This window comes from Cydia strobilella, chromosome 25 (genome assembly GCF_947568885.1).
Source record: "Cydia strobilella chromosome 25, ilCydStro3.1, whole genome shotgun sequence".
Lineage (NCBI taxonomy): Eukaryota > Metazoa > Arthropoda > Insecta > Lepidoptera > Tortricidae > Cydia > Cydia strobilella.
This window is the reverse complement of record NC_086065.1, coordinates 7,417,388-7,666,589: the sequence shown is the minus strand read 5'-3', so window position 1 is coordinate 7,666,589 and position 249,202 is coordinate 7,417,388. Positions and strand designations below refer to the sequence as shown.

General features: G+C 35.9%; 1 protein-coding gene across 2 annotated transcripts; it reads left to right on the top strand.

The window, feature by feature from the left end:
- The first annotated feature begins 37,715 nt into the window (after window positions 1-37,715).
- LOC134752850 (homeotic protein distal-less) lies at window positions 37,716-186,559 on the top strand. 2 transcript variants are annotated; one of them, XM_063688615.1, is made up of 9 exons: window positions 37,716-38,253; window positions 63,518-63,982; window positions 86,471-86,658; window positions 176,698-176,827; window positions 177,495-177,670; window positions 178,356-178,439; window positions 180,963-181,099; window positions 183,524-183,609; window positions 184,989-186,559. In XM_063688615.1, exons 2-8 carry the CDS (start codon window positions 63,661-63,663, stop codon window positions 183,558-183,560), a joined length of 1,074 nt encoding a protein of 357 aa, XP_063544685.1. In that variant the 5' UTR covers window positions 37,716-38,253; window positions 63,518-63,660; the 3' UTR covers window positions 183,561-183,609; window positions 184,989-186,559. The 2 variants fall into 2 exon arrangements, with proteins under 2 accessions (XP_063544685.1, XP_063544686.1); XM_063688616.1 differs by lacking the exon at window positions 183,524-183,609.
- The last annotated feature ends 62,643 nt before the right edge of the window (window positions 186,560-249,202 follow it).

The window sequence follows — 249,202 nt, the reverse complement described above, 5'->3', positions numbered from 1 at the left end:
CTATTCTAAGTATTCTATATTATGCACGCGTTGATGTCTTTTGTACTACTGAGATAATTACCAAATTTTCTTTAATTGTTTGGGTTTTATAGTAGAAAAAGTATTAGTATTAGATGACTTGGCCGAAACACGGTACTCGACTGAAAAGCTCTTTATTAATCGAGTATATATATCGCGATTGTATACAATACTTTTTTTGTCGTTTCGTGTTATATTTTGGAAAATAATTAGTATTCCTGGCACCATAAAAGCAAATAATTTACGCAATCACCAATTTTATTATATCTGAATTCAACTTCCTATAACACTTGACATCATTTCGATTTTGATCGCACTAAACTTTTGAGTAATGATAGGCAATCTTGTAGGTAAATAGTAAGTAAATTGTAGATCTTTTGACCAACAGACCCACCACATACAATTTCCCCGCAGACATCGCAAAAGATCTACAATCTGCACTATATCATTACTTACCTGCTCGCATGTCAAACCACTTTCTATCCTGACATTTTCTAATGCCTGTTTCCTCAATTAAATTATTAAAATTTAATTCTACTTTGTCTTTAGCCGCGTCACAGGTAAAAGTCTATGGTTTTAGTTTTTTCTAAAAGCCCGCGCCGGCGCGCACGCGAGCCGGCGCCATATTTTGTTTATTTTTTTTAAAGTTGGGAGTTCGGGATAGGCTACGGCCCCGGGCAAAACAGTCAGTCAAAAGTCACGCGTTCGAAAAAGAAAAAAAGTTAAAAAAAGGTCTGAATGATACAGTTTTTTGGCAAATTAAAGATTTGGGAGATTTTTTAGGAGAAATTGCGTGCCGTTGTATAATAATACGTCTGCGGGTTTGAGAATGGGCCTGTATTTTTTATTGTTGGTTGGAGAGCTATTATAAAATAATTTTGAGCGAATTTCGGAAACGAAAATAGGGAAGAGATTTACATAAATGTATACACATGTTTTAAACAAAAACGAACACAAAGGATCTTCTGTTTTATCTAAGCATGTGTCAGATGTTAACAATTAGTACCTACATAAATAGGAAGTACCTATTTAGCAGTAGGTTAATTATGTAGGTATTCTTTGCGATGTTTAATGTGCAGTAAAAATAAAGAATAAACTTATTTTTAATTAATACTACATTAGGTATCACTCGAATTAGTGTGATAAAGAGGCAGATAAAGAATTTTCGATTTTCGCGGTACAACCTCAGACAGACAGACGGACAGCGGAGTCTTAGTAATAGGGTCCCGTTTTTACCCTTTGGATACGGAACCCTAAAAAACTATACTCATCCTTTTCTTTTGGGTGCTAGTACTCTAGTGTAAGACAAAGATAGTATGATTCTCTCTGTCTATGTTTGAAATGAGACAGTCCTTTGACAAACTATATAAATAACTCTATGCTTTACGTAATCCTAGAATATCTGAACTTTTAGTGCCATAAACAAGAACCGTATAGCAATAAACACGCTTTGGCATGCCGGCTTATTATTTATGTATGTCATGACACTAATATACAATGTAAACTATACTTTATACAGTACAGCCAACAAAATTAGTAGCGGACGGCCTAAGCCAAGATGCAAAGGGCCTGACACTCTTTGATAGAGAAAGATAGTCTTATTGCGATTCCTATAAGAGGAAAGAGAAAATAGTGCCACACTTTGTCCTTATCATCGACCGGGTGGCATCATAGGTGATGGCGAAATACCGAAATTTATAAGAGTGAAAGAGAAAAAATCCTGTGCTGCCCAAATTTTATATGAATATTCTTTCTCTTACCCCCGGTCGCTCGGTGGCGCGTCTATAACTACTTGTATATTACTATGTCTATGCCAAGATGTCAATCGTTTGCGCTACAACAAACGAAACGCTGTCTCTATCGCTCTTACAAATTAGTGCGATCCATACCTACTAAGACTGGAAGGACCCCTGAACGCATTTGCCAGTGACCTCAAACCGCGGAAAATGGCAAGAAATCGTACGGCAAGCAACATCTGTGCCTGATGTCAGCAGTTGACCACGACACTGCAAAGAGTATAACGACAAACCCTACCTACCTACAGTACCTAGGTACCTACCTACCTACTAATAGTAAGTACTATTATTATAAACTAGCTTTTGCCCGCGACTTCGTCTGCGTGGACTCAGTAACCGCAGCTAGAGTAACAATAACGCCTGGAAAAAATCTCATAGCAATCTAAATTTACGCATATTATGCACACAAATTAGCAGGCACTTCGTTATTTATCTCAATTCCACCCCACTTTTTACTTTCTTAAGGGATGATTTTCGGGATAAAAACTATCCTATGTCCTTCTCAGGGACTCAACCTATCTCTATGCCAAATTTCATCTAAATCGATTCAGCGGTTTAAGCGTGAAGAGGGAACACACAGACAGACAGACAGACAGACAGACAGACAGACTTTCGCATTTATAATATTAGTATGGATTAGTATGGATGCGAAAGTGTGTCTTATGTCTGTTACTTCTTCACGCGTATGCCGCTTAACCGATTTGGTATGGATATAGTTTGAGTCCCGGAAAAGGACATAGGATAGTTTTTATTCCGGAAATTAAAAACTAAGAGGGTGGTAGACTGGTAGAGTTCGACCAAGAAAAGTCTGCAACGATTTTGATAGCATACGCATTGCGTTATTTATACGTCATATAATTTCATGGAAGTTTGACGTTTAAAATAACACTTGCACGGCGTGTGCTATCAAAATCGTTGCACACTTTTCTTGGTCTAACTCTAGACTGTTGCGGCGCGTTATTTTATCCACTTCTATTGGTGCTGAGTTGCTGACTGTACTACTGAGAATGTCATAAGCGTGTATCAACAGCAATGCGTTAAATTGTCCATCTGTAGACTTTATTTCCTATGTAATAAGATCCAAAACAAGTCAGTTGAATGTGTCATATAGTATTCACACTGTTGGTGAATCGGTATCTGTGGCCTTGAAACAAGCATGGAACTATTATGAAATTAAATATCGTCGCTATACTTTCTCAACCTCATATCTGCAACAATCATTTGATGGAAATAACGCTTTTCTTTTATTCGGAATACGGGTGTTTTTGTCATCAAATGAGTGTTGCAGATACGAGGTTGAGTAAGTATAGCGGCGATTTTTTATAGTGAGTACGACATTGCAACGCCTCCGTCCGTGCAGAAGGGCCTACCGCGAACACAGAAGTTCGCAAATTTCGAACACCTTTTACTCCAATTAAGGCGTAATTTGTGACAGATATAGTTGCTCGAAATATAAATACGAGCAACTATAAATACGAGCTTCGATTTTCGCGCTTATAGCCCAGGTTTATGTACGTCTACGCACTCGCATCCGGTGTGCACATGCATTTATGGTCACGAAAATCTGACGTAATTAGAATTGTCATCTCTTTAAACTCAGTTTTTTCCTTAGATTTTCATTTCTTCTCTGAAAACTGCGGACTTGGACCCGGGTATGTCCCTAAACTACGTCCATGGACCCGGGTATGTCCTTAAACTACGTCCAAAAGATAGGTATGGGCACTGTGAATGTCATCTCGCTTTGTGTGGTAGGGCACAGCACAGCGGATGTCATTAAAGATCTAGAGCAGAGCCAAACTTACAGAAAACCGCAGCCAAATAACACTAGACCCTACTCATAGTGTTGTGTTCCTGCCTGTGAGTAAGGTTGCCAGAGCTCAACGAGGGTGCGGTTTGCGGTATTAGGGTCGGCAACGCGCATGTAATTCTTCTGGAGTTGCAGGCGTACGTAGGCTACGGAGACTGCTTAACATCAGGCGGGCCGTAGGTATGCTTGTTTGCCACTGACGTAGTAAAAAAACTCCGTTAATGTACAGTCGAAGGCAAAAATATCGATCCAGACAAATGGGTCAAAAATATGTGAACGCAGCATTCAGATCCGGCCTTCACCACTGGAGGGCTTCGTCACTTTTTCTTTAATATATGACATCTATTACAGTTTTTTACAATAAAGATGTTAAATGTTTAGATAGATATTTATTAAATAACACTTTCATCAAAAAATCAGCAATAATTATAAACACATCCAAAAATGTGCTCACGAAAACTGCTAAAACTTAGACCAGTGGTCGTTACCCGCGGCAAAGCGGTGCCTTTGACGTTATGTTCCATTTTTAAACTTTTAAAAACTGTAATCAACGTTTTACGTATCCCAGAGGGCGCTTTAATTACTGGCCAGTAAGAATAAGCATAGTGAAATCATTGAAGTCAAGGCTTTATGCCAGTTTCGAAACTTAATTAAAAAACTATTGAAGGAGTATGTTTTAACTCTTATTATTAAAATTGTTAAATTAGATGAATAAAAAAATAAATCTAATAAATTAGTGTCAACTTCCAAAAAATGCCTACAAAAATATTACGTGACAGCTATTCCATACAAAAAATTAACTGTCATATGGAACCGTCATTCAACGCGTGTAGTTATTGCTATATCGAATCTCAATTTCGCGCCTTTTTCTACCGACAGTCAGTTTGCCAGAGTATATTTGTGTCATTATCGTTTTTCGACGCCTGTTGCAGAAGCGCTCTCGCGAAAAAGGCCTTAATAAAACACCTTAAGTTTAACTTATAATAACATACCGAAAAAATGTAAACCGTATCCATAAAATCATTATCCTAACATAATAAAGACCGTGTTGATTTAACATTAGCAATTAGCATCATAAAACTTCCTAAATAAATTATAAAATCATTAACTTAAACGAGGTTATAATTGCCGAAAAGCTTCAATGACTTCAAAATGGCGACGCGCCAAAATCCATGTCACAATCTATTAATTAAATTATCCGGCCGAATGGCTCTAACGCCTTGGCCCCGGGGCGTCGTTTTTAAAAAAAATAAACGTCAGAGAGAGGCGCCACTGACATCGGGTTTTATAGTGCCACGCCTACGGCGCCGGCGGTTATATTATTGTTTTAAGGATAGTTTAAGTACTAAAACACCTTTTTACTGGTTGTACTTTTGTTTTGCTCATTTAATATGGGTGATTGGTAAAATCAAAGGCTAGTAGCACTTGCTTATTTTAGTTATTTTAAGTGGGATAAAAATCAGCTTATTGTTAGGCCAGGATTATGCCAGGATTACACTTGTAAGTTTTACTTACGTAAGTAGGGACAAAGCTATTTGCTAGAATGAGATAACGATATTAATAACTCATTCTGTAGTATAGCTGTGTCCCTACGTAAGTAAAACTTACAAGTGTAATCCTGGCCTACGAGCCATAATATTACACACTGCGAAAAATGAAAATCGAAATTTAATTATCTGCCTCTCCATCGTACGAATACGGAAGAGCGATAGAGATGTAGATAACGAAATTTCGATTTTCGTCTTTGCCTCTGATTACTTACTGATAGATACCCTTGACCATCCCTTGACCATAATATTTAGACCGTATCTGAAACATAGCTTGTCAAAATTTTGAGTCACTCAAACCACTTTATCAGTAGAAAAATGCGCGAATTCAAATTTTCTATGGGAGATGGACGATAACCATTCACGACTCAATGCTTTTTTATTTTGCCGCTTTTTTCTACTGGCGGAACTGGCTTGACAGACTATAAGCAAAAATCACAGCCCATAGACAATAATTAGAGACCATCGACAATAATAACTAGATATTATAAGCGACTGTAGTCGGTCAAGCCATTTCCGTCAGTAGAAAAAAGGCGGATTTATAAACTGTAGGCGCGAACGAATGCGTAAATTTGAATTGCGCGCTTTTTTCTACTGACAAAGTTGTTTGACCGGCTATAGGTAGGTATATTGTAATATATATGAAAAGAATCTCTCTGAACATAATGTACATCGGTTCCCTAACATAAGTATCCAATTTTCTACACAATTTGTATGGCAACTTGGTTACTTAAGTTGGGGCACCGACCGTACTACGGTGGAGTCACGGGACTAACCTGATGTAAATATTTAACTGATTTATTATAAAATCTTTTTAACGCCTGACCAGAAATATATGATCATTGTCAACAGGGCGCTGTTATTCTCATGTATGGAGTGACAGTTCAGTATTGTATGAAAAAAATAGTTCTAGTGAAATTCCGCAACATGGCGCGTGATCGGCGTGATCATATATTCCTGGTCATTCTTTACCTTAATTAAACATCCGTCTGGGACAGTTTTAAACCTACGGCATATTGCACGTAATGAGGGCTAACGCGTATGAATTCGCCGCTAGGGGCGCTAGTATAGATGGTCTTTTCCATAGTTCGAAATGTCAAATGTCACTTGTCACTTCAATGACTGACAGCTGTTCTTTAGTCCTTTGGACCACCATCAACAGAGGCACCAACTGGTGAGCAAAAAAAACGATAGCCCTCATTAGTTAATTACTTATGTGACATCTGGAGTTCTAATTGCCAGTAGACAATAATAGATATCGATGTCCGCTTCCTAACAGACGGACTGTGCTTTTGTTAGCAACTATTGCTATTAAAAAAATTTACAAGTTGACATCGACACGCCATAAAATCCGTAAAACAATAATTACATTTGACTACAGCATTGTCAAAGACAAGTAAATAATAATGATAGTTCATTTCTAAATACAAGGACAAGTACTCATTTCGCAACTATTTTGTCTCTCACATCAAGTCTATGGGTAGTATGAAAGAGCGACAGAAACAAAAAGCTGCGGAGACAAAAGTTGCTCGTGCGTGCCTAGCCTTAGACATAAAGGAAATGTGGAAAAAGTCACTGTTTCGGGCGAAAGCGATAATATGAGGGAGGAGATACTAAAATAACATTTGGATTGCTTAATTTAATATCAGGGGGCTTAGCCAAGAGGATAATCGTTTGCACCGTAGCGACGCAACATTATCGATCTTTCTGTCACTCTTTATTTATTTATTGTGTATTAGAGCGATAGAGAGACAGATAGCGTTTCGTTCGCTACGGTGCAAATGATAGTCATTTTGGCTACGCCCCGAGATACAGATGTGTCCAATCAAACTGTCATTTTAGTATACTAGGTATTTTATATACCTTTATAACATTGATAAAGCATGGGATTTTGTTTAAATATACCTGTCCTTATTTGGTACTTGTCTCTGAGAATTAGAATAACTTGTGTTGTGTACTACATTATCATACAATTGGTTCATGTAGGTATCATTAAGAATATCTTTAAAGTCATAAGAGGTAAGAAATGTTATTAAAATGTAGACCATAAACCGTGAGGCCTAAGGTTTATTATATATATATAACTTATATTTTGCAAAAGACATTAATCATTTTCATAACTTTATAGAGATCCTCAGGAAGTTAATGTAAGGAACACATTCTTTTCAGTCATCGGCGTCATCGCGTCCCTTTTGATACTTTGTCAGATGATAGTTTAGATGCTATTGTTAATAAAACAAATCGTCAGCCGGTTGTATCGCGGTGGAAAGACCGTGTAACGCGTTTCGGTGGTTGCCATTCCTCAACCCACCAACGGAGCGGCAGCTGACGTTCACGAGGGTTCATCACTTAGCCGTTAATCACTATACGAGTTTTCGCTTGGGAGGCGATTGGTCATGGAAATCTGTTCCTGGCCCGCCGTGACGAACCGGGTTGCTGCGATGATGCTCCGTAGCGATAGGGTTTCCTGACACCTCATCTTCTTGTTGGACCTGGAACAGAAGATAATTTGATCACTCACAAAGGGCGTTTTTCATGTCGGCTCTACACACTCGTCAAGAGCCTCTCGCCAAGAGTCTCGGCACCGCTCCGATCTAATCGGAGAAGCGCTAGACAAGTCTAAACAGCGGTCTACAGAACCCAAGCACCGCGCCGCCTCACACTTGACCAATTTTTTCTCGCAAAGAAGAAGCTTGCGATTGTCCATTGTGTTATAATTTTCCTTCAATTAACATTGCAATAAACAATAGGAAATGTTTCTGTCCGATTATTGAATCATCTGCCCTTTGACAGCTCGTCAAAAAATGGCGGCTTGCGTTTTCTTCCTGGGGATCTATCCAAGATACAACAATCTTTGATAGAAAACGCCAAACGAAGCTAAAATGTATGGAAATATTTACGTGACTAGTTTTTTTTTTATTTATTTTTTTTATTTTTTTTTGTTTTTTTTTTTAGTTAGTTTTTATTGTATATAAGAATCAGGTTACATCGCAGGTCGAATATACAATTACACGTTCAGTTACACTGAGACTTTACCTTTTCAGGTGTACATACATTTGCAACACATATATTTACATATTTATCTAAATACTGAACATACTTATGACTAACTTAAATAATCATTAACACAGTAAAAACATTTTTCTGTAAGCCACATTTTTGTGTTTGACTTGAATAGTTTAAGATCCATGTCTTGAAAACGATCCGGTAACTTGTTATAAATTGTGATACACATAATATAGGCGTTTTTTGCAGTGAGTGACAAGTTTTCGTAGCATCTGCCATAGGATAGTTTTTATTCCAGAACTCACCCCTTAAAGGGGTGTAAAGGGGATGGAATTTTGTATGGGTCAATAGAAATAACCGGCCAAGTGCGAGTCGGACTCGCGCACCAAGGGCTCCGTACTTTTTAGTATTTGTTGTTATAGCGGCAACAGAAATACGTCATCTGTGAAAATTTCATCTGTCTAGCTATCGGTTCATGAGATGCAGCCTGGTGACAGACAGACAGACGGACAGCGGAGTCTTAGTAATAGGGTCCCGTTTTTACCCTTTGGGTACGGAACCCTAAAAAGCAGATTGGATAAAAAATAAGCTACCCGAATTACTAACTCCACGTAGACGAAGTCGCGGGCAAAAGCTAGTATGAAATAATTTTCATGTCTCGGTCCTTTCGATTTGTATTTTTTTTAACTTTATTGCAAAATAAAATGAACAGTTACCCACCTACACTATCCACTATAAACATATAAAAGCATCTTGTACGACGTGCTCTTTGTATTGTTTAAATACTAAATAAATTCTCGTAGAAATGTTAATATTCGAAATATTCTCGGCGGCACAGCAAAGGCCGAATGCCGCGCGGTCAACGGCAGATCTCACTCGCCTTGTAGAAAAAAAGTTGACCGGTGTTGCCAGTATATGCTGTTTCTTGGTTTAACTGTTTGTTGCAGTAATATCCCCTATTTCATGATGAACTTTATAAAGTGCGACATGAAATAGGGGATATTACTGAAATGTTCTTCTACCAAATTGTAGCACTAGCCTTTTTAGTAAACCATATAGTAACTTATACATACTGTACCTTTAACAGGTTTTTGACAAGTTTTCAGAGATAATAAAATATGACATTGATGCATCAAGGCGGTTTGTTTACAGAGGATCTACCGTGAAACGTGAATCCGAAATTTCGCTGTCTGCTACTTTATCGCTCGAATATGCAAGAGACAGAGATGTTAGATAACGAAATTTGGATTTTGTTGTTTCGCGATAGACCCTCAGATTGTGGTAACATTAGGGAATCTAACCAAAATCTGAGTAGGATCTCGCGAACCAAATTGTACCAGCAGAGTTGAGAAATGCGACCTGCAGAAGAGACCATCCGGAGACACGAAAGCATTTTCGCCCAAGCTGAAACGGAGACCTTCGCTAACACTCGGTCAATCAAAATACATAGGAAATACGAATGAGCCAGATCAACAGATTCGGAGGTCTGTTTGAACCTTGAAAATGTTCATAATCAAAGGAAAAGTTATCAATTATCAATATGTTATTTATATCCTGAGATTAATATTACACAAGACTAACTACTATCATATCAGCCTTTTATCGCCCACTGCTGAGCATAGGCCTCTCTAGTCTCTTCAAGTACGCCACTTATCCCGGTCCTGAGTCAATCTTATCCAGAAGTGACCCGCAATCTTCCGAATGTCGTCCAGTCGTCCACCCAACGAGCCAACGGACGGACGCCAGGCACTCATTTCGTCTGAAAGCGGCCACCATTCCGTTTCCATTCTGGTCCATCTGCCATCACTCTGCCTGACAACATGTCTCATCCAGCCCCATTTAAGTTTGGTTTAAGGATGGATGAAATGGCGACAGGTTACGGGAACCATTTGTGACGCCCGTATGCCCCTTCGGTTGAAGGGTAAAATTTATAAAACGATCATAAGACCTGTCGTCATGTATGGATCAGAGTGTTGGGCCCTAAAGGTGAGGGATGAAAAAAGATTGCATGTAGCGGAGATGAGAATGTTACGGTGGATGTGTGGCGTGACGAGAATGGATAGGATAAGGAATGAGTATATAAGAGGAAGCCCGAAAGTTGCACCCATAACAGAAAAAGTAAGGGCAAATCGCCTAGCATGGTACTGGCATGTGATGCGGAGGGATGAAAGTCATGTGACAAGAAAGGTATTAAGAATGAATGTGGAGGGAAGTACGAGGAGAGGAAAACCGAGGAAAAGGTGGATGGACTGTGTGAAAGATGATATGAAACTAACGCAAGTGAATGATGAGATGACGGGTGACAGAGATGTATGGAAGAAAAAGACATGCTGCGCCGACCCCAAGTGAATGGGACAAGGGCAAGCGAATGATGATGAATGACGTATCCGACATCTTGCACCTTGGTGTGGTGTCGGATCTCGACATTCCTCACTCGGTCTTTGAGTTTGATGCCGAGCATGGTGCGTTCCATGGCTGTTTGTGCCATTCGTCGGATATCAAGTTGGAATTAGGCATAACGACGCTTTGCTACTACTGAAAAAAAAATTGACAGAAAATCTTATTTCGAACCTGGCAACACAGCGCATTGCAGCGCTAACGTCACTCACGGCGCAACCGAAATGGCGAATTAAAAAGTAATTAATCGTCCAAGCTTTTGTTTTATTGCGTGTGAAAGCTTAATATTTAATAAATCATTTACATGACTTCCGTTTGATAAATGATTGTGTGCGGGAAAGTTATGCATTGTTTATTTTTGTTATGGTTAGATTCTACGATTACGATCTTATGATCCCTACATGAACTTCTTCGTAATGTAATCGCTACGATCTGGGCTATAACCGTGAAAATCAAAGTGCGTAAATTTCGAGCAACTATCTCTGTTCTCTGTCACTCTAATTACGCCTTAATTGGAGTAAAAGAATAAGATGCCCGTTCGCGAACTTTGGTGTTCGCGGTAGACCCTCTGATAAATAAAACATGTAAATGAAATTTGGTATGGTGGTATCATAGAAGTTTGGCGTTTAAAATAAAACTTGCACTGCGTGTGCTATCAAAATCGTTGCAGACTTATCTTGGTCCGAGTCTAGTTTCAGGGCCGGGGGGCGGGGAAGGACATATAGGATAGTTTTATCCTGGGAAGCTGGGGTAAAATGGAGTGGTGAAATTTAAACTTTCACGATTTTTACTCATTATTATTCACAACGACGGGACTTAACCGGACACCCCTAGTGCTATCCCGGTGACATCCCTAGTGCGCAAAACGTCCAAGTTAATAAACAAGACCAAGTTGTTGATATCAGTCTTCGCCGAGACCACGGGGACAATAGAAACGTCGCAGAAATTTAAAACTTATTTTACGCGATTAAGTCCCGCCGTTGTAAATAATAATAGAACATGCAATATTCGTAACGTCTTCGTTACGACTGTTTCTTACAAGTCGCACAGATTATGCACAATAAATCATTGCTTGCAACAACGGTAATAAATCTAGATCTAGACACATCATGATTGTTAACGATGAACAAAAAATCGACATGATTCTTAGTCTACAAGAATGCCATTCACAGGGAATAGATAATTTGTCAAATAGGTTTGTTCTCTTTATTATGACTGTTTGAACAAAATGTAGTTTGGCAAGCCATTTCCGTTAGTAGAGAAAGGCGGCAAATTTAAAAAAAATGTATGTAAATTTATTTAGAAAATAAATGAATAGTTACTGCATAGAATGTTTTACACAGTTAATGATTTTTTAATGGTGCTTATTACATACTACGAGTATATAAAAATAATAATTTGTCTACTTTAAATTGATTGTCAATTAGTCTTAGTTATAATTTATTATGCTTAGCCTAATGTAATTATGTTATAATAGGTACTAATTATGTTATCTTTTGACATTAAATATTATTTTTAGCTTTAAGTAACAAACATTGTACCTTGTACCTACGCCATTAAGGTAGGCTATGGTTTTAGTACCTATGAAATATAACACTTTTGTTGTATACCTACCTATAGTCACAAGTGGTCACAATAAACACTATAAAAAATAAATAAAAAATTAAATAAAAATTATGATTTTGATTAGACGACGCGGACGGTTGTCCTCACCATTCAATATTTGAATTTCGTGCCCTTTTTCTACTGAAAAAATGGGTTTGCCAGAGTATAGTTTATGACAAGATTAGCCTACATCTTTTAAATTTAAAAGTAGGATCCACACAGACAATTTTTTGTACAATCTCATTAAAATGTCAAATTGAATGTGTCGTATGGACATAAAAATTAAATTTAAGGACAGCTCGCCGATCCCACTTGATTAGATTATGACCAAAGAATATATAGTCATGATTATGACCGATCAAATATGACAACACGATCTACAACTGAGCTACCTGGATCCTAGAAATATTATAATCCTAGCTTTTGCCCGCGACTTCGTCTGCGTGGAGTTAGTAATAAGGGTAGCTTATTTTTTATCCAACCTGCTTTTTATCGATTTTCCATACAAACTTCCGCCCCTCTTTTCACCCCCTTAAAGGATGACTTCTGGAATAAAAACTACCCTATGTCCTTCCCCGGGACTCAAATTATCTCTATACCAAATTCCAACTAAATCGGTTCAGCGGTTTAAGTGTGAAGAGGTAACAGACAGACAGACAAACACACTTTCGCATTAAGTATGATTTTATTAAAATGTAATCGCTATATTTTCAAGTATATATATATATATATATATACACTAAACTTTTAATTTGTTCATCTGTCTGTCCGTTTACATTTATATCCTAAACTAAACACATTAACCCGCTTAGCAGTAAAGCGGTTTATGACTAAGTCCAAGGTTCGATTCCGGGAACGGCGTATCAAACAGTAATGGCTTGATGGAGTTGTAATAATGCTAACTTTGTAACAGGCGTATTCGAGTTTAGTTATTCGATATGTTTCCTATATGATACTGATCTGTCAGTGTCAAAAGTGACGTTTTTGGTTGAAGAAATGTCACTTTTGACATTGACATATCGGAATCAAATCGAATAACTAAAATTCGAATACGCCTGTATGTTTATGTCTGTGGTTAACTTATGAGAATATTTATTTGATGAGCATTTTGTTTAAGGGTCCCTGGCAAGCTCAGTTCTCCATACAAAAGTAGTTACGCTCTCATTTTAAATTAGCCAGATTGCTCTGAAACTTTGTACTTACAAAGGTACCTACAGGTTTTAAGGGGTTGGAAACGCCTACCACCTCTGGATTTGCAGGCATCCATAGGCTACGGTGACTGCTTACCAACAGACGGGCCGTATGCTTATTTGCCACCGACGAGGTATTAAAAAAAAGTGTGTGCGTGTAATCTTTTCGCGCGATTGAAGTATAACTTCTTTGACGATGACGTTTATCGTGATGTTGGCACTTTGACGTGTGTCCTATTGTGCGTGTGTCACTACTGAGCGTTACTTCCGTCAGAAAAAAATCTGAGTTATTATTGACAACGACGGGACTTAATCGCGTAAATACAAATAATAATAATATATGCCTTAGTAGCCTAGAAGATGTTGATGTCAACTTTAGCCAGTCTTCTCCGAGACCACGGGGACAGCGACGTCCTCGAAACGTCGGAGGTAAATTTAAAACTTATTTTACGCGATTAAGTCCCGTCGTTGTGAATAATAATGAGTAAAAATCGTGAAAGTTTAAATCAGTGTTTTGAAAATCTGAGTTACCCTCTAGTCGCGCCTAAAGAAGTTTTACTTCAAAAAGGAATGAATCCAAGGGCCTTCTACCGTAGGAAGTATAAAGTGTAGTATGGTTAATGAATTGCATTAAGAGGATCCAGTCATGATGACTAGCTACTTTAAGTAGGCGCCGGCGCAACGGCTCATGCAATGGCGGACACTTAAAACACAGGCACAGAATAAATAATAGTATTATCATACAGAACGTCCACGCACCGCCCCGCCCCGACTCGAATTACCTCGCCCCGCGACAGCAGATTGAATTGACGGCCGTTTGCCGGCCGCTCAGTACTATTTTTAAGCAACTTACTTACACTATGACGCATGCCGCGTGTACAGACGTGCCGTTCACACGTAGAAACGCAAGTGAGTTTTGATATATATAGAATGAATTGATACATTTTTGATGTATAGAATGGTTCCGTACCATTACGCAAAAAACGGCAAAAAAATCACGTTTATTGTACGCAGTCCATCTCGCTCACACTGATGAATTGGTGAGGTAGAGAGGGAATGCGATCGAGTTTACTCCAACTCAGTCGCTAACGTAAAACGTCAAATGCCAACTCGTGGTACAGCTACAACTTAACAAACTTGACGTTGCATGTTCTTACCTGCCGGCCTAGACAAGGTGACAATCGCTATCGCTTCGCCATCGAATCGCTTTGTGTTTCTCTATCACTCTTCCATATTAGTGTGACAGTGACAGTTGCGTTTCGTTCGCTACGTAGCGTTAGCGATTGGCTTGTTGTCTACGGGGCCTGTTAAATATGTGTATAGTTTCGCACTCCGCAGAAGTTGACCAGGTCCAAACACTTATTTAGTTTACCGCTTACGCGTTCTAACGCAGGCAAACGGGCTCCTTTACATAGAATTTGCGACCACCACAACCAGCTATTTTGTAATGTAGATTTATTCTCATGCTCCCGTGCCTCATTCAAGGCTGCTGTCACAAAATTATATAAAAAATAGATAAGTAGTTTTAGATCATTAACATTCATAAATCATAAATATGAATTTAATGTAGTTGTTGTAGTTAAAATAGTTAAGTGTTGCATGTTGCTAGGTTTACATTCTAATACCACTTATGTTCTCGGTGAGATATGCTTAAGGAAACAACATAATCTGTAATAGTTATGTATATTCTGTCTATATTGTTCTTCACTTGTATGCTTCTGTTTTATCTCCTTGTAATAAAATAAAATAAATAATAATGTTTTCTTTTCTTTTATTCTTTTTATAAATGTCAGGAATGTTCAAAAAATTCTGTACTGTTTTTTTTTATTCTGCTTTTGATATTGTAATATGATTGTGTTTGGACCTATGTTGTCTTGAATAAATGGATTTAATAAACAAATTGTGTTCATTTTATTTGCTCGCCACTGTACATTATACTGCTGACTCACGTCACAACTCTAAAGAAAACGTCATAACTCTTTTTCTATTACAAAGTCGCATACGCTCTTTTTACAATATTAGACTTACCTTTTATTATATGTGGTGGATCATAAAATATAATATAATCCTTATAGCTCTGTTAATCAGGTTGATATTTATCTAGCAAGGTAATATAATATTTCCACAGTCAAGATATTAATTAGTGATTTTAGTATCTTCATCCTACTACCTGTTTTTTACATTTGAATGGGTTTAAATGGAAGTGATGACAGGTCAAAGTATAAAGGTCCAGCTTAATTGTGATACATTCTCATGGATTTGTTTAGTTTAAAATGGTCTTAAGGTGCCGTAGGTTCAGAGACCAGTTTTTTGCAAAATCGTACCGCTTTTTAAGATCAAAAATCACAATATAAAAACTGAAATAGATAAAGAAAAAGTGACCAAGTTCTATTTCAGCGGGGCTAAGATGGACGGCTGTCTATCATTGGTCACCATATCTATTCTGTCACGCTCTAACAAGAACGTAAGTGCGAAAGTATATCATGACAAGTGACAAAAAGACGACCAGATACCGCTGCAGTTTGTAATATATATATAGTACTTAAAAAACCAATCAAAAATATTTCAAAAAATAATTTGATTTGTTCCCTAGTTGGTCACAATACGGTTGTTAAAAATTTCATTAACAATCTTGAGGCCTTTCTCTAAAGACTTCAGCGACTCGAATCCTGATTTTTTGACTTTCGCTCGATAGAAAACAAGTGCGAGTCGGACTCGCCCACCGAGGGTTCCGTACTTTTTAGCATTTGTTGTTATAGCGGCAACAGAAATACATCATCTGTGAAAATTTCAACTGTCTATAGCTATCACGGTTCATGAGATACAGCCTGGTGACAGACAGACGGACAGCGGGGAGTCTTAGTAATGGGGTCCCGTTTTTACCCTTTGGGTACGGAACCCTAAAAATCACGAACGTAGGTCACACTAAAAATTTGTAACAATTTATGCACAAAAAATATGAAAATTTTGAGGGAACTCATCGATTACTTTTTTTTGTTAAAACATTATTAATAAAATAATATTAATTAAAATTCAAAAACACGATGTCCGCGGTCCCGAGCACGCACATCCGTCTCGCTCAAGCTTACGCCCAGTGAGAGTGAGAGAAGAACACGAACCTACTGGGCCTTAAGGTAACGAAATGGTAAAGTATTTATAGAAATAAAGGAAAAATTATTAAAAAACCGGACAAGTGCGAGTCGGACTCGCCCACCGAGGGTTCCGTACTTTTTAGTATTTGATGTTATAGCGGCAACAGAAATACATCATCTGTGAAATTTTCAACTGTCTAGCTGTCACGATTCATGAGATACAGCCAGGTGACAGACGGACAGACAGATTGACGAACAGACGGACAGAGGAGTCTTAATAATGGAGTCCCGTTTTTACTCTAAATCAACTTGAAGGCCTATTCGAACGTACACTGTTATCAGAATGATGTCTAACTTATGTCATTCAGATTTCGCTCGTACTTGTCCATACATGTACCATTGGCGCGGGCGATACGGACAATAACATGATTCAAATATCATTCTGAAGTCAGTGTACGTTCGGGTTGGCTTGTTAGTCAAAAAAAAACCAGAGGTATGTATAATTATGACAGGCATCCATTTTATGACAAGCTTTTGTAATAAAAAAAAATCATAGCACCTTTCTTTTTTCCTAAAAATATTTAAATCTTACACGCAACCTCAAAAATCCGTGAGACCGAAGAAATTCTAAATTACCTACATCGAAAGTGAAAGCCTATGTCACTGCGCATGGAGGGAGACGGAGAGAGTTCGGTAGGAGAGGGAGTGAGAAGGGAGATGCGGCGCGCGCTGAAAGCTGCGGCGCCACTGTAGTAAGTATAGTCAGCAACATTCATTCAATAATAGCTTAACGGGGCCCCTTTGTTTCCCATAAAGTTTTAAGTCATAATGTATTGTTTTTGTTTGTCATATTATCATTAGTCCTAAAACTGAAACCGCGAACTCACAAATGGGGCATTTTCTATGAAAAGGGAACTTATTGTCGATGACGCTTACGCCGCACAGCGTCGCGCGGTATTTTATTTATATCGGAGCATAATGGATGGCGTAAGCGCCATCGACAATAAGGTCCCTTTTTATAGAAAATACCACAAATTGTCTTAAGTACTATGTGGTACTATTGACCCTATCACAGCCACTTAAGTCTTTTATGAAAAAGAAACGACAAAAAAATCTTAAAATCTTAAAGGGATAAGTTCGCCTTTGTACTGCCTATTTCTGTGCCATATTTGTGTTCTATGTCTTTGTACAATAAAGAGTTTATACATACATACATACATACATACATCTAGCTATCAAACCAGCTCACAAAATTTCACGAGAATCTATTGAGAAATGCGATCTGCAGTGAACATTTGGATATACGAAAGCATTTTTGCCGAAGCTGAAACGGAGACCTTCGCTAATGCTCGTCCAATAAACAAATCAGGTTGAGTCGAGATGTAGCTGACTGTACCGCAATAGACGGCTTCAATCACGTCTGCGGGAGGAAACGCGATTGTTTTTACGTCTCCGAACGTTGCGCGTGCACACTAGGTGATTTTTACGGGGGTTTACCATTTGTTTGACATAATTATTGAAAGTCATAATGTAATGATTGTCATATTATCATTAGTCATAATTCTGAAACCGTTAACTTTTCAGGATTTTCCTCAGGTTATCCTATAGATAGGTTAGGTTAGGTTTGTTTTATGGCAATACTGAAAAGTTACGCGTTTCTGAGAAAAACCAAATTATGACTAACGAAAATGTGGACAAACAATACATTATGACTTAAAACTATATGGGAAACAATAGAGACCCGATTTTTATGTTCGTGTAAGCAAAACATTAAGTAAGTCATGTTTTTATTTCTCTTCTTTCACTGTATTAAAGTCTAAGCATTATTATTTAGACTAAACTACCTTTTGTAAAGTTCTCTAATATTACTTTCTGTAATAATATTTCATTCAAACTTGTTAATCGTTTTTAGCATTATTGAATTACTAGATATTCAAGATTCTCAATCTCTCCTTCACGGGACAGGCATTACCTCCTAGTGCCCAGGTAACAAAGTGACGTCAGCGACGTCATAATGACGTAATAATGACGTCGCTGACGTCATAATGACGTATAAATGCTGTTAGGGTGTGAAGGTCAGTAAAAACTCTATCCAAGTGATAAACGACTTTTATTTATTTAAGATCAACGAGAATTACGTAGACATAGAATGCTTACTCCATACATCAGTTTAGTTACCAAAAATACCATTATTTTCGTAGTCTACATCTAGCATCAAGTAGCGGAACTATCAGTAGGGTAAACTCGCATTATTTAGTGAAACGCCTAATTCGGTGATACAAGTTTTGAAGCATGACACCCAGGAAAGCTAGTGAATGTGCCTTGTACTTAATTACTTAAGGGATTACAATAAAATTAAATGAAATAAAAATGCCTGCTAAAATGCGGGCTATAATAAAATTCTGATTATAAAACCACCTAGTGTGTATCGTCGACGCATGCGTGCTACGCTCCCTGTTATTACCCGCGGCGTGGACGCAAATTATATTATATCCTTCGGTACATAAGGATTATATACAATTATACCGCGCTTATGTACGCACGCGAGTTTTTGTTGTTTAGCTTTTGCTTTCGAGGTACATAGGTTTTTGTATTTTTTATCTTTGCTTGGAAGAATCTGATTTTTAAGGTTTGACGAAGAATATCAGCGATAATAAGTAGGGTCCTTATTGTTTCCCAAAAAGATTTAAGTCATAATGTATTGTTTGTCCGCATTTTTGTTAGTCATAATTCATAATTTATTTGATTCTGAAACGCGTAACGTTTCAGGATTGCCATAAAACAAACCTAACCTAATCTATAGGATAACCTTAAGAAAATCCTGAAAAGTTAACGGTTTCAGTTTTAGGACTAATGATAATATGACAAATAAATTATGACTTTAAACTTTATGTGAAACAAAAGGACTCCTAATAAGTGTTGTGCTAGAGTAATGTTCTTCTATGTCCTCAAAAATTAAAGACACACTCAAATCGGCTGTCGTGCTGAGATCTAAATTCATTATGACCTAGGAGGCAAACTTCAAGACCGAGTGAGGTATGTCGAGATCCGAAGCCTTACCAAGGTGCGAGATGTTAGTGACTGCATTACGAAGCTTAAATGGAGTTGGGCGGGACATGTTGCCAGCCAGAGTGATGGCAGGTGGACCAACATGTTGACGGATTGGTGGCCGCTTTCGGATGAAAGAAGCGCCTGGCGTCTGTTGGCTCGTAGGGTGGATGACGTTCGAAAAATCGCAGGAATAGACAGACAGAGATGAGTTACTTTCGCATTTAATTTTATAATATTACTAGTATGGAAGGTAGAGGTAAGGAAATGAATCTTCATGTATCAAAAAGTGACCGTAAAAAACAGTAAATAGGCGGCGCCACCATACACTGAAGTACCTAGACCATACACCTAGTATTTTATATAGATGTGCACCCGTGCGACCGTGAGGGACAGAACATACGCAATGTGACAAAATTAAAAACACGTTTTAACATTCCTGATAACATACCAGAAACAACCTACGTAATTTGGTCAGGTTATTTGCTGCCCCTCCCCCATTTCATCTCTACATTATTATACCTCTATGGTTCATGTCATAGAGTCTCCTATATATTACAATACTCTTTGGTGTCAGAGCCTACCTAGCGCCACCGGAGAGATTAGGAACTATTATTTAAAGCTGAAAGCGGTCACTTTTGCAACAATTCTGCCATAAGAGATTGGCATCCTTTCTATACCATCCATAAATACTAGATTCAGTTTTTCTTTTTATTTCTTCAAATTGGCGGAGCCATGGGCTCTTCAGCTCATAGAACCATTAGTTCATTCCTAACCCATCCCTAAATTCTTAACATTATACTTATTCAAATTTAAGCATCTTTGCACAATACCGTATCAAAGACGGTAACAGACTAATCCCAAATACAGTAGCATAGGCGCATTGTTTTTTTTTCATAGAACATTTGTTTTTTTACCATAGACCATTCAAGAGCAATGGCGTCGCTCGGGCGTGAGATACGATTAAAAGTATTAGTTTTGTGAGGGATAGGATACCGTTAAGTTTTGTAATAGTTGTTGGAGATATTTAACTACAGAAAAATACCATATCTACTAGAGCCAAGGGCCTGACACTCTTTTATAGAGGAAGATAGTCTTATTGCGATTCCTATAAGAGGAAAGAGAAAATAGTGCCACGCTTTGTCTTTATCACCGACCGGGTGGCATCATAGATAGGCAATGGCGAAATACCGAAATGTATAAGAGTGAAAGGGACAAAATCCTATGCTGCCCAAATTTTATATGAATATTCTTTCTCTTTCCCCCGGTCGCTCGGTGGCGCGTCTATAACTACTTGTATATAGCTGTTTAGAGCTTTTTTTTTTGTTTTGTCTAGAGCTGTTTTATTCAAGTTTGTAGCAAATATGGGGCATTTTATATGAAAAGGGACCTTATTGTCGATGGCGCTTACGCGGCACAGCGTCGCGCGGCATTGTATTTATATTGGAGCATCGTTAATAATGGCGTAAGCGCCATCGACAATAAGGTCCCTTTTTATAGAAAATACCACATATAGTTTTCTCAGCATGAATTTGAAACAACTTGAACACTTCCTGCATCGCACACTTAAACTGCGGATTGAACTGAAGGTCTACCGAAAACCGAAATTAGCAAATTGAGGGGATCTTTGTCTTAATTTACTCCAATGAAGGCGTAATTAGAGTGACAGAGAAAGATACCCGCAATTTGCGAATTTCGGTTTTCGCGGTATTTCCGGACCGATACGACCTTCAAAACCCACAGCTTCTGCCCACAGCTTCGTCTGTATCTAGATTCTAGAATGACTATGATGAATAAAAACTACCCTATTTCCTTTGCCGGGCCTTAAACTATGTCCATACCTTTTATCTAAATCGGTTGAGCGTGAAGGGGTAACAGAAACAGACAAATAAAGTAACTTTCGCATTTATAATATACTAGCGACCCGCCCCGGCTTCGCACGGGTGCAATACTGATGTATAATACATATAAACCTATTAAATCCTAATAAATCTATTTAAAAAAAACCGCATCAATATCCGTTGCGTAGGTTTAAAGATCTAAGCATACATAGGGACAGACATACATCCAGACAGCAGGAAGCGACTGTGTTTTCTATATTATTATGTATTTAAGTACGGATAGTCAAATATTCATTAGGCACCAATCATCGACATCTTTATGAGAAGGCACATATGAACTATTAGATTTTCGTAAATTTTGGACAATATTCGTTACAGGACAGGTATTAATAATTTTAGAATAATATCGAGACTAAACTGCAAATTTCTCGGTCCTTGAGACCTCACACTCAAAATGCGACCCACTTTTTTCGCCCACACCTTTCTAAAGAAAGCCGGTACCACCATAACTTTGCCATCCAAAAAAATTTGCTCTATACATTTTTTTTAACTAAGCTAGGTTTTAACTGTATTATTAAGTTTGTATAAGCACAAAAGAATACCGAAATCATAAGTTGTCACTGTCATTATTACTTTATGATGGATGGGTGGCATATACCGTTTCGGTTTTGCCCAATGCTGTATCGAATCGATTTTTGTCAGGTAAAGTTTATTATAGAGTATTTTAGCACCAGTTTGGGCAAATATTATATTGAAAATTATTGCAAATGTTATACCCATGATTATAAAGGGGTGTGAGATATTGCGTCACTTTTATGTATAATTTAAAATACTAGGTACCAACCGTTTTTACCGTTTGGGTACGAAACCCTTAAAACACTTTCCGCACTGATTGTCAAACCATTTATAATGACCGTTTCCTTTTGCTAATTTCCTCCTATATTTGAAGAGGCAAAGGAAACATCCCATACAGCCATAGATTGCAGCTATCCATCATATCGTTAAAGAACTGGGTGGCATTCTAATTTAAATCCGCACCGGAACCATTCGAATATCAATAATAATTTAAAAAGACCTCAAACACGGCGCTAACATGCCATTTTACAAATTGTACAAACTAAAAAAACAAAGCCGAAAGCCAAAGACGCCGCGGCCGCTCCGTCGAAAAAAAAACTAAATTAACACCGACTTTAAAATAATTAAAAACCACCTTGTTAGTAGGAGCTTGGACGTTTTTATTTCTTAACCAATTTATCGTTATGCGTTTTTAGAGCGCGTGGCTGTTTGGCTGCGCGCTTAAGCTTTAAAAGTTAAGGTTCGTGTTTGTGGTGCGTGAGTTTGGCGGGAGAAAATGGCGGCGTTGTCAGCTTGCGAAATGTGGCAAAGTAAATTGCATTTCACATTTTATTGTTTATTTGATTGTCTCTTGAGAAATATAAAAGGATAGTTAACGAAATCTTTGGACTACCTGTTTTTGAGATCGTCAAGGGATCATTGCCTTTTATCGACTTTACTTAATTATTGGAGTACATTGATATCTTTTATTTACTTTAAGGACCCGTATGTTTACGTCCGAATAGGTTTAATTGTTTCCTCTACTTAAAATAAAATATTTCACACCGTGCACGAAATAAAGCACCAGATAATTTAGAAAAACATAGAGAGCACTAGCAGTGTTTTTTAAATACAATTTCTATTTAATTAATCATATAAAAATATAAAATACAGTCAATGAGGGCTATCGTTTTTTTGCTCACCAGTTGGCGCCTCTGTTGATGGTGGTCCAAAAGACTAAAGAACAGCTGTCAGTCATTGAAGTGACAAGTGACATTTGACATTTCGAACTATGGAAAAGACCACCATCTACACTAGCGCCCCTAGCGGCGAATTAAATGAAAGATATGTTTACAAAGGAGTATGGACAAAAGTCTTGAAACGGTTGCAGCCCAGCCTTTGAGAAACGGATTTCAGTTATTATTTTTTAATGCAAAGAAAATTATTTTACTTACTACTTTCAGACAGTTTGATGCTTTAAGTTTTCTGTTGATTAGTTTTCATTAATAATTAAAATTGTAATAATTTTATCTACCTATTGTACAATTTCAACGGATTTAATAACTTTCTTCGTAGCTACCTCTTTAAAGGGGCCCACTGACTATCAGTTCGCCGGACGATATCGGCCTGTCAGTTGTTCGGAACTGTCAAATTTTTGTTCTAACTGACAGGCCGATATCGTCCGGCGGACTGATAGTCAGTGGCCCCCTTAAGAACTTAACTTGATTGTACAAAAACTATTGATACTTTCCTTACAAACGATTCATCAAGTTTTGACGTTTGCAGCAAAACTGTTACTTACAAAAACTGCATTATTTGACAAATGAGCAAAGGATTGTGTGAAATTTCAATCTTGAGTCGTAAAATAAATATTTCAACATATTTTGACAGGAGTTAATACAGCCATGAGTGTTACCAGCTCCATTTGTTAGAGTGATGACGCGACGAAACGCTTTTTTTTCTAAAAATGCATTAAGGAATGACATTGCGTTTTTGGTGACAACCCTGAGTGCTACTTTATTTTGGCAAGTTTAGTTTTAAATTTGAAAAAGGTACTGCCTACCTTGACTGTGGACTTAAATCTGAACGATTTTTATTTTCTTTTTTTTTACTGACACAGACGAGAGGTAAAGATGTGTGGTTCTTAGCGCCATTTGCACCATCCGGCATCCCACGAACCCGGAGTTAACTGGTTAAACCGTTAATGGCCAACTGCACCATTCCACTAACCCGGGATTAACCGGTTAAACCTGGACCATGGAGTTACCATGGTTACCAGTACAATTTGACACTGGGTTAACGGTTTAACCGGTTAACCCTGTGTTAGTGGGATGATGCAAGTGGCCCTTAGTGTTTTAAAAATATAGTAAAACAAAGATTTGGCTTTAAGGACTCGTATCCGGGCGATAATTGTAAAAAAAAAAACGTGGTAATATTTTATGAAATATATATACGCCCAAACATTTTCCTTTTTCTAATTCTGGTGTAAACTGGATGCGAGTTTAGTTCATATCCACATGCCATAAGCACAGATTATATAATAGCCATAACTTTCTTAATTTAGGTACTTAATTCACGTTTTCATCATTATTAGTAATTAGATACATAGCTATATTATAATTAAATTTAATTGGGTGTTGAATAATTTACGATAATATCAGCATTCTTAACACTAAGGAGTTTAGGCGTTCAGTTTTTTTTTTTTTAGTTGGAAGACTTTTGGAAGTTGACTTACTAATGTCAAAGATAGATATAACTCCGTAATAGATAGATACAGTCTAAGGAAAAAGCGTGCCTCGAAAATCAAGAAAATTTGATTTTCATTTAGAGGGCGCTACTAGTTTTGGCCTACAGTCGAATAGATGGCGTTGACGGTTTCGTTTGTTATTTAACAATTTTAACGCATATCAGTGAAAGAACATGAGTCAAAATCATAAAAATAATTAATGCAAATAAAAAATAATAATTTATCTATATTTAAATACATTCTATCGTATTTTTATAAATCTTCATTTTTAGTTTTAAAGTGTGTCGACAGATGGCAGTGAATTTACTGGGGTTACAAAATTTACTATGACAGTTACCGCTCTAGTATAAGTTACTCTATGCTAATGTGAACTGCAGCTACCAGCTACATTACTGTTACGGCGTACTACTAATTACTGTTAATTTTCTTGACAAAATAAGTGAAATTACTGCCGCGATTGTGACGTTAATTCCGTCACTCATTGAACTCACTGAAAAAAGTAGGTGAGTTGACCGTGACGTCATTGTGCAATATTTCATATAAATTCCATATTAGCACATCCTTTTTACAGTTCTAAAAAAGAAACTGATTTAACTAGTAGGAGAATACCCTATTGTCCTATACTATATAAAAAAAAAAAAAAAAGTTTATTGTGCAAATTTGAGTATACAATAAATCACGGCCCTGTGTCCTGAGCTAGGAAACCCTGTGTTACAAGACCCAGTTTCGTTGTACTAGCTATATGCCAGTTTAGTTATTTGTGCCATTTTCAACCAAAAGGGTACTTATTGTCGCTTGTCAGTAAGGCGCTATTTCCATATAGCTTCAATTAGATATCAACCTTATCGACAAGCGACAATGTGGTACCTTTTGGTTGAAAACGTCACATGTTTATTTATTGTTTATGTTTCAAGTGTAAGAGCCCAACTGGGGAAGTACCTTACAGAAAACTGCAGCCAAAAAACACTAGACCCTACTCATAGTGTTGTGTTCCTGCCGATGAGTAAGGTTGCCAGAGCTCAACGAGGGAGAGGAGTGTTAGGGTCGCCAACGCGCATGTAATTCCTCTGGAGGTGCAGGCGTACATAGGCTACGGAGCGGGCCGTATGCTTGTTTGCCACCGACGTAGTATAAAAAAAATAGTTATAATTGAAACACGAGAAGTAAAATACATTTGCACCCGTGTATAACACAAAACTTTTCACCTCACTATAGCGAGGAAAGTGCAACATCCACAGGCGTTAGATCATCATCACTGAAATCACTCATTTTTTACGATATTATAACAAATACTCTGGAAATTCTGTGTTTTTACGTGAGAAGTTTTTAAGTAAAAAAAATTTGTCAATGTTGACATTTCTGACGTATGAAATGTCAATGATGCGTTTTGATATTGCATCGACTCAACTTGTGCGATCAGGATTATATTTAACATCATTATTAAAAAACAAACGTTTCTTATGGAACTTTAAGGTTTATGACATAAAATCATTAAATAAAGCTAAATTTGGTATTTTTTATTAGATTCTCAAACCATTTATTTAATGATAATTAATATCGAACGAACCATTATTATGAGCGTTTTACGTTTTGTTATCTGTCAAGCTACTTAAAACACGCTCCATTCAAGGTCAAATTACTTTCCCCACTAGTGGATAAAATGCGTTTTTCCCGCTTGTTTTAAAGGATAAAAGACAACTTTCCGAGCTAGTGAGGGTATGGATGGTATAGAAAGGATCGCAATCTCTTATGGCAGAATTGTTGTAAAACTGACCGCGTTAAGCTTTAAATAATAGTTCCTAATCTCTCCGGTGGCGCTAGTTAGGCTCTGGGACATGAGTATAACATGAACCATATAAGGCAACAAATAACCCGACCAAATTACGTAGGTTGTTTTTGGTAGTATTTCGGTGTATGGTGGCGCCGCCTAATTACTGTTTTTTGATGGACACTTTTCATACATAGAGATTTGGCTCCTTTATTCAGTCTCCATGAGTGAGGGGAAAATGTATTTCCATTTTCCATCGTTGTACCATCGACCACACTGTTAACTGTAATCGGTGGACCTTATGTAATAAGCCTTTTGTAATAAGATTCACCGATGTAACAGTTAGAGGAGTACTTAGGACTATTGCTGTTTGTGCAATGAAAAGCATAACCTCAAAAGCCTACCTTGACATGCAATTGCATCTAATGGCGAACGCTCTGTCAATTTGTTCGCATTTGTCGAATCAACGTCATTATATATTGTCATTATATACCGTCATTATACGCACGAGATAGTAATGAGGATGATTTGTCTCAGTCATGTGAACAGGGCGCTTTCGACTGTTTCGCGATATGACCTTTAGGTAAAACGTCAAATAAGGTTTGTTTTATAGTAATCCTGAAAAGTTACGCGTTTCTGAGAAAAACCAAATTATGACTAACGGAAATGTGGACAAACAATACATTATGACTTAAAACTATATGAAAAACAATAGAGACCCCAATCCTGTGGTTTGGTCCCGACTGTAGCAAATGTTCGGCTACCACAGACTTAAGGATGACTCACGTTAGACCGGGCCGTGTCCGGGCCGGCGCTTCGCCGACTCGCACTTGGCCGGTTTTTTTCTTTATTATACAACATACAGAATGAAATTTTAACCACCGGCCATAGTCCTCGTAGTGACTTTATAGGTCATACTGAACAACTTTTATTATGGGACCAATGCCGAAATCGCGAAAAAAAAATTTGGCTGTTTCATACATTCCGGCTGATGAGATGCCGCTGTTTTCTATGTGACAGCCAAATCTTTTGGCGCGATTTCCGCATTGGTCCCATAATAAAAGTTGTTCAGTGTGACCTATAAAGTCACTACGTAGAGTACCTATGGCTGGTAGTTAAAATTTCAGCCTGTATATTTCAGTTTATTATTCAACCTGTATAATTATAACATGGGTAGTAGATGCATATTATACTTTCGTGTTGATTTATCATTTTGTTTTAAATAAATAAATAATAATAAATAAATATTATAGGACATTCTTACACAGATTGACTAAAGTCCCACGGTAAGCCCAAGGAGGCTTGTGTTATGGGCCCTCAGACAACGATATATATAATATATAAAAACTTAAATACATAGAAAACATCAATGACTCAGGAACAAATATCTGTGCTCATCACACAAATAAATGCCCTTACCAGGATTCGAACCCAGGACCATCGTCTTCACAGGCAGGGTCACTACCCACTAGGCCAGACCGGTCGTCAAATTTCGTCGTTTATAATTAAACTCAAAATAACTAGTGGCTCTGTGTTGTATAGCTTAAAACTGAATTATTGTATGGCTCTGCCATTTTGAAAATTTCCAAAAACTAGGTTGACAAAAAAAAGAGAACAGCGACCTGAAGAGGAGAACATCCGGATCCGGACATACGAAAGTATTTTTTGCTCAAGCTGAAACGGAGACCTTCGCTAACGCTCGGTCAATTGCCTTTGTATATACGAATTTGGAATTGGATAGGTAATTAGGTATAGCAATAAAAAAAGCAATGCTTTGGCTCATATTTTATTATTATTTATTTCATTGTAGGTTCATTAAGAAAGAAAGAAAGAAAGAAAAGACATTTATTGTAAAGACCTTCTACAAACAGCGCCACCTCAGTTACAAAAAAGAACTTACTCACTAAACACTTAAAGCTAGGTACAATGGTAGTTATAGAAAAAGGAGTAAGGTAAGGGTTAATGATTTACACTAAGTTGTTACAAGCATAAAGGATTAATCACGTTAGACCGGGCCGTGTCCGGGCCGGAGCTTCCGGCGCTTACTTTTCTATGACATGACAGGTGATCACGTGATGCTTTCCATAGAAAACGAAGCGCCGGAAGCTCCGGCCCGGACACGGCCCGGTCTAACGTGAGTCATCCTTAAAGTAGGTTAAATGACACCCTGTAAAGGCACACAATATTATTGACCTTAAAGGGGCCCACTGACTATCAGTCCGCCGGACGATATCGGCCTGTCAGTTGTTCGGAACTGTCAAATTTTTGTTCTAACTGACAGGCCAATATCGTCCGGCGAACTGATAGTCAGTGGGCCCCTTAAGACAAAACATATATAAACATTAACTTATTTTAATTATATGTATATTATGTATATTGGGAATGTATCCCGTACCATACCAGTGCGAGTTAAATTAATTAATCCATACTAATATTATAAATGCGAAAGTCTGTCTGTCTGTCTGTCTGTGTGTTCCCTCTTCACGCTTAAACCGCTGAATCGATTTAGCATAGAGATAAGTTGAGTCCCTGAGAAGGACATAGGATAGTTTTTATCCCGAAAATCATCCCTTAAGAAAGTAAAAAGCGGGGTGGAATTGAGATAATTAATAAAGTGTCTGCTAATTTGTGTGCATAATATGCTCAAATTTAATAATTGCTATAAAACTCTCTCCAGGCGCTATTCTTACTCTAGCTGGGGTTACTAAGTCCACGCAGACGAAGTCGCGGGCAAAAGCTAGTTTATTATAATGGCAAATAAATTTTATTTATTGTTTATTATTGTATACAAGTACAGTGATGCATCAAAATACATGATGTTACTGTTAAATATAATTAATTAATATATTTAATTATAACATTGTATCATAATATAATAAACATGAATATGTAGAAAATTTGGAATCTCCTAATTACATATATTAAGTCAATGTCAGATTGTCAGCATATGAAATTAATAAGATTATAATTTCGCAGTACAAATTATAGGCTTGAGTATTAGGTAGCGTAAATCAAATACATACATACATACATATAATCACGCCTATTTCCCGGAGGGGTAGGCAGAGACCACGGATTTCCACTTGCTACGATCCTGACATACCTCTTTCGCTTCCTTCACTTTCATAACATTCCTCATACACGCTCGCCGGTTTAGGGTGCTCTTGACCTGGCCTTTCTTCAGAATTTCCCCGATCTGATCAGGGAAAGTCCGCCGAGGTCTGCCCCTTCCAACTCCCGTTTCTACCTCTCCCTTATACACTCTTTGTTAGCCTTCTTTCACTCATTCTTTCCACGTGTCCAAACCATCTCAACATATCTTTCTCAATTTTTGTCACTACATCTTCGCTCAGTCCACACTTTTCCCTTATCACACTGTTCCTAATTTAAATCAAATATTTTACACAATAGGCCAGTTGCACCAACCACACTTGACAGACTGATCAACATCACTCAGCAGAGGACTATGAAAATTCCCATACAATAAAATTTAGCGAACCCTTTAACGGTGACCGACGGTTTGGTGCAACCGACCCTAAGTCCCCCTAAGACCCTAAATAATATCGACTTGCCGTCAATTAGGGATGGTGGGGTTAATAAGCACTGGAAATAAAAATTACCTGATAATTTCTTAAAAACTACTCGCACAAATTGTATTTAAATTATGCAAAATCTACTGTTTTCAATCGCATGGCATCGCATTTATTTCACTTACATTAACTTTGATATACTCTGGCAAACCTACTTTTTCAGTAGAAAAAGTCGCGAAAGTCAAATTTTCCATGGGAGGTCAACCCTTCGCGCCTACTACATTTTTTATGCTATACTATAGTTGGTCAAGCAAATCTTGTCAGTAGAAAAAGGCGGTAAATTTAAAAAATGTAGGCGCCAAAGGTTATCGTCCCATAGAAAATTTGAATTTCACGCCGTTTTCTACTGACAAGATGTGCTTGACCAACTATGGTATTATAATCCAAAAGAGAGGGATGAGTATAGTTTTATTTATTCTACTGTTACTGAAAACTTGTTTGAACGAGTATAATGGGGTTGGCAACTGTCAAAGGTTTGCAGAGATGGCGCCATCATAGCTTGCCCCTTTTTCTATGAGATTTGGCTTAAAGGGCATTAAAAAACAAAAATTTGACACAATTCTAGGGATTGACAGGGCAAGCTATGCTGGCGCCATCTGCTAATTATTTCGACCGGCCAACTCCATTCAGTAGCAATGTAACAAACAACAATAAAATAACTATGGTTCAATAAAAAATATGATCTTATACGCTGTACTTCATGTGTTTCGTGCAAAGCGCGGCAAAATAAGGTTCTTTATCATCCAATATACATTTTGAAAAAATCAGAACGCAACCATAACATAAGCACTACCAAGTTAACGCATCGGTGGCAAAAAATGTAACTAAGATTACTTCATACTTAATGTTAGGGATTTGTGCGATACTAGCGCCACCGCTGGCAGCAAAGTTAATTTGGCGATGCCATAATAATCGTAATAATGCTTGAACCGCTTTATAGCACTATAAAGAACTTTGCGCGAACCGGCTTCCTTTTCGAAATTTAAATTTGAAATTAGAATCGTTCCTAGAAGCGTTAATAGGGTAAAAAGGAGTAAGAGCTTTTTATAATGTTATTGTTTATTTATTTTACTTGGAAACGTGGTTTTTGATGTTTTATTACATTTATTTTGTGCAATCAAAGTGGTTTAATGCTGTGTTAGTGTTAATAACCAATTTAGAGCCATTTTAACGATTAAATTACTAAACGGTGCTTAAAATCTGCTTAGCGCTATTAAATAAAGATATTTAAAACCTGATTATGTTTATTTACATAGCGTCTTGTGATATAAAAATATATGATAATGTTTAAAATAAAATGAGTCGGATGAGATTTAAATACGTGATACCGGCCTGCCAATGCCAACTACCGATACTTACCCAATTTCTTTTCTTTTCAAACATTATGTACGTCTCAAATGAATAAGTAAATATAATACATGATATTTACTCGCAAATACTTTATTCATCATAATCTTAACTTAGTGCAGTCTGCACTAATGTGCAATCTGCACTGTGCAGATAATAACAATATATAAAAATAACATTTTTCATCTAGTACATTTTATAACTTTATTAAAACGTAAAATTATTCTTAGATTACTACTGTCAAAAATTATAAAACTATAAGGTAGATAAAAATGGCAAAAATACGAAAACCCTTCTTGCATGTAGTTGTTTACCTACACCAAAGAGGATATAATAAGATAGAGCGGTACTGTCATTTTAAATTTTGTAACCACTATAAATTCACTGCCATCTATCGACATACTTTAAAACTAAAAATAAAGATTTATAAAAATACGTTAAAATGTATTTAAATATGGATAAATGATTTTTTTATTTGCATTAATTATTTTTATATGATTTTGACCCATGTTCTTTCACTGATATGCGTTAAAATTATAAATAACAAATGAAACCGTCAACGCCCTCTATACGAGAGTAGGCCAAAGCTAGTGGCGCCATCTGATCGAGAATCAAATTTTCGTGATTTTCGAGGCACGTTTTTTCCTTAGACTGTATCCATCTATTACGGAGTTATATCTATCTTTGCCTACACCTACAGTTTACAAAGATGCATTAAATACATTATATTTACATTTACAACTATTCCTGTCAAATCATGTAAAATATAATATATGCAGATAGGAATAATCAAATTTCTTTGGTAAATAAAGAGTCTATAAACCGTACGTAATATTACAAATTGTATACCTACTATTGCAACAAGGGAAATATTTTATTGACAGCTACTTTTATTTAATACTTTAGATACAAACAAAAGAAGGAATGGAATTATTTTACTAACCAATGCCAACACAACTTTGTCATTATCACCTTAACACCTAATAAACTAACCTACATTTCCAAACACACTATAAAATACCTTAAATACGATAACAAACTATAAATGTCACAAAACACAATAATACAACCTATAACTGCCACCAAATACAATAAATACAAACGATAACTGCCACTAAATACAATAAAATGTGAAACGCGTGAAATGTGAATTAGTTTTGGATCGATGGGGCAGGTATGCGAATTGTGTAAAAAATGTATGGGTGGCGATGGCGCTTGCACGGTACCTACTTTCGAGTAATTTTTTTTGCACAGATCAAGGGACTATACATTGGCATTTAGAAGCTGTTTTGTAGCAAGTGTCGTAGGTAGTGCTAAAGGAAAATAGAGTCCGCATCGCGTTGGTAGCGACGAAATATAGCAGAACTATATTTTTATTTATTTGTTTATTGAATAATAAGAAGCTTTGACCACAATCTTAAACTAAGAAAAGTTTGCAGAGATTTTGACAGCACACGCAGTGCAGGTGTTATTTTAAACGTCAGCGTTCTATGAAATTATGACGTATAAATAACACTGGCACTGCGTTTGCTGTCAAAATCTCTGCAGACTTTTCTTGGTCTAACTCTAGTAAGTTCCGATGCGGTCTAGGATGAAGCATGCTTACCTAAGAGATGTCTATGCACTTGATTTGAAAAGATCAAGGTTATAATTATATTTTAATAGGAATTTGACATTCGATGGCCTTTCAATACTCTGTTCCTTAAATCCTTACTAAGTCAGTGCAGAGACTGACATAACAGAACTAACTAGTATGGAAAGCTTTTAGCTGATTTTCAATGACATGAAATGAAACATAATGATTAAAATTCCTAATAAATAGAAACTCGTACAAAAGCAATCATTATCACAGAATCAAGACAAAGCTCAAGAAGAGTCCGGCGTCTAATAAAATGTGTACATAATTTATTAAGCGCTTACGCCAAAATTCTAATATGAATCGGAAACTATACACATGGATATAAAATACAAATTATTTATTATCATAAATGTTGTAAACATGTGCAGATACATATCCATCATACTAAACTAGGCTGAGCCTGTAGTACCTTGGACGTCTGCGAGACCGACTGACCAACTAATTTCACATTAGACTTATTTATAGTTATCTTATTCTTAACGTAATCACGGTCCATATCCCGGTCGAGTCTAAAACTGTAATTTCACATTAGTAAATAGGTACAGTTCTTAATACTATAAGTAGGTATAGGTACTACAATACAAGTTATAAAATACATCATAGACTAAACTAATCAGGTATGCTCTTTTCAGTAAGTAATAGTTATAATACTGATCATCTATATTCCTTAACAACACTTACCAACTACCACATACACTGTCGGGCCTTTATAATGTCATCTAACATTTATTCCTTCATAATACAATACAATACAATAATTAAACTAACTAGCTAAACATCGGCACCCCTTTTAACTAGTCAACTCACCTGTGTTGCCAGCACAAAAAATTCGCAACAAAACCGACCCCCCATAACAATAGAAGAATACCCTATTATAGAGTAAAAAAAAATGGCAAAGAGGCCGTCTTTTGTGTGGAAAAAATGTACAATGGCATAATGCGATCACTTGTTTAGTTTGTCAAATGATGGCGCTATGTTGCAGAAAGTCTTTCGGGTTGTAAACTAAGATTAATTAATGTTAGAGTTACGGGGTTTCGGCTTTTGGTGTCTTGTGTTTGTACTTATAATGTGCAAAGTAGCTTATGCAAAGTCGTATTCTAAAAACAGAGAAATGAGAGAAAACTTGCATTACCTAGTTTGAAATGAAGTATTTTCTGATATTTGAGGCAGTTTTACTGTAAAAACCTATATGAAAGTAACTTTATTTCATAATAAAAAGATCTGTAATTATATCATGAATCGTTACAGTAGGTAACTACCAACTGTATAAATATATTGACTTTGTAGGGTCATTGCGCTAGTTTCCGTTTCCGTGCATGCTCTAGTTTTCATCCACTTGACGGATTTGCAAATAAAACATTTCATTTTTAATTTGCTACTTGCAAAATATACATTTTATGTAAATAGATATATTGTTTAGACATTAATAAGATCCTCAAACCAAAGACGATATATTAGGATAGAGCGGTACTGTCATAGTAAATTTTGTAGACACAGTAAATTCACTGCCGTCTATCGACACACGATTAAAACTAAAAAAAAATTCAAAAAATGTATTTATTATATCAATGAGGATATAATAAGATAGAGCGGTACTGTCAAAGTAAATTTTGTAACCACTGTAAATTCACTGCCATCTATCGACATACTTTAAAACTAAAAATGAAGATTTATAAAAATAAGTTAAAATGTATTTAAATATGGATAAATCATTTTTTTACTTGCATTAATTATTTTTATATGATTTTGACCCATGTTCTTTCACTGGTATGCGTTAATATTATAAATAACAAACGAAACCGTCAACGCCCTCTATACGAGAATTGGCCAAAACTAGTGGCGCCATCTGATCGAGAATCAAATTTTCGTGATTTTCGAGGCACGTTTTTTCCTTAGACTGTATCCATCTATTACGGAGTTATATCTATCTTTGATTATATGGATAAAAGTTTTTTTCATTTGCAATATTTGCATTAATTATTTTTATGTGATTTAGACCCATGTTCTTTCACTGATATGTGTCAAAATTGTTAAATAACAAACGAAACCGTCAACGGCATATATACGAGAATAGGCCAAAGGTTGGTATTAGTAGCGCTATCTGTGCGAGAATCAAATCTTGATTTCCGAGGCACGTTTTTTTTTACACTTTATTCATCTTATACGGAGTAAGCACTAGTAAGCTCACTAAAGTGTTATTTCTCTACTTATATCAATTTAAATTATCTAACTAGTAAAATAAAACCGAATATAAAACAATACCTTTTCAAGAAATAAAACTATGAAAAAGGATTATATCGCGTATATTGAATTTATAATACATCCAGCCGTTTCGAACCCTTTACAGCGTTCGTGGTCAACGGGTGACTGAGGAAAAGCTAAAAAGTGCAAAAATACCCACATACAAAAAAAAGAACCATCATAGAACTGAGGTTGGTTGTACAGTCGCCATCAGATATATCGGAGCGCCCGAGGTGCTCACAAATATCTGAACACGCCTCTATTGTCAGGGCGTTAGAGTGCGTGTTCAGATATTTTGAGCACCTCGGGCGCTCCGATATATCTGATGGCGACTGTACATGCAAAATCGGTTCATAAGGCTAGTTATACAATAGAACTATTTACGCGATATACGCGATATAATCCGTTTTCATAGTTTTATTTCATGAGTAACTATCGCGGTAACCGATAACAATATTAAATACCTTTTCAAACCAATTTTTACAGCAATCTAACGGCAATATTTCGTAATAAACTAATCGGGTAGGGTTGGAAATTACCCCGCTTGACCTTTTACCCCCTGCTATTGAACCCTGGGGTAAGAATAAAGATTGTGATATTCATACATACTTTAGTCATTCTTTATTAGTTTTCATTTCTCATGCTGTGAAAGTGGGTCGTTGTTGTTCTAAAAAGTGTGCAGAAAATATTACGTTTCTGCTCTAGAGCACTGTACTTTCTAAGTTTTTTCATTTTTTAGGGTTCCGTACCCAAAGGATAAAAACGGGACCCTATTACTAAGACTCCGCTGTCCGTCTGTCCGTCCGTCTGTCCGTCTGTCTGTCACCAGGCTGTATCTCATGAACCGTGATAGCTAGAGAGTTGAAATTTTCACAGATGATGTATTTCTGTTGCCGCTATAACAACAAATACTAAAAAGTACGGAACCCTCGGTGCGCGAGTCCGACTCGCACTTCGCCGGTTTTTTTTTTGCCTGGTAGAATTGACTTTTAAGTGATGATTTTGAATGATAAATATTGAATAACATTTATTCTGAATCGATTTCCTTTGATTTTGTTTGATATTTTACAGTTAGTATTTTCCTTGTGTTGGCGTAGCGAAAAATGTGTGTTTCACTCGGTGGCAAAATTTGTTTAACCCTCGCAACGCTAAAGATTCCATTTTTCAAACTACTCGCTACGCTCGTGGTTGCTCGGGTATCAATATCATTGTTTATTGCCGGTTTAGGGGACAACCTGTATGAATAAACTTCTATTGCTCAGGGTAAGACCGGGGTAGTTGCCTATAAGGGAGAAATAGTCAACTGAAAAAGAAAACATTACAATGACCAAAGATAGATATAACTTCGTAATAGATGGATACAGTCTAAGGAAAAAACGTGCCTCGAAAATCACGAAAATTTGATTCTCGATCAGAGGGCGCCACTAGTTTTGGCCTACACTCGTATAGAGGGCGTTGACGGTTTCGTTTGTTATTTATAATTTTAACGCATATCAGTGAAAGAACATGGGTCAAAATCATAAAAATAATTAATGCAAATAAAAAAAATCATTTATCCATATTTAAATACATTTTATCGTATTTTTATAAATATTTATTTTTAGTTTTAAAGTGTGTCGACAGATGGCAGTGAATTTACTGGGGTTACAAAATTTACTATGACAGTACCGCTCTAGTATAAGTTACTCTATGCAATGACTCAACTTCAAGCACCTATAGATAATGAATGAATGAATGAATATTCTTTTTATATTTTTTTTGTTAAGTTGACTTTTCCCGTGTTATGAAAAATCACTCTAAAATTGTTTATAGAAATACCTATTGGTAAAATACAGTCAATGAAAGACAAGGACCAAGATATGAGAAGTTATACAACAAACAAAGACAAACTTTATCCCGTCTTTCTGGTAGGTAGGTACCTATTATTTATCACACTGCAAATTATATTAGGATCCTAAAATAAATCTTAATATAAAAAAAAATGTTGATGCACTTGACTTCACACTCCCAAAGGACATTAAAATCACAATCCAAAGTTCATCGACTCAAGCACTAAAATCAAAGAAACCGCCACTAAAAAAACACACTTAAAAAAATAAAGCCTACAGCTTCGAGGTTTCTTACTTTCTGGCTCACGTACGGACTAAAACTGGGCGTGGCCAAGAGAACAGGTTAGTAAAGCTGAACACCGCCAAAAAATACCATAAAAAACATATAATGGCAACCCTAGGAGACGATCGATGGGATAGTACCAACCGGCTCGCGTCTCACGTACTAACGAAAAAAATCTCGTTACTACCCTCCACCAATCAAGAGCAAGCCGCGCCCCTTGATCATTCCACCTTTAAATAGGCCACGCCTGTAACGCGACACTAGCGCCAGCGCCGCCATACAAGTGGCGTAGATCGGTACTAAATAGAGCGAGACAGAGCTACGCTGGGCGCGTCGCCTCTCGCACAATTTGAGCCAACCGATCATTAAGTGTTTAAATTCAACGGGAGTTGGTTGTGTCGGGTTTCCACGGAGGGGAACGCTATTAAAATATCTACAAACATTATCTTTAATTGGGCTGAATTTTGCGCCTGTGTGCGCGGGTTTTTTTTCAGTGTCGCTTTTTACCGAGTTGATCACTGTTATCAGTATTGTTTAGTGCGGTTAGTGTTGTGAACGAAAATGACATCAGTGACGTGACAGTTCGAGAAAATCGCCAATTTGCGATCCGCGCTTCAAGAATCGGTAAAAATGACACGTGCCACATAATAGTGATGCGATTAAAAGTAATTATCGCAGTCCCGTTCTTGATTGCCGACGATTAACCAATAACCAATTCTGAACCGTGACCCCTTCGATTTCCAAACGTATTTTTCGACGTTTCACTTTTTCCGAATCGGATTTTTAACGGTTTTTCTGTGTTCACAAACAGTGCGTGCGGTATTTAGAGAACATAATTCTGTGTGACTGTGCTCTATAATTATTGTGGAAAAGTGATGCTGTGTGTCGTTTGATTTTTCGATTTTTCCGTGAGTACATCGACAATACCTAGTTTGTTATTAGTATTATTACGTACATCTATACTGCTTTAAGTCTTTTAGCCAATTATACATTTTTAACCAACGATCTACCTACCTTCGCTTTAACAAAAAAATCTGAAAATTACTCTACAATTTCGAAAAAATGCAAAACATAATTTTCAGAACTGAATTTTAAATTAAACTTGTAATTTAAAAGTTCATAATACGTTCTACAGTTTATGTGAATCTAAAATACTACTAAATAAAATCTATTAAAATACATATAATACTACCTAGGTATAGGTTATAGGAAAAACTAGATACCTACAGGAAAAACCTAGTCTCACCAACCTTTGTACATATTGCATTCATCATAAAGCAAAATCAAGTTACAATGTATATTTTTACTACGTCTTAGTTATTCACCATAGATTAATCTCTACTAATATTATAAATGCGAAAGAAACTCTGTTTGTCTGTTAGCTCTTCACGGTTAAACCGCTTAAGATGAAATTTGGTAGAGTTAGACCAAGGCAAGTCTGTAACAATTTTGATAGAACACGCAGTGCGTTATTTTAAATGTCAAACTTCTATAAAATTATGCGTGTGCTAACAAAATCGTTGCAGACTTATTTTGGTCTAACTCTATGGAGGTTTGAGGCTCGGGATAGTTTTTAAGGTTCCGTGCCGAAAGGGTAAAAACGGGACCCTATTACTAAGACTCCGCTGTCCGTCTGTCTGTCACCAGGCTGTATCTCATGAACCGTGATAGCTAGACAGTTGAAATTTTCACAGATGATGTATTTCTGTTGCTGCTATAACAACAAATACTTAAAAGTACGGAACCCTCGGTGCGCGAGTCCGACTCGCACTTGGCCGGTTTTTTTATTATTTATCATCATTCCACGGAGACTAAGACGGAGACGAAAAGATACTGTAGATATATAAATAAAAATGAGAAATTATCAATCATGATTCATTCATTAAAGGTGAAAAACGATCATTATAAATTATTGCATGATTAACAAGAGGCCATTAATGATAATTTTTATGATGATCCCAGACGCAATGTGAATAAAAGTAGAAAAAAAACTAATAAGATACCAATAAGATTTAAAATTCAGTTGGCCATTTTTTCCTCCTGGCCAATTTTCCCCATTTTACCCTAATATTAATGTCTCATTAATACTTAACGATATCTAATGTTAATTGATAAATTAAGAATTAAGCACTGAATATAGGTACCGGTAAAACTAAAACCATCATATAAAATAAGGCAGTATCAATACTATAGTTGGTCAAACCAAATTGGCAGTAAATAAGAACAAAAAAAAAATATACTCATCCTTTTCTTTTGGGTGCTAGTACTAGTGTAAGACAAAGATAGTATGGTTGTCTCTGTCTATTATTGAAATGAGACAGTCCTTTGTCAAACTATATCAATGCTCTACCTATTACTATTTCACGATTTGACTAGAAGAATAAACACATATTATAGATTAGTAATATTGAAAATGAAAATGAAAGTTTATTAATAACAATAATTAATAACAATTCATAGTTTAATGTCTTCGGTTACCGCGATAGTTACTCATGAAACCCACAAAATACCCACCCGTTGACCACGAACGCTGTAAAGGATTCGAAACGTCGGGATGTATTATAAATTCAATATACGCGACATAATCCGTTTTCATAGTTTTATTTCATATAGATTAGTCGGTTTACTAATGTATTGCCAAACATCGTTTCCCAAAGTATTACTTCCCAAACTATTTTACGCAAATTATCATTTGGCAAAATTTCATTTCGCAAATTTTCATAATCCAACCAACCTAACCCAACCTAGTACGTCATTTTCATTTCGCAAGTATGGGGTTGAGAAATGAAATGGGTGCGAAGTAAAAAACTTGCTAAAATTTCATTTGGGAAATGAAACTGATGCCATAAGTTTGTTGGGAAGTGAAATTTGGCGAAAAATATTTTGGCTAAACGGCGGTATCCCAGATTAATCTTATATAGACCGTGATTACCTTTTGTATTGTTTTCGAGCATTTTTATATTTGTTATATAAATCTAGTGAAACTAACCGTGAATCATTCAAAACTGTTATATAAATCAATATTTATTGTCCAATTGCAATCAGTATTTTTCCGAATCCTCAAAAATATAAATTAAATTCTACATATCAAATGAAACCACTGTAATCCGGCACGACTGAGTAAACTGTCGGATTATAGAGCAGGTCACCTGAGCCGCTAATTACCGGATTACAGAAATTACGGAATACCGAAGGCCTTACATAATATTTTAGTTACCTAATTTACCTATAGGCCAAGCAATAAGAAGGTATAGAGGGAAATGCTAGGAACACAATTTTTGACTTCGTAGCTTCGTTTGGACTAGTTAAAAGATGAACATTTTGACCCCGGTCCCCGGTCGTAGCCCTGGTGCTGGGGGGGAAAGAGGTTGAAGGTTCAATTTTTCGGTTTTTCGATTATATCTCGAAAACTATGCGTCTAAGCGACATGGCCACTTATACAAAATGAAAAGTGATTTAATTTGTTACAAGTTGCTGATTGCCTATGGTTCCTCTACAAAATTATAAAGTAATAAGTAAACTTAGTGATCACTTCATACATGGATAAAGTCCATTTATAATAAGTTTTAAGCTGAATAAGTATTAATTTTTAAGTGAGTATTAAACATCAATATACCTACGTTTTACTATACCTCCCATACAACTTATTACCTATTTATTTAGTAAGAAAAGTGATGATGTATGGAGTGAGCACTCAAAGCTTGCTATAAGGTACGATGGGATATAATTGAACGGGTTTCTCATGCGGGGTAAAATGAAAATACGGACGATTTTTTGTCTTACCCCTCATGAAAAACCCGTTCAATCTTATCCCAACGCACCTTACTTGTTTCTCTATGACAAAATTGACTATAAAATACATTAAATACATAATAATCCAAGAATACCTTTCCCATAGGTATTCAAAATTACGTTCAAACATCAATACTTCCATGAAAGAATTGTCTTATAACAGAATTTAACAAACTTTCATTATGTGTGTGGTGTCAAAAATTGTGAAACCTCGGTTGTGCTACTTGTGCTGTTTACAGCAGAAAACATCGTTCTCGAAAAAAATGCCAAAAACCGGCCAAGTGCGAGTCGGACTCGCGATTATCTATACAACATTAGACACTATCAAAAAAATCACGTTTGTTGTATGGGAATAATATTTAAATATTTATTTTATTCTGTTTTAAGTATTTGTTGTTATAGCAGCAATAGAAATACATCATCTGTGAAAATTTCAACTGTCTAGTTATCACGGTTCATGAGATACAGCCTAGTGACAGACGGGCAGTGGAGTCTTAGTAATAGGGTCCCGTTTTTACCCTAAAAATGACTAATAATGCGGTCAGGATCCTTATCATACACAGATAAGGACAACCTCCTGAGACCCAGGCAGTTGCTTTGTTTTTAAATATGGTACTTTAAGTTTCTTACTAAAAGATTAGAATAGAATGTGGAATATGTACAAAAAATTGGAGGGGGGGGGAGGAGGCGAGTTCGTACTACAAATATTGTGAGTTCGTATCATGATTTCCAAAGACTACTATTTGTAAATTCGTGCCTAAATAATATATCATTAAAGTGAAAAAAATTAAAACTCGTGTAGCGAAACGAACCAGTAGCCGTGGAAAAAGCCCTAGGCTGCCTAGGCACTAGAAATAAAACCTAGACCGTAACACGGTAGCAAATTACGTGTTTGACTTAGGACTCGCCTAGTATTGTGTCTTTCTTTTGCTGTCGAAACGAGAGAGATAGTCAACTTTAAATTACATACGTGAAACGGATGTTACCATTTGAAAAAGGTACTTTAGTTGTTAGAAAAAAAAAACTTTTAACTGTTTTCTTTGACTTTGAGGTAAGGTTTGACACTAATTTTTAAGTAGCAAGTAGTACCTGCCTAGCAAATAAACGTATCATGAAGACAATTTAAGAAAATGGGTACTTAGTTATTTTACCTTCGGTACTTTACTTTAGTAGGTACCTTTTCCGATAAATTTGTGACGTTTCCAACCAAAAGGTACCACATTGTCGGTTGTCGATAAGGTTGATTTCTAATTGAAGCTATATGGAAATTGCGCCTTACTGACAAGCGAAAATAAGTACACTTTTGGTTGAATATCTCTATATAAAAGCCTATTGCACTTTAAAAACCCTAAACTAAAAGCGAACCCAGGAAGGTTCGCTAACCCGCGTAATCTTAAGAATTGGGCTAGAGCCCTGGATTTTGTAATTCTTAGGTAATTTTCTAAAATTTTTTATTGCACAAAATATTTAAAAGCACCTATTAACAACAGGTACCGTAAAACGTCCTATTTTGATTTACAATTGCTAATTTTCTTGTCCATGTTTAAGACACAACAACACATTTTTTTATTCTGTCGCTTTCTCTAATGTCAACGTCATTCTTTTATACAACCAACGGCAACTAACGGCCCGATTCGAACTTTATGATACATCAAAAATTTGCTAAAGATACGACATGGATCGGATATGTCAGTCAAAAGCACGTCAAAAGTGACGTTTCTTCAAAAACGTCAGTTGACACCGATTTTACCAATCCATATCGCATCTTTAGCAAATTTTTGACATATCTTAAAGTTTAAACGGGGCCGTGAGTGATAGTTCGAAAAATCTTTAACCTCCAAAATTATTTAGAGAGGTTACTCAAAGAAAAGCTGATACATACTCATTTCTGTACAATGCACTTCAAATATTCTTGACCTTTAACCATAATAAGTAGTTATAAGTTATATTTGTTAATCAGACTACCGTGCAGGCTTTCATTTCTTATTGTTATCTTACAATTTTGCTTAACAATGCAATACAATACAATACGGTCAATCATATCTGATTAATAACCATAAACCATAATGTAATAATAATGTTAATTTTACTATGCCTCGCTGTATTTATATGTGTTAAATGAATAAATAATAGTGTGAAGTAGGTATTTTTTTTACCGGTTTAGTAACAGTGGGACAAAAAAAACTATTAAAATGACATACTTAGGTACAAATTTTTTTTTGTTAATTTAATTTAGTACTTAAGTTTTGTTCTGACTGCAATGTACCTACTTATACTTTACACTAAAATTGTGTGTTTTGCAGCATCCAAATAAACGTTTTATCTATCTATATATCTATCTACAAGTGTTAGTCCTGCCCTAAATATTACGGCATAAAACGGAGTCTATTTGGTAGGCAAAAAGCAGTTAATTGAGAGTTAGAGACTCAGACTAAGAAGCAGGTGAATTTCTCAATTTAACAAACTAAACACTATAAATATTAGCAGCAGTCAGTACAGACTTTTTAGTACCTAAATAATCGTGTCAAAGAACACTCAGTATCAAAAGTAGCGAATCAGACTGGGCGTCAAAATATGTACCATTTTCTAATACTTAGCTTATCAAAAAGTTATGTCTATCTATATGTACTTAGAAGTTTGTAAAATATAATTTTGAATAATTTAATAAACACTACCTTTTCAGCCGGACACATAAAAGTGAAACCGATATTTGATCACCCATTAAAAACTAATCTAACCTCCCTTATGACTTCCTTTTTTCATACTTTCCTGGGACCCATTTCACGAACGGTATTAGTCTAATATTATTAGTGTGTTGCCATGGCAACCCATATACGACTTGACAGTTTGTGGACTAATAATATTAGTCTAATACCGTTCGAGAAATGGGCCCCTGGAATCGTCATACTCTTGTAAATACCAGTAGTTAAATTTAAATAAAAATACCTAGTATACTCGTTTACCAATAAATACTATGGCCTCGTAAAGATAAACATTTAGCGTCATTCATTTTTTGCTTGACTAATTAGAAACGCCGCGCCATTTTTCTTGGGATTAAAAAATATATGGCCAATTTTAGAATGTCGTCTTGTGTAGTGCGACATAAACTAGTAGAAATTAAATAAAATGATACTAAAATATTTCCATACTAAATTGTTGCCATGTTTAAGCATGGTGACAGTTACGTAGGAAGTGGCGCCCTCAATAATTTTCTATAATTTCTTGTTGGACTATAAAGGATATTATAAAAGGAGGTAGCTGGAAGGATAGACGTGTAAATTGGATCATAAATGACTTTCGGAACGTGTATTTGCGGAATATTATTTGATATAAATACAAGAAAAATAGAGCGAGCATAAATTTTGTATTAGGTTTGTAAAATGTCTACTTGCACGAGATTTTTACTAGTCAGAGGATTCAGAGGGCCTACCGCGAACCACGTTCGACGTGTTGCCTCTATCGCACTTATAAATCCGTACGTAAGTGTGACAGTAAGACAACACGCCGAACGTTGAAGTTGCAAAACAATTTCCAAATTTCCGAAAATTTCTAATTCAATCACTTAGAAAGTTCCCGTTCAGATTACGGATTATTACTCAATGTTATTAACTGTTGACGATTGTTTCATTTAACATTTGCGTCACGCATTGGCGTATATTTTAAGTATCTTATAAATGGAAACGAATAACTGTATGGGCAATAAACGCGCAAAAAAAATATCGAGAGCATTTCATGGGTACCAGCTAACTAGTACTGTCACTCCTTCAATCGATAGGCACCTAAGCGTGGAAGTAAAATGGGTGATTGCTCATAATATTCCTTTAAATAAAAGGCAAACAAACAAAGAACAAAACCACTTAAATAAAAGCTCTTTTTTAAAATGCAAACCCATTCGATTTCATAACCGCTACAATTATTCTAAAACACAGCTTTCCAAGCAAAAGTTCACATACAAATCGATAATAGTTACTAATGTATACGTTAACCCTACCTTTTGATATTAAACGCCTTTAAATATTAACGTTAGGTTATGGCGGCTACTGATGAACGACAAACATGTCCGATTTGTCTTTTAATTAACTATTGTCGTGACAAATATTATTGTCTGTCAGGTCATAGGCAGGCTCTTGTTGTGTCTGTATTATTTATTGAATGAATGAATGAATGAATAATATTGGTAATTAAATTCTTGGGAAATATGAACGGTACACGGAAAGAACATGTCTAGTCACTTTAGTAACATTTTGAGTAATCGCGGTTTTAAAATTTGGAACCATGTCTAAATGTATGGTAATTCCGTGACCAGGGCCCATTTCACGAACGGTATTAGTCTAATATTATAAGTGTGTTGCAATGGTAACTCATACGAGTTGACAGTTTGTGGACTAATAATATTAGTCTAATACCGTTCGAGAAATGGGCCCCAGGTTGTTTGTAACTTATAAAAAAGTTGTGTTACGTATATTATACAATGGTAGCAAAAGATATAACTAATAGTTCATTAAGAGCTCTACATTTTGAAATGAAATCTCATTTTCTGAAAAAAGTGACTAGACATGTTCTTTCCGTGTACCCTTCATATAATAGAGGCAAACCTAGAAACACCTGGAGTAGAAATATTTAGAAAAATTGTAGTGAGACCAAGATAAGTTTACAGCGATTTTGATAGCCCAGACTGAGAAAGTGTTATTTAAGTACCTAAACCACGGTAAACCTATGCTATGCTATGCTTAGTTATTTTCTGTATTCCACTACCTAATCTCAGCTTTAGTTTGATTTATGTTTAGTACTTAGGATTTAAAAAAATAAGCAACATTTCTGTTACATGCATGCCGTGTTTGCCTGTAATTGGGTGAATACTCAAGCAATCTTATTTTATAACTCGTCATTTATAAGTATTTTTTGTATTGCACCTGGCGCACATTTCTCGAATGGTATTAGTCTAATATTATTAGTGTGTCGCCATGGTAACCCATATGACTTGACAGTTCGTGGACTAATAATATTAGTCTAATACCGTTCGAGAAATAGGCCCCTGTTGGCAAACCTAAATTGATAAACGTTATAATAGGGTATTTTACTAGTCAAATCAGTTTCTTGTGTCGAACTGTCAAAACGATTTGCTACTATGGAATTTATATGAAACACTAGCATGTGACGTCACAATCAAATTACGTACTCTTTATAGTTTTATACGGGTTTTAAAATAGAAATTGTGTCTAAAAATAACTGCTGTCTACGTTTCTCTATTAATCTTCTGGTGCTTTATTTCTTGTTTGCATTTCATAAACGTTTGACGTTTAAAATAATACTTGGACAGTTTGGGCTATCAAAATCGCTGCCAATTTAGCTTGGTCTAACTCTATACACATCTCACTTGCACTAATATGCCAGTACGAGCGAGATGGATAGAAAGTAAGTTATGCTCACGCTAGCGAATATGTCAGTCAAATTTGTGGTAAGGCCTAGCCCAAACATCACAATTAAACTCAATAGTCAATTCATCAACTCGATACTGACATATAGATGAATATCGTAACTAATGATAACACTTGACGTCTTCTTCTATTGGGGTTTCCAAATAATTGGTTCGTATTTGGGCTATTTTTATTTTGTTGACATTTTTACATTTTTTTTTTAATTTGGTGGATAGATAGTTACCTATTCTGTACAACATTAAACGCAATTTTACCGTATGTCCTAGGAAACGTATGGAATTTTCAAGGACATGTAATTTTTTTTGTCCCAAATTCGGATTTCGTGCTTATTATGCTCATAAAATACACATCCTTCTAACAAGTGCCGTTATTGGCATTATGCTAATCAAAACACAATAATTACTCTTCTCAACACATTTAACCGAATGAAAATACCTCGCAAACATTAGTTATTGCGGGATTACGAAGACAACTCAATCGAACAGCCGTCAATAATTAAAATAATTACCTATTCCTTATACGGCTAATAAGAGTAAAACGGCAAAATGGCGGCGCTTTGACGGACGGCGATGCGAAATGTCATAATTCCCGCCATTTTCGCGACATTTTCAGACCAGTTTTTTTTGGACCAATGCATTGAATGTTTTATGCCGATCTGCAATTTAATGGTTTTTACGTTTTTAGACTTATGTGGCACGGGTTCTATGGTAAAAGTAACATCATTTTTTGAAATGAAACGTCGGACTAAGATAACTGCATGGCATTTGCAATGAGAGTTTGGCAATGTCATCATTAATGATTAGTATCTATGATAATATGACGTTTTTAATAACACTACCTCACTTTGTTCTATTCAAATCTTTGCAATGCAAAGTTAGCTTAGACTGGATATGATGCTTTTGAAATTAACCTTCTCGACGCCGTGTCAAACACAAAAGCTGTCACTCGGACGCCACGCCACCGAAGTGTCAAAACTAAAATTGAACTTTATGAGAATGCAAGTAGGTCTATGTTGCTCTGTGGTCTGTGATGGATTAATCGGTCTTTGGCGTTGGACCTACGCTGTCGATAGTCGGTCATTGGCTTCCAAAAGGTTAAAAAAGTTTGCTTCACATTTTACAATAGATAACAAAAATCAGTATTATATTTTTTTAGATATTAGGTTTTTTTTAAATATTAGTGCTGGCTCTAAATACGCCCATGTTTACTTTAGATAATGATCGTAATGATTTATTTATTTTTTATTGTTTAAGTAGATCTAACGTGGATATAAAAACCAAATTATCTGAATCAACTTGTAGGTTCCTGAATAAGTTCCTTGCCATAAAAATTAAGGACAACCGTGCCTACTTAGGCCGTTGACAGTTTGTCATTTTACAGTTAAAAACAAAGGACAGGCAAAGGTTTTACCAAGTACAGCCAATAACGATAATTGCAATGAAGAAACAGTTTTTTATCTACGTCTAGGATAACTTATCTCACGCAATCACGTCGAATCACGCCAGTCCGTGTTGCTAGTACTAAAAAGTGATTGTAATCTTTTTTCTTTGTCCAAGTTACGGTGGTAACACTATCGGGGTTTTTACGAAAGTGGTGTTGAAAATGACAAACTCTTTTGTGAAAAATATACCTAAACTAATGGTTCTGAAATGGGAATTTGATTTTTTTCTTGTTTTGTATCAAATTGAGTAAAATGCTCTCAGATATTGCAATACTTAGTAAAGTAGTTTCATTCTAATAAACATCACCGCTTGTCATAGACGTACTTTACAGTTTTGTTAGTGCCAACTGTGCCAAGTTGCATGACATAATAATTTATAAAGCAATGTAATATTATGAAATAAATAAATATCATATATCATCATATCATGTAATTTGACAATTACTGTCATATTTTAGATATTTAATTTTACCAAAGAGCGCAGCTAAATAGTCATTTTATTTAATTTATAAATTAGTATTGCGAATATAGGGCTCATATTTTGAACAGGGGTCCATTTTTAGAACGTACGAAACGAACCCATACGATTTGACAGTTTGTTGACTAATAATATTAGTCTTAGAAATGGGCCCCTGTATTTGACCAATAATAAATATTTTCAATTTGTTAAATCGTATGAGTTTCCATGACAACACACTAATAATATTAGTCTAATGGCGTTCATGAATTATAGTCCCTAGTGGTAATAGTAATTTCTTGTCGTAATTACATCGATACGCTAGGTATATAAAAATATGCTAAAAACTACTTACTATGATCAAAGATATATAACTCCGTAATAGATGGATACAGTCTAAGGAAAAAACGTGCCTCGAAAATCACGAAAATTTGATTCTCGATCAGATGGCGCCACTAGCTTTGGCCTACTCTCGTATAGAGGGCGTTGACGGTTTCGTTTGTTATTTATAATTTTAACGCATATCCGTTAAAGAACATGGGTCAAAATCATATAAAAATAATTAATGCAAATAAAAAAATCATTTATCCATATTTAAATAAATTTTAACGTATTTTTATAAATCTTCATTTTTAGTTTTAAAGTGTGTCGATAGATGGCAGTGAATTTACAGTGGTTACAAAATTTACTATGACAGTACCGCTCTATATTATTATATCCGTTTGGACAGCTACATTAAACACAATACATATTAAAGTATGTAAAACCAGAAAAACCGTAACCGTGAACCTAAAAACACTGAAGGTGTCTCTCTATCATTAATCAATGGGGTTTTTCGAATTCCCCCGTTTTTGCCACATTTGCAAACAATTGGTAGTAAGAATTAAAACGTATCTTGGAGCATTCTTGCATATTTCGGTTTTAGCAGCTGACTCTTTCGTTGCATGTAGAAGATAAGGATAGGCATTTTTATACAGGCTTTTATACATGCAATGTAATTTTAGTAGTGTAAGATTTAATTAAACGCCGGTTTTGAGGAACACTTGTTTTATTTAAAATATTAGGTAATTCTTACATACAGTTCTTATCGTTGCGGCAGCTTCTAAGAAAGAGGGCGGGGCATGGAGACTATATAAAGGAGCCAAATCTCTATGTATGAAAAGTGTCCATCAAAAAACAGTAATTAGGCGGCGCCACCATACACCAAAATACTAACAAAAACAACCTACGTAATTTGGTCGGGTTATTTGTTGCCTTATATGCTTCATGTTATACTCATGTCCCAGAGCCTAACTAGCGCCACCGGAGAGATTAGGAACTATTATTTAAAGCTGAAAGCGGTCACTTTTGCAACAATTCTGCCATAAGAGATTGGCATCCATTCTATACCATCCATAGGGCGGGGTCACCCATTTGACATTACATATCAATTTTTAAAAGATGCGTTCGGAAACGTTCTATACTGATACATTTCTTTCGGATACTATTACCACTGATATTACATCTTCCCCTTTCTTTTTTTTAAATTTCATACAATCTCTTCCCCCTTTTCTTTTTAACTAACGCTGCATTATAAATGAAAATACAAAATTAAAGTTTCAACTACCACTACAAATATTCTTAAGTTTACTAAGTTGTCTTAAAAAAATAACCAGAGCCTGACTTTTCTTAAATACTACCTTATGCCTAATAATGTAAGTATACTAATATACACAACATAAGGGTCTATGTAGCCACACACTCTATACACACACACACACTCTATCTATAGTTGGTCAAGAAAATCTTGCCCGTGGAAAAAGGCGGCAAATTTAAAAAAAATGTAGGCGCGTAGGGATATTCGCCCATAGAAAATTTAAATTTCGCGCCTTTTTCTACTGACAGAATTTGCTTGACCAACAAAGTTAGACCAAGATAAATCTGCAACGATTTTGATTTTTGAGTTATTTTAAACGTCGAACTTCTATGAACTTATGACATATAAATAACACTTGCACTGCGTGTGCTATCAAAATCGTTGCACTTATCTTGATCTAACTCTATGTATGTTCGGGTCAAATCTTACAAACTACATTAGATCCACTTCCCGTTATTCGATTGAGCTGAAATTTCACGTTTGAACTCGCCAAAACGTAGGCACACATTTTGTGGTATTTTCTATAAAACCTTATTGTCAATGGCGCTTAGGCCATTATAAACGATGCTCCGATATAAATATAATGCCGCGCGACGCTGTGCGGCGTAAGCACTATCGACAATAAGGTCCCTTTTCATAGAAAATGCCCCATTTTTGCTTATAATTTTTATCACGGGTGGTTATTTATGTTTGCTTAAATTAAAATCGCTATAGCATGTTTTTTATTTATTTGTAATTTTATGTGCCCAAATTTTGGCGAGTTCAAGCTTTAATGTAAGTCGTGTGGCAATTTAATCATATATTATTATGTAATTCGTTTTAAATGTTTTAACCTTATATGGAAATATTTTCTGGATTAAATAATTTCATTCATTCATTCATTCATTCAATGCAATTAATTAGGTATAAGGTAAGTCAGTATTGTTTATAAGGTTTGTAAGGTATGTATCTATATGTGCCGTTTTCAATCAAAAGGTACCACATTGTCGCTTGCCATAGGGACGCTCTGACAGGTTATTCGTATAAAGATACAATCCAATTTCGCCCTTATGGTAAGCGACAATGTGGTACCTTTTGATTGAAAACGTCACATGTGGGCCTTAGTCGCCTTAAAATAAATTATGGACATAGGAGCTTGGTACCAAAAATGAAATTTTTAACAAAACTTTTTACAGAACAAGTTTGGGAACAAATCAAATTATTTTATTAAATATTTTGATAAATTAAAAACTGTAATAGTCTGTAAACTGTCAAATCCGGCCTTCACCACTGGAGGGCTTCGTCACTTTTTCTTTAATATATGACATCTATTACAGTTTTTAAAACTTTTTTAAGTTAAACAGCGGGATACCAAATATCCCAACACAGTAATTCCAAAACATTATACACTTTAACGTTCCAATTAATTGTAATTTGTCTCCGATACATATGTATAGGTAATTACCGTTTTTATCTTGCGTGCAAGTCACATGCAATAATGGCGATTCCTCGTACAGCCGTTTGTGATGCCGATGTTTGTTTCGGCTTTTTTTCATATGGTTGCAAACAAGCATATGGTCTGCTTGACGACGGTTACCGCTTAACTCGTTGCCGAACAAGGGCCTGACACTCTTTGATAGAGAAAGATAGTCTTATTGCGATTCGTATAAGAGGAAAGAGAATAGTGCCATGCTTAGTCCTTATCACCGACCGGGTGGCATCATAACCCTATTGCCATTTAAATGCACATTGTAAACCAAATAAATTATTTTTCATTTTTTTTTTCATCTTCATTTTTTTCAATTTCAAGGACATTGGGTGTTGACAGCGCGTTAAACGGAAGACCTAAGACTGACACACACTTTTGGTTGCTTTATTCCATAGACATAGTATATACAAGTAGTTATAGACGCGCCACCGAGCGACCGGGGGTAAGAGAAAGAATATTCATATAAAATTTGAGCAGCATGGGATCTTTTCTCTTTCACTCTTATAAATTTCGGTATTTCGCCATCGCCTCCTACCTATGATGCCACCCGGTCGGTGATAAGGACAAAGCATGGCACTATTTTCTCCTTCCTCTTATAGGAATCGCAATAAGACTATCTTTCTCTATTAAACAGTTCAGTGCAGGCCCTTGCCCGTATCTGCTTGATAAAAATGACTTCGGGTTTTTACCTATATCCACTTTGCATAGCCTCCTAAGGCCCAAGGTCCTACCTATAGTCTTCAGTTCGATGAAATTTAAATCCTATTCAATAGGAAAAGAGTCGCTATTGCTTTGTTTCGTTAAATTTTCCACGCAAAATCAACTCTATTTCCCACACTATAGGTTCAAACTTCAGTGGCAAATTTAGGATTTTTCATTTGTATGGCTAGGAGGATAGGGCTATTGTCTTAAGCTAATCACTTTTTGCGACCAGTTTCGCCGTAACTATGATAGTTCAAGGCAGGCACGCGCCATCCACGTCATAAAATACCTAGTAATTTCAAAGTGGTTATCTATTAAAAAATGTTAAACGTTTTGCATAAATCGAACTGAGTGTGAGTCTATAATAACGCAATATCGCGTGACATCTCTTTTTTTTTATTGTATTCAATTATTTTACACCAAACACTGGCTCATTGTGACGCACTTTATGTATACAATACTTATAATTTCTAATAGAGTTAGACCAAGAAAAGTCTGCAACGAGTTTGATGACTTGATGGCATAGTTGGCATACGCAGTGCAAGTGTTATATTTATACGTCATAATTTGTGTCGTTTTCAAGCAAAAGACACCACATTGTCGCTTGCCATAAGGACGAAACTTCGTCCTTATAGTAAGCGACAATGTGGTACCTTTTTCTTGAAAACGTCACATTTGATAGAATTTTGACGTTTAAAATAACACTTGCATTGCATGTGCTATCACAATCGTTGCACACTTTTCTTGGTCTAACTCTACTCACTTTTGTATAATAAATTAAGACACACGTATAATGGTGATTTTAAAACCAATCTTTGCAATTATTTTTTCGTTCAATCATGTTTTGGTTGTACCCCTTCAAATTATGGAAGAGCGGGGCCTTCTGCCATAAGTATATTTTATACTTAAAAGAAGGTTCCAACCCTATTGCCATTTAAATGCACATTGTAAACCAAATAAATTATTTTTCATTTTTTTTTTCATTTTCATTTTTTTCAATTTCAAGGACATTGGGTGTTGACAGCGCGTTAAACGGAAGACCTAAGACTGACACACACTTTTGGTTGCTTTATTCCATAGACATAGTATATACAAGTAGTTATAGACGCGCCACCGAGCGACCGGGGGTAAGAGAAAGAATATTCATATAAAATTTGAGCAGCATGGGATCTTTTCTTTTTCACTCTTATAAATTTCGGTATTTCGCCATCGCCTCCTACCTATGATGCCACCCGGTAGGTGATAAGAACAAAGCATGGCACTATTTTCTCCTTCCTCTTATAGGAATCGCAATAAGACTATCTTTCTCTATTAAACAGTGCAGGCCCTTGCCCGTATCTGCTTGATAAAAATGACTTCGGGTTTTTACCTATATCCACTTTGCATAGCCTCCTAAGGCCCAAGGTCCTACCTATAGTCTTCAGTTCGATGAAATTTAAATCCTATTCAATAGGAAAAGAGTCGCTATTGCTTTGTTTCGTTAAATTTTCCACGCAAAGTCAACTCTATTTCCCACACTATAGGTTCAAACTTCAGTGGCAAATTTAGGATTTTTCATTTGTATGGCTGGCTAGGAGGATAGGGCTATTGTCTTAAGCTAATCACTTTTTGCGACCAGTTTCGTCGTAACTATGATAGTTCAAGGCAGGCACGCGCCATCCACGTCATAAAATACCTAGTAATTTCAAAGTGGTTATCTATAAAAAAATGTTAAACGTTTTGCATAAATCGAACTATGAGTGTGAGTCTATAATAACGCAATATCGCGTGACATCTCTTTTTTTATTGTATTGAATTTTAGTTTGAATTATTTTACGCCATACACTGGCTGATTGTGACGCACTTTATTTATGCAATGCTGACTCTTTAATAGAGAAAGATAGTCTTATTCTTATTGCGATTCCTATAAGAGGAAAGAGAATAGTGCCATGCTTAGTCCTTATCACCGACCGGGTGGCATCATAGGTAGGAGGCGATGGCGAAATACCGAAATTTATAAGAGTTAAACAGAAAAAATCCTATGCTGCCCAAATTTTATATGAATATTCTTTCTCTTACCCCCGATCGCTCGGTGGCGCGTCTATAACTACTTGTATATACTATGTCTATACTACAATATAATTTCTAATAGAGTGAGACCAAGAAAATTCTGCAACGAGTTTGATGGCATACGCAGTGCAAGTGTTATTTATACGTCATAATTTGATAGAAGTTTGACGTTTAAAATAACACTTGCATTGCATGTGCTATCACAATCGTTGCACACTTTTCTTGGTCTAACTCTACTCACTTTTGTATAATAAATTAAGACACACGTATAATGGTGATTTTAAAACCAATCTTTGCAATTATTTTTTCTTTCAATCATGTTTTGGTTGTACCCCTTCAAATTATGGAAGAGCGGGGCCTTCTGCCATAAGTATATTTTATACTTAAAAGAAGGTTCCAACCCTATTGCCATTTAAATGCACATTGTAAACCAAATAAATTATTTTTCATTTTTTTTTCATTTTCATTTTTTTCAATTTCAAGGACATTGGGTGTTGACAGCGCGTTAAACGGAAGACCTAAGACTGACACACACTTTTGGTTGCTTTATTCCATAGACATAGTATATACAAGTAGTTATAGACGCGCCACCGAGCGACCGGGGGTAAGAGAAAGAATATTCATATAAAATTTGAGCAGCATGGGATCTTTTCTCTTTCACTCTTATAAATTTCGGTATTTCGCCATCGCCTCCTTCCTATGATGCCACCCGGTCGGTGATAAGGACAAAGCATGGCACTATTTTCTCTTTCCACTTATAGGAATCGTAATAAGACTATCTTTCTCTATCAAAGGGTGTCAGGCCCTTGCTTTATTCACTGTCGTCACTGACGTCACAGATTACATAGTAGTCCAAGGCCGTAAAGGTCCATTTTCCAGTCGCGTGCGAAACGCAGCAAAAACTCAAATCGAACGGACAAACGTCGTGTTTTAATGTTGCCAGTTGCATGCCAGAAAAAAGGCATATCAATTAAGAAAGACAATAAAATGTTAGGAAATGATCGCGTGCTGGAGTTTTATGATCAAAAATAGTGGATTGGACATGGTACCGCTAGGTTAGCTGGTTTTACTTGTTTTTTTCATGTATTAGCGTTGAGCAATACGGGGTAATTGATAGATTTTATCTTATAAAGAGGCGGTTACATATAATAGTGTTTTGATCGAACGGAGCGTTTCAGTTTGGACAAAATGCTTTCATATGTCGTTATGATCTGTAAAGGTCGCAATTCTCAACCGATTCTCGTGAATTTTTTATAACACGTAAGATTGTTGTTTTTTTTTTCGGAAAAGTTTTTGAGAAGTTTTCAAAGGTTTATAGCATCCTATTTGGAAAATGCTGGTGTCCAGTAATACTGAAAATATATGTGACGTTTTCAATCAAAAGGTACCACATTGTCGCTTAACATAAGGACGAAAATTGCTTGTATCTTTATACGAAAAACCTGCCAGAGCGTCCTTATGGCGAGCGACAATGTGGTACCTTTTGCTTGAAAACGACTCGTATTAGAAGAATCCTGTGTCTCTGAGGTAGATTTTAATGGAATTATAAAACATAAAAGCTATAATTTTACAGTCTAAACTAGTAATTCAATTTGACACGGGTTTGACCAATGGCGTGAGTTGATTGATTTGTGAAATTATTGTAGTTTTACAAAGTGAGGTTTGAATAAACAGGCGTGTTCAGATTTTATTAACGGGTTGTGAATTAGATCTGGATTAGTTATGGATCTGATCTGCAAGTATGAAAAGCGACATTCCTTCAGCCAAAAACGTCACTTTTGACACTGACAGATCAGATCCATAACTAATCCAGATCTTATTCAAAACCTCTTATCAAAAAATTAGAATACGCCAGGTAAATTTACCTATAGTCACCTCGACCCCTATAAGGTCCAAGGAAGCAAAATAAACGCCCAAGCCGTCACGCAAGGTGCTTGGATCCAGATCTAGAGTTGTGCCTTGTGCCGTTCTCCGTTTACTATGAGAAATATTCTCAAACGAGAACGTTTCCCATAGAAACCGGAGAAAGTTCTCGTGAACGGCACAACTTCACCCTGATCCCAACCTCTTCCCAAAATCCACGGAACTTGTGCGCAATGTTAAATTTCTCCGCGCTATGATTAAAAGTAGAACTAAATTCCTCAATACAATGTAGCGATACATAATTTCATATTATGTAATGAACACGAACATAGTGTTTACATGCATAATTGTATCGAATAATTAACGCGTAATCGATAAAGTGGCCGATTTTATTGCTTTATTGTTCGTAGCTTGCTTATTAATGTTAGTTATTTCACGGTTTGTCCTCGTAAGATCCACGGCAATTTGCGCTTTTGAATTTGGAACTTTCTTTTATTTCTATATGAGTTCAAAACTCGAATTTAATTTGTACTTGTACAAGTACATACATACATACGTACATATAATCACGCCTATTTCCCGGAGGGGTAGGTTGCATACCGCTGACATACCTCTTTCGCTTCCTTCACTTTCATAACATTCCTCATATACGCTCGCCGGTTTAGGGTGCTCTTGACCTGGCCTTTCTTCAGGATTTCCCCGATCTGATCAGAGAAAGTCCGCCGAGGTCTGCCCCTTCCAACTCCCGTTTCTACCTCTCCCTTATACACTCTCTTTGTTAGCCTTCTTTCACTCATTCTTTCCACGTGTCCAAACCATTTCAACATACCTTTCTCAATTTTTGTCACTACATCTTCGCTCAGTCCACACTTTTCCCTTATCACACTGTTCCTAATTCTAGTACACGGGGACTTAAGAGGTTAGGAAAATGTGAAATATCATTAACATTTTATTTATACGTATTTGCAATGACAAAGTGTGACAATGTCATACATAGATAGATAGATTACTCTTTATTGGCACACCTGTCCTGAGTAAAAGATACATCTTACAGAAAACTATTGATGAAGGATAGAGGTAGACAACAGGGCCGTGTTGCATAATAAACTACAACTAAAATTACAAGCGGAACTCCTTTTCTAATAAGTAGAATTAGAGAATGAGTGCTACACGTCTTTCTAGCTGTAGATTATAATTCTCTTGAGAAAAATTAAAAACTAAATTTCACCCCATACAAAAAACTCCACTCCGTCACATTTTTTTTGGGACAAAAACAACGAAAATAATTTTGACCCAACACTTGCAGAAGACTAAATAATAGATACGCTTTTGAATTCTAGATAATTTAGATTTTAGAACATTATAAATCTAACTTGAACTTAACTGTAACTCCAAGCTCACTCAAGCGGGCCCTGCTGTCTTTAATGAATACTTAATTCTAGTTTATAGGGTTCCAATTATTTATTGGTCCGAACCCGTTCCCATGGACCCCTCGTTCTGGATCAATGAGTTCCGTAGCTTGTTAGTAAAAAGTTTGTATGTTTTAATTACGTCTGATAAAAAGTTAGATGAGGACATGTAAGGTCATTTAGGGCAGTAGGTACATATATTAGTAGGTTTTTAGTCGGATAAGAAGAAGGAGAAAAAATGTACCTCTTATTTTCTATCGCATGTATAAGGGAGAGTCAAGTGCTCCGATGTTTTGTTAGGAATATATAGTTTGTCAAACGACTCTCATTTCAAACATAGACAGAGAGCATCATACTATCTTTGTCTTAAACTAGTACTAGCACCCAAAAGAAAAGGATGAGTATAGTTTTCTCTGTTCTTATTATTATTATTATAGCCTTTGCTTCCATATTCTTTCTTAAATTTTGTTTTTTGTATTTTTTGAGCAAGTTGTTTTATTTATTTTTCTGTTCTTATTTACTGTCAAATTGGTTTTACCAACTATAGTTAGGATTAATTCCTGCCGCGTCTTTCCGCCATCACTTTACGCGACATTTCCAACTTCACCACATAATGATAATCTAATGTATTTAATTAATTAATTTAATAGATATCGAACTGTAGAGATTTAAATTATAACAACTTACTGGGCATTTCTTTACATCTGTCATTTTATACGCTAAAAACCAAACGCGAATAGACTACTAATTACTTTTTTCTATCTTTTAATTGGCAACACTGGCGTCGTTAGAAAAACGCGCTCCCGTATTCCATAGATAAAACGGTTTATTTCTAGACCACAGAGGGTCTACCGTGAACCACGTTTGACGTGTTGCCTCCCTGTCACACTTATGTACGAATTTAAAAGTGCGACAGAGAGGCAACACGTTGAACGTGGTTCGCGGTATGCCCACAGAGCGTGGGCATAGACTATTTATTTCTCTTTTTAATTGACGTTGAAATATTAAACGCAAGTACTGCGGGCATTGAGAAATTGCTTGTTGTAGGTAAAACGTTATATTGATGAAAAAATGACATTACAGCTTTTTAATATGCATTTTTAATCTAAAGATGTTGATGTATTTGAGAACAGGTGATTCACAATTACTGTTTTTACACATACATGTACCCATAGTGTAAGTTTCATTCTATGGATGGTATATAAAGGATGCCAATCTCTTATGGCAGAATTGTTGCAAAAGTACCCACGTTCAGCTTTAAATAATAGTTCCTAATCTCTCCGGTGGCGCTAGTTAGGCTCTGGGACATGAGTATAACATGAACCAACAAATAACCCGACCAAATTACGTAGGTTGTTTTTGGTAGTATTTCGGTGTATGGTGGCGCCGCCTAATTACTGTTTTTTGATGGACACTTTTCATACATAAGAGATTTGGCTCCTTTATATAGTCTCCATGTTTCATTCGATAACGTGACGTGACGTACGTGTTTGCGATATGTCTCTTTATGTATGGGATTTTGAGTTTCCAAAAAGTCCCGCTTGGCGCGCTGTTCAAAATCCCATACAAAATGAGACTTAACACAAACGCGGACATCTGTCACGCTATCGAATTAAATTTTTCAAGGTTCAGACCTAGAAATTATTACTCTTATCTTATAGTTTCGGGAGTCCTTTCGGGAACCCATAGGGACCTTTTGTGCAATTGCTTCCTTAAGAAAGACCCTTCATCTACTCAAGAGATCCTTCAATTATATACGAATTCAATAATGCTTGACATGTAATATTTAAAAATATTATTAATAATATCTATGTCTATGTCAAGAGCTTTTTCGACCACCATGTGCGGGATAATGGAGCTGGGTAGTGTTTTGAATTCATTTGGTTCCAGATACTAGATAGCGTGTTCCAAGTCCAAAGTCCTTCATTCTTTGTCGGGCGAGGGCGTGACATTCACACATTAGGTGTCTTACTGTCTCGTCCTCTTCGCCCATAGACATAGTATAGTAGTTATAGACATGAAACCGAGCGACCAGGGGTAAGAGAAAGACATATTCATGTATCGACAGTTTCATGTATGGCAGCATAATCCTTTTTCTCTTTCACTCTGGTAAATTTCGGTATTTCGCCATCACCTCCTTGCTATGATGCCATAACCCGACCATGAAAAAGCCCGGTCGGTGATAAAGACAAAGCATGCCACTATTTTCTCTTTCCTCTTATAGGAATCGCAATAAGACTATCTTTCTCTATCAAAGAGTGTCAGGATCTTGGCCAAAACTCCTTTGACTCCACAAACTGACACACTCCAAAGATTACTCTTACGCTTTCCTTTAAAATTAATTTCAAATTTCCCGTTTTAGTCCTTTTTGTTGCTTACCCTGTCTGTATGTGGCATGTGGTTCGGTGAGTTGGAACCTTGAAGATAACCAAAAACCAGGGTTTCGGTGTTTCTTAATACCTAATCTACAATTTCTCATTTCAAACATAGACAAAGAGAATCATAGGTATTATCTTTGTCTTACACTAGTACTATAGCACCCAAAAGAAAAGGATGAGTATAGTTTATTTTGTTCTTATTTATTGAAAATTTGGTTTGACCAACTATATGTCACAAACCAAATCTATAGTTTGTCAAATCACTGTCTCATTTTAAACATAGACAGAGAGAATCATACTATCTGTGTCTTACACTAGTACTAGCAGTAGCACCCAAAAGAAAAGGATGAGTATAGTTTTTTTGGTCTTATTTACTGACAATTTGGTTTGACCAACTATAACTAAGGCATCGTTGATTACGTTTAAGTCAAACAACCAATTAAAATTATTAGAAAAGTTGACACATTTATGACACCAATACCAAACTCTTGTCAAAATAGACCAATAAAATAAAATACCCCGAAATCGGTTTTACACCCCTTTTCACCGAAAACCAAAATTGGATTCCCAATCTGTGGTCCATATTCCGTTTAATATATTAAAAAAAGCGTTCAGCCTCAAAAACAAATGACCCAGAGAATTTGTGATAAAAAAATACCCTTTCGGCAAGCTCTTTGAGTTAATTACTACATAGCTGCCCTGTTCACACTCGCGTTAATCTGTGTGTTTTTATCTCGTTCTGTCATGAGGTTCTTTATTGGACTCTCGCCGGCGCCTCAGAGGTCGGGTCAAAGCGTTTTGTTTTTTTATTTATTTTGTTTGCTTGTGTTGATTACTTGCGTCTTTAATAATAATGGTTAGAACTAACTAATTGGTGTAAATTTTTATTGAAAAATATTACTCGTTTGTATTAAATGGTTGAAGACTTAATACTTTTGAATAATAGGTTATAATTATAAGACCAAATAGTAGGTTAATGATACTTTGATTGAGTTCTTATAAAATATATTTTATGTACTGGCAACACTTCACACCCTAATATATTAGCATCTACCTGCTAAAATGTTTTATTTTTTTAATATAATTATAATAAAATGTGTACAAATACTGTACATAATACTGTACACAAGCAACTATAGTAGTATTTTTCAAACAAGGTGTCATCTCCATACAATTTATAACCTAAAAATGCCAAATATCGCAAAAATTGTATTGGATTGACATCTATCAGCGTACCCTTCTATATGGATGGTATAGAAAGGATGCCAATCTCTTATGGTAGAATTGTTTCAAAAGTGACCGTTTTCAGCTTTAAATAATAGTTCCTAATCTCTCCGGTGGCGCTAGTTAGGCTCTGGGACATGAGTATAACATGAACCATATAAGGCAACCAATAACCCGACCAAATGAGGGCTATCGTTTTTTTGCTCACCAGTTGGCGCCTCTGTTGATGGTGGTCCAAAAGACTAAAGAACAGCTGTCAGTCATTGAAGTGACAAGTGACATTTGTCATTTCGAACTATGGAAAAGACCACCATCTACACTAGCGCCCCTAGCGGCGAATTCATACGCGTTAGCCCTCATTACGTAGGTTGTTTTTGGTAGTATTTCGGTGTATGGTGGCGCCGCCTAATTACTGTTTTTTGATGGACACTTTTCATACATAGAGATTTGACTCCTTTATATAGTCTCCATGCCTTCTAGTTTAAAAAATATTATAAATCGATAATTATATCCTACACTATAGAATACGAGAAACACGAAAATCGAAATTTCGTTTCTGTATTTCTATAGCTCTTGCATATTTGAGTGACAGAAAGGCGAAAAAAGAAATTTCGTTTTTCGTTATTCGCGTTCGGGCCTCTGTTCTTAATGATAATTCGAAAGACTGAAATATTTTAAAACTCTTATGAGTCCAAGAATTGGAATTAGGATATAGATTGGACTCAATAACTAGGAATTTTATCCATTTTTTATTAGAATCGTGCGGTTAAGCTATGATTCACCGGTATTTCCTCAAGTCAGGCTTGATTTGCACTGTAAATCCGTCGGTAATCGAATTTTAGTTCATATTGCATCATAGTTTTTACGATTTATTTCATATATCCTGGTTAACTAACGAATTTTGACATACATCGTAAATAGTTAGCGCCTGTCACGCAATCACAACGGTATTCACACTTCAACCTTCAACACGTGAAAAAATAAAACGGAAACATATTTTTTTTTCAGGATTAAAATCAGTATTAAGATTCACACGAACCCGCCTCTAAAAAGCGGCTCTCATAGAATGGAAGTTAAGCTCTCGTTTTAAAACGACAAGCTGAAATAACAGAAAACTTGACGTCAACATTTAAGTAACATTCGCTCTATTTTTTCTTTGTATTACAATTTCTAGCAACAATAGTACCAGACATATATAGATATAATATGTTATGCCTGTCAGTTCGCGTAAATATATAGCGAACTGGCTCTTAGAAAAGCGGACAGACTATATTTGTATGCTCATGCCACATTTCATGTCGTTTCAGTAAGTCGTTTTAAAATGAGTGTAACTTTGATTGTATAGATAGATTTTGTGACTGTTAAGACGCCAATGGCGTCTATTTACTTCTTTTAAAAGCAAATTAATATTTAAACAGATTCAAATTCAGATATTTATTAATAAAATTTAGTATTTACATGTCATATTACAATATAATAAATAATTAAATTAAATTATTACTAATTAATTTATATTTTTAATACATTTTACAAATATAGGTAAATAATATAGGTATAGGTACACTGGCAACCCATAACTTTTAAACTGGGAACCCATCCCAAGCATTATACGCAAAACAAAAATTCACATTCGCGTTTCAAGTTCTTTTATGTTTATAACAGTAGAAAATAAAATTATAAACTGGAAACCCACGCATTCGAATTTCTAATTCGTATTTCGAGCTCCCACGGGGTCATCGGAGGTCGGACATTTCTGGAAACAATTTAACGTCGTCACGGTCAATTGAGTTGGCTCGGAGACAATCGAAACGTAGTCCCTTAGTTGAAATGGATACGATCGTACGCAGTTATTCTTAAAAAAAGTTATATTTCTTTTAATTTTCCCTTTTAAAGTGCCATGGAATGAAATGGCAGCTTAACACTTTTAAGAAGTTACTTGATACAGGGTAAAGTCAATTATTAAAGTGCCCCTCTGCTAAGTTTTTTAATTTGGGTCTGCAGTCTAACACGTTCACCGAATCTTCGTCCATAGATGCAACTGGACAAAGTGACTAAAAAGTATAAAAAATTTGTGTCTTTATCAGTATATAGTAGCCATATTTTTTGTATAAGGTGTAGGGTGTAGGTACATTCGTAGATGGAGAAACATGTTACCTATTTGGCTTTTACCAGTGTCTAATGCAATTTCGGGAATAACGCAGTGTCCATGAACGAATTTTATTATTTGCTGGTAAAGTCGCAGGCACAGAGGCTTTACACAAAACATAATTAAGATCTGTTTACGAAAATTCTAATAAGGTTTTCTCTTGTTCCAGGCTAAACCAGCGGCTACCCCGGGCCCCCACAAACCCTCAAAATTACCCGAATCCAGTCCCCAAAACCCACCCTGAGTTTCTCAGATCCTTTCGGGCCTCCCACGTCGTCGGACGCGGGGGGCCCTTCCACCCCGCAGCCCGCTATGACGACCCAGGAGGCCTTAGACCACCACCACCATTTGGGGTCTCAGACCCCTCATGACCAGAATTCGGCGAACTCAACACCGACGAATGTGTCTTCTAAATCTGCTTTTATTGAGCTCCAGCAGCATGGATACGGGTTTAAGGGGGGTTATCAGCATCCCCACCATTTCGGGAGTCCTGGGGGTCAGCAGAACCCGCATGAGGCCTCAGGGTTCCCTAGTCCGCGGTCGCTGGGGTATCCTTTCCCTCCTATGCATCAGAACACGTACGGGTATCATTTGGGGTCGTATGCGCCGCAGTGTTCGAGTCCGCCTAAAGATGGTGAGTTAAAAAAAAATGTTAATTATTTTTTAAAGAGATGGACTAATCCATTAAGCTAACTCTGCACATACTTACTTCAAAATAAATAAATAATTTTCTTACTTAAAAGCTAGGTTATTTAGATTAAGAAAAAAACATTTTACACTTGATTTCCTAATTTAAAAACATGTCCTATTCATGTCCATTCGGAGGTTTATTAGTGCAGGCTATCTGGCCTGTCCGCTAGGTAACATATGGGGCATTTTCTATGAAAAGGGACCTTATTGTCGATTGCGCTTACGCCGCACAGCGTCGCGCGGCATTGTATTTATATTGGAGCATCGTTTATAATGGCGTAAGCGCCATCGACAATAAGGTCCCTTATTATAGAAAATACCACATATTTAGTATGCTGTTGGCACTACCGTGTATTCTGTTTCTGATGGACATGATATTTTGCGCATAATGGCGTGGATTGTCGATATTACTACCGTAATGAGCTAACGAGGGCCAATATATCGTCAAGTAGCATAGTAGTTTTAGCTTTATTCCTTGTGTTTACATGAATTAGTATATTATTATGTGTTACACATTTAGAGTTAGCCCAATCTTGGTCTATATAGCACAGAATATAGCGAATTTGATAGCACAGAGCGTGGAAGTGTTATCAAAAAAGTCAAATGTGACATTTTCAACCAAAAGGTACCACATTGTCGCTTGTCAATAAGGTTGATTTCAAATTGAAGCTGTATAGAAATAGCGCCTTATTGACAACCGACAATAAGTACCCTTTTGATTGAAAATGGCACAAATGTCTATAAAATTATGACGTTTTAAATAACACTTCCACATTTTATGCTATCAAACGCGCTGCAGAGTTATCTTGGTCTAACTCTAGTCAGTTTTGGTTGTCAACTGATTATGAGATTTGTATAATGGATTATTAGAAAAAAAAAACCGTTTGCAATACACCAATAAAAAGACATAACAAAGAAAATACCACACGATCTTACCAAAACACAAAACCATTTCATTTCAAGTTTCTTCATAAAAAATACCTAATAATGTCACCAACATTTTAAGTGACAAAATTATAAGTACAAAGAAGAAATTACGGTCAAAATACCAAAGAAAAGTCGAATTACGGAATAATAAAATTATGACACCTAACTGTCACCCTGTAATTTTCTTACGAAATAACAGTTAACTTTTTTCAACCTGTCATTATTGGAAATAAAATAGATACAGGCGTCAAGTTAAGTGGTAGAAAATGTGTTTTTTAATGTGGCAACTTTTCTCTTTTGAAAGTTTTTAATAAATGATGTAAAACTTGGAAGGTCATTGTAGGTAAACGTAGTAACGGCATAAAATGTACATTAATAATATTTTTGACTATTTTCCTGCATGCGTCTGTAGGCTGATATCAGCTTACTATCAGGGGCCCATTTCTCGAACGGTATTAGACTAATATTATTAGTGTGTTGCCATGGAGACTATTACGATTTGACAGTTCTGGAACATTATTAGTGTGTTGCCATGGAGACTATTACGATTTGACAGTTCTGGAACTAATAATATTAGTCTAATACTGTTCGAGAAATGGGCCCGCCGTACACTCGTATGTAATAAAATAAAAATAGTTTTAGGTAGTACGGACAATTCTTCTGACATGTAACATGTAAGTCGTTGTCGGTCACAGATGGGTCAAATATTAACACTAAAAAAATACTTGTAACTGTTCTCCTATTTCTGTACTAAATACATAAACGTGATGGGCACCTTTGCATCGGGAGCGATGCGGGTGGGTTGTTCGAATAGTTCTTATGGGTTAGTTTAGGTTTAGTTTCATTTATAGTTAAGTTTATGGCTAAATTATATCTTAGTTGTTAAGTAGTTTTAACGATTGTATTTTTTATTGTGATTAAATAAATGTATTCATGTATTTCCAAATACATAAATTATGTATAATCATAATACTCATACGTACAATTACGTCAAGTAAGTAACAGCTACTTATATAAATTAGGTTTTGAACATGTAATCTAAATCAATACTTCAAACACTATTCACACTACAAATCCCTAAAGCATACTAAAAATACATCTACGTCAAAACACTGCCAGTTATACTTACCAGCCTTAAATATTTAAGCGCGTTCGCGGCACTACAATTTAGCCTCAAGTGATTTTTTTGGCGCGGCAACCCAGTATTTCAAACGCTCACAGAACAACTGCCAGTCAAACATCCAACGTAAATCTGACCGGTCGCCTCATACCAACTAATAGAGAGTAGTTATACTGGTTATTCGAATCTTAGGTTCGCTCGTGCACGGTAAGCATTTTGGAATAACACGACGACGCATCAAACTTTACACGCAGGATCGAAACAGTTTTCAAACGTGCATTTTGAATTTGGAATGAGTTTTGTAGATTTTGAAGTTCGAATTTGCGTCATTTCAATCTTGTTTTAGTAAAAGACTATAAATTTTGATACAATTAGAGTTTTATGGTGTTTTTCACTTTGCTTATACTTATACATTAGGTCACAGAATAAGTATAGTATTCTCCTTGGATACATTTCTATAGGCGGTTCGTAGCTAAGTTGAGCGCATATATATAGTATTTTTCAAACAGTATAACCAAAGATAGATATAACTCCGTAATAGATGGATACAGTCTAAGGAAAAAACGTGCCTCGAAAATCAAGAAAATTTGATTCTCGTTCAGAGGGCGCTACTAGTTTTGGCCTACAGTCGTATAGATGGCGTTGACGGTTTCGTTTGTTATTTAACAATTTTAACGCATATCAGTGAAAGAACATGGGTCAAAATCATAAAAATAATTAATGCAAATAAAAAAAATCATTTATCTATATTTAAATACATTCTATCGTATTTTTATAAATCTTCATTTTTAGTTTTAAAGTGTGTCGACAGATGGCAGTGAATTTACTGGGGTTACAAAATTTACTATGACAGTACCGCTCTAGTATAAGTTACTCTATGGTATAACGGACGGTGACACATGTCATCTCCATATAATAAATAAATAAATAATAATACAACCTTAAAAAGAAAAAAATCGCAAAATTACTGACACATCAGCCTAGATCTAGGACTAAAACTAATTTATATGTATAGTTGGTCAAACCAAATTATCAGTAGGTAAATAAGAACAAAAAAAACTATACTCATCCTTTTTTCTTGGGTTCTAGTACTAGTGTAAGACTTCTCTCTACTAGTGTAAGAATTCTCTCTGTCTATGTTTTTAAATGAGACAGTCCTTTGACAAACTATACATAGGTATGGTATATCTCACATTTTTGAATTTCACCTCATACAAACCGAGTTCCGTTCTCATTTTAAAACTAAGTTATTGTAGTGAAACTTTCCACATACAATGAGGTATATCTAGGTCTTAAATTAGTTTATATAGCACCAGTTTATAAAACAAACGAAATAGAGCAAAAACAAGTTTTGTATGAAAAACGTAAATTCACTTTTTTTTACTATGGTATCTGAAGCTACATAAACTAATTTCAGACATAGATATACCAATTCAATTCAATGGTTTATTAATAAAATACACATTTTACACGTCAAATTTACAAAGGTACATATACAGTTTTATATTATTCACACATTAATACACATTTTGCTATCAATTAGCTATACATATTAGAAAATTCGAGCAATGTGCCCCGCCCACTGCCACTTAAGGTTTGCAATTCTGCGAGCTATGTCGGTGACCCTAGTTCTACTGCGGATATCATCATTTCTGACTCTATCACGCAGAGAAACCCCGAGCATAGCTCTCTCCATTGCCCTTTGCGTGACCTTGAGCCTTCTTATGAGGCCCATCGTTAGCGCCCACGTCTCAGATCTGTATGTCATCACTGGCAACACACACTGGTCAAAGACTTTTGACTTAAGAAGTTTTGAAGTGGGCGGGGCACATTGCTCGCAGAACTGATGGCCGGTGGGGCCGGAAGGTTCTGGAGTGGCATCCGCGTACCGGAAGACGAACTGCCGGTAGGCCTCCAACGAGATGGAGCGACGACCTGGTGAAGGTCGCGGGAATTCGGTGGTTGCGAGACTTGCGAGCGGCACAGGATCGGTCGGAGTGGCGAGCCTTGGGGGAGGCCTATGTCCAGCAGTGGACGTCTATCGGCTGACATGATGATGATGATGATGATTAGAAAATTAGATATTTTATATATTATATATTACATGTCCATTTATTATTTAATCATTGAATACTAGGTACTAAAAAACTCATCAATCGAGTACAAAGCGTCTATTTCAAGTTTTGCTTTTATTTGTCGTACAAATGAATTATAGCTAGAAGTCTGCGCCGGTCCGTCACCGTCGACGCAAGCTCCTGATGACGCTCCTCGGTACGGAGTGAAACATGTCGAGCGTTTTCGACTTAAAACACGTGAGTGACCCGTTATTAATATATTTAATAAGCTAGAAGCCTGTTTAATTTCCGGAGAGATTGTATTGTGAACCTTAGTACCAATGTAACTAGGATTTTTTTAGCCTTATCTTACCTTATCTTATTGTAAGTTTCAGAGCTACTCGTTTTAAAATGAGAGCGGAACTACGTTTGTATGGAAATACGAGCTTGCTGGAGATAATACAGTATAGTTGACCATACTTACCAGCTGTCTCAGTTAAACGTTAGACCTATACAGTTTTAACCTCAAGGGATACTCACAACCTTGATATTACGAAAGTTAGAAATCAATTTGGGAAGCCATTGTAAAATCGACCTTGACGCATTGACCGCTGCAAAGGAAAACGTACGTCGGAAGATATTAATTTACGGCATAGTTTCCTTCGCACGATAGGAAGACCGTTTTTTCCGTTGCGTGTTATCGAACGCGCATTCGATATTTGAAATTTGTTATTTTTGAACTTGTGTGTGTAGGGTGTTTTTACATGTCTGCCTCACGTAAGCTAGTATGTAGGTTATTAATACTGATACTACGAAATAATTAAAAACTACAGCTGACTATAGTAATTTTCAAACAGCATGGGTACGGTGACAGATGTCATCTCCATACAATTTATAACCTTAAAAAGTAAAATCTTGCAAAATTATACTGGGATGACATAGGTCACCGTACCCATGCTGTTTGAAAAATACTATAAACCCCAATTTTCTAAATACCAGCATTCTATGTCATTAAAAAACCCGTTTTTAGCCAAAATGCGTTTTCCCTAGTCAAAACTAGTTTTCCGTATCGCCTTAGTGAAAATTAGTTTTAGTTGGAATTTTTCAGTCAAAACTAGTTTTTACAAAGTCCCTTTCAAAACTAGCTTTCACTAAAAACTGTTTTTTTAGGGTTCCGTACCCAAAGGGTAGAAACGGGACCCTATTACTAAGACTCCGGTGTCTGTTTGTCTGTTCGTCTGTCACCAGGCTGTATCTCATGAACCGTGATAGCTAGACAGTTGAAATATTCACAGATGATGTATTTCTATTGCCGCTATAACAACAAATAACGTGATTTTTTTGCCGTTTTCGCGTAATGGTACGGAACCCTTCGTGCGTGACGTGAGTCCGACTCGCACTTGGCCGGTTTTTTTTGTAACATTATAAACCTACCTATATGAGGTTGGTTAGTAGAGAATGCCTCTTGGCATTAAGTCTGCCTTTTGTAGGTTAAGGTTTTCTTTTGAGCAGAAGATTGACACATAGGTACTAAAATATATTTTTGATTTTGTTTCCATTTACAAACAACTTGTATAAAAAAAGTACCTACAGGCAAAACAGACAAATCATGTTGTTAACCAAACTTAAATAAATAATGTTTGTTTTTGGGCCGGTTGCACCAAACCATCTGTTACCGTTAAATTTTATTGCATGGGAAATTTCATATTTTACTGTTGTTTGACATTAATCGGTCTGTTAAATGTGGTTGGTGCAACTAGGCCTAACTATCAACCAATCATTATACTTCTAAGCATCGACAAATTACGAGCAATTGACAAAATCTCCAGTAACTAAATTTTCATCTTCAATAACCACTTAATCTTGGTCTCTCGGTGAAACTTATTAAAAACAAACAATATGAAGACGCCTAGCTCATTATACACTGGACATTCAAACATCGTAGTCACTAGGTAACTCTAGTGCCATTGCAATTAAAACCTTACGCTATTTACTTACAGTTCAAAATAGTTATAATATCAAGAATGAAATAGGCAATTGTTAAATTTTTGGATGCTCAAAATTATATTCGAAATTTGAATTTTACTAATTAAAAAGAGACGCTTGTGACGTTCTTTTGCCGTTTATATAAGGTGCAAATTGGTTTATTGTAACTGTAAATAATAAAATGGTTTTATTATGAACATTCTCTTTAGTTTTCACATAATTGGACTTTATTACACTGAGTTAAGGTTTAATATCGTTTGCGATGCCACAGACTAATAAATCTTAGTGAAAGAGTCGGGTCAAACTAACAGTTGGTAAATAAAGTTAATAGAATAATAAGTTGATATGCTGGACTGTTAATAGCAATTAGGTTAGGAATTTATGTTTTCAAACGTGGCCCGCTAATCTTAATTAAATGGCTTGAATTGTATAATTATTATGACTTTCATAATCATAACTTTACTTGCTTCAATAAGGTAAATGTCCCAATGATAGACACATTGTTTTTTACCCTTTTTCAGGAATAAAATTAAAGGTAATAAGCTGTCATATGCAAAAAATTACCTCTCGTGTTGCAGAATAGATGTCCGTCAGTTACGCTCAGCGTTTACCATTAGGCAGACGGTATGCTTGTTTGCTAGTTTGCCACCAATGTTGGCAATTGGCACCGAGGAACTTAAATTTGTCCCTTAACTTATCAACACAATGCATTTTAAAACGACTGGAAACGCACATGTGACACTTGTTAAGTTCCAGGCGTCTATATATTATATTAGCACAATGTCAAAACTTCAGCGTAGGAAAATGTTAATTAAAAATTGGAATTGTCTCAACTGACTCCACAAGACAGGCCTAGCCTAGTGTGGAGATCATAGGTTAATAAATAAATGTATAATTTTTTGGTAAATAAACTATTTTTATTTTATTTATTTTTATTTTATTTTATAGGCGTCAGTGTTCGCTTACGATCAGGTTTGATACTTGATACAAGAAATTCGTAGGTTTTTCTATTTCATTAAATCATGAAATGTATTTTAAACTGAAATGAAACATATAGTAAGAAAAAGTGACCAAGACCTCTTCCAGGCTACCTTAGGGATGGCCAGGGGGCCACATTGTCGCATACCATAAGGACGCTCTGACAGGTTATTCGTATAAAGATACAATCCAATTTCGTCCTTATGGTAAGCGACAATGTGGTACCTTTTGATTGAAGACGTCAAATATATTTGGAAAAATTCGACCTATGCCGCCGTGATCTCGAATGGCACCTGCAGAGGACGCTGATTCGATTACAGCCTGGGGCACTGGAGGCTTTGGTCACGTTTTCTTAGTATATGACATTTATTTAATATAGAATAGAATATAATTTATTTAGATACAAGATATATACAGGGGTACTACGTAAACGAAATTAATGGCTAGCTTAAATCTAAAATAGGCCCTTGAGGCATACCAAGGATGCTGGCGGCATCTCGCTGTATCGCAATGCTGATACGTTGTGCGAGGAAGCCGCCAGCTCTTCGGTCACCATTCACATCAACCAGACGCTTCGCGATTTCTGCAAACAACTTGTGCGCGCTGGGACCCCATGGATCTAGATATTCAACTCCAAATGGAATAGAATTGGGGCATTTTCTATAAAAAGGGACCTTATTAGATTATTTTAAATCGGGTCACTCACGTATTATTAAGTCGAATAGCTCGTTAATTGGACCGAAACATGTCGAGCTATTCGACTTAATAATACGTGAGTGACCCGGTTTAAAATAATCTAATATGTTTGAGTCTCACGGGAGTTTTATAGTTAAAAAGGGACCTTGTTGTCGATGGCGCTTACGCCGCACAGCGTCGCGCGGCATTGTATTTATATCGGAGCATCGTTAAAAATGGCGTAAGCGCCATCGACAACCAAGGTCCCTTTTTATAGAAAATACCACAATTATACTCTCTACCGAGGCTCTTATATTTATTACGTTTTAAAATAAATTAAAATATTTTCTGAAAATAATTCGATTTGTTCTAGTAACCTCGTAAGACCCACCATATAAAGTTTTTAATTAGGGTTCCGTACCCAAAGGGTAAAAACGGGACCCTATTGCTAAGACTCCGCTGTCCGTCTGTCCGTCCGTCTGTCCGTCTGTCTGTCACCAGGCTGTATCTCATGAAGACAGCTGACATTTTCACAGATGATGTATTTCTGTTGCCGCTATAACAACAAATACTAAAAACAGAATAATATAAATATTTAAATGGGGCATCCATACAACAAACGTGATTTTTTTGCTGTTTTTTCCGTAATGGTACGGAACCCTTCGTGCGCAAGTCCGACTCGCACTTGGCCGGTTTTTTTAATTGGAACCTTATTCTATAAGTAAATTGGGACGAATTTCGTTTGTTTTACAACGCAGTGAAACAAAAGAAATGCTACACTATTTGTTTCATCACAAGGTTCAAATTAGATTACAATGAATATGTACATTTTAACTCAGGTAGCAAAATGACGTAAAATGACGTCAGCGACGTCATAATGACGGCATTATTACGTCATTGTGACGTCGCTTACGTCATTTGACATCATTTTGCTACCTGGGAATGTACATTTAGACTCACGAGGATAGAATAAAATGTATTTTATAGTAAAATGCCTATTCTGTATAAACCCATTCAGTGTTTACGTAACAAGTCGAGTTTCATATTTTAACCCATATGTCTTAATACCAAAGGTTGCTCGAACCAGTTCTGCAGGTTCGAATCCAGGTCATTCAGTTTTAACGTTTTGATATGATTTAATAATTCTCGATATAAGCTGAAGTTATTAAGGTTCATTGATGGTATACAATACAATGTAAGATAATCGTGTTCCTGAGTTTGACAGCTGAAGGAGGTGGCGTCGTCATATCTTTTGCGGTATTTTCGTAATTTTCGTATTCCTGTTATTTTAGCAATTTTGGACTGAAATGACAGAACTGTTTTAAGAACTTAGTAGATAAAAAAACATTTGTTTCACTGTTAAGAGGCCCACTACTATCTTGGCCGGTTTTTTAAATTTTACTTCTAAACTAAGTATCCGTTTGCAACATACACCTACTTTCCAAATTTTATTAAAATATACCCTACAGTGTCCGAGACATACGGACAGACAGACGAATTGATGGACGGACGGACAGACGGACATGACGAAACTATAAGGGTTCCTAAACACTGCGATATAATAGCATGTGTTACAAAGGATATAAATAGTATTCAGTATTCAGTCATTTATTGCCTTCATAATAAGGTGTTACATAATAATTTTGATCAGCTATGAACCCTGTAGGGCACTGCAACTTAATACTCACTAATTACCTACATTCTTACCTACGTAACTTACTAACTAATTAATTACATTTAATCTCTGACACCTAGAGACTTTTAGATCTCTAAACAATTTTAGTACTTCTGTTATTTGTATAGTTTTTATTAGTTTTTTTTTCTTGTGTAATTTAACATTTATATTTATGTAATTATTTTTTGTAATTTTGTTTTAATTTTATTGTTTGTAAAAATTGACACGTAAAAGTGCCCCTGTGGCCTATTTGCTAAATAAATGTTTGATATTTTGATTAGTAATAAGTAGCTAAGGATCACGATTAAAGGTTACATTAGATTAGTTAATTTCTCAATAAACTACTTAATCAAATAAAAATCATCATTGTGATATAATAATTGTGGTATATTTTAAAGATTTTCGAAATAAAACACTCATTTGTTGATTGTACTAACGGTTGACGGGTAGGTACTGTCGGCAAAAAGAAAACGGCCACAATCGGACAGCCGAGTGTACCGCCCAGTCCGTCGGAGTGTATGCTCTACCACAGAATAAGTAATAGTATTATCATACAGAACGACCACGCACCGCCCCGCCCCGACTCGAGTTACCTCGCCCCGCGACACCAGATTGACGGCCGTTTGCCGGCCGCTCAGTACTATTTTTATGCAACTTACTCACACAATGACGCATGCCGCGTGTACAGACGTGCCGTTCATACATAGAAACGCAAGTGATTTTTGATGTATAGCGTGTCCGCCCTGTGGTACTACGTACAGAAGATTCACTCTCTAACAAAACGCGTCTATTACGACAGATATGACCGCTAGGTGGCGCAAGCGCTAGCAGGCGTCCGTTCCGTAGCGGTGCGCGGCAACTACTATGGCAGACACCAAAATTGGTGTGGGCCGCATGTACTTGTGGCGACGCGCCGAAATCTCGGAGTGAGCCACGCCTAGCTCTACATACATTTTTTTGACATTGATTTGATCAAGAATATCAACAGTAATGTAGCGGCAGTTTCACGTTCGCGAATGATAAGTGACAACATGTGTCATAGGCCAACGGAAACAAAAAACTACGCGAATGCTATAGCATTCGTGTCCGCGAATGTGTTAAAAACCGGCCAAGTGCGAGTCAGACTCGCGCACGAAGGGTTCCGTACCATTACGCGAAAAACGGCAAAAAAATCACGTTTGATTGTATGGGAGCCCCACTTAAATATTAATTTTATTCTGTTTTTAGTATTTGTTGTTACAGCGGCAACAGAAATAGTCTAGCACTCTTTCTCAGTCTAGCTCAGAACATCAGAAACCCTACCAACCCTACTCATAAACCGTAATCGGTTCATTAATCATGACATCCAGCCTGGTGGCAGACAGACAGACGAACAGTTGAGTCTTAGTAATAGGTTCCCATTTTTACCCTTCGGGTACGGGACCCTAGGAACCCTAAAAAAGTAAAAGGGGTATTTAGCCCGCGGCGTGACAGTGGGCGGGGTTCCAAAAATACGAACACTTATACACTAGTATTGTAGGAGTGTCAAATGAATTTTATCTTATTTTTTAATAAAAAGTAAAAGGGGATCCGTAGCCGGCGGCGTCACGCAGGGGGCGGGGTTCCAAAAATCGTAGAGCAGGGGAGTGTCCTTAGCCTAAGGTACCCGGGTCCAACGTGCGACTTTGTAACGTCGGGCACACAAGTGATATTAAGGCGGTTCCCTGAGCCAGAAGGCGAAAAATCTTCTTATATGATCATGTTTTTCTAAGAGGCGTTGATATTCGTAGACGTAGAAAAAATATATGCAGTTCTTGACTATATTATCTTTAATAACATAGCTTTCGATACACGAATTGTGACACTTCGGTCGATACAATTAATTCCCAAAGTAACCTCTAACTCGGACTTTTAATCAAACTTTACTCGGTTATTTATTATGTGACACTATAAGCAAAAAAAAAGAAGAAAAAACAATATTAACTTAAATAGTAATTTCATAGCTTTCGAATTTCGATATTGTAAGGTAACTTTTTTAAAATTAATAAAAATCGGCAAAATTCGATCAAAATTGACACTTGGCGCGCATGATCTTTCCCGTTCTTTCTTGCGAAATGTGACAGTGACAGCGGCAAACCGATGGAACGGCCTTAAGGGAAAACAGTGACAGTCCAGTTTACGACAAAGTAACTGACAATGACAATAGTACAATGTGCAACATAAGTAGTTAAATATTGCAAACGAGAGTATAGTTAAATCGCGACGGCTTGCAATATTATTACGCCCCGAGTTACACACAATGTTTTTCATCACACTTGCGAAACAAAAATGAAGTATAGACAAAACAATTTTTTGTCTTTATATTATAATACTAGAAACTTCATAACTCCCTAGGGAAAACGCGTTTTCTATAGTTCCCGCTAAGCCTGCGTGCAATTCCACATTTACTGAGCGAGTGTGATGAAAAGTGAATTTTTACATTCATAGAGTTAGACCAAGAAAAGTGCAACGATTTAGATAGCATATTTATTTTATTTTATTTTATTTTATTTTGGTACATGGAAAACCAACAGCGCTAGACATATCAACAAACTACAATAGAATTAGAGAGCCAATTATAGGTTTTCACTTATAGAAGCGGAATAAAATATAACAAGCTTATTGCCCAACTTAATTACACATGTACAAGTTCATACAGCACAAGAACAGAGGATCGATATCAATATGATCGATTATTACAAAAAATAAGTAGAAAAGAAGGTAAAACCTGTTAGGTAGTACATTTAGCCACAGTACATTAGCCCTGACCTGCGCCAGAATCATTGTCACCCATAAAGTAACTAATTAATTTATTTTTTATTATTGATATGCTATCACTAAATATGTCGATATTACAATTTATAAAAGCTTTATTTAAGCTCATGCTTGCCCTGCATAAGAAACTGTTTTTTCTACATTACCTTTAATAATATTTAGCAAGTACACTATGTCTGCAATTTCCCGGCGCTTAACAAGTGGGATCAAATGATGTTTCTTACACAGCTTGAGGTAGTTGATAGAACTATAGTTGACTCGCATTTTGTAACACAGAAATTTGACAAATTTTAACTGTAATCTCTCAATCCTGTCAACATAAATTTGATACTGAGGATTCCATATCTGCGAAGCGTATTCAAGTTTGCTTCTCACGTAAGCACAATACAAGATTTTAAGAGTTTTGGGACGGGTAAAACAAACTGAATTACGCATTATAAAACCAAGTGACCTGAGTGATATGCAGTGCAAGTGTTATTTATATGTCATAATTTCATAGAAGTTCGACGTTTAAAATGGATCTCACGTCACCAGACTCCACATCTTAAGGATAATTGGAACTTTCGTTCCAGTCACTCGCTTAAGCCAACTTTAACTTACAATTTCATCTTGCCCTCAGCCAAAAGTAGCTCCTACTCAAAAACTTCTTATACTAATTAATAATTCCCCTAACACTTGTCTCCTCGAGAATATTTTTCCTAACACTTATGCCCTCGCCTGTACACGTGCGCCTCCAGCAACCTCGAAAACGTAAAAAAAGTAACCGGCAATTAAAAGTTTGACGACTGTTATTAACATTAACATTAACAGCTGTGCCTGTAGGGAATACCGTCCTGTAAAAACTAATATGTCATATTCTTATCATAGAAAGGTACGGACTTTATTACACAACATTAGATTACAGTATAAATTAACAGATGCTCTTCATTTTAGTTTAAAACAGAAGTGGAATTGGGCAGGGCACTTGGCAACATATGAAGATAGGAGATGGACGCGTCAAACAACTATATGGCTAGGCCCAAAAGGCAAAAGAAAGTAGGGAAGACCAAAGAAAAGATGGGCCGATGACATAATAAACACAGCAGGAAAAAGCTGGATGTATACGGCAAGGGACAGGGAAAGGTGGAAAAGAATGGAGGAGGCTTTTACCCTCAGAGGGGCCACATAACAAAGACATAGTTATAGATAAAGTATAAATTGAAAAATACATTGTTAAGTGGCCGCTCCGCTTCCGCTTATACTGATCAACGGCTTACTGTGACGTAATTACTGAACGAAGTTTGGTTTTCGTATAAAATTCTTTGTAACAGTCGTATAAGATGACTTCAGTGACAATGACAAGTCGCTTACATTACCTATAAAGGCTGGCGTCCACTAGACTCGCCGAGGCGAATCGAATCGAATCGCAATAATTCGCCTTCTATACATTTAAGGCTGGCGTCCACTAGGCTCGCCGAGGCTAATCGCAATAATTCACCTTCTATACATTTAAGGCTGGCGTCCACTAGGCTCGCCGAGGCTAATCGCAATAATTCACCTTCTATACATTTAAGGCTGGCGTCCACTAGGCTCGCCGAGGCTAATCGCAATAATTCGCCTTCTATACATTTACTATGAAACTGCGTCTATTGACGAAGAGCCGCGGCGCGTCGAATCGAATTTACCATTCATAGTAAATGTATAGAAGGCGAATTATTGCGATTCGATTCGATTCACCTCGGCGAGTCTAGTGGACGCCAGCCTTTAATCCTATTTTCATGAAATTATGTCCGGTTATACTGACACATTAGCTGGTCTTTGTGGCCGTCCCCACGTCTTTCCTTGCGAGGGCGTTTTTTGCGTGCGGTGTTTTATTTTGTATTATTTATTTTATTTTATTTATTTGGAGATCCAACAGCTGTAACATTAACATAAAAAAGTTTTAGTTTTAGTTTTGAATATCCGTGACAAGTTGATAATTGTAACAAGGTTAATAAAATTCATCTCTGACAGAGGAATTTGAGATTAATTTGAAAAAAATATTAAAAATAAGAAGTAAATCAACTATGCTTTATATGACATACTCTTAGTATGACGTGTTTTTCATTTCCCTTCGATGTCAATATGGGGCATTTTCTATAAAATGGGACCTTATTGTCGATGGCGCTTACGCCGCACAGCGTCGCGCGGCATTGTATTTATTTCGGAGCATCGTTTATAATAAGCGCCATCGACAATAAGGTCCCTTTTTATAGAAAATACCACATATAACTATGCGGTTTCTACCTTTCAAATAAAATACGAGTATTAGTAGGGATTCCAAGGATAGTTTTATTACTTTTATTATCAACAGAGAACACTAGCGGCATAATATCTATAAGAGAATTTAACTGCCTGATATTCTATCTGCTAGGCTTTTTAATTTTATTACATATTAGCTAATTAAACCCGTACTAAAACTTATATAAACAAATGTGCTGCTTAAAGCAGACATTTTACATTTTGAACTTAAATACAAAATACACGGCGATCACTAGTATTTGGGTGTAAATCCTTAAATCATCACTCATCACCATCATCATTTTATCATTTTCAACACATTCAATCACTATCATCACCATATCATCATTTCATCATTTTTCCATCATCATTTGGGGCATTTTCTATGAAAAGGGACCTTATTGTCGATGGCGCTTACGCCGCACAGCGTCGCGCGGCATTGTATTTATATCGGAGCATCGTTTATAATGGCGTAAGCGCCATCGACAATAAGGTCCCTTTTTATAGAAAATACCACATTTTGTGGCGACTGGCGGGAGCATGCACAAAGCCGTGACGAATGGCGGAAGAGAGGGAGGTCTTTGCCCAGAGTGGGACATAATATAGGATATTTAAAAAAATCCTTAAAACGTTTAGCATAGCCAGAAAATGATTCCTAATTTGCGAATGATATTAGTATCACATACTGAAGTAAGACTATTAGTTTAATAATTGGGGCATTTTCTATAAAAAGGGACCTTATTGTCGATGGCGCTTACGCCGCACAGCGTCGCGCGGCATTGTATTTATATCGGAGCATGGTTTATAATGGCGTAAGCGCCATCGACAATAAGGTCCCTTTTTATAGAAAATACCACAATTAGTCAACTCTTGCATTGAAAATGGCTTTATAAAATAATATAATTAATTTATGAAGTGGGTAAGTTAGGTATGCACTTTTGCAGCTGGTATTGTAAACTTATTTTTATCTTTTATCAAAAACATAGCATTTGAGATTTTTTTGTAGTTATAAACTGAATATTTTTTTTGTAGTTGTTAGTTTACATTTTTTTCTAATATTTTATACAGATAAAACCTTAATAGTTAGACCAAGAAACTGCAACAATTTTGATAGCACACGCGGTGCAAGTGTTATTTTAAACGTCAAACTTCTATGAAATTATGACGTATAAATAACACTTGCACTGCGTGTGCTATCGAAATCGTTGCAGACATATCTTGGTCTTACTCTACCAAGTTTCGATTTCTAAATTAATAAGTTATTAAAATAGCAAAAATTTAATTTATTCCTTAACGTAATTAAAAATAATAATTTGATTCCCAGGGATTAATACATGCTTGAGGTATGCTCCTTATGTTTTTTTTATTATTATTTTACTTAACAAAACGGCGTGGCTTTACTTTCTTACTGGCAATACAGACGGGCGTTTATAAGTAAATTTAAACAGTTGTGAAATTAGAATTATAGTTTGTCAAAGAAATTTCTCATCCCAGGGCTCGGAACCGGTATTTTTTAAAAACCCCGAAATAGCCCAATATTTTGAATTTTCTTATGCTCATTACGTAGGACTGAATCATGTATTTAGGAAATAATTTTGCATTATTAAAACGTCCCATTAAAAATGAAATTATAAACAAAAGAACAAAGAAGAACGTAATAATACCGGTATTTTTGTATGGAGCAAATACCGGTTTCCGACCCCTGTTTCAAACATAGAGAGAGAGAGTCATACTATCTTTGTCTTACACTAGTACTAGCACCCTAAACAAAAGGATGAGTATAGTTTTTTTGTTCTCATTTACTTTGGTTTTTGACAATTTGGTTTGACCAACTATAGGTGTTACTTTGCGTAAATTATTTAATAAAACAAAATAAAATATATGCCTTTGCGTGCCTTTGCTATAGTTCTTTTTTTTAACATTAGAAAAAAGGTAAACAATCTTGACGTGTCTTTTTGCCCGTCCACAATTCCCGGTGATTAAAAAAAAAGGAGAAAGATTTTAGCGAAGATAGATAACTCCGTAATAGATGGATACAGTCTAAGAAAAAAACGTGCCTCGAAAATCAAGAAAATTTGATTCTCGATCAGAGGGCGCCACTAGCTTTGGCCTACTGTCGTATAGATGGCGTTGACGGTTTCGTTTGTTATTTAACAATTTAAACGCATATCAAAATCATAAAAAATTTTAATGCAAATAAAAAAAATTATTTATCCATATTTAAATACACTTTATCGTGAAATAAAACTATGAAAACGGATTATATCGCGTATATTGAATTTATAATACATCCCGACGTTTCGAACTCTTTACAGCGTTCGTGGTCAACGGGTGACGGGGGATGTATTATAAATTCAATATACGCGATATAATCCGTTTTCATAGTTTTATTTCATGAGTAACTATCGCGGTAACCGAAGACAATATTATACACTTTATCGTATTTTTATAAATCTTCATTTTTAGTTTTAAGGGGTGTCGATAGATGGCAGTGAATTTGCTGTGGTTACAAAATCTACTATGACAGTACCGCTCTATCTTATTATATCCTCTTTGATTTTAGTAATCATGTCAAATAACTGTTTCAGTTTCACCTATTTTCACGTTTCCAACGCCAGCGTTTCAACCGCCCGTCTACACCGCCGGTTTTTTTTAAAACGCTCTTTGTTGTAGGAAAAAGATTTTATTGTTTTTTGCCGGCCGCTCTTTTGGGGTTCGGTAGGCGGCCTTGTGGGCGGGACTCTGACGTAAGGAAAGTGGCTCTACGTGTAGATATGAATAATACTTGGAAGTGATAAAAAAGGTTTAGCTTTTTACTATTCGGCTGCGTAAGGAAGTTCTCGTGGTGGCCAAAAATTTTTTTTAAGTTTGACACATCTACAATTTTGCAGCTTATCGTATCAACAAGGAAAGTGGCTAGATTTTAATACTTGGAAGTGATTAAATACGATGCTTTTTTACTATTCGGCTCCGTAAGGAAACCGTTTTTTTTATACTACGTCGGTGACAAACAAGCATACGGCCTGCCTGATGTTAAGCAGTCTCCGTAGCCTATGTACGCCTGTAACTCCAGAGGAGCTACATGCGCGTTGCCGACCCTAACACCTCACCCTCGTTGAGCTCTGGCCTTACTCACCGGCAGGAACACAACACTATGAGTAGGGTCTAGTGTTATTTGGCTGCGGTTTTCTGTAAGGCGGAGGTTTCGATCAGTGACCACATTCTTTTAAAGGTTTGACACAAATCTCGATACGATCGAAAAAGCTTACTCCAGAGAGCGTAGAGCGTTATCTTAAATGCCGGCAACGCACTTGTAACTCCTCTGGTGTTGCAGCTACTCGTTTGTATACAATATCATAAAAAGGTCAATCTTTCGTACCTAAATAAAATGACTTCGTTTTGTAGGTACTTTTATAATTTTACGCTTTACCTGATGGACTTTTAGTAAGACGCGAGTAAGTAAAACCTAATATAGTTACAACAAAAAAATTAAGGTCCCTAAAGACACAAAGAAACAAGTATCGACACATTTATCGACACAATCCCATCCTTATCATCAGTCACATCACTACGGGGGAGTGCCCGCCTCACGGCACGCCATTGTTTTCCGTCCGTCCGTCTATCTGTATGTATGTATGTAATTTGTATGGGAGCCATGGGAGCCTTTGTGACTGAAGTGACAGTCATCCTTTATATGTAACGAGTTATTAAGTTGTATGAGTCAGAAGTCTCAGTGTATGAATGTATGGTTCTCAAGGATTTCTTTAAATAGGTAATATTACGTGAAACTCTGCATAGGGGGCGCCACTACCACAATCTGAGGGTCTACCGCGAGACAAGAAAATCGAAATTTCGTTATCTAACCTTGCATATTCGAGCGATGAAACTATACCGCTGTGACCCGGTGGCCGAATGGCACAGGCACCTGCCGCGGTCGCAGAGGACGCTGGTTCGATTCCAGCCTGGGGCACTGCAGGCCTTGGTCACTTTTTCTTAGTATATTATATTTATGTCAGTTTAAAAACACCTTTACCTACCTAAGTCTACAAGGCTTAAGTTTTTTTAAAAACACCTTCCTTCAAATAACGTAAACCTAATTTAATTAAAAAAAAACGCGGTATAAATGTCTCCACCATAAATCCAAAATATTCAAGGCAATCCATTTTCTAAAATATATGAAAGGCACTCTACGACACACTTAAATATTTTAAAAATAGCGAGTAAAGTGTAACAGAAAAACTTTTTAACTAAAAATGTCAATCACATTTGGACCAAAACACCTTCTTTAAAATGACCTAAGCCCTTCTATTGCCTTCTAACTTAAAAAAACCTATAAATCTTTCCACCATAAATCCACAATATAAATATTCAAGACGCTCTGAAGGCCATCCATTTTGTAAAATATATGAAAGGCAGCTACTTGATAATATAGGTACGAGGTATGTAATTACATCGTATCGGGCATCGCATCGCCTCGAGTGGATATTTCGGTAACCGTTTGTGCGTTCGAAATTCGAAATTCTGTGAACTTTTTTAATTTGTTAGCGAGACTTTTTATCTGTGATTTTTTTAAATTGGTCGGTGTTGTTGGTTGACAGAATTTTTTGAAGTTTGTTTTTAATTTCGCCGCATTTTGTATTATATTTGAATTAATTATTCAGTAGCCAAATGGTTTGTACCCCTCTTTTTAGTGCATATGACAGTTATTATTATATTCAACTCTACTACACAGCTATTAAAGTTCAAATTAAAACAAATAATTGCATATGGTAAGTTTTACGCATTGGTTTAGAATCCGTTTACGCTAACTCTGCACCGACTTTGACAGATCAAAATGAGGGAATGTCGTTCCATCACAATTTCATGTAATTTTGACATTTATCACATTTTTCCATTGCAAATGCCAAGTAAATGCTTACAAATAAATTCAAAGTGATTTAAAGCCTGATATATGATCATTGTCAAGAGGGTGCGCTGTTGTGCATGTTTAAGGTGACAGTTTAGTATAATATGTAAAAATTAGTTCCAGTGAAATTCCGCAACATGGCGCGTGATCATATATTCCTGGTCAGGCTTTAAAAGTAACAATAACTGTTTGCCAATGTTAAATTTATCAAGATAGTTTCATTTGTAAGAAATGAGTGTAAAATGCAACGGTACCGTAGATAATAAATATCATAGCGTCACTATCTGCGCCGGCCGCTTTGCATATCGCCCATCAAAACGAAACACACACCGGAATAAGCGTGTAAACGTTTCGAACGTTTGCTTTATGCAAAATATTATGTGTAGGGAAGAAAAATGAATCAATGCCGCATTAAAAAACCGGCCAAGTGCGAGTCGGACTCGCGCACGAAGGGTTCCGTACCATTACGGAAAGAAACAGCAAAAAAATCACGTTTGTTGTATGGCTCCCATTTAAATATTTATATTATTCTGTTTTTAGTATTTGTTGTTATAGCGGCAACAGAAATACATCATCTGTGAAAATTTCAACTGTCTAGCTATCACGGTTCATGAGATACAGCCTGGTGACAAACAGACGGACAGCGGAGTCTTAGTAATAGGGTCCCGTTTTTACCCTTTGGGTACGGAACCCAATAAAAACTACATTAAAAAAACACACTAAGTACTAAGCGGTTTTTGAAAGATCGCTTATTATTTACGTCAATTCTTGTAGTCTTTATCGTTTTTTGTGAACGAAATTTACACTAGGAGTCTAGTGTAAATTTTGTTCACAAAAAACGATAAAGACTACAGTGATGTACAGGTACCATTGTTATAGATTTTATTTTAATCTTACGAGTGTAGGTTAGTTTAATTTTTCGTTTTGCATGTCGACCGTCAAAACACACACCGGAATAAACGTGTTTAAACGTTTCCAACAGTTTTATAAATATGCAAAATGTGGATACCTACATACGTAGTGAAAAACCAGAAAAATTGATGTCTCTCACAGACTCTCAAGCGGATATGCTTTTGTTACTTCACGGTGGTTAAAAAATAAGTGCATTCCCATTGCCAGGGAGGTTTTGAGATTATACGTAATTATACTGAGCAACTTTTACTATGGGACCAACCCTGATATCGCGAAAAAAATTTTGGCTGTTTTATACATTTTGACTAGTCCATTTTCTATGGGAGAGTAATTTTTTCTCGCGATCGTGGTTGGTCTCATAGTAAAAGTTGCTCAGTATAATCCCAAAACCGCCCTGGCAACGGGAATTCACTTATTTTTTAGCCAACCTGTATAAATATATAAATTGGGACTCCGGTGCCGCTAAGTTAGATTCTTACGGTAGATGTTAACATGAGCTTCCCTGAGGCGTAAACATAAGTAAGGAATGGAAAAATTCGCACGCTTCTAGCAAGCTTCGGTAACTCAGTTGGTTAAGAGCATAGAGTAACTTATACTAGAGCGGCACTGTCATAGTAAATTTTGTAACCCCAGTAAATTCACTGCCATCTGTCGACAGACTTTAAAACTAAAAATGAAGATTTATCAAAATACGATAAAATGTATTTAAATATGGATAAATGATTTTTTTTATTTGCATTAATTATTTTTATGATTTTGACCCATGTTCTTACACTGATATGCGTTAAAATAACAAACGAAACCGTCAACGCCATCTATACGACAGTAGGCCAAAGCTAGTAGCGCCCTCTGGACGAGAATCAAATTTTCTTGATTTTCGAGGCACGTTTTTTCCTTAGACTGTACATATTACGGAGTTATAGTTAAGACTTAAGAGCGATTGGACAGGTCGCAAGTTCGAAGTATCCCTATTGTGTTGCAGAAAGTCTTTTGACATATTTTTGTATTGCATAATGTTACTTGGTAGAAAATATCGTTTGGCAGAAATACTTTTGGCAAACTGCTTTTCGCAATAATATTACTTTGCACAATTTCTTTTCGCGTAATATTATTAGGCAATAAACCCTAACATTACTCACTTAGAAAATTCTGCCAAATGAATATTATGCGTAATGACTTATGGCAAGTATATATCTATGCGAACGTATCATTCGACTAAAAATTTTCTGCGATACGTGTTATGCGAATATGCGAAGTGTATTTCTGACAAACACTATTATGCCAAATGAGGGGAACTCAAGTTAGAATTTTGCCTTGCCTTGTAAAAAAACCGGCCAAGTGCAAGTCGGACTCTCGCATGAAGGGTTCCGTACCATCACGGAAAAAACAGCAAAAAAAATCACGTTTGTTGTATGGGAGCCCCATTTAAATTTTTTATTTTATTTTTATTAGCCTATTTTGGTGTCCCACTGCTGGGCAAAGGCCTCCCCTCGTTTTCTCCACTCGACCCTGTCATCGCCATTTTCCCACCATTTGGGGTAGAATGCGTCCAAGTCGTCCCGCCATCTCCTTTTTGGTCTGCCTGAACCCCGGCCTGCACCGTCTATGGTGCTCCGTGGGTCCCACTCAGTAACCATTTTGGCCCATCTTTCCGGGTGCATGCGACAGACATGTCCCGCCCAGTCCCACTTAAGCTTAGCGGTCTTGACGCCTACATCTGCAACTCTAGTTCTGGAGCGTAGTTCCGTGTTTCTGATTCGATCAGTTCTACGAACACCTAATATACTACGCTCCATAGCTCGCTGGCAAACCTTGAGTTTCGATTTTAGGGCCTCAGTTAATGACCAAGTTTGTGCACCGTAAGTTAGGATGGGCAGGATGCACATGTCAATATTTAAATATTTATATTATTCTGTTTTTAGTATTTGTTGTTATAGCGGCAACAGAAATACATCATCTGTGAAAATTTCAATTGTCTAGCTATCACGGTTCATGAGATACAGCCTGGTGACAGACAGACAGAAGGAGGACGGACAGACTGACGGACAGACGGACAGCGGAGTCTTAGTAATAGGGTCCCGTTTTTACCCTTTGGGTACGGAACCCTAAAAAATAAGTATTTTTCCTTACAATGTGTCTCTTTCCAGAAAAATGCGGTCTCAGCGACGACCCCGGCCTCCGGGTGAACGGCAAGGGAAAGAAGATGAGGAAACCACGCACGATATACAGCAGTCTCCAACTCCAGCAGTTGAACAGACGGTTCCAGAGGACGCAATACCTCGCGTTACCGGAGCGGGCCGAGCTGGCCGCTAGCTTAGGCCTCACGCAGACCCAGGTAAGTTTAAGTCCTAGAATACACCCTAGACCCTAGGTCCTAGACTAGAGTAGAAGTACTGGAAGAGATCCCTGATAGGGATAAGTTCGCCTTTGTACAAATGATGCGTTTTTCTGTTGTTTCATATTTCTTTTTGTATAATAAAGAGTTTTACTACTACTACTACTTAGGTCAGGAAAAGAACTAACAAATGTTGCCAACAATATTAGAGTGAGGTCAAGGAAACTGCACGAATTTTGCAATGACAATTGCACCAAAAAATCGAACACTTAAGGACCAATCCGTATGGAATTTCTTAACAGTGATATTTTTCTATCGTTCTCAAGTGTAATTAGGTAGGTACCTGTATACATAGAGTAACTTATACTAGAGCGGTACTGTCATAGTAAATTTTGTAACCCCAGTAAATTCACTGCCATCTCATCGACACACTTTAAAACTAAAAATGAACATTTATAAAAATACGATAAAATGTATTTAAATATGGATAAATGATTTTTTTTTATTTGCATTAATTATTTTTATGATTTTGACCCTTGTTCTTTATCTGATATGCGTTAAAATTGTTAAATAACAAATGAAACCGTCAACGTCATCTATACGACAGTAGGCCAAAGCTAGTAGCGCCCTCTGAACGAGAATCAAATTTTCTTGATTTTCGAGGCACGTTTTTTCCTTAGACTGTATCCATCTATTACGGAGTTATATCTATCTTTGCTGTATATATGGCAAGCAGATGACATTTAATACGTGGCTATGTCGCTATATTTTAATACTTACCGGCAGTGTTGGCCGAAACGTTAATGCAATTAACCATTAACCAGTACAAATTGAACCGTAAACTGTAACCATCCGTTACGGTTTACGGTTCAATTTGTACTGGTTAATTGTTAATTGCAATTAACCTTCGGCCAACACTGCTTACCGGCCGATTGCGTTGAGAATAAAATTATGGCTTTATAGCATTAACCACAGCTGTTATTAAATTCGACACATTTTTGACTAATTTGACTAAATATACTAAAAAAAAACAACAAGGATGCATTGATTAATTTGATTTCGAAATAGTTTAGAGCCTGTATTTATTTACTCTTACTATATTTTAGAATCGAATTAATATCTAACCAAATATCTTTTAACCCTTAAATGCATAATGATGTATATATGCATCGTATATTTGATGGTCCGTGGCTCAATATGCAGCTATCCAAAATATTATTCCCTCAATCTATACAACATGACACATCTATTTCAATTTATTAAAAAGTTATACAAAAAATCATGCATTTAAGGGTTAAGAGACGCACGCAAATACTTTCTACACACAGTAAAAAAAAAACATTATAAACAAATTAAATACACCATATGCTACTTTCTATTGTTACCAAGCATGAATATTTCCATCTTCTCCCTTAAAAAAAATGGACAATTTTAACTTTTATTCACTTAGTAATTATGTCGCAAAGCTATAATTAAAGAAGTGTAGCCGTTGGCCCATTTTTTATTTTAAAAAAAATAAGCTGCAATATATAATCAACTCTAATAACTGCTTTTTAAAGTTTAAATCCCTTTGGAAATACAGTTATCTGGAGCGATAGTGAACGTGTAATTAAAACAGTTCGTTTTTAAATTCTGTCACAATATTTTTTTTTATCGTCCTTTAAATTGTCTTTGGTTTTGTTTTTTAAAGCGACAGGAAGTGAGCTTTATCTATGTATTTAGTTATTTTTCTTTAGTTTTGTTAAATGACCTAGAAAAAATAGTTTTTGTGTAAAGTGTACTGGTGATTGCAGGTGCTCATTTAAAAGGATATCTTTGACCTAAAATAAACTTATATATTACTAGACAATTCACATAAACTAGTGAATTATTTAAGTACAAATAAAATTATTTTTCGTCTTATTTTTAATAGGTATTATACTGATATATTTTTTACAGTACATATGGTGCTACTTTCTCGCACTAGTGCGTAAAGTGCACTTTTTGTGCATATGTCGAAAGTTTAAAGGGCCATATGTACTGTAAAACGTTGTACGATACATGTGCGAATAGGTAATTCGCAACTCGTGTCGATTTAAAACACTCCCCGCGGTCGTGTTTTAATTTATCGCCACTCGTTTCGAATTTCCTCTTTTCCGCACTTGTATCGAAAATAACTATATTATTCTCAATTTAAAACAGTACTACATATCAAATTGATCGTGCATACCAGAAATCGTCGACAACACAATCATGTTTTTTCTTAATTTCATTAAGTTTTGACGTTTCAACTTAACTAGGATAACCCAATAACGTTTTTTTCTAAATTCAAATTTCGAACAACAAAACGTCTCAAGCACCGCACTATTTCTATAGAAGTACTCCTTATTTTTTTTTTCTAATCGGCCAGTACGTGTATGTATTTTCATTGCTTACTTATTTTAAATTTCGAATTTAACCAAACCAGTATCTGATTACGTATAGTTTTAAGGATCTCTAGGTCAAGTTATGCTGGTTCTCGCTTACTTTGTAAGGGATTGGAACGGGACAGCTACATTCGTTTCGATTCGACTCGGAGCGATTGATTCGTCATGTGACCGGTGAGAATGAATAATCGTTATCGAATGATGTGTGTAGAGATTAAAGGGTGTAGAGGTGACATGACATGTATTTATGTTCTACTCAGATTTAATTCGTGATTTAAAACCAGTTATTTTTTTATTTCAAGTTGATCATCGTAGAAATAAGTAAGGACATTGCATTGGGATTCAAATCATATTGGTATTATTGGTATCATAATTGATACATCAGAATAGGCATATCTCTTAGTTTTTTATGTGTAGTCCTTAAATTCAAGTTACGACAATATATATAATAACATGATTTATTTGAGGATAAAATATTTCGTCTCAAATAACAGGTACCTAGTTTTAAAAATCATATTAATATTATAAAATTTAATGTAAATGGACTAAAATCAAAACAGACCCTAAAAACTTTTAATCTAATATGTAGTTGTTATCAAATTTTGTTCATAGTCGGTTTTTATGACAACATAATAAGTATATAAAAGGCTACAGCCAAAAAGCTGTATAAGTATTATTTAAATCCAACACCATACAAACATATCTGCTACCATGAAACCATAAAAATAAAATAACTTTGCATACATGTTACAAATAAAGTAATAAAAATTACTTAATGCAAAATACATATAAGTTACATAACAATAAAATGTGTTTCAACCATAAAAGGCAGATTGCAATGCCATTTAATTACTGTATTAGTATGCATTAATTAATAAAATAACCACATATTTACTCGTACATGCGGTAGGTAAGTTTTTTACGCGCTGTAGTAAAAAGACGTAATAAAAATAATTGAAACCGCGTAACATTACTTCAGATTTTTATCAATAAATAAAGGCATATTAAAGAGTCAGATTAAGATAACTCCACATGTTATTTGCAATGATAAAGTGTGGCAACGTCATCATTGAAAATGAAAAAGAAAATATTTTATTACATTAATAAAATGTTACATTACGAGGTATAATATGCGGTCTATCTACTGAGCTCGTTCACTTACCTATACTGACAATGGCACTCTGTTAAACAAAAGCCATTATTTCTTTTGTGCCTGAGCGCGTGGCCTTTGTGCCTGATCGCGTGGCTATTGTGTGGGAGCCTCAGGCACAAAGGCCACGCGCTCAGGCACAAAAGACATAATGGCTTTTGTTTAACATAATGCCATTGTTAGTACGTAAGTGAACGAGCTCAGTAGAGATAGCGTTAACTATAGCAGGTTGGGAATTCCTATTAAGTATATTATACCTGTATCAGAAAGCTCCTCAAATCATAAATGTCAAATTTCTATGGAAATATAAAGTTTCTAATGACATTCCCTCACTTCTTTATATTCAAATCGGTGCAAAGTTAGCTTAGACGGTCTAGATACTCAGGGTCTACCGCGAACCACGTTCGAAGTGTTGCCTCTCTGTCGCACTTGTAAATTAGTACGTAAGTGTGACGGGGAGGCAACACGTCGAACGACCCTCTGTAACTACCTAACTACATACGCGTGTAGGATAAACTCAATGTAATTTGTGTACTTTTTACAAGCATTTTTATTAACTTGTTATGTATGTATATGTACGGGTCAAATCTTACAAGGTAAATTTGACCCACTTCCCGACTTTCAATGAAGCTGAAAATTTGCATACACATGTAAGTCGGGTGACAATACAATATTATGGTACCATCGAGCTGATCTGATGATGGAGACAGGAGGTGGCCATAGGAATTCTGTTATAACCCAGACAAAGTAGACCGTTTTGTGGAAATCCCCTTTTACCCACACATAAAAAAACAACATTAATCCTCAATAACTTCATTAAAACTTCATAAAAAGAACTAGCGTTAATCCGTAACGCTAGTTCTTTTTTTGAACTAAGTTTTAATTCAGTAGAATAAATTAGTTCTTACGCCTCTGTCCGTTCTCTGCTCTGTGGTAGCAAGAAAAAGTAAGAGCAGGTTAATTTTATTATAATTTAATATTTCTCGATTATTGTGCACCGCACTTTGATGAGCCGGTGGTAGTGATGGGAGTTATCGATGTTTTTCTTGTGTTGACGTTAGGGATCGCAACAGGTATTTTGCAAAAACTTCGAAATAGCCATATTTTTCGAACTATTTTATACTCGAAATGTAGAACTCAGTTGTGTTTTTAGGTAACGACTTCGTATTATTAGAACTCAGTTGTGTTTAAATGTAGAACTCAGTTGTGTTTTTAGGTAACAACTTCGTATTATTAGATTGTCCAATTAGAAATGAAGTAATTAACAAAGAACGAAAAAATACTGTTTTTATTCCCATACAAAAATACCGGAATCCGATCCCTGGTTGACGTACAGTCAGCTGCAGAGATGACTGACCCCCCTGAAAACAAGTCTCTATGCATTGGGTCAGTTACCTCTGCAGCTTGCTGTACAGTCAAGGGCATAAATATATATACATTCCCAAAGTTTCAAATACATGTATACGCTCTTACACCTTTAGACAATAAAGTCGTGTTCACATATTTTTGAGCCATTTGTCTGGATCGATATTTTTGCCTTCGACTGGTACATACTTACATAGTAAACGCGTTAGTTGCCTAGCGGTTAGAGCACTTAGAGCGTGCGACTTTCAATCCGGAGGTCGCTGGTTCAAACCCGGATCGTACTAATGAGTTTTTTTAAACTTATGTACGATATATCTGATAATATTTTACCAGTCGCTTTTCAGTGAAGGAAAACATCGTGAGGAAACCGGACTAATGCCAATAAGGCCTAGTTTACCCTCTGGGTTGGAAGGTCAGATGGCAGTCGCTTTCGTAAAAACTAGTGCCTACGCCAATTCTTGGGATCTTGAGCTACCATGAGTCGTGGCAAAAGGCCGAGATACCAAGGATGATGATGATAACTATACATAGTGATGAAGCAAAGTTTTACATACTTGTATATCGCGCCATCCACAATAAGGTCCCTTTTTATAGAAAATACCACATATCTTTAATTTCCACAAACGCTAGGATAATGATGATAAGCGAATAAAAAAACGTCAAACATCGATACCAATCCCAACCCTATTCATTCAATCCAATTCCGCATTAAACCACAAAAAACTATCCCCGTCCCGCTCTCACACGCAATCTACAATCAAAAACCACCCTTCTTTCAAAGATATTAAGATCTAACTTTTTTTTGCCATAGGTAATAAATTACACATTTGTTTTAAGGTGCTGTTTACGATGTATTGTAGTTATAACAATCGATTCGAATGTATTTTTTTCTATTCTGGTAACATTGGATTGTGTAGATAATTGTGTTTAATAGACCACGCAAGCGCACTCTGTGTCAAGCCAACGATTGTACTCTGCACATTGTGACCTAAAAAGGGGACGTAAAGCCAGGAAATTAGAAGAAACGAAAGATATGGCCCGCCGCGATATTCTTACAACAGAAGATATGGCGATCCCGCGGGTTTTTATCTTTTTTTTTTTTTTTTATTTGGGGCATCAACAGCAATACAAAAAGTAATACAAATCATAGTGAACAGAAAACAAAGCCAATAACAGATGTCCACAAAAGTACAATTAACATGCAATAACTAAGTGGAAACACAAAAAAAAGGGAGTAAAAAAGATAAAGGTAGTTTACAATGCGCTTATTAACGTCAAATAAAGTTACGCCGGCTCTAACCCTACACCTCTGCCTCGAGAAAATTTAAATCCCTTCTAAATTGGAGGAGGGTATCCCAATATGGGACCGGCAAGAAACTAGGCGGGACACATCTTTTCAAAACATTGCATTGAATAAAAATTAAAAATATTCTGGAAATATACCTAATTCTGTTTAAAGTTTATTATTACCTATCTACACTGTTATCTTATGCTACGGGTATTTACATAATAGAACTGTCTGTAAGGTCTTTATATCTGTTGGACATAGAAATCTGCTAATGTACGGCGGGAACTAGGCCAAAGATTTGTCTGCCAGAAATCTGTCCGCAGAATCTATCAGACATAACTGATTGACATAATCTGTACGTATATCCTCGTAAATTAGGACGCTTCATGGCACATGCGAGATCTACCTAAACAGACATATCTGTGCTAGATTCCTATTAACAAGACATTAAAATTCTCATGTTATTGATAAAAGTGAAAAAGAAAGATAATATTAGATTGTTCTTGATTGAATGATTGACTTTTACATGAAATACATTATTGCGTTCATTCATCCTCATATTTATTTAATAAAAAAGGCATGGTATTTAGCTAAAATAACCTAAAAAATCGTTAACTTACAAACCAATATGATATCTACGCTCAAATAGATAACAAAACGTTTGTAACTTAACCTCGCTACCGGCTAGAAACTATATACAACCAACCTCAGAAATATCTAAACATATTTAAACCTTAACACGTTGTAATAAGACTAAAAGCGACTACATATTTTAGACGCACGACAACCAATGATGCCATCTCCAAAACCGCCGCGTCATTATTTCAAATAAAGAACATGACTTTCAAATTTCGAAATCACATCTCATTGGCTGTCAAACGGCGCTCGGCAACCAATGGTCGCTCGTCAAATGTCATGACGCTGTGGTTTTTGAACAATTGTCTTTGGATGGAGGTGAAAAAATGGGCTTCCGTTAGCTTCTGGCTTTGTTGAGGTCAGTTTTTTCTGTGGCGGTTAGGTTCTCTTGATATAATATGCATATATTTAAATGTTAATTCTTCCATTAAGTCGGAAAAATCATTTCAAAGATTCATTTATTTCATCATCATGGGTTATAAGGTGTCAGTTTAGGTAGGTTTCGGCGTACGATATAAAAATATAGAGTTAGACGTGGTTAGACCAAAATAAGTCTGCAAAGAGTTTGATAGCACACGCAGTGCAAGTTTTATTTATAGGTAGGTACGTCATAATTTCATAAAAGTTACACGTATAAAATAACACTCGCATCAAAATCGTTGCTGACTTTTCTTGGTCTAACTCTAACTAAGTACCTATACTAAAATCAAAATACCTAAGAGGTCATCCTCACATAAAATCAAACGAGATAATAATATAAAACTGACGTCAGACATGTTTTAAAAAGAAACATGTCAAACAGTTAATAAATTAAAATATTATACATCATTCAATACGTTCATTGACCGAGTTTTTCTATTAAATACATTTTAAGGCTTGTTTAAACTCTTTTAACTCCATTTTTGAAGTAAAACTTCTTTAGGCGCGACTAGAGGGTACGAGTAACTCAGATTTTTTCTGACGGAAGTAACGCTCAGTAGTGACACACGCACAATTAGGACACACGTCAAAGTGCCAACATAGCGATAAACGTCATCGTCAAAGAAGTTTTAATTCAATCACGCGCAAAGATTACACGCACACACTTTTTTTCCCATTGAATTCCGAAAAAATATTTCCGATAAAATGTAATTTTGATTACATGGAAGCGGGTTTTTGAGGAGTGGTCGCCTGACTTTAAAAATCATTAAATATCTAGTGCACACTCTCAAATATTAGGAACCTAATTACACATTCGCGGCCACCAGCCGGTGGGGCCGGAAGGTTCTGGAGTGGCGTCCTCGTACCGGAAGACGAACTGCCGGTAGGCCTCCAACGAGATGGAGCGACGACCTGGTGAAGGTCGCGGGAATTCGTTGGTTGCGAGCGGCACAGGATCGGTCGGAGTGGCGAGCCTTGGGGGAGGCCTATGTCCAGCAGTGGACGTCTATCGGCTGACATGATGATGATGATGATGATGAATTACAAATTTAACAAAGATTACTAAACATAGTCTAAACTATGTGTTAACTAAAGTGAAGCTTATTATTTACAAGACAAGACAAGACAAGAGACGCCACACCCAGCCAGGAACATGCCTGCTCCGGACTAGCCGGCATACCAGGGGACGTAATTTTATGGGGAGTGACACGCTCTGCGATGGGAAAGGGATAGTTATAATCAGCCGGCTATGCAGCCTTAAGCCAATATTGGAAAGTAGGTGGGGTAGGTTATGTCGTCGAGGGAGAGCGTTGGTGATATGCTTCTCGTTGTTTCCGTTTCGGTCTTCATAATATCTTGTGTCAAGCAGGGCAGATGTCATCTTGAGATGCCGTTTGTTCGTCGGTTCGGAGTGCTGGTTCTTCTTCTTCTTCTGAATCGCTGTCGGTTTCATCTTGTTGATATATTTCTCTTGCTGCTTTGATGAATTCGCCTTTGTCGTCTGCCATGTTGGGCCAATCAGAGGGGTGCCTGGTGTAATACTCCATGTCTTGTGTCAGCGAGTTTTCCCACGTGTAGATTGGTCTGCCAACTTTAAGTTTACTAGCTCTATAGTTATATGCAGCTTCTAAGAGGTGCGGTTTTGGGCGTCTTAGGATGTGTCCTAGGTAGAACATTCGGAGGCATTTTATCCTTTTTGTTATTGTTTTGCCGTTTAATATATCGCAGACCTTACCAGGTTTCGGCGCTGTTCCTGATTTATTTATCATGTCTCTTAGGATTATTCGTTCGTATCGTCTAAGTTTCGATCTATTAGCTTTGGTTAAGGCCGCACATTTGAGCCCGTATGTGATGGTGGGTTCGATAACCATTTTATATAGCAGACGTGTAATCTGCCATTGCATACGAGACTCCTTGATGAAGTTTGTGAGGACCTTGGCGTTCCGGACAGCCTGCTTGCATCGTGTGTGAACTGTGCTATTTCTACAGAGGGTAGACGTGATGTAAGTTCCTAGATATTTGATTTCTTTCACTGGGGGTATTGGTGCGTTACTGAGTGTGACAAAGTTTCTTAGACCATGATCCGTATTTAGTGGGTCTCGTACTAACAATTTAGTTTTGGTTTCATTAACTCTGAGGCCTACCGTTTCGAAAAGGGATTTGGCCTTGGTGTAAATGGTGTCCAGTTGTTGTATACAGTTGGAGACTATGATTACGTCATCTGCAAATGCTAGTATGACCGGTAATTGTATTTCTTTGTCCTGATTAAGTTTCAGAAAGGTAAGTTCCTCTTCTAGGGTTATAAATACGTCATCCATTAGTATAGTAAACAGCCTGGGAGAGAGAGGGCACCCCTGTTTGACGCCTTTACCTTTATTAATCCACCTGGTTTGTTGACCGAACCATTTTATGCAGGTTGATTCGTTCATAGCCGCTTTGACTATTCTATTAGTCATAGCTCTGTTGGTTCTGCTCAGTAAGATATCTCTGAGGGCGTTTAGGTCCACTGTGTCGAAAGCTTTTTCTAAATCAATCGAGAGGACGTAGGTTTTATTACCAGCTCTCCACTCCAACTAAAGTGAAGCTTATTATTTGTAGAAAATTCAATAAAATCTATTAAAAATCGAAATCATTTGACAAATCAAGCATAAACAACAAATACCTATTGATAAGTCTATACACATAATTATATTAGTAGGTATGTATGTAAACAACAAAACATTCACACCTTTTTATATCAAACTATCAATCTTTTTTCTTAAATAAATCATTCTTTATCCACAAGCTCCCGTGTGGCCATGATTAATGTATGACAAATGCTATAGAAATCCATCAGTATACTGACATTACGTCATTACAGATTAGCCACGGACCTAGTCATTATTGTGACGTAACTAGACCATTGAAAATTGAGTTTTCTCAATTTGAACGAATATAAAAAAAAAATGTTTTAACCCTAATAAATTGAAATATTTATTTACATACAAGATATATACAGTGGTACTACGTAAACGAAATTAATAACTAGTTTAAATCTAAGGTAGTCCCTTGAGGCATTGTACCTTCATTTGCAGAAATCACGAAGCGTCTGGTTGACGTAACTGGTGACCGAAGAGCTGGCGGCTTCCTCGCACAACGTATCAGCATTGCGATACAGCGAGGAAATGCCGCCAGCATCCTTGGTACAATGCCTCAAGGGCCTATTACTTCATTATAGATTAGCCACGGGCTTAAATCATTATTGTGACGTAACTAGACCGTGTAGAAAATTGAGTTTTCTTTTGAATTAAAAAAGCACGACCCGCTTTTTCGATCGAAGCCAGCCACCAAATTTTCCGCTTTTTCCTACTAACATTCATTTGCCTGACTAAAATCCAACCATTTAGGGTGTCCGCTTGCTGGCGCGGGTGCACGGAGCGGGCGCACGCATACGAGTGCAAAATCCCGAAAATCTACTATTTTAAACCAGTGTTAGGCATTCAAGAATAAAATCATTATTTGAATAAGAATTCGTAGGAATAAAATCGAGTTGATTTTATTCCCGTCAAATTTATTCTAATAATTTTGGCCGGGACTAATTCTTATGTGACAGATTTGAATGGGAATAACTTATTCTTATTCAAATAAATGTAATCATGATTTTTTATTCCAAATAATATTCCTGGAATAAAAATGTAGTCTGGGTCTGGGTACCGTATAGGCGTTACGTATAGATAGAGGTAAATAATTGTAGTTTCTTGTCTAATTTATACCAATTTTTATGCAATATAATCTCACAAATTGACTGTCACATAGTCTTGGTACCCGTATTGCTTTTAGACTGTCACATAGTACCAGTATTGCTACACTACACCCGCTAAGCTCCGTGCACCCGCGCCAGCAAGTGGACGCCCTTAAACTAGTATTGCTACACTACACCCGCTAAGCTCCGTGCACCCGCGCCAGCAAGCGGACGCCCTTAAACCAGTATTGCTACACTACACCCGCTAAGCTCCGTGCACCCGCACCAGCAAGCGGACGCCCTTAAACCGAAAGCCGTTCCAAAACACGACAGCTACCGTCCAGTAAAAAAGTATCGATTAACAACAATACTTGTACCGACGTCGAGTACTTTTGTTGTTCGTCACACTTCGTATTATGGCTGCCGGCTTTAATTACAAAAAGTCGTATCTTTCATATGGACTGTTATTTCTGAACAATCATATCTTGAGCTTGCGGTACGTCAGTTTTATACGTAGTGAGAGCTCATTATATATGCGGGTTACTTAACGACCATTATATTATGAGCTTGCGGTTCTTTACAACTATACGTAGTGAGAGCTCAATATTTATGCTGGTTATTCACATGTTACGTTTTGAAATGAAAGAGTGAAGTCATCCATCACAATTTAGTGGCGGCAATACCAAATGAGTTGTTTTTTGTAACACTTCAGCATTCGATTGTGCCTTTTGAGTTTTAGTTGCGTCCATGGGAGTATATGGAAAATATGTGAGGATGAAATTGTCAGCCATTTTTGTAGCGGGGGCCCACTGACTATCAATCCGCCGGACGATATCGGCCTGTCAGTTGTTCGGAGCTGTCAAATTTTTGTTCTAACTGACAGGCAGATATCGTCCGGCGGATTGATAGTCAGTGGGCCCCTTTTCATTACCCTTTAGAGTATTATAAAAAGTACCTACATAAATTGTATGGTTATTTCAACACAAGTTTTTATTTTCCTTTTAGCAGTATTTTACGTTGAAAACAAAATGGTTTCTTAAAAAACGACATCTTTTTTTACATTTTCAATGATATTTGCGATAAACTATTACTTTTTAACATTACTCTAAATACTTCGTTCGAAATATTGAATTGATAACTTAGAACAAAATAAAAATCTTATTCGGATAATTTTGTTGTTAATTTAAAGTACTCAAGAAAATTATGATATGATTAATAAAATAGTTTTTATTATACGAAAAAAACAAATGGGTTTCTAACTATATTATACTAAATTTGCTTTACTTTTTCATTTGTTTTCAGTTAAAATATCATTAAATATAATGCACAAAACAATTTCACAATGGGTATTGTTTAAGTGATTAGCAAAAAAATACTAACCTATTCAAAGTAAAACAGCATTCGGCTGTGTAAAACGGAATTTAAAAAAAAAAAGATGTTTTCTTTATAAGTATCAGAAATAAAATAAAAAATTCAAAAAGATCAAAAATTATCATCCCAGCACCTCCACCAAGTCCCATATAAGTAAAATTTCGTAACTGTCAAAACCAGCTTTTTGACCACAGGCAAGTTTCTATAATTTTATAATTACTAGAGGCGTATCCGATGATTCTAGGAATTTTGTGGGAGTATTCGATACGGTCACCATCGGTTATAATCGATTTTGTCGTTGGGACATTGACATTCGATTCGAATTGATGTGTAAAATATTTAAGTTTTAAGACGATGAATTATATAGAGTCGAACCAAGCTAACTCTGCATGGCATTTGTAACGAGAAAGTGTGGATAAAATACAAATACTCATTGCACACCTCATTACAGAAAACAATACAAAGAATACAGAAAAGAAAAGGTTAAACAACAGGCAGTCTTAAGTCAGTTTTAAGTCAGATCCCCCCCCCCCCTCCACTGAAAGCCAGCACCGCGGATTACCGCGGCATTATGCTGAGTGGGGTCCTATTTTAGCGTCCAATGTTTTTTGTCTGTATGTTTCCTTTTTTCATATATGTAATCGTTCGTGGCGTTAAATTAATGTATTTTCTTTCTTCTTTCTTTCAGTCTTATCGCTAAAAAGCGATCTCTTCCAGACAACCTTTAGGTAGCGGAAATTAATAAATGTATGTCAAAGTTCTTAGATATATTTCATCAAAATCGGTTCATCCGTTTCATTGCGTTGGGGGATTAAAAAAAATATTTTTTGTGTTTTATACAGGCAAGAAATAAGTAGCGATTTTTTTAAATACTTTTTCAAAATTGTTAAAAATCTCATTATTATTTACAACGACGGGACTTAATCGCGTAAAATAAGTTTTAAATTTACCTCCGACGTTTCGAGGACGGCGTTGTCCCCGTGGTCTCTGAGAAGACTAAAGTTGACATCAACATCTTATAGGCGCGCGAGTTTTTCGAACTACCCGCACTTGGTCTAATAATGAGTAAAAATCGTGAAAGTTTAAATCAGTGTTAAAATCTCATCTAACTTTTTTCACAACACTGGATTGCTTCATAAAGTATACAATTATTATAACATAGCGTGTTTCTTGTTATTATAATAACTTCAATATAGTTCAGTACATTAAAGGTGACCTTATTTTGACCTTACTCTGATGACCTAACTCTCAATTACAATGACGCCTCATTTTCGAATCCGGGTGGTTTTAATACACTTTCAAAAATGAGGTTCTCATTCCATTATATGTCCTCTATTTTTAGGGTTCCGTAACCAAAGGGACCGTTTGTACCCTTTGGGTACGGAACTCTAAAAAGAGCAAACTTAAAAATATCGTTGATTTATAGAAAACCTAGTATTTATACTTTGATTGATAAATGTAATAAACCAACGGTATAATTCGATTCATCCATTCACGCTATCCACTTTATCGAATACGTTTACAAGTTTTATGTATGAAATACAAGTTATTAAATTAGATTAATCATTTTTATGACATTTTGAACCATTAAAATCCGTCAGGACATAGAGTAACTTATACTAGAGCGGTACTGTCATAGTAAATTTATAAACCTCAGTAAATTCACTGCTATCTGTCGACACACTTAAAAACTAAAAATGAAGATTTATAAAAATATGATAAAATGTATTTCAATATGGCTAAATGTTTTTTTTATTTGCTTTAATTATTTTTATGATTTTGACCCATGTTCTTTTACTGATATGCGTTAAAATTGTTAAATAACAAACGAAACCGTCAACGCTATCTATACGACAGTAGGCCAAAGCTAGTAGCGCCCTCTGATCGAGAATCAAATTTTCTTGATTTTCGAGGCACGTTTTTTCCTTAGACTGTATCCATCTATTACGGAGTTATATCTATCTTTGGTCAGGATAAAGAGGAGAGGGGACGATCTTTTCTCCATACAAACGTAATCCTCCCTGGATATTGACATTATGGAAAATATTTTTACAGTTTTTTCATCTATTTTAGTCATATCTATGCCCATCCGCTAATTTTTTTTAGATTTTTTAATTTATTACAAAAGTTAGGTGCGAAAAAACAGAAAAACAACTTATAATAATGGATAAATCCAAAAAATCAAACAGTCGGGCATAGCTTTAATTGTGTACAAATATTTTCAATAATGTTAATATTCACAGAGGAAAATGGGAACTACGTTTGTATGGAAAGACGGTTTCAGGGCGGTCATCCACTTTCGTCTCAAAAGGGAATGGCTAACGAAATGGGACAATTTATAGGTTTCCATTAAGAAATAGCTATTTCTAGTTGACTCAACAGTTAATTGAAAAATACAGTTCGATTCCAATTGTAAACCATTAAAGCTAATCAAACGAACGCTGTTCTAATTCTTGTAAATACTCAATTGAACTTTAAACTCGAAAAAAACTAGTTGCGCACCCCTGACACGTGACGCAGTCGCAGTTTTTGCGCCAATCGGGAGCTCAAATGTCAAATCGCACACTAACAAGCCGTGTACGGATGCGGAAAAATGTGTATGTGTGAGTGAATAATTATGGCTAGGGTTGTCGATTGTGTCTTGTTTTTGCGCGAAGTGGAACAATAGCTGTCATGTTTTCGATAAACGAAGTCGTCAATTAAAGAAGTTCTGTTGCGTTTGGTTGTTAAAGTACCTTTACTTTATATGTTGTAAGTACCACCGTTTACCTACTATCAAAGATAGATATAACTCCGTAATAGATGGATAGTCTAAGGAAAAAACGTGCCTCGTTAATCACGAAAATTCGATTCTCGATCAGATGGCGCCACTAGTTTTGGCCTACTCTCGTATAGAGGGCGTTGGCGGTTTCGTTTGTTATTTATAATTTTAACGCATATCCGTTAAAGAACATGGGTCAAAATCATATAAAAATAATTAATGAAAATAAAAAAATCATGTATCCATATTTAAATACATTTTAACGTATTATTATACATCTTCATTTTTAGTTTTATAGTATGTCGATAGATGGCAGATAATTTACAGTGGTTACAAAATGTACTATGACAGTACCGCTCTATCTTATTATATCCTCTTTGCTACTATAAAATATTTATAGAAAGTCGGACTCGCCAACCGAAGGGTTGCGTACGTACATACGTAATTTCAGATAAAATGGTCCTTATTGCACTGGAAGCATAAGGACCTTTCTGTGATGGAAAGCCACAAATATCCTCGTAAATATTACGAGAAAAAACATTAAAAAAATTTAATCATACAAAAGATTTTTTTTAATTCTTTTTTTAATCGTGGTATGTTGTAATACAGGTAGCTGATCTAGTAATTTGTATATTACTTATACTAGAAGTAGTTTGTGTAAACAAGAAAAGCGTGTAATATTATGAAGAAAAGTGAATTTATGGTATTAATAGAAAAAAAGACTGGTCATGTCACAATCAACAAATAACTTTAACAATTTTTAAACGTTTCTATACAATAGTTGTTACGCTTTTTTTGTTTAGTAAAATTATACCTATCTATCTATTATATGTTAAAAAAAATATTCTAAATAGCTTCAGTCATACCAAAGATGCAATGTGATGGCGCAAAACGTAGGTATTTTTGAACGTTTATTCTAGTACCATGAGTCATTGACAGTGTCAAAACTGACATATACTCTAACGTCTAAGTAATTTACTTTCTATACATCTCGCTCGCACTAATAGGTCAGTACGAGCGAGATGCATAGAAAGTAAGTTACGTTTACCCTCGCGTTTATGTCAGTGCCGAACTGATGGTAGCCGTATAGATTTAAAATAAGAAATAAGCGGTTTTGACTTATTTACAATATTAGTGGTGATAAATGCTATAACTGTTTCAAATTTTAGGTATCTTTGTCGAACGGTCTCTGAGAAAAACGCATTTAACTGATTTGCAAGACCTAAGTGATCCCATAAGTGTTCCGTTTGTCAAAACAAAGTTTTGCACGGAACACTAAAAACAAATAGGTGGTAAAATATTAGGTATATTAAGCTAGATATATACGTAAAAATATCCCTGGCTATCATTCTTTTAATATACTAATTTCAATCTTTATTCTAATTTTAATCTTAAAAATACTGAATAATCTTAACACTTGTGTGTTTGATTTCCCCTGATCCAGTTTGAACAGCCCTTATTTTATAAAAGGGCTTAAATCATTACAGTGTTGGCCGAACGATAATTGCAATTAACCATTAACCAGTACAAATTGAACCGTAAGCCGTAACGGACGGTTACAGTTTACGGTTCAATTTGTACTGGTTGATTACATTACCGTTTCGGCGAACACTGCTAGCAGGTGTCGCTGTCGCAGGCGCATGTACTACCTATAGCAATAGCTAAATGGGATATTGAGTTTCCAAAACGTCCCGCTTGGCGCGCTGTTCAAAATTCCCTACAAAAATAGATATAACGCAAACGCGAACGCTCGCCACGCTAACTAATAAAAGTAATAAAATTTACACTGTGTTCTGGAATTACATGCCTTGATCGAAACACAGAAATAAAACTTTGTATTAAATGAATAATTGAACGCAAACTTGTTTCCTGCAACCGTTAGTAGATTTAATTATTAGTAATAACGGAGTAGCTGGGTTCAACTAAGCTGTCTTAATTAATATGGGATTAAACTTTTAATTACTTTACTTAGTTTTACTACATTCGGTTAGGGCATGAATAATGAATGTTGTTACACGAATATTTCCTGCATAGTTTACAATCCATATTACATTTTACATTCAAACCAAAACTTAAATATAGCTGGGCGGGACATGTTGCCAGACAGAGTGATGGCAGGTGGGACAAAATGTTAACGGAAGGCCACCATTCCATGGTGTGGAACGGAATGGTGGCCGCTTTTAGACGAAAGGAGTGCCTGGCGTCCGTTGGCTAGTTGGGTGGACGACATTCGGAAGACTGCGGGTCACTTCTGGATGAGATTAGCTCGGGATAAGTGGCGTACTGAAAGAGAGGCCTATGCTCAGCAGTGGGCGATAAAAGGCTGATATGATGATGATGATTACATATTAAATCATTGAGATATCTTAATAGCTTTTCCGGGAATAGAAACGATTTTTTTAAGCACCATACTTATATACCTCGGACGAAAGAAGAATCGCCGGCCTCGTTTTACTAAACCACCTCGCTTTACTCGGCTACTAATCCAATTTCTTAGTCTTTGTAGTAAAGTCTATGCGCACTAAAATGGGTCACATTATGTATAATCCCATACAAATTAACCCGTTTTAATGGCTTTGCAGTTTATGTATTTGTTTGGTATTTTCATAATCATACCGACACTTCGCCAACTTTCATGAGATATGATCTAAACAAACTAGTCGATTTCCTACAGAAGGACCGGGTCTGGATTGAACCCCAACCTGTTCAGTAGGTTGGGATATAGTATCGATAGTTTATCTGACGTGTTCTACTTAGGACTATTGGTAATTACTAGGAATAAAGTGTATTCGGGGAACTTCAAAAGGAAAACTACCAAAAAAAGTACCGGTTAATTCCGAAAAGGGACTTACAACGGAATATGAGTAATTTTTAATATTATTCGGGATTCGGGATTGACCAATTGCCGAAACTACCCGAATACACTTCCCCGCACATGCAAATATATATTTATGTATATTATATGATAAATCTGTATATGTATTTATATTGTTTATTTATGTAGTTTATAAAGGTATTATGGTATATAAATATTACTAGTTTGTATATTGGCTTTAGTATTAGAATTTATATTTAGAAATTTTTTTTTCGCATCGCACTGCACCCACCTTAACAATTTCTGTTTGGCCCAGTGGTTGACTGGTAGAGAATGCCTCAAGGCATTAAGTCCGCCTTTTGTACTTGTTCTTGTGCAATAAAGTTTAAAATAAATAAATAAATAAATACCGTAAACTGGGGCTACTTTCATTCGCAGGGTAATATTTATCATCAATTTTTATGCTGTGGTTGGCAACCTTAAATATATACCTAGGTACATGATGAAAACGAATTATTTTTAGTTAAAAACGATGATCAATGTTATCGACGACGACGCTTTGTATGGTAGGGCACAGGACAGCGGATGTCATTCCAGATCTAGACCCTACTCATAGTGTTGTGTTCCTGCCGGCGAGTAAGGTTGCCAGAGCTCAACGAGCGTGCGGTGTTAGGGTCGTCAACGCGCATGTAACTCTGGAGTTGCAGTCCTACATAGGCTACGGAGACTGCTTAACATCAGGCGGGCCGTATGCTTGTTTGCCACCGACGTAGTATTAAAAAAAAAAACCTCTATAAGTGGAATTTTGGGACCTCTATAAGCGGAATCCAGTGTGTAGTTGGTGAAGCAAATCTTGTTAGTAAAAAAGTAGGTTATATGCTAGGAAAAAATCCAACGAATAAAATAGACCACAGTGGAACAGACCGTTAGAACTAGATCAACATCCTGCGAGACTTGTTCCATGACTCACTGACGCCGCTCATTATTCGCATGCATATTTAATTAAATTGATTTATATAACTTGCCGCAAAGATAAATAGGTCATACCTAGAATACACTACAGATTGCTAAAACTAGAATTTTAAACACTTTCAACTCGCGTTTTGTACACATGTGACGTTTTCAAGCAAAAGGTACCACATTGTCACTTGCTTTAAGGACGAAATTTGCTTGTATCCTTCCAAAACGACACACATATTTAATCTTCTTCTTCTTCTTCTTCCTGCCCTTATCCCACGTTATGTGGGGTCGGCACAACATGTTTTTCTCTTCCATTCTCCTCTATCTTTCGTCACCTCAGCACTCACTCCTTTCTTTCTCATATCCTCTTACACACAATCCATCCATCGCTTTTTGGGTCTACCATACGCTCTCCGTCCATCAACATTCATCCCTAACATTCTTTTGCCTATATGGCATTCATCCCTCCTCATCACATGCCCATACCACGCTAACCTACTACTGCTTATCTTCACACACACACACACACACACACATATTTAATATTCCCCCCTTTATCTCCGAAACTACTGGGTCTAAAGTTTTGAAAAAAATACACAAAATAGTTCTTTACCTATAGAAGACAGAAAAACCTATTAGAAATGTGCAGTCAAGCGTGAGTCGAACTTAATTACTTAGTTTTGATCCGACCCCTACGGGTTTTTTAAAGACATTTAAAAATTGTGTAATATACGGAACCCTTGGAACGCGAGTCCGACTCGCACTTGGTCGGTTTTTAATTTAAATCTTGCTGTATAGTAAATTGGGATAAATTCATTTGTTTGACAAACCAATAGACCAACAGAAAATTTGGTTTATAAAAAGTTTTAATTAGATTTACTAGATTATATTGTACATTGTATTACATAGGTTAATATTGTTTTCTCAATTTGACTTCCGATTTATTTCATTATCTAAAAAATAACAATACATTTCTTAAAAACGAACTTATCTATAAAATAAAACTAAAAACTAAAACTAAATAAAACTAAAATACATCTAGAAAATGTGGCCTCTTTGGCATGGTGCCGAGGATGCTGGCAGCATTTCCCCGCTGTATTGCTATGCTAATACGTTGCGCGAGGAAGCTGCCAGCTCTTCGGTCGCCAGTGAAGTCGACTAATCTTTTTGATAGTTCTGTATTGTTATTTTTTAGATAATAAAATACATCGGGATTTAAAAAAAATGACTGTTTGTTAATTCGAGAAATAACATTTTGTTTTCGTTACAGGTATGTCCTAATACTACGGCTCTACCATTAAAAGGCAGAATAAATAGGTAAGTTTATCTGTACCGCATAGAAAACTTAAAAATATTTCCTTGGTAAATGAAAAAACTTTTACGCAGTCGCCCACGTTTGTTGTGTTTAGATATTAACGCACAAAACGTCCTAGAAACGTATACATTGGCAACCTTTGGCACGGCAGGTTTTTATTGCTTACTGCCTAGTAAACCAAGCAGCGAGACGTAGGGTGACTATGGTTTAGGAGTTTTAGAAAGGATTTTTTTCTCACAGTAAAATATTACAACAAGTAAACAATAAATTAAACCCTTACAATATCAAGCTTAGAATAAATTTAAAAGTTGAAAAATACTGAGAGGCTTGAACTCCCGACCACGGGATCACTAGCCCAGAGCTCTCCCATCTGAGCTACCTAGACCTCATCCATGGACTGCAAATATTTCCACCATATGGGCCTTTTACCAACCACCAATTGAACCGTATGCCGTAACGGTTACAGTTTATGGTTCAATTTGTACTGATTATGGGTTAATTGCATTAACGTGGCGGCCAACACTGCCTATGAGGTCCCTGACGCTGGTCTTCCATGGAAACCCGTCCGAAAGAGCGCAACAAATATAAATACAACTTAAATATAATACCAACAGCTATACATATCAAATATAATAACATATACATATAACAGCTATACAAATTAAATATAATTTTAGTTAAATTATTTAAACTATTGATCCACATTAAAACTTTCAAAACTATTGACCAGTACAGTAACAGTAATATACTAGTTTTATTTGTAAAATTAGTTCCACAAAGAAGCAAGAAACACATACACCAAAAAGAATTAGCACAGACAGAACTAACTACGATTTTTCTGTACACTTAAAATGTATTTTTTGTAATTATTTTTAAACGAGTTCACTGACACTTTAGTATTCATCGAAATACAAATGGGGCATTTTCTATGAAAAGGGACCTTATTAAACATATTAGTAACGGGTCACTCACGGCATTAGTAACATGTCGAGCGTTTTCGACTTAAAATACGTGAGTGACCCGTTACTAATATGTTTAATATGTCTGTGTCTCACGGAAGTTTTGTTATTAAAAAGGGACCTTATTGTCGATGGCGCTTACGCCGCACAGCGTCGCGCGGCATTGTATTTATTTCGGAGCATCGTTTATAATGGCGTAAGCGCCGTCGAAAATAAGGTCCCTTTTTATAGAAAATACCACAAATAATCGTGCGTCAGCTATGCTTGTTGAAAGAACGTGTCTCAATTTTCTCTCCTCAACGTACACCATGGTCACCTTACTCTGACACGCGGTATTACCATACAATAGACACCTCCCATGTCCTTGACTGCTCTGATAACGAATCTGCTTATATAACAGCAGCCTCTACGTGTCGGCTTTGACCCGAGACCCTAAACTGCACGCTATTGTGCATCATAACTCGGTTGCTCCGGCTTACCTTCTAGCCTGCAGGTAAAAAGTACGCTAACTTCTACTTGCCCAACGGACGGCCATTGCTATTATACAATGACTTTGGCGTGTGCGTGATAATTTTGGATACGAAAATTGACGGTTATGTTAAGTACTTTGAGTAATTACCATTTATTTGTACTTATTCTGTACCTAGATTGTATATATGAGTGCAGGTATGACTTTCAACCAAAAAAAAAATTTAGAGGAAAGCTATAAATTAATTTCAAAAAATGATTAACAGTACGTAACTGTTTTAGTGATTATTTCTACTGTGTAGGCTTGTATTAGGTATCATTACATGCTATAGGTGTCATATGTGGTATTTTCTATAAAAAGGGACCTTATTGTCGATGGCGCTTACGCCATTACAAACGATGCTCAGATATAAATACAATGCCGCGCGACGCTGTGCGGCGTAAGCGCCATCGACAATAAGGTCCCTTTTCATAGAACATGCCCCATATAGACTAAAAGTACTATGTTTAAGTACCAATTTTATCTAAATTCCAAACCTTATTTGTATGTAAACATAAACATTACTATCAAAATACCTCATTCGCAGTAATTATTACAAAAACATACAATCTACATTTTTATTGGTAATAAAAGCTCATTGCAGAATTTAGTATGTTAATGGATATAGCGCCACGCTGCGCGATTATTTACATTTTAAGAGTATTGTACAAAAACAATTAATTTAAATAAATGCGAATGCAGAAGATTCTAGTTCTATCCCAATCCGGCACTGATTGAGACCTAGATCATTTTACAAGGTTTTATTTCACTTGCAATGTATGTGTAATCTTCACGACAAACGGCACTCCGGCATCGCTTCATGGTAGGAATTCCAAAAATACGCACGAAGCGTTTTGCTTCCACATTTCTTATGCGAACTGCCAAGGAGTGGAACGCCCTGCCCGAGTCTGTAAACACAGAAACCCGCATGAGTACAATTTGGAGCTCTTCAAGGCAAGAGTTAATAGGTATCTCATAGGTAAGCGTGCTCCACCGTAGACCACATCATCACTTACCATCAGGTGGGATCGTGGTCAAACGCCTGCCTATTCATCATAAAAAAAAAAAATGTATGTGGGTCAAATCTACTTGCAAGCCCAAAAGTCCCACGATTTTTTTGCAAGACAAAAGGGTCACGGCTCAGTGATACGCCTCGCTCTTTGGAGCAAAGCACTGATTTTCTGCCGGAAGCCAGCTCACAACAGATAATCTTACGTAAGCGGAATTAAATGTACTGTGTAAAGGATGACTCACGTTAGACCGGGCCGTGTCCGGGCCGGAGCTTCCGGCGCTTCGTTTTCTATGGAAGGCATCACGTGATCACCTGTCATGTCATAGAAAAGTAAGCGCCGGAAGCTCCGGCCCGGACACGGCCCGGTCTAACGTGAGTCATCCTTAAAGTGTGATCATACGTGCATTTTATTGAGCCGAAACGGTCTACCGAGATTTAATTTCAATAAATCCCGTAGACCCGTTCGTATAATTAAATATGTGTTGAAAACGCGAGAGTTTAATGTGTTAATTAGATAGATAGATAAACCATTATTTCACATACATACTTAAGTTGGGTGACAATGCAATATTATGATACCATCGAGCTGATCTGATGATGGAGACAGGAGGTGGCCATAGGAACTCTGTGAGTAACCAAGGCTTTCTTTAAGGGGCCCACTGACTATCAGTCCGCCGGACGATATCGGCCTGTCAGTTGTTCGGAACTGTCAAATTTTTGTTCTAACTGAGAGGGCGATATCGTCCGGCGGACTGATAGTCAGTGGGCCCCTTAATTGTGTTTTGATTTGTTGGAATTTGGGTCTGTTGAAGGTAAATTACAGTCAGCAATAAGTAATCGCATATTATATATGTCTGTCCGTCTGTCATTTCCGTCAGTTTCTAACTGCAAATTTAAATAATGTTGGCGCGAAGCGTTATCGTCCCATAAAACGTTTAAATTTCGTTTTCTACTCACAAAGTTGTTTGACAGACTATATTTAAATAATGTCATCGGAATTAAGAAAGTACTTCACCTGAATCGGATACCAAAATGTGGGGCATAATTAATTATAAGATTTGAAATAAATATTCTCAACCAAAAGGGTACTTATTGTCGGTCGTCAATAAGGTGCTATTTCCATATAGCTTCAATTTATCAGCCTTATCGACAAGCGACAATGTGGTACCTTTTGGTTAAAAACACGTTAAAAACGTCACATATATACAAACAAGTATACGCGATGAACCTAAATAAAAGTGTGTAAAAAGCGAACAAAAGCAAAATTGTACTTTTTAACTAAAAACGATATTTACCGGTAAACGTAACGTATAATGTCGGAAAAGTTAAAAACGGCAACTTTTATCAGATCTGTCAGTCAAACTTAACCAACATACTTAGGTCTCAATCAAGTGTTGTATTACAAGGAGGTAGGGAGTAATTTGGCGTAAATAATGACCAAGGTAATTTTGTGTTAAGAGAGTTGCTTGCATGATGTAGGTTTTGGAAATGTGTCTTGCGATTTCATTTTTGTTTTGTGTTATTGGAACAACAGCTAGGAATATATGTACAGGCTGGCAAAAAAATAAGTGGATTCCCGTTGTCAGCGAGGTTAAGGGATTATACTGAACAACTTTTACTATGGGACCAACCACGAAATCGAGTAAAAAAAATTACCCTCCCATAGAAAATGGACCAGCCAAAATGTATGAAACAGGCCAATTTTTTCTCGTTTGCAATATTTAACATACGCCCCATGTTGCATACTATTAAATTCAATGAGTCTATTCTTCTTCTTCTTCTTCTTTGACACGAAAAGAAGAAGAATGAGTCTATTAGATGACAAAGTGTACTCCTTGTTTTTTCCTTGAACGTTACTAAAGCTATAATGTATGCTTATCTTCGGACATATCTTACGTTTGAAAGCATTGTCATAATACGCCCGGAAACGTCGCGCAAAAAGTGACGCGGCTCGGTGCGCCCGCGCAGGGCTAAACGCGCCAATCGGACTTTGCTCTACATAAAGGTCTTAAAGGTTAAATATGTGAGTGCAGTAATATGAGGACATGAATGTAGCTTAAAATCTAAAAATAAAACCAATGAAACAGGTTGAATATGAATTTCTACATAATTACGATCCCTTGCGATTTTCATTCCGTTACCATTTTTCATATACTTTCATTTAATTTCATTTCATTTCATTTCATTTCATTTTATTTCATTTTATTTTATTTCATTTCATTTCATTTACAAAAAGAAACATAACGCAAACGCGAACGCTCGTCACGCTATTGAATGAAATTTACACTAGGGGTTTGGTAAGTAGGTACTATTTGTGCCATTTTCAACCAAAAGGGTACTTATTGTCGCTTGTCAGTAAGGCGCTATTTCCATATAGCTTCAATTACAAATCAACCTTATCGACAACCGACAATGTGGTACCTTTTGGTTGAAAACGTCACATTTGGTACTATGCTTATACATAAAATTGTAAACACGTAAATAAGTATATTGTTATGATTTGTTTGTTTTTATTTATTTTTAATTACTTTACTGAATTATTATTTTTTACAATTTGACGATCTTTTTGTGAGTTCATGTTATTTAGATACATTGTTAAATATCATGTAATTCCCAATAAGAAATAAATTAATCTAATCTAATCTAATCTAATCTAATCTAATCTAATCTAATCTAATCTAATCGAATATAATCTAATCTAATCTATTTATAACAGTAAAGGTAAATTAATTATTAACAAGTAGAAACGTCTGCGAACGATACTCTTAACCTTAGAATAAATAAAAGGAAAAATTACTGCCTTGGGTGAGACTTGAACTCACGGCCTGGACCCATGGCAGTAATTTTTCCACTTTTAAATTTATTCTAAGCACAGTAAAGGTAGTTGATATCTTTTGCCGTTACGTAAGTCGGTGAGTCATTGCATCTTGCAACTGCATCTAGAAGCTACATAGATGCATTTCATTAACGAGGATAAACAGTAGCGTTGAAAAAATAAAATAACGTGGGTTGAGTCAGACCAACCTAACTCTGCATGCCTCTTATTTAACTGTTTGTGTGCAGTTTCTATGTAGTTGTATTACCTGTAATTACATATACATACACTATACATATTACCCTGCTAACATAAACTTACGATTTCAATATACAGGGTGGCAAAAAAATAAGTGCATGCCCGTTGCCAGGGAGATTTTGGGATTATACTGAGCAACTTTTACTATGGGACCAACCACGGAATCCCGAAAAAAAAAATTACCCTCCCATAGAAAATGGACCAGCCAAAATGTATGAAACAGCCAAATGTTTTTTCGCGATTTCGGGGTTGGTCCCATAGCAAAAGTTGCTCAGTATAATCCCAAAACCTCCCTGGCAACGGGAATGCACTTATTTTTTAGCCACCGTGTTTATGAATAAAAGAAAACACTTAAGTGACCTCATGTCAATGCATTAAAGATGTAGATAACTTTTTATGTTAGCGCCGAAGAAAAAACATAAAGGTACTGTTCGGATTCAGACGTCACCAGCATTACTGCTGCAGTATTTCAGCGCGATATTACTGTACTATAGGATAAACAGTGCTATTATTGCTGCTAGCAGTGCTGCGGTAATGCAGCAGACTACATACTTATTTATAAATTGTGAGTTTAAAATTGTTTGTTTATAATTTTACCAACGATACATATAGCTTTTTTTTACGGCGATGTAGGTATTTTATTAGGTATTACAAAGAGAAAGTGATAATAAATTGATTACACAAACTTGTTTTGTTTACTTGTATCATTTGAAGCAAGAAACTAATAATTCATAAAAAAAATACAAAACCTCACATTTTATATAAGACATGAAACAAGTTCCGTCGTTTTCTACAATCGGATTGCGTAACTAGACAAGGACGGAGATAACACTCGCCTCAAGATCGAAAGAGACGGCGATTCGCGTCGGTGTCTCAAGGCAATCAACGTTTACTTACCGTTTTCCAGCTATATTTCATGTTTCTATAAAGTACTGAATTAAATATAAAAATACGGAAAATTCTGTATAAAAAACAATAAAGGAAACACTGAAAAATAAAAATAATATCACAAATAACCTCACTTCTAACTCCCGCCATTTTGCAAGCGACGAGTTATTTTTTTTAAACACGGTGTTCGGCGAAGGCAGTTAGTGTATTCAGCCAAAAGGCGTTGTTTACTTCTCAATCGATTTTCGCTTTAATTTTATGATCGCCTGGTACTTCGATTCGTTTCCGATCCTTTAGTAATAATATGTCCATCGTAAATAATGTACATTTATTGATAATTAAATATTTATTGCTAGTGGTAAATATCAAATGATATTTCGCACAGTTATGACAAACTCATTGGTACGAGCAAGGATTTGAACCCGCGACCTCCGGATTAAAAGACGGACGTCATATCCTCTCAGCAACCACCGCTTTTCGGTGAAGGAAAACATAGTGAGGAAACCCGTACATCTGCGAAGAAATTCAAAGGTGTATATGAAGTCCCCAATCCCTATTGGGCTAGCGTGGGAACTATAGCCCAAGCCCTCTCGTCCATGAGAGGAGGCCTGTGCCCACCAGTGGGACGAATTCGTAGGCTAAATTATTATTATTATTTATTAAATATGTGCATTTTTATTATTTATTTGTATGTATGGCCATAGAGTTTCTAAGGAATCTACTTTGCTGAAAGGGTATGAATAATATCGAATTATACGCTGAAGTAGGTGGCTTATTACAATTTTCGGCTACATAAATTCGCCAGGTGCCATCAAAAGTCACTTTTACACACTTAAATTTTCGTTTTCGTAATACTACGGTTCAATATGGCTCTGCAAGTCTAATAGGGTATTTGACTGTATTCAAAATAAAATATTATACACAAGATTAATAGAGAAACGTAGACAGCAGTTATTTTTAGACACAATTTCTATTTTAAAACTCGTATAAAACTATAAAGAGCAGGTAATTTGATTGTGACGTCACATGCTAGTGTTTCATATAAATTCCATAGTAGCAAAATCGTTTTGACAGTTCGAAAAAAGAAACTGATTTGACTAGTAGTCAAATACCCTATTAGTGAGTTTTGGTTGTTATGGTTTTAAGTGCAAAATAAATAAATAAATAAATTTTATAGGACATTCTTACACAGATTGACTAAGTCCCACGGTAAGCCTAAGGAGGCTTGTGTTATGGGTACTCAGACAACGATATATATAATATATAAATACTTAAATACATAGAAAACACCCATGACTCAGGAACAAATATCTGTGCTCATCACACAAAATAAATGCCCTTACCGGGATTCGAACCCAGGACCATCGGCTTCACAGGCAGGGTCACTACCCACTAGGCCAGACCGGTCGTCAAAATATGTCAAAATATACCTTAAGTTATTGTTTTGATGACTAAGTAGGACCGAAGGACCATAATTAATTTTCCTTGCAAATGTTCCAACATAATAATCATTACGGTCAGGGTTACACTGAATTATGATTTTGCATAGCTAAGAATGTATGACAGTCATACAAGGCCACATCTATAGTCTAAACATACAAAATAGTCGTATTATACAGTAAATCCAATACGGGCGAATATTTGTGTCGTTTTCATTCAAAAGGTACCACATTGTCGCTTGCCATACGCTCTGGCAGAAAGATACAAGCAATTTTCGTCCTTATGGTAAGCGACAATGTGGTACCTTTTGATTGAAAACTTCACATTTAAACGGTGGTTAGCATAGGATTTAAGAAGTATATTGAGATAAATGCTTAGAAATACAATGTACTTAAATAATAACCATACAAAATAATTCGACCCGCAATTTAATGCACCACAGAAGACTTTAAAGTACCTAACTGTCAACGCTTGTTGATAGGAGTCCCACGTGGCCGCCATACAATCGAACAGCCCAATTCGAGTTTTATTTATTCGATATATTTCCGATATGATACCGATATGTCAGTCTTTAGTGACATTTATTTAACCAAAAACGTCACTTCTGACTGCCAGATCAGTATCATATCGGAAACAGATCGAAAAACTAAAACACGAATTGGCCTGGAAGTTACTGAACATTAAAAAGTGAACATTAAACTTAATTTCACTAAGATATATAAATAAAAATAAATTAACATTATAAGACGTTATGACACAAATTGACTAAGCCCCACAGTAAGCTCAATACGGCTTATACAACGATATATATATATGTGGCTTTCCATCAGAGAAGGGTCCTTATAATGCTTCATGTGCAATAAGGACCTTATTTTTGTTGGAATTTTAGATGGAAAAAACCTTATTGTACTTGAAGCATAATAAAGGACCCTTCTGTGATGGAAAGCCACATATATGATACATGTTTTGAATTTCAATGATATGTTATGACGTCAAGAATAAAATTAACCTAAATATAAAGTCTTACCCCATTTAAAAGTTACCTCACATTAATTTAATCTTTACCCCAGCCAAGGTCATAACGCATCAGACTTGTAAGATAAGAAAAGTTTATTTTTTCTCTTCAATGAAGAGATTTTAATAAAATACCAACCACACCCCGTGATAGTCGGGCCGCGTGTCACACCGATTCTGAATTTTAGTGTCAGACCGAAAACGAAGGTGTGTATCAGCGAGTGGCATGTGCTCACCAACAATGGCCATGCGCTCGCCAACAATGGGCACGCGAGAAATATGGGTAGAGAAATACACGTTCGTAGGTATAAGTAATATACTTATACCACGGTCATGGTGAGTTCATGATATATGAGCATATTTTCCATTGGTTGGTAAACAGTTACCAAAGACTATGCATGCTTACGAATCCAAATGTGTCATATGAGGGTTTCGAAACCCTTTTAAAACCTGTGGTTACACTTAGAAGTGATGTTTTGAAGAACTTCGTAATGTAAACTGGAAATTAGAGACAATCTTGGCAGGGAATGTATTCTTAGAAATATCCTTCTAATCAATAATATACACTGGATTTTACCAAATAGATTAGCCTAATGGCTTAGTTAAGATACTCGTAACTCGCAGAAATTTTAGACAGCCATTAATTAAATTAAATTTTAGCTAGTCACTGCTTAAACAAGTCACATCCGTTGCTCAACGTCATTTTTCATTTGTAATTTGAAAATGCGAAGCATTTCATAAGAAATAAATTACAAGAATCAGGTGCTTTTTAAATATTTTGTATTTGAAAGGAAGTTTTAAAATATTTTTTATTTTGCTAATTAAAAATTTTGTGCGTAATTTTTGAAACGTGTGTGTTCTATACACATTTTGTTTATATGTATCTACTGATTTTCTATTCTTTACGAAAATTTGCTGTAGTTTAATAATGAAATGAAATGATTTTTATTTAGTTTCAGGCAAATATAGGCCCATAGATAAATACCTTAAAGTAGCATACATATTATTATAAAATAAAAATAAAACTAGAACTAAAAACACACAATTATGGCTGCGATGCAGTTCGCAACCCCGCAGTGCCAGGGAGCCCGCTACGGAACCGCCGATAATTAATTATAATAATGTCTTGTAATCCACAATTTACGTTCGCGCCGGTGTAAAAGCGGCCAATATGGGTGTGAATCCATCTGTAAGTATGTTTCGAGACGCGAAAATTAATAAATAAAGTTTGCTCCGCCCGCTCCGTGCATTCATCTTCTGTAAACCGACATATTTGATTAAATACCGAACCATTGTTATTAAAATATCAAGTCTACGGAAACTGACTTCAGCCGATTATGACTTGACTAAGTTTTTATGTACAGATTCCTACGGGTTTCCAAAAACATGTCTCAACGGTTTAAGGTACCGTTCGGATTCGGACTGCACCAGCATTAATGCTGCAGTATTGGAGCGCGACATTACTGCCAAGTAATGCAGTCGGCAGTAATGTCGCGCTAGCGGGAATTGTCAAAAATGACATTTTGTTGAGAAAGACGCTTCCTGCAGTAAATCGATGTTGCTACCCGGATTTTTGACATTTGCGGCAATAATACAGTTCGGCAGTAATGTCGCGCTACAATACTGCAGCAGTGATGCTGGTGCGGTTTGAATCCGAACGGCACATTTATCGTCTATTTTTAGGTAATGTTTGATGCGGTGCGCCTAAAAATCATTTTAAATGCATAGATATAGTATATACAAGTAGTTATAGACGCGCCACCGAGCGACCGGGGGTAAGAGAAAAAATATTCATATAAAATTTGGGCAGCATAGGATTTTTTCTCTTTCACTCTTATAAATTTCGGTATTTCGCCATCTCCTCCTACCTATGATGCCACCCGATCGGTGATAAGGACAAAGCATGGCACTTTTTTCTCTTTCCTCTTATAGGAATCGCAATAAGACTATCTTTCTCTATCAAAGAGTGTCAGGCCCTCGTTTTAAATGCATAGGCAAATTATACATTGCAAATTGCAAGTGTTGCCACTTACGTATATGCGGTGTATGGAAAAAAAAACACTCTGGCTTATCGCGACATTTTGTTGTATAACCCGGTACCGTTTGTTTCGTATCAGAACCGTCAGTTTTTACCGGTCGGACGCGTGTCCATTGTTTCAAGATGGACGAGAAAATGCCTGTACCTCTACTCGTATTGCCGATGGTTTATACAAACGAGTCGTTTATATACTAGAATAGAAGAAACTTTATTCAAAGAACGCTTAAACTTAATTATAATATAAGACATACATAACCAACTTATTACTATAAGCGTCACTGAAAAGGTCGCCACTTAGCTTAATGTCAAGATACCACCTAACCTAAGGATCTGGACGCCGGTTTTCCATAGAAACCCTTCCGAGAGAGCGCAACTACGTACATGTTAAAATACACATTTTATACAAATGCAATAGTGTAAAAATGAGCCTATATTATAATATTATTGGACACCTTTTTGGATAGCCGATATAAAAGAAACATGTTTTACCTCACCGTAAAGGTTTGCAATAATCGAATTTAAACTGTTGTGAGACATACTAACGCAATACACGGTCATCGTGAACGCTGCTCGCACTGTTAGTGCTTGAGAAAGGAGACCTAGGCTCTCCGAAACATGTCGCGCGAGTGACTAAAACAAGTGAGTCTAAACCGTAAAATGATTTAATGTTTTACCTCATAAGGATAACCATCTATATCTCGTTGCAACGAGTGGCGCACAATAAGCATATCCGAGCGACTTCATTTCATTTACACTTATATTGACCGGGATATAGACCGTGATTACCTTTTGTTCATTTCATTTATTCATGGCAAACTACATATTCATACAAACGTATTAGTACCTATTACAAAAATATATTAAAAATATAAAGTAAATTTTACCACGAAATAGTCCCGCCTCAGCATGCTAACTTGCTAACCCTAAAGTCAGCACTGATGGCATACATCAATATAGTGAACACCTGTCCGTTCGCCAACTGAGCTACCGTGGTTTACCAAAAGCGTGCGAATCTTTCCATTCTTCCTTTTCGTTAACACGTCTTAGGGAGTCTCATAGCGACATCAACCGTAAGAATGTTCTATGTACCTACCTACCTATGTATAAGTCACGGGCAGAAGCTATTCATGTCATAAAATCTATCCTCCTAAGTCCCAGCTTTTTTTAAACGTCACAGTCCTAGAGGCCTCTTGTTAATTTTTTTGCACATAATAAATATTTGCTGTCAGTCCCAGGGGTCGGAAACCGGTATTTGCTCCATACAAAAATACCGGTATTATTACGTTCTTTTTCGTTCTTTTGTTTATAATTTCATTTTTAATGGGACGTTTTGATAATGCAGAATTGTTTCCTAAATACATGATTCAGTCCTACGTAATGAGCATAAAATAATTCAAAATATTGGGCTATTTCGGGGTTTTTTAAAAATACCGGTTCCGAGCCCTGGTCAGTCCTGAACAGACTATTTACAACTTATGGACTGTCAGAATACTCCGCGCGAGCATTCAAATTTGAAAGCGGGGGGCATCTAAACATTTGACGGGTGACTTTTATTATGTACAAAATTTGGTACCGCAGAACTTAGGAGGTTAAAAACAACTATTTCCCGTGAGTCAGTGGACACGTGCGGCGCAACGCAACGCATGCGTTCGCGCCGCAGACCGTGGCGGTTTCTTTTTTCTTTGGCGAAATTTTGCTAATTGCTTTATAAAAAAAAAAAGATTAATTTCGCTCTATTGGGGATAGCAGACTGAACTAATTTTGTGGGTTTTTATAACAAAACTTCCGTGAGACACAGACATAACACACATACCGAGCAACAACAAGCAACACAAACAAAACAAACATAAACATGTCGAGCGTTTTTCGACTTAAAATACGTGAGTGACCCGTTATTAATATATTTAATATATTTTACAACACATTACATTACATTATTATATTATTTTACATTTTTTTTGTTGTTATATATTTGGGTTTTTAGTACTTCTTAGTTAAATAACTTAAATAAAGTGCGATAAAATAGCTACAATACAACATATAGTTACTCTTAATTATTTGATGTTAAGGCGCCAATAATAATCAACTATTGTTGCTTACAAGCATGATTTTGAAGTTGACGTATCTGTCAATTTCCTTGATAAATAAATGACGGTCGAACGTCATAATCGCGGCAGTGATGCGGCGACTTATTTTATCAAAGAAATTGACAGATACAGCGGCGACATCCACGCTGCATGTCCCAGCAGCAGCAGTAATGCAACTGTAATTTACATCCCTGGGGTGGCCGGGTGGTCTAGTGGTCATGACGTTAGCCGCGTAAGCTGAAGGCGGTCACTTAGCCACTTTTTCTTTAGTGTATGACATCTATTTCACCGTCCGTCACCGTTAACGCAAGCTCCTGATGACACTTCTCGGTACGAAGTGAAACATATCGAGCGTTTTTCGACTTAAAATACGTAATAGTCTATGTACGCCTGCAACTCCAAAGGAGTTACATGCGCGTTGCCGACCCTGACACTCCTCTCCCTCGTTGAGCTCTGGCAACCTTACTCACCGGCAGGAACACAACACTATGAGTAGGGTCTAGTGTTATTTGGCTGCGGTTTTCTGTAAGGTGGAGGTACTTCCCCAGTTGGGCTCTGCTCTAGATCTGGAATGACATCCGCTGTCCTGTGCTCTACCACACAAAGCGAAAGGTCATTCACAGTGCCCATACCTCTCTTTTGGACGTAGTTTAAGGACATACCCCCGGGTCCGGACGTAGTTTAAGGACATACCCGGGCCCGGGAGTTGATGGATTTTCGAAAAAAAGTAAATGGTACAATTTTAAGTGATATTGCCCACAAACGAAATGCTTTGTGTTTTCAGTTAACGTAGTAGCTATAATATATGTATGTATGTATTTTTATTTTTAACCTGAATGTTATAGCTGGTCAAGCAAATCTTGTCAGTAAATAAGAACAAAAAAAACTATACTCATCCTTTTCTTTTGGGTGCTAGTACTAGTGTATGACAAAGATAGTATGATTCTCTCTGTCTTGTTTGAAATGAGACAGTCCTTTGACAAACTATATCTATGAATTGCAAAAACTGCCTTTTGGTCTAAATACTACGGTAAAGTAAAACCGCGCGTGCGGAGAAAGTGACAGCCAACATGGCGGCATTGACTTTTTACTGACATTGATTCGGGCGGGTAAAGGTAAAGGCTTTATTTTAGGGTCCCTATGGCACTTTTGTAGACCCTAACAAAGGCAATGAAATAAAACTATGAAAACGGATTATATCGCGTATATTTAATTTATAAAACATCCCGACGTTTCGAACCCTTTACAGCGTTCGTGGTCAACGGGTGACTGAGGAAAAGCTACAATGTGCAAAAATACCCACATACAAAAATAATGAACCATAATAAACTTTAAGGCTGGTTGTACATGCAAAATCGGTTCATAAAGCTAGTTATACAATATAACTATTTTCAAGTAAAGATATACGCGATATAGCTTACGGGTCGTCGGGATGTATTATAAAATTCATAAATTCATTCATCATTCGCTTGCCCTTGTCCCATTCACTTGGGGTCGGCGCAGCATGTCTTTTTCTTCCATACATCTCTTTCACCCGTTATCTCATCATTCACTTGCGTTAGTTTCATATCATCTTTCACACAGTCCATCCACCTTTTCCTCGGTTTTCCTCTCCTCGTACTTCCCTCCACATTCATTCTTAATACCTTTCTCGTAACATGACTTTCATCCCTCCGCATCACATGCCCGTACCATGCTAGGCGATTTGCCCTTACTTTTTCTGTTTCATTATACGCAATATAATCCGTTTTCTTAATTTTAATTCATGAGTAGGTAACTGTCGCGGTAACCGAAGACAATTTTATACATCATATACAAGTAGTAACAATACATTTCTTAAAAACGAACTTATCTATAAAATAAAACTAATTTAAAACTAAAAACTAAATAAAACTAAAATACATCTAGAAAATGTGGCCCCTTTGGCATGGTGCCGAGGATGCTGGCAGCATTTCCCCGCTGTATTGCGATGAACGAAAAGAAGAAAGCTGCCAGCTCTTCGGTCAAGCTACAATATAACATACGGAACCTTAAGTAGTATTATGGGATTATTCAGTTTTTTAATTCTTTTTAGGCTGTCCGGCGCGATGCAAGCTCGTTAATCTTACATTTTCGCCTGTACACTCGACTACAAAACCGTTACCACACTAAACAATATTGAGTAAATTCAATATACGCGATATAATCCGTTTTCATAGTTTTATTTCATGAATAACTATCGCGGTAACCGAAGACAATATTATTGAGTAAAAGCGTTATTTTTATAGTCAATCTCAATAGTTAATACATACATATAATCACTCCTATTTCCTAGAGGGGTAAGCAGAGACCACGGATTTCCACTTGCTACAATCCTGACATACCTCTTTCGCTTCCTTCACTTTCATAACATTCCTCATACATGCTCGCTGGTATAGGGTGCTCTTGACCTGGCCTTTCTCCAGGGTTTCCCCGATCTGTCAAAAGTTAATAGTCTTTGAATAGCTTATAATAAACTGAACGAACTCTGCAAGTCTGCATTAGAAACCTACCTGGATGAGTCAGTTCTTTAAAATTCATGTCTATTCACACAAATTCAAATACCTATAATATATTAAAATTTTAATAAACATATTAGCAGTATAACAGCATTTGCAAATGCGTTGCCGATGTTCAAGTCTAAAGGGGCCCACTGACTATCAGTCCGCCGGACGATATCGGCCTGTCAGTTGTTCGGAACATTCAAATGTACTAACTGACAGGCCGATATCGTCCGGCGGACTGATAGTCAGGGGGCCCCATAAGATCCAACATACCTACACCAGAGAAAGTATTGGAGAAACAAAAGTATTGTTCTCAAAAGTTAAAGATACTGTACTTCTTGAAGCTATGCGTAACATAACATAACTACAACAACCGGCCATCATATAGTTTCAGGCTCCAAACTTGTAGGTTTTGTTTGTCCGTTTTACCTATTCTCCATTCATCTTCTTCTCCGAGGTTCCTTTTTCCATACAATTGATGCCCAGTAGGCAGCGGTACTCTATTATCTATTCACTCATTTGTTTGAATGAAAATATGTAGGAAAACATTAAGCAATAACATTAACATTATACTTATGAAGATGGGCTCTTAAAAATCTTATAACTTTTTAAGATACACGTGTCAAAATAAATTATATGTTTAAAACTTATTGAATAACTTGTCAACACGACGGTACTCGTTTGTATCGAGGGCAGGGGACCCTCCCGTTTCATTCACACCGTCCATACATACATACATACAAACTATAGTCGCCGTGGTAGTGATTTACTATAGTAATATATTTTTAAGTTGCATGCTAGTAAATACTTATTACTAGTAGTATAGTGCGACATAAAATATTAAAAATTAAATATCATATCATATCGTTTATTGCATACATGTGTTACAATAGGTCTTTTTTGTAGTTTAGGTTACAACATGCACCCGTCAGGGCATAGCAACATAGGTACTTACATACTACTTAATCCTATACTTAACATAGGTATACCTAATAGTGAAACATGCAAATTTTGTCATTATTTTAACATGCGTTTCTGATTCTGATTACATTACTTAATTCAAATTTACATTTTTATATTCATTATTTTAATTTGCACAATTTTATTATTTATTCAAAAATGTCAGTGTAGAATTCGTTTAGGGAGTAATAGCACTTTTGTTGTAATTTTTGTAGAACAATTGTGATTTTTCTTGTGACTTTATGTTATTTGGTAACTTATTATATATCCTTATAGCTGTATATTGGGGACTGTTTGATAACATTTTTATTTTTGAGGGAGGGATAACAAATTGATATTGTTTTCTGGCACTACGAGTCTCTTTAAATAAATGTCTGTTTTAAATAAATGTATGTGTGTAAATAAAATGGAACCAAAAGTGTCCATACTAAATTGTTGCCATGTTTACGTCAAAAATGTGACAGTTACGAGTACGTAGGAAGTGGCGCCCTCAATAATTTTCTACAATTTCTTGTCGGACTTACGTAGGCTTTTTCCATCATCATTACACAGCCACGTAGCTTAGTGGGCAGTGACTTTGCCTACGAAGCTATACAGGTCCCGGGTTCGAATCCCGATAATAGTACTCATACTCACACTCATATATTTATTGCATCCGTGGTAGGTACACAGGTGTTACGTAATAGTTGTCCCTGGTAGGGCACGGCAGTATACTTTTAATAATAGATGGATACAGTCTAAGGAAAAAACGTGTCTCGAAAATCAAGAAAATTTTACTCTCGATCAGAGGGCGCTACTAGCTTTGGCCTACTGTCGTATAGATGGCGTTGACGGCTTCGTTTGTTATTTAACAATTTTTACGCATATCAGTGAAAGAACATGGGTCAAAATCATCAAAATAATTAATGCAAATAAAAAAAATCATTTATACATATTTAAATACATTTTATCGTATTTTTATAAATCTTCATTTTTAGTTTTAAAGTGTGTCGTAATGTGTATGGCAGTGAATTTACTGTGGTTACAAAATTTACTATGACAGTACCGCTCTAGTATAAGTTACTCTATGCTTAAATTTAAAGATTGTTATGTATGTAGGTACAATGATAAAAATTGTTACAGTTTATGTCAAATATCAATATATTATGTTAATAAAACTTAAATTAAAAATTAAAAACAAAAATTAAACATAGCATTATTTGTGTGTCTATCATAAATATTTGGCATGAGTTATGGATGACTGTTATCTATATGTCTAAGTATCTATTTATCTATATAAGTATCATGGAGACTGTATAAAGGAGCCAAATCTCTATGTATGAAAAGTGTCCATCAAAAAACAGTAATTAGGCGGCGCCACCATACACCGAAATACTACCAAAAACAACCTACGTAATTTGGTCGGGTTATTTGTTGCCTTATATGGTTCATGTTATACTCATGTCCCAGAGCCTAACTAGCGCCACCGGAGAGATTAGGAACTATTATTTAAAGCTTAACGCGGTCACTTTTACAACAATTCTGCCATAAGAGATTGCGATCCTTTCTATACCATCCATAATAAGTATGTATATCATCGCCTAGGACCCATATTAGTAGCTTTTCTTAGTTTAAGGCTAGGTTGATCTGTGTAAGATTGACCCCAAAATTAAAATGCGCATATTTGCTATTGTATGACTATTTTGTTTTGTCAAATTCATATTAAATGAGTTTATGTTTAGTAATTAAGTTCTTAAATTGTCTTAAAAACATACAACCGAATTGAGAACCTCCTACTTTTGAAATCTTGAAGTCGGTTAAAAATGTAAAAAAGAGGAGTATGTTCAAAAAATAAGTAAGTACTTATTTTTTGAACTAAATTTTATTTTTCGAATAAAAATTAAAAAAGGTGCAATTACATAGATGATCAAACCAATTCTAGATTCATTTATCGTAAAATCACTTTAAACAGGTAAAAATGAGTAAAACCTAGTAAAAATGTTATACCGTTGTCCAATTTACGTCGACGGAGCAAAAAGGTTGACCGCCGCAAAAACCAGTAACTACGTAATAACTTCACTTAAGGGGGCTTTTATATGAAATAGGTCTAGTAAGAAAGTGAATTTATACTATATATAAATGACTTACCTAAATTACTTGACACTATTAATATCAAATCCCTACTCTATGCAGATGACATCTCTATCATATTCCCTAGCACGAATTCCACTGAAGTTATTAATACCCTAGATACCATATTTAATACTGTTTTACCTTGGCTTGAAGAACATAACCTAATTATAAATCTGCAAAAAACGAACTTAGTTCAATTTAGACCCCACCAAAGATTAGCGTTACAAATTAATTATTCATACCAATCACAAAATCTTGAACTCACCAGCACCTGCCCACTACTCGGCTTGAGCATCGATGAAAACCTTAACTGGAAAGCCCACATTGATAAAATCGCGGCCAAAGTATCAAGTTTTGCGTATGCGCTCAAGCAAATATTATTAAGCACCAATCTAAAAACTGCTGTATCTGCGTACCATGCTTTTGCCCAGTCATGGCTCCAATATGGCATAATTTTGTGGGGAAATAGTGTAAACGTTAGTGACCTATTTTTACTACAAAAAAGATGCATACGAGTTCTAGCCAAGACAACAAGTGAAGAAAGTTGTAGACCACATTTCGCGAAATTAAAAATACTCACCCTCACATCCTTATACATCTTGGAAACTTGTAAATTTGTGCGAAAATACGAAGACTTATTTAAAATCCAAAACCCCAAACCACGACTACATAACTTACGTTATCGAAATAAACTTGTGCAAGCAAATCCAGCTAACCTCCAAATGTTCAGTAAAGGCCCTTACTCAATGTCCATTCGAATTTATAACCACGTCCCTCAGTTTATAAGAAATGAAACCAAATATTATAATTTTGTAAACAAGCTCAAGAGCTACCTTCTAACTGAATGCCCATACACCCTACAAGAATTTATGAATAATTAGACAAATAATAATAATAATAATAATGTACTTAATAAAAATGGAGCATGATAAATGTAATAGTGATATAATAATATAGACAATGTATGATTTTAATTATTGTAATACTATAAATATTTGATTTTAATTATCTATTCTATTTGTTATTATTGTTTATAGATTTATTTTATAAGACTACCTTAGAAATAAGTAGATATAAAATGTTGGTACGCCCTAGTAGGGTCCATGATTGTACTCACTTTATTTTAAGAACATCTGTAATACCATGGTTGCAACGAATAAATGAAATGAAATGAAATGAAATGAAATATGCTAAAAACAGATTGTTTTTAAGGTTCCGGTAAGGGTAAAAACGGGACCCTATTACTAAGACTACGCTGTCCGTCCGTCTATCTGTCTGTCTGTCCGTCTGTCACCAGGCTGTATCTCATGAACTGTAATAGCTAGACAGTTGCAATTTTCATAGATGATGTATTTCTGTTGCCGCTATAAGAACAAATACTAAAAACAGAATAAAATAAATATTTAACTGGAGCTCCCATACAACAAACTCGCAGAACTGATGGCCGGTGGGGCCGGAAGGTTCTGGAGTGGCGTCCGCGTACCGGAAGACGAACTGCCGGTAGGCCTCCAACGAGATGGAGTCGAGGTCGCGGGAATTCGGTGGTTGCGAGCGGCACAGGATCAATCGGAGTGGCGAGCCTTGGGGGTGGCTTTATGTCCAGCAGTGGACGTCTATCGGCTGACATGATGATGATGATGATACAACAAACGTGATTTTTTTGCCGTTTTTTGCTTAATGGTACCTAAACTTCGTGCGCGAGTCCGACTCGCACTTGTCCGGTTTTTCGTTCTTAACATCATCTTCAGTCATCAGTCATATTTTGAATTTTCTTCTAGAACTGTTTTTTCTACGCTATACACCACAACCGAGATTTGAACCCACTATTTTTGACCACATGACACATATGAAAGGTGAAGGAACCCTTAGGCCCCATTCACACAAGAGCTTAAAAAGAGTTGCGTGTGTGACGCACCCATAAGTAAGAGCGAGAAAGAGATATCGCTTTCTCGCTCTTACTTATGGGTGGGTCGCACACGCAACGCTTTTTAAGCTCTCGTGCGAATGGGGCCTTAAGGTTGGACTCTACGTCTGTGTGTGTTATTTGAAGATACATTTGAAGGGATCATTTTCTTAGATAGGAAAACCTACCTGTAATTTTGTATTTTTTTGTATTCAGACACATGAACCAAAGATAGATATAACTCCGTAATAGATGGATACAGTCTAAGGAAAAAACGAGCCTCGAAAATCACGAAAATTTGATTCTCGATCAGATGGCGCCACTAGTTCTGGCCTACTCTCATATAGAGGGCGTTGACTGTTTCGTTTGTTATTTATAATTGTAACGCATACCAGTGAAAGAACATGGGTCAAAATCATATAAAAATAATTAATGCAAATAAAAAAAACATTTATCCATATTTAAATACACTAACGTATTTTTATAATCTTCATTTTTAGTTTTAAAGTATCTCGATAGATGGCAGTGAATTTAGAGTGGTTACAAAATTTACTATGACAGTACCGCTCTATCTTATTATATCCTCATTGCTTGAACTTAATATTTAATTGTAATTGTATTATTCTGTTCATTTTATATTTTTTTTACTTTTCAATTCAACGATTATCTGTTTACGTTTATGCTCAGCTCGTAGAATGAATTTATAGAGTTTTCTCGAGGAATTAATGGTGTTTGTAAAAAAGGCGTGTACATGGTTATAAAAGTTCGGCAACACACATGTAACACCAGGTTGAAGCGTCCATAGGCTGTGGCGACCACTTTCAATAAGGCAGGCCATGTGCGTGTCTGCCACCAAAATGCTATAATGAAACACACCCAACTTGTCAGGAGAAAAGAGCGCTAATTTCGAATTTTTTAAACATTTTTTAAAGCCGCCTTTTTCTACTGACAACGTGAGTGTGACCGAATTTAAATATTATTTAAATTAAGAACAGAACTAAGTATATTTTTTATATTGTCTTCGGTTACCGCGATAGTTACTCATGAAATAAAACTATGAAAACGGATTATATCGCGTATATTGAATTTATAATACATCCCGACGTTTCGAACTCTTTACTGCTTTCCGGGTCACCACCACGAACGCTGTAAAGAGTTCGAAACGTCGGGATGTATTATAAATTCAATATACGCGATATAATCCGTTTTCATAGTTTTATTTCATAAGTATATTTTTCTTAGCTGTATACTCGTAGTGTTCGTGCCCTTAAGCCCTCACATCGCGTTGATTAAAAAGCAATAATAGTATTATGTGTATTGCATAAAAACCTCATTACGGAATGCAATTAGGACACAGATGTTATCTATGCGAGGACGGAGGCAAGAAAGCATTTTAAAGCATAAAAAAATGTGCAACGGTTGGCGGAATAAACAATGTGACGTTTATTATAAAGTTTGTTTTAGAATAGGAATAGGAATAGACAAGATGTTAAGTTTTTTTAATGTGACATTTGTCAATATACACCTTTATTGACCGTAGTATGGATGGTATAGAAAGGATGCCAATCTCTTAAGGCAGAATTGTTGCAAAAGTGATCGCTTTCAGCTTTAAATAATAGTTCCTAATCTCTCCGGTGGCGCTACGGACATAAGGCAACAAATAACCCGACCAAATTACGTAGGTTGTTTTTGGTAGTATTTCGGTGTATGGTGGCGCCGCCTAATTACTGTTTTTTGATGGACACTTTTCATACATAGAGATTTGGCTCCTTTATATAGTCTCCATGGACCGTAGCGTTAGCGAACATCAAACATCAAACATTTATTCAGCAAATAGGCCACAGGGGCACTTTTACATGTCAATTTTTACAAACAATAAAATTAACCCAAAATTACGAAGGTCTCCGTTTTAACTCGGGCATTTTGCTTCCGTATGTCTGGATGTTCTCCTCTACATACAGGATTCTCGTGAAACATTTTGACCAGATTCTATGATTATATAGAATTTTTTTGTCGATCTATTGTTGGAAACTTTTCAAAATGCGGAAATTGGTATTTTGGCTAAGTATTTTTCACTATTACATTTTCTAAGTTTAATGCGAGGTCTACAGCTCACAGAGCCACTAGATATTGAAGAGTTTTTTCCGTATATTTTCTGTTATATCTATTAATTTATCTATTTTATATTTATATAACACAGAAACAAACATACATGAAACAGTCAATGAACAAACATGCATAGATACAGATGTTTCCTTGGATATATCTTACTAATAACACAGTATATTCAGATGCGCAATGCGATAATTCTTTGCTAAATTTAATTAAATGTTTAATTAGGATTCTCCATTATTTAAATGCTAATTTTTAAACTACAGTAGATCACTAGGTATATTCTCATTTCTCGTAGTATAATTTTGCTCCTATTTAAAAACAGTATTTAAATCTCTTAAGTAAGAATGAAATCTCCAAGCAAGAAAGCAGTAAACTGGGTTCTTAATCAAGCAAAACCAGGGCAAAAAACTAGTTTAAAAACTCGCTTTTAAAATGCATATAAACTCAATTCGCAGAAACTGTCAATATTCATTAGTCACGTCATACAGGTGATATTCATACATGTGATGTATGAATTGGAATAATGTGTGTATGATAACGCTATGACTGTTTCCAATGATGAACTAGTATGTTGCACTTAAATGTTTGAGTTTTTGGTTTTAATCAGTTTTTTGCCGGAATATTTTTTGTTGCAATTAGAACTAGTAGAAGTATTAAAACTCTGTATTGTACAAAAACACATAATAAAGGCAAATTAGGAAACGTTAAGTACAAAGGCGAACTTATCCCTTTGAGGGATCTCTTCCAGTTAGCCTTTAAGTAGATGAGAGGACAAAGTGAGAAGAGGGTGACAAATGCAGCAACATGTAAACATGCAACATGCAACAAGGTATCAAAAAGAGAAATGATAATATACATACATATATACTTTAAAAGCAAGTGCTTCTTTTGTGGGTGGTTTTTTTTACCACGTCTACATAATACCACGTTTTTGTAACTCCAAGGAGTTTAAGGACATACGCTGAAATTGCGATTATATTGTACAGAATAGAGAAAAATCTTATTTATCCACCAAAATCGAAATCTGACGAAACTAAAACAGAACATTACAAAAAATTAAATTAAATAGACCTTATAAGTGGTTTTAAAGAGGTGATTATTTTTATTGCTATTTTAATTCTGTTAAAAATATTTATCTTAAAATTAGATCTTTCCTAAATAAATATTTAGAACCCGCATTAAATATCGAGCTAAAATATTTCAACAACAACAAACAACAACAACAAATATTACAATGGAAAATAATCTTATAATAATGTATATTAATAGTTGACATACATACCGATAATCCCGATCTTTCCCATTAATCTATCAAATACATATTTATGTTTCGCACTGTAGAATCAATCAAACGTGCCATAATGTATGTTTCTATATGAAGATGTATATAATCCTTATATGGCCGTGTCGTCTTATGTAATGGACAATCACACACCCAGCCACGTGCCCATATGCTCTTCTAAAAGGACATAAGTGATACATTTAGATCTACATATATGACGTTATAGGATTGAGTGAGCTGGAATGCGGGTTGCTCAGAAATGCGCGTTTTTTTCTATTCTGCGTAATGAAGTCTATTTTATTATTGCTCGTGAGTAATGTTATGGTAAAAGGGATATTTTTCCTTTTAAAAATCTTGGGGTGTCATAGTCACACTCATAGTGGTAAGATATCGTATCATAGGGTGTCGGGTGGTGTCAGCTATCTGAAAATAAATAATGTTTATTTTTAATTTTAATTTAAGTTTTTTTTTATAGTTCACTCTAACTAGGTACAGTCAGTCACCTGCAATAGTATCTTGTACGACGAACCGCGCAGGAATATCTAACACGATTTTTTGTAAAGCAATAAAGCAGTCTTAATGAATGAATGAATATCTGACACAATTTTTTTTGTAAAGCTATAAAGCAGTCGTCTGATGCTAAAATATGGGAAAAGTGGAAAACTCACTGTCTCGGGCGAGACTCGAACCCATGACTAGCCCATCGTTTTGCTAACCGAGCTGTCAGACTTACCCAATGACAGCGAATATTACCACTAATACCACTATATCCCTCATATGCGCCTTAGGGAGCTCAGTTGGCAGAGCGATGAGCTGGTATTCCAGTGGTAATCCCAGCCTTTTCCAGTATCTTAGGACATACAATATAGGTACAGTAGGACATACGATATAGATCTGACACATATCTGTCCATATTGTTTACACGCGGCAAAACGGTCTGAACCTAGAATTGGAACGTAAGTTACGAAGTCCGAATTGCACCAAAATTCGACTTTACAAGTACCTACCTTTCCACCGGAGATGATACTGACACATATGTCCATATTTCGACACGCGGCCAAACCGTCTGATCCCAGAATTGGAACAAATCTCGGTGCGCGGGCCGTAAGTAGGAAGTCCGAATTAAACTCCTAATGCGCTCAAGTGATGTCTGCCATCGCCAGCCAAACCTGACCTGTTCCCTCTATAACATACTAGCTAGCAACTGATGGGCAAGCCGGAGTTTCGGCCTGCGTTTTTCTGTAACACCTGTACATGAAGGTCCGCTCCCTAAAATTAGGTAAGCCGGTTATATGTTTAGGCCGCCAGCCGGTAGCTATCAAACAGAACTAATGTCAATAAAAATCTCCGTTTATCTAGATTTTTAAAGCAAATCACGAAAGTTCTGTTATTGTACATACATATGAATATATCCCTATTAACTACGTACTTGTTAACGAGTTGCAGAGAATTTTGGTACGAATTCTGAATGAATAATAATGTTCAGCAGCAAAAAACTAAAAAGGAATTTGCCATATTATATGGACCATAATATTACCCAATATCAATGAAGTATTTGTTAATATGTACACTTAAACAAGTGTACCTATAAAAATCATGGTAAACTTATTTTTTTCGTAGATAATGTAAGTGGGATACACAATTTATCTCATTTTAATTATTACCTAATTCTAACCCTTCTGAAAATATGATAAACTATCGGTTCTATCCGAGAGCAAAGGCACACATGCCGAAACAGACGACTCCGTTGGCAGGGACACGTTCATAGAATGGACCCTGACAGATTGCCACGTGAAGTCATGCTCGGACAGAATGCCGAAGCTAAGAGCGAACTCGACGCCGTCGACTGGACAGAAACGGCTTTGGACAGAGTAGCATGGCGGTCTTTGGTGTCGGAGGCCAAGATCCACTTCGGTTTGTCGCGCCACAGTAGTAAGTAAGTAAGTAAGTAAGAGACCGGTTGGTCGCCCCGTACTCCGTTTCAAGGATTCCTATAAACGTGACATTAATGGCTTCAGCATTCCAGCTAACCGTTGGGGAACGGGCGCAGATGAGACCCGAGTGGCGTCGTAACCTGCGGGAAGGCATGGATAGATAGATAAAGCGTTTATTTGCATGGCAAAGCACGACGAGCTCTGGTTGGACCAACTTAAGCAACGAATTCGCAGAGCTGCTGGACTACCCAAGGAGTTTGACACATCTGTGATCGATGCGGCAAGAAATGCCGATCGGCCATTAGTAGTTATAGACATGAAACCGAGTGACCAGGGGTAAGAGAAAGACATATGTATTGACAGGTTTATGTATGGCAGCATAATCTTTTTCTCTTTCACTCTTATAAATTTCGGTATTTCGCCATCGCCTCCTACCTATGCTGCCATAAACCGACCATAAAAAAAAAACCCGGTCGGTGATAATATTTTCTCTTTCCTCTTATAGGAATCGCAGTAAGACTATCTTTCTCTATCAAAGAGTGTCAGGCCCTTGTCGCAGTCGATACGGACTGTAGACTACCTCCTCAAAATACCTCTTTAGTCACTGCAACTATCATCTGTAAAAATGCTGTGCCCACTAATGATGATGACAGTAAATTATTTTAGTCAAATTCAACGAATGACCAGACCATTCAAATTAAGAATCTTAGCGACAGATGAAAAAGGCGCTATTTTCTATAATTTCTTAAAATAGCAGTATGCTGCAGATTATATCCTAAAAGGATGACATAAGCCCTGAAGAAATTGCATATACGACGGAAAAAATTGTGTGATCCAGCTGGTTCGATTCCAGCCTGGACACCGGAGGCCTTAATATTTTTTTCTTTCGAGAGGTTGAACATTAGAATCAATACCTAGTATACGACACATGAGTGATCGGTACAAACGGTACAGGGGTCAACCCAAACCGGTGGTTCTATTGACTCGATTGGAAGCCCGGATGCTCGCTCAAGATGCCCTGTTGTAACTGTATGATTTTACTTCTGGCGGTTCACCTCGTGTTTTATTCTGGTTCCGTACCCAAAGGGTAAAAACGGGACCCTATTACCGAGACTCCTCTGTCCGTCACCAGGCTGTAGGTATCTTATGAACCGTGATAGCTAGACAGTTGAAATTTTCACAGATGATGTATTTCTGTTGCCGCTATAACAACAAATAATAAAAAGTACGGAACCCACGGTGGGCGAGTACGACTCAAAAAACCGACCAAGTGCGAGTCGGACTCGCGCACGAAGGGTTCCGTACCATTACGGAAAAAAAACAGCAAAAAAATCACGTTTGTTGTATGGGAGCCCCATTTAAATATTTTTATTGTTCTGTTTTTAGTATTTGTTGTTATAGCGGCAACAGAAATACATCATCTGTGAAAATTTCAACTGTCTAGCTATCACGGTTCATGAGATACAGCCTGGTGACAGACAGACGGACAGACGGACAGACGAGTCTTAGTAATAGGGTCCCGTTTTTACCCTTTGGGTACGGAACCCTAAAAAAGACTGGACAAGTGTACACTTGTCTAGTCTTTTTTTTGTTTACCTACACTAGCTTCTGCTTTCGACTTTGTTGTTGCTGCTCCCGTGGTTAGTAACAATAACAGTTTAGAGAATCAAACAATCAATCCGGCTCGAAGGACCACTTTGTTTAAACAAGTTGCTACACTTGCTACGTTACAACGTTACCAGTCATTTATTCCGATATGTGACAGTTTGATGAAAGAATAGCGTTATCTAGTTTGCGTCGGGAACAGCGACATCTTTGAGATAATTTGGACAACAATAGCCTTAATTGCCTTGGATGGCAATAAGTTTAGAACATAGTATCCGTTTTGTTTTTGCACACACCTCTGTATAACACCGAAAGAAAGACTGATATAACTGACGAAAGTATAATAATCTAGAAAAGAATAATAAAATAACATAGTTCATATGCAACTAATACCAAACAAGTAACATAATAACTTAATATGACCGTTTAATAATGAGGTCTATTACGCACCTGTACGACTGGTTACCGGTTCCTGTCAATTAAAATAGTGCGTTTGTAGCACGACCTTTATGTCATTGAGACAAATGCATAATAATATACATATTGATTGTGTTTGATAAAAGTATAAATTGTTCTTAGACAATATTTTTTTAATAGACTTATTTTTTAGGGTTCCGTACCCAAAGGGTAAAAACGGGACCCTATTACTAAGACTCCGCTGTCCGTCTGTCCGTCTGTCTGTCTGTCACCAGGCTGTATCTCATGATCCGTGATAGCTAGACAGTTGAAATTTTCACAGATGATGTATTTCTGTTGCCGCTATAACAACAAATACTAAAAAGTACGGAACCCTCGGTGCGCGAGTCCGACTCGCACTTGGCCGGTTTTTTGTGGTATTGATCAATAATTGAATATTTATTACAAATACCACTAACAATCGGCTCGATTCGAACAATGCTTATAAGAAGTCACAGCGGTACGATACTGATCTGTCAGTGTCAAAAGTGATATATCTTCAACGAAAAAACGTCACCTTTGACACTAACGGATCAGTATCGCACCGCTGTGACTTCTTATACCTAAGCATTGTTAGAATCGGGCCTGTAAATACAAAGACATCAATCTTTTTTTTTAATGATTAGGTCAATGATTAACTTTAAACTATGCCTTAAACTTTATCGGTAAAGTTAAACCATAAATTGCTTAAATGGTTTTTGTTAGTGCCAATTTATTTCAAGCATCTAATATGTCAAAAAATGTTTAAGCGCCAGTAACAGACAAAATAAACCACTAAAATGTACAGTACGCAAAACTACTAGCTTAGCATCCCTGCATAGATATTTGTATACAGGGATGTTAAGCTAATAGCTTAGCTGACTGTACCTTAAAAAATTGGAACGAAGTAATAAAAAACTTGATTAATAAACATAAGCTACTGGCAACCCTAAAAGAAATGTCAAACGTTCTTTCTTCCCGGCGCTAACGAACAAATGATCAAATTCACAAGTAATTAACAAACTAATGACTTTCAACAAAAAAGACATCAAGCTCACAATCAATCATTCTCCTATTTGAAAAAAGAATAGAAAAAAACGACCACTGACCATTCATAATTCGAAATTTGAATATTGTGGGGTCATAGACGCTTTTGTTTTTCGAACGCGAGGCGCGTTCCGAATTGAGATTTTGTGATAACATTGTAATTTACAAATTGTCTATGGTTGTTGATTTTTTTAGTTATTTGTTGCACTTTTATGTTAAATATATCAAGAATTTGTGCATATTAGAAGAAAGTTATATGAATCTGAACTTGTGCATAGGTAGTAGAATAAGAAAGTTATAATTAACTTAAATGTTTTGCCGTATGTTTTTGATTAAAAAATAAAAGAAACGACGTAAAAAGGTTACCAAAAAGGTGAACGTGTTAAAAAGCCTCCCATGTTTATACACCTCGTAAAAAGGAAACAGAATCAAACAACTGTTACGTATAACAGTCAAAAAGTATTTTTAAATACGTTCGTAAAATAACAGGACCCAAATCAAAATAAGACGGCACCTTATGAAAATTACCAATTTATTTCTGCATTTCTTCAACTAGAATCTCTTCAAACTTGAACTTTACATGTCAGTAAATAAAGGTTACATTAGCTTTTTTGTGTGTGTATGTATGTATGTATTTTTGATAGTCAGTTGAGTTTTTTGGAACCGGAAATGTCAGAACGAACGTAGTTTCTGAACATCGCGTGATGAGTCAGAGACGCTCATTTCGAATTAAGAATGGTTTAAAATAAATAGCAATTTGAAAATGTAATTTCAATTGTGAAATACGTAGACCAATTTCGCTGTGATGGTCATGTAGTAGTAGTAGTTAACACTTTATTGCACAAAACAGGTACACAAACACAACACAGAGAAAATACAGTAAATGTGTACAAAGGCGAACTTAAATAATTGAGAGATACATACGAAATGACGGCAAGACTTAATGTAGTAATATGTATACTGTAACTCGCCTGATTTGATAATGTTAACGGACGTTCGGACGACTCGGCAGCGTTATTATTGCGATGATACTGTTGCGGCTTTGACGTGGGCGATGTCACAACAGTTGACATCCGAATGTCACAAAGGGGGTAACTGCACAAAAGATCCCTATAGGTTGAAGTGTATCCGCAAGGACCCCCATAAAACCATGAGATAAGAACGTCACCGTTGGAGATCAGGGCGCGTAGCCAACGTGCCAATCGTTAACGCTCCGTAGCGTATCGTAGTCATCTCTATCACTCATCCTCACTAGTGCGACAATGACAGTTGCGTTTCGTTCGCTACGGAGCGTTAATGATTGCACGTTGGTTACGCACCCAGCAAAGGTAATGCTGCGTATAGACCAACACTACGTAAATTCTGCATTAAGTCCCAAACGTGACGGTTTTTTTTGCTTTTTTTGCTTTTCAGTTTATATTTTGCTCAAGTATCTTTAAAGAGAGTATCCGTAAATAGACTACAGGGGCCCGTTTCTCGAACGATATTAGACTAATATTATTAGTGTGTTGCTATGGAAACTCAAGCGCGTATGTTCAAGCGAAATATATACATATTTGTAATATTAGGGAATATGTATACAGGACCTCATTCTGGGCAATAACTTCTTAGTATTTTAAAAAGGTTTTCTTATTATGGAGGTTCTGTATATAAGGGTAGAAACGGACTGCACCTTATCTGCATCCCAGCTGCTTATATTATAAGTGTATGCCAACTGTGTGGCCGGTCTAAATGTGGTTTCCACACTTTCCACAAAAGAGTCAAAGAATTTTCTGTAGGTATCCGTCGATTCGTTAAAATGTTATTCGTATGGAAAGTTTGATAGTTATATTTAGGATGAAAATGTTTTGCGCCATCATCATAATTCTTAAGAGATGGCTCTTGTCGGTGGAATAACCGCCATTCCGTTCTTCTCTCTGCCACTGTTTTGAGCTCCCGAATTCCTGATACGTCTCTACGTTGATTTTCTCTTTGACTTGGTCCAAAAACTCACATATCGGTCTTCCTCTCATTTCTTCTATTCTTCCTTCTATTTTTTTTTGCGCCATATTAAATGTAAATTAGTTCTTCGATTGTTTAATTTACCTTAAAATCTTTTGGTCGTTCACGTCCTTTTCTGACAAGAATGTTTGCGAGAGTGACAGATGCTAAGCGATAAACGCTAATCCTCTTTTACGTTGCGTGTCGGTATAGATATGACATTCGTCTTTCTTTTTCTGACAAGTATCTTTCCAAGCGGCAGATACTATGATAAATGTTAATAATCCGCTCAGAGGGCTTTCCGCGAACCACGTTCGACGTGTTACCTCTGTCGCACTTGTAAATTCGTACGTAAGTGCGATTTAAACAGTACAAAGTGAGGGACTGTCATTATAACTTATTTTCATAGAAATTTGATATTAATGATGACATTGCAACGCGTTGTCGTGGAAAATGCCATGCAGAGTTAACTTAGTCCGACTAGATAAATCAGCGTTTAAACAGGTATCTTAAATGAATTTTTTGACTAAAATAAAGCTAAGAACGCTTGCATTTACCAACCAATTTGTAAAACAGTACTTGAGCGTGCTAACTGAACAGTGACGTCACGCCTCCGTGCTCCCAGCGACAAATTTACCGTGACCCCCCCTGCCCCGACAACGTCTTATGATCACAAAAGGAGGGGGAGTGTATCACGCAGGTACGCGGCTCACGTCAGGATGGCCGAAATTTTTGATGCAACGATTTGATTTAGATGAATAAATTTGAACGTGGAATTTCGGTTTCGAAGAAGTGTTGACCGGGAATTTTTGTTGCGGAATTTTTAAAAGAAAATTATTGCTGTTTATGGTCTTTGTACTAATATTACCGTGTTTTTTTTATTTGCGGCATTGCTACGGAAAACTATAATCACTGTTTCATATTTTATTTGATGTATGATTATTTCGAATTATATTGAGTTGGACTACGCTAAATCTGCAAGACATTAGCAATGACAACGTTGGAAATGTCATTATCAATGTAAAATGTCTATGAAAATATGAAGTTTAAACTGACACTCCCTCACATTGTTACACATATTCAAATCGGTGTAAAGTAGCTTAGACGTAGTTTAGGTGATACACATTATAGTTAATGGAAGGTTAAATGCAGTTGCATTTTAGTTATTTTCGCCTTGCTTTTCGTTTTACGCTTTGTGATCGTGTTTAATTTAAAAATAATCTTTAAACGTCTGTTTTTGGTTGCAGGTACGTGAAGCATTTGCATAACAAGATAAGAGGTAACAAGGTAAGTCACTTTACTCTCTCTGGCGTTGTATTTTCTCGAAAATATACAAATAAAATTTTAAAACAAGCAGATTAAATTTGACTGCACAAAAAAAGTTGATAGAAAAACAACGAATGTAAAAAAATATTAAAAAATACTTAGTAGCTAAGGGCTATATACACGGTGGCCAAAAATAAGTGCATTGCCATTGCCAGGGAGGTTTTGGGGTTATACTGAGCAACTTTTACTATGGGACCAACCACGAAAATGAGGGTAAATTTATTTTTCGCGATTTCGATTTCGTGGTTGGTCCCATAGTAAAAGTTGCTCAGTATAACCCCAAAACCTCCCTGGCAATGGCAATGCACTTATTTTTTAGCCAACCTGTATGTATATGTACTAAATTTTACAAAGGTGGACCTAATTATGTATTTAGTTTTCTTTTTGGTATAATTATCATAAATAAAGATTATATACTTAGTACGAAGACATGGACATTGTAAAAAAAATTTAAACCTATCAATCTTACAAAATAAATTCAAATGAAAGTTACGACTCATAGAATCGGGCACATGCCCTTTTTCTATAAAAAATAAAACAATAACAGAACGCGGGAAACACTTTAAAACCCATTGTGGCATAGACAATCTAAGGCCAAGTACAGACGGATGCGCGTAAGGCCGATTCCACGCTTAAGATAAAACTTCATCATCGTGTGTGTCGCCCGTGACGCCGCCATTTTGTCTATTAACTAAACCATGCAGCGTAATAGTGGGAAAAGTATGGCGAAACAACAAAATTGTCCACGTTTTACGTAACCGTGACTGTCAATGGCCTTAATATTGTTTAAATGTGTCAACAATCATTTTATAAAAGTTCCATTTGAACATTTCCTATTTTTTCGCTAGTCTATTTTTTTGTTACAATAATCGATGACAAAGATTTAAATATAAATATGATGGGCACCTTTTCGCCGGGAACGATGCGGGGTGGGTTATTCGATTAGTTTTTAAAGATTAATTTAGTTTTAGTTTTATTAAAAGTACCTAAATTTCTTAGTTCTTAGGATTTTTAGTGATTGTTTTTTTATGTCTGTGTAAATTTAGAAATTCGAAATATATATTTTACATATTAGTCGAATATAAATATAGGCACTATAGGTCTTTATCTTAGCTGCTAGTACTAGCACCCAAAAGAAAGGGATGAGTATAAATTGGAATTGCCAAATTTTATTTTATTTTTAATATATTTTAAATAATATTAGGTAAAACAAAACAGAACGGTTGAGTAATAAACAGTTAGTGTCAGTTGCATCCGCACTTGACAGACTGATCAACGTCAACCGGCGCGCCGCGGCGATTTATATGAAACTTTCCATATAATACAATTTAGCGAACTCTTTAACGATGACAAACAGTTTGGTGCAACCGGCCCTTAGTCAATAAAAATTAACGACATAAAAATTTGCATTAAAACTAGCGTATGGTATTCACAGCGATAAATTTTAACGCTTAGGACATACTAAAAATTTCTAGATCATATGGGTAGATGAATATGTTAACTTTTCTTTTTTCGTTTAACTTTGAATTTTAAAGTAATTTCAGGTCAAAAACTTTAAAAATATAAAATAATACTACATACACGAATACATAATCTTTATAATTTTAGGGCGATATATATCTTTATTCTATTTTATTCAAGATTTATTATAGTTTAGTTTTAATTTTAATGTTAACTTTTTTTTCCTTATTATATTCAAATTGGACTAAACAATTATACAAAATGAAGCAATCATATTCTGGACAACTTAACACTTCGGCGGCTTAATTCAAATTTATATGTATGTATGAACCTGAATCGCCAGATGTCGTCCTTCGTTTAATTTATGGGAATTTAATGACCGCCGGTAGCGGCGCTCTTGCTGCGGACAGGCATGCAGACAAACGTTATCATATCATATCATATCATTTATTCAGTAATAATCATACATTTTCATTAGTATATACATTTCACTTAAAGAAAAGTTAAGAATAAAAAATACAGAATTCGATTAATAGAAATTACAATGTGAAATTGGGTAAAGATAAATGTTTTTTTTTTTTATGTCAGGTCTCATTATTCTCATCCAACAAAGATTTTAAGTGTGCTAAAACTACTTATACAGTTTTTTTGGTAATAACTTAATGAAATACTTATTTATTAAATGTAACATAAAACATAAAAGTACAAAACTAACTTAGTGTTTGATTCTTTCATATTTCCTCAAAAGTTAGCAAAAAAGAAATCCCCTTTAGGGATGAGTTCGCCTTTGTATATAACAGTTTTATTTTTGTATTGTTTTGTCTATTTTATGTAAACCTGTCTGTGTGCAATAAAGTCACACATGTACATACAAAAACTTAAATAACACTAAATTAACGAAAAGTATCTACTTACCTATATATTCACATATTTTTAGGGGTAAAAAATGGGGGCTAGCTCGGTATTAAATGGTAGCACGAGTAGGCTGTTAGCATTGAAATTAAATTTAAAAAAATTGCCAAAATTTTGTAGGCAACTGACAGAATATAATTACACAATTTAAGATTTATAACAAAATACAGTGACATATTTACCCGATGGGTCACATATTAGACAAAAACTCAGTTTTTGACCGAAATTTTGGTTTGGCTTTTGGCAGGTTTCGGCAAAAAAATTACGTTTTTATATTTATATTTCGGCCGAAACTAGAGCAAAATCTTCGGCTTTGGCAAAAAATCCGGTTTCGATCGGACACTAACAAAGACTCGCACTAATATATTTACACAAAAACAATTCAGAACAGTAGCATAGCTTTCCAGTCAATTAAGTATCTTATCTACTTACATATTATACCTACTCTAAAGAAAGTCTTAAGTATAATGGTATTTATTGTAGCTTAAGCCGTTCTTTTAATTATACATGCGGTAGATTTGATGTATTTCTACCGTCTGTTTGATAGATTTTGCTAGTTTAAGAATTATAGCGTTGAATATTAATTGTTGAGCGAATACACATCACTACGTCTATTTCGCCCATATCTAGGTCTTAAATATAGTATATTGTAATGACAGTTTTAATATTGTTCCTATAGCATATACAGTAAATATGCTAATATTAAAAAATAAAATATATTTATTGCATAAATGAAAAAATAGCGTAGGTATTAAATAACCTTAACAAGTTTTTAAAATAAATAGAACTTCATCGGATTATTTTGAATATCCCCCCCCTCCCCTTGCCCTCACCCCTCCCCTCCCCGCCCCTCGGGATCTCAATCCCTTTTTCAAGTCGACTAATTTTTAAGTCGATGTTCAACTAAGTAATGATCTTATTTAAAAGATCTTAGATAAAAGAGACAACGTATTCATACGTTTGCCATAAAATTGGATATTTTTATTTTACTAACTGTCGTGGCTTCCAACCTCCGTGGCGACATGACATAGACCGACTGACTGACTGGCTGACTGACATACATATTTGGAATATTGGAACGACCGACATTTAAATTCAAAATTAGACATTACAATCACAAGACCAACGGTGTCAGCATGGTTGCATTCTTATCACCTGTCACTATGCCTGTCACTTTCGCACTTACATACTTGTTACCTTGCTAGAACGTGACAGACCGTGCTAAGCCCGCAGTTGACGACTAGTTCACGACAGATAGCGGACGACGACAGACGCTTCACTAACACTTTGCTCCGCGACTGTACCATCCAATCGACATGAAGCATTATTAATCGGAATTAAACAACGATAAAGGTTAAATAGATGTTAAAAAACATTGTATTATTTACCCGCTTCCCCCATGTATTTGTAACGATAGAGCTTTTTAAGTTGTACACCAGTCAACTGTCATCTTTACTATTAAAAAAGTCATTTATTGTTGCAAAAAAACGTATTGCAACAAAAAAATATAGGCACAGTAGAAAGTTCTGTCTGTATTCATCTTCACTATAAAAAAGTTATTTATTGTCACAAAACATCGTATATCAACAAAAATTAAAAAAACAAAATAGGCGCAGTGGAATGCGACCAACTTTATATTTTTGTCAGTGACTTACACCCTAACTTAGTGGTTTTGGTCGCTTTCTGCATTGATAAAAAAATGGAGTTGGTCGTTTTCTGCATAACTACGGTCGGTCCAATAGTATTCAAATAAAAATATTTTTTTTTACAGCATGCATGAAATAAAGCACCAGATTTGTTTTTAAAGTTAATCAAAATTTATATTTAATAAATTGTAATAAGACTGTGCATGATAAGGATCTTGATCAAATTTTTAGTATCTTTGCAGTTTTTTCAAGAAGGATTTTCTTTGTTCTATACAGCACAATCGGGGTTTGAACGATTTTTGACCACACATATGAAAGGTTAAGCAAAAACCAATTGAGGTGGAGACCCTAGTATAAGTTATATGTGACAACCCTAGCTGTAAGTATATAGAACACTGTATGAGACGAGTTAGTAATAAGTCTTTAACACGATACACACGTATTCATATTTACTACTCCCAGCAACCTTACCTCATTGTTCTATATACTTACAGCTAGGGTTGTCACATATAACTTATACTAGGGTCTCCACCTCACAATATTTTTCTAATTACCGTGTTTCCTTGTCAAAATACGGGAAATTCAAATCTTCAAGTGATATAGAATAGAATAGAATAGAATATATTTTATATGTATTATTCAATATTAAAATTTTCGATAAGCCCAAAGGCTTATATGATGGAATGTTTTTTTTTAACTTTTTGTTACGATAAACATGGCATAATATTAAAGGTTAAACTGCAATACATGTTTAGCCATAAAATGCCATCTAAAAGTAAATGTAATTCTATTATAAAGTAATGTATATTATTATGTCATAAAGTAATGTTAATTACAGCCCTTTTTTAAATGTCGAGTAATTTTACTCATATATTTATTTAAACAATATTTGCACAAAAGAAAAACTTAATGTACGAAAGGCGAACTTAATGACATGTTAAATATCTGGCATTCCAAAAAATATTTCATCCCTTTACTTAAATCCATCGATAGAATTTTTGTACAATCAGATCTCTCTTTGATTGGACTAAACTTCTTCAAGAATTTCACATCTGCTTTTAGCAATTAGCCAAAAAAGTTAATTACGTAATAAAATTACTGGATACTTTCCGTTTAAATGCTGATCCAGGTTTATGTGGGTTTAATGTTTTTATTTTTAATTTAGTGCGTTTTGATCCAGCGTAAGTGCGTATCCGAAATTGATACTCATTTTTTGTATTTCTTGGCATGTTTTTGATGTCTTTAGAATTCATTAGCATTTATTTTAAGGGCTTTCTTGCTCATAAATATATGTAAATAAAACCGATCCATAGTAAACTCAATAAGGCTTATGTTGTGGGTCTCATACGTCGATATATTATTATATAGAGATATATAAATACTATTATCTATGAATACATATATTGTGTAAAATGTGGATTATTATTCAATTAAAAGTAAAACTAAAACTAACTAAGAATAACAACTTATAAATAATAAAAATTAAAAACAAAACTACTCTTAATTAAAAAACATCTAAATAAGGCCCCCGCGGCATTGTGCCAAAGATGCTGGCAGCATTCCCTCGCTGAATACATTAAGAACTAGGAATCGAACCTGGGAATTTTTACTCCGTAGGCATGTTCATCACTGACTAGCCTGGGAGGCCGTTAACATTAAAAATAAAACATTTAGGGATCAGGTTCATATAGAAATACATTACCTTAGTATTTAAGTTTAAACATTTTTTTTTAAACGGACTTTCTTTTTTGACCACTATGAGGTCAATGAAGGCACCTTACGAATCTCTTACAACCCAAAAGTCTTATGTGTCATACATAATGCATTTCATTGTAAACTTTATTCCTATAGGCACACGGTTTATAATCAGTATTTATTTTTTTCTTATTGTGTCCGGTTTTCGCTTTATAGCAATTTTTGTTTTCCCCCTATATTTACTATCTGTGGTCGGCAAAGATAATAACGTATTGTGCCACAAAAGAAAAAAAAATACCATTGACAATTGTGACGGACGTTGTGCACATCAATTATTTAAAAAAAATAACAGTTTTGTTCGTACAAAATATATTTATGCTTGGCTGGTCACTTGACCGTGAGTGTGTATGTTTGTGCGTGTGTGTGTATCTGTGTGTGTGTGTATAAAGGATGTTCGAGTGTGATGATTGATTAATGCCTGATGAGTTTTTACTAAAGGAGGTTTTGAAACACGGTTTTTGTTTAAAGCCTGATTTTATTTATTTATTTATTTATTTGTATATTCATATTAATAAATTTATTTCATAGAATATGGTAAACAATTTCGAATATGGATATTCGAATAATTGTTGTTAAGTAATCAATCCATATAAGTTACCAATATTCCTTTCTTGAAAATAGGCAAGAAAATGATTCCTTTTTACGTATTCAATAAAATACATTGAATCGCAGAAAATAACAATAAAATATCTTTTTATTTGTAATTCTAATACCAGTTTTATTTATGTACACCCAATAATTTGTCTATTACTATGACTTACAGTACAGTATATATAGATTATTTTAAATAGCCTGTAACTTTTATCTTTAGTTATTTTAAATACCGTAATATTCGTGATCACACATTTTGTTTCATAAAAATTTAAAAAGATCGCGATAATTTCCACATCATATTGCAATCTTTTTTTATGACCCCAAAAAGTTTAAAAAATCGCAAACGTCCTGACTTGTCTCAATCTCAAGCGACTCAAATCGATAAAAAGCATCGCGAATGTTTAATTAATTGCAAGGTGCCAACTAAATACCTGAAAATGGCGTAAAATTTAGAGACAACAGGCGTTTTTAAATTATAGAGACGATTAAAAAACAGACTGACGACGCGGTTACTGGAGTCACGCTTTTCAACATTGTCATAGAGGGCGCTACAAGGTCAAAAACTTTTTCAGTGTGAGTAACCCTTGGCAAAAAACGGAAGGTCGTGAGTTTAAGCTTTCTCGAAGGTAACACTTACTGTTAAAGCTCCTGATTCACAAAAAAAATACAAAAAGACGGTCTAAGGATGTGCCTCCTGTGTCCTACCGGTAATTTAAAATGAACGAGACGTATAATACGAGAGGTATAATATTTAAGTGGCCCTTATACAGTTAATTTTTATATAGTAGATGTCACCTATAATGTTTCTAGACATTTCTGGAAGTTTAGCACATTAATTTATTTAGAAATGTAACACTTAAGTAGTCAAAATATGATAAAAATATCTCTTCATTTTTTTTTTTAAATATAACCCAACTAAAAGTAACCCGAAGGAACTCATAGGGACCAGAGGCCTACCGCGAACCACGTTCGACGTGTTGCCTCTCTCTCGCATTCGTAAATTCGTACGTAAGTGTGACAGGAAGGCAACACATCGGACGTGGTTCGCGATAGATCCCGAGCATTGGACGTGAGAGGTATAGCAACTACCAGTCTATATCATTTCCGTATCTTTCCCTCAGCTTGTAAAACATATGTCTTACAGAATTAAAGTTTCTTTACAATTGTAGAAACCTGTTAAGACATGAAAGTCAAAAGCCATGAATATATTAATGGCAATGGATATTTGCCTTGTAAGGGACGGACATTGGCGACAAATTGACTGACATTGAAGAACGCTTAATTTTTTTAAATGCTAATGTTAATGTTTATTGCGAATTTTGTATGTTTATTTTATTGCTATTCAAATGTCAGAAGTAATTTGTATGTATATATGTATGTAAACATTTTATTGTACAAAAGACATGTTATAAACACAATTATAATAAAATTTATAGGCACAATGTACAAAAGGAAACTTATCCCTAATTTTTTAATAAAAATAGTTTTTGGGCGATTTTGAATTGTATGTTATGCAATTGAAATTGTAAGTAAAATTTAGTTATTATTGGAAAATAACATATGCACAATTTTATTTTGAACAAAAAAATATCTATATCTATTGAATGTTAATTATTTTATTGATATGCAAATAAGATTATGAAACTGTGTTACCTAAATTAATGAGTAGGTAATTTGAATTTCTTAGCATAGTTAATTTTTAATTTATTTCAATTCATTGAATAAACTTTACTCTTTCCGTCATTTGTACGTGTCTGTGTAGAGAATGCCATTTGAAATTAAGCCCGCCATTTTTGCTTTGATATATTTTATGCAATAAAATTTAAATAAATAGGTAATAACCTAATTCCCCGCTGACCATCTGATTTTTCTTCTGATCAAAAAATATTTTTTGGGCTGAGCATTTAATTTTGTATATTTGAACTGTGGTTTAGTTGGTTATAAACTTAATGACTAAACAAATATTAGAGTAATATTTCCAAACACCCTGTGCCTCTCGGCGTGTTTATGCACATCAATTATAAAGGCAGCCAGTGGAACGCGTCCGCTGGGGTCGCCTGCGGGTTCTGTCCACTGCCAGAAGGGTCTTTAGGGTTCCCTTATAAGACTAAAAACTAGCAGAGCTACCGCTAACATCGAAAAATTTCAAAATGTTATTATCAATAGCTCAACCTCGGTCATGGCGACTGGCGAGAGCTATCGCAAGACCGTGAGGCATGGCGTGATCCCGCGCAGCATGGTTCCCCTATCACTAAGTCCGTCACTTTCGCACTCACATACTTGTTAGAACGTGACAGGCATTGTGATAAGCGTACCGTGCTAAATGTTATTATCAAGAGCTCAACCTCGGCCATGGCGACTGGCGAGAGCTATCGCAAGACCGTGAGGCATGGCGTGATCTGCCCGCGCAGCATGGTTCCCCTATCACTAAGTCCGTCACTTTCGCACTCACATACTTGTTAGAACGTGACAGGCATTGTGATAAGCGTACCGTGCTACGACGCCTGGTGTCGGAGTTTAGGACTCACTTTAGGTCGCTGCGTCACCGTAGTAATGTATTATCATTATTATCAAGAGCTATAGAGGCAGATAAATAAATTTCGAAATTTATTTTTTCGCGTCAGTTCCTGTTAATCCGCCCGCTTAGTCGGTCTGTGTCCTCTTTTCCCCTAGAGCAAAGATAGATATAACTCCGTAATAGATGTTTACAGTCTAAGGAAAAAACGTGCCTCGAAAATCAAAAAATTTGATTCTCGTTCATAGGGCGCCACTAGTTTTGGCCCACTGTCGTATAGATGGCGTTGACTGTTTCGTTTGTTATTTAACAATTTTAACGCATATCAGTGAAATAACATGGGTCAAAATCATAAAAATAATTAATGCATATAAAAAAAATCATTTATCTATATTTAAATACAATTTATCGTATTTTTATAAATCTTAATTTTTAGTTTTAAAGTGTGTCGACAGATGGCAGTGAATTTACTGGGGTTACAAAATTTACTATGACAGTACCGCTCTAGTATAAGTTACTCTATGCCCTAGAGGAATTGTAAAAAAAATTACTCCGTTTTTTTATCATTAGAAAAGACTACACGATCTTGAGGTGTCTTTTTATTGAAAACGCTTTAAAAAATAGTAACTATTTTCCTTATGAAACCAAAAGAATGTAAATGAACCTGTCGAAACCGTAACTTCTGTAGGACTAGAGGCGAACCAATACATGACATTTTCAATGACAAAAAGTGGCAATGTCATCAAAAATTACAAATTTCTATATAATTATGACGTTCGTAGGTAATGACATCCCCTCACTTTGATCTATTAAAATCGGGGCAGTTAGTTAACATGGACTTTTATAAACGTATACGCACATTTACCTATACTTGTCCTTTAAGTGCTCCGTTTATGAAATCGGTTAGGATGCGCGAACGCACTGAGCCGTGCGCGCGCGCATATATTAACGGTAATTAAGACATCTGATAATCTTTTTGTCTGTATGGTATAACTGTTTTATTTATTGCCCTATTTTATGAATTGTTTATAGATATTTGCTTATAATATATTTATATTGCTTTATAGGTCTAATACAGGTGGGTCAAACACATTTCAGAAAAACATCACTTCTGTGGACGAAATATATAAAAACCGTACAAGTGAGTCGGACTCGCCAACCGAGTTCCGTATTTTTTTGTATTTGTTGTTATAGCAGCAACAGAAATACATCATCTATTAAAATTTCAACTGTCTAGCTATCACAGTTCGTGAGATACAGCCTGGTGACAGACAGACGGACAGTGTGGAGTCTTAGTAATAAGGTCCCTTTTTTGCCCTTTGGTTCCGGAACCCTGTAAACTTCCCGGTTACATTTAGATACATCATGTTACTTATCCAGCCTGTAAAGGGGCCCACTGACTATCAATTCGCCGGACGATATCGGCCTGTCAGTTATTGTACTTAAATCTAAGCAATTAAATGTTTAGTTTAAGTTTGCACCTTTATTTACATTTAATTCTGTTAATAAATTATTGTCCTAGCAATTAAATATATTTGATATTTGACCATATAAAACTTCAAATCAAAATAATACACTCTAAAGCATGAAAACGGATTATTTTATGGGGGTTTTCAGAAAAAATTGTACCATTTATTTTTTTCGAAAAACCATGAACTTTTGGGTTATTAGATTTAGGATCACGAGTATTGAATGAGACAATGAAAAAAGTTTCCCCAGTTTTTCATACTTAAAAATTTTGGGTGTCAGTTTTGTAACGGTCCATACAAAATGTACGTGAAAATACGTTACAAAACTGACATTTTTTTGGGGACATTTTTTTTTTCTTAATTAATTGATGCCGAATCGATTAAGTCCTCGTGATTCTGAGTAGAAATACTTAACCCAAAAGTTGATGTATTTTAGAAAAAAAGTAATGGAATTTCTATGCAAAATAACCTGTCGAGTATATTAAAGTGCCAATTACACTAACACTAAAACTAAGCATTAGTTAATTTGAATTAATCACATAAAACAATGAATACACAAAGTTACGTGTATGTATTTAATGGCTCGTTAAATATGCTAAATGTAAGCTAAATGCCGTTTAGACAGATATACATACATTTTAAATAATGCTATTATGTGGCTGATACTCATCTCTAGGCAATTTAAGTATAGTTGGTGGCAATTTTAGAGTTTTGCTAAAATAACCATTTCATACTTGACCACATAAAAATTCAAAACAAATACACCCTAAAGCATGAAAACGGATTATTATATGGGGGTTTTCAGAAAAAAAATTAACCATTAATTTTTTTACGAATAACCATTTCATACTTGAAATGGTTATTTTAGCAAAACTCTAAAATGGAAATTTACACTAGTGAATAGTGTAAGTTTCATTATATAGCGTGACGTGACGTACATGTAAGTCTCATTTTGTATGAGATTTTGAGTTTCCAAAACGTCCCGCTTGGCGCGCTGTTCAAAATCCCATACAAAAATAGACATAACGCAATTGCAAAAGCTCGTCACGCTATCGAATGAAATTTACACTAGGGGTTCTGTAGGCAATTTAAGTATGGCCATTTAAGAGTTTTGCAAAAATATCCATTTCTGGTACTTTGAACTTGCTGGGTCCGAGGTTGTCACACGAGGTTCCCCATTTATGTATGATCATTTACTAATGATATTGAATTGCCTTTGCGTTACCAAAAAAAGAGTAATTTTTTTTTATGAGTTTTCGGAACTTTTTATAATTTGTTCCATAAGTTACACAGCATTACTAGTTTATAATGCACTGTGAAATTAATTATGTATCTACTTGTCAAAAAACTTTTATACTGTTAATGAAATAATGGAACTGCCAATGACTATATAATATAATAATTAATTATATACATTTTTTCTTTTTTTTTGTAATTTATTATATTCTATTATGAATTGACGACATTACAATGTTGTGTATATTTCTGTCGAAATACTCTGTAATTGTGTCATCTCTATGTTTATTGTACAAAATTGTATTTGACGTGTACCTGTATTGTACCAATAAAGATTATCTTATCTTATCTTATCTTACCTATTTTTTATAAATATATCATTGTTGATATCACAATGTATAATAACAATAAAATAAGGTTTTGCAAAATATAGTGTCTAGTTAAGTGTCTACACCATTTCTTGAGATGAGGCAGTTGACTTGAGGCAGTTGGCTTGACCCTCTAGCTCCTTTAGAATGCTATGTGGGAAAATTGAGATGTGATACTCAAAAGTGAAGTCATCAACCCGCACGTCGATTGCTTGTTTAATAAATTAATTAAAACAAATTAATAAAAATCATAATCCCGGTGTGGCCATAATCGCTCAAGCTCCTTGCAGAACTAGTTTACACACACACACTAACGGATACGCACACAGACGTCAGAGATATGCATCGCGTTACCGAGTAATTATATGTTTACAAACACTGGATATGTTTATATGTATGTGTTGTAGTGATGGGGTGATGTCGATTTTTATAGGTTTTATTTTATTTTATTGTAGTGTGATTAAATCAAATAATGATGATTCTCACATATTATAAATGTGAAAGTAACTGTCTGTTACCTCTTCACCCTTAAACCGCTAAACCGATTTAAATGAAATTTCGTATGAAGATAGTTGGAAATCAGAGGAAAGACAGGTTAGTTTTCATAAATCATCATCCCACACAAACTAAGTCGTGGACAGAAACTAGTTGCAAATAAATTGAAACATATTTTTTCATATTTTGATTCGATTATTTGAAAATTAATGTTACTTATCACTATAAATTTTAAATTGAAAATAGATGTCGTATAAAAAACATAAATTTACTCTTAGACAAATCTCTGTTCCTTTCGGTGCTAATTTTCATGCTTGGCGGTGGGATGTTTAAGAAAAAATGTCTTCTTCCTCGCGTTATCCTGCCACGCCTCATGGAAGCCTGGGGTCCGCTTGACAACTAATCCCTAGAATTGGCGTAGGCACTAGTTATTACGAAAGCGACTGCCATCTGACCTTCCAACCCAGAAGGGAAACTAGGCCTTATTGGTATTAGACCGGTTTCCTCACCATGTTTTTCTTCACCGAAATGCGACGGGTAAATATCAAATGATATTTCGTACATAAGTTCCAAAAAACTCATTGGTACGAGCCGGGGTTTAAACCCGTGACCTCCGGATTGAAAGTCGCACGCTCTTACCGCTAGGCCACCAGCGCTTTGATTGAGAAAAAAGGTATTGAAAAAAAAAACATCAAAGTTTCGACATGACCTAGAAATATCCGCAAATAGACAATGACTAAGTATTAATACAACTGTCAATCCATGACATAATCGAATGTTAAGCTGTCATGGAGAAAAAAGTGTGGGAAATTAACACAATGCAGAAATTAGTCTATTAGTGCATAGTATGAAACTAGTCATTATGATGGTTTGATTATAATTCCTTGTTAGTTTTGATAATTGTATAATTGTTTCGTGTGCGAATTTCGCTTTTCGATAGGGTGGTTATCTGGTTATTAAATTTTCTTTTGAATTATTAAATTGAATCAATACTTCTTTTACAGCGTGGTTAATCAATGTATATCGTGGTAAAACTGTTAAAGAATTAGAAATTGTCTTGATTTGTCGTAGATTTTTATACATAGGAACGCATCGCTTCTTTATTAACCTGTGTTCTTACATAATAGGACGGCTTATAATGTCAAAGCAAAAAATACATTGCATGACTAATGTTTTTAACCTATCAAAGTACACATATTTTCTGCCCATTAAAAAATAAAGTATGTAACTTCATTCTTTAAGAGGCATTGTTCATAATATCAAAACATGACCACGTTAGACCGTAGCTGATTTACTCGAAAAACTATGAGCCTCTATATTTAAAAATTAAAAAAACCCTACGCTAATTATAAGATGTTAAACCATTTTATGCCAAAAATGCCTTACATTATTTTGGAAAAAGCTGATACTCTTAGCTACAATATAGCTAAAACGACCGCAAGGAAACTCGCTTTCACGTAAAAAGACCACATCAAAATTGGTCCATCCGTTGGAAAGCTACGATGCCACAGACAGACATACAGACAGGCAGACATTGGCGTCAAACATATAACACCACAACGGCTCAAAATTTAAAAATCTGGCGTTTCAAGTTGAAACAAATTTGAATTAGGGAAATGCATTATTGGCGAGATTATAATAATTACGCTTTTTATCGATAATATTACCCCATCCCTATCTCGGACGTCGCACGTAGCTGTTATCACAGTAATGACAGATCTCAACCAAGACTGTACGTGAGGCAAAAATACCGCAAACCATTCTACAATGACAACACCATGCCATTCTAAATACAACCTTATCTACATATCATACGATTCAAAATTGAAAAAAAACTTTATAATTTTCGAAAACATTACGACTACAACCGAAAATCGACTTTATCATAACTAGATAAAGCTCATATTCAATTGTAACGGGAAAATTATTTTCAAAATGTATAATTTGAGTAGTCAAAAGAAAATAGACTTTATTAAGAAGAGACTGGATTGGTATTTCTGTGATTTTAGTTCGTAAAGCAGTTGGAGCGTTGACAGTGACTTTTGAATTTCGAATTGTTCGAAATAACGGTGTCTGTTAATTAATATTTTGAATTTAGAATTTTATAACAGTTACATTGTTATGTTGGATAGGGGAAAAGTGGAGGGAAATAATTCGCAAAAACCTCAAAATTGGTTTTAAGCTTAAATGAAATTAAAATAACTTACTTGTGGAAGTTGTGAATGTGATGAAACTGTCAGCGCCATTTTTAATTTATAATTCTTGTTCAATAATATTTTTGCTTCTGTGTATCCATATCCATTTCGTTCATTCATTTTTCATTACATTCGTTTTTCTCTCATTTTCAAGACCTATAACTAGAGATAGATAAACCATGCCATTTGCAATGACAAAGTGTGGACATGTCATCATTAATGACAAATTTATTTGAAAATATCATTATATAATGACACTCCCTTACTTTGTTCCATTAAAGTCGATGAAAAGTTAGCTTAGGACTAGAAGAAACCATACTTAATATTATAAATGTGAAAGACTGTCTGTCTGTCTGTACGTTACCTCTTCACGCTTAAACCGCTGAACCGACAGTTGAAATTTGGAATAGAGATAGTTTGAGTCCCGGAGAAGGACAAAAGTCATTCCTTAAGAGGGTCAAAAGCGGGGTGGAATTGAGATAATAAATGAATTGCCTGATAATTTGTGTAAGCAATTAAGCATATGCTCAAATTGAATGATTGCTATTAAACTTTATCCAGGCGCTATTCTTACTCTAGCTGCGGTTACCTACTAAGTCCATGCAGACGAAGTCGCGGGCAAAAGCTATATTAAATAATTCTCTCAGTATTTGATACATCGTGTTAATGATAATATTCTGTGCAAAATTGTAAATTTCATTGAGTTTATTGCCATTTGCCAATCAAATGTCAAGACTTGTCAGTGCAGGGGCAACATTCAACAATATTAATTAACTGTGTAACATTGTACAAGATTTAATGTCATTCAAATAACTTTACAAGTCAATAATAGTACAAGTGTGAAAAGTAGAAGTGTTAAATCGACACAAGCAGGGCTCGGAACCGGTATTTTTTAAAAACCCTGAAATAGCCCAATAATTTGAATTTTTTTATGCTCATTACGTAGGACTGAATCATGTATTTAGAAAACAATTTTGCATGATTAAAACGTCCCATTAAAAATGAAATTATAAACAAAAGAACGAAAAAGAACGTAATAATACCGGTATTTTTGTATGGAGCAAATACCGGTTTCCGACCCCTGGACACAAGTTACAAATTACCTATTCGCACTTGTATCGTACAACGTTTTACAGTACATATGATATAAGGTTTAATTGTATATGCTTATGTTATGTATGTATAAGATTCAATTGCTGTGCCCTTACAGTCATGTGCCTATATTCCATGTAAATGTAATATATTGGCAATAAACTTAGTTTGAAGTTATATGACTATATTTTCTTCTATTGTGTATATCAAATACTCATTATTACACAATGAGTATTTGTATTGTAACAAAAAACCGGACAAGTGCGAGTCGGACTCTCCCACCGAGGGTTCCGTACTTTTTACTATTTGTTGTTACAGCAGCAACAGAAATACATCGTCTGTGAAAATTTCAACTGTCACTATGACGGTTGATGAGATACAGCCTGGCCTGACAGAGGAGTGTTAGTAATAGGGTCCCGTTTTTACCCTTTGGTTACGGAATACTAAAGAAACAAAAATACACCGCTCCATTGTTTCTAACTCCCATCCAAACATCAAATCGCAATTTAAACCTACGATTAACTAGAAAATCTAAACAATTCTACGTTATCTCGAAGAAACATCCATCATTCTACCAACGATGTACTAGGCGAACAGAAACCATGAGATATAATCATATTCGATGACTGAACAAAAAGCAATCTTATTACAACGACACAAAGTCTTCTAACGGTTAGTTTATTCCGTTTCTGTTACTACTCGACCTTGTGATTCACCACATTATAAATTACCTACAACCGACCAATTTAAAAAGACCCCCTTCACTTATTTCTACTTGGAAATTTCTTTAGTAAATACGAAGTTGAGAGAAAAGGAGATGTCTTTTTAATTTGGTTGTTTATCAAGTGGTGCAAGTAATGCCATCTAGTGAGAATTTGATGATTTATTGTTTATGACTGTGTTTCCATAGGAATTAATATTGGTTTTATTACGTAGTTTGTAGTGTTACTTATGATTATATCGTCTATGAATATGTAGTAACCTACTCTAATCAATAAGGAGTTTTTTTTACAATTGATTATTAATTCTTGTCACATTTACACACAATAAATTCCATTGCAAATAAATTAAGTGATAGTTCTATGTCATTTTGAAACATAGTTTTGGTGACTAGGCAAAACCTCTCTGTCTTTGTTACTTTGACACATATTTTTGACAGCTTGGCAAAACCTACGTACTTGGTTTTTGATGCGATTAAAACTAATATGGAATTAACGTAAAAATCTAATAGGTAATAAAAACTGGACAGTGGACACTATATAAGGTATGTACATATAAAAAGGTAGATACTCGTACTAGTCGTACTCATAAAATATTTTTAATTTATGATTAGTAGTAAATTGTTTAAATATGCATGCTTTTTTACGAAATAAACAAATATTGTTTTTACTTGTAATATTTTGAGCATAAATTGCTTAACCAACATACTACATCCGAAACAGATTCAGAGGCCGCCTGTCAAAATCCTACAACCACATTTTCTGATTATCCAAGCACCCATCAATCACAGAAGCATGCCAACTCAAGATTTCCAAAAAACGCGACTTACTCCCACGGCGGACAAAAAACTCATTTTGACCTTAATTTCCTTATGAATAAAGGCTAAAAAAACTTGTTTTTTTTCTATTGTTTCTATGTGTCACGCGACGGAGCAATTGTGGTTTTTCTTGTAAGACGGAAGTTTGTCGTAATTATTTTCGTATTACAGCAATTGTTGGATTTGGGAGGTTTGTGGGAGCTGCAGCGGTGACATTTTCTGTCAAAATTCGTGTGAACGCTATTGTTTACGTGAGACTGACAAAGGGACTGTTTTGGTACCTAACGGGAACTAACAATAAGTTAAAACTGTATAAAGATTCCAGCTAAACTCTGCACCGACTTTGACAGGACAAAGTGTGACAGTGTCACTTACATAGAGCGTATGTCACTCCTACAACTGAGAATGTAATGGAACCTCATGTAATTCAATATATTAAAATGGATTAGGCTCTTGTGCCACACACATAATAAAAAGAAAAAAAAACCTACGGCAAACAGATAAAAAAAATATCGCCTCGAGCTAGATTTGAAGTTGAGAGCTTCATAATACTCAACGGTTCATTTGCTCTTACTATAGATTTTTAGGGTTCCCTACCCAAAGGGTAAAAACGGGACCCTAATTATTAAGACTCCGCTGTCCGTCTGTCTGTCTGTCACCAGGCTGTATCTCATGAACCGTGATAGCTAGGCAGTTGAAATTTTCACAGATGACTTGACTTTTGCCGCTAGAACAACAAATAATAAAAAGTATGGCACCCTCGGTGGGCGAGTCCGACTGTGTTCTGAAATCTCGCAAAACCGTATTAAAATTACACCCGTCAGCGTACCTATCGAGTTTGTAAAAATATTTTAAACGGGACTGAAGTGTTTTTTTTTAGGAAACAAACAGTCATATACAGATAAGTTTAAACTTGCAGATATACAATAAGACCTATAGTTCCATTAATTATAACATACTGATATTGATAACAAGTAGAAACAGGGCTTGTTCGGCACTGCCTATAAATAGGAAGATACACAGAAGTAACAATTAGATACATAAATTAGATACACAACTAATAAAGTACCTAAATATCAAACATGCTTACAAACATACATACGTTACATAAGACTATAGAACAATTACAATTTTTTTATTATTATTTTTTAAAGCAAAGTGAGTAGCATTACACTGCTATGGAAAAAGTAAGCTCCGCAGACCACTACTATATTTACCGAAAGACAATGAGAAGATATCTAGATTTATGAAATTAACATTTATAAAAAAAAGACATTTTTGATATGACACCTAACTTAATATGTACGTGAAGTTTCAGCTCAATCGAATAATGGGAAGCGGGTCTTAGTTAGCTTGCAAAATTTGACCCGAACAAATATGTTACAAACATTGCAAGTTAAATAAAAGCTTGTAAAATAAATACTCTATTATCTTCTTAAATTCTTAACCTAGCTCATCCAACCAATTTTGAAACGTTTATTATTTATCCAAATATCATATTCGTTTAACAACTAGACTCTAATTGTAATTGTTGGCAACCCTACCGAGAAGGGCGTTGCTAGGTCGTAATTTTGACATATGTTTAGAATTTCGGACCCTTATCCCTTTGGTGCAGTGAAAATACGGCTTATCAAAATATTGATGCCAATTAATGTAAAAATTGATAAGTATTTTTTAAATTTCGCAAAAAGATCAAAATGAGATAACAATAAGTAAAGTAGGTATTGTTAAAATAATTGTAAACATAAATATTTTTGGTTGAAGACACGTGTGTCAGTGTGTGTGTTGGTTTTCGATATCATTTTTATTTATTTGTTAATAATATTGTTATGTCTGACACTGTAAAAGAATTACAGACATGATTATACAGCTTAATTTTTAAATATTTCTGACATCTAAAACTAGTTTCGTTCTAAATATTTTTTTTGTAAAAAAAATTGTACATTTCTTCAGACGATTATTGTAATTCAAATATTGACATTTTGATTATTGTCATTTAATATATATATTGGAAACTCGTAATGACCTTGACTGTTTTTTTTAAACATGGCTACTCCTTGACAGACCTAATAAGACCAATAAGTACTGAATAAGACTATTGAGTAATATATATTACATTATAAATATTCATTTAAAATTAACTTCAAAGTGACATACGCCTGAATTAGCCGCCGCGTGCCTCACAGCAGGGCTGCCAAAATCACAGGCGCCGCGCCAATTACAATTAGCCCCACTTTGCGTTTGGCACAGCCCTAATCATTAGGCAATCAGCCTGTTATTGTATTATTAGAGATGTGGAATTATCACAGCGACTTTTTATTTAATTAACTGGGCTTTCTTTTCGATTTAGAGGGAGTTGTTGACTGGGGTATTTTTGTTTAATGACGTATTGATATTGTGTTCTTTTGTCAATTTGTGGATCAGTTCTGCATTTTTATAATTTTATTATTAATTTTACTATCATATTAAATTTGCGTCTAGATATTAGAAGATATATATGGGAAGTATATCTAATCTATATCTATCCGAGCGTTACCAGCTCAAAAAAGGGACATGTAAATAAATAATAAATAAATAAATATTGTGGGACAATCTTACATAAACCAACCTTGCCCTAGAGTAAGCTCAATAGGGCTTGTGTTATGGGTACTAGACGACGATATACCTTTAGAATAATAAATAATACCAATAATAATAAATAAATAATAAATAATATTTATAATTATTGATAAATACTAAGCTTTCTATGTATTTAATTAAATACATTATTAAACATCCATAACTCTGCGGGCGTTAAACTATCTTCACATCAATTTTCATCTAAATCGGTTCAACGTCTTAAACACAGGGGTTCAAAATTATTTTCGTTGTCTTGGTTTTTGTTCCCAAAAAAATTTTGACGAAGTGTAGCTTTTTATATGAGATGAAAATTATTTTTATATTTTTCTCATGTGAATTATAATCTACAGCTTGAGACATGCAATATCACGACTTTTTTATTATAAAACAAAATTTTACTAACCAAAAAAAGGCATACCATCAGATCCACAGTGCAGGTTCGTCACATTACAAAAAGCTCATCCACCTCAGGTTTCGTCAGAACAGAACGTTCGTTTACACGTAAGTTATCTGCAACACGCATAGTGAATATTAAATTAATATTAATTAAAGAAAAAAAAAACTTTTTTATTTATTTCATAGAAGACACAAGTACAAGCGTGACAGAGTGGTCAGAAACAAGACAACGAAAAGAATTTTGACCCGTTAGACGGATAGACTTACTTTCGCATTTATAATATTATTAAGGGTATAGTAGAAAGAAAACAAAATACATATATTTTACCACAATCGTGACTATACTTAGGTACTTCGTGTGAACTAAGAAACATTCCAAACAGCCTTACGTCTATTACTATTATTTTTGCATCATTACCACGAGCCTTGTCCTATTATTAATAAGCAAAATCCGTCGGGCATAGTCGAGTAAGACGACATTTCAAGGTTTCACGCCATTTTCCTTGTTTATGGAATTATGATTGATTTTATGATATGAATGTGTATTATATAGCCGGCAGGACAGGTTTCTGTTATTTTGTAATAAGTGTATTTTAAAACATTGTAATGACATCGTTAGGTACCAACGATCAAATTTGTATATGTAGATTCAAAAATGGTGCCCGGTATGGAAAATAATTAGACTATTTGTAAATTTATTTAAAAAAATGTATGGTTTCAAATGTACTATGGAATGGCAAAAAATGCTTATTTCTTATCTTACCTACTCGAAACTCGGACTAAAATCAAAATCAAAACTTTTTTCAGCAAGGAAAACAAATCTTTTTTCTCCCTTAATTTAATAAGAAAGTAATATTGACTAAAACGTCGGCAAATGTGAAAAGGAAGTAAGAGTTATCGTGTGTAGATAGTTGATTTTACGTAATGACATAAATACAAAAATACAAATACAAAAATCTTTATTTGTTTTAAACACAAATTGCCATGATTTAGGTGATGGAGCCGCCCGGTAAGCAAAAAATTGCCTGTGTCGGGAGGCACCGCTCTTCCCTAGGTTAAAGCAAACTATTTGTACAAATAAAAATTTAAAATCTAAAGATTAATTTCTAAAACTAAAACAACAAAAATGACCATTTAACTTACACTAAATTTTAACATATATGCAATTAAAAAAAAATGAAATACCTTAAAAAATATTCGAATCGGATAACACTAATTAATATCAGTTTGAACTAGATTTTTTCCATTTTTCTGTATATATTTGTAGAACTACTTTAACACGTACAAATTCGCACCTTGTACGATTTCAATATACAGAATAATACAGATACACCATAAACTATCACAAAGGCAGCCAAGGTGTCTGCGTTGCATTATTCAGAGCTCATAATCTTCGAGAAAGTCGTAAGCGCATTTTGGTAAAAAGTTAGTTAGCACCTTTTCCCTTTAAGGGGGTTCTTTTATTAGTGTTTTTGTTGAAGTGTCGACAGGATTGACAAATTTATCAACCGAGTTTAAAAAAAGGTCGGTTTTGTTAAAGACCTGAGCTCGGAAAAAAAAACAAATGTGTCGTTTCAAACGTATTACCATAGACATAGTATATACAAGTAGTTATAGACATGAAACCGAGCGACCAGAGGTAAGAGAAAGACATATTCATGTATTGACAGTTTCATGTATGGCAGCATAATCCTTTTTCTCTTTCACTCGTATAAATTTCGGTATTTCGCCATCGTCTCCTTGCTATGATGCCATAACCCGACCATGAAAAAATGCCCGGCCGGTGATAAAGACAAAGCATGGCATTATTTTCTCTTTCCTCCTATAGGAATCGCAATAAAACTATCTTTCACTATCAAAGAGTGTCAGACCCTTGACGAGTTTCTGACCACTACGTCAACTCAAAGTGAAATATTTCAATTCTTTTTACAGCATTTATTGATTTACAAAAAGCTTGTAAAATCATTGCCCTCTCTTTAATCGGACAAGAATACAAGAAGCGATTTATCAGAACTCGAACCCACTAACAAAGCTATCGACCCATAATTAGGGAGGTCATAAATTGCCGCCATTAAAGGGTCGGGTGACAGAATAACGAGGACTGACATACGAGTATGAGATGTTTATTGTATAAGATCTTTGTTGTTTCTTTACTTTTATAATTACACTTAAATAATAATAAAAAATATTAGTAACTGACGACGTTAGCTCAACTACCGCAATTCCTGAGCTGTCATAGATAGAAGCATGCAGCTGACGCTAATTGCTCGAACACTGCGCCTATTGCTCTTACCTTTGCATCGGCTTGTATCCTCAGTGTCTGAGTAAATAGTAATAAAAGGCCGAATCTAGCTAAGAAATGTATATAGGTATAATGATCTGCATGGTAGTTTTTAAATTTCGGGATAATATTTGTTTCCACCATATTTTGCATGCCAGATGTTGGTAAATTGTGGAAACCTGTTATATAATATATTTTAATTACTTCTATTATGTACCAATTTTTATGCAAAATAAAGACATTAATTGATCGATTGAGCGATTCGTCTGCTTGTTTGCCTCCTATATACATAACCATTCTGTTGCTATTCTTTTCTACTTTGATATTGCGTTAAATCCTAATAAACCCACTTACCTGTACCAATTTCAAAACAAATATATACCGAAGTATTGTATCAATCCGCACACAAAAAGCACTCCCGCGCAGCGCGGCGTGCGTAAAGACATTTCAATGTGCGAGCATTTCGACGCAAAAACAGACGTCTTTGTAGCCGAATAAATCTTTTTTTGCGCATTTCGGGTGGACAAATCTAAGTTTTGCTCACGACGATACCCGGGGTTTGGGTGCGGGAATGTTTCTAGAAAGTTCCTTATTTTACATGGACAATACAGGTGTTAACAAGTTATATTAATCGAAAATGTGCCTTGCAAGGGCATAGCAAGCAAAAAATAAAACTATTTTACCTTTTTTAGGGTTCCGTACCCAAAGGGTAAAAATGGGACCCTATTACTACGACTCCGCTGTCCGTCTGTCCGTCTGTCTGTCTGTCTGTCTGTCTGTCTGTCCGTCTGTCTGTCACCAGGCTGTATCTCATGAACCGTGATAGCTAGACAGTTGAAATTTTCACAGATGATATATTTCTGTTGCCGCTATAACAACATTAACAACAAATACTAAAAAGTACGGAACCCTCGGTGGGCGAGTCCGAGTCGCACTTGGCCGGTTTTTTGAATCATAGTGTGTTAACTTTAAGTTAAGTTAACTAATGTACAATAAACTAATTTTATACGGATATCATTCCCACAAAGTCCCTGAACGTATGCTTATGACAGTTATATTGTTGTTGGAAATTTGCTTTAGAAAAGTATATTTGTTATTTTACATTTATGTACAAAGTGATAGGTACATACATTCAGACTTACATACATTCAAGTGTAAGTGATAGTTTTTTGCGTGTAAGTTTTCTAAGATAAAGTGCTTAAAACAACATCTTTGTAGCCGAAAATCATTTTTTTTGTGAATTTCGGGTGAAGGTCTTGTTTTAGAAAGTGATTTCGTAGTGTATTTTTGGGAGACTTCCCGTGTAAAAGCAGTTTACTTACTTTAGGTTTATTTACAGTGATACATTCAAAAGTAAAGCGTTTTTTTGAGTGCAAACTTTACTTTTCTAAGATGAAAATTCAAGACGTGTGGTGAATTTTATTTTTTACATAAAAAGTCGTTTAATATGCGAATTTGAATATATTGTTTTATGAGAACATAAATACATTATTCAAGTCTGTGATATGAAGACATATAAAATACGAATTTGCTTGACACTGCCAAATAACTACTCTGGTACGCAATTTTATATTGACAGTCACGGGCAAAAGTCCTATAAATACTGTTCCAAGTTATTTACTTCATACAACTGATACAACTAATCAAAGTCCAAAGTGACGCGCGCAGTCGATAAACCGTTATCGACAAAAAGCACTCATCGATATCGATACACCATAAACGTAATTAGCCGGCGGGTTCCACTTGTTGCTGAAGGTCAGGCAAATGGCTATTGCATTGTTTAGTTAGCTTACATTTTTTATAGTGTGTACAAGAAAACACGCAAGTGATTGGACTTGGCTATATTATACCTGCTTATGGCTTATGCTTTTTACTTACATGTACTTAGGGGAGACCGAGGAGAGTTGTGACATCGTAAATTTTTTGGAGTCTATTAACTAATAACAGTTAATAGGTTCAAAAAAATCCACAATGTCTATGGACTCCAGTTGATAAACAATGCCTACTTAAGTACTAATAATATAAAGATAGTAATTTTGGACACGGCCCGTATAGTATGTAGGCACAGGGCGGACACGCTATACATCAAAAATCACTCGCGTTTCTATGTATGAACGGCACGTCTGTACACGCGTCGTGCGTCATAGTGTGAGTAAGTTGTTTAAAAATGTAGTACTAAGAGCACGCCAGAAGTCTGCCAGATTTTTGTCGCGGGGCGAGGTAATTCGAGTCGGGGCGGGGCGTTGCGTGGCCGTTCTGTATGATAATACTAATAACTTATTCTGTGACGTCGGTTCTTCACTCTGCGGCCTTGACCACCGGCAGCTTGTGCCTTGCCCCGCTGCCGGCGGAACTTAGGTTAGGTTTTTTTATAATGTGTTTATATGTATTTTGTATTGTTTCGTGTTATATTTTACTTTCATATTCATATTATAAATAACCTAACCCAAGATATAAAAGGAATAAATAAAGATAGGACTCATCGATGTCGGGTATAGAACAAATCATCAGGAGCAAAGAGGCACATAGCGGCGACCGCGACGCCGGCGTATGTGTGCCAATTGGCCAAGAGAGCTGTAGAGCGGCAGATTACAAAAACAATACTTAATAAGGGCTGATAAACATATCACCAGTGACAATTGTCACGTGACAATTGTGACAGTGACAATTCGTGGTACAGTGCTGGTCCAATAACTAAATGTGCCATTTTCAACCAAAACGGTACTTATTGTCGCTTGTCAGTAAGGCGCTATTTACATATAGCTTCAATTAGAAATCAACCTTATCAACAAGCGACAATGTGGTACCTTTTGGTTGAAAACTTCACAAATATTGATACTAGTCGTCGTTACTTATCGAACCAGAAATGGACAGGACATTGCCAGGGTGTCATTTGTCAGCGTGGTGAAACAGGCCCCTGATAATATTTATTTCTTTTGGCAGCTAATGTTTTACTGCATAATTAAGTCGGGTAAAAGGAACGGCTATAAGAAATTACTGTTATTTGAAGTTTAATTTATCAGGTTAGAGCTGATGATGTATTGTATACCATACTAGCATAAGAACGTGTAATGTGGGTGCGTGTGGCTACGCACAGTCGCAAAAAAATGCAAAGTTTAGATATATATTTATAGGTATATATTTGTGTTTATATGAATATGTATTATATATATACCTTACCTGTAAGGATAGTTGCTGTATTTAATAAATAAAATATATTATATTCTAGATTACAGGTTTTAATTATTTACGTTTGTAATAATTGAACTATAATTTACTTTCTGTTCATAGTGTTCGTTTGTCTACTTTGTAATCTGTCTTATGTACAATAAAGAATTTACATACAAGAGTTAATAGGTATCTCATAGGTAAGCGTGCTCCACCGTAGACCGCATCATCACTCATCATCATAAAAAAAACATACATACTTTAGGGTTATTTGATATCCCAAACAGACTTGAATGTGGAGTAAGGCCTAATGCAAATAATTAACCGCAGATCTTTTACTCCGACCCTAACCTTCAGTAGTTTTGGGTCGGTCTTAAAGTTCAACAGAAGCAGTTTGAATCCTTAACGTGTACATGAATAGCGTCATTAAGCCATAATTTATTTTATGCTAAATAAATGCGGATGTGCAATCTTGTTTAACTTTTAAAACAAAAGCAAGTTTTAAGCTAGCTACATATGTTTTAGCAACTGTCCATTAGGCATATCCAATTGGTTAATCACCGGCAATTTATAGCACCTCGTATCATAAACAAGATAGTAACAAAAACAACCTATTACTAGACCTTAATGCAAGGAAATAAGACTCAAAAATGGTCAATAAACGGAATAATCGATGTCCTACGTTTTCCCTCACATCTGTCTGACCTTCGATATTTAAACTAGTTCATTTCATCGATAATTATTCATCGTGCATACATGCATCACTAATTGTGAGATTGCAATGAGATACGATCGGTTCTAGCTTTTCAACTCTATGTCTTAATAAATAAGGTTGAAATTTCAATGGTTATTTTATTTCTCAGTATAGTATGTCGTATGCAAATCATGCTAATTATATATTATAGGTATTTTTTGCTTCACTTGAGAAGTTAGAAGCGTGTATATTATTATATTAAAAAATACTGCTTCTGATTATGACTTCAACAGTGTTGAAGTATTAAAATAAGTTTTTTTTTCATTATTGTAATGTAATTTTTTATCAAATATAACACTGGCGGGTCCACGATACTTTATGTTCGGTTAAAGGGGCCCACTGACTATCAGTCCGCCGGACAATATCGGCCTGTCAGTTAGAATAAAAAATTGACAGTTCCCAACAACTGACAGGCCTATATCGTCCGGCGGACTGATAGTCAGTGGCACCTTTTGATAAAGTATTATGTGATTATTTTGATCTTAACTTTATCTCAAGTTAAACGTTTTTCCTCTTCCTTTAATTGAGGATCCCGTTTCATCTGATTTAAGTAATGTTTAATGTAGTTACTATATTTTGGAGTAATTCACCAAAACAACATATACGCTACTAAAGCTTTAAGCTAACATAGTATACTAACCTTTCCTTTTCTCAATAAAAAAATATTTTTCAATAGGGATAAAATTTTACATACCAAAAAACAACATGTCAAGGCGACTCCACTGGTCCCCTGTGCGGCCGAAGCATGCAGTTTTGTACAGCTACTGTTCTTTTTTGCCGGACCGCGTCATGCGCGACCAACCATCATCCATATTTATACATTTTAATTTAACATTTATTAGCCATTCACAAATTGAGTCGTTGCAATGATTGATATTTTGGTGTGGCGAATGTGATTGTGACTAAAAGCTTGATTGATCAAATAATGGCTTAAATAGTAAAAGAGCACTTTTATGTCATGGATATCGTAAATGAAATCTCAACAGTCAGTCAGCTTTAGACCAATCTTGAACTTAACGTAAATATTATACCTGAGACTGAAGGATGACTCACGCTAGAACAGTCCGGGCCTGGACCGGGCGCCTGACACTTCTTTTTCGATGAGAGGATTGACCGGTGATAGGTGATCACGTGATGCTTTCTATAGAAAACCCCGACCCGGGCCCGGCTGTTCTAGCGCGAGTCATCCTTAATATATGATAACTATAGTTTGGCTCAGGGCGGTCTCATTTCAAACATAGACAGAGACTGGCTTTTTAATTTAATTTAATTTTAATTTGAATTGTGTTTGCCAGACTATAATTTAAGAAAATATACCGTATATAATAATCAATTTGTAAAAATAATGCGTCATTATAACTAACGACGTTAGTATTAATTTATAATTTATACGAAATACGTTGCAATAAAACTGCACATTGAAAAGAAAAACACTTCACTTTTATTATGGGTTTTCACTCAGTTAATGGTATTATTGCTTGATCGTAATCGTCTTTTATTACCTTTCTTAATGAGTTAATTCACTTAAGTTTTATACATAATTATATAGATATATTTCAAAAAAAAAGCTATAAAATAAAGAAAGAAAGAAAGAAAGAAAGAAAAACCACTTCCATAAAAATATCTTACAGAATTATTTTTAACAGTATGTTAAAAAAAACCGGTCAAGTGCGAGTCGGACTCGCGTTCCAAGGGTTCCGTACATTACACAATTTAAACAATGTATTTTTTATGTGAAACGTGAGTGAAATGTCTTTAACAATCCTGTAGGGGTCGGATCAAAAACTAAGTAATTAAGTCCGACTCACGCTTGACTGCAATTTTTAATAGGTTTTCCTGTAATTTTTAGGTAAAGATCTATTTTATGTATTCTTTTCAAAATTTTAGACCCAGTAGTTTCGGAGATAAAGGGAATGGTCATTTTTTGCCTATTTTCTTGAATAACTTCTAAATTGTTAATCCTAAAATTATAAAAAAATATATATTTGAGATTGATTCTCACAGTGAGCTCTTTCATTTGATATGTAACACGATATAGTTTGAAAATTTTTATTTTTTAATTTTCTCATTTATCCCCCAAAAGTTGCCCCCATGTTTAAAATTAATTTGTTTACGTTACATGTTCGTCTTTGGGTCACAAACTTACATATGTGTACCAAATTTCAACTTAATTGGTCCAGTAGTTTCGGAGAAAATAGGCTGTGACAGACGGACAGACAGACAGACGCACGAGTGATCCTATATAAGGGTTCCGTTTTTCCTTTTGAGGTACGGAACCCTAAAAATTAACTAATATTTAATATTTTTTGTAGAATAACAGTTTTAGGAGTTTCTTATTTACTTGTTTTAGCCCTATTCGTCTTAGGACCTAGTTTTTGATTCATCAATAACATAAATTATCGTTCCGTGTGAAACGTCTAGATTTGTTTCGTTTTCATTACGACTGTTGATGCTAGATATCGTTTATATATGTGGTATTTTCTTTAAAAAGGGACCTTATTGTCGATGCCGCTTACGCCATTATTAACGATGCTCCGATATAAATTCAATGCCGCGCTACGCTGTGCCGCGTGTGCGCCATCTACAATAAGGTCCATTTTCATACAAAATGCCCCATATTTACATAAACATGTATATTTATATATTGTATCACTAGTTCTCACTTCTTACCTAGATTATGTAGTTTATGTCAATGAATATGAATGCAGAGTTAATATTCAATCAGTTTTGAATAAGTGGGTGAGCCAGAGTTATTGGCGTATAATTTTTATTGCCTAGTGTCTACTTGTATTAGTGGAAACGTGTTTAATTAGGTCTTGCTAAAAAATGTTCTTGACACACATTCGTTTGATTTACAGCTATGTATTCAAGCATAAAACAGGGCAAATATATTGTGCTTATGAAACAAATTTTTACATGAGTCATGTTTAACTTCATTAAAAGGAAAAAATAAGTATTGTTTGTCACAGCAAGAAATAAATTGACATAAGGCTTGAAAGGAATTATATTTTAAATCCCCATTACCACGAAACTACAAACCAACAGATAAACCTCTACACAATCCCCATTCACACATTTGCAACATACTGCATAAACTCATCCATGGAAGTGGTGGAATAGTTGTATACGCGAAGGCACCAGGCTCTGCGCTATGCGGCCTATGCCGGACATTTCTTTGTACTCACCGCCCGATATACGTTGAATACCAGCCTTGTAGATATATGTTGAATACCGTCCATATAAGTGTGCTCGGATGTATTGCATACCACCGTCCTCAGTTGACGAAATGCACCGGTGGGAAAACTGGGTAAGTGGCAAAAATAAAATAATGGAAACAAGCTTCTAGGTAAAGAATTTTATGGCTTGAAGTTTATGGCCGCTTTTTTACGGTTTGTAGTGCTTCTGTTGCGGGAGCTTTATACGCTTATATTGTAATTAAAATGTAATGAGATGAATGGTAACATAAGATAAGACATGCGAGCTGTAAATATTGTAAATATTTACTACGGATATAATAAGTTTTTTTATACGATAATATACAGGCTAAAAATAAGTGCATTCTCGTTGCCAGGGAGGTTTTGAGATTTTACGGAGCAACTTTTACTATGGGACCAAAAACGAAATCGCGAAAAAAATGGCTGTATTACATTTTGGCTGGTTCATTTTCTATGGGAGAATATTTTTTTTTGCGATTTCGTGGTTGGTCCCATAGTAAAAGTTGCTCAGTATAATCCCAAAACCTCCCGGGAATGCACTTATTTAGCCACCGTGTTGTAAAATCGCGATTTTTTATTTACTTGGTAGAATCCGTCTTTTAACTTTGCATAGACTTGAGTACAAGAAAGTGAGAGGGTGTCGTTACAAATATCATATATTTAAAGACATGTCTTTGTCATTGCAAATGCCATTGCCATGTAGAGTTTCTTGGTCCAACTCCATAGGTGTCTACAGGTGTCTATAGTGTGTCATATTTTTTTTAGTACAGATAACTGCTCACATTAATGCGAAAGGGACAAGTACTTGTTTCAAAAGATATTTAAAAAGTTAGACATTTACCACAAAATAAATGTGATGTTTCATGTCTTAAGTTTACGGTCAACTATCTACAACGATTTCTCTAACTCTCGTTATATCTCCGTATAGGTATATCTCTCGTGCTACCATGCAAATAAAAAAAAAATGATTATTACATACAGCTCTCATACTCAGTGTCATATAAATATTATATAGGCGATGACACGAATAAAATCAGTAGGTACAATTCACGGCACTAATAATATCGCGTGACTTATATTATTTCATCATCACGAAAAAGTCTTATATCATTATAAAACTATATGAACATACGGCATTTTGGCTTGATAATGTAATACGAATTATTTTTAAAAAGAGTAATAATTTCGTTGCGGTTCCATATGTTGCCGCCATCTTGAATATTGTCACGGAAGCTTTTTGTGCAAATGAGGTGTATGTGGTTTTGGTACTAGGCCATTTTTTGTTTCGTTCAAAATTGGTAAAAACTTGGAATTACTTTGTCTGTTCATCTGTCACGGTTTTCAAGGTTCTGAACCAGAATCTTAAAAAGAAACCCTGTGCGCGACTCTCAAATGATATCTCGGGAACTATTTACTTGCGGTATTATTTTCATATACATTAATCAGTATTAATTAAAAACATCGCAGAAATACGAATCTAGGGCGATCTTTTATAGAAATAGGTTCGTAAATATTAACGATACAACATAAATTAAAAAAAGCGGACAAGTGCGAGCCGGAGTCGTCCACAGAGGGTATGTACTTTTTAGTATTTGTTGTTACAGCGGCAACAGAAATACAATACGGTTTATGAGATACATCCTGGTGACAGACAGACGGACAGGCGGACAACGGAGTCTTAGTAATAGGGTCCCGTTTTTACCCTTTGGGTACGGAACCCTAAGAAACGTACAAAAAACAAAACCCAACGAAAGCGCGCGCGAAAGTGCCTCGAAATATTATGATTTTTAATCAAACTAGTAACGAACTGTTTTTTAACGGCAGTAGGTATTTCTCAATAAAACTTTAGTATTGGTAGCTTTACTACATTTTTGTAATATTTAACAAAAGATGAAAAGTTCCGAAACATTCCAAAATGGTGGTCAAATTCACAATGCTCAAGGAAATGAACAATTTTTCCCGCTCCGCTGCCCTTCATAATGTCTTTTATGCGATGTCAATAATATAATACTTTTATATTTCATACTGGTCATTACAAAACACTTAATGATGCGGTTGAGAGCATGTGTCATCTTTTGATAAGGATTGAAATAGCTATAAAAATAAAAGTCCTTTCCGACTATTCGCAATAAAACTAGAGTCGAACCAAGATAATTTTGCTTGGCATTTGCAATGACAATGTGTGGAAATGTCATCATTAATGACAAGTTTCTATGAAACTATGACGTTCATAATGACACCACCTCACTTTGTTCTATTAAAATCTGTGCAAAGTTAACTTAGACGGATTATGAGTTTCAAAATCAGGCTTAATGATATTACATTAACTAGGGAATAAATCAACTTTTATTATACAGGGTGGCAAAAAAAATAAGTGCATTCCCGTTGCCAGGGAGGTTTTGGGATTATACTGAGCAACTTTTACTATGGAACCAACCACGAAATCGCGAAAAAAAAATTACCCTTCCATAGAAAATGGACCAGCCAAAATGTATGAAACAGCCAACATTTTTTTTGCGATTTCGGGTCGCGCGAGTCGGACTCGCCCACCGAGGGTTCCTTACTTTTTAGTATTTCTTGTTACAGCGGCAACAGAAATGCATCATCTGTGAAAATTTCAGGTGTCAAGTTATCACGGTTCATGAGATACAGCCTGATGACAGACAGACAGACAGAAAAACAATAGTCTTAGTAATAGGGTCCCGTTTTTTACCCTTTGGGTACGGAACATATACTTCTGCAAACTTCTTTCTAACTCCGTCTTCCATCTTCACCACTTAGATGGTTGGCAGTCCTCAACTGTGCGTTTCTCCAGAAACTTCCTGTCTCGCACAACTAAACTGTGGAATGAACTGTCGCCTACGATATTTCAGAACCGAAACGACCTTCCTTCAAGAAAAGCGTACCCATCTTAAATGCCGGCATAGCACTTACATCCCCTCTGGTGTTGCGGGTGTCCATGGGCAATTGCTTGCTATTATTAGTCGATTCGTCTGCTCTTTTTCCTTCTATGTCATAAAAAAAAATCAAAAATACAAGTATGGAATAGTCAAAACATCTGTACATAGCCCGGCATGCACGGGGTTAAACACATAAATAATTCCGGTAGCGGCAGTGTTAACTGAATGGAATTGAATAGCAGTACGAGGGTTAAGTTATAACGTGACCCGGGCAATCGGGTGGGGGCGAGAGTAGGGTTGGGGTGTGTTCATCGTTGTCGATAGATTTTAATAATTTTCTGTTACATTAATACAACAATAGGTGTACGTTAAAAATTTAATATATATCTAATCAAATAAATATGCACTTTTGACATATTATTATTTATTGGAAACAATGTAAGTTTACAGTTTATAACCAATTCACTTACATGCTAGGAGTACAGATATGAGTAGGAACATGGAAACTAATTAAAACTAACCTCAACATTAATACTTATAAAAACATGCGCATAAAAATGTCAAAACAAATTCTAATTTCAAATTTACTTACACGCTAGGGAAAAAATAAATAAATCATATGTATCATATGTGACTGTATGTGTTCTAAATAAATAAAATAAAATAAATAAATTGTCTATATAGGTAAACAAATTCGTACGCCTAGCGGCAAAACATAGCGTTCGCAATATGCTCTAACTATAAGACCAATACAATGTACCTATGTTATAACGAATAAATGCATTCTGATTCTGCATTCTGATTCTAAGTAATAATTAAAACCACAGATTATATAATACTAATTAAAACTAATCTAATATCAAATTTTTCTTTACTTATGTAAACTTTTTATGGTTCTAATAATAATAAGTTTATTCACAAATACGTGTTATTTAAGTTTCGTCGTAGTATCATTATTCTCTTCTACACAGGATTTTTTTTTATTAAAAAAAAAATGTGTTCACTTTTCTATCTACAATGTATGTGTTATACCATTTTTTACTGTAAAATTACTCGTCAGTTTACAATCTCGCTAGTTAAATTATAAACTGACGGCAGCAAAATTACAAACTAACTTAACCTAGGTACGTTAGACTGTGTAGTGTGTAGACTGCGTAAAAGCATTTTCTGACTAAAAAAAAAAAAAATACGTTAGACTGTAAACTAACGGATTCATAATTTTGCTAGCTGCTAAGTCATAATGCATTATTAAATCTATCTGTCATTTCAATCAAAATAAATACTAACTGCAGCCGATAGAAAGAAAATGCCATGATCATATATTTATTTCATCTGTCTGAAATAATCATTATTTGCCTCAATATTTCTTACTTAATATACATTAGGCATGGCCGGCACGTACATTAAAGATTATATATATCCATTATGTATCTGATGTTGATAGAAATTGGTTTGCCATTAGCACCTTCAGCCAAAACGGAAAGACACGCTTCAAAACAAGACCAAGACCAGTTTCTGATATAGTCATTATGTTCCCAAGATAAATTATGATCAATTACATAAAATGTCACACAGCTGTTTAACGTCGTGTTAAAATGCCTTTTAATACGTTCATTTCATTATCATTGGATGCCTTTTAAAGCTATTTAGGTACCTATTATGATAAATGTATTATGTTTTATGACAACGCATGACATACAAAGTAACTGTGTTGTACCCAGGCCCAATAAAGGAATATTATAAATGCAATACAAGTACATGAAATAAAACTATGAAAACGGATTATATCGCGTATATTGAATCCGATTCATAGTGGTATTCCGTTTTTATAGTTTTATTTCATGAGTAACTATCGCGGTAACCGAAGACAATATTAAATACAAGTACAATTAAAACACGAACAAAAATATACATTTTAAATGCTAATACTTTTAAATGTATATCGTTAACCTTCCGTAAGTTAAGTAAAATGTTGGTTGTTCAATACAGGAACATAATATAAACATAAACATGTAATTTGAACATTATGCATCTCAATTTTTGTACATTGTGTACAACATATGTAACATGCATATTATGACTGTTTGTGTTCTAAATAAATTAAAATATTAAAAAGATGATAAATAACATTTACATCAATTGTATAAAACAAAATTAAGACTACTTATAAAATAAAACGACTAAAACTAAACCTACCTAAAAAAATAAAAATCCTTATTACAAACATTGACCTCTTGGCAAGGTGCCCATCAAGCAGGCAGCATTCCCGCGCTGTATCGCGATAGCAAGCCTCTGAGCGAGAAAGCTACCCGCGCGAGGGTCCCCCGTTGCCCCCCTCAACCGCTTTCCGCTAGAGGGTGCTTTAGATAGCACTGATAAGTTGCTAAAGCACATCAAAGGTGGAATTATTTTTCATGCTTTTTCGATTTATTACGGTTTGGGCAAATCAGGGGCCTAGTCACATGACTTTTCGTAGCATCTGTTATCCCGAGTATCTTGGACACAACACCGTACAAACCTCTCCATACTTGAAGAACTCAAGGTGAAAGAGGGGCTCTCAGCTACGGTCAGAGCGCGTATCCTCAGATACTTCGGAGTCTTCGGACATGTGACGCGACGTGGAGAGCAGGCCATGGAGAGACTTGTTGTTCAGGGACGGGTCAATGGCTGTAGGTCAAAAGGACGTTCCCCAATGCGTTGGACGAATCAGATAAAAGCCCTTACCAACACCCCACTTAACACATGTGCCAGAGAACTGGCGTAGAATCGTTGGTCGTTCAACGTGACCACGAGTATTTCGACGAGAAAAAGTCATCCCGTTATTTTTTTCTTTTCGTCTGGCGTTTTTAACCTTGGCTAGGCTCCCTAGTGTCAGCAGGGATAAAATATCGACATGGATCTCAGTTTTCATCGACACACCCCCACCCCTAGAGTAACGGTGCAATAACGGCCCGCACCCCGCCCCGCCCACATTCACGCTACCCCCACATACATACATACATACATACACGTTAGTCTGAAATTCGAATACATATGTACATAGCGGGGATTAAGAATTATTTTGAATTTTGTTGTTGTAACTGCAAAGAGCGTTAATTTCAATATTCAAAATTAAAAATATTGACGACCGGTCTGGCCTAGTGGGTAGTGACCCTGCCTGTGAAGCCGATGGTCCTGGGTTCGAATCCCGGTAAGGGCATTTATTTGTGTTATGAGCACAGATATTTTTTCCTGAGTCATGGGTGTTTTCTACGTATATAAGTATGTATTTATCTATATTTATCTACTCCCCTAGATTTAACATCCTGTATATAGAGTGAGATTTTTTCCACCAGCCATACTCTGCGTAGTGAATTTATAGGCCATACTGAACAACTTTTATTATGGGACCAATGCGGATATTGTAAAAAAAAATGCACAGCCGAAATGTATGAAACAGCCAAACTTTTTTCGCTATTTCTGCATTGGTAACATAATAAAAATTGTTCAGTATGACCGTATGACCTATAAATTTAGTACACAGAGTATGGCTAGTAAAAAATTCAACCTGTAAATAAATAAATATGTCTAGGCCCCGAAATCGCGAAAAAAAATTTGGCTGTTTCATACATTTTGGCTGGTCCATTTTCTATGGGAGGGTTTTTTTTCGCGATTTCGTGGTTGGGTCCCATAGTAAAAGTTGCTCAGTATAATCCCAAAACCTCCCTGGCAACGGGAATGCACATACTTTTTGCCAACCTGTATAGGTATGTATATATATAAAAAAATGTGCGTGTTTTCTTGCCTTCCTCCAACGTTTTTCACAACAGACAAGGAAATGATACCTCCTTGCTCTGTATGCAAATGCGGATGAAATCCGGAAAGGTTTATGCAATAGCGACACTTTTCCTTCTAGGCTCTACTTATAGTTTTAATACTTACCTACTTGTAAAGTTGTATAACAATACAGATCCTGTTATTCCTGGTACTCACGATCACTTAGTGCCAGTTGCACTATCCGCACTTGCCAGACTGATCAACATCACCCGGCGCGCCGCGGTGGTTTACTATGAAACTTTCCATACAATAAAATTTTGCGAACTCTTTAACGATGACAAACAGTTTGGTACAACCGACCCTTAGCGGCCTTAGCTAGCGTCTGCCTTAGCGATAGGTCCACCTCTGTCCTTTGGCTAGGCTATGGATCGAGAGTTCGATAGCCCACTTGCAGTATTCTCTGACCTGCTTAGGGTTTAGCTAGTGCCTTGGCGATAGGTTCCCGACTGTCCCTTGGCTCTTTGTATATAGTAGACATGTATATATAGATAGACGTCCACTGCTGGACATAGGCCTCCCCCAAGGCTCGCCACTCCGACCGATCCTGTGCCGCTCGCATCCACCGAATTCCCGAATTCGTCGCTCCATCTTGTTGGAGGCCTAGCGGCAGTTCGTTTTCCGATACGCGGACGCCACTCCAGAACCTTCCGGCCCCACCGGCCATTAGCTCTGCGTGCAATGTGCCCCGCCTACTGCCACTTAAGATTTGCAATTCTGCGAGATATGTCGGTGACCCTAGTCTACTGCGGATATCATCATTTCTGACTCTATCACGCAGAGAAACCCCGAGCATAGCCCTCTCCATTGCCCTTTGCGTAACCTTGAGCCTTCGTATGAGGCCCACGCCTTGTGCAGTTAGGAAGTAACCAATTTCGAATGAACTCAGTAAATGTATGCACCTATATGTATAAGGTATAAGTACCTGTGAATAAAAAAGTGTCATTGACATTGACGTTTAAGTGAAACTCTTACCTACCCTACACTTGTAATTTACAGTAATTTATGTTGTGTAATTCAGGGTATCAATCGTATTAATATTAATCATTTTTTGCTTTTGAAACATCGGTAACTTTGATTACCTATATAGTAGTGTGACTATTTAAAAAAAATTGTTCCTAAAAAGTTGTATCATTCTAAAAACTGTTCTTAAATGACAATTTGTCAACAGGTGAAGATCTGGTTCCAAAATCGCCGCAGCAAGTACAAGAAGATGATGAAGGCGGCGCAGGTGGGGGCTCCGCCGCCGGGCCTAGGGCTCCCGCCCGCGAGCCCGCCCAGCAACAACCAATTATTACATGGTGAGTTAAGAAAAAAGTTTTGCTGGCCTGTCATTCTGACCTTCATTGAATATATAGTATAGCAAACTAACTGTCGAATTTCGAAATCAAATCGAATCCATCCATCTAATGCTATACGCAGATCTCAATTTTCAATTCAAATTATTGAATAGTTAATAGAATTTGAACTATAAAAAATAACCTTAAACAAAATGGCCAGTATCCATAGCCCAGTTATCTCACGGGCATGTAATGTCGCAGGGGCTATATTGTTTCCCATGAAGTTTTAAGTCATAATGTATTGTTTGTCCACATTTTCGTTAGTCATAACTTGGTTTTTCTCAGAAACGTGTAACTTTTCAGGATTGCCATAAAACAAAACCTATCTATGGGATATCCCTACGAAAATCCTGAAAGGTTAACGGTAATTATGACTTTCAATAATTATGTCAAACAAGGGACCTTATCACTGTCTGCCGACTAAGGAACTCGCTAGTAAACAAACCAGCCCTCCACAATTCTTATCAACTCAACCATCGACAGCGCTGTATCCATTACCTATTTACCTCGCTGTAACACAATTATTAGTCTGTGGGGAAAGTGAAGAGTCATATAGAATGTATTGATTCCTTTACATTCCACGACTCTTCTCTTTCTGCACAGACTCTAATGTATACTATCTTTACAGGCGGCGGCGGCAGCTCGTCCGGCTCGCAACACTCTCCCGGCGCGTACGCAGGCGCCGCGCAGGCGCACTCGCCCACCCCGAGCTCCACCCCCGTCTCTGAGCTGTCCCCAGGGCTATCCCCCACGGGGACGCCATGGGACGTGAAGCAGCCCCCACAACCAAATTGGGACGTTAAGGTAGGTCGATATCTTGGTCACGGCACCACTAGAACAACCGCCACCCCGAACTCTACTCCCATGTCAGGGGTATCCCCTGGACTGTAACCCACGGGAATGCCAAGGGATGTGAAGCAGCCTCCACATCCAAATTGTGACGTTAAAGTAGGTAATCCTGATCGCGGGACCAAATAAAAAATCCTGACCATGGCACCACAAAACAGTCGAATATACTTACTCACTATCCCCGTCTCTGAGCTATCTCCTGGACTGTCTCCCACGAAAACATCATGGGATGTGAAACAGCTTCCGCAGACAGCTTGGGACGTTAAGGTAGTTGATTATAGCACCTAAAACCAGAGCATTCCCGGCAAGTCTCCTCCATCTTCGAGTTGTCTCTTAGCCTGCCTATGGAGACGTCGTGGATAAAAAGTCACAGTCAGTCTTGGACATTAAGGTGACAAACCATGTTTGTGTACCGTCACTGAACGATCCCCGCTGAGATGTTACGCGCAGTAATTTAACACAGTCATTTCAGGGTCAGATGCTTTATTTCAAACCTATTAGAGCTTAAATGTGAATAATTTTCTCCTTTTTTATTGTGGGTTACAATCCATAAATTGTATATACAGATGTATAAGAGCTACGAATGGCTTGCATTTCTTTTACTTATACACCGAATTCTTATGTAAATGTATTGTTACAGCCATCGGCAGGACGGTCGCCGGACGGCGCGTCGTGCGACGTCAAACCACCTCACCAGCAGTCGTGGGACCCGAGGGTCGGATACGTAAGTACCATTAGTTATACCAATCTCATGGCATCTTAGACCGGCATACTTTCATAAATTGTGCCTGATTCGCTAGCAACACCTCGCTAAGGCTATCCAACTTGGCGCTCTAATTCCAACTAACAGTACTGCAGTAACGCAGCCCTACATTGCTGTTTGCTACAGAGCTGCAAATGTCAAAATCAATGTTAATCCATCCAGGTAGTCGTTAAAAATGTTCAACCCCAATTCCATTTTTATAGGTTGGATTTTAAAAAGTCCTTGATGAAGCTTTATATTACTTTATAATTTCAAGATATTTTATTTTAAACGCTTTAGGAACTTTTTCTGAATAGGTCTTAGTTTTAGTTAATGTGTAAATATCGGGTAAATTAAAATCAAGCTACAGAGAGAACCAGTCACTCGATTTTAAACTAGGTAACTTTTTTAAATTCCCAACATTTATCATCCAAATTATTTTCCTTTAAAATTTCGTTGCACTTTCAAATTTCTTGTTTACTGTGTCGTGAACTTTATTACTTACGAGATCCCTTCAAGAACCTACGAATGTAGTAGGTAATATGAGCACTACATATTTAATATGATTTTTTTCAAAACAATAAAATATGAAGAGGGCTTTAGATAATAAAACTCTGTTAACTCTGTTAACTCTTTTATGAGATATCGCATTTCTTAAAGTGATAAAACAAATGCAAAATGATACTTCACTTTTTATAGTAAAATGTATGCAATAAATTCAATAAATAAGTATGTAACAAGTGCGACAGAGAGGCAACACGTAGAACGAGGTTCGCGGTAGGCCCTCTGACAGGCGTATCTCACTCCGCGATTTCGTCGCGTCGCTACAAGTACTTGCGGCCGCCTCAATTATGAGGTTTTGCCATAGTAATTGCCGCACACCGCTATGGAACGGACGCGTGCACGCGCTTGCGCCGCCTTGCACCTAGTAGTCGCGTTTTGTTAGGGAGTGAATCTTCTGTACCTAGTATTATTCTGTCAATTCTGTGCCTCTGGTTCGATAATTAAATTTTCAACACACTTGCTCAAAACGACGTTTTTATTCCACCGATTTTTGGCTCATAATCCTAGATATTAAACACGCGTGCTCTTTCAGTGTATTATTCCACTCGCGCTTTTTCATTATATTATCCGACTGAGTTAAGAAGGTAACTGATTGCTAATAATATGCATGGAAAGGGAGCCTTCTTTAATTGGTCAGACTGGCGGGCACCGACGCGCCCGACCGCCTGCGCGGTGCGCGGCCCGCGGCCGGGGCGAGGGCCGGCCGGCAGTATGACAGATGCAACACACAATACTGTTTTAACTATTAAAATTTGATTAATATGAAAGTTTATTTTTTTCTCGCAAGTGTGTTGAAAAACGTCGTATGAAACGCGTGTGCATTGGTCATTACACACATCGGCTTTCTTATTGCGCGCTCGCTTACAGCTCGCGCGCACAATATCGCCTCGTGTGTAATGACCAACTTAGAACACTTGTATCATAATGTACTATTAGTATGTTTTTGTCGGTTCAGTTTTTTGGCTCAATATCATAATATATAAAAACTTACATAGATAAGGATCTAAAGAATTTAATTTATATAATGCAAGGCGCGGCGCCACACCCGCTCAATATCGTAAAAGGTTCATGCCATGCAATTAGATGATTTGGGTTTGTGTTTCAAATCAGGACTGGAGGACCACTGGGGAAGTAATAAGCTGAAAATTGTATTTGTTTTATAAATAAATAAATAATAAATAATAAATATTCTTTATTTGCTTAAAATATGGTACAATGAGATGGTATAGATAACATATTTCTGCACTAACTAGCATAGTTAGCATGCAAATGTACACTTAACCTAAACTTAAACCTATCTAAATTCTACTTAACACTATTACATTATTATTTTTATGAACTACATTAGTTACTTAAGAACGGGAATAGTATATTTCTTTAAATTTGGTCAAACAAGAGACTGGGGGTAATTGAGTCAAGGATGAACATTATAAGTAAGACGAAAATCGCCTTTTCATACAAACGTAGTCCTCATTTTCCTCTCTGGATATTAACATTATTGAAAATATTTTGACACAATTTGTTGTAAGCCAATCACAGCTATGCCCCTACGTTCGAATTTTTAATTATTATAAAAGTTAGCATTTAAAAATTACTATGAAATCTGTTTTACGCTCCTAATTTTTTTAATAATCAAAAAAATTCAAACGTAGGGGGAAAGCTACATGAAATTTGATAAAATGTTTTTACATGTCAATATCCAGAGAGGAAAATGACGACTACGTTTGTATGGAGAAGAGGCCTTCCCCATCCCATCTTCCTTGGAAAAAGTTCCGTTGGAATGTATTAGATATTATATTTTATTCATATAGGTATAGAGAAACAACGCAGAGCTTGAAAAGTTAAAAAGAGGACCTGATAGAGATTTACTCACGACGTATAGGTATCCCTAGCTAATGACAATTGCATCGATCATAAACTAACCCTTTTTCTCTTCAACAGGGCGCGCCGCCCGGCCCGTGGGACATGAAAGGCGCGCACGCGCACGCGCTCCACCACCAGGGGGCGCCGCAGCCCCACCCCCCCTACGTACCCCAGTACTCGTGGTACCAAACTGACGCGAACCCTGGACTTTTGACGTGAGTTTATACCATATAACCATTAATAAGTAATAAACTACGCATTCGAAAAATCGATGACCTGGAACACCTGGATGAAATTCTGGAGGCACTTTTGACGTAAGTTATTTACTCACCAGTCTGTAAATATATCAGGTATTAAATCTATTTGACCTGGAACTTCTGGATGCACTTCTGGAGGCACTTTTTACGTAAGTTTCTACCTTCTACTCACAATTCTGTAAATATATCAGGTATTAGTATAAAATTTACTTGACCTGGAACTTCTAAACGAACTTTTGGAAGCACCATCAACTATCTTGAGGCAGATTGATATCCATCAAGTCGTGAGTTAAGTCCCTTTACCTTTTAAGGTACAATCATCGTCATAGAATCAGAATGAAGTCTGATTCCTAAAGTAAGTTTATTCTTAAAACATTATAAAGAACATACAGCTCTAACATTTTCCTGGTATCAAAATGTCGGCTGTCGCCGTTAGGCGCCATTCATTTAGTACGTAAGAAGATTTAGGGGGGGGACCATATCTTATTTTTTCTTACAGGGGTCACAAAAATGTGCAAGTTAAGATAATACTTTTAAAAAGCGCGTGAATCCGCGCCAGCGCCGATTAAAAAAACTTTAAAATTTAAACAAAGTTGATTATTATCAAAAAAAAATAATTTTAATACCAGTAGGTACAAAATAAACATTCCAAAAATTGTTTCGTTGAAGATCAAAATTAAATCAAACCCAATGTGTATTATTTTTTCCCTGTAGATTTTTACGTACCTAATAAATATTAATATTTAATTTAATTAATATTAAACCGGGGGGAAGGGGTTCGGCCTTTTCTTATTTTTTCTTACATAAGGATGGGAGGGGGTCAAAATCTAGCAAAAATCGTCTTACTTAATAAATGAATGGCGCCTAAGGCTGGTAAGAATTCAAAGCACCTTATATATATAGAACTTACGTTATAGATCAATAGTTGACTTCTGAAACAACTGTTCGATTTGATACGAATATGGTAAATTAAATACCTAAGTCCTACCTATCCCCCGTACCCTAGTGTACCTAAATCTGTAGATATCAAGAGAAGACAGGAAAGTTCTGCAAACCATCACAGCGCCATCAAGTAAGTGTGATCAATATAATAACAACTCTTAACCCAAATATGCCCTGAACTAGTTTGGTCTGAACTCCTTGAGGTTTCAGTCTCTTAAGCGGTCAGATTTTTTCACTAGGTCAAAAAAGAACCTATGGCCATATATGGGTTAGATCTAAGTGAAGTATGAAGTCAAACGACATCGTCGTGCCCAGTCATGGAGCAGTTTATGCGATGGAAGCTGGCTAGGCACTGCTGGGCACTGACTAGTCTAATTTACATTTTTTTGATTGGACAACTTTTGAAAAAAAGAGAAAATGGAATGAATCGCCGTAAGACCAGCTAGCTGGTATCTAGGTGTCGCGAGTTCGAATCTCGCTAGAGGCGGTAAAATTTTCCTTTTTTTTGAATGCTCAGCTTAATACAAAGAATTCATAGCGTTGTCATGAGTAACGTAAAGCAGTTATTCGTATATTTTAAAGAACTTATAAAATATACAGTCGGTACATTTTACGTATGTTTTGTTTTATAAATTGTAGTACCATTATTTTGTATTTTTCAGTTGACAGCTTCTATTTTATAAATTACTTATATTTCGAACTTGCCTTGTTTTTAAATATGACCGTTTTTAACAAGAGTAGTTTTCATGTAAATCAAAGCCCACACATATATGACACACACACATATATGTATTTAATGTTTTTCCGTCTAATGCACAACTTAGATAATGTACATAGCAAAGTAAAAAAAATGTACACAGTAATACATATTTTCTTGAAATTCTACCATAATTATTTGTCTGCCAAATATTTTAGAAAGAAAGAAAGAAGAAGAAAGAAAAAGCATTTATTAGCACGACATAACAAGACTAAAACTAGAAATAATTAAACAGAATGAGGTTGCGCTAAATGGTCCTTACTCAGCTTGGTGTCACGGTGTGAGCCAACATGGCACACTCCGCGACGCTGATTATCAGTAAGGCCCAGTAGATGGACTAGTAAACACAATGTAAAAAATAAATAAGGGAATATTTTTCAATTTTTTATTATTATTACATCAATACTCATATGCATCATGAGTTGAATTAAATAGACAAAAACTGTGTAATTTCAAAATATTGATATTATTACAAAAATGCCTATAGCAAGCTTTCAACGCACGGATTGTCCTACTGCTACTAACATTACTAGTACTAGCACTAGTATTACTAGTACTAGCAGTACTATTACTGTTATTAGCAGTATTAGTACTATCATTACTAGTACTAGCAGTACTATTACTGTTACTAGCAGTACTAGCAGTCGGACCCTGGCAAGTATAGCTCTCCTTTTTTATTGCAGTCCGATGCAGTTGCAGTATTATTCGAACTATTGCTGACAGTAACTCAAGGACACATCTCAGACTGATGCTGATATTCAATAAATAGGTAAGTTTTTTAAATATTGTAAATAGAGATGTGCAAATTACGGGAAATTTCCAAAAAGGTAGAAAATTTCTCGTAAATTTTAGATTTTCACAGGAAAATTTCGAGCTTTCATTTTAGAAAGATTTTGATCCTTGTACAAAAATATGAAAATTTTATGAAATTCTTCCATGTGTATATTTCGCATTTTTGTAAAGTTTACGGCACATTCGTCATTGTAAATAAAATAAAAATAAAACTATAAGGCTTAAGTTATTAAGTTCTTGATTTTTTGACCACTGAACACATAAACCTGTACAAAGTGTACTAAATAAAAAAAAAATTAAAGTTAACACATCGAAATCATTCATCATCCATTTAGGAAAAATACTTGTTTGTTAATTTATTCTTATTTTTAGTTTTTCTATTGTTGCCATAAAAATATATTGATTAAAAACAAAAGAAATCTTCCCCTTTTTTTTTCTGTAGCAGATTAATCTGAATACCAGAAATTTCAATAAATAATTTTGATTAAAACCCAAACTAACTAAGGTTGTCTGGAAGAGATCACTCTTAACCTTTGGTATGCCTATACTCTGTATCTTTAGGTATTTAAATAAAAGTAAACAAACAATTTGTACATTTTCGGGTAGTTATAGCATTTATTGGTTAACCAACCAAATTCAAAACCGCTTTTTTTATACCACGTCGGTGGCAATCAAGCCTACGGCCCGCCTGATGGTAAGCAGTTACCGTAGCCTATGGACGCCTGCAACACCGGAGATATTACACGCGCGTTGCCGACCCTTTCACCTGTACACTCCTTTTTTGAAGAACCCCATACTGTAGCCCCTCGGGAAAACCTCGGCAGGGAGCTCATTCCACAGCCGAAGCGTACGCGGGAGGAAATTCCTCTTAAACCGCACAGTACGCGACCATTTAGGTGCTAGGGTGTGAGGATGAAAACCCTGCCGATGGCGGGCGGTGCGGTGATAGAAAGCGGCCGTTGGCATCATGTCAAACGCTTGGATCTGTCACTGAACGACCTGACTTTAACCTACATTATTCGATCATGTAATGTTTTCAACTACCCTCAACCTCAACTGGCTTAAGGAGCCATTTGAGGGTAGATTTTGTTTACTTTTATTTAAATACCTAAGGATACAGAGTATAGGAGCATATCTGCTCCATATATAATTCAACTTAAACATGAAGTTGTCATGGTATATAAATGGCAAATTTTTGACAACAACATACGAAAGGTTTAAGCAATAAGACCGCCTGTTGTTACAGCCACTCAATTGTCATTGTTTATTTTCCTGTACATGTATTGTCAGAGAGTGCAAAAAAGAGTATTGTACCTATTGTAAAAAATATTAATATCAATTTCTTGTTGTCCACAGGGTATGGCCTGCAGTGTAACAGCTCTCTGGGAACGCAAGTTCACGATAGTGAAATTCAAAATGGCGCCCGCTACAAAATGGCGGACTTACCTGTCAAGTTAAAATGACAGTTATGTCATTTTTAACGCACGAGAGCTGTAAATGTGAATTACTTGTATCGGCACAACCAACTCTAACTTTAAGAAAATTATTTAATAGAATCAACTAAAAATCATTGTAAATTTTTATAATTAACTAAAGATAAGATGTAATTGTTAAAAAAAAAGGTTATTTGTACATGTTATTGGGCAATTGTGTTTTTACTACAATTTTTCATTTTGGTGTTTTTATTTATTTTGTCTTACGTCAAATATAATAAATAATAGTTCCTATTATCAAATGCCATTTTATTTTGGAAATAAATAAAAACTTTTGTAAGTTTTTAATGCTTTTAAATATCAAGCTAAAGATTTATTTTCGTATTTGACGTTTGCAAAATTGTCGAAATTGTAGGAAAAATACAAAAAATGGAGATGTCACAGATTCTGATTCTGATGTGTCTACAATAAACTATTCCAATTTTTTTAATTCCCTCCAAGATTTTACCAAGAATTAATTGTTTTAAGAACACTCAATTTAATTGCAATATTGTACATAAATTAAATCCTTCCTGCATCATGAATATTTGCATAATAATTCGCAGTAAGGTCAGATGGGGTAAGAGAAATACTGGGGCAAGAGACACTTGTAGGGAATCCTCATACTACTCTTGCCCCGAGTAAAATGAACTGTGTTACTTTTACCCCACATGACTATATATTATATGTATAAAAAATATTTTTTTACTGTAAATTGAGCATTGAAAAATTATACATTCCTGCACTTTTTTGAAAATGCTCTTATTTTGAACAAAAAATGAGCTTTAATACATTTTATTTATATAGAGTATCCATTAAACAAGCGACACAAACCAGTCCTTTGTGATAAATAATTTTAAGTTTTTATAGAACAATATTGTTTTGATCTAAAATTAATTAATTTATTACAGTGTTTGTGCAAAAATTGTGTTCTGAATGCAACCTTTTTTTATTTAAGCTATAAATTTTATTTTTTAATTTCTACTGCAATTTCAATATTTTAGTCTATTCGAAACACACTTTTACAAATATATTTCACGCTAGAATAATAAAAAAACAATTTGTATGAAGAAATAAAATCATGTAGGTAATTTCAATTGCTCAATTGTTTCAATGTTTTTATGCAAAATACATATTTATATTTTTAAATTATCTGTTAGGCAATTATTATATGTCGTATATAAAATTAAACATGTACATAATAACATTGATGTGTTCTTATATTTTGAAAATATAAATGTGTATTTTATATTTTGAATAGACTAAAATATTTATTCTATATGGGACATTACGGGGAGAAATTGTAAATATATTTTGTATTATATAGAGAAATGAAGTATACATATAAATATAAGTAGATAGTTTAATTACTTTATAACTATTGAATTATAAGGAAAGTGGATAAGAAAAAAAGTGAATTAATTTCTTTTGTCAAAATAAAAAGAGTAAAAGGCTTTTTTGTGTTATTATTTTATTTTCGAAGTTTAACATGAAACCCTGCTTGCAGCAATGAAAATGAGTAAAGCCTGACCAGTAATATATGATCACGCGTCATATTGCGGAATTTCATTGGAACTAAATTTTTCATACTAAACTGAACTGTCACCACATACATTGGGAATAACAGCGCCCTCTTGACAATGATCATATATATATTTCTGGTCGGGCTTTAGATAAGTTCTTATTACATACTGCCATACTGTTGTTGTTATTAAACAAGTTCTAGCGAAAAATCTAGTATGTATTTGTGGGGATATTATACAAATTGATTAGTAACATCAGTAAGGGCAAAGATAATATATAGGATAGAGGGGTACTGTCATAGTAAATTTTGTAGTCGCAGTAAACTCACTGCCATCTATCGACAAACTAAAAATAAATATAAAAAATGTATATATACATATATGTATGTATAAATGATTTTTTATTTGTATATTATATTTATATGATTTTGACCCATGTTCTTTTACTGATATGTGTTAAAAGTTAAATAAGAAACGAAACCATCAACACCATCTAGCCGAGAATAGGCCAAAGGTTGGTATTGGTGGTAGCGCCATCTGTGCGAGAATCACATTTACTCATCATCTTTATTCATCTTATACGGAGTTACATAAGTCTTTGGTAAGGCTTGTAAATGAATTGACTCTTTAAATACGAAAAACGGATCAGTCACTCGTTTTCATTGGTCTAGACTCTAGAGAACAGTCAATAGAGGCATATTAATACAACTGCGGGGAGATGCAGAAGTAATTGACCGAGCGTCAGCGAAGGTCTCCGTTTCAGCTTGGGCAAAAATGCTTTCGTATGTCCGAATGTTCTCCTCTACAGGTCGCAATTCTCAACTGATTCTTGTGAGATTTTGTGAGCTGGTTCGATGGTTATATATATTTTTTGTCGATTCATTATTTTGTGAATTTTTTGTTCAGTTTTAAGGTAGCCCGGTTCACATTTGTCTGTCGTGTCGTGTTGTGTTGTGTCGTGACGCATATCGGTTTCATATGTTTAATATGGTTGCGTTCACATTTGTCTGACGTGTCGTGATGCACGCTGCGTCAGACAAATGTGCACGCAATCATATTAAATGCATGAAACCACAGAACAGTATAATAAGATTAGAATATCGATGCGAGCAGGGTACGTCAGGTACGTGTCGCCGCGCGGTTTTGAGCAAACGCTCGCAAGCCCATACAAGCCCTGGGCGCTCACCGCGGTTTTTTAAACGAAGTAAACATGCCTTATGGTCATAATAACGTGCAGATTAAGAAGCCAGACATCAAATCACATCAAATCTGTCTAAAGGAGGCATATCCTTTCACCGGTAAGCGTAAGTGGAGGGGACCGAGCGGCGACAACGGTTCTTCTATTCTAACCTCTTTACTATGTTCTGTGCATGAAACCGATTGCCGTTAGATGCGTCACAACACAACACAACACGACACGACAGACAAATGTGAACCGAGCTTTATGCTCGCGAAGTCTACAGCTCACAGAGCCACTAGTATATTTACAAATACAAATATATTTATTTTCCAAATTGACATGACATGGAACATTAGTACGAGCAAAGAGGATATAATAAGATAGAGCGGTACTGTCATAGTAAATTTTGTAACCCCAGTAAATTCACTGCCATCTATCAACACACCTTAAAACTAAAAATGAAGATTTATAAAAATACGATAAAATGTATTTAAATATGGATAAATGATTTTTTTTATTTGCATTAAATTATTTTTATGATTTTGACCCATGTTCCTTCACTGATGTGCGTTAAAATTGTTAAATAACAAACGAAACCGTCAACGCCATCTATACGACAGTAGGCCAAAGCTAATAGCGCTCTCTGATCGAGAATCAAATTCTCTTGATTTTCGAGGCACGTTTTTTCCTTAGACTGTATCCATCTATTACGGAGTTATATCTATCTTTGGTACGAATAAGGTGCGTTGCGGTAAGATTAAAAGGGTTTTTCAAGAGGGGTAAGATATTTCAAATAATAGTGACTTTAAACAAATAAATCTTTCCTCCAGTGTGCAGGTAACCTTAAGCTAACGATCGATATGGCGCGTACGCACAAAAACAAAAATCCCTTTGCCGCGCCGCGCCATCTGCCGAACGATTCAATAACCTTCGTAATTGTCCGCCATTTCAATTAAAGTTTATTTTCATCAAGTCTTCTCCGTGATAAAGAGATCGACTTTATTATACAATTTTATAAAAATATCTTCCATATTGTCAATATCCAGCGAGGAAAATGGGAAGGTTCAGGAAAATGGGGATTACGTTTGTTTATGGAGAAACGGACGTCCACTGTTATCTTAAGGTTTACGGGGGGCTAGCCAAGATGACATTCGTTGCATGATAGAAAACGCCAGCCGAACCTTAAATAATGCATGAAAATAATATTTGTTGATGAGCACAGATATTTGTTCCTGATTCTTGGGTGTTTTCTATGTATTTATGTATTTGTATAGTATAAATATCGTTGTCTGAGTACCCACAACATAAGCCTTCTCGAGCTTACTGTGGGACTTTGTCAATATGCGTAATGAATGCGTGTAAAATTTAAGCGGCCGTTAGCGGCCGCTATGAAGTTCAATAGTGGTCACGTTTTTCATTTGTAGTCAGCCTCTTTCGCACTCTTGAAATGTTCATATACGTGATGGTTTTCGTCTTTCTTTTCTTCTTCGATCTTTTAGCTTAAAACGTTATTCAAGACCTGTCTGTGTATAGCGCTGCCTCGCTCACACACCGCATCCGTGTGATAACAAGTACAAGTCGCCAAAGTAGTTATTCTAGTCCCAAGAATTCAACGTTTTTTAAAACAATTGACAATTTCATTTCTCATTAAAGCAGTATGCTTTTGGACAAAATTAGTGTCGGAGCTCTTAATCATGCGAGTACTTATTTGGTGTTGCATATGACATGTGTTGGTTGGGTGTACATTATTTTTTGTGACGTTTTCAAGCAAAAGGTACCACATTGTCGCTTACCATACGGACGAAAATTGCTTGTATCTTTATACGAAAAATCTGCCAGAGCGTCCTTATAGCAAGCGACAATGTGGTACCTTTTGCTTGAAAACGATACATTTTATTTGGCCTTATTACGTGTCGCCCGCGCTATTCTGCTTTTTCATACAACCAAATTGAAACAGGTCGGTATTAAAATAAAACTGAAGAAAGGTTATTACCTATAACTGCTATAACCACACTAAAACCAACAAAAATATGTAATTTTACCACAGAAAATCATTGAACCTACGGAAATGTTTACTAAATGTTAATAAATTTAGAGATTTCTTAATTCTTGAAAAAAAAAATAGCTTGCACACGCTTAAAAAAGTCACTGTTATTGTGAAAATCAACTCTTATTTACTCATACGGAAATGTTTACTAATGTTAATTGGAGATTTTTTAAACTCTGTCTTGAAAAAATGGCTTCTTCACGCTTAAAAAAGTCACTGTTATTGTGACAATCAACTCATATTTACTCTTAAAAGTCAGAGTCACATGAACCCACTGCCAAAAAGGCGCTTCCATACAATCGAAGTTACGCACTCATTTATAAACAACGTGCTTAAATTACATAAAACATGGCATGAAAATATGTCTGGTAGTTTTTGTTGCTAAAAAGTGTCATACAAAAAAAAATGAAACGTGTGGAAGTTTTAAATGTAAAACTTGAAGAAAACTGTGTGTGTTTCTAATAATCATAATCATAATTTTATTGATAAAGGTAATTGTTTACACATCAAGATTGTTTATATTGTCAAATATTATATAATAAAATTTGTCTATTCAAATGGTCTTATATAAATTTAATATGTTCATGGCAAAACACGTTTTTTACCATCGTATAATAAAATAATCGCAAATAAATAAAACGATCAAACTTAACACATTGCGAAGTGTCACATTTTAGTTAAAAAACTATAAAAAAGGACCCCAAATAGCGAATAATGGAGGCGGAAGTTCCGCCCCCGGAACCCTTTTAATATAAAAAGGGGGGACGTCACAATGGAATAAAAAAGTGAGACATCTGGTATGGGCAGCTTGAGTTTGAAGTATTGACATGTAACCGTGGTCTACATATGGTTAGTTTAGGCCATTTGGGATGCTAGGCTGACGTTGGTAGCATAGCGGTTAAGAGTATTCGACTTTTAAAGGACTCACGCAGCGCTAGACCGGGCCGGGGCCGGGCCGGGGCCGGGCCGGAGCTTCCGGCGTTTCATTTTCTATAAAAAATACTATGATCACCGATCAGCCGTCATAGAATGACATGTCGGACGCCTCAGCCCGGGCACGGCCCGGTCTAGAGTGTCGTCCTTAATCCGGAGGCCGCGGGTTCAAACCCCGGCTCGCATCAATGAGTTTTTCGAAACTTATGAGTTATGAACGATGATTTGATTCTAGAATGTAGAAAATTGCTTTTCAGATAAGTATCAAAAGTGCGACCAAAATCGGAATTACGTTTTGTCATCTAGTACCTACAAGTTACAACTGAGTTTACTGAGGGACTATACTACATCGATCTGTGTAAAATAGAGTATTATAGGGTCATTGTGCCTGTTTCCGTCCACTCGTTCAGTTTTCGTCCACTTGACGGATTGGCAAATAATATATTTAATTTTTAGTTTGCTACTTGCAAAATATCATTATGTAGATAGATATATTGTTTAAATATTAAGGATTGCAATAAGTCCAAATTTGTGCTTCAATGTAGGTTATCTCAAATTTCGTCAAGTGGACGAAAACTGAACAAGTGGACGGAAACAGGCACAATTACCCTATTACACTGTATTTAAAATAAATTATTTCACACCATACATGAAATAAAACACCAGACAATTATTACAAAAACATGCAGTTATTTTTTTAAACAATTTCTATTTTAATCAATCGGATTGAAGGAGGTAAGACCGTGAAATCATTGTGTAAAGTTTCATACAAATTCCATACTAGCATATCGTTTTTACAGTTCTAAAAAAGAAACTGATTTGACTACTAGAAGAATACTCTATTGTCCTACATATTTATTATTTATTTATTGAACACGTGTACCCAGGGTGCCCAGAATATAGCATAACAGCCAAAATAATCGGAAAACCCATTCAACTGACCATAACCAATATATAATTTAGGGTTCTCAAGGGTCGGCAATGCTTAAGTGGCTCCTGTGATGTTGCTTACGTCCATGGGCGACGATGACTGCTTCCCATCAGGCGGCTCGTCTGCTCGTTTGCTGAATATCACATAAAAAAATATATATATATTAGCCTATTTTGGTGTCCCACTGCTGGGCAAAGGCCTCCCCTCGTTTTCTCCACTCGACCCTGTCATCGCCATTTTCCCACCATTTGGGGTAGAATGCGTCCAAGTCGTCCCGCCATCTCCTTTTTGGTCTGCCTGAACCCCGGCCTGCACCGTCTATGGTGCTCCAATAAATTCAAAATTAAAACTAGCCCCAATCCCAAGAATTTGCGTAGGCACTAGTTTTTACCAAAGCAACATGAAATAAAACTAAATCAAACGTAGCACCCGTGTGCCATAAAAGGTAATTTCTTTGTACTGGCTAGTCCACCTACGTCTGAAGTGTGCATATGGTCAAACGAGTGAAGTTACTAATAAAACTACATTGAGATCCACAGTTAAATTATTCAGTACTTTGATCTAACTTTGACGGGTCTCTATTGTTTGACATAATTATTGAAAGTCATAATGTAATAATTGTCATATTATCATTAGTCATAATTTGGTTTTTCTCAGAAACGCGTAACTTTTCAGGATTGCCATAAAACAAAGCTAACCTAACCTAACCTAACCTATCTATAGGATAACCCGAGGAAAATCCTGAAAAGTTAACGGTTTCAGGATTATGACTACTGATAATATGACAATCATTACATTATGACTTTCAATAATTATGTCAAACAAAGGGACCCCAACAACTTTTACCCCAACTTTGACACTTATTTAGAAAGAAGAAAGAAAAAGCATTTATTAGCACAACATAAAACTAAAACTAAGAATAAACACAAAAAATTAAGTTGCGTTTGGTCCTCACTCACTACTATATAAATTATATTTGACGACCGGTCTGGCCTAGTGGGTAGTGACCCTGCCTGTGAAGCCGATGGTCCTGGGTTCGAATCCCGGTAAGGGCATTTATTTGTGTGATGAGCACAGATATTTGTTCCTGAGTCTTGGGTGTTTTCCATGTATTTATGTATTTGTATATTATATATATCGTTGTCTAAGTACCCACAACACAAGCCTTCTTGAGCTTACTGTGGGACTTAGTCAATCTGTGTAAGAATGTCCTATAATATTTATTTATTTATTTATTATAAATTATAAACTGAAAGAGACCTCATCATCACCCTCATCATATATACAGTAGCTGAAAATAATCTATCATATTTTCAGACACATTTGCATATTTTTGGTAATTTCTCAACGGCTCTGATCTGAACCAAAGATTTCCTTTGGTAGGATTGGTCCTTAAGGCCCAAGGATGGATTTAAGAAGTAGAGCCGACGCGATTTTTGATGTAAATTTTGGGGGGGGGGGGGGGGTCTCTCATCTTTTCCTTGGTATCTACATCAGTTAAGATACTAGGCCAAGTTTGGTATCGTTTTCGTATAAATCAGGGATGCCGAATTAATTTATGTAAATTTTGTATTTAACCATCCATACTCTACGTAGTGACTATAGATCATACTGAACAACTTTTATTATGGGACGAATGCGGAAATCGCGAAAAAAAATTGGCTGTCGCATAGAAAACAGCGCCATCTCATCAGCCGGAATGTATGAAACAGCCAAATTTTTTTTCGCCATTTCGCCATTGGTCCCACAATAAAAGTTGTTCAGTGTGACCTATAAAGCCACTACGCAGAGTATGGCTGGTGGTTAAAATTTATCTCTGTATATTGACCATAATTCGACGCGAGGGTTAGTCAACTTGCATGTTCTAAATATAGTTGGTCAAGCAAATCATGTCAGTAGAAAAAGGCGCGAAATTCAAATTTTCTATGGGACGATATCCCTTCGCGCGTACAACATTTTTAAATTTGCCGCCATTTTCTACTAGCAAGATTTGCTTGACCAACTACACACTGGATTCCGCTTATAGAGGTCCCAAAATTCCACTTATAGAGGTAATTCGTTGCCAAGGGACTGGAACCGAGAACTTGGGTCCACTTAAAGAGGTTTTCCACTAACCTAGGTTCCACTTATCCAGTTTCCACTGTATATCACTTTATCAAATTACGAGTCAACGTACTGCACCCCGTCGGCCCCTTTGATGCGCCGGCGCGCGTTTGCGCCGCCGCAGCTATGCGACTTTTTGTCCGCCATCTTGACTATTGTTTTTGACAGACGTGAGACCCTGTCAGTTTTTAGAGGACGGGCATTTGTCAGTGAGGTTTTGAGTTTTTTGACTACTCAAATTGCCATATGGTCATTGCACTCTTAAAATGCAATGAAAACTAATAGTGGCTTTCCATCAGAGACACAATTTCTATAGAAATAACAGATCTGATGGAAACTTCCTTCTTGCACTTGAAGCATAAGGACCTCTCTGTGTGGAAAGCCACAATATGTGAGCAGATTAGGTTTTGAATTAATAAAATTCTAACTTTATACCTATCAGTTGCTATACTGACACAAACATCGAGGGTTTCTATCTTCAAAACATTAATATAGCCCTTAACATGAATATAATTATAAACACGCGCCATGTTGCGGAATTTCACTGAAACAATTTTTTTCATACTATACTGAACTGTCACCCTATACATGAGAATAAACAGCGCCCTCTTGACAATAATCATACTTACCACTGGTCAGGCTGTACCTGCTCCGTAAATCCGTATATAAACATTTTTATTGACGTGATAACGTCTTATAAATAATGAAACCGGTAGCATGCACGAAAAAGTGTCACGTTGTGGACAAATCACCATGGTAACGTTATGACGTTATCACGCAAAACTATCGTCCGTAAACCGATTTTACAGACAAACATTTTTTTTTCAAAGCTGTACAACTGTAAATAAATAAAATAAATAAATAAAATTTGGTAAGTAGGTAGATAAAGTTCCCTATTGTGTACAACACAGCGCAATTTCACCGTACGTATGTCCTACAAAATCTTTTATCCAGTTACGAATACATAAGTAATTTTCGTAACTCGCGTACATTTTTGGAACTTGTTTATTCCTTCCGGAATGAGGAGTTAATGAAACCTACCAGACTTTACAATAAACGAAAAAAAAGCAGCCCGTTTAGAGTTTATCCCAAAAGTTTTCATTTTACTTATTAAGATAAGGTAATAAACAACATACTTTGCTTCTGTTATAAGATTAGTATCAATAATGCCAAAGATAGATATAACTCCGTCTTATTATATCCTCTTTGATAATGCATACAATTAGCACATTACGTAACTATGTCGAAAATTTAAAGGGCTACATGTAGGTACTCGTGTCGATTTAAAAAAATTCGTCGTCGGTCGTATTTTAATTTATCGCTACTATTTCCTATTTTTCGCACTTGTATCGTAATGTGTAATAGCCAACGCGTGCACATAACGGCAAATTACATGACCCCTTGCTGGTTTTAAATCGTTCCATGTTTAAATGTTTGCCCCGCTGCGATTAGTGATTTTTAATATTATATTTATTTCAATTTAAACGCCATTTTATATGAAATTAGTAAAAATTTTATTTTTTACTGAACAGAAGTATATCTACTGAGAGCATTTCCATAAAACAATTATAGAATCTCTGGCGTATTTATATATGAAAAAAATGTTGATAAGGCAATTTACATCATACAAAATATTAGATTTATACAACTTAAAAACGGTTTTATGATCCCATCCCAGGAAACTCAACTTTTCTTAATAAAGTTCATAAATTGCAAAAACATAGCCCAAAAACTATTTAGGTACCTATTTTTCTTTTTTTAGGCATCTTGATTGTACACTGAAAGTATTTCCTTACTGGTATTGAGCTTTGTAGAAACCTATTATACATTCAAGAAAACCTTTAGGTACTTACATTATAACTAACATTGTTCAAAAGTCACATTCGAAATTCAAACAAATTCGAATAAAGAACCAAACGGTTTCAAAAACAGCCAGCAATTTAAGTATCACGTTGAGCACGCGCTTGTTCTATACAATCTTAATGCTACAGTATAGAGTTACATAATGATTATTATTTCATGTTGGCATTAAGGCGACATAAAAGTGCCTTTTATAGTACGAGTGTTATCGAATAATACTCAGTTTATTGTTGATTTTATGGTAGGCGCGTGTTTTTAATAGTTTTAAGGTCAGTTGAAGTAAAATGGAATATTAACTAAGATTAAATGTATGGTGCAAAAGTGCGTTAGAGTAAGACCAAGATAAGTCTGCAACTATTTTGATAGCGCATGCAGTACATGTGTTATTTATACGTCATAATTTCACAGAAGTTTGACGTTTAAAATATGTTCACGATATACTCAAAACTACTGAACGGATTTTCATACGGTTTTCACCTATCAATAGTGTTTTTGAAGAAGGTTTAAGTTAATTTGTTAAGGTTTACCCGTGCGAAACCGGGTCGCGTCGCTAGTTTATATTAAAATGACCTTTACAATATCCAAACTAAGTAGCCACTCCAAAAACATATTAATCCGGAACATACAATAACAAATACAACAATGGTAACAATATACCCTCTTCCTTTCAAGGGGTGTGGTCAGCAGAAAAAATCCCTGCCTTTATGTCAAACCGCTTTTGATGCTGCCTGTACCTTTTGTTGGTTGGCCTATTGTGGGGTTTGCAAGTGATATTTGGATTTAGTGTATTTAATGAGTGTTTTAGTAAATATGTGCCATTTTCAACCAAAACGGTACTTATTGTAGCTTGTCAGTAAAGCGCTATTTCCATATAGCTTCAATTAGAAATCAACCTTACCGACAATCGACAATGTGGTACCTTTTGATTGAAAACGTCACATATATCGCAGTTACTATTAATGTGTTGTATTAATGTTCCGCGCTGATGCGTCGCAGCTCCATATCTCGCAATCCACGTAGGTATTATGTTTTTTTTTAATATATGAATAACGGGTCACTCACGTATTTTAAGTCGAAAATCGCTCGACATGTTACTCTGTCTGTGTTGCTGTGTCGACTTGAAATACGTGAGTGACCTGTTATTAATATATTTAATATGCCTGTGTCTCACGGAAGTTTTGTTAGTTTATTTGTTGAAAATTGTATTATAATTGTATGTTACTAACAGAATATGGGACTTGTCCTGAAATAAATATCATTCATTTATTCATTCATATCACTATTAAAATGGCTACGTATGATACTTATCCTAGTTGCTATAAACCTTATAAATATTATAAACCTTATAAATGTATCGTTTTCTTGTCTGATAATCTTAAGAGGGAGATATATTTTAAACATAATTTTTAAGAAAGATTTTTTCATGGGGGCCGATTTTTTAATTTCAAACGCTAATTTTCTTGTGGCTCCCTTCAATATAACTACTAGGCATTTAAGTTCTACTAATATAATTGAAATCGAAAGATCAGTACCACTAGATTCCCAATTTTTATTTCTCGTATAGCCAAAATCAATGAAGATATAATAAGATAGAGCGATACTGTCATAGTAAATTTTGTAACCCCAGTAAATTCACTGCCATCTATCGACACACCTTAAAACTAAAAATGAAGATTTATAAAATACGGTAAAATGTATTTAAATATGGATTTTTTTTTTTATTTGCATTTATTATTTTTATGATTTTGACCCATGTTCTTTCACTGATATGCGTTAAAATTGTTAAATAACAAACGGAACCGTCAACGCCATCTATACGACAGTAGGCCAAAGCTAGTAGCGCCCTCTGATCGAGAATCAAATTTTCTTGATTTTCGAGGCACGTTTTTTCCTTACACTGTATCCATCTATTACGGAGTTATATCTATCTTTGCATAAACTATTTCCCCTATTCCAATATTAAAACATCTTAGGGCCCTTTTTGCCATCCGTGCCACGCCCCCTATTTCTATAGAGCATTTTTTAACCGGAAGGTGCGACGTTACCTCTCGTATGACGTCAAAAACCGTTGTGAGGCGCAAGGTGTGGTAAAAAATGGCGAATTTTATTGTAACTTGTTTTTTTTCATATTATTTGGGTTTATTATTTCCTATTTCCTAGTAGTAAATATCAAATGATGTTCCGTGTGCAAAGTTCAGAAAAACTCAATACATAGCAATGTGCTAAAGTTCCTATGAACTGGGGAGGGGGGGGGGGGGGCGATTTTTAATTTCGATGGCTCGATTTCGGTGGAAAACGACGAAAATCGGAGGAAAACGACGCAATGCAAATTTTTGAAATACGAGCGATAGAAATTGGGAATCTAGTATTGACCACTCATTTTTAATTATATTAGTAGAATTTAGATGCCTAGTAAGTAGTAGTGGAGATATTATTGAACGAAATACACGAAATCGAGCGATCGAAATTCAAAAATGCACGTTTATTGTTACAATTAGCTTACGGGAACTTCCTAAGTGGAAACTTGCATTAAACTTTCCAGAAATTTTAGCAAATTTTTAAAATGTAGTTTACACGTTCCTAGGCAGAGTTGGGCAAAAATAAACTTGAATAAGAATAAGAATAAAGAATAAGAATAAGAATAAGAATAAGAATAATTTTTATTGACAATAGAGAACAATTTTCAGACACATGGATACAGTGGATCCCAAACTAGGCTATGCCTGTGACTTGGGGTCCTAGAATGCAGTTGACATTAAAGAATATTACACCTATTTTATTTAAATTTGAATAATTAAAACTACAAAACTATACTACTATAAAAGGAAAAGGAAAAGAAGAGATTAATTAAAATAAGAGGAAACTTACAGCTAATAACGACTAATAAATTTACAAATTAAAGTCGGTGAGTGAGTATGTGTGAGAGAGCGTGTGTGTGGGTGTGTTTGTATATAAGGGTGTGAAAGAAGAGGGAGGATGGGAGAAGAAGGAGGAGAGGATGGGAGTGTCAAATATAAATGTTTCTTAAGAAACGTTCAGTCTCGTGATAGTTCCAGTCCAAGCATGCTCTAGTCACGACAATTTTTACTTCCCTTTCAGTCATTTTTTGGAGGTCAACTATCTTGCAGAACTTGTTGTAAAGGAACGGTTTTAGGTAGGAACTGAAACGTCTACAGAAACTAGTCTTTGTGGGCATTAATGGCATCCTAAAACAACGGTTTCTGAGCCTGTTGGATTCAACCGGTCCAACCGAGAGCGAGACCTTTCGGTGGACCCTGGTGACAATTTTTACCAAAAAGAGTTTTCTAACACTAAGTAAGCAGGCCTCCCTGAAAAGACTGTCCGTTGAGAAAAGTGGTGACTTTTTGAGCATAACCTTAAGTACTGAGCGCTGCGCACGCTCCAAATCTATCAATGATGAGGATGCTGAGCCCCCCCACGCCAAGATACAATATGTTAGAACCGACTGACAAAGGGCAAAATACACTAGTTTTAAGGTTTCACTATCGGCTACATCTCTCAGCAGTTTCATCGTGTATATGAGCTTCCGAACTCTTTTAATAAATATAGAGAGAATAAAAACAGAAATGTTATTCTTATTCAAATCGATTTGAATAAGAATAATTCTTGGACTTGTTATTTTAGAATAAAATGTGAGTAAATTATGTGACTTTTATTTTAAATTAAGAATAAAAAACGGAATAATTACTCCAGATGTAGGATTATTTTAGCCAGGATTTTAACCAGCCTGACCCCGTACATCCTATACCTAGTTAATCTAAAATATCAATAAATAATAATTTATAACAAATTCCCACATTGGCAAATCCTGGATAATCCTTATACCCGGACATACTAATCCGTGACGACATCAGACATATAATAAACATTAGTGCCACTGCATTATAACACAAAAAGACTAACGTGTGTGGTACAAGTAACTATATTACAGCGAATATCTGGGAGACCGAGCTTTGCTCGGAAAACATATAGAAACTCAAAATAGCGCGTTTTCCCAGAGATAAGACCTAGCTAGATCGATTTTTCGCCGTCGACAACCCCCATATAGCAAATTTCTTCGAAATCGTTAGCCGTTTCCGAGATCCCCGAAATATATATATATATATACACATATACAATTTAGGGAGGTGGGACATAGGATTAGGGAGAGGACCTCTGATGCTCGCGCGGGTTCGTACCTGGTGCAAAGGTTGGCCATCGCTATCCAACGTGGTAACGCGGCAAGTGTGATGGGCACCTTTGCACCCGGTACAGCTCGCGGAGGTCTTTTTGAATAAAATATTTTAGTTAGTTTTGTAGTTTATTGTTTAATTCCATTTTTTTTATACACTGTAATGTCATGTATTTTTTTTGTATATACAATATATGTATCTTGTATATATGTATATTGTTATATATACATATATACAAGAATTGCTCGTTTAAAGGTATACGATAAACCATCAGAAGGTCTACCGCGATCACCATTCAAAAATAAGTTATTTGACTACTAGTCAAATCGGTTTCTTTTTCGAACTGTCAAAACGAATTTGCTACTATGGAATTTATATGAAACACTAACATGTGACGTCACAATTAAATTACCTACTCTTTATAGTTTTATACGGGATTAAAATATGAATTGTGTCTAAAAATAACTGCTGTCTACGTTTTTCTATTAATCTTCTGGTGCTTTATTTAATGCATAGTTTAAAAACTATTAAATAATTTATTTTAAATACAGTCAAATACCCTATTTCGGCCATCTTTCTCTTTTAGGCCTTCAGCACATGGAGTGTAAGCGTAAGCGTCTCGTAAGCGTATCATAAAAACGAGTTACTAGTACGAGAGGCGTAGAGTTCTGAGCACGAAGCGTCGCGTAAGCGTAATAAACGATTGAATAATAATAATAATAATAAACTACTTACAATAATTACGAAGAAACTGCAATAAAAACTCTTTACGCTTTGTTTTTTACGCCTGTATTACGCTACAACCGTCGTAATTAAGTCATACGCTACGCTACGACTACGCTTCGTGTGCGGACTTGTTCTACGCGCGTATAACGATACGCTCACGCGTCTCTTACGTTACGACGTTTTGTGCTGAGAGTCTTACTCAAATTAAGGCGTAATTTAGAGTAACAGAGATTCCAGTAGTTACTCTAAATCGATAGTTACTCGATAAAAACTTCGATTATTGCGGTTATAGCCCTGAACTATTTCTGTTCCAGAAAGTTCAGATGATTGGTGAATATCTGCAATTGATATACCTGAAAATCAACTACGGAGACCATCAAAACCACTAGTAAAGTCAGAACAAGCGTACTCTGCAAAGATTTTGATAGCACAGACTGTTGCGTGTTATTTTAAACGTCATATTTTCATAGAAGTTTGTCGTTAAAAATAACACTTGCACAGGCTGTGATATCAAAATCGCTGCAGAGTTACCTTGGTCTGACTACTCAGTTTTAGTTACCTACAGAAGTTAAGGAACTTCATGAACAAAATAAATCATGTTTATTTTTATATTTATGTTTTTACTTTATGGTTTGACTGGTTTGACTCATCCGTCCCCGAGCCCGCGCCCGCGCCCGCTGTCGCTTATAACTTGCGCCACATAAAGCCAGGTTCACACATCGCCCGCTGGGCGCCCCGCTGTCTCATTGTGACCGCCGCCTAATCTCAAAACTGTCGATGAGCATCGGCATGGTTAAGGGGTTCCGTGGCGAAATATAATCTCTAAAACTTATCGTTATCTATTAATTAGTAATTCCAAAGATAGATATAACTCCGTAATAGATGGATACAGTCTAAGGAAAAAACGTGCCTCGAAAATCACGAAAATTTGATTCTCGATCAGAGGGCGCCACTAGTTTTGGCCTACACTCGTATAGAGGGCGTTGACGGTTTCGTTTGTTATTTATAATTTTAACGCATATCAGTGAAAGAACATGGGTCAAAATCATAAAAATAATTAATGCAAATAAAAAAAATCATTTATCCATATTTAAATACATTTTATCGTATTTTTATAAATATTTATTTTTAGTTTTAAAGTGTGTCGACAGATGGCAGTGAATTTACTGGGGTTACAAAATTTACTATGACAGTACCGCTCTAGTATAAGTTACTCTATGTTTATATATTTCGGGGATCTCGGAAACGGCTCTAAGGATTTTGACGAAATTTGCTATATGGGGGCTTTCGGGGGCGAAAAATCGATCTAGCTGGGTCTTATGTCTGGGAAAACGCGCATTTTTGAGTTTTTATATGTTTTCCGAGCAAAGCTCGGTCTCCCAGATATTTTTATCTATAATTTGCAAGAAATGATATGTGTCTTCTTTTGTTAATATTATTTTTTTGTATTATATTGTCTATTTTGTATTAAAAAAATAATTTGAATTTATTTAAATTAACATTGTCAAATAATATTTTCGTGATTTGGAGCAAAACGAATACGATTTTGGTTATCCCCACCTAATAAAACCTACCTACAAGACGCTTGGGCACCTGATACGACACGACGAATTTATCAAAAACACCATAAGGGACTGTTGAAGCAAAGAGGAAGAAGGGAAGACCAAGGAGAGCGTACATGCATCAAATAAAGGAAAAACTCAACGTCGTATCGTATCAGGCTGTCAAAGAGAAGGCAGAGGACCGATAAACATGGAAATTGCTCAACCGACAAGAGTTTTACTCTTAAATATATGATGATGAAAGAAAGAAAGAAAGAAAGAAAGAAAATACATTTATTTAACGCCACAACAGATTACGTATATGAAAAAAAGGAAACATACAGACAAAAAACATTAGACGCTAAAATAGGACCCCACTCAGCATAATGCCGCGGTAATCCGAGGCGCTGGTTTTCAGTGGGGACCTGACTTAAAACTATGAGTTGGTGGCGACACATACGCCAACGACACTAACAAAAAACACAGACAAAAAAAGTAAGTAACTACCACAAACAAAAAAAAATAAAAAACTATACATACTAAACAACAAAAGAGAAAAAATAAAAACAATAATGAAATATAAAATGCACAATGAATTAAGTATATATAAAAAAACATGGAAAAAAAGCTTACAATTTTTTTACAAAAAATAAATAAATTTGAATTAAAACTGTAACCTAAAAACGGTAAAAACTTAAAGCTAGCCACAAAACAGACATGGACAATAGGCGATCATTTCAACCAGCAAACAATAAAATGCACGTGTACGTGTCACTCATATTGCACTGACGCTTCGACGATTTTAATCTTATTTTAGAATGCTAGCAGTATTTAACCTTTTTATGTGACAGTTGCTTAAAATACAATTAAACTCCTGCTCCAACGTGACTTTAATATAACTGACCAATGGGATTCCAGCAAGCTACCGTTTTCAACCAACGGAACCCCGACGCCGCGCGTTTTTGCCGTCGTCGCATTAATTTGCTTTTGATGGATCTTTTGATTATAGAAATGTGTTTTTTGTCTGTCGGTCCTTCTGTGAGGAAACAATCGGTTTTCGCTGCTTTTGCCACTTTGTTCCAGTTCTCAGGTCCGGATTTAGGGACCCCACTTGGTATGGTACTTAGAATTTAGGGGGGCCCATCTCAAAACCATTGCTAAGTTGCCTGGGCCCTTAGCAGGGCGGACACGCTATACATCAAAAATCACTCGCGTTTCTATGTGTGAACGGCATGTCTGTACACGCGGCATGCTTCATAGTGGGAGTAAGTTGCTAAAAATAGTACTGGGCGGCCGGCAAACGGCCGTCAATCTGCTGTCGCGGGACAAGATATAAGATGGATTTATATCCATCTTATATCTTGAACTTATGTTCAAAATAATATGAAGAGCCAGGAGGAACAAACCCGCAAGGTCGCTTTTTCCTCAAATTCAATATGTGTGAATTGTGAGGTGTGAAGTGTAAAGGAACAAAAGTGCAGTTTTGACAAGCGGTTTGGTTAACGCGTAAATCCGGTGGCTGTACTAGCTTAGCCCGCGACTTTTCCTGGCTTATGTTGCATTATCGCCGTTTGAAATGCCAATGGCTTCTAATGTATCATCATAGAGGGTACAGGGGGCCTAGCTAAGATGATAATTGTTGATGGAAAACGCTCCAATCGAAACTTACATGAGGACGAAAGTGGAGGACCCGCGCGAAATCGCCTTTTCATACAAATGTAGTCCTCATTTTCCTCTCTGGATATTAATATTATTGACAATATGTTGACACAATTCGTTGTATATCGTGTTTTTCGAATTTTTAATTACTTTAAGAGTTAGGAGCATTTAAAAATTTGTAATAATTTATCTGTTTTTCGCTTCTTATTTTTACAATAATCAAAAAATATAAAACATCGAACGTAGGGGCATAGCTATGGTTAATATACATCAAATTATGTAAAAATATTTTCCATTATGTCCACATCCAGTTTGAGTATGAGTATGGAAATAGTCTAGCATAGTAGTAGAAGCATCTTCGTTTTACCAAGGATAGATATAACTCCGTAATAGATGGATACAGTCTAAGGAAAAAACGTGCCTCGAAAATCACGAAAATTTGATTCTCGATCAGAGGGCGCCACTAGTTTTGGCCTACACTCGTATAGAGGGCGTTGACGGTTTCGTTTGTTATTTATAATTTTAACGCATATCAGTGAAAGAACATGGGTCAAAATCATAAAAATAATTAATGCAAATAAAAAAAATCATTTATCCATATTTAAATACATTTTATCGTATTTTTATAAATATTTATTTTTAGTTTTAAAGTGTGTCGACAGATGGCAGTGAATTTACTGGGGTTACAAAATTTACTATGACAGTACCGCTCTAGTATAAGTTACTCTATGGTTTTACTTTTGTCGATGTATGACTGTCGGCCCAACGTTTTTGGTTGAAGAAATGTCACTTTTGACACTGACAGATCGGTATCGTACCGCAGTGATCTCTTAGAAGGGGAGTTGCTTGACGACCGCCATCTTGGCGACATCGAGTCGGGATTATTTTTTTGTTTTTGCTCATTAACGTTGTTTGAAGTGTAATACTGATAGCTTATTATGCAGTAAACTAATAAAGACGTGTGCGGATAATGAAAAATTAATCTAGATACGAGTTTATCCACTGTTTTGGCGTCAACGCCAAGTAGCTCCACGTGGCCCTTGTATAGTCGCTATCGCTATACAAGAGCTCAAAATATCACAACTACCGAACAACGTCGTGCTCTAAGAGCATTTGGTATTTCTACCTCTAACCGTATCTGGATAGAGCCCTAGAGGCCATAATTGTATTATTTATACTTTTACCGCACACTGGCTGATTTACATCAAGATTGAAGAAATATAACTCTATCCCACGTGGATCCCACTTTGATGTTGGCGAAATCATCGACAGTATCGATGGAGCCATTCTACATAAAGATTGATTGATTGATTGATCTCTTAGAAGCATTGTTCGAAATGATCGAATACGGGCGTGTGGCTCTGGTGAAAAAGGGTATTATAAGTCTCGGGCAGCGCAGGTGAAAAAAGGTGTAAGTTCCATTAACACTTGTGCCCACGAACTTGTGCCCTAGACTAGAGTAGTACCCTTTTTCACTAGGGCTACAGGATTGACCTCTTCTTAGCCCCCAGGATTGTAGACATTCTCACCTCTTTTCTGGAACCAAACAAAATTCTGTAGTTTATCTTCCGCTTCGCTAATTTTTAACCGACTTCAAGATTTCAAAGGAGGAGGTTCTCAATTCGGTTGTATGTTTTTTTTTGTTTCCCTTTTTTTGTTTGTTATTCCATAACTCCGTCATTTCTGGAACAATTTTGAAAATTCTTTTTTTGATTGTAAGTATATACATACAGATGGGTCCCGTTTTTGTCAAAAAGCAGTTCTGATGATGGGATCCATGATTAATCGAGGGAATTCCTCAAATGTTAAAGGCATACATATAGTGATTTTAGTATCATCATCAAATTCATCATCAAATCAAGCACTTACATTTAAAAAAGTGACATTTGATGAAGTAGAACTGCTGATGATGATCAGAACGGAACTCTTCAATGACGCATAGTTCACGTTTGGCGATTTGTACTCTTCGTTATGTTTGTTAAGCAAGTTAGGTTCTCAAGAAACATTTTTGTCAAGCTCGAGTTCTGATGATGGGATCCATGAGGAATTGAGGGAACTCCTTAAATGTGAAAGGCATACATATAGTGATTTTTGTATTTTTATCAACAAATCCAGCATTTCCATTTTAAAAAGTCAAATGGTCAAATTCAGTGAAACATAGTTCACGTTTGGCGATTTGTTTTTTTCCTTATGGACCCAGACCCAAACTTGGACCCGGACTCGGACCCGGACCCGGGTCTGGACATGGACCCCAACTCGGACCCGGACCCGGACTCGGATCCGGACCCAGACCCGGACCCGGAAATGCTACTATAAAAGTGGGTTAGGTGGGTGGGTGGGTTTTGAACTGCGATTCTCACAGAACAGAACTGCTATCAGAAAAGTAGGTTAGGTTAGGTTAGAGCTGTGACCCTTACAGAAACGAAATGCTATCAGAAAAGTAGGTTAGGTTAGGTTAGAACTGCGACTCCACTCGCCGTCGAAGAGTAGGGAGGAGGCGCGCTGCGCACGACCGAAATCTCCCACCCTAAATAAGGGTAGCGGGCGGCGGAGATGGAGGGTTTCCGTCGCTCCAAGCTGATCCCCTCGAGCGGGAAGCGCGTGGAAGCTCGGCAAAGCGCGTTTCTGCTAGGTCAGCCCGGGGGGAAGTGTGATTTCTCCCCCCTTTATTGTTCTAGTCATTACTAGTCAGCTGCTGGTGGGTCCGCGGAGAATACGCAAGTGGACCCGTGTTCCCACCTAAAGCCAGCGAAGCGGCCAACGTCAGTTTTTAGCAGGTATTACGGGCAACATACACCCGTCGAGTCCTGCATAACCCGGGCTCCCTCTACAAGCCCGGGTATGCGTAAAAGCATTTTCTGACGAAAAAAAAAAAAAAAAAAAAAGGTTAGAACTGCGACCCTTACAAAAACGAAATGCTACTAGAAAAGTGGGTGGTTTTACCTCCTTTTCTACATAATTAGGCAAAAGATGCTGTCTTTTTCATTTCATTGTCTGGAATCTAAGAGTGCACCATCAACAATAAGTGAACTATCGGCGGCCCCCATTGAAGTCGGTTTTTTTTTCTTAAAAATTATTGAGATACTATTCAGTACTATATAAATTCGCAAAACATAAATACAAATTTTGAAATTTTCTAAAAAGAAAAAGGCAAATCATACTGCTCAAGTCTTAAATTCTTATTAACAAACGCACAAGTCACACGTTTTAAATATATATATGTTAATGTTTAGTAGGACCTATGTTGTCTTGTTTTTGCACATGTTTTTGTCTCTATATCGAAATAAATCCGCGTATCGTGGTTAGGTGTTTTAAAATTAAATCATTATTTTACCTGAGTGTAGAGGAGCCCAAGTCCAAAACGTTTGACATGCCATTTTGATATCAATTAAAGAATTAATAAAGACTATAATCATATGAACATGTATAGTTAATTAAAACACTATAGTTTTGGAAGGTTTCGTTTGTGTCATTGGAATATATTTATTAGATTTTTTGTTACTTCTGTGTGGTCTTAAATATTAATTATTTTGGTTAAACATTCTATACCTAGATATATTTGTAGGCTTTGTACTCAGGGGTGTTAAGCTATAGTAGATTGTGTCACAAGGGAGCAAAATGACATATTTACGGCGAGGGCGTACAATTGAATCCCGAGCGTAGTGAGGGATTCAAGTAATGTTACGCCCAAGATGAAAATAATTTTGCTACCATGTGACACATATTACTTTTCACATCACCTATGAGGTAATTATAATATTTAATAAATATTATTTAAGCTAAAAAAATAATTCGCAAAAAAATGTAAAAATAGTTTCCTAAAACAGAAAAGTGTTACTTTGATCCCTCGTAGCAGGGAAGAAAAGTGCCACTTTGATCCTTCCTAGCAGGGAAGCAAAAGCCCTTTTTCGAATAGGTTGTAAAGTAGTAAGCTGTGGACTGCGAACAGACAGACGGCCATAGCAAAATTACCTAAGCATATAAAGATTACATAGTTAACACCGACCTCCAAAAAGAAATAGGTAGTATGTACGTAAATATTATAGTAATAGGTAATAGTAATGGTTAATTAAGTAAGTAAGTAAACCCTTTATTGTACGAAAAAGAAAGAGAATACACGTTAAAGAATTTTACGGCTACTACGAGTTGGCATTTGACATTTAGTGACTGCGTGAACTCGATAGCATTCCCTTTCTATCGCACCAGTCTATAGATCAGTGCGAGCAAGATGGACTGCGATCGAGTTTACGCAGTCGCTAACGTAAACGTCGTGTCAACTCGCGGTACGGCTACTTACTTGTCTCCTTCATCTGTTCAATAAAATGTAAACATTAAATTCGCATCCTCTTTGGTTACAAACAAATATTCTACACATTCGGTCAAATAGTTCTTATGAATGGATTTCGTTCATTCATTCATGAATGGAAAAAAGGTCGAGGGTTTTGTGAAGTATCGAATTACATTATAAATATCTTATCGGATACCGATTTTACTACCTGTTTGCACAGTTATACCTACACAAGTAATAAATCATGATTTAAGGATGACTCACGTTAGACCGGGCCGTGTCCGGGCCGGAGATCCGGCGCTTCGTTTTCTATAGAAAGCACCACGTGATCACCTGTCATGTCATAGAAAAGTAAAAGCGCCGGAAGCTCCGGCCCGGACACGGCCCGGTCTAACGTGAGTCATCCTTTAATGTACACTCAAGAGATGAAGATTTAATAGTAGATTGTTAACCAAGGGATGGAAGGCACTTATTTCTGCCGAGGTAGTTTGGTAATGTGCTCGAAAGCACTGAACGCAGTGAGAGCGCCAATAATCCGCGTTAAACAATACTTTTCATTTCGAATACAAGGACAGTAAAATGGTTTACTGATGTTTCGGCGAAAATTACTTGACAAACTTTCAGTTCCCAAACTATTTATCCCATATTTTTAGTTGGGCGAAATTTCATTTCGCTAATTTTCATAATCCAACCTAACCTAACCCAACCTAGTACGTCATTTTCATTTCTCAAGTATGGGGTTGGGAAATGAAATGGTTGCGAAGTTAAAAACTTGCTAAAATTTCATTTGGGAAATGAAACTGATGGCATAGGTTTGTTGGGAAGTAAAATTTGGCGAAAAATATTTTGGCTAAACGGCGGTATCCCCAGTAAAATGGGGCATTTTCTATGAAAAGGGACCTTATTGTCGATGGCGCTTACGCCGCACAGCGTCGCGCGGCATTGTATTTATATCGGAACATCGTTTATAATGGCGTAAGCGCCATCGACAATAAGGTCCCTTTTTTAGAAAATACCACAAATACATGTGTTTTTAAATAACTAAGAATATTTTTATGGCATTTCTTGAGGGTACTTTCAATTAACCATATAGGAAAAAGTATCGTTATTTATGTAATGGGGAGTTAAATATGAATGAAAACTGTATAACAAATCCATTTAAAACCAAAGGAATTACAAAAAAAAACTGGCGAGTCGTACTCACACACGAAGGGTTCCGTACCATTAACTATAAAAACGGTCACCCATCCAAGTACTGACCCCGCCCGACGTTGCTTAACTTCGGTCAAAAATCACGTTTGTTGTATGCACGTTGTATGGGAGCCCCACTTAAATCTCTATTTTATTCTGTTTTTAGTATTTGTTGTTATAGCGTAAATACATCATCTGTGAAAATTTCAGCTGTCTAGCTATCACAAATCACGAGATACAGCCTGGTGACAGAAAGACAGACGGACAGCGGAGTCTTAATAATAGGGTCCCGTTTTTACCCTTTGGGTACGGAACCCTAAAAATGAAACAAATCGTACTTGGAAACTAAAATGCTCTAGTGCAGAAACGTATCATTTTCTGCGCACTTTTTAGAACAACAGTTACCCTCTTTTAGAGCATGAGAAATGAAAAGTAATTAGCCTAGTGGGTAGTGACCCTGCCTGTGATTGTGAAGCCGATGGTCCTGGGTTCGAACCCCGGTAAGAGCATTCATTTGTGTGATGAACACTGGTAGTCTAGTTCGAAAGGCATATAAGAGGTAGCCAATAATACGCGAGCACAGTCGATGTGCACTCGAGCTGTGTGTATTGTGTGCAAGTACAGTCATGCACAAAGGTGTCAGCATCTATAGTAGACACAATCCAAACTTTTTTTTTATACTACGTCGGTGGCAAACAAGCATATGGCCCGCCTGATAATAAGCAGTCTCCGTAGCCTATGTACGCCTGCAACTCCAGAGGAGTTACATGCGCGTTGCCGACCCTAACACTCCTCTCCCTCGAGCTCTGGCAACCTTACTCACCGGCAGGAACACAACACTATTAGTAGGGTCTAGTGTTATTTGGCTGCTACTGACGGCTGGGGTCGTAAAACTTCTCATTCACGCTCGCGTGGTCGAAGGTAGGATGAGAGAGATAGAGATATGATCCCGTAGTCAGTTTGGTTGACGTCTACTATACCAAGGGCTTGACACTCTGATAGAGAAAGATAGTCTTATTGAGATTCCTATAAGAGGAAAGAGAAAATAGTGCCATGCTTTGTCTTTATCACCGACCGGGCATTTTTTCATGGTCGGGTTATGGCATCATAGCAAGGAGGCGATAGCGAAATACCGAAATTTATAAGTGAAAGAGAAAAAGGATTATGCTGCCATACATGAAACTGTCAATACATGAATATGTCTTTCTCTTACCCCTGGTCGCTCGGTTTCATGTCTATAACTATTTGTATATACTATGTCTATGGCATCTACTGAAATAAATGTCATTTGTCATACTACAGTGGAACCTCGATAGCAAGAACCTTAAGGAAAACGCTCACAAATACTTATTACAGGACCCTGCCTTAAATATTGGACGTCGGTTTTTAGAAAGAAAATCTTGTAGACAATAGACTGCCGGCCAGGAACAGATTTCCATGACCAATCGCCTCCCGGGCGAAAACTCGTATAGTGGTTAACGGCTATGTATTATGAACCCTCGTGAAAGTCAGCTGCCGCTCCGTTGGGCGACCTATAGATAGGTATCAAAGGATTGATTCACCCCGCGCGGCATCACTTCGCTTCGCGTTCGCGTGTTGTTCGCCTAAGTAGTGCGCTGCGTTATGTTGGATATAATGTACTGTCATAAGTATTTATTCGAATTCGACTAAGGATCGGTAATAATTATTATTACATTTTCAAATTGCTTTTTCGATAATAAAAAAATTATAGATTTAAAGCATAGAGTAACTTATACTAGAGCGGTAGTGTCATAGTAAATTTTGTAACCCCAGTAAATTCACTGCCATCTATCGACACACTTTAAAACTAAAAATGAAGATTTATAAAAATACGATATAATGTATCTAAATATGGATAAATGATTTTTTTTATTTGCATTAATTATTTTTATGATTTTGACCCATGTTCTTTCACTGATATGCGTAAAAATTGTTAAATAACAAACGAAACCGTCAACGTCATCTATACGACAGTAGGCCAAAGCTAGTAGCGCCCTCTGATCGAGAGTAAAATTTTCTTGATTTTCGAGGCACGTTTTTTCCTTAGACTGTATCCATCTATTACGGAGTTATATCTATCTTTGTTTAAAGCTTTTGTACACCATTGTATATGCCCTTTGTCAGTTCACGCTTATAATTTCGCTGTATGGATTATGCCTCACAAACAAACACACGGACATCTATTGTGGCATTATACGTTACCCGTTCATAACTATCTATAACCATACTGTTACTAAGCAAAAAATCATATACAGGATGGAAAAATCATACCTACTACCTCCCTTCTTTTAGTAAATCGCTAGCTTTTGCCCACGACTTTGTCTGCGTGGAGTGCTGTTTGTTCTCCTGCTGTTTGGTCGCATGCAAATTTGCAGAAGGTTGCCAAAGTGAATCATCTGCGAAAAGTTTATACTACGTCGCAGTGTTGGCCGAACGTTAATTGCAATGAACCGTTAACCAGTTCAAATTGAACCGTAAACCGTAACGGCGGTTACAGTTTACGGTTCAATTTGTACTGGTTATGGTTAATTGCAATTAACGTTTGGGCCAACACTGCTACGTCGGTGGCAAACAAGCATACGGCCTGCCTGATAGTCGGTAGGCAGTCACCGTTGCCTATGGACGCCTGCAACTCCAAAGGTGTTACATGCGCGTTGCCGACGTTGCTCGTTAGCCCGTGGCACGTGGTTCGTGGAAGTAAGTAAGTAGGTAAATATTCTTTATTGTGCACCATATAGTTAAAAATGCACAGAAAATGAAATACAGCTAAACGCTAGGTAACAACAGGCGGTCTTATCGCTGAGGCGATCTCTTTCAGACAACCTTTGGGTAGCAGGAAACTAAGGACCTGGTTGGAGTTGGAAGTTGGTTGGTAAGTGAAATTCGGACAATAATACTTTGGCGAAAAGGCAGAACATCCTTTATACAATGAAATGATTGCACGCCCCAAATACACTTCAAAACGTATTAGTGGTGTATTTGACAAGCTTTCAAAGTCGGTTAATTTAAGGATTAAGTATTTATTTGGGAGCGTCTGAGCTTAGTTTGACAAATTTCAGCCATTGTTGACTGTATGTATAATAATTTATAACTAACTTTGACTATCTTTATAAATAGACATAGACATTTATTCATAATATTTTTAAATAGATATTACATGTCAGGCATATATGTGTAGGCCAAAACTTTCGTGATTTTCGAGGCACGTTTTTTCCTTAGACTGTATCCATCTATTGCGGAGTTATATCTATCTTTGCTCAAAGATTGGTATTTACAACAACTGGTAAGTAGTATCTCATTCAATAGTTAAGAACTGTTCACACCTGGCTGTTGTATTGTAAATCCACACTTAAACACTGCACTTTAAGGTTCACTGTTACTTTTACTCTTCCTACACTTGATACACTTCACTGTAGCACTGTCACTATATTTTTGGTTACTGATTTGACATTGGAAACTGACTCCATTGTTTCAGGAAAACACACCGTTAACTAGTTTGCATTTTAAAAAGAGACATCTACCGATCAATTCTGTTACTAATTTAGAGTATGTACAATTACGCGGCAATTTTAAATCTCAACAAGAACACCAATTTCAAAATCCCACTGGCGTTACATTACTATTATATGAGTTATTTCATCTCAACTCTGCCGATAACTTACTCATACGAATTTCCATACAAAATAACCCGTTTCCATTCACCTCGTATCTATCGCTAAGAATATTCGCTACTACGCTCCAAAAATCCAACCACTAACCAACCAAATTGCCAGTAATTGACTCTTCCTCCTTATTTCAATGCACTCGACTCGTGCTAACTCCCAAGTAAAATTCAACTTAATCTACCTTCATTTAGAACTCAAATTTGATTGATAAATAACCAAACACTTATGACCTTTTAAAAGTAACTATGGGAGATGTGACATTGTAATTTGAGTTTTATATAAAGAGGTTTAGGTATATTTTTGGATGAAGAGGGACAGATCTTCATTTGACCTCATAAGGTAGAATCAGGAAGTGGGGGATAAATTGATTATTAAGATGCAGAAGGTTTGGTGGTTCTATAGCCGTGGGACGCAAGACCTATAAGGTCATATAGGTATGCCTAGATCATACTAGCAGATAAACAAAAGATGCCCCTTTGGGGTCACCCATTAATTACATCACACACAATTTCGTTTTTTTAGACCCCCTTCCCGCTTGTCACACTTTTTCATAGGAAAGAGATACGTATTTAGTACGTACTGTCACACTTGGCATGATTTTAGCATCCGTAATAACACAGACTACAATGGTAAAATAAAAACATAACAGGTAAGAAAAAATTAAAATTAAATTAAATTAAATTAAATAACCATCTAATTGAGGAATGGCCGATAAAAGTGTTAGTAACAAAACTTAAATACTAATGTTATACAGTACAAATTATAATTAAAACCTACCCTGCAAAACAGTATACTTAGAGCTAGGACAATAAAATACCGGATGAGCCATACACTGATAAAATAAAGTACATTTACTAATAACATTAAAATTTTGGCTACGAGTTGTATGCCTGTTGTATAACCTACTTAATAAAAATATATAAAATTGTACACTCATCTAAAAACTTAGCAAACAAAATTCCAAATTCATTAAACACTTGATAATATCAAAATAATATCAAATCGAATCGCATTAAATATGAGCAGATGTTGAAGTATTATCAATGGCACTTATGAGCCTACCTTGTCACTTGTCACTTCACGTACTATTGTAGTTGTGGCAATAGTTGAGGGCTCTTGAGTTATTCTCAATGCAAGCCACGAGCGAGGAGAGGGTTGCATCGAGACCAATGAACCGGCGGGACTATTTGGGCATAGGACAAAGGGTTTGCGTTCTTCCCACTTTCATATTAAGAGAATCTATCGGCAAGCAATTGAGAGAAAATTACAGACGAAGCTACGATCGAGGCGAGGGTTGCATCGGGACCAATATATGAACCGGCGAAAGGGTTTTGTGTTCTTCCCACTTTTATATTAAGAGAATCTATCCTGGAAATCAATTGAGGGAAACGCTTGTTCAAGTTTTTTCTCTGTGTAGTTTTATTTGTTCCTCAAAAATATGTATGTGTTTAGTACTGTTTTGTGTAGAATTTTATTAGCTTTAATGTTGCTTTAGACAATATTTTCAAAAAGTGCATAGATTTAGAGTAAAAGGCGAATTTTTTATACATTTTCCAAGATTGTTTTAGTCCCTCGAGGTTCCCATATACTGTCAGATAGTCTGAATATGAAAATAAATCCTTTTATAATAGCTGAGACAGCTACTTACATACCAAATTTCAGGACTATTCTAGAAATTACGAGTTTTGTCCTAGTTTATTGTGTTTTCCTTTACAAGCTTAAGTCCTAGTTTAAGTTCCATAATTATATGTATATATATAGATTTTTTTTGTGGATTCTTTTTTGGAAAGAATGATTTTTTTTATGGTTCGCGAGTTCTAAGCACACAGGTTTCAACCAACAAACCCTGCCCTGTATTCGCCAACCCTTCGGAATATTACGCCTCTTGACTCTTAAGTCCTCTGAATAAGGTCGCAAATGCGTTAAGTATTGGTTTCTATAGAGAAATATATCAGATGTGAAGAGGCCATTATGTTGTTTAGTGAATGTTAAATTATAACCGATTAAGAGGCTTGTTTTGAAGTTTGTCAAGTTCTTGAATGTAATAAGGGGTTAAAAACGATATTATTGTGTAGTTACACTTTTGCATTGGTACTTAGAACTACTTATACAATATTACAGATAGGTACTTTAGGAAGAGATCTCTTACTGGGATAAGTTCGCTTTCTGTTAGTTCTTAGTTCTTAAGGTATTTTTTTTGTGGCAATAAATGTTTTTCTGATTCTGATTCTGATCCTGTTGTGTGTTTGACATTTAGTATAGATTTTATTCTAGAAACTTGCTAAACTAGTATTTTTTATAAAAATATATACGTTTGGCGATCTTTTTGTGAAATTCTTAGTATTTGATCTGTTCAATATTATTATGGAATAATAATTATTAAAATCAATAAATTGCTTTGATAATTACCTTAAGATAATATCTTCTTCAGTCGGTCCCTCAATTCTGAGGATCGTGACATCATGTCCTTCTGTTGAAGACCAGGTTCCTCCATAGGGTTCTGTTCCTCGCCAAGCGTATGTCATTAGCATGCACTGAGATGTTTATTCTACCGGATTAAACCTAATTTTTTAAGACAAAACTCATAACATAAAGAAAATCATTAACTACTAATAAGCCAGCGTCTGTCAATAAAGTATAAAATCATAATCTCCAACACATCTAGCGTTGAAAACACTTTGATAACCAGTTCTTTACCTGCATAATTAAAATCTTACTTTAATCGTACGTACCGTGACTGGTTTGGCTTGGTTGAGTTGTGGACGCGTAGCGCCATCTAGTGGCGAGTTGCCGAACTAGTTATTGAGCGCGCTGTGAATTTTCGTAATTTTTTTACAAATACAAATCATTTATTTCCATTAAATTTACAATAAACAGGTTTATTTTGTCTTATTATTAGTTACTTTTTTCAGGAAAATGGTATGGGCACAGCTTGGGTAATTTAGAGTCTATGTCGTACTTTATGCTTTTTTTATTTTCTTTTATAAAATAGAGTTCAAAATGTTGAACTTTTATTTTGTAATGTGAAAATGAAAAATGAAAATGAATTTTTATTTTATTTTTGGTTTTTCACAATTTACAATTTAGTTATGCTTGGAATCTCCTTGTAAGTATTGTAAATACTTGTGACAGAAGAGCCCGCTACTAACTATTAAGATTAATTAGTCTTTAATGATAAAAGAGATTAATGTGTCAGAGTTTACATCCCCATTTGGGTCTACAGCTTAAACCGTCTGCTTAGAATTAGTCTCATTTAATAAGATAATCATCATTCTAATAAGACATTGTGTAAAATTATTTCATTTTTCTATATTAAGATCAATTTCTGTCTGAAAAAAATTACAGTGAGGTTTCATGCAAATTAAGCATTTATTAAAATGAGAGCGTAACTTCGATTGTATCGTAGCGACTTTTTGAAGGCGGGTTCGTGTGACTTTTAAATCCAATTTCGTTTTGAATAGTAGAATGTAGAATTTTTTTGTGTAAAATTAAAATTACGAAATTCATTATGATACGTAGAATACTTATCACATTTCATTGAATGACGTTTCGAATTGAAATCATGTTTTTTTTTTAGATAAATACAACGACCGAAAAATAGACCCATAAAATAAAACCACCCCACCCACAGACCCACCCACTCAGTCACCCGTTGACCACGAACGCTGTAAAGGGTTCGAAACGTCGGGATGTATTATAAATTCAATATACGCGATATAATCCGTTTTCATAGTTTTATTTCATAAAATAAAATTAACATGCATTAAAATCAGTAACTTAATAAATACAGTAATTACATACGCACAGACAAACTTGCGTGCCATAATAGATAGTTTAGATCTTTTGATATGAGTAATATATCTCGCGCGCAATCGTAACATTTTACATCCAACTTTCACTGCGAGAATAGATATTTTCAGTCGGCTGCCCACAAATGTGACGTTTTCAATAAAAAGGTACCACATTGTCGCTTGTTGATAAGGTTGATTTCTAATTGAAGCTATATGGAAATAGCGCCTCTAGATATAACTCCGTAATACATGGATACAGTCTAAGGAAAAAACGTGCCTCGAAAATCACGAAAACTTGATTCTCGATCAGACGGCGCCACTAGTTTTGGCCTACTCTCGTATAGAGGGCGTTGACGGTTTCGTTTGTTATTTATAATTTTAACGCATATCAGTGAAAGAACATGGGTCAAAATCATATAAAAATAATTAATGCAAATAAAAAATCATTGATCCATATTTAAATACATTTGAACGTATTTTTATAAATCTTCATTTTTAGTTTTAAAGTATGCGATAGATGGCAGTGAATTTACAGTGATTACAAAATTTACTATGACAGTACCGCTCTATCTTATTATATCCTCTTTGGCTTAAGAGGATAGTTAACGACCGCTTCTCTATACAAACGTGTAGTCCCCGTTTTCCTCCCTATATATTGATACATATTACGGAAAATATTTTATACAATTAACTTTATTTAACTATAGCTATGCCCTTTAGTTCCTTTAGGCCTAAAAGATTGAATAGGTGAAAATCTGTAGGTCCGTAAATATAAGAGAATTACGAAATCGTATGCAAAATGCCACTACGATAAAATTATTACCATTCTAATTTTGAAATATAATTGTATAAGTTAACAAAACATGATAAAACGTAAACTTAATACCATAGAGTAACTTATACTAGAGCGGTACTGTCATAGTAAATTTTGTAACCCCAGTAAATTCACTGCCATCTGTCGACACAATTTAAAACTAAAAATAAATATTTATAAAAATACGATAAAATGTATTTAAATATGGATAAATGATTTTTTTAATTTGCATTAATTATTTTTATGATTTTGACCCATGTTCTTTCACTGATATGCGTTAAAATTATAAATAACAAACGAAACCGTCAACGCCCTCTATACGAGTGTAGGCCAAAACTAGTGGCGCCCTCTGATCGAGAATTGAATTTTCGGGATTTTCGAGGCACGTTTTTTCCTTAGACTGTATCCATCTATTACGGAGTTATATCTATCTTTGTTAATACTAAACGACCATTTGTCATTCATTCACTAGCTATAAAATATACAAAGTACATAACAACACGTGTCTAACTGTATAAACAGCCACTTAATGCAGATATCAGATAAATATCGTGTAAACAGCTATAAATCTGTTTAATTTGAAGTAATTTGCCCAATTATGTGTGATGACTGATGAACGGCGCGCCGTGACGGCGGTTCCGCTACTCGACGGTAGATGGCGCCTAAAGGTTAACAAGATCGATATTGGCGTTTACTAGTAAATAATTTAGATACTCGTATTGGAATTGATAGTTATTTTTTTTCTTGTTAGGCATTAGGTATATTCCTTATTGTAGTTAATATTTAATTTGACGAAGAAAAAAAATATATTTATACATCTTATAAAACAAAGTCCCCCGCCGCATCTGCATGTCTGTATGTTCGCAATAAACTCAAAAACTACTGAACGAATTTTCATGCGGTTTTCACCTATCAATAGAGTGATTCTTGAGGAAGGTTTAGGTATATAATTTGTTAAGGTTTACCCGTGCGAAGCCGGGGCGGGTCGCTAGTCACATAGAGTAACTTATACTAGAGCGGTACTGTCATAGTAAACTTTGTAACCCCAGTAAATTCACTGCCATCTGTCGACACACTTTAAAACTAAAAATGAAGATTTATAAAAATACGATAAAATGTATTTAAATATAGATAAATGATTTTTTTTATTTGCATTAATTATTTTTATGATTTTGACCCATACTCTTTCACTGATATGGCGTTAAAATTATTAAATAACAAACGAAACCGTCAACGCCATCTATACGACTGTAGGCCAAAACTATTAGCGCCCTCTGAACGAGTGAGTGAAAAAGTGATTTTTTTGCCGTTTTTTGCGTAATGGTACGGAACGCCGAGGCCGACTCGCACTTGGCCGGTTTTTTTTTAATTTTTATTTTGTAGTTATTGCTGATCGTTTAAAAAGTACCCCATCCTGAATGTAGGTATATCGGTCTCGTCCCAGAGGCCAGAAACCTTGAATTGTTTCTAAACAAGTCTTGTAATTACTTATACATTAATTATGAAAACTCGACGGACCAATTTTAAAACAAAATAAGCCTCACCAGATGCTAAGAATCTTTTTCACTCAAATCAAATTTTAAATAAGTTTACGAAATCCATACTTCCATACTAATATTATAAATGCAAAAGTCTGTCTGTCTGTCTGTCTGTCTGTCTGTGTGTTCCCTCTTCAAGCTTAAACCGCTGAATCGATTTAGATGAAATTTGGCATAGAGATAGGTTGAGTCCCTGAGAAGGACATAGGATAGTTTTTATCCCGATAATCATCCCTTAAGAAGGTAAAAAGCGGGGTGGTAATTGAGATAATTAATGAAGTGTCTGCTAATTTGTGTGCATAATATGCTCAAATTGAATAATTGCTATAAGACTTTCTCCAGGCGCTATTCTTACTCTAGCTGGGGTTACTAAGTCCACGCAGACGAAGTCGCCGGCAAAAGCTAGTATATTAATAAGTTTAATCACTATAGTGTATTTTAATATATTTTTAAATTAAAACAAAGGTTAGCATTAAAGCTGGAGCCAATCTGCCAGGTCGTAACGCACGTACTTCGGTACAATGTGTAGGTACTTGTAAAAAATATAGCCAAGCTCGCGGCATTCCATGGCAGTGTACATTGAACAGGATCAAATGGCGGAAAGAGGGGAGGATTTTGCCCAGCAGCGGGACTCTTATATACGCTAGTTAAAAACAACTCACAACAAAGCTTGTATATTGTTGTTCCGAAACCGAAAGATCCGAACCCTGGCGCGTATCGATATAACGTAGGTATTTCATAATTTAGGAACGAAATAATATTTAACTGGGTCAAAAACCGACGTCTATACCGGCAAAAAAGTACGAAAATTAGGGCTTAAAATACGTTTTTTTAAAATGTCCACAGGAAAGACTTATAAGTAGGTAACCATAACTCATACTAAAGAAGTGTTTGACCTAACTAGCAATTGGGTGATGGAAAACATCGTGTAGAAACCTAATTGCAAAAGGCCGAGTTTCCCCTCTGGGTTGGAAAGTCAGATTGAAATTGAAATTGAAATTGAAATCATTTATTGCATATCACATAGCAGGTACAGGTGTTCCATAATATAAGCTGTTCATGTGACGCCCTGTTAGGGCACGGCAACATAGTTCCACATAGGGAAACATACTTATTTAATCTAAAATTATACATATTATTATTTACATATGTGCCTAATAATTAATTAATTATTTTACATTTAAATAATATGTGCCATGCACAATATTAATTATAATTAATTTACGATAACAAGTATCATAAAAGAGATATTATATATCTTCAAAAAATTCTCTGATATTATAGTAACATTTATCTAACAGAAATGTTTTTAGTTTCCTGCAAATTGATGATCTTGAGGAAAGGTTTGCTTCCGATATGGTCTATTATAGCTGATTATAGCTAGTTAGGCTACATTTTCAGTGTTCATTAACATTATAATACGTAAATACATAGAAAACATCCATAACACAGGAACAAATATTTGTGATGAACACGCAAATAAATGCCCTTACCGGGATTTGAACCCGGGACCTCCAGCTCCGTAGGCAGGATCAATGGCACTTGGCCGATAGAAGTTAAATAACTTGGCTTTCAGCACATCAAGGCTTTCTTGAAGCGTTCCCACCACAGCTTCGACGTATCGGCTCAATTTCCAACCGATATTTACCGAAAAATCAACCCGGAGATGCAGTAGAAGCTAATTGACAAAAGGTACAGGTTTACGAATAACAACTGTTTTTTTTATGGGAGGCAAACAAACAGACGAATAGCCCGATGGTAAGGAATTACCGTAGCCCATGGATACTTGCAACGATGTGGAAAATTTTTGTATATAAAAAAATATAATAAATTAATGTAATTAGTATTGGGTAATATAAAGTGCGGACGGCGTATACAGGAGGAAAAAATTAATGGGCCCTGAAGGAGAAGTGCCTTAAAACCTTAAGTTAGCACATTTTACTTAAAGGAAACATTATATTTATTGTAAGAAAGAAACAAAACTGCGAGATTTAAACATTTTCTTTAAATCTCGCTTGTCAAAATATTCTTGAGTACTAAATATTCGATTTTACGGATATTTCACGACAGACGAGTGTAAGATCTAATGCTTCTTGAAGAAATGATATCATTAACATTAACTGTACCATAAAATAGCGTTTTTTTTTTGAAATTTTTGGTCGGTTCGCTTCCCGGGCAAGACAAGCAAATTTAAAAAAATCTTTAAATGCAGTTTTGTTTCTTTTTAAAAATAAAAGAATGTTTCCTTTAAGTAAAAGTAAAACTTAAGGTTTTAAGGAACTTTCCCGCCAGGGCCCATACATTTTTTCCTCATTGTATTTATAAAGAAAGGATAAAATGCGTCGGAACATCCTCAGTCATATGGACCGTATATCGAAGTCAAAAATGTACCGAAAGCTTCGTCTATATTCCGTCGCTAGGTCGTAGGTACCTGAGTATCAAATGATTTACCGACTCTAACAGTGTATCACAATCCTAACCCCAAAATCCGAAAATACACCAATGATTATAATACAGAGCAGAGCCCATACTTAATTTATGTAATTTCCCGTCCGCCATAACCTTATGTTAGATTTAAGTACGTGGTTGTGGTGAGTCAAAGCGTTCTGGCATTATAATATTAATCAATGTAAATTCTTATGTAACCCTCTTGTGTTAATATATCTCTAATTGTCTAGCTGAATATGTAGCAATGATTATTTAATTTAATGTGTCAAAGAAAATTTTCAAAAATTGAAAAGTTCCCATGTAGGTATTTTTTCTGCACGTTAATTGCCAAACCTTCATACAGTTAAGTTTCGATCTCAATGTTCTATGACACTTGAAATCATAGACATAGTATAATTAGTATATACAAGTAGTTATAGACGCGCCACGGAGCGACCGGGGGTAAGAGAAAGAATATTCATATAAAAATTGGGCAGCATAGGATTTTTTCTCTTTCACTCTTATAAATTTCGGTATTTCGCCATCGCCTCCTACCAATGATGCCACCCGTTCGGTGATAAGGACAAAGCATGACACTATTTTCTCTTTCCTCTTATAGGAATCGCAATAAGACTATCTTTCTCTATCAAAGAGTGTCAGGCCCTTGGACACGACGAGTGACGTAAATGCTAAATGAAACAGTCTTCAACAGTTAAGAACATTGTGTAATGATTCCTAATCAGAACGGTAAATTTCTGAGTGGAAACGAGCATGAGGATTTTCTCATAAAAGTTTTCAGAAATTTTCGCTAATCTTGAGAATATTCTGCAACGCAACTTGCACGTTGGCAGTGAATGATTTGTTTTTATAAATAACACCAATCCAGAGCGGGGATATTGTCGTGTGATATGTGTAGGGGATATTATCCATTTTCATACACATTTATTTCCGACCATTTCCGTTACCATCATACAAAATCTATAAAAACTTACGTTAACGGAATCAAATCTTGGAACACTTTTTCTCCAATTAAGATCGAAAGAACTTATGATTCTGAGTAGAAATACTAGAAATAACATAACTTTTTTGAAGTCTTTAATAAGATGACCCAATACATAAAATTAAAAACTACCCTTCAATGAAATTTAAGTAATACTATGAATTTTTATTAAAATTTTATTAATTAAATTTTTTACCAATAGATTCTTTCTTCTCTCCGAAAGATATTCCGGTGAAAAAGGACTAATTCTTCAAGCGAAATGGGCAGTAGGACATGCCAATAAAATAAAGTTCATCATCATTAGCTTAAGAGTTATTCTCTTGTCGGTGGAGTATCTTCCAGCTTTCCCTATCTCGCGCCAGCTCTTTGACTTTTAGATACGACACGATCCCTACTTTTTCTTTTACTTGATCTAAAAAGCTGCGTCTGGGTTTTCCTCTACCCCGCTTCCTTCCTATCCGCCCCTCCAGGATAGTTTTAAAGAAGTAGTCGTGTCGTATTAAGTGTCCAATCATTTTCCCGCGTCTATTTGCAATAGTGTTCAGAAAAGCTCTTCTTTCACTCACTCTTCTTAGCACCTCCTCATTCGTTATCCTGTCTCTCCAACTAATGCCTTCCATTCGCCTCCAGCACCACATTTCAAATGCTTCCATTCTCATTCTATCTCTTAGGGTCATTGTCCACGTTTCACTTCCATAAAGGGCTATACTCCAGATGTACACCTTAATCAGTAGCTTCTTGCTTCTGCATGATAAACGGGATTTCAATAATTGTTTCTTCTGGTTGAAAGCTTTTTTTGCCATAGCAATCCTTGCAACGATGTCTGGTGTGCACCTGGAGTCCCCCCTGGTAATTAAGCTACCTAAATATTTGAAACTATCAACCTGCTGAATTGGGATGTTGTTGAGAACTATTGGAGGATGATTAGTTTTGCGTTTTGAAGTTGTAAGGGTCTTAGTTTTCTTTATGTTTATCTTTAAGCTTAATTCGTTAAATACTGTGTCCATTGTTAACATTAGATGTTCTAGTTGAGCTGAAGTTTCTGCAAACGCCGCGATGTCGCGAAAAATAAAGTTACTAAACTCAAAAAAATAAAATAAAACAATGAAAACGGATTATACCGCGTATATTGAATTTATAATACACCCCGACGTTATAAATTAAATATACGCGATATAATCCGTTTTCATAGTTTTATTTCACGAGTAGCTATCGCGGTAACCGCGGTAATTTTTTTCTTCAAATTTAAATCTGGTGTTTCTTCTAAATGTTAGCATCAATCCACGAACACCAAATGCCAAAAATAAATATGCACACCAAAGCGCAAAAACTGCATAATTTGTTAAAAATCCAACCTAACTTTGAATAAATCAAAATCAAATATAAAAAAGAATTCAAATCCTTTAACCTGTACTTATAAATTCGACTTAAAGGCGAAGGTCCTAAGGTTGATTTTAGATGAATGGTGATGTAAAATTAGTACTTTTATAGTGTTAAATTGTTCCTGGCCATGACAGATGGGTATCGGCGCGATTATAATATGGTTGCCGTTAGGCATGTCTAGTAACCAAAACAGAATTAACATAATGATAAGTTGGGTGGGCATAGAGTAAGCGAGGAATAAGAGAATGCAGATGGTCTGACGACATCAAAAATACCACAGGGCCGACCTGCCGGCCTAGCCAAGCTCTATCACTCTTCCATATTAGAATAGAATAGAATAGAATAGAACAGAATAGAACAGAACAGAACAGAACAGAACAGAACAGAACAGAACAGAACAGAACAGAACAGAACAGAACAGAATAGAATATAATAGAATAGAATAGAATATAAATAATTTATTCGTTAGCACACACAAATAGAAAATTATACAAAACAGAGAAACATAAAAAAGAAAAAGTGCTACGAAATGGTCTCACCTCAGCATGTTGCTAATATTAGTGTGACAGTGACAGTTGCGTTTCGATCGCTACGGAGCGTTAGCGATTGGCGTGTTGGCTACGCGGCCTGGCATATAATAGAAGCGCAGCGTATAAAGCACTTTGGAAAGACATGAAAGAGGCATATGTCCAGCAGTGGACGTAAACATGCTAAGAAGAAGAAGAAGAAGAGAGTGCTGCGGTAAAGGAAAACCTAGAAGTGTTGGTTAAGATTCGATTCCTTTCAGTCTTCCATTTTAAGACTAGATTCAGTTTTTCAAAATAATAATTAAGACGAGACTTTTATTTTCAACTTTTCAGTGAACCGAGTCTCGAGCCTTTTTGGAGAACTCAATTTTAATTGCAAAAACAATCAAACAGCATTATTTTCACATAAAAATCATGAATTAGGTACACACATCATGCAATAACGCCTATTTTTTAACAAAAGCTGTCAAAATGTGACACCAGGGGCCCGTTTATCAAAAGCTTGTAGCTTGTAATACAAGTGGAAGTCCCTTTTTGACAGCGTTTGTTAGATAGGGACTTCCACTTGTATTACAAGCTACAAGTTTTTGATAAACGGGCCCCAGCTTGTATTACAAGTTATAAGCTTTTGAGAAACCGGCCCCTGTGCCCTGTTTATCAAAAGCTTGTAGCTTGTAGTAGTAGTAGTAGTAGTAAACTCTTTATTGTACAAATATACATATTAAAAATTACATGGTACAAATAATAAGATGTACAAAGGCGAACTTATCCCTTTGAGGGATCTCTTCCAGTTAACCTTTGAGTAGATGAGAGGAGAAAGTGAAAAGAGGGTGACAAATGTAGCAAAATGTACAACAAGGTACCAGAAAGATAAAGGATATAAATACATACAAAATTAATAGGATAAACATATAACATATTACACAAAAAGGAATGGGGATAATACACTAAAAATTGGAAAGAAGTAGAAAAATATAAAGCAACATACAATACAAATATAGGCACATTAATCAATCAGATAACCATAGCTTCTTTAACCTCTCCTTGAACGACGCAAGCGATTGCGCCTGTCTGAGCGAAACTGGCAGCTCATTCCACAGCTTCACTGAACGCACTGCGAAGGACTTGCTGTATCCACGAGATTTGTGAGAGGGGGTGGCAAGTGATAAATTCGCGCTAGAACGGAGACGGTGGCCACTGCCTTCAGCCAGAAATTGAAATTTTTGAGAGAGGTATACAGGAGAAGAAGGTGTAAAAAGAACATTGAAGAGAAGAGAATACAAGTGGAAGTCCCTTTTTGACAGCTTTTGTTAGAAAAGGACTTCCACTTGTATTACAAGCTACAATCTTTTGATAAAAGGGGCCCTGGTATAGTGAAAAAATACATGTGTAAATTTTATAATAATGTTGGTTATAATATTTTCCTACTCTACCAATCTTTATTGTAGCCTGCTCGTGACAAAATGCAGCAAAGAAACTAACTTACACAAAACTAAACGTCATAACTAAATACAAACTTAACAGCACATACAACCTTCTTAACAGCTTCGCAGTCATAAATATGTAAACGTATTTCCATAGGACATGGAGGGAGAAGTGTGTAGATGATTATGACGGTTCTGATTTTCTTGACCGTCCGATGTAATAAGTAGTAGTTTTTTTATTTTAGACCGAAATTTTGGGATATAATAACATATTTGTGAATATTGGTTTCAGGGTATGGTCGAGACCGGTCAGTATGGGCATGGGCGCAGATTATATAATACTAGTAGTATTGGAAAGTCTGAAACTTTAAGACATACGAAGATGTGTTCTTAGGAACCATTTCATCGATTTTAATAACAAGAAAATTTTTCAAAGAGCCTGTACTCAGCTTGGGAATCGAACCCGGATATTTTGAAAAATAAAACTAAAACTATTTCTATTTAGATATCGATTTTATGTATAGGTATTAAGCAGTAAATTTTACTATGAAATGCATTGTTTTCATATTCTTTAATTTAAATAGAAATAGTTTTTTTTTTATTTTTCAAAATATCCGGGTTCGATTCCCAAGCTGAGTACAGGTTTTTTTTAATGTATGAATGCAGTTTTTCTTGTTATTAAAATCGATGACAAGGTTCCTAAGAACAGATCTTCGTAGGTATGTCTTATAGTTTCAGACTTTCCCATACTGACCGATCTAAATGGGCCACCCTGTATACGAATAATACATACTAATTTATTATGTAGTTTTTCCACCTAAATATGAATATTTTTTTCCTAATAAGCAAAGCAGCATTTAATACTAATAAAATATAAAACAAAATTGAAAAATGAGCTAGAATAGAACGTAGAATAGTACAAATGTATAATCAAAAGTTTGAGTACTAGAACCGAATTTAAAATTTCTTTTAGACAAAGAAAAAGCTGTATTTAGGAGATACTTTGGGTTGTTATAGGACTTATATGTATAGGTATCTTGGAATATACTGTTAGTCTGCGCGGAAAGAGAAATGTCGTGGAATGTGAGGGAGTCCATACATTCCATACATCCAAACATTCTTTCCGCACACTCTACAAAAGCAGATAATTTACGCTATCACAATATTATTTCTGAATTTCAATACTCAAATCCAAATTCAAAATTCTTTATTTCATAAAAATGTACATTTTTAGTGATGCAGGGGATGGAGCCGTCCGGTAACCAAACAATGTTTGTGTTGGGACGCACCGCTCTTCCCTAGATTTATAAGTATTACATTATTATATTTTCACCTCAGCAGCTCGAACAAGCCTACTTTCCTCACTCCTGGAAGTGAAGAAAGTGCGACTTTCCTCACTCCAGGGAGTGATACAAAGTAGCTTTCTAATTTAGTGAAGGCCATGAACCGTCACTTCATTCTGAATTATTCTGTGTAATTCGAAATACATTTTAACCTTTATTATGTTCTCACTACTGAGGTGAAAAATTATGTGTGCAACACGAGAGCAAAGTTATTTTATATCTCGTGTTTTTGAGTCCCTCGCTACGCTCAAGATTCTAACTTGGAATAACTCGCTTCGTTCGTGATTCAATTATAGAATCTTTCGCTTTCTCGGGACTCAAAATAAACACTCGCAAGAAAAACCAACTTTCCTCTCTTGTTGCACAAATAACTATTTTTTCCTACTATTATTATTATAATTATATAATTATACTTTCAATGACACTTGACATCCATCCGATTTTCGTCGCACTTTTGATATTTGACAGGCAATCTCTTACAGTCGCCATCCGATATATTGGAGCGGCCAAGGTGCTCACAAATATCTGAACACGCCTGCAACTCCATAGGACCTACCGTATATAACCGAAAAGTAGCGACCAATTGATATATTATGTAGAACATGTTACATCAAACATGACATGACATATTTCAAGTATACCGTAATTGTCAACAAGCCCCTCCCTCAACATCCCTTTCCGGCCTAGGCCGAAAACCCCACATTTCTGCTCGGCGGAGCGACAAAAACGGAATTTAAATGATTGACCAATAATGATCGATACTAAATTACAGTTTTCTTGCAAATTGGGGTTACGTGGTAATAGCATTCTGGTATCATTACCGTACTAACGCTGGTTGTGAACAGTGGTGACTTGGAAATTTGGTTTTTGATAAATATAGAGAAATAAAATAAAACTATTACACGGATTATATCGCGTATATTGAATTTAAAATACATCCCGACGTTTCGTACCCGTTAATATAATCCGTTTTAATAGTTTTATTTTATGAGTAAATATCGCGGTAACCGAAGACAATATTATGAGAAGGAGATAAATTAAAATTGGCTAAAAAAAGCGTGGCAAGATTAAGGAAAGTGTGATGGTAAAAAGTGTTGTGACAAGTATGTCAATGGTGTTTGAATGTGACATAACATAGTGTTGTGACAAAATAGTGTGTTGAACATAGTGTGATTTTTTTAAACTTGTGTCTATCTTAGGTATCATAAAGCAATATTATGAATAGGGTATTATTACGCGAAACTTGCGTAGGGGGCGCCGCTACCACAAACTGATGAGGGTCTATCGAGAAATCGAAAATCATCAAGAAAATCGAAATTTCGTTATCTATCATCTCTGTCACTTGCATATTCGAGCGATAAAGAGGCAGATAGCGAAATTTCGGATTCGCGTTTCCCGGTAGGTCCTCTGTAAACAAACCGCCTTGATGCATCAATGTCATATTTTATTATCTCTGAAAACTTGTCAAAAACCTGTTAAAGGTACTGTATGTGTTACTCTATGGATTATTAAAAAGGCTTGTGCTGCGCTCTGGTGGCAGAACATTGCAGTAATATCCCCTATTACAATGGGGTTGGCCGGTCGAAGTAATCATAGCCTAGGTTTTACCTAGGGGAAACTAACGCTGGCGCCATCTATAAAAAACCTTTGACATATGTATATGTCAACCCCGTCAATATTGCATTGACTGACTTTGCTTACACTTACCGGGATTCAAACCGCTAGCTTTGCAGGCTCGGTTATTTTTACACGGTGGCTATAGTTGTTTTCACCTCAGCAGCTCGAACAAGCCTACTTTCGTTACTCCCTGGTGTGACGAAAGTGCGACTTTCCTATTCATAATTCATAATTTATAATTCATAATTTATTTATTGCATCCATGGTTTACATTTGGTGGTACATACATAGTGGGTTTCACATGGACCCTGGTAGGGCACAGCAATAGTCTTAAATCTAAAGTATACTAGGTATTAGTATTAATGTAATCATTATATAAACTAGGTCTTATGACAATGGTTAAGACATTGTAATTTAAAATTATATTGCAACAAATTTATTAATGTCAGGGAGTGACGAAACTGCGACTTTCCTCACTCGAGAGAGTGAATCAAAGTAGCTTTTTAATTTAGTGAAGTCCATACTTCGGGATCTATTACAAATTCGAAATACATTTTAACTTTTAATATGTTCTCACTACTGAGGTGAAAAATTATATGTGTCACACGAGAGCAAAGTTATTTTACATCTCGTGTTTTTGAGTCCCTCGCTACGCTCAAGAGAAAAACCAACTTTCCTCTCTTGTTGCACAAATAACTATTGTGCAACACGAGAGGAAAGTTGTTTTTTTTTGCGAGTGTTTATCTTGAGTCCCGAGAAAACGAAATATTCTATAATTGAATCACGAGCGAAGTGAGTGATTCTAAGTTAGAATCTTGAGCGTAGCGAGGGACTCAAAAACACGAGATGTAAAATAATTTTGCTCTCGTGTTGCACATATAATTTTTCACCTCAGTAGTGAGAACATCTTAAAGGTTAAAATGTATTTCGAATTACACAGAACAATGCAGAGAGAAAAAAAACAATTTGTAATAGAAGTATGAAGTGGCAGTTCATGGCCTTTACTAAATTAAAAAGCTACATTGTTTCACTCCCTGGAGTGAGGAAAGTCGCTCTTTCGTCACTCCCTGGAGTGAGGAAATTCGCACTTTCCTCACTCCAGGGAGTGACGAAAGTAGGCTTGTTCGAGCTGCTGAGGTGAAAAAAATAAGTTCATTCCCGTTGCCAGGGAGATTTTGGGAATATACTGAGCAACGTTTACTATGGACCAACCACGAAATAGCGAAAAAAATTTGGCTGTTTCATACGTTTTGGCTGGTCCATTTTCTATGGGAGGGTCAATTTGTTTTTCACGATTTCGTGGTTGGTCCCATACCAAAAGTTGCTCAGTTTAATCCGAAAACCTCCCTCGCAACGGGAATGCACTTATTTTTTAGCCATCCTGTATATTAGGTACTTACTACATATTTCTTCTGACCGAAGGGTATTGTTAGGCAGTTCCGTGAGAATCTGCCGAATCCTACACCACAACAGAAAAGTGGGAAACCAGCATGTTTTTTAGGGTTCCGTACCCAAAGGGTAAAAACGGGAAACTATTACTAAGACTCCGCTGTCCGTCTGTCCGTCTGTCCGTCTGTCCGTCTGTCCGTCTGTCCGTCTGTCCGTCTGTCCGTCTGTCCGTCTGTCCGTCTGTCTGTCTGTCTTTCACCAGGCTGTATCTCATGAACCGTGATAGCTAGTTGAAATTTTCACAGATGATGTATTTTTGTGACCGCTATAACAACAAATACTAAAAAGTACGGAACCCTCGGTGGGCGAGTCCGACTCGCACTTGGCCGGTTTTTTTAGTCTGCCTCTGCCCCTTATTTATTTTAACGTAGAAAAATATACTTTACTGGCGTTGCGTAGATACTTTAACAAGAAATTACGCCATAAAAAAACTTGAGCTATAATATTCGTAATAATTAGGGGCCAAAGCTTGGTCAGCTTTGTCACGACGGTAATTCCCTAAATATTACTTAGAACTGGCGCCCGAACCATTTTGTCTACCCTAAGAATATTCTGAGATCCACTAGTATATCATTATGAGATTAATATTAACGAATACATGTTAATGTTAATCCAGTCTAAATTATGTTAATGTTTGGCCGGCGCCGTTGAGAGCTGATAAATATTTAATAGGTTGCCGATGTTATACTTAATGTCATATGTGACTCAAATTCGGTTAGGTTTTACCTACAGAAAGGGAAGGTTATGTTTTTCGTATGTTTTTTTTGTCAAAATAAAAATTCAAAATTAAAAATTCGTTTATTTTTTTTTAACAAGGTTTATCCTGGGTGTCGAATCCTCCTTTTAAGTTTGACACTTGTGTTAGGAGGTATTCGCTCTTTCATACAAAGGTGAGAAAAAAATTAAAAAATAGGTTTGACAATATTATAAGTATTATAACTAAAACTAAACATTACAAGAATTGATAGTTCTGTTTTTTTTCTTTTCCTGTCGGTGTAGGTGCATTAAGCGTTCACGGTTGTAATTATAATATAATATATATACACATATACAAAACACATACATACATATACACATATACATACATATATACATATATGCATACATATAAACACACATACACATACATACCTATATACATTTTGATTTTACATAAGGTGTGTAACCTTACATTTCAAATAAAGAGGGTAAATGTTTATTATATATCTGTAGAGACCTTTGTTTAGGGAACGCAAACTAGTAATTTATTATAGAAATTTCTTATCTCTTTCGATCAATCAAGAATGATTTCTTAAAAACATGTCATGGAGAATATTCCTTTTCATTACTATTACTACTATTTACTATTACTTTTATTACTATTTTTAATCCCCGACTCAAAAATAGGGTTGTTATATGTTAGACGCCAATGTCTGTCTGTCTGTCTGTGACATTATGGCTCTACAACGGATTTCGATGTGGTTTTTTTACGTGAAAGCAATTTACCTCGCGGTGTTTCTTAGCTATGTTTGATAGAAATCGATCCAGAAATTTGAGAAGTATCAGCTCTTTTCCTAAATGGCAATACAAAAAAAATACAAAAATACAACAATTTATTTCGTTGCCAGGCATAGATGAAATATAGGTTAAAACAAATTAGTTTCACGCACAATTACAAACTTAAAATGAAAAATCTCGCAAAATTGTATTTAGATGACATCTATCACCGTCACCAAGATATTTAAAAAATACTATTAGCCCTTATACTAAGTCACCCGCAGGCATATGCCTTTAGTTACAGACGAACCACAAAAAACTTATTACATACATCGAATAATCGCTTTAAAATTACTTAAAAAAACTACTAATACCAAACCTTTGTCTATGATCTGTTTTTAATGACCGTTGTAATGGCGTTCCATTTTCAAATTCAAATTTTGAAAAAGGAACGGCGCCGGCGCCGCGGCTGCGGTTTTAAAAAAATATAGTCATTTCTGTTTCCGGGTAGGGGTTGGGTTTGGGTTCCTTAGGGAGTTATTTGGCCTCAAACCAATATCATTGACTGTGTTAAGGTCTTGTTTTCGTTTTGAAGGTTTTAATTTTCCTATTCTTGATTAACGACTAAATTAACAGCTTGTGTCAAGAATAACTAAGCTACTTACCGATTAAAATTAAAAAATTAAAATAGGGTCATTGCGCTAGTTTACGTCCATGCTCTACTTTTCGTCCACTTGACAGATTAGCAAATAATATATTTCATTTTTAATTTGCCACTTGAGAAATATAATTTTTATGTAGATAGATATATTGTTTAGACATTAAGGATTGCAATAAGTCCACATTTGTGCAGCAATGTAGGTTTTTATTAAAATTTCGCCTCGCTGGAATGAACTGTCGCCTGCGGTATTTCCGGACCGATATGACCTTCAAACCTTCAAGAAAAGAGCGTACTTCCATCTTAAAGGCCGGCAACGCACTTACAACCCCTCTGGTGTTGCGGGTGTCCATGGGCGGCGGTAATCGCTTACCATCAGGTGATCCGTCTGCTCGTTTGCCTCCTATTTCATAAAAAAAAGTGGACGAAAACTAGCGCAATGACCCTAATTAACCTAGCGTACCGCAATGGCTTGGCTATTATACTACATACTAGCTAACCTATACTAGCAGAAACTAGCTGCCAGAAGTCAGCAAATTCGTCTGCGAGGGATGATGATGATGATTAAAAACTATCCCATATCCTTTCTCGGACCTCAAACTATCACCATACCAAATCTAAATCGGTTCAGCGGTTTAAGCGTGAAGAGGTAACAGATAGACAGACAGAGTTACTTTCGCATTTATAATATTACTAGCTTTTGCCCGCGACTTCGTCTGCGTGAAATTAGTAATTTGGGTACCTTAATTTTTAAACAAATCTGCTTTTAAATCCATCCTTTTTTTCACCCCCAAATTGGTCCACTCTATAAATTTTCACCCCATTTTTTACAGCCTTAAAGGAAGATTTCGGGGATAAAAATCTATATCCTTCCCAACAGCTCAAACTATCCCCATACCAAGTTTCATCTAAATCGGTTCAGCGGTTATTGATTCCCCGTACAAATTTCCACCCCCCTTTTCACCCCCTCCCCCCCTCACCCTTCACCCTTATTCCCCCTTCCTCCTTCCTCCTTCCCCTCCTCCTTCCTCCTCCTCCTTTCTTCTTCTTTCTCTTCTTTTTTCCTTCTTCTTCTTCTTCTTTTTTTTTTCTTTTCACCCTTGAGGGGTGAGTTTTGGGATAAAAACAATCCTATGTCCTTCCCCGGAACACAAACTATCTTTATACCAAACTTCAACTAAATCGGTTCAGCGGTTTAAGCGTGAAGAGGTAACAGACAGACACAGTTTCGCATTTCTAATATTAGTATAGATAGTATGGAGTATGGATATTAAGTAGGAATAATTGTTGAATCACGAGAATCGGTTGAGAAATGCCACCGAAAGCAGCCGCAACACACACAGCATTTTTGACCTAACTGAAACTGCTTCTCTATATCTCTAAAGGATTTGCCACACTGGATGCGCTCTGCGGGCAGCGATCAGGTCAAACTTCAACTTCAAATGTTGCTGTCAATGTTGTTCATACATAATGCGGGTTTGACCTAACCCCTGCCCACACAACGCATCCAGTGTGGCAAATCCTTAACTCGCTTCGCTTGGTCAAACCTACGGAACCTCAAAATTATATTCGGTTTTTTCTTAACTGCATCCTTATGTCAATGTTTAACATAATTATTGTTATGTATCTAATCGATTGTTATCCCAAAATATTATTATGTTTCTTTCCCTTACAAGGGACATTTGGGCAGCGTGCGCGCAGCCGACACCAATAGTCCGGTGGCCGACTGCATGAGACCCTACCTGATAAAAAAAAACCGGCCAACTGCGAGTCGGACTCCAGTCGGTTCCGTACCATTACGCAAAAAACGGCAAAAAAATCACGTTTGTTGTATGGGAGCCCCACTGAAATATTGATTTCAATCTGTTTCATAGAGTAACTTATACTAGAGCGGTACTGTCATAGTAAATTTTGTAACCCCAGTAAATTCACTGCCATCTGTCGACACACTTTAAAACTAAAAATAAAGATTTATAAAAATACGATAGAATGTATTTAAATACAGATAAATGTTTGACCCATGTTCTTTCACTGATATGCGTTAAAATTGTTAAATAAACGAAACCGTCAACGCCATCTATACGACTGTAGGCCAAAACTAGTAGCGCCCTCTGAACGAGAATCAAATTTTCTTGATTTTCGAGGCACGTTTTTTCCTTAAACTGTATCCATCTATTACGGAGTTATATCTATCTTTGATCTGTTTTTAGTATTTGCTGTTATAGCGGCAACAGAAATACATCACCTGTGATAATTTCAACTGTCTAGCTATCACGGTTCATGAGATACTGTCTAGTGACAGACGGACAGACAGACAGACAACAGAGTCTTAGTAATAGGGTCCCGTTTTTAACCTTTGAGTACGGAACCCTAAAAATAGAAAATACCTACTCTGTACGGGTAGCTAACTTTTAGGAGCTTCAACTGCTCTTGATCGGCCGCGGACTTGACAAATTTTGCGCAAATAGCCAAAAAAAAATGGTACAAAAATTAATCAAAAAAAAAACTTTATCGCAAAATAAAAAGAAACTTGTATGGTAGGATAGCTGCCTTTGAGGACAGTATAATAAAGTCGTCGGCCAAATCCTGTGTTGGCAGGTTCCTGTGTCCAACCAAATTTGTGGCACGTGGCAGTTACAATTTACTTCATCGAAAACGATCATGAATAATAACGGATTAATTATAATATGAAATGAAATGAAATGAAATCGTTTATTCACAATGAACATATGGTAACATAAGATCTTAATTTATATACATTGCTTCCCACTATACATTCAGTCAAGATAGACATGTGAAAATATTTGTCAGTGATATATATATGTCACTCAGTCTGATAAAATTTGAATTAAATACAATTACACGATTAATTACAATTTGGCGCAAATATTTATAATAGTACATAATTAATTTAGTAAGAGATCAATAGTGATGATAATCAGATTAACAGAAAAAAGAAATTACAATTAAAATAGGTAAATTAAACCTGTTCTATTTTTTATCAGGTAGGATTTCATGCAGTCAGCCACCGGACTACAACGCGTATTTATAGCCATTCGACAATTTAATTTGTAAAGGTGAGGTACATTATACTAAGACCAGGAATATATATGATCACGCGCCATGTTGCGGAATTTCGTTAGAACAAAATTTTTCGTACTAAACTGAACTGTCACCACATACATGAGAATAACAGCGCCCTCTTGACAATGATCATATATTACTGGTCGGGCTTTATATTCATTTTTATATGCTGGACGAAACAGTGATGACACTTATGTGATGACAACTGTGTCATCGTGTCATCACTATAAAAAAAATAGTAGTCAAATAACTACTAGTCAAATCAGTTTCTTTTTTCGAACTGTCAAAACGATTTTGCTACTATTGAATTTATATGAAACACTAGCATGTGACGTCACAATCAAATCACCTACTATTTATAGTTTTAAACGGGTTTTTAAATAGAAATTATGTCTAAAAATAACTGCTGTCTACGTTTCTCTATTAATCTTCTGGTGCTTTATTTCATGCATGGTGTAAAATAATTTATTTTAAACACAGTCAAACACCCTATTGCTGAAAACATGCACAGTTCATAGTGTGAGTCCAGTCCATTCCAGTTTCCATGTGAATTTTTTTGTGGCATTTGCCTTAAATTATTTACATTTTATTTTCAGAATATCTAATATTAATATCCAACAACCAAAAATAGTAAAAATTGAAACTAAAAATTTACCCGAACAAACCGCTCCCCGCCGTCCCCGGTACGAAGGTGCCCATGATGCTCGCAGCATTTCCACGCTGGATTACCAAGGACAGCCTTTGCACTAGGAACGACTCGACTATGTAAATTCAATATAAAACCCAAATTTCACGATAACCCCCTCTTAAGAGCCAAGACCCTATAATAGTAAGTTGACTATAATGTAGTCTGTGCTATAGTTAGTTAGCTAGTACACAATACCAATGAGGATATAATAAGATAAAGCGGTACTGTCATAGTAAATTTTGTAACCACTGTAAATTCACTGCCATCTATCGACATACTTTAAAACTCAAAAAATGAAGATTTATAAAAATACGTTAAAATGTATTTAAATATGGATAAATGATTTTTTTATTTGCATTAATTATTTTTATATGATTTTGACCCATGTTCTTTCACTGATGCGTTAAAATTATAAATAACAAACGAAACCGTCAACGCCCTCTATACGAGAGTAGGCCAAAACTAGTGGCGCCCTCTGATCGAGAATCAAATTTTCTTGATTTTCGAGGCACGTTTTTTCCTCAGACTGTATCCATCTATTACGGAGTTATATCTATCTTTGACAATACATAAATACATGTATACGTCGGTCGTTAACGACCACGGTAGTTACTCGTATTTTTATAGATATTTTCATCTTTATAATAAAATACATTTTGCTACAAATGTATAAATAACTAACCCCTCTTTACCCTTACGAGTCACCGCACACCCACAATGCCTATTGATTCGCCTACTACCCTCTTTTCACGCAATTTCACTGGCAAATTGGCCCTTTTATAGAGGGAATTTAAGACAATTTTATGGTTCAAACTAGTGGAAACATTGTTAGGGGCTTTTGTAGTTTTTGGAGGGAAAAATTATTGTTTCTTTTGTATTTTGTATTAAATGTATGGATCTTTTGAACTCTCTCTGTTTAATTTGGCTATATTCGATAATGAAACGTAATACGAGTGGGTCTCTATTGTTTGACATAATTATTGAAAGTCATAATGTAATGATTGTCATATTATCATTAGTCATAATTTGGTTTTTCTCAGAAACGCGTAACTTTTCAGGATTGCCATAAAACAAACCTAACCTAACCTAACCTATCTACAGGATAGCCCGAGGAAAATCCTGAAAAGTTAACGGTTTCAGAATTATGACTAATGATAATATGTGGTATTTTCTATAAAAAGGGACCTTATGGTCGATGGCGCTTACGCCATTATTAACGATGCTCCAATATTAATACAATGCCGCGCGACGCTGTGCGGCGTAAGAGCCATCGACAATAAGGTCCCTTTTCATAGAAAATGCCCCATATGACAATCAATACATTATGATTTTCAAACAAAGGGACCCCAATACTGGTCATACGAGTGGGACCCCAATACTACATAGTTGCAATTCTACGTTGTCATTTATGTATATCTCAACATCCACATTGATACGACATCTAGTGAGGGTTGGGGCTATAAGCACATAAGTGGAAAGGTCACAAATGTCACAATGTCAAGCGAGAAATCAATGACACAACGAGCGTCATACATTAAAATTATTTGACTGATTAGATTCTTTTTGAAATTCGTCAGGAAATTTTGTAATTCAAATTTGAATGGGTATTTAACGGGGTCTCTTTGTTTGACATAATTATTGAAAGTCATAATGTAATGATTGTCATATTATAATTAGTCATAATTCCGAAACCGTTAACTTTTCAGGATTTTCCTCGGGTTATCCTATAGATAGGTTAGGTTAGGTTTGTTTTATGGCAATCCTGAAAAGTTACGCGTTTCTGAGAAAAACCAAATTATGACTAATGATAATATGACAACCATTACATTATGACTCAATAATTATGTCAAACAATAGAGACCCGTATTTAACTGTATGTGTAAGTACTAAATATATTATTTATATAATTCTCAGGAGTTCCTACTGTTTTCACTTTTTTTTTTAATCCATGTTAAGTGACTTCACTTACATAAACCACGTTTTTTTAGTATCAGAGAAGACTGACACGATCATCGCGTGTCTTTTTATTAAAAATGCTTTAAAAAATATATTTATTACTTATGAAACCAAAAGAATGTAAATAAAATACCTACGCTATATAATTGTTACATACTTGCTGTGACTTATTTTTGAGAAGTGTTTTTCAATAAAGAGACACATCAAGATCGTGTACCTAGTCCTTTTCTTGACAATTTATTATTTTTTGGGGAAAGTATACAATATAGGAAAAAAGTGTCAATGAAAGAAATAATCATTATTAAATTTTTCAACCAAAAAGGTTATACTCATTTTTTTGATATGATGCACCATATTCATGTTATAGCTAGATGAATTTCGACAAAATTTAACCGTTAAACAAGCTGGTTTTCCCCATACGATTTCTGGCAGTACTATCACGTACTATGTTATATGGAACTTCAGCAAGGTAATACATGAATATGGTAAGTCTTACCTAAAAGTTGCATAAAACGTTTTTTGTTTAAAATTTATTACGAATTATTTCTTACCTTGACAGTTTTTTTCTAACTTTATTACTTTTCTCAAAAATTAAAAAAACGGTCAACCGGGACATATTTTATGCTAAAAGGGGGGTTGCGTCAGGGGGTAGGGGAGGGGACGCTAGTGTGGGTAAAAAGCACCATACCCAAAGTTCATTTAATCATACTATGTTCATTTAATGCTGGCTATAATTTGTTTGTCTTCTCCATACTTTATTAAGAACATAACTTGACCGAATGATACGCCATGTTTAAAAAAAAACACACCAGTTTACATTCAATCAGCGAATTAATAAATCAACTTAACGTTCTTATTAGTACAAAATCATTATAAATTCCAACCAAACCCATAAATATTTCCTCAGTACATAATCCATATTTCACATAACCGTCTCTTTCCAACTTCCTGCTTAAGCGTATAAAGAAAAAAGACAGCTACATTCTACCAACTTGTATTAAACTGTTTCATAATGATATGCAATACGACCCTCTTTAGTCTATCTCGCTTTAGCTTTAAGTTTGTTACGTGGATGAAAGAGACGACGATAGCTTTTTAAGTTCAGAACTAAATCACATTATGCTATAGAACGCGGCCATTTTATAATGAGCTTTGGCGTTTCATAGTGAAATGGAGTTTAATACAAGTTTTTGATACACAAAAGGGGAAGGTGGGGTAAATATATATTGGTTAAGTTCTCTAAGTGACAAAAAGTTGATAACATTAATTTTATTTATAACAGTTGACAGGCAGTCGGAAATGTGTTTTTAAAAGGCGTTATTTTGTATGTAATGTAGTTTTATAAGATTTTATGGGGTGTGAAATATTGTTGCTGACGTAAGTATGGAAATACATTGATAATTTGCAAATTGGGGTTATGTGGATGATAAATCGAGTTGAAATGAAATAAATATCGGTTTCAATTTTTTGACACCTGAACCTTTGAATGCAAATTAATAGGTTAAAAATAATAAGAAAGTAGGTACTAAAATATTGTTAAGAAAAGTGCGTACGTACTACGTACTCCTATCTTAAATGCCGGCAACGCAAACTCTCTGTCCTGCGACGATAATTACTTAAACGAGAAAAAAAACTGGCCAATGCGAGTCGGACTCGCGCACGAAGGGTTCTGTACCATTACGCAAAAAACAGCAAAAAAATCACGTTTGTTGTATGGGAGCCCCACTTAAATATTTATTTTATTCTGTTTTTAGTATTTGTTATTATAGCGGCAACAGAAATACATCATCTGTGAAAATTTCAACTGCCTAGCTATCACGGCTCATGAGATACAGCCTGGTGACAGACGGACAGTGAAGTCTTAGTAATAGGGTCCCGTTTTTAACCTTTGGATACGGAATCCTAAAAACATCTTGTATGAAGGGTACAAATATTCAAAGTACGGTAGCGAGTGTAGCGACCTTTAAACGTAACTGAAAATTTTGAAAACAAATCTACATTGGTTTTTTCGGTTTTTTAATAGCAGATGGCAAATACAAAAATTTTTACTTCGACAAATTAAGAGTCCGCAGCAAGCTCGGTTCCCCATGCCAAGCTTGCCGGGGACTCTTAAGCAACACCCTACTGTCCGTACATATATTGGCGCAGGCGAGACGCACGATGACTAACAATATCATTTAGATATCATTTTAATGTCAGTGTACTTTCGAATTGGCGTGATCGAAAGACACTATGAGGTCAATATGTGAAGTTAAGAATATTCTCCGGTAAATCGTGCCAGCCTAACCACTGTAATTGCCCTACACGCTGCCCTACACGTTTGTGGTTGTAATTATGTATTGTATGTTTGTTTGTAGCCTAACTGGAACATCATGTTTATATTACATGTAATTATAAATTAGCTATTTAGAACATGTATTCCGGAACGGCTCGACTCCTTGGCGCTACGTAGAGATGTGGCCTCTCTGCATTTTCTATCGCATGTATAGTGCTCCGAGGAATTGTTCGGATTAGTCCCTGCCGCTTCTTTTCGCTATCGCCCTACGCGACATTACCATCCTCACCACTTAGATGGTTGGCAGTCCTCAACTGTGCGTTTCTCCAGAAACTTCCTGCCTCGCACAGCTAAACTGTGGAATGAACTGTCGCCTGCGGTATTTCCAGACCGATACGACCTTCAAACCTTCAAGAAAAGAGCGTACTCCTATCTTAAAGGCCGGCAACGCACTTACAACCCCTCTGGTGTTGCGGGTGTCCATGGGCGGCGGTAGTCGCTTACCATCAGGTGAGCTGTCTGCTCGTTTACCTCCTATATCATAAAAAATTTGTTATTTTAAAAGTCAATATCTAAATATTAATATCTGGGAGACCGAGCTTTACTTGGAAATTGGAAAACATATAAAAACCATAGAGTAACTGATACTAGAGCGTTACTGTCATAGTAAATTTTGTAACCCCAGTAAATTCACTGCCATCTGTCGACACACTTTAAAACTAAAAATGGAGATTTATAAAAATACGATAGAATGTATTTAAATATAGATAAATGATTTTTTTTATTTGCATTAATTATTTTTATGATTTTGACCCATGTTCTTTCACTGATATGCGTTAAAAATTGTTAAATAACAAACGAAACCGTCAACGCCATCTATACGACTGTAGGCCAAAACTAGTAGCGCCCTCTGAACGAGAATCAAATTTTCTTGATTTTCGAGGCACGTTTTTTCCTTAGACTGTATCCATCTATTACGGAGTTATATCTATCTTTGTAAAAACTAAAAAAATGCGCGTTTTACCAGAGATAAGACCTAGCTAGATCGATTGTTCGCCCCAGAAAACCCCCATATAATAAATTTCATCGAAATCATTTGAGCCGTTTCCGAGATCCCCGAAATATATATATATATATATATATTTTTTTTTTTTTAATCAGCCGATAGACGTCCACTGCTGGACATAGGCCTCCCCCAAGGCTCGCCACTCCGACCGATCCTGTGCCGCTCGCAACCACCGAAATATATAAAATATACATTTATATGTATATTTTATTTTGAAAATAATATTTAATTAGTATGAAAAAAGTATAATCTAAAAATTTCATAATTTTAAAAAGTTGCTGAACAAATGTTGGTCAGTTTGAGGCGTACAGCCTCCAGTTTAATCTATTGCTCCTGTTACAAGACACACCCGGTATTAACAAGAATTGCTCGTCTAAAAGAATAAGATAATTTTATAGAAGTTTGACGATTAAAATAACACTTGCACAGTTTGTGTCAGTGGGCCCCTTTAGTGCTAAATGAAACAGTCGTCAATATTTAAGAACATTGAATAATAATTCCTAATCTGAACAGGAACATTCTATGTGGAAACTTACATTAAAATTTCCTGTTTCCAAAAATTTTCGGAAATTTTGAGAATGTTCTGCTATGCCCGTTGTCAGGCCAAGTCTTGAAACTAGGACCTGATGTGGGTTTCGCGACCTTTTAAAAGGCTGTTAGTAGTCCCACTCAATGGGGTTTTTTTTTATACCACGTCGGTGGCAATCAAGCATACAGCCCGCCTGATGGTAAGCAGTTACCGTAGCCTATGGACGCCTGCAACACCGGAGATATTACACGCGCGTTGCCGACCCTTTAAAAACCTGTACACTCCTTTTTTGAAGAACCCCATACTGTAGCCCCTCGGGAAAACCTCGGCAGGGAGCTCATTCCACAGCCGAAGCGTCCGCGGGAGGAAATTCCTCTTAAACCGCACAGTACGACCATTGTTGCTAAGTCTCCCCACTATAATTACTACCTATACACGGTGTAACATGAAGAAACCGAATAATTTTAACAGCGTATTCCTGATCATATTTAAAGACTAAAATGTCCTATAAACTTTTCTGTAATTCACCTAGTTTCAGAGTTAATACCAATTTTTAAACGTATTTTTGTTGGCGATTTTGCCACTATGGGACGTAGTCTAAAGGGGCCCACTGACTATCAGTCCGCCGGACGATATCGGCCTGTCAGTTGTTCGGAACTTTCAAATTTTTGTTCCAACTGACAGGCCAATATCGTCCGGCGGACTGATAGTCAGTGGGCCCCTTTAATATTCTTATGACATCTATCATGTCAAAAAGTGACAAGTAACACTGTAAAAACTAGGTTTTACGAAAAAAAAGTAAAAGTCCATTTTCAGTGACACGTTTACCAATAACATTTACTTTTTACATACATTTAAAAAATGGAAAAACACAAAACATAAAAAAAAATTTTTTTGCGAATGAGGGCTATCGTTTTTTTGCTCACCAGTTGGCGCCTCTGTTGATGGTGGTCCAAAAGACTAAAGAACAGCTGTCAGTCATTGAAGTGACAAGTGACATTTGACATTTCGAACTATGGAAAAGACCACCATCTACACTAGCGCCCCTAGCGGCGAAATCATACGCGTTAGCCCTCATTTGACCTAAACTCTTATTACATTTTTTTCTTCTTTTGGCCTCAGAAAAGCGTGGTTAAAATCTTTCGGGTTGTATTGTATTTTAAGGTAATAATCAAATAGTCGCAATCAGTCGGTCTGTATTCATTGATCGCTTGACACTGTGACCTTTCCACTTATGTGCTTATGACCCCAACCCTCACGACGAAATCATGTCACCGACGGCAACCTATTTTTGGGGGAAAATACGTGGTTATTTAATGTTAATTGTGTGTAATGTAAGATTCCGCTGTATTTAAGTAAATTTACAGATTTTTTGCCTTATTGGCCCAAGACAGTTTTCTAAAAGTTAGATGTACCTAGTCGTGTATTTACGTTAACAAGGAAATTATTTCTACAACACTCGTATATTATAGTACATTACGATACAAGTGCGAACAATAGGAAATTCGAAACGAGTGGTTTTAAATCGACACGAGTTGCGAATTACCTTTTCGTACATTCGTATCGTAGGTACTTACAACGTTTTATAGTATTTAGGTACATATATGGCCCTTTACAACAATACAACAAAGAAACAAAAAATAAAATTCAAATTTGTCAACGAGCTATAGAGAGGAGTATCCTAAACATCAAACTAAGAGACAGAAAAAAAAACACTGATATTAGAAAAAAAACTAATATTATAGACGCTCTACAATATGCCAAACGCCTAAAATGGAAATGGGCAGGTCACATAGCCCGCTACACAGACAATAGGTGGACAATAAAAGCTACAACTTGGAAAGGCCCAGTAGGCAAAAGGGAAGCAGGAAGACCAAAAGAACGGTGGGCAGACGAAATATCGAAAGTGGCCGGTAAAAGCTGGATGGAGACAGCCAAAGACCGAAGTTGCTGGATAAAGTTGGAGGAGACCTTTACCCGAAAGGGGCCTTAAATAAAATAAAAAACAACTATTATCTTCATCAAACTTTAATAACAACTGTTTATGAAAGTATTATAAAAATAATATAACAAATATAACAGTATGTAACAAATAGACTAAGTTTACTTAAGGAATAATGAAGGTTTATAATAATAATAATATGGCACTTTAAATTTTCGACATAGTTACGTTTACGATATTTCACTAGCCACTCACTCCAATATAAATAATAGCAGTAGTAAAAGTGCAGAAACAGAGAATTTTCAGTAAAAATCGTGTCTAAAAAGCGCTTCGCATTCACATTATTTTTAGGCATTCGTGTTTCTTGATGACGTTTACATTGTACGACTACTAACTAATTTTTTCGGCGTTTATTCATTCATTCATTCATTCATTTTAGCCTTCGGCGACTGAAGGCTAAAATGAATGAATGAATGAATGAATAAACGCCGCTGAGCTGAACACTGCTGAGCATAGGCCTTCGTGTACGCCACTTATCCCGGTCCTGGGCTAGTCTCAGCCAAAAGTGCCCGCCGATTTTTAGGGTTTCATACCCAAAGGGTAAAAACGGGACTATTACTAAGACTCCGTCTGTCCCTCTGTCTGTCACCAGGCTGTATTTCATGAACCGTGATAGCTAGACGGTTGAAATTTTTACAGATGATGTATTTCTGTTGCCGCTATAACAACAAATACTAAAAAGTACGGAACCCTCGGTGCGCGACTCCGACTGGCACTTGGCCGGTTTTTTTCGAACGTGCGAACGTCATCCACCCAACTAGCCAACGGACGCCAGGCGCTTCTTTCATCGGAAAGCGGTTTTGGGGTTCGCCAATATATCGGGAGCTACGCATAAAACGCCGGTTGTCAACAATATGCCAGGACCTAATACTCATTTACTTCGGACACCTCTCACGTCGCTCCTCGGATAGCCTGGAGAATGTTATAATGACGGGTAAAGATGAAGGCACCAGACCTCAGGGCCCTCCTCCTACTAGATGGTGTGCTTAAATCACTGCACTTATGCAATTAAAACAGCACGAGGCCATGCGCTTGGCGAAGAATAGAAGCCTATGGAGGAACCTGATCTTCAACAGAAGGACATGATGTCACGATCCTCAGCATTTAGGGACCGACTGAAGAAGAAGAATATATCGGGATGACAAATATGTCGAAAATCATTAGTCATTATATCCATTGATTATTTAAATATTGGTTCACATTTTAATTCATAAACGGCCGTGATTTGGATAGTATCTCTTCATGAAGGTTCAATAAATGTATTTAGGGCGATGTATTAAGTAGGTAGGTACTAATTTGATTTTCTATTGAATGAAGTTCGTCATCGCATTAAATTAAAGGGGTCGGCAGTGCGGCTCTTGGTGACCCATTAAAATTAACACTTGAGAGTTCTTAGACCCCTGATATCAACTTTTGCGGCTCTTTGAGCTTTCTAAAACTGGTGATTTGTAACTGTTGACTCTTTTTCTGAAAAGTTTGCCAGCCTCCCACCCACTGTTACCTGTGTGCTGTGTTATTGAACCCACATTCTTGCAGGATTTTTGCTGTCTCGTATGGTGGGTTCCGAGATTTTAGGCGGTGCTTTGGTGGGTGTAAGAACTCAATAAATGAAGACGCAGCCCTAAGACATTGGATACAAAAATTGGATTGGATTGGAGGGCTTATTATTATTCTTTTTTTTTACTAGCCTAATTTAGTGTCCCACTGCTGGGCAAAGGCCTCCCCTCGTTTCCTCCACTCGACCCTGTCGTTTGTAGTGTCCCGCCAATCCGGATAAAATGCGTCCAAGTCGTCCCGCCATCTCCTTTTCGGCCTGCCTGCACCCCGGCCAGCACCATCTATGGGGTTCCGTGGGTCCCACTCGGTAACCATTTTGGCCCACCTTTCAGGGTGCATGCGGCAGACATGCCCAACCCAGTCCCACTTAAGCTTAGCGGTCTGGACACCTACATCTACAACTCGAGTTCTGGAGCGCAGTTCCGTGTTTCTGATTCTATCAGTTCTGCGAACATTCTTTATTACTTTCTAATTTTTAAGCCACTCGAATCTTGTTTGCCATACGATTATATAAATAGTTTGCAGTTTACTTCTCCAACGAATTTATTCGTTATTTTAACTTTAAAACTCCCATGAGACTCGAACATTTTAAAATTATTTTAAACGGGTCACTCACGTTATTATTAAGTCGAATAGCGCGACATGTTTCAATCCAATACAAACAATATAATATTGAATGTTTCGATTCAGTATACGGCGCGCCCTCGACCAGTGAAGGCGAGGCGTTGCTCCGTGAAGAGGATCCTCGAAAATTGGATCGAAACATTCGACAAAATACGTGAGTGACCCATAAAATAATTTTAATATGATTTTGTTTATTACCTCTAATATAAAAAGCACGTGACGAGGTCGTGTCGTCATCTATAAAAGCACTTCCTCCCGACGGCGCAAAAGCTTTTAAAGCTTGTCAACTTGGAACATAAATGTCTACGACGTATATTTACGTCGTCACTTAGCGTAATGTTAAATTTAGTTATTTGTTAGTGTAGTGATTTTAACCTAAAAGTTTGTGTATACACGGTGTTTTTATTGAACTCCGTTAATTTCGGCATATGTGCCATTTTCAACCAAAAGGTTACTTATTGTCGCTGGTCAGTAAGGCGCTATTTCCATATAGCTTAATTACAAATCAACCTTATCAACATCCGACAATGTGGTACCTTTTGATTGAAAACGTCACATATGGTTAAGTAAATTTGTGTCGTTCCCAAGCAAAAAATCCCACTTTGTCACTTGCCATAAGGAGCCAGTTTATTAGTAGAAAGATACAAGTAAAATCTCGTCCTTACAGTATCCTTCGACACATTTTAAGAAAACAAAATAGCATACTAATTTTTGTAAATTTAGATTTTTATCTCATACAAAAAAAATTAAATGCTGCATATAACGCTGCTGTAACAGACACGTTATCAGGGCTCGTACATTTCATGCTGTTAAGTCCCCGTCCCCGGCAAGCTCGTTTCGTTCTCATTTTAAAACTACGTGTTGGATTGTAATGAAGCTTTGCACATACAATGACATGAGGTATATCTAGGTCTGTAATTAGTTTATATATGTCTAGTATATAAAACAAACGAAATAAAGCAAAAACAAGTTTTGTATGAAAAATTTAAATTCGCTTAATTTTGTTTACATTGCATCTGAAGCTACATATACTAATTACAGACATAGATATACCTTATCCTATTGTAAGTACAAAGTTTCAGAGCAATCTAGTGAGTCGTTTTAATGAGAGCGTAACTAGGTTTGCATGGCGAACCGAGCTTGCCGGGGACTCTTAAACCGCTGGACTGATTTAGATGAAATTTGGTATGGAGATAGTTTGAGGCCCAAGAATAGATATAGGATATACATAGGTAGTTATTTTTATTAATAACTCTGTCTGTCTGTCTGTTTGTTTTGTTAAGGCCGTTCCATCGGTTTGCCGCTGTCACTGTCACATTTCGCAAGAAAGAACGGGAAAGATCATGCGCGCCAAGTGTCAATTTTGATCGAATTTTGTCGATTTTTATTTATTTTAAAAACGTTACCTTACAAAATCGAAATTCGAAAGCTATGAAATTACTATTTAAGTTAAGATTGTTTTTTCTTCTTTTTTGTTTATAGCATCACATAATAAATAACCGAGCAAAGTAGGATTAAAAGTAAGTTAGAGGTTACTTTGGGAATTAATTGTATCGAGCGAAGTGTCATAATTCGTGTATCGGAAGCTTAGTGTTAAAGATAATACAGTCAAGAACTACATAAATTTTTTCCACGTCTACGAATATCAACGCCTCTTAGAAAAACATGATCATATAAGGAGATTTTTTGCCTTCTGGCTCAGGGAACCGCCTTAACACTTAATGCTTAAACCGCTTAACCGATTTAGATAAAATTTGGTATGGACCGTGGAAGAACATAATAGTTTTTAATCAATGATCATCATCATTCCACGAAGACGAAGTCGTGTGTAGAAGCTAGTATTATGTAAAGTCATGTCAATCTATGTTCTATCATTTTGTTAAGTAAATAATCTATCATTTAACTCCCTAACAGCATGACAACTGTCACACGCTAAAAATATTAAATTTTAACCGAAAACACTATTAATTTAACCGCGTAACCCTCCTTCACTGAAACCACATAAAAACCCCCAATTTTAACCCCAATTCCTATCCAAATAGGGGTTAGATATAGTCCTAAATACACTGGTGACGTTAACGGGGGTGGGTCGTCATGGCAACCGACGAGGGAGGTATGTATATTTACGTATAGTATATAACTAAGTGGGGTGTGACTGAGGGTTGTGTGGAGAGGGAAAAACGTAAGTTAGGAGCGGTTTGGGTTTGACTTTTTAGGAAAGTATTTGTCTAATCTAATCTATACTATGTTTTACGCAAATATGTAAGTATAGTATACTAGCTTTTGCCCGCGACTTCGTCTGCGTGGAATTAGTAATTTGGGTAACTTTAATTCCTAAACAAATCTCCTTTTTTAACCATTCTTTTTCACCCCCAAATTGGTCCACACTATACATTTCCACCCCCTTTTTTACACCCCTAAGGGTTGATTTCGGGGATAAAAGTTATTCTATATCCTTTCCCACAGCTCAAACTATCCCCATACCAAGTTTCATCTAAATCGGTTCAGCGGTTATTGATTTCCCATACAAATTTCCGCCCCCCTTTTCACCCCCTTGAGGGGTGAGTTCTGAGATAAAAAGTATCCTATGTCCTTCGCCGGGACTCAAACTATCTGTATACCAAATTTCAACTAAATCGGTTCAGCGGTTTAAGCGTGAAGAGGTAACACACAGACAGACAGACTTTAGCATTTATAATATTAGTATGGATTAATAAATACAATACCTATTTAATTTAGAAAGCTATTAAACTAGTTCATCCTGTCCTGACTATATTTTGGAACTATTGAAGTGAAGAATGATAACACCGTTTTATGTACTAGCTTTTGCCCGCGACTTCTTTTGCGTGGAGTTAGGCCAGGATTACACTTGTAAGTTTTACTTACGTAAGTAGAGACAAAGCTATTTGCTAGAATGAGATAACGATATTCATATTTCATTCTGTAGTATAGCTGTGTCCCTACTTACAAGTGTAATCCTGGCCTTGGTAATTTGCGTAGCTTATTTTT

Bases quoted from the DNA above. Each gene is read 5' to 3' on its own strand.
- LOC134752850 (XM_063688615.1), top strand. From the start codon at position 63,661: ATGACGACCCAGGAGGCCTTAGACCACCACCACCATTTGGGGTCTCAG. The intron at 178,440-180,962 runs GTAAGTACCATT...TCTCTTCAACAG, and splicing joins GGGACCCGAGGGTCGGATAC to GGCGCGCCGCCCGGCCCGTG. The intron at 181,100-183,523 runs GTGAGTTTATAC...TTTTTATTGCAG, and splicing joins GCGAACCCTGGACTTTTGAC to TCCGATGCAGTTGCAGTATT.